Here is a 288,358-nt window from a genome sequence, read left to right on the forward strand (position 1 = left end):
CTTTGTTAATATTATTACTCATATATATTTTATATGTATACTCCTAGTTTTTTCTGTTAAATTAGCACTTTACTTATTCCACTTATGTTCATTGTAAAGCCTTTGGCTGAATTACTGTTTGCTGTAAACCGAGGTGATGTGCATTACGTGCCGTGGTATATAAAAAACTATAAATAAAATAAAATAAATAACAGAGATTGAAACAGAGATATGTACAAAGTACTTCGAAGAGCTGGCATGTCAGGAAAAAAGGAAGAGGGGCTGATGTTATTGGGGATATGCTTGTTTGAATAGCCAGGTCTTGAGGTTAGCTCGGAATTTAGATGGACATGTTCAAAAAAGCACTAAAAACATGGCTATTTCGACAAGCCTACAAAGACTGCATTGGTTAAACAACACGGGCACACAAATCTCAACACGTTCACCCTTACAAAACCAAGCACATCTCTCACACTATGATTTGAATTTCAATATACTAATTCACCTTTGTTCATATCTAGATTTTAATGTACTAACTACAGACTATCATCCATTACACGCACTGTTACTAATGTTATATTGATGTCCAATTACAATTTAATATATATTGTTTTGCACTGTTATTTATTTATTGTTTATGCTGTTATGACTGTTATATTGTTATCAATGTTATTAACGTTATTTACTGTAAAAGTCGTTGCAACTGTAAACCGGAGTGAAGGCTTGTACCATACTTCGGTATAAAAAAAACTCACAAATAAAATAAAATAAATAAATAAATAAAATAGTACACAACCCTGCCTGGGCCATGAAGGTTTTCCTTCACCCCCCACACAGAAAGGAGCCACCCATTGGGAAAGGTATGAGGGGAAGAGAGGAGCTACCCACAATACCTTATTTTATGGCCATTTAGGATATGTGCCATTCACCAAGAATGAGTTTGAGTTACTTTTAGATATGTTCTAGTGTTTAGGTGTGGTTATTGTGTGAGCATGGTTCTTAGGATATTTACTGTGCAGATACAACTGTAAGGATGTGGGCGTCATCTCTTGCCATGCTGTGCTAATTTTTTCATGTTACTGATTCCAAAAAGGATGCTTGGACTCTAGTGAGCGCGGACTCATAAAGAACAGTCTAGCGAGGGGCGCATGCGCGCGTGATTCTAACGGTCAGGCGCGCGCGCGCGCGCGGGCAGCATCCTGCCCGCGGCTGCACTGACAGGACCATGGGCTTTTTCTTCGCTCCTCGTTTTCGGACACCTGTGGAGCTTATTTCGGGACGCCAAGCCAATTGGAATGACACAGTAGGAACTGTTGTGCATATTTTTAATTATCAACTTCCTAGCGCCTTGTTTTTTATATTCGCATCGTGCGTTTTCGGAGGTATGGACAAATCAAATGTTAAAATACTGGGAGAAAATGTGTTTTTACTGTGGTTGCACCAAAACAATAATTTGATGAAAAATACTTTTCATTGAAACATTTCAGTATCTTACTTTACACAGTTGTGTCCCAGAACTTGTGATTCAAAGCTTTCAAATCGCGACCCTCAGGAAGCCCCTTCTCATTCAGAAACGCGCTGTGGAAAGCGGATACAATGTGGAGTCCGTGCAGCTCTTTACTTTAAACTTTAATTATATTACTACACCTCTATTTAATTACTTTAATTATTTAATTACTTATTTACTTTAATTATTTACTACACCTAAATAATAATTTGGTCAGTGAATCCAATTTTGGCCTCCAAAGAACTTGTGGAGGTAAAAGGGAGGAATCATGGCAGAAGTCAAGTTTGTGTTTACATATTCATGGTAACAAGAGACAGCCGATGTAGGCAACTATAAAAAGAGGCTGTTAAAATATAATGTAATTTGGGGTCGATGCAAGAATTATGCACAGAAAACGGGCACTCAATGGTGAGTGCCTTTCCTAACACGTGCCCGGCCAACTCTCCTGGGTGTGCGATGCAACATTTAAAGGAGGGGTCACGCTAAAAAGGAGGCGCTGGGGACACATGTTCTCCCCTAGTGCCTCCTTGGCATCGGGTGCACAGGAGAGGTGGCTGTCGGGCGTGTTGAGATACAATCTACCAGCGTCCATTTTCTTTCTCTACCGGCATATATACACGCACAAGATACATGGCCTGGCCATGTATCTTGTGCGTGTATTGGGTGTCCAGATTTTTTATTTTCAAAAACTTTTTTTTTTAACTAAATACTTCTTTATTTAGTTCCTCCTACTTGGTAATCACTATGATACTATTAGGAGGAATCACAGAAAGCAGGATTTTTCTTTTTTTTCAATGCACCCTTGGGCATGCCATACTTTTATGCCAGCCCTAGGATGGCTTAAATTTGCCGCATTGCAAAGATGTATTGGATCGTGGGGATTACCTAACAGCCTCATCTACATGAATTTACATATGTGTGCTGTTAGCTATGCGGTGATTTGGACGTGCGTTTTGGATGTACTAATCCCTGTATTGGATCGGGGGTTATGGGTGCACATTCAATTGCATGTTAAGCCATGTACAGTGGCTAGTGCATGGTATTGCATCAGCCCCTTTGGGCATCTTGTGACTTCCCAATGAACTACTGGTGTTTTTGGCTTCAAGGTCTGGAAGTCACATGAAGCCTTTGAAGTGGAGGCCCCATAATCATTTGTTTCCTGTTTCCCAGTTTTTTGGTTGTGTTGAACATTTTTGTATGGCATTTTCCTGTTCTGTGTTCTGATTAACTTACCTTGCTCATTATTAGTAGAGTTCTAGGTAAGGGACTTTGAGGTACTTGAAGTTTGTGGTGGTATGAACAAAACTCCACATTATCATTATGATCTAGTTCTGTGTTTCCAGCACCTTCATAAAAAAACAGGCTGCATTGAAATGTGATCTAGAAGGTAATTTAGTTAATAACACTTGAGAAGAATCTTTCACTGCTACAGTATTTCTTAGTTTTGCAGATTGCTTCTCATCTAAAAAGTAATTTTATTTTTGTAATTCAGTTTTGGTTATATCTCTTACTGAACCAAAACAGACAGTACTTTCTATGTTTGTATCTCACATCCTCCAACTGTGTGTGACATATCAGTAATGCATCAAGAGAGTCTGGGCAGATGGAAATGGGCATAGATGTGTACTTTGAATATCCTTTTTCATGTAAAATCTGTTATTATAAATGCATACTTTTTAATTGTGTGTGGAGAGGGCAGGACTGGCGCGTCCATTAGGCAAACTTCGGCAGTCGCCTAGGGCACCAAGCCGTAGGGGGCGCTGAAGAGCAGCCTATCCCGCTTGCAGCAAAGAAAAATAGAGACTTGCGGCCCTGAGAAGCACACAGTTGGTGCAGAAACAGGTAGGGGGAGGGGGGCACGACCAGGGGGGGGTGTGGCAGCGCAAGGGTCGCCTAGGGTGCCCAGTACCCTTGCACCGGCCCTGGGAGAGGGCTGTGGGGGCAGGAGGCACAGGTCTATAAGGTTTACCTAGGGCACCTAATACTCTTGCACTGGCTTTGATTGGTGAACACAATAATTGTTTGCCCGATGCAGCTAAAAACCTAGCACCTGTGCTGGCTCTCTACACCAGTGGGCTCTCACTGCCCCCATGGCAACCAACAGCAAGGCACCTAGTACTGAGCCACAACTGCAGAACTATGCACCATAGCTTGCCCCATGTAGTTGAGCTACTGAGAAGAAATGGGGAGCAGCTGAATGGCAGGGTCTCCCCTTTTAATTGCCCTGAGATGCTGGAAGAGAAACCTCTACCTGTGTGTAGCCTCTCAGCTCATTGCTCTTTAATGCATAACAGATACACTCTGCAGGATCTAGAATTTATGGAAATTTATGCAAAACCCCCTTCTCTGTGGTCCTCAAGTGTCCAGTCTTGGTCTGTAGAAAAGCTGGCAACTCTACCTGTGGGCTGCGAATGATAGTGCTGGTGAAACCTCAAAAGTTGTACTGGGAGTATTCCTAGGCCAAGGGGGGCATGGCTACCTGGGACTTTGTTGCTGCAGAAGGTTCTGGGACTGTGAATAAAGAGTTTTTTGGCAGTGTGTCTGCCTTTACAGAGGAAAATCAGATGATCAAGGCAGGGCAAGGACTACAACAAACAGGCCGATACAGAAAAATGCATGGGAGAACGGGCGAGTGCCCGTTCTCCCGGCGCGTGCACAGGCCACTCTCCTGGGCGCTCAATTCAGGAGGGTGGCCTATGCAAATTAGGGCCTGCGGTAAAAGGAGGCGCAAGGGACCCTAGCGCGTCCCTAGCGCCTCTTTTTTGACAGGAGCTGCGGCTGTCAGCGGGTTTGACAGCCGACGCTCAATTTTTCCGGCGTCTGTTCTCAAACCCGCTGACAGCCACAGGTTCGGGAAAACAGACACCGGCTAAATTGAGCGTCCGTCTTCCAACCTGCGGGCCGACTTTAAATTTTTACTTTTTTTTTAACTTTTGGGGCCTCCGACTTAATATCGCTATGATATTAAGCCTTTGGGCAGGCGTTAATTTCTGAAAGTAAAATGTGCGGCTTGGCTGCACATTTTACTTTCTGTATCGCGCTGGAATAACTAATAGGGCCATCAACATGCATTTGCATGTTGCGGGCGCTATTAGTTTCGGGGGGGTTGGACACGCGTTTTCCACTGTATAAGGGGTAAAGCTATTGTGTCGAAAACGCGCGTCCAAACCTGGGCTAAGAGTGCGCTCCACCGTATCAGCCTGATAGGGATGAGCTTCCAGCCCTAATGCTAGAAGGCAGACTGGGGCAGACCGCTGGAATTTTTCCAAGGCTTGCTAGCTTTTTGCAAGGAGCAGGGATACTTTCGGGAGGGGCTCTCTCTCCTTCCTTCTCTAAATGCTATTGATTCCTGGGGGAGAAAAGAGGAAGCAAGGGGATACAGGCATCGAAGGATTAGGTGATGATCCCTAGCACTCTCTCAGTGATTTTTCCCTGAGGGAGAACCATGTTGCACTTATTCCATAAGGATGCGTTGGCAAGCCTGATTGTGCAGTCCCAACGGATGCTATAATTAAATGAGGACTCGGGTGTGAGTCCTACTAGTAGAAAGAAGAGATCCAATTATGGTGAGTTTGAGGAAGTCATGATCAGATGGTATATAACCCAGGGTTCTGAAAGAACTAAAAAAATGAAACTTCAGACCTGTTACTAGTAATTTGTAACATCATTAAAATCATCCATTGTACCTGACTATTGGAAGGTGGCCAATGAAACCCCAATATTTAAAAGGTGCTCCAGGGTTGATTCGGGAAACTGTAGACCCGTGAGCCTGTCCTCAGAGCTGTGAAAAATTGTGGAAACTATTCTAAAGAACAAAATCACAGAGCATATAGATAGACATGGTTTAATGGGACACAGCCAGCATGGATTTACCCAAGGGAAGTGTTAAGAACATAAGAAAATGCCATACTGGGTCAGGCCAAGGGTCCATCAAGCACAGCATCCTGTTTCCAACAATGGCCAATCCAGGCCATAAGAACCTGGCAAGTACCCAAAAACTAAGTCTATTTCATGCTACTGTTGCTAGTAATAGCAGTGGCTGTCAACTTAATCAATAGCAGGTAATGGACTTCTCCAAGAACTTATCAAATCCTTTTTTAAACACAGCTATACTAACTGCACTAACCACATCCTCTGGCAACAAATTCCAGAGTTTGTGTGTTGAGTGAAAAAGAACTTTCTCCGATTAGTTTTAAATGTGCCACATGCTAACTTCATGGAGTGTCCCCTAGTCTTTCTCTTATCTGAAAGAGTAAATAACCGATTTACATCTACCCGTTCTAGACCTCTCAAATCTGTTATACTTTTTTTGAAGGGGTGAATAAGCATGTGGATAAAAGTGAATCTGTAGATGTGTATTTGGATTTTCAGAATGCGTTTGACAAAGTCCCTCATGAGAGGCTTCTGTGAAAACTAAAAAGTAATGGGATAGGAGGCAATGTCCTTCTGTGGATTGTAAACTGGTTAAAAGATATGAAACAGAATAGGATTAAATGATCATAAGAACATAAGAAAATGCCATACTGGGTCAGACCAAGGGTCCATCAAGCCCAGCATCCTGTTTCCAACAGTGGCCAATCCAGGCCATAAGAACCTGGCAAGTACCCAAAAACTAAGTCTATTCAATGTAACCATTGCTAATGGCAGTGGCTATTCTCTAAGTGAACTTAATAGCAGGTAATGGACTTCTCCTCCAAGAACTTATCCAATCCTTTTTTAAACACAGCTATACTAACTGCACGAACCACATTCTCCGGCAACAAATTCCAGAGTTTAATTGTGCGTTGAGTAAAAAAAAACTTTCTCCGATTAGTTTTAAATGTGCCCCATGCTAACTTCATGGAGTGCCCCCTAGTCTTTCTACTATCCGAAAGAGTAAATAACCGATTCATATCTACCCGTTCTAGACCTCTCAAGATTTTAAACACCTCTATCATATCCCCCCTCAGTCGTCTCTTCTCCAAGCTGAAGAGTCCTAACCTCTTTAGTCTTTCCTCATAGGGGAGTTGTTCCATTCCCCTTATCATTTTGGTAGCCCTTCTCTGTACCTTCTCCATCGCAATTATATCTTTTTTGAGATGCGGCGACCAGAATTGTACACAGTTTTCTCAGTGGAAAGATGTATGCAGTGGAGTGCTTCAGGGATCTGTACTTGGACTGGTGCCTTTTAATATATTTATAAATAATCTGGAAAGGAGTATGATGATTGAGGTGATCAAATTTGCAGATGACATCAACTTATTCAGAATTAAATTACAAGTGGATTGTGATTCATTGCAGGATAATCTTGTGAGACTGGAAGATTGGGCATCCACATGGCAGATGAAATTTAATTTGAACATCATCTGTCTGACCATTTTGTCCAGGTGGACGGTAGTATATTCCTGTCACTATACTCTTACCCAACACATGGGATTTCTACCCATATAGATTCTACTGAGCATTTAGTCTCTTGTATGATCTTTATCTTGTTGGATTCTATACCCTCCCAGACATAAAGTGCCACACTCCCACCAAGTTGATCCTCCCTATCATTGTGATATAATTTGTACCCTGATATAGCACTGTCCCATTGGTTATTCTCCTTCCACCAGGTCTCTGTGATGCCAATTATGTCAATCTCATCATTTACTGCTGTACACTCTAACTCTCCCATCTTAATTCTTAGACTTCTGGCATTGGCATACAGACATTTCAAAGTGCTTTTCAGTTCTTAGGGATAGTTTGGAAATCTAGCTCAGGTGATTTTTTACATATAGGCACATGGACTACGTTTACTTTTATTGGAACCTCTCTGTTGGGATGCCCTAACTCTCCTGTTTCATTAGTATCCTTCAAAGATATATTTCTCCGAACCATGCATTGTTGAGTGACTGTCGGCTTTTCCCCTTGTTCTAGTTTAAAAGCTGCTCTATCTCCTTTTTAAAAGTTAGTGCCAGCAGCTTGGTTCTACTCTGGTTAAGGTGGAGCCCATCATTTCTGAAAAGTCTCCCCCTTCCATGAAGGTTTCTCCAATTCCTTACAAAACTTAATCCCTCTTCCCTGCACCATCGTCTCATCCACGCATTGAAATTCCGGAGCTCTGCCTGCGTCTGACCTGTGAGTGGAACAGGAAGTGTTTCAGAGAATGCCACTCTGGAGGTTCTGGATTTCAGCTTTCTACCTAAAACCCTAAATTTGGCTTCCAGAACCTCTCTCCCACATTTTCCTATATTGTTGGTGCCCACATGTACGATGACAGCTGGCTCCTCTCCAGCACTGTCTATAATCCTCTCTAGGTGACGCGTGAGGTCTGCCACCTTCGCACCAGGCAGGCAAGTTACCATCTTCTAGGGATGAGCAGAGGGACGCCATACGTTGCATTCGGGATACGTATTCGTCATGGGGCAGATATGTTGCATACGCCCCGATGCAGTTATATGTCTTAATCTATTCGTTACCCGGCTAAAATTAAATTTACTCCAATCCCCCACCCCCCTGACCCCCCCAAGACTTACCAAACTCCCTGGTGGTCCAGCAGGGGGTCCGGGAACCATACCTTGCACTCACACACCCTTGGTACCAGTATCAAAATGGCGCCGATAGCCTTTGACCTACTATGTCACAGGGGCTACTGGTGCCATTGGTCAGCCCCTGTCACATGGCCATCGGCGCCATCTTGTGCTCCTACCATGTGACAGGGTCTGACCAATGGCACCGGTAGCCCCTGTGACATAGTAAGGGCAAGGCTATCAGCGCCATTTTGATTCCTGGCATCCGACGTCACGAGTGCAGGAAATCGCTCCCGGACCCCCGCTGGACCCCCAGGGACTTTTGGCCAGCTTGGGGGGGCCTCATGACCGACGGTCGGCCCCTGTGACATAGTGAGGGCAAAGGTAGCGCCAACGCCATTTTGAATACTGGCAATACGGCCCGAGTGCAGGAGGTCCCTCCCGGACCCCCGCTAGACTTTTGGCAAGTCTTGTGGGGGTCATGAGGCCCCCCCAAGCTGGCCAAAAGTCCCTGCTGTAACCTCCCCAGTATTATTATCTAATATGTATTCCAATATTTCCTCATGTAATTTACTACAAAAATCTTGATTGTCCAATAGGCTTTCATTTAACTTCCATGTCTTCCTCTCTGTCCGACTTCCCACTACTTGCAAGGAGATCCATATGAGTGCATGGTCCCACCATGTTATGTGCCCTAACCCCCGACTTCCCCATCTATGCAACCAAAGTCTTAGCCATCAAGAAAAAGTCTATTCTGGAGTACACTATGTGCCCCAGAGAAAAAGATATAATTGCGCTCTGTATAATGCATCAGCCTTCAAACATCTACCAGCCCTCAAGTCAGCCATCAAGCCTTAAGACACTTTCTGTGGGAGTTTACAGCTACATTTCCCTCTGCCCCTGAGTTATCTAAATATGGATACCTAGGTATGTTAAAGTCCCCCCCCACCCCCCCATTATTACATGTCCTTCCACCCAATTAGCCAAAATTTGGACAAACCCAAACCCATGAAAAATTGCCCCTGTGCTGTGTTAGTAGCATACACATTTAGTAAAGTATACACTTCCTTATTCAAGCTAATTTTAACTATCAGGTACCGGCCCTCAAAATCCCTCAGCGTTGTTTGTACATCCACAAAGACATTTTTTGAGAAGAGTATTCCCATTTCACAATATTTATTTGAATCTGAAGCTGATGTGAAGAGTTGAAGCGTAAAAGCCTGAGATGCTAATATCCTCTCATGTTTTCTTCTCAAATGTGTTTCTTGACAGAAACATATGTTAGCCTGCATGTGTAAATCTTTCTTGAGCAGTATTTGACATTTAATGAGTGTTTAGATCCTTTACATTCGGCGATAGTATCTTCAGCGTACCCATTTAATTCACTAGATTTTTTAATATGCGAAGTAGACTGTTCCAGACTGCTATTTGAGACCCTGAAAGCAATCCCCCCCCCCCATCTCACATCCGCCTGTATCTCCAGCATTCCCATTACCATCATTACCAACCTCCTTCATGAGTGAACCCACCATCCCCTCCCTCCCCCAGATCTGTCCAACCATTCATCTCAAGGAATAACACTCTATATCAGGGGTCAGGAACCTTTTTGGCTGAGAGAGCCATAAACGCCACATTTTAAAATGTAATTCCATGAGAGCCATACAATATGTTTAAAACTAAATACAAGTAAATGTGTGCATTTTATGTAAGATCACACTTTTAAAGTACAATAAGTCTCTGAAAATATTACACCAGGCCTTAAGACACCAATACATCTCCTATTAGGAAAACTGACCAAGTCAGGCTGCTATAGAGTCCTACACAGAAACTACACGCCAGCAGAAAACCTCACCTGAATCACGTGCTGACCCTCACCTAACATAGAATAAAGAGACCAAAACGCATAACAAGAAGCATGCAGAAAAAACTGAATTGGAAACTGCAACAAGCCAGAGTCTCTGTATGCAGTGTAACAAAGGAAAAAAGAAACATCACCCATCCTTATAAAACAAATCAAGAAATATAAAATCATCAGCAGTAAAACTGTACTAACAAAAAGAACATATTTCGAAACAGCTGATGAGTGGAATATCCAATAATTAAAAACTCATATAAAACATTTCCAGATACCAACAAAATATTTCAAAATAGCAGACACAAAGACCCAGTAATGAAAAATAATAAGGATACAAAAATTTTTTTGCTCTGCATACCTGGGAACGTTTGATATCCAGGTGTCCTGAGATTGTTCTGAATTAGCAGGAGGTGGGGTGGTTTGCTTGGAACTTTCTCCTCTCTCAGTCACATACCAGCGCTCTCTCTCACACTGGCTCTCAATGACACACCTATACACACATGCTCTCAGTACTCACATATACACGTTTTTTCTCTCTCACTTATATAGGCTCTTAATTACACATTTACACACAAGCTGTCTATCTTTTCACGCTTACACACACACACACAGGCTTTCAATCACATAAATACATGCTGTCTTTTTCTCTCACACAGACTCTCATTCACATGCTTACAAACATGTCCTCTCTTTCTCTCATTTACACACAGGCTCTCAATCACATACTCACATGCTCCCTCACCTAAATCAGCTCTCAATCACACACAGACACACATGGTCTCTCTCTCTCATTTAAACACAGGCTCTCAATCACATACTCACATGCTCCATCACCTAAACCAGCTCTCAATCACACACAGACACACATGATCTCTCTCTTACTTATACACACAGGCTCTTAATCATACATACACATGATTTCTCTCACACACAAAGGATCTCAATCATACACACATACTCTTTCACACAAACAGGTTTTCAATCACAAACTTACACATACAGGTTCCCAATGGTAAAGTTACATTCATGCTCTCTCTCTCTCTCTCTCACAGGCAGGCTCTCAGTCATTCACATACATGCAATCTTTCTCACACACACACACACACACACACACACAGAGGCCCTCCCCCCCCCCCGCGGCCCGGAAGAGGAAGTGAAGAGTATCGGGTGCCTGCGCGGCAAGAAGAGACCACGCTAGTGCGCTCGGCATTGGCTCGAAGAAAAGAAGACTGCAGCGCGGCTCGGAGGAAAACGAAGAGGTTCAACCGCGGCCGATGGGACTCCGCCTCCGCGAGGGCTGAAAATGAAGAGGTTAGCGTTGGGAGGAGGCTGCTGCTGCCGCGAGTTCCCGGGGTGGGGGTGGGGGAGAGGGAGTGAATGAGCGAGCAAACACAGCTTGCTCGCTCATTCACTCTCTTTCTCCCTCACCCCGGGAACTCGCGGCAGCAGCAGCAGCCTCCTCCCAACGCTAACCTCTTCATTTTCAGCCCTCGCGGAGGCGGAGTCCCATCGGCCGCGGTTGAACCTCTTCGTTTTCCTCCGAGCCGCGCTGCAGTCTTCTTTTCTTCGAGCCAATGCCGAGCGCACTAGCGTGGCCTCTTCTTGCCGCGCACGCACCCGATACTCTCCACTTCCTCTTCCGGGCCGCGGGGGGGGGGGGGGGGGGGGGAGGCGGGAAGAATAGAGCATGCCGGTGCCGCTGACTCCAGCTGTCCTGCCGCGTTCCGCCCGGGCTGACAGCATTTTAAGCTCGGGCGGAGGAGGATCGGGGAGCAGCTGGGTCAGCGGGAAAGTGTGGCGACTGTCTGCGAGCCAGATGCAGCCCTCAAAAGAGCCATATATGGCTCGCGAGCCATGGGTTCCCGACCCCTGCTCTATATGTTGAACTCAACCTTAAACCTTCGAGTGCTTCCACCCTCTTCCCATAATCACTTCATTCCATGTAAACCACCTTTGAATCCCCCCAAACAACCACATAAGCATTTATTCAGTAATCCTTGAATATCCTCTCATACCATACCAAAAACTCTTTTTTGAACTTTCAAAACATCTCAGTCCAGCGATATTAAAGCAGATATCAACTCCTTATTTCATTGCCACATATTCATGTATTCTCTTTCTCATGTCCACAAATGCTTCTCTCTCGAAGATGATCCTCCTGACTGTCTGCAAAGCCGACTTTTCCCAGACTGAACTCTCTGCCAACGAGTGGGACTTTCTTTGCTTCCTGATGGTGAAACGACTCTTGCGCTAGGCGCGTAACTTTGTAAAATCCCTCCGCCTGCATAATCTTGGCTTCTTCTTCCACTGTCTTCACATGAGATGAGACTCTATTTATGATGAATTGTAATTCACCAATTTTTTTGGGGCCGAGGCAATATTATTCGCGGAAAGCGGGCGCTGACTTTTCAGCGCCCGCTTTCTTATTTTTATTTATTTATTTATTTATTTAAACGTTTTATATACCGCACAATGGGTAGATAAACTATCCGTCTAGGCAGTTTACATGTTCATACACACACATAATTTACACAGTTTAAAACTTAATAAACTCAATACAATCAATTTAAATTATTCAAGTAATATTGCAAAGATTTAATGTAACATGATAGATTTAATATAAATTGTATGCTCTGGTAAAAAGGTGGGTTTTTAATAGTTTCTTGAATTCCGTGTGATTATCTGTCAGTTGGATATGTTCTGGGAGTGAGTTCCACATTATTGGACCAGCTACAGAGAAGGCTCGTTTACGAGTTAAAGATAAACTAACGGATTTTATTGATGGTACTTCTAAAATACATTTGTCAAGGGAACGGAGTTGTCTAGATGGTCTGTAAATTCTTAAGAGTGAACATAGCCAGATAGAGTTAGTGTTGTAGAGCAGATTATGAATTGTGGTTAAAATTTTATACATTATACGGTATGAAATTGGGAGCCAATGCAAATGTTGTAAGATAGGTGAAATATGGTCTCTCCGGGATACATTATACAACATTCGGGCGGTAGCCTTCTGTATTAACTGTAATGGTTGTATAGTTGATTGAGGTAGACCAAGGTATAGTGAATTACAATAATCTAGAGAAGATAAAACTAGCGCTTGGGTGATCAAACGAAAATCTTTTGGAAGAAGAAGTGGTTTGAGCTTTTTTAACATGTAGATTTTGTAAAAAGATTTTTTTACAATATCCGATATGTGATTTGTCATTGCAAGTCTGGAATCGATAATTATGCCCAAGTTTTTTGCATGTGGTTTTATGTTGATGATTTGATTCTGAAAAGTAAAAGTTGATGGCGGCTGAAGAGTTGAGTCAGGTACGGTCGATAGGTACATTAGTTCTGTTTTGTTGGTGTTTAATTTCAACCTGTTATGGGAAAGCCATGTTTTTATTGTGGATAAATATAAATGTAGTAGGGAAAAGGTTTTGGTCCAGGAGTCTGTAAAAGGTATGGTGAATTGTATGTCATCTGCGTAAATTTTAAGTTAAGATCTAATCCAGCAAGAAGACGACAAAGAGGTAGAAGATAAAGATTAAATAACAAAGCTGAAAGTGTAAAATCCCTCCGCCTGCACGCATGGTGCCTGCAAGGGGGACACCATGCAATACGTAAATTAGGGGGTCACACTAGCAAGGAGGTGCTAAGGTCCCTGGAACGGCTATGGTGCTGCCTCCCGCCATGCTCCTCCCAAGGTCCTACTAGGGTGCGCGCGCTACCCACTTCTTTATTCCAGCATTGGGGGAATCTCGGGGGTGTCTCCCTCAAGTGACGTCACACCATCCGGGTATATAGCCTGTACTTTATTGCTAGCTTATTGAGTTAGCAAAGGATTGGTTTTGGCCGGTCTTAGCTACTCTGCCGCTTCCGTGCTGCCGCTGGAAGCTCTCTCTCTGCCCTTCGGGGTATTGACTAACCCAGGTTTTATTTCAGGTGCCTTACAGGGATCAGGTACTCACTCCTTGAGGGCCTGCTCTCCCTGCCTCGGTGCCAGTACCATCTACTTCAGCCTGGTGGAATCGCCTACCTACAGCTACCATCTAGTGAGTAATCTAACTCTCAGTCTGTCTCATCTACAGCATTGCCTTGCTGGGAAACCTACATCGGAAATCCCCTATACCAACGGGGTGAGAAGGGTTCCCTCTGCCGAGGGTCCCGGGATTGCTACATCCAGACTACCTCACTACTGCCACCTCTGGTGGTATCCATCAAGCTGTATAATAAAAGATCTAATTCTGTGTGTGTGTGTCCTGAGACTAGCCCAGTACTGTGGCTCCCCACGGGGCCCCACCCTGTGGACATGGTAATCTGCTACAGTACCCAAGAATCTACCCAAACACTGCTAAACCCTAACAGACATTCTCAGTTTTATTCACCAATTCCTTCCTAATAGTTCCTAGCATTGTTTGCTTTTTTGTAACTGCAGCAGCACACTGAGCCAATGATTTCAATGTGTTGTCCACTATAATGCCTAGGTCTTAAATCCTAACATGAAACTTAACATATTGTAACTACAGCATGGGTGATTTCTCCCTGAATGCATCACCTTACACTAGTCCACATTAAATTTCATCTGCCATTTGGACACCCAATCTTTCAATCTCACAAGGTCCTCCTGCAATTTATCACTATTTGCCTCTGATTTATCTCTCTGAATAATTTTGTGACATCTGCAAATTTGATCACCTCACTTGTCATCCCCACTTCCACATCATTTATAAATGTATGAAAAAGCACTGGTACAAGTACAGATTCCTGAGGCACTCCACTGTTTACCTCTTTCCACTGAGAAAACTGGCCATTTAATCTTACTCTGTTTTCTGTCTTTTAACCAGTTTGCAGTCCACAAATGACTGCAAACTGGTATCCCATGACTTTTAATTTTCTTACAAGCCTCTCATGGGGGACTGTGTCAAACACCTTCCGAAACTACAAATACACCACATCTGCAGGTTCATTCCCTTCAAAAAAATGTAGCAGATTTGTAAAGCAAAATTTCCGTTGGGTAAATCCAAGCTGGCTGTGTCCCATGTCTATATATTCTGTAATTTTATTTTTTAATAAAATTTCTACGATTTTTGACGGTACTGAAGTCAGGCTCACTAGTCTTTAGTTTCCTAGATCACCATTGGAGCACATTTTATGTGTACAGTTAAACGTACATAGCCTTAATGAGAAGTACAGTAACAATTAAATAAGCAAGTACAAGTTAAGTTTCAAATTTGGAGCAGGGAGTCTTGTTTCAGGCTCCCCCTACCCAAATTGTCCTCACCATGGATGAGGGTGGGGTGCCCATGTAGAGGGGCTCCGCACCCAGGGCCTTTGGTCCACCCAGGAAGCGCAGTGTCAAATCAACTTCCTGAGCTCTGGGCGATCAGGTACGTTCTGTGGGCTTTCAGAGATCAGCTGTTCAACAAACGTTTTCATGAACCAAACCGACAACCGAGTGGTGATGTAGTATTTCAACAATCAGGGAAGCCTGGGATCGTACCTTCTGTGTCAGGAAGCGTCCAAATCAGGTCCTGGGCCCTGTCTCAAGAATGGTGCTCAGGGCCATGTATCTAGCTGGAACGGAGATCGTGCTAGCAGACAGGCTGAGCTGGGCCTTCAGACCTTATGAGTGGTCGCTGAACCAGGGAGTAGCAAACCGGATCTTCCACCTCTGGGGACTCCTTGATGTTAATCTGCTTGCGTTCCCCTGCTACAGGAAGGTGACTCAGTTCTGTTCCCTGTACAGGACAGGCGGGCGAACCAGCCTCGGATGCCTTTGCCTGCCACTGGGGCAAGGGCCTCCTGTACGCGTATCCTCCAATCCCTCTAGTAACAAGGACTCTTCTGAAGCTTTGTCAGGATCGAGGGACTCTTGACCCCTCAGACCTCGCAAACTTTCGCCCCATCTCGAACCTGCCCCTAATCGCCAAAATTTTAGAAAAGTCAATCTGCAATTAAATGAATTCCTTGATGAAAACAACATTCTCTCGCCGTCTCAATACGGCTTCCGTCGTCATCACAGCACTGAGACCTTACTCGTCTCCTTGTCTGACTACATCCTCAAAAGCCTTGACAAAGATCTCTCACATCTCCTGATCCTCCTTGACATTTCCTCTGCCTTCGACATGGTCAACCACAAAATACTAATAGAACAGCTCACTGACATTGGCATTACAGGCACAGCCCTCCAATGGTTTCAATCTTATTTACAAGACAGGCTCTGTCACTAATGTGAACCGATGAGATGTTCCCAACGTTCATCGGTATATAAAAACTCTAAATAAATAAATAAATGATTCTCATAGCTCCACATTGGCTAAGACAGGTCTGGTTTCCACTCCTTCTGGAGACCTATCAGACTGGGGACTTTCCCAGATCTTATCACAGAAGATCAGTGCAGGCTCTGGCATCCCAACCTCCAGGCCCTGGTGCTGATAGCCTGGAAGTTGAGAGGCTGATTCTGCTGATGTGTCTTGGGTCCTGGTAGCTTTTAGAAAGCCTTCCACTAGAAAGTCCTTTGGACTGAAGTAGAGGAGGTTTTCCATATGGTGTGAGCAAAAAGCCCTAGATCCGTTTTCTTTCCCCACACAAAAACTGCTTGATTACCTTCTGCACCTTTCAGAGGCTGGCTTAAAGACCAACTCCATTAGGGTTCATCTCAGTGTGATTGGTGCTTACCACCACGGTTTGGATTCCGAGAGAGCCTTAGCCTTCTATCTGGAGTGGACAGAAGCCCATTGACAGTCCATCCAACTTTTTATTTCTTTTGATAGGAATAGGTTGGGGGTTGCCGTTGCCAAACAAACACTGTCCAATTGGCTAGCAGATTGCATCTCCTTCTGTTATGCCCAGGCGGGACTGCATCATGGGAATCATGTCAAGGCTTATTCTGTCAGAGCCATGTCAGTGTTTGTGGCCCACTTGCAAGCGGTTTCTGTGGAGGAGATCTTATGGCTGCAACGTGGAGTTCTCTCCATTCACATCCCACCCCGTGGATTTGAGTTTCTCCTATGGTTTATTATTTCATTTTTATTGTAATTCTGTGTAACGAGACTGAAGAGAGACACCCTGTATGGCCGTGTGGATTAGGGCATGCTGGGCATGCTCAGTGTGCCAAGTCAAAGTTCTAGAAACTTTGACATACGTTTTCCATGCCGGGCTCCATCGAATGATGTCACCCAAGTGTGAGGACTAACATCCTGTTGTCCTAGGAGAACACTTGTTGCAGGTAAGCAATTCTGCTTTCTCCATGGACCTCTCTTCAGAGCTCCCTCTGCCTTTTGTCATGTCTCTCCAGGCTATTTCAGCATGTGTGAAGCCCCTGCTTCATCGCAAGGAGTGAGTCCAGTGCCAGAGAGAAGCGGTATTTTGCATAATCGCCCATTAGAGATAAAGCTAATTACATTTGAAGAAAGCAGTCAAAATGAGCCAATAGTGGGGGGCGCTGTTCGCCGCGCATGAGTGTGGACGTGTGACGGCTCCGCTCCGTGCTCCCTCCCGCCAAGAGACCTTTTAATCTGCTGATTTCGGCTTATCAAAACGGCAATTTTTTCAGCAACAGTGAGTGTGAAACCCCAAGATTCACGGCGCGATGGCCAATAAACGAAAAACCACGGATTTAAAGCAGTTTTCGTATGAAAAACTATCGGGCGATGCTGGGCAAGATGGCGACGAGGCCGCGAGCCGCGAACCGCGCGATCAGGGAGAGGAGATGGAGCAGCATGCAGAGGCAGGTCTGGCGATTACATCTATTGCTCCCTCCGACATGCTTACTCGTTCAGAAGCTAGAACCTGGTTCTTAGAAATCCGGGCTGACTTAAAACAGCATCGAGACACGCTAATGGCGTCCATGGCAGACCTGAGGGATGATTTGGCTGCCTTGGGGAACAGGGTGTATGACGTTGAAAATAGACTGGATGGCCACGGGGAATCAATTAACTCCCTTATATCTCAGCAAGCCACTTGCTCCACAGATTTGCTCACTCTGCAAAATAAGGTGGAGGATCTAGAAAATAGAAGCCGGTGCAACAACCTGCGCATACGGGGTGTGCCAGAACTTCCGGAATATGCTGAGGCAGCGGAGACGGCGGCAAAAATCTGCACCTTTCTTCAGCAGGTGCCGGAGGGGGAGGCGCGAGAACCCCTTAGTGGCACTGATATTCAGTTCGAGAGGGCACACAGAGCATTGGGGCCCAGGTCTGATCAGAGGCCCAGGGATATTGTGCTGTGCTTTACCAGCTTCCCTCTCAAGGATAAGCTATACAATATTGCCCGGAACCTCAAAGAAATTAAATGGCAAAACCATCAAATTTCCATTTTTCAGGATCTGTCTCCAGTCACTCTGAAGAAAAGGTTCGAATTGCGGGACGTCACGGCACAACTGCGTGAGCAGAATATCCGATATCGATGGACCTACCCCTTTGGGCTCTCCTTTCAGGTCCAGGGTGTGGGATATAAGATTACCTCCTTAGATGAGGCGCCGGGAGTATTTTCCAAAGCTCAGTTGCCGGTCCGCTTTCAACTGCCAGCAGTACAGAAGCCCCCGCCTAGAAGAGATGATGCACCTAGATGGCAACGAGCAGAGAAAGGAGGAAAGCGTCTGCGGAGACAGCCGGGATTAAGCAGCGCAGTAGCTTCGGACAAGGGATGACTTTTTTCTATCCTGTGCCTCCCACAGGCAGTACTGATTCCTTAAAGTAGAGGCTGTGCGGCTACTATTTGCTTAGCTGTGCTTGCTGGATGGGACGGATTTCTATATGGTTGCTGGGGTCCAGTTATTATCACACCTATGGAATGTGAAATGTTCTTATGCTGAGTTTTGTTGCATACAGGTTCTCTAATGTGTTACCGTTTTCAAACTGTTCATGATTAGCTGTGGCGGGAGGGGGGCGGTTGTAGGGGGCGGGACCGTTCTCGTGCTCACTACAACAGGCCTCTAGAGGTGGAGTATCTCTCCATGGAGTGGGATACTATAGAATTCAAACGGGGTTACACTGGTAGATGCAGGATACTGGTTGAGGTGGGTATTGTCATATGTTGGAGGATGTGGATGTTGGCATGGGATCGAGGATTTCAGCAGCGGGATGGAATTCAGTGATGAAGCTCGTTGGTTTCTGGTGCGGGAGGCTGTGTGGGACTATGATAGTTAGCCATGGCGACCAAGATTTTATCCCTTAATGTAAAAGGGATCAATACGCCGCGTAAACGTACCCTATTACAGAGGGAATTATCCCGACAGGGGGCGGGAATTGTCTTTTTCCCTGTACGTACCAGGATCAGTCCAGACGGTGGGTTATGTCCCCCGTCCAGCAGATGGAGTCAGAACAGAGCTCGAGGGCACCGCCTCTTATACCAGCGCACCCTCTGCTGGAGCTCAGTTTCTTTCTGACTCCAGCAGATGCGAGTTGGGGAAACAGTGCTTCCCCAGTGTGACAGGATTTGAGTTTGTTTTTATTACTTTGAGTCTCTCCTGTCATTTATTTCTTTTGTCTTTAACAATTTGGAATCATATATATAAAAAAAAAAACAAAAAACAAAACAAAACAGGTAAAGGGATTGTTGCCTGGCAGTAATTTTGAGGAGGCGTGCTGGTCTGTTCTGTCTCCTCCTGCCAGCTTGGATTTTTTGTTTTGTTCGGGTAATGTTTGACTTTTGTTTTAGCTGTTTGCGCTGTGTTTTGCCGGTTCACCGGCTCCTGCACACGTCTGCCGACAAGTCCCCTCGGCCCGGCGAACTCTACCTTGTGGGGGCCTGGGGCGCGCCGGCAAGCGGTTTTTTCCCGGCGGCTCCCAAGGCTCAGTCGGACGGTGTGGCGTAGGCCGTCATCAGGAGGCCCCCCCCCGCGGTGTTTTTTCAGAGCGTTGGCCCCCCCCGAGGCTTCCCCGTAGCTGCTTCCGTGTCTGATGCCGCGCCTGTCTCGTTGTGGAGAACCTGCGGCGAGGCAGGGTCTCAATATTCGGCAGAGGGAGTCTGCTCGCGCTGTCTCGCCGATGGGGACACTTCTGCGCACGGTGCGGGTTCGCGCCCAGAGCCCCTCTCGCCACAGCAGGGAAGCGCGGGCCGGCCACGTTCTCGTCAGGGGCGGGAACGGCAGCCATTTTAGATAGAGATTTTACTGAGGTACTCTCTCCGGATGCGGCGGATGCAGTTCGGGGCGTCCCCCGCCTGCAACGAGGCCCTGAATGAGGGCCCCTAACCCGGCCACCACAAGGGGACTCTACTACTTCGGCCTTCACCCGGTCTTCCGTTTTTTCTCGCCGGACTTCATTTTGAAGATGCACCACAGCCTATCTACAGGGGACTGGCGGACCCGGGGGCTGTTACCACGGGACCTCCGGCATCCAAGATCTCCAAGCTCGCGGTCCCCGTCCCGGGCCCCTGGTTCCACCTGGCTGCGGCCCCAGGGCCCTCATCTGTGCCATCCCCAGCCGCTTGCGGTGGGAGGGGCTTTCCCGCCGGGGCCCTGACCCCTCGGACCCTCCGGATCCTGCGCATTGCTGAGGGACAAGCCGAGGGCGACGACCCGCGAGCCCTGCGCATCTTCCACAAGGAAGAGCTGGAAGATCTCTTGCAACGGACTCTACAGGAACTGGATCTGGATCCACCGCCGGACCCCCCCGGCCCCTGTGCCCAGCGTCTGCGACATGCTCCAAGAAGGGGGATCCGGTACTGGCTGCTCTAGGCCTAGGCCAAGGCTTTCCCGGTCCATGAGTCCTTTCTACAGCTCCTCACCGGGAATGGGACTTCCGGAGGCGTCCTTGAGGGTTTCCCGGCCATGGAGAAATTATAATCCATTGCCGGAAGATTTCCTGGATCTCGTCCGGTTTTCCAAAGGTGGACTCTGCGGTCTCGGCAGTGACTAAGCGAACTAACGATCCCAGTCACGGGCGGCACGGCCCTACGGGACACGCAAGAGCCGCAAGTTGGAGACGTTCCTCAAGAAAGTTTTTGAGGTGTCGGCCTTATGTATTCGGGCCGTCATGTGCACCTCTTTGACCCAGAGGGCCAGCCTGCTCTGGGTACAACAGCTTCTAAACGTCGCAGCAGTTGCCTCCGGACGAAGCCGCTCAGGCCTGACAGCCTGGAGTCTGCCATCGCTTACGGAGCGGATGCCCTATATGACCTCTTTCGCGTCCTGGCTCGGTCCATGGTCTCGGTGGTGGCGGCTCGTAGACTCCTGTGGCTCCGAAATTGGGCTGCGGACACCTCCTCTAAGTCGAGCCTGGGATCCCTTCCTTTCGGGGGAAGTTCCTCTTCGGAAATGACCTGGATCAGATCATCAAGTCTCTGGGAGAAAAACTCAGTGCATCGCCTGGCCCGAGGATCGGCAAAGGTCTTATCGGGGGTTTTGCCTCCACCAGAACCAGGGCTCGGGCTCAACGGGCGCTACAGATCTTACCGGCAGACAAGCTCTCGGACAACCTCCGGTAGACCATAGCCGTGGTCGCGCTCCTTTCGAGGCAGGAGGCCCTCGAGGGAGGGTTCAGGGCAGGGGAACACCCCCGCCAAATCTGCTCAATGATGCCAGAACCGGCCCACTCCTCCTGCCCGACCATCGGGGGTCGACTCACACAGTTCGTAGAGGAGTGGGGTAAAGATTACTTTCAGATCAGTGGGTCCTGGACACCATTCAAGACGGCTACGCTTTGGAGTTTGTCCGCCGCCCTCGGGACAGGTTTCTCTTCTCTCCTTGCGGCTCCGACCTCAAGCGGATGGCGGTTCAACAGACACTAGATCGGCTGCAAGCCATAGAAGCTATCGTTCCCGTTGCCCTTCGCAGAGGTGGGCTCGGGCATTATTCCATCTACTTCGTAGTGCCCAAGAAAGATGGGTCATTCCGGCCCATACTGGATTTGAAGGAGGTAAACCGCTCGTTGCGGGTCAGCCGGTTCCGCATGGAGACTCTGCGGTCAGTGATTGCCGCGGTCCACCACGGCGAGTTTCTGGCGTCCCTAGATCTGACGGAGGCGTACCTGCACATCCCGATACATCGGAACCACAGGCGGTACCTACGCTTCAAAATTCTTGGTCAACACTTTCAGTTTCGGGCACTACCCTTCGGGCTTGCAACGGCCCCGCGGACGTTCACCAAGATCATGGTGGTAGTGGCGGCGGCCCTCCGGAAGGAGGGTATACTAGTGCACCCTTACCTGGACGACTGGCTGGTACGGGCAAAGTCTTTCTCTCAGGGACAGGACTCGGTGGCCAGAGTCTTGGAAGTGCTTCGCTCCCTGGGTTGGGTCGTGAACCTCCCCAAGAGTTCTCTCGTTCCATCGCAACGCCTGGATTTTCTGGGAGCAACTTTCGACACACAACTGGGCATGGTCTTCCTTCGTCCGGACAAGGCCATCTCTTTGAGGGAGCACATCCACCGCTTTGCGGCCCTGTCGGAACCCACAGCGTGGAATTATCTACAGCTTCTGGGAGTGATGGCTTCCACCATCGACATGGTGCCCTGGGCGTTTGCTCACTTGCGACCTCTGCAGGCGTCCCTCCTGTCTCGCTGGAAACCAGTGTCGCAGGAGTATCAGGTGATCCTGCCTCTCCCTCAGGCGGCTCGGGACAGTCTGAAGTGGTGGTTGGTTCCTTCTCACCTGGCCCGCGGCGTCTCGCTCGACGTTCCCACTTGGGTGGTGGTGACAACCGACGCCAGCCTCGTGGGATGGGGCGCAGTCTGCGGCCGGAGCGCCACACAGGGGATGTGGTCCCCGGAGGAGGCGAAGTGGCCGATCAATCGTCTGGAGACCAGGGCGGTGCGCTTAGCACTTCAACGGTTTCTACCGCTGGTTCGGGACAGGGAGGTGCGAATTCTCTCGGACAACGCCACCACAGTGGCTTACATCAATCGTCAAGGCGGAACGCGAAGCGAGCAGGTCTCCGCGGAAACCACGCTCCTGATGGAATGGGCGGAACTCCATCTCGCTCGTCTCGCGGCCTCCCACATCGCCGGGGTGGACAACATTCAGGCAGATTACCTCAGTCGTCAGCGCTTGGACCCCGGCGAATGGTCTCTCTCCGCCGAAGCGATGGACCTCCTGGTTCGGCGTTGGGGACCGCCACAGTTGGACTTGATGGCCACAGCTCTCAACACCAAGGCCCCGCGCTTCTTCAGTCGCAGACGGGAGCGCGGCGCGGAGGGGGTGGATGCCCTAGCGTTACCGTGGCCGGCAGGCCAGCTCCTATATGTGTTTCCCCCCTGGCCCTTGGTGGGCAAGATTCTTCGACGCATCGAAAATCACCACGGTCCTGTGATTCTCGTGGCTCCGGAATGGCCGCGGCGGCCTTGGTTTGCGGATCTGGTTCACATGGCTGTGGACGGTCCACTCCGTCTGGGTCATCTTCCACGACTACTACACCAGGGTCCGGTATTTTTCGAGCAGGCGGCACTCTTTTGTCTTGCGGCCTGGCTTTTGAACGGCGCCGCCTCCGACGCCGAGGATATCCGGAAGCGGTGATCTCTACGATGCTTAGGGCTCGTAAGCCCTCGACCTCTGTTGCCTACGTGCGAGTGTGGAAGGTCTTCGAGTCCTGGTGTGTCGGTCAGGGGACCCGGCCGACGGAAGCAACGGTTCCTCTGATCCTTCAATTTTTGCAGGACGGATTGGATAAGGGTCTAGCATACAATTCTCTTCGAGTACAGGTGGCGGCCCTGAATGTTCTGGTACAGACACCGGTTTCTCTGCCCCTTCAAGCGGATATCGCTCGCTTCCTGAAGGGTGCTAAGCATCTCCGACCTCCGGTTCGAGATCCCTGTCCGTCGTGGAACCTTAATTTAGTTCTCCGGGCGCTGGTGAGTGCCCCTTTCGAGCCCCTACAGGATGCTTCCCTCAAGGACCTCACTATGAAGACGGTGTTTTTGGTCGCGATCTCTTCTGGCCGGCGCATCTCGGAGCTCCAGGCCCTCTCCTGCAGGGAACCGTACCTCCGTCTTTCGGAGGCGGGAGTTTCACTACGTACCGTACCATCTTTCCTGCCGAAGGTGGTCTCCCCCTTCCATTTGAACCAGACGGTGGAACTACCGGCGTTTTCCTCCAGGAGAAGAGAGGTCTCTTCGTCTTTTGGACGTCAAACGTGTTCTGCTCCGTTATCTGGAAGCTACCAATGATTTCCGGATTTCCGATCATCTCTTTGTGCTCTGGTCGGGTCCTAAGAAGGGCTCCTCCGCATCGAAGACAACGATTGCCCGCTGGATTAAGGATGCCATTTCGGCGTCTTATATCGGAGCGGGGCGTACTCCTCCTGCGGGTGTCAGAGCTCATTCTACGCGCTCGCAGGCGGCTTCTTGGGCGGAGGCCCGGTCCGTCTCTCCACAGGAAATCTGCCGGGCAGCGACATGGAAGTCGTTGCATACCTTTGCTCGGCATTATCGGCTACACCTGCCGTCTTCGGATCCTGCGCCTTTTGGCGATCAGGTTCTCCGAGCAGGGCTCTCAAGGGCCCACCCGGTTTAGGGAAGCTTGGGTACATCCCACCGTCTGGACTGATCCTGGTACGTACAGGGAAAAGAAAATTATTCCTTACCTGCTAATTTTCGTTCCTGTAGTACCATGGATCAGTCCAGACGCCCACCACTCTGGGTTTGTGCGCTCCTGCTCGGAATCTTATGCGTCTTCTGTCTCTCTTCTTCTCTGGTTCTCTATCAGAGTTGTACAGCTCCTCACAAATCAACTGGGGCGACCTCGTTTGGGTTCGTGCCTCTTCATTGTTCTTGATGTTGACTTAAGTCAGGTTTTTTGATCCAAATTGTTTTGTTATTGCTCTTTTGGGCTTTGTTATTCATGATACTGAGCTCCAGCAGAGGGTGCGCTGGTATAAGAGGCGGTGCCCTCGAGCTCTGTTCTGACTCCATCTGCTGGACGGGGGACATAACCCACCGTCTGGACTGATCCATGGTACTACAGGAACGAAAATTAGCAGGTAAGGAATAATTTTCTTATACAAGAAACGCACGTTAGGAAGCATCATCAACGATTATTGCACTTTGCGCAGTATCCCACGGCTCACTGGGCCGCCAGTACCAAAACTTCTAAATATGCTGGTGTGGGTATACTTTTTGCCTCTACTTATGCTCATGAGGAGTTGTTTCATATTTATGATCAGCAAGGGCGTTATGTGCTGGTCCGGATACGAGTTGGCAAACTGGTCTTTACTCTAGTTAATGTATATTTCCCTACTACTAACAAAACACATTTCATTCGGGAGTTACGGGACATACTGACACAGCATGTGGAAGGGGAACTTATTCTTGGGGGAGACTTTAATTTTGTGCAGGCCCCATTGCTCGATTCCAGCTCTGGGAAAATTGCTGATCCCCAAACTAGAAAACTGTGGAATACAATTTTGGAGGACTGGAGTCTGGCGGACGTCTGGAGGACTAGATACCCGAAATCCAGGGCCTATACTTTTTACTCACACGTTCATGGCACATATACAAGAATAGATTGTTTCTTTATATCCAGGTCCTTATTGAACTCGGTTACCCGAACTGATATTGATAATATTACCTGGTCTGACCACGCTCCTATTTGGCTGATGTGCCATTTCAGGGACTTGAACCAGGGGTATCGCCCCTGGCGTCTTAATGACTGTTTGCTCAAAGACGCACTCTTCACTGATCAGCTGGTAAAAACATTGCAGGATTACTTCCTCACTAATCAAACTGAAGGTATGTCCCCCCTGGTAGTTTGGGAATGCTCTAAGACGGTGATTAGGGGAGAGTGTATAGCGAGGGCTGCATTCTGTAATCGGGAGAGGGAGAGTCAGCGCCGAGCCTGGCTAACGGATCTGACTAATCTGACCCAGGTTCATAGTCGCACACAATCAGGAGCTATTTATCAGCAAATATTACTCCTTAAAGACAAATTGCGAGCAATGGAGGATACGACCGTAAGCCACCAATTAATGCTTCTTAAGCAACAATTTTTTGAGGGTGGGAATAAAGCCGGAAAGTATTTGGCCAGACAGTTAAAAGCGGCCCAAACTAGAACGCTCATCTCCAAAATTCAGAATACCCAAGGTGAGGTGCTCACGGTGTCGGAGGACATTAGAAAGGCATTTACTGATTTTTACGCCACCCTGTACACTCAGGACTCCCACATCCAGGAGGCGGATATAGAGCAGTATTTAAGCTCGGTTCAGTTACCAGTACTTAGTGAGCGATGGCGATCTCTTTTAGATAAATCCATAGAAGTAGATGAAGTTTTGGCGGCCATCAAGCAACTTAAGCCTGGCAAGGCACTCGGCTTGGATGGATTCACAGGAGCTTATTATCGCAAGTTTGCCTCCACCATAGCCGGTCCACTGACTAACGCTTTTAATTCCCTCCTAGTGGGAAGGGCCCTTACAAGTGACTCCAATACAGCTGGGATTTCTGTTCTGGCTAAACCGGGAAGGGACCCCGTTAAATGTAGCTCCTATCGCCCTATCTCATTAATCAATATTGATTTGAAAATCTTGGCCCGGGTATTGGCAGCCCGCCTTAATGGGGTTCTGCCCGACTTGATTCATAATGATCAGGTGGGTTTTGTCCCAGGGCGCTTAGTTGCCGACAATGTGCGACGGATTGTTAATATAGTAGATTTGGTCCATCAACAGGGAATTCCAGCTGTACTTTTAGCTCTTGATGCAGAGAAAGCGTTCGACCTCGTCCACTGGGATTTCTTGTTTAAAGTCTTGGGCAAAATGGGCTTTGGGGATGCTTTTACGATGTGGATCCGGAAGTTATATGAGTGTCCCATGGCTAGGGTAAAGGTTAATGGTGGATATGGTCCACCATTAACCTGGTGGATATGGTGGACCATATCCACCATTAATGGTGGATATGGTCCACCTTTTCGACATACAGCGGGGGACGCGACAGGGATGTCCCCTTTCTCCTTTGCTTTTTGCCTTGTTCCTGGAACCTTTTGCTACTAGGGTTTGGGAGGCTGGGACTATTCAAGGGATCTGGGGCGGCACGGTCCACTCAAAAATTTCCCTTTTCGCAGACGACGTTATGATGACGTTATCTGATCCTGAAGCCTCTTTACAAGGGGTAATGGCTGAATTACACAGCTTCTCGGCCGTTTCGGGTATGCGTATCAATTATGATAAATCAGAGATATTTAACCTGACTCTTCCGACTGCTGTAGCACAAGCCCTCAAGCCCAGATTTCCTTTTCTATGGGCTCCCTCCTACCTGAAATATTTGGGGGTGAAAATTGGGTCACACGTTAGCCAACTGTTTACACTAAACTATCAACCTTTGGTGTTTAATATAAAGGAGAATTTGAGACGTTGGGATCGACAGGTATTTTCGTGGCTGGGTCGCCTGGCTATCATCAAAATGAACGTCTTACCTCGCTTCTTATACTTCTTTACTACTATTCCCATTAGTCTCCCCGCTCTCTTGCTTAAACAATGGCAGCAATTACTGTGTGGATTCATTTGGAGGAGACGTCCCCCTCGGGTGGCGAGGTCTATTCTTTATATGCCTAAGAATAGGGGAGGTCTGCACTTACCTAATTTACTGTGGTACTATTATGCAGCTCAGCTGAGGGCCCTCGTGGCTCTTCACGGCTCCCGGGATATTCCCCAGTGGGTGAGGTTTGAACAAGGGTTGGTGGGAACTTTTCCTCTTCAGGCGCTCCCTTGGCAGCCCAGGGCCACGTGGGGCGAGTTTGGTTACTACCCATTCGCTCTGAGAACTACGATGCGAATTTGGCATCGCTGGCAAAAGGAATTAGTGGGCCCTGAAATGCATTCTTTACTAACCCACTTATTCACCAATACTGTAGTGCCACACACTGAACGCCCTCTGGGACTTAAAGATTGGCAAATGTCAGGGATACTCTGTATGGGTCATGTGATACAGCAGGGTACGCTGCTTTCTAGAACGCAACTTAGTGATTTGCACCCAGGTCGCAATTTGGATTTTTTATTATATGCTAGGATAGCCTCCTTCATTCATGCCGGGATACGGCGAGGCTCCTTGAGAACCAAAAACACTTTATTCGAGACATTATGTCAACACGCCTCGTTTATGAAGGGGATCATATCCAAAATTTATACTATGTTCAACAATAAATCGTTGGTGACTCATAAATATAAGGTACTTTGGGACTTAGATTTCCCGGGCTCCCTAGATGATCATGACTGGGACACCATTTATTCTATTGCTGGTAAATGTTCCATTTCTGCGGGGTTACAAGAGAATTCATATAAACTGCTTTATAGATGGCATTACACCCCCCTAGCACTGCATAGGTTCTACCCCCATATTCCAGACCGCTGTTGGCGAAACTGCAGGGCCCAGGGTACATACCTACATATTTGGTGGTCTTGTTCCAGAATTCAGGGTTACTGGCAGGCGGTGATCCAGTGGCTATCTAAGTTGCTTCATGTCACATGTGTGGTACAACCCTGGCATGTTCTTTTGGGTGTGCCTATGAAAGAACATACTCCCACACACCAGAAATTGCTTTTGCAGTCCTTTATTGCGGCGCGCACAGAGCTGGCTATACATTGGAAACAGGTTAAGATACCATCGCTAGCTGCAGTGCAACATCGTCTATTTTCCTTATACCAATTGAGCAGACTCACTGCCGTTCATCGGAATCGTCTTTCTTCTTTTCAGGCTGTCTGGAGCCCATATCAAAAATGGCTAGATGAATCCACTTCCACGTAGGGTTTGTTGCTCTAGAGGAGTCCTGATAATAACCCTGCTGGAGGTCCTAGTCAGCACTTTTCCAGTATCGCTCTCATGTTCTCTTTGCATTTCATAAACCAGTGTGGGGAGGGGGGGTGGGGATTGGGAGGTAAATAAGGTTCACATATTTAGCATACTCTTTCAGGGGCTGCTTTTGTTGGCTTTTGTGATATAGTTTGTTATACACTATACTGTGTCTTATCTTCTGTTGTTCAGGAAACCTGCTGTTAGCTTTTTATTGCATGTTGATGTTCTTTTTATTGTGAACTGCAAATAAAATAAAAACAGATTATACACAAAAAAAAAAAAAATGAGCCAATAGTGATATTTGCTAGTGGAAAATATTTAACATTTTCCTCTGTCCAAATTTATACTTTAATAAACTTCTCTTTATGAATCATGTCATTTTCTTTGTTTTACATTATATTACAATACATATTTATGCTTGTTTATGGTAGCATCAAGCTAGGATGGTTATAGTATGCTTTATATATGCTTTTTACCGTGTTTCCCCGAAAATAAGACATCCCCCAAAAATAAGACCTAGTAGAGATTTTGCCGAATTCCTAAATATAAGACCTCCCCCGAAAGTAAGCCATCCCTTGTAAACAGGGGCGGATTGACCTATCGGGGGATCGGGCTTCTCCCGGTGGGCCGGTCAATCCTGTGACGTCAATTTTTTTTTTTTTAAATAAAGTTTCCAAGGTATTAGGGGCAGACGCGAGCAGTGGTATCCCGAGGGGAGCCAATGCCCCCAGTGGCAAGGAGGCTCATGCGACCGCTGAGCCTTCTTGCCCGAAGAAAAAGATTGCGTTCAAACGCGCTGATGCTCTTCCTTCTTCCTGCCTGTGTGGCCCAGGAAGTAAACATTGCCGGAGCCGCGTGGGCAGGAAGGAGGAAGAGCATCAGCGCATGCAGAAGAGGAGGAGCCGCCACGGGCTGCTGAGAATCCCAAGTCGAGGAAGAGGCCCGGTAGCAGGGCCGAGGAAGAGGCCCGGTAGCAGGGCTGCCGCGGCCCGAGAAGTTCAGGGCCGCTGCAGAGCCCATCCTGTGGCGACCCGCGAAGAGGAGACCCAGAGGTGAGAGAGAGGCTGAGGGTCTGTAGAGGGTGTGTGCGTGCGTGTATGAGATGAGTTGAGAGACTGGGTGTGGGAGTGAGGATCTGAATGTTTGCAGAGGCAGCATGTGAGAGCCTCTGTGTGTGTGAGAGAGGCAGCGTGTGACGGTGAGAGCCTGTGCTTGAGCAAGACAGCATGTAGGAGTGAGAGAGAGCCTGTGTGTGTGAGAGTCAGACAGCATGTGCCAGTGAGAGACTGTGTGTATGAATGATTGTATGAGAGACAGCATGTGACAGTGAAAGCCTGTGTGTGTGTGTGTGTGTGTGAGAGAGAAATGCATGTGAGAATGAGAACCTGACTGTATTTGAGGGAAGAAGATGGAGAGAAAAGAAATACGGAAGAAAAAAGGACAATATAAAAGGAATTGGCAAAAAAATAAGAAAGGGAAGGTGGAAAAAAAAAAAAAAAGCCTGTGACCAACCGATTATTTATTTTTATTTATTTGCATTTCTTATATACCGGCATTCGCGATGGGAGTCGCATCATGCCGTTTTACAATAAACAGGGTGTGACAAAAGGATAAATACTTAAAACACTTAACATTAACATGTGATAGAATAGGAAAATAGCAGTTACAATAAAACAGGGACATAATGCAACTTGGATTGTAGAGAAGGTGAAAGAGAAATTAACAATGAGCTAAAAAAGAAATAGCCAAGGTAATAAAACCTGCCAAATTAGAAAAAGAAAAATACATTAAGGAGTTGTCCAAGGTTGTTGATTACTCTGACGGAGTTGAGTTGCTTGAATTGAAAGTAAGTTTAGTTGGTTGGTTGGTTGGTTGATTAGAAAACTAACATCAGCCAGCAAAGGTAAAAAAAAAATAAATTACTTTTTAGTGATTGGCACATGTAATCTTTGGGAATGTGCAAGAATAGCACTTTCTCTATGCGGATCTCACAATGTACGAGATCAGCATGGAGAAAGTGGAAGCCCACGGGGCCTGCACAGAGGAGGCAGCAGAATGGGCTTCAGTGTCAGTAGCAGCAATCGGCGCCTCCCCAATAGCCATGTGGCAGCAGTGACAGTGGCAACAAGATTACTGACATCTGGGGATGGTGGCAGTACCACTCGGGGGACCTCTTCCAAGCAGTGTGCAGAGGTTCAAAAGCAGCAGAGTCAGCCCAAGCTGACTACCATGAATGCTGCACACTCTTACCTCTCTCTGACAGCACACTGGTGGGACATGGCTGACGCAGGGGCAGCCAGCAGCTCTATTAGACATCCCCTGAAAATAAGGCCTAGTGCATCTTTGGTAGCAAAAATTAATATAAGACACTCTTATTTTCGGGGAAACAGGGTACTATTATTTAGCTTTTGAATCTTGTTCTTTTTTATTATGAATTTGAAGATATTTTTCTTTATCAGTAAAGTCAAGTAGGAAACCAGTTTGGATTCTTTTTTTCAGACAGCATTTGTTGCTTTGCAATACTTGAATATTAAGTGAATTAGAAATATAAATATTTTCCTATCGGTAAGCAGGCTAAATTAGCCATGCTCTCTGGGATGTCCCCCTGGCAGCCCGATGCAGAAACTCTCTCAGTAGATACAGAGATGTGCTCTGCTCGCCTGTGCGGCCGTTCCCAAGTGATTACCCGACTCTCAGTTTAAGTTCTTCTCGCGCAGCTCACGGACAAGGCTAAGACTCTCTCGCACCGTCTTCTTCTATTTTTCTTTTCTTCCCACATTCTGTGTACCCCAAACAGCAGTGCTTCCATGGCTCCTAAAGCCCCAGGGTTCAAGTATTGTCAGTGTTGTAAGGTTATGACCGTCACAGACAGATATAACTATTGCTACCTGTGCCTGGGGCTGGACCATGATCGGCATCATGTTGCGACTGCGGCAGAATGTCTCCATGGGCCCCCAGCGGCAGTTGGCCGAAAAAATTTCTATGCCCTGACCCACCGCTCCAAGCAGTCATCCCTGGCTCGAGACCCAAGAAGACTGCACCAGTTAAATGAGTGATGTTGTTAGAACCAGTTTTGAAGTGGAGCCGGGTGGAAACCTCAATTAAAGTTGAGCATGAAAGGTTTGAGAGAGAAACCCCCGAAAGACCCAGGTGCGTCGTTTCAGTTAAAAACTCAGACACTGGAATTGGTACCATCTAAAAAAAACCTAAGCGTGATGCCCACCGATGTGCAACGTGTGACTTGCAGGGAACGCTCAATGGACAATGCACAGAAGTGTCCGATGCAAGACGATAGATGATGCATGGCGCACGACCGCAGTACTGCACTCAATGTGGTACTCGACGCCGACACAATCATTGATGTATGCATTGAAGAACAGGAAAAAGGATGACCACTCTGCGCCGGACAGTCCTTTATCGATGCATAAATGACATAAAGGCGAAGAACAGTCCAAGAGTGCTTCTCAGGCCTCGAGGCATCCAGATCCACAGGTGGTGTTCACTGCGGAAGAACTTGAAGAACAGAATGATTCCGATGTGGATGTCTTCAGAGTGTCAGGGAGGTCTTCCTTTCCTTTGTCTAGGGACAGTGTGTTTACAGGCCTGTCAGAAGTGTCCAGGTGTAAGCATGAACAACCTTCATCTGCAGGAACCCCTGCTGAAGCGACTCAGATCCCATCCAGGACCGCATGTCCAATCATGCACGCATAGGGAACCAGATTCCTCCATCCTTCTGGCGGTGCTGCCATCAGCCACAAACAGACAAACCCATCTGGGGATAAGATACCAGAGTCTTCAGCCCTACAAAGGATAGACTGGCCTCTCCTCCAGGCTGCTGGGTCAACCTCCCAGGCCATGTCCCAGATCTTGGATATACTAAAAAACCTTTTGCCTCTATGCTGTCTACCCCTCAATGGGAGGTTCCCTCTAGTGGCTCGGAGGACAGTATTTAGACGCGGCCAAGAGCTCAGTCTGGCAGTCTCAGAGGCAGACAGGGACACTCCGACCTCCCCACCAGTGTCTCTGGGATCATCCACAGAGATTCCCTCAGACCCCCCCAGAGGTGCCACCCGAACCCATATTCAAAATTTATTGAGAAGGTGGGGTCCATTTTGAAAATTGAGATGAAAAAGCTACCTGACCCGAGAGCGGTGTTCATGGTATCCTAAAAATTTTTGATATTCCATCTGAACTGATGTTCCTTCTCTCATGCAGTCTTGGAGGACCAGATGGATAAGTCCTGGGCTTCCCTGTTTACGGGGCTCCCTGTTTCGAGAAAGATGGATTTGAAATTTAGGATGCTTAAGTCCTCCCACTATGAATCGGTGCAACTGCCTCACACCTTGGTAGTGGTCGAATCAGCCATGAAAAGGGCTAAAAAGACATGGTTGTATGCTAACACACCACCAGGGAGAGACAGCAACTACCTTGATGATTTTGGAAAGAAAATGTTCCAGGCTGCCATGCTGAATACCAGAATTTAGCAACACCAGTTTTATGTAACCCAGTATCTTTATGAATGTCTACAGGGTTTGAAGCCAGGGAGTCCTTCCAGTAATGATGGGCAGTTGCAGTTGCAAATTCGATCTGACATCTCCTGTCTACGAAGCCTTCCACACCTCAGCAAGGATGTCAGCAGCATCCATAGCAACCCACAGAATCGCCTGGCTCCGATCAAGTTGAATCTGTGTGGACAAAGATGAGAAGCTGGCCGATCTTCCTTGTAAGGGGGATAATCTGTTTGGAGACAGAATGTGTGAATCAGTGTCCCAACTTAAAGAACAAAGCACGGCAGTTTCTTCTCTCATGTCCCCAAAGGAGCAGTACTCCTCCAAATGGTTCTACCATGCCTACAAGAGGCCTTACTTCCAACAATACCAGTACAAGTTGTTTAATCCTTATTGGGCATCACCTTACCAAACCCAGAGGCAACAGCCACAACAGTTGCAAATAAGAAGTTGTCCAAGAATTCCATGACAGCAAAAGCAACCGCAAGGCCCAAGCCAACCGCCGGCAGGAACCTTTGATGCCTCCCCCTCTTCAAGCCTCACCGCATTTGAAACCACCTCCTCTCTAGAAATTGAAACCATCTTAAAAAAAAATCAAACCCTCGACTCACCCTTCAGATACCATCCCAACAAAAGCGCTCCTCAACATCCCCAACATCATTGCCAAACCCCTCTCAAACATCAACAGATCCATCCTGCTAGGAAACGCACCTAAAAATCTAAAACATGCCATTATTAAAACTATTCTAAAAAACCCTAACTTAGACCCCTCTGAACCCGCCAACTTCCGACCCATCTCCAACCTGCCCCTCATTGCAAAAATATTAGAAAAATCCATCAATTGCCAATTATCAGAATATCTTGATGAACACAAGATTCTCCTACCTTCCCAATACGGTTTCCGTAAACACCACAGCACTGAGACCCTGCTCATCTCGATATCTGACCACATTCTAAAAAGCCTAGACAAAGGGTTATCACACATTCTGGTACTCCTTGATGTTTCTTCCACTTTCGACACGGTCAACCACAGCATACTACTGAAACGTCTCTCTGACATCAGCATTACAGGTTCTGCTCTCCTCTGGTTCCAATCCTACCTGCAAGATAGGTAATACAGTGTACAAATTGGAAATTGCATATCAAAACCCACCACTCTTATTCAAGGCGTTCCCCAAGGCTCCTCACTCTCCTCTACACTCTTCAATGTATATCTCCTCCCCCTCTGCCACCTTCTCTCCAAATTTGACCTCTCGCATTTCATTTATGCAGATGATATCCAGATCCTGATACCTGTAACAGATACCCTACACAAAGCCATCGAGACCTGGAAATCCGCCCTCTCGTCCATCAGCTCCTTACTAGCAAACAACTTCCTCGCATTAAACACCACAAAAACAGAGCTCCTACTTATCTCCCCCCACAACCTCAAGCCACACCTACCTCTCATCAATTCATCCCCTTCCAGCATCACCTTATCCCAACACGTGCGCAGCGTCGGCATTTCTATCGACAATCATTTCAACCTCAAAAAATTCATTAACACCACCCTTAAAGACTGCTTTTTCAAATTACACACCCTAAAAAAAACTTAAACCCATTCTACACCTCAATGATTTTCGTACGATACTCCAAGCAGTCATCCTATCCAAAATTGACTACTGCAACGCATTGCTTTTGAGCCTACCTAAAAGTTCGATTCAACCCCTCCAGTTACTCCAAAATGCAGCAGCCCGTATCCTTACCAACACCCACAAAAATGACCACATCACGCCTGTCCTTAAACACTTACACTGGCTACCAGTTACCTCAAGAATTGCCTACAGATCCCTCACGCTCATCCACAAATCCCTTCACAACCAAAACATGCAATGGTTCAAGGAACACCTCACCTTCCGCAATACCAACAGACCCACCAGAAAACAAAACTAGCAATACTACACACCCCTTCCCCCAATCTCACTAAGCATTGCTCCACTAAAGACCAGGCATTCTTCCTGGCAGGGCCCACCCTTTGGAACAAACTACCCTCCTCCCTTCGCCAAGAACCTTGCCCGAAAAAATTCAAGCAAAACTTGAATTTTTTTTGAAAAATTGTTTTTGAAAAATTGAAAAATTGAAAAAAAAAAAAAAAGAGGCTTATTGCGGCGGTTACTACCCCTAACTAATCAAGCTTGATATTTCACTTGGATGCAGCTCCATCACTGCTCTCTACATTAATGGTGGGGGTGGAAGGGAAATAGAACCAAAGAGCTAAGAGAAACAGATAAGTATGAGAAAAAAAATGTGTGAAGCTTGCTGGGCAGACTGGATGGGCCGTTTGGTCTTCATCTGCCGTCATTTCTATGTTTCTATATAAAACCTGAAGTCCTGGCTCTTCAAGCAGATATATGCATAACTACATATACGCACTCACTGCATCACCACAAATTTCCCCCTGCCTCCCCCCCCCCCCCCACCATGGTTCAGCCCCCCTTTTGCTTTTTCCCTTAAGCAACTCACTTCTTTTGGTGTGACGCAATGTAATCAGTGTCTTAGCCCCATGGTAATTCAAGCTCTCAGTTGTTCTCCCTTCATTCCACACCTCTGCAAATCTTATTTTATTCTTTCCTGTAAATAGCTTTACTCTCATCTATATGCCTTGTTAATTGTTATTGTTTAATTTATTCCTCCAATTCGCCCTACCCCTCCTCCCTACCCCCCTTTTTCAGTTCCATGTTCTCTGTAAAGCTTGTTGCTGCATTTTATTCCTTGTCAACCGATGAGATGTTCCCAACGATCATCGGTATATAAAAACTGTTAAATAAATAAGCCAAAAAACACAGCAGACGTTTTGAAGGGGACTCGGTCATAGCCCTCAGCAGCGATAGGCGGAAGGATATCCCAACGGTCTTCCATAACAACGGACCGTAGGGTTCTCGGTATGGTACAAAAAGGTTATCGACTGAATTTCTGCTTAATCCCCCAACTGCCCCATCTCACATAGTCTCCTGGAGATTGTTGGAACTGGGTCCTTCTCCTTCAGGAAGTACAAGCGCTTCTCAAACAACATGCGATCCAACCAGTGCTTCGAAGACAGTGCAATTGGAGTATTTACTCCCTCATTAAGAAGAAGGGAGAGGGCCTTCGACCCATTCTGGCTCTTCGGGCCTTACGTTTATTCAGAAGGAGAAATTCAGGATGACATCTCTCAAAACCATTCTGCCATTCCTGCAACCCAACGATTGGATGTTCTCTTTGGATCTCAAGAATGCCTATGCTCATATCTTTCTTTCAGGTGAACATAAACCACTGTCAATACAAAATACTTTCATTTGGCCTGTCCTCTGCTCCCAGGGTGTTCATAAAATGCCTAGCTGTGGTTGTAGCCCACCTTCGCAGGAAGGGAATCAAGATATTCCCCTACCTGGATGATTGGCTCCTAGTCTCAAAACCCAAAACACTCCTCTTGCACATTCATCAGACGATAACATTCTGAGAGGATTTGATAGTGGAAAACACTACATCCTGGTGATGCCAGACCTATCATCAGCCTTTGACACAGACTAGAAGAAATAGGACTACATCTAAAAACTATTGACTGGTTCAGATCATATCTAAGTAAGATTTTTTCAAGTCCAAATTAAAAACGTACTGTCAGAGAAAATAAATCTTCAAACAGGAGTACCACAAGGATCAGCACTCTCCGCAACATTCTTTAACATTTACCTGCTTCCCGTGTGCCATCTACTAGCAGGCCTGGGAATCATACACTACATATATGCTGATGACATTCAGTTATTACTACCCATTAAGAACATAAGAACATGCCATACTTGGTCAGACCAAGGGTCCATCAAGCCCAGCATCCTGTTTCCAACAGTGGCCAATCCAGGCCATAAGAACCTGGCAAGTTACCAAACACTAAGTCTATTCCATATTACCGTTGCTAGTAATAGCAGTGGCTATTTTCTAAGTCAACTTAATTAATAGCAGATAATGGACTTCTCCTCCAAGAACTTATCCAATCCTTTTTCAAACACAGTTATACTAACTGCACTAACCACATCCTCTGGCAACAAGTTCCAGAGTTTAATTGTGCGTTGAGTAAAAAAGAACTTTCTCCAATTAGTTTTAAATGTGCTACATGCCAACTTCATGGAGTGCCCCCTAGTCTTTCTATTATCCGAAAGAGTAAATAACCGATTCACATCTACCCGTTCTAGACCTCTCATGATTTTAAACACCTCTTATCATATCCCCCCTCAGCCGTCTCTTCTCCAAGCTGAAAAGTCCTAACCTCTTTAGTCTTTCCTCATAGGGGAGCTGTTCCATTCCCCTTATCATTTTGGTAGCCCTTCTCTGTACCTTCTCCATCGCAATTATATCTTTTTTGAGATGCGGCGACCAGAATTGTACACAGTATTCAAGGTGTGGTGTCACCCTGGAGCGATACAGAGGCATTATGACATTTTCAGTTTTATTCACCATTCCCTTTCTAATAATTCCCAACATTCTGTTTGCTTGTTCAACTGCCGACACTGAGCCGACAATTTCAGTGTGTTATCCACTATGACGCCTATATCTCTTTCTTGGGTTGTAGCACCTAATATGGAACCTAATATTGTGTAAGTATAGCATGGGTTATTTTTCCCTATACGCATCACCTTGCACTTATCCACATTAAATTTCATCTGCCATTTTGATGCCCAATTTTCCAGTCTCACAAGGTCTTCCTGCAATTTATCACAATCTGCTTGTGATTTAACTACTCTGAACAATTTTGTATCATCTGCAAATTTGATTATCTCACTCGTCGTATTTCTTTCCAGATCATTTATAAATATATTGAAAAGTAAGGGTCCCAAAACAGATCCCTGAGGCACTCCACTGTCCACTCCCTTCCACTGAGAAAATTGTCCATTGAATCCTACTCTCTGTTTCCTGTCTTTTAGCCAGTTTGCAATCCACGAAAGGACATTGCCACCTATCCCATGACTTTTTACTTTTCCTAGAATCCTCTCATGAGGAACTTTGTCAAATGCCTTCTGAAAATCCAAGTATACTACATCTACCGGTTCACCTTTATCCATGTGTTTATTAACTCCTTCAAAAAAGTGAAGCGGATTTGTGAGCCAAGACTTGCCTTGGGTAAAGCCATGCTAACTTTGTTCCATTAAACTATGTCTCTCTATATGTTCTGTGATTTTGATGTTTAGAACAATTTCCACTATTTTTCCTGGCACTGAGCCCTTTTTAAATATTGGGGTTACGTTAGCGATTCTCCAGTCTTCAGGTACAATGGATGATTTTAATGATATCTTACAAATTTTTACTAATAGGTCTGAAATTTCATTTTTTAGTTCCTTCAGAACTCTGGGATGTATACCATCCGGTCCAGGTGATTTGCTACTCTTCATTTTGTCAATCAGGCCTACCACATCTTCTAGGTTCACCGTGATTTGATTCAGTCCATCTGAAACATTACCCATGAAAACCTTCTCCAGTACGGGTACCTCCCCAACATCCTCTTCAGTAAACACCGAAGCAAAGAAATCATTTAATCTTTCTGCGATGGCCTTATCTTCTCTAAGTGCCCCTTTAACCCCTCGATCATCTAACGGTCCAACTGACTCCCTCACAGGCTTTCTGCTTCGGATATATTTAAAAATGTTTTTACTGTGAGTTTTTGCCTCTATGGCCAACTTTTCAAATTCTCTCTTAGCCTGTCTTATCAATGTCTTACATTTAACTTGCGAACGCTTATGCATTATCCTATTTTCTTCTGTTGGATCCTTCTTCCAATTTTTGAAAGAAGATCTTTTGGCTAAAATAGCTTCTTTCATCTCCCCTTTTAACCATGCCGGTAATCGTTTTGCCTTCTTTCCATCTTTCTTAATGTGTGGAATACATCTGGACTGTGCTTCTAGAATGGTATTTTTTAACAATGACCACACCTCTTGCACACTTTTTACTTTTGTAGCTGCTCCTTTAAGTTTTTTTCTCTAACAATTTTTCTCATTTTATCAAAGTTTCCCTTTTGAAAGTTTAGCAAGAGAGCCGTGGATTTGCATACTGTTCCTCTTCCAGTCATTAATTCAAATTTGATCATATTATGATCACTATTGCCAAGCGGCCCCACCACCGTTACCTCTCTCACCAAATCCTGTGCTCCACTGCGAATTAGATCTAATCTTGCTCCCTCTCTCGTCGGTTCCTGAACCAATTGCTCTATAAAGCTATCATTTATTCCATCCAGGAACGTTATCTCTCTAGCGAGTCCCGATGATACATTTACCCAGTCAATATTGGGGTAAATGAAGTCTCCATTATTACCGCACTACCAGTTTGGTTAGCTTCCCTAATTTCTCTTAGCATTTCACTGTCCGTCTTAACATCTTGAGCAGGTGGACGGTAGTATACTCATATCACTATAGTTTTCCCTGACACACAAGGGATTTCTATCCATAAAGATTCAATTTTGCATTTAGTCTCATGCAGGATGTTTATTCTTTTGGACTCTATGCCATCCCAGACATTTATCTATTTATTTATTTAACATTTTTCTATACCGACCTTCATGGTTAAATACCATATCAGGTCGGTTTACATCGAACCGGGGTAGAAAATAACTAGGTAAAGGAAAAAAACAAAGTTACATTAAACGAGGACCGTGAACTTGGAAGCTTAGGTAGCTGGAAGAGAAAAGATTAAGTTAAGTTAAAAGGAGAAATAACAAATTCCAGACTAGAGATAGTCCAGACTAGAGTTAGTCCACATGTTAGAGTCGGTATCCATACTGTCCAGGTAGTCAGAGGAGGGGGGGAAGTTCAATTGATCGTGAGTAGATAACGTCTAATATGTATCCCAGGGTTCTGGGAAGGCTAGGCGGAACAGCCACGTTTTGAGTTTTTTCTTAAAAGTTAGCAGGCAAGGTTCCAGCCTGAGTTCAGCAGGGAGGTTGTTCCAGATGGCTGGGCCTGCTGTCGAAAATGCTCGGTTCCTGGATGCAATGAGTCGCGTGGCTTTGGTTGGAGGGGCTTGTAGCGTTCCTTTGGATATTTCTCTCATTGGCCTGTTAGAAGTATGGAGTTTTAACGGAATTTCAAGGTCGAGATAAAGGAGATTATAGATGGATTTGTGTATTAATGTTAAAGATTTGTGAAGGACTCTGTGGTTGACTGGTAACCAGTGTAGATTTCGGAGGATGGGTGTAATATGATCACTCCGGTTGGTGCTTGTCAGGATTCTGGCCGCAGCATTTTGTATCATCTGAAGTGGCTTGATGGTTGAGCTGGGTAGTCCTGTGAGGAGTGCGCTGCAGTAGTCTATTTTGGCAAAAATCATAGAAACATAGAAACATAGAAATGACGGCAGAAGAAGACCAAACGGCCCATCCAGTCTGCCCAGCAAGCTTCACACATTTTTTCTCTCATACTTATCTGTTTCTCTTAGCTCTTTGGTTCTATTTCCCTTCCACCCCCTTATCTGTTCCTTATCTGTTTCTCTTAGCTCTTTGGTTCTATTTCCCTTCCACCCCTGTCCTAAAGTCATGGAAATATAAGAGAGGTTTGAGTCTTTTTAATACCTGTAGTCTGAAGAAGCAGTCTTTGGTTATAGTGTTAATCATACTCTTTAGGTTAAGACGGTTATCAAGTATTACCCCAAGGTCTCTAACCTGAGTATGAGTGAGGGCGTGGTTATGTTGGGTCTGTGACTGGTAGTTGTCTTGGTTGGCAGAAATGAGGAGGAGTTCAGTCTTATTAGCATTGAGGACCAAATTTAAACTGTTGAGGAGACTAGTGATAGATTGTAGGCAGTTGTTCCAGATCGAGAGTGATTTGGTAATGGATTCCGTTATGGGGATCAGGATCTGCACATCATCTGCGTAAATGTAGTGAATAAGATTGAGACTTGTTAACAGTTGGCACAGGGGGAGGAGGTAGATATTGAAAAGGGTGGGGAATAGGGAGGATCCTTGAGGTACTCCTAGTGATGAATTTGTTGGTGGTGATTCTTTATTGTTTATTCTGACCTTGAAGCTTCTATCGCTAAGGAAAGACTTGAACCAGTTGTAGACTTGTCCTGAGATGCCTATATCTAATAGACGATTCAGGAGGATGGCGTGGTTGACAGTATCGAACGCCGCTGAAATGTCTAAGAGGATTAGAAGAAAAGAGTATCCTTTGTCCAGTCCCATAATAATATGGTCAGTTAGGGAGATGAGCAGGGTTTCTGTGCTGCGAGATTTGCGGAAACCATACTGTGAAGGATATAGTATATTGTAATCTTCTACATACTCTGAGAGCTGGGTGTTAACCACTTTTTCTGTGAGTTTGGCTAAGAATGGAAGATTCGATATAGGGCGGAAATTAGCTAGTTCATTAGGGTCTAAGTTGTGTTTCTTAAGGAGGGGTTTGAGAGAGGCGTTTTTTAGGTTGTTTGGGTACAGTCCTTGGGTTAAGCAGCAGTTTATGATGTTGGCCAGTGGTCCGGAGATTGTGTTTGGTATGAGTAGGAGTAGCTTGGTTGGTAAGTTGTCTGTGGGGTGGCTGGATGGTTTCTGCTTCTTGAGAATGGATTTGATCTCTTTAGATGAAGTTAATTCGAAGTTGTTTAGTTTGGCTCCCTTAAGCATGTGGGTATTGGTAAATGAAGCGAGGGTGTTGGTATTGGGTGGAAGGAGTGAGAGCGTGTTTGATATCTTCTGCTGAAAGAATATGGCTAGCTCGTTTGCCTTGGATTGAGCTTGTTCGTCTGGGATTGGTGGTGGTAGTGACTTTGTGATTTGAGACACATATGAGAAGAGAGCCTTCGCGTCATATTGGAGATCATGGATTTTATTGGCGTAAAAAACTTTTTTTGATTTTAAAATTGATGACCTGTAATGATGTAAGGTTCCTCTGTATGATGAAAGCGTGGAGGGGGAAGGGGCTTTACGCCATTTGTTTTCCTTATGACGTAGTTCTTGTTTTATCTGTTTGAGATCATTGGAGAACCAAGGTTGATTTCCTTTTTTTGAAGGATTAATTCTTTTCGAGATAGATGGGCAGAGTTTATTTGCTACAGCTTCTGTGATCTTGTGCCAGGAGAGCACCGCTGTGTTGGGGTTGGATAGATCTATATTTTTGAGATCCTTAGTGAGCTGTTCACTGAGTGTGTCGGAAGCACATGATTTCCTGAAGTGAATGGAAGAGAGATGTTGGGTGGTGGGTGTCTGTTTATTTGAAGTGAGGGTGGTTGTTATCAGATAGTGGTCTGACCAGGGGATGGGGGTACATGCCGGATCCTTGGTGATGGAGAAATTAGAGTTGATAAAGATAAGGTCCAAGGTGTGTCCTGCTTTATGTGTGGGGTCCGTTGACGATATTGGGTGAATCCCATTGCATTGAGGGCGGTGAGTAGGGCTTCACAGTTGGGTGCATGGTGAGTGGCTTCAAAGTGTATGTTAAAGTCTCCCAAGATTATGGTAGGAGAGTCAGTGTTGATATGTTTAACAATGGATTCAATGAGGGGGGAGGCATCTGCTTCCAATACTCCTGGAGGGGCATAAACTAGTAAGACTTGCAGATGATTAGATTTGAATAAACCTAGTTCTAGTTTGGAATCAGTCTTGATTGTATGAGATGTTAGTCTGAGTTCTTTCTTGGTGGCTATTAACAGGCCACCCCCTCGTTTTTTGTGTCTGTGGATAGAGAAAAAGTCGTATTTGTGGGTAGGTAATTGATTGATTAGCGCTAAATCCGAGTTTTTTAGCCAGGTTTCTGTGATGGCGCAGACGTCAGGGTTACAGTCTAAGAGATAGTCGTTGAGGATATGAGTCTTTTTTGTCAGGGATTGAGAATTAAATAGGGTCACTGAGAGAAGAGTTAGACCTAGGAGCTGAGTCAGGGGAGTGATCAGGATAGGGATGAGAGATCTGGGTATTCTTGCTGGAGCTGGGAGCATGTTGAAGAGGTGGCGGTGATACCTGATGGGAATATGTTGGGTCATCATATTTGTGTTACTCTGGTCTTGTTGTGAGTGCAGAGAAGAGACTTAGTTAATGGTCCTGGGTGGTTGTTGTTTCCAGGCCTCGCTTTCCGATGAGTTAGTTGAAAAGGGTTGATTGAGCCACGGGCGTGTGGAGTAGGAAGGGGGCTGCTCAGGGGCTGCACGAAGGGGCTCACAAAGGGGCAGGCCCCTTTGTTGCGCCCCTTCGACGCGCGGCGCAGACGCGCGGCGCCTGAGCTCAGCTTTGTTTAAATGTCCCTCTCCCTCGCTGATTGGTTGCTTGGGCTGGTGGGCGGGTCAATTTTGCCACTGCCTGTGGGATCGGAGCTCAGGCTCGCCGGGGGGAAGGGAAAAATTGAAAAATTTGAGGCCTTACCCCGACGGGTCTGGGCGCCGATCGCGCAGGCCTCCCTTCCTCAAAGCACAAGCAGTAGCAGAAGCGGCAGAATCGGAGGTTTGAGCAGGAGAGGGGGCAGCGCCGGAGCTCAGCTTTGTTTAAATGTCCCTCTCCCTCGCTGATTGGTTGCTTGGGCTGGTGGGCGGGTCAATTTTGCTGCTGCCTGTGGGATCGGAGCTCAGGCTCGCCGGGGGGAAGGGAAAAATTGAAAAATTTGAGGCCTTACCCCGACGGGTCTGGGCGCCGATCGCGCAGGCCTCCCTTCCTCAAAGCACAAGCAGTAGCAGAAGCGGTAGAATCGGAGGTTTGAGCAGGAGAGGGGCCACACCGCCTCCCGGGTGCTCCTCTCTGTCATTGCGATATAATTTGTACCCCGTCTAACTTCAGTCAGCCAGAGTGACTCACTGCTCTCTTGATTAACAAATGTTGGTACCTATTCAAACCAAGTCACACTACCTCAACACCTTTCCAATTTGAGTAACTGAACTGAACTTTTCTACTTTTTTACTTAGGTATACACTGCTCCTAGCTTATTTCTAGCTTCTGGCTACTTTTTGAAGACACAATCGAAAAAACATTAAACCTAGATAACATGTACCTAGACATCATCAAGCAGTAACTAAACCAAATGGAGCTAGTGATTAATATCGAAAAAATAGAATTCCTACATCTAGAACGGAAAAAATATGACGGTTATTCAAACACCAATACAGCTAAAAAATAAACAGAAAATAGAATTAGCCGAAAAAGTACGGAACCTCGGTGTGTTAATTGACATGGAACTCAGCCTCAAACATGTATCACTAAAAGTCAAAGGATACGCTAAATTTATGGTTCTCAGGAAACTAAACCTTTACTAACATCTACAAACTTTCGAACAATCCTACAAGCATTAATATTTGCGAGCACAGACTACTGTAACGCCCTTCTTTTAAGATTACCATACACCACATTAAGACCACTCCAAATACTGCAGAACTTTGCCACAAGAATACTTACTGGTAAAAGAAAAAGGGATCATATCACTGAAACTCTAGCAGAATTACACTGGCTGCCCATTGAACACAGAGTACAATACATAAATTAATTCACGACGAAAAAGCAGAATGGCTGAACACAGCACTATGTGTACATGTTCCACATAGAAACCTGAGATCTGCTAACAAAGCTCTCCTAACCATCCCTTCAGTTAAATCAGCAAGACTGACCCAGGTCAGAGAGCGGGCGCTATCCTTGGCCTGACCCATACGATGGAACACTATGCCACTGGAGATTAGACTATAGAGAGATTTTAAACTTTTTAAAAAGAGTTTAAAAACCTGGCTTTTTAAACAAGCATTTGTTAGAGAAAACTCTAGGGGAGTAATGAATAGAGGCAGCAGAACACCAGCACACAGCACTTAACTCAATATGTGCGATTTTGTTATTTTATTACACCTTTAACATAAGTAAAATATACAGTTCAGTAGTATTATGCATAGATATGTAAAAAAGGACAATATTTAGAACATTCATCAGCTAGTCTTTATTATGAAACGTTGTTACCGGTCTTTAATGGCACTTCTTTATACATAGTATTAATACATACAATCCCCATTATTTTTTTATGTGCCTTTCTGTAAACTGTTGTGATGGTATATAACTTAACCATCTTTTAAATGGTATATAACTTAACCATCTTTTAAATAAATAAATAACCTGCTTGGAGAAATTGGGATTCATAATCAACTATGAGAAATCACACCAGTCTGCACTCAGATCCTGCAGTTTATCGGAGTGCTTTTTCCTCCCAACAGAGCAGATCCAAACTTTTCACAAACTGGCTTCTGCATTGACAAGTCACTCGAGAAGCTCAGCACATAAAATTCTTACAGTGCTGGGTCATATGGTGGCAGCTCTATACATCGTACTGCATGCTTTTTATTAACTGAGGAGAGTCGGGTAATCATGCGGGAATAGGCACGCAGAGCACAGCTCCGTATCTACTGAGAGAGTTTCTGCGTCACGCCGCCAGGAGGATGTCTCAAAGATCATGGCTAATTCATCCTGCTATCAACGGAAAACACAGTTTACGGTAAACTGCTTTTAGCCATTTTACAGTTTTGTTTTTCAATTTTTTTCAGCCTTGCTAAGAACTCTAATGAAAAGTAATAATATTCACTTCACTGTACTTCTGTCTGTGCTCGGAATATCCTTGGGCATTTTGGATAGAAAGATTTCTACGGTAATGTATACAAAAGGTTCAAAATGTAGAGTACTAAAATATTATTATATGTGCTAACACATTTTTGAAAACTGGGGGTTTATGAAATAAACCTTGCCCAGCTGTTATGCTGTCAAATCTCCTTTCCTGTCTAAGCCTTATTCATGAAAATGTTCTTATTTTTTTTCTTATTTTTTATTTGAGACTTTTATATACCGACATTAGTGTGCGAACATCATACTGGTTTACATTGTAACTGATAGATGGAAAATACAATGAACAGGAGAGGGGGCGGGGAAAACTAGTAATAAGGGAGCATCACAAGGTTGAAAACAGTGACTTGTACCTGAAGTGTGTGCAAGCGTGTATCGGAAGGTAGCATAGAAGGGCAGAGGGCAGGTCTAGTCTGAGTAGGCCTGTCGAAAGAGCCATGTCTTTAATTTCTTTCTGAATTTAGACTAGCATGGTTCAAGTCTGAGCAGTGTGGGGAGGGAGTTCCATTGCTTAAGACCTGCAATGGAAATTGTATGATCCCTTGTGGAGGAGAGGTGAGCCCTTTTTAAGAGAGGGTACTTTGAGGGTACCTCTGACGGCCCTGGTGGGCCGGTCAGAACGTGTGAGGTGGAAGGGTTCATCTAGCCAGTTGGAATTATGGCAGTAGATGGATTAAAGAGGATACGTGTTATTTGTTATTTGTAATTTTTTCTACTTTTCAGTTATAATCTAAAGTGGTATGATGTTGCTACTAATACTGGTATAAAAAAAATATTAAATAAATAAATGGGGAGCCAATGGAGGTCTTTGAGTATGGGGGTGATATGGTCAGATTTCCGTGAGTTTGTGTTGATCCTAGCTACAGCGTTCTGGAACATTTGTAAGGGTTTAATGGTAGAAGAGGGGAGCCCAAGCAGAAGGGAGTTACAGTAATCAAGCTTGGAGGATAGTGTGGCCTGGATGACAGTCCGGAAATCATGATAGTGGAGAAGGGGTCTTGAGTTTTTTTTAGGACATTGAGCTTAAAAAAAGCCCTCTTTGAGGATCGAACTGATATATATTTTTTTAGGTTTAGTTGTTGGTCTAGAATGACTCCCAGGTCTCTTACACATGGCTGAGATGATATGACATTGAAGGCTGGGTCATTGGAGATTAAAGGTTTGGGGGGTTGGTGTTGGGATATAAGGAGCAGTTCTGTTTTGGATGTGTTTAAGGCAAGGGGAATGTTTGTGAGGAAATTGTTTATGGAGGAGAGGCATGTATCCCAATATGCCAGGGCATCGGATAGGGAGTTTTGAATGGGGATGATGATTTGTACATCATCAGCATAGAGGTAGAATTTGAGGCCGAGGTCCGTTAGTAGCTGACAGAGGGAGTGAGGTATATGTTGAATAAGGTGGAGGAGAGAGAGGAACCTTGTGGGACGCCTTGGGACAGGGAGTAGAGTGCGGATTCGGCATTACCTATTTTGACAGCAAACTTCCTATTAGATAAATATGACTTAAACCATAGGCGGGCTAAACCTGAGATGCCTATTTCTGACAGCCGGGTGAGGAGGTGGTTATGGTTGATGGTGTCAACCATATTTGTATTTCCTGCAAATTTGATATTTGTTAGAAACAATGCATAGTCTTGCAAGCTCTCCTATTTTCCAAATTAGACTATTGTAACGCAATACTCCTTGGATTACCTGCTTCTACCATTACACCGCTTCAACTTTTACAAAATGTTGCAGCAAGATTACTCAGTAACCTCAAAAGATCAGATCACATTTCTCCAGTTCTCAAAGATCTTCACTGATTACCAATTTTTATAGAATTCAATACAAGACTTTATCTCTTATTCATAAAGCTTTGTACACCAACAAGACTAATTGGATGGATACAACACTTCTTTTTCAACTCCCAAAAAGATCTTTACGCTCCACAAACACTGGTCTCCTTTAAATTCCCTCCCCAAGAATATCCTGTCTCATCTCAACAAGACAATGTGTTTTCTCAAAAGCTGGCCCACTATTATGGAATACCATTCCAAATGATCTAAGACTTGAATCATCTTCACAAACTTTTAAAAAAAAGAACTAAAAACATGGATTTTTCAAAAGCATTTTTAACATAATAAAAAGAATTAACTCCCAGATTCAATTTAATTATTTCTCATTCTTTCTCTATCTCCTCTCTTTTTTAATAATTTATTTCTCCCTTATGTCTATTATTTCCTCCGCTACTTTTCTATTACATTGTAACATTTCTAACCTTTGTTATATGTAAACCGATGTGATGACTTTTGTTGAGTATTGGTATCTAAAAAAACAAATAAATAAATAAAACTGTTAGACTGAAAGCGGTAGTCACAATATTAGTTATTAGTCTCCTATGCATTCAGGACTTTCCTCATAGCTGAGTTTTAGTCTAAGTTTATTCATCAGTCTCTCTGAATGAGTTCAGGATTAGTGGTGAAAACATAGGTAGGATGCTTGCTTATAAAATAACCATTTCCTTTTCCGCCTGCTAGACCAGTCGTCATGTATGGGTTTCCTTTCTCCTCATTTAAAGGAAACAGAACACACCTCTTTCATAACCTAACTCTGGACTAAAAGGGAGGTGTGTTTCAAAGCTCTTGCCAGTAGTCTCTATCTCCAGCAACTGTTAATTCAGTAGGTAATGAATTAACAACAGTTCCCAGAGGACAATAGTTCCCAGAGCCTAGATTGACTCTGGCCTGGTCAAGCCCTTGTTGTACCTAGAATAACAGTCCTTTAGGGCAGCGCTTCTCAACCGGTGTGTCGCGACAATCGCCAATTGGAAGCCTCCTTTCTTCCTATCCCCTTTGCGCAATGGGAAGCCTCCTTCATTCTGCCTGCCCCCACGCAGGCCAATCAGAAACCTCCTCCCTTCTACCTACCAGTGGGAGTAGGAAGAAGGGAGGAAGCCTTTGATTGGCCGGTGAGGCAGGCATCCCAGGGGTGGGATGGGAGAAATAGCAGTTTCAAACTCCGATGAAGCAAGGCCGCCACAGCCAGTGGCGGCGAAGAGGAAACCCGACCTCGACTGAGGCCACCACTGGAGCCCATTCTCATGGTGGCGCAAAAAGAAGGCCTGCCGGAGTAAAGCCGCGGCGGAACTGGAGCCCATCCCTGCAATGAAGAAAGAATACGTTTTTGGTGAGAGCAGGTGTGTGTGGGTGTGAATGAGTGCCTGGGTGAGAGCTGGTGTGTCTGTGGGTGTGAATGGGCGCCTGGGTGAGAGCTGGTGTGTCTGTGGGTGTGAATGGGCGCCTGGGTGAGAGCTGGTGTGTCTGTGGGTGTGAATGGACGCTTGGGTGAGAGCTGGTGTGTCTGTGGGTGTGAATGGGTGCCTGGGTGAGAGCTGGTGTGAATGGTTGCCTGGGTGAGAGCTTGTGTGTGTGGGTGTGAATGGGTGCCAGGGTGAGAGTTGGTGTGAATGGGTACCAGGGTGAGAGCTTGAATGGAAGCCTGGGTGAGAGCTGGTGTGAAATGGTGCTTGGGTGAGAGCTTGTGTCTGTGGGTGTGAATGAGCACCTGGGTGAAAGTCTGTGGGTGTGTATGGATATTGGGTGAGAGCTGGTGTGAATGGGTGTTTGGGTGAGAGCTTGTGTGTTTGGGTGTGAATGGAAGCTGGGTGAGAGCTGGTGTAAATGGGTGCTTGGGTGAGAGTTTGTGTGTGTAGGTGTGAATGGAAGCCTGGGTAAGAGCTGGTGTGAATTGGTGCGAGAGCATTTGTGTGTGATCTAGAGCTTGTATATAAGAGACCATGAGTGTGATTGAGAGAGAGACTGGTCAGGAAGATGACTGGTGTGCATATGTGAGAGAGAGACTGGTCAGGAAGATGACTGGTGTGAGAGAAACAGAGACTGGTCGTGGGGTCAAATTGGAGGTGTGTGTATGAGTGACTGGTTGTGGGCACTAAAGAAGAGGACTGTGAGGACAGAGCTTCAGCAGCCCTTGCTGCTTCTGGTGAGTGCTATTCCCTTCCAGGCCAAAGGAGTAGGAGAGTTGCTGGAGAGGTAAATTTATTTATTTTATTTATTTCACATTTTTCTATACCGAGCTTCATGGTTGAATACCATATCAGATCGGTTTACATCGAACAGGGAATAGAGAAACCTGTAACAAAAAACTGAACAGCAAATTATAATCAAAAAGAGAGCAAAAAGTTACATTGAACAAGGACTATAAACTTGGAGGCTTTACAGCTTGGAAGTAAATAGAGTAATAAAGGTGGCTTTTTAAATTTATTTTTCTTGATTGACTGCCATTTTAATTATTGGGTATTATGCGATGTCTGCTGTTTTGAAATATTTTATTGATATTTGGATATGTTTTAATAATTTTGATGTGTTTTTAATTGTTGGATATTATTCTGTTCAACAGCTATTAGTATAGCTTTTACAATTATTTCTGTGTGGGGCTCTATAGCAGCTTGGCTTATTCTGTTTTCCCAATAAGAAATGTATTATTTTTATTTATTTTATTTATTTAAGGTTTTTATATACCGGCATTCATGATAAAATCACATCATGCTGGTTTACATTAAAACAGTGGTGCATAGAAAGAAAAAACAAACTGTAGTGCAGTAGAAAGCAGTTACAAAAAACAGGGATGCTTAAACTGGGAGAGGAAGGAAAAAGAAAAGGTTAATAGCATTTTAAATATTTACAACGAACAGTTAAATGAGCTGGCTGTGTTATAGAACTTGAAGTTGAAGGACATTAGCTGGAGTCCGGGAAAGCTTGTTTGAAGAGCCAAGTCTTAAGTCTCTTCCTGAAGGTTGGTATTAGTGTTGGTAATATTATTAGTGTTTAGGGCCTGATTTAATAGTTGTATTTCTTAGATAGGATTGTAACTTTTATTTATTTATCTATTTAAAAGGTTTTTTTTTGCCGACATTAAATTTAAGATTTTATGCTTAATACATAAAGCAATCTGCAGAGCAAGTAGACTGGATGAATGCAGTCATACGCATTCATACCCTGCACCGAAATCTGCGTTCAGCTGGTAAAGGACTCCTTACAATTCCTTCTATCGCCACTGCCAGACTCACTTCTGTCAGGGAAAGGGCTGTTTCATTGGCCAGTCCAGGATTATGGAATTCATTGCCTACTGAATTAAGGCTCCAGAGTGATTTAAAAGAGTTTAAGAAAGCACTGAAAACTTGGTTGTATGTACAAGCATTTCAAGTAGAAGCCAGTTAGTAATTTGTTACGTTATTTTTATTATTTTAGGTTAAAGACTTTTGTTTTTACATTTGAGTATTTTAATTTGTTATGCAATTTTATTTTAAGTATTTATATGATAGAAGTTTTTTTTATGATTGGTTTAAACTTTATTGCATTTTGTCTTATTATGAAAAATTGTATTTTATGTTTCATTTTATTTTAAAGAAATATTGTAAACCGGTGTGAAGTTATATACCAACATCGGTATAGAAAATTAAGAAAATAAATAAATAAATTTATAGGTACATCTGTTTTAGTGTGTTCCATAATACAGGTGTAACTTTGTGTGAGTTAGTTTGTGTGCATTATTGCAAATCCTGAGAGTCTGTTAGGTGCTATATTTCTCTTTCCGTTTCTCCAGGTTCGCACTGCATGCAAAGTGGCTTTTTTTGGTTTTCTATTCCAGTTTCTGTCTCCATATTTATAATTTGTGGTTTTTCTGTACTTGGTGAAGGGTGTGTGACCGAGGTGAGGTATTTAACTAGCATGTAGGCATTTGTATCAATCTTATTTGCTGTGTTTTCTCAATAGGATATGCATTAGCGGGGCATCCGGGACACCTCTCCTAGCCAGACCTCCGACGTCGAGGGACATAGGTGCGGGCGGGCCTCCAGCTGCTCGCCCCTCTTCTTAAAGGGGCCCTGGACCAGGAAGTGTCCCAGCCCCAGGAAGTGAAGTCTGAAGACAGCCTCTTTAAAAGCCTTGGCCCTGCCTGCCGGCCTTGCCTTGCAACAGCTGCTTTGGTGCCTTCATGTCTAGCTAGCTGCTTTGGTGCCTTCATGTCTCTGCCTTTTCCCGTCGATAGCAGGGCTGAATTAGCCATGCTGTAATGGGAACTGTCAATCAGGCCTGGGAGGTGGAGTTTCAAAGTGATGTCAGAGCTTTGCTATGAGGCTGTGTGTGAGTTCCCGCGCTGGAATCGACTCTCCTCAGTCTGTTTTTCTGTGCGCAGGTTCGCACGCAGAGCTTCAGACCTCCTCAGCACCTATTCTTTCTGAGAGGGAAAAACTTCAAATATGAAAGAACACGGTAAGAAGGAAGGGGGACGACCATCGGGCTTTAAGCCTTGCCCCTGCGGCAAGGTGATGCTATCGGTGTCTGGGCCCAGATCACCTGATGCAGGCCTGCCAACAATGTGGCAAGATGTCCCCCAGAGTGCACTGACAAACATGAAAAAATGATGGCGCTGACAGGGCAGAGACAGGGCTCCTATGCTCCACCCTCGGAGGCCCGATCTTCCCCGGGACCAACCGCCCTGACGCCCCCGCAGATGCATTGAGCGACGTCGCTGGAACTGACGGCTTCCAAACGGGGTGAAGACTGAAGGACAAAGCCCAAGCACAATGTGCTTCGAGGCAGAGACCTGAAACGTGCCGACCGTCATGGTCGCGATGCTCCATCGGCATCGGAAAGCCGAAAAATCAGGAAGCCGACGCAGGGGATCGAGGTTTCGGTCAGGCCGCATGGCGCGAAGGCGTCGAAGGACGCAACATCGCCGCCGATGCACGGCACATCAGTCTCGAAGCCAACGCAAGGCACATCCTCAGCGCAGGCAGACGGCGCACCCTCTACATCGGCGCCGGCGCACGGCGCACTCAATTCAGCAATGCTCCAAGACCGTGCCAGAATGTTGGGAATTATTAGACAGGGAATGGTGAATAAAACGGAAGATATCATATTGCCTCTGTATCGCTCCATGGTGATACCGCACCTTGAATACTGTGTACAATTCTGGTCGCCGCATCTCAAAAAAGATATAATTGCGATGGAGAAGGTACAGAGAAGGGCTACCAAAATGATAAGAGGAATGGAACAACTCCCCTAAGAGGAAAGACTAAACAGGTTAGGAATTTTCAGCTTGGAGAAAAGACGACTGAGGGGGGATATGATAGAGGTGTTTAAAATCATGAGAGGTCTAGAACGGGTAGATGTGAATCGGTTTTTTACTCTTTCGGATAGTAGAAAGAAAGACTAGGGGGCACTCCATGAAGTTAGCATGGGGCACATTTAAAACTAACCGGAGAAAGTTTTTTTTTACTCAACGCACAATTAAACTCTGGAATTTGTTGCCAGAGGATGTGGTTAGTGCAGTTGGTGTAGCTGTGTTTAAAAAAGGATTGGATAAGTTCTTGGAGGAGAAATCCATTACCTGCTATTAAGTTCACTTAGAGAATAGCCACTGCCATTAGCAATGGTGACATGGAATAGACTTAGTTTTTGGGTACTTGCCAGGTTCTTATGGCCTGGATTGGCCACTGTTGGAAACAGGATGCTGGGCTTGATGGACCCTTGGTCTGACCCAGTATGGCATTTTCTTATGTTCTTATGTACTTCATCACCTCTTGCCAGGACCTCAAGACATTCCACCTCCTTGGAGAGGGATGTGGTCAGTATTTCATCTTCCATACCATATTCTTCCACGTCTTCATGTTCATCTGTACAGAGTAACGTATGTCCAAGGCATAATCATGCCAAATCCCTATCTGGAACCGATAAACCTGGGATAAGGACGATCAGGTTCCAGGACCCAGTACATTACATTACCAGTAACGCCTGATTCACATGAGACCCCAGCCCCTCCAGCTGTGGTCCAACGTCCGAAGATGCCTCCAATGGCGAAACTGGCTTTCTCTCACTTATCTGAGGCTTTATCAGGCTTCTTTGACTCTCTTCAATCTTCCTTTCAGTTACCGGATGCTACCTCACCTAGTTCTCCTGAAACACAAGGTCAGGAAGAGAATCCGTCACAACCAGAGCCTTCGCCAACGCTGTTGGTACATGACACGCCTGTTCCCGAACATCCATCACCGGGAGCTTCTCCATCGTCTCACTCAGCAATCTCTTCCTCAGCAAGTTACCCTTCAGATCCCCCGAATCAACCACAGGAGCTTTATTCTCCTGAGGATTTATCGTATCCTAAGTTCTTAAACTTGGCACCATCCTTCATTTAGAAGTGCAAAAGTTACCTGACCCAAGATCGGAAACACTTGGTCTCCTGAGACTCCGGGGGAACCAGCATCACTACCCCCACAGGAAGTACTAGACACAGTAGTTAAGAAGTCATGGGAAACCCCACATACTCTGTCTGCAGTGTCGCAGAAGACTGATCTGAAATTCCGCATGCCAAAAGCATCTTATTATACAGTGCCGCAACTTCCACATACATCCATTGTGGTGGAATCTGCATTGCAATGCTCAAAGAGATCAAAGTCTCACACCTCTTATCCTCCTGGAAAGGATAATCGTACCCTAGATGATTTTGTTCGAAAAATTTATCAGAATTCCATGCTAGCGGCACAAATACACACCCACCAATTCTACATGGTCTAATACATGTACGAATGTATTCAGGTGACAAAAGGTCTGCTTTCTTCCACAACACAACCAATTCCTCAACCCATCCAAGACATGGAGGAATGTTCCAGACACCTCCTGCGGGCCATTTATGAGGGCTTTGAAACCTCTTCGAGGGCTTCCGCTACGGGGCTGTCAGCTCGACAGTTAGCCTGGCTCAGAGCTAGTGCTATTAGGGAAGACCACGACAAGCTTGTGAGTTTACCCTGTACAGGGGACAATCTCTTTGGAGAACGATTCCAGATGACTGTCGCCCAACTGAAGGAGTAGGCTGTAGCAGTATAGTCGTTAACCATACAGTTGCCATTTAGCTCTTCACGCCGATACTTTGGCAACAATCGCCGCCAGTCCTTTGCTAGATGGCCATATCGTTCTTTTCAACCTTATCGGCAACTGTCATACCCTCAATATCAAAGACAACAAACGCCTCAACAACCATCACAAAATAGAAGAGGGAAACCGAGGGCCCAACGGCAGCAGGCACAGCAACCGGTGGCCCCGAAAAAAATTCACGCAGTCTTTTTGAACCCTCAGCCACCACTATTACAGCAAGCATCCCCCCGAGCAGACTTCAACAATGCCTACCGCCGTGGGAATCAATCATTTCAGACCAGTGGGTTCTAGAGATAATAAAACAAGGATACCAACTCCAGTTTACCACAAAACCCTTCCTCCCTCATTTACAACATCAGTCGATGCGAAAGAATCATCCTCAACTCGTCCAAGAAGTCTCTATACTTCTACAACAGCAAGCAATCCGAGTTGTACTACACACAACCCTGAACAAAGGGTTTTACTTCCCATATTTCCTCATTCCAAAGAAATCGGGAGGACTTCGTCCAATCCTGGATCTCCGGGACTTGAACAAATATCTGGTCAAGGAGAAGTTCAAAATGGTATCCCTAAAGTCCATTCTTCCTCTGCTACAGTCAAACGATTGGATGTGCTCAATAGACTTGAAGGATGCCTATACACATATTCCCATCCACCCATCCTCGTGGCAGTACCTCTGCTTTCAATACAAGCAACAACATTACCAATACAAAGTTCTCCCCTTTGGACTCTCGGCGGCACCCAGAGTCTTTACCAAGTGTATGGTGGTAGTGGTGGCTCACTTACGTCAGAAAGGGATGATAATCTTTCCATATCTGGACGACTGGCAGATAGTAGCGTTGAGCCCACAACACCTTCAACAGTTGATAGAGTGTCTGAATGCTCTGGGTCTAATAATTAATTATCACAAATCGAACTTGAAACTCACTCAAATTTTCCAATTCATTGGTGCTCGACTAGACACAATATGCCACAGAGTATTTCTACCGGAAGATAGAAAACTCAAATGTGTCACCTCCTCTGAATTCTTCTCCACACACAAAAACCGTCATATGGCAGCAGCCATTTTCACTGTTCCCAACACCAGACTTCACATGCGTCTTCTACAATGGGGGTTGAAGCGACAATGGAATCAATACTCGCAACCATTGCACAACCACCTAATACTCACTGCGGAAATGGCACAGGATATCAGTTGGTGGCTCAAGAAATCCACCCTTTCCAAGGGAGCATTGTTCAACCCACTTCCTCACAATGCAGTCCTAACCACAGATGCAACTCGCAAAGGATGGGGAGCCCATCTAGACCTCCTAAAAAACTCAAGGTCTATGGTCCCTGTCTGAACAACATTTAGAAATCAACCTATTGGAGCTTCGGGCGATCTGAAACGCCCTCCAAGCGCTCTAGTCCCATCTACGGGGCCGCAGAGTGATGGTCTACATGGGCAACTAAGTGGCGATGTTTTACGTAAAAAAACAAGGAGGGTCCGGTTCGTGGTCCTTTTGCCAGGAAGCCCTGCTGATCTTCCAATTAGCACATCAACATTCCATTCTTCTGCAAGCAACGTACTTACCAGGACTTGCAAATTCCAGAGCGGACAGATTAAGTTGGGTATTTTATCCTCACGAATGGACTCTCAGCACAGATGTAGTTCAAAGCTTTTTTGAAAATGGGGGACTCCGACAGTAGATCTCTTTGCAACAGAGGGGAATGCTCAACTTCCTCGTTTCTGCTCACTGTGGCCAACTCCCAACAGAATAGCACAAGATGCATTCCTTATTCCTTGGCATGAAAGCCTGATGTACGCTTTCCCTCCAATCCCGCTCATCACAAGAACTATTCAAAAGTGTATAACGGACCAGGCACAATTAATCCTCATTACACCTGCGTGGCCCAGGCAACCATGGTACAGTTATCTACTTCACCTTTCCATAACAGGAAAGGTGAAGTAGATAACTGTACCATGTGAAGTAGATAACTGTACCCCGGAGCCACGAGGCTTCCCTGCCGTCCTTGCCTCTGCTTGCTCTCCACGCTGCCTTAGACCCGCCCCCGGAGCGCGTCATCAGCGGGGCCGGACACCAACTTAAAAAAGAGCAGCCACCGGGAGCTGCCCTCTTTCTCCTGCACTTCACCGCCATCGGATCTTGGGCCCTGAGCTGCCGGCTGGGACCCGCTGGGGTCACAGGAGCCCCCCCGGAGCCACGAGGCTTCCCTGCCGTCCTTGCCTCGGCCTGCCCTCCACTCTGCCTTAGAGCCGCCCCCGGAGCGCGTCAACAGCGGGGCCGGACACCAACTTAAAAAAGAGCATCCACCGGGAGCTGCCCTCTTTCTCCTGCACCTCACCGCCGTCAGATCTTGGGCCCTGAGCTGCTGGCTGGGACCCGCCGGGGTCACAGGAGCCCACCCGGAGCCACGAGGCTTCCCTGCCGTCCTTGCCTCGGCCTGCCCTCCACGCTGCCTTAGACCCGCCCCCCGGAGCGCGTCATCAGCGGGGCCGGACACCAACTCAAAAAAGAACACTCACCGTTGGCGCCTCGCGACAAAGGGGCCTGCCCCTTTGTGCATCCCTTCGTGCGTCCCCTGAAAAGATCAAAGTCCACCTCCATATACAGGCTCGGGGGTCGCTATGTAAATCCTCTCCATTTGACAACCCCACTGCTCTCACCTCAAATGTCCTCTACCTATAAGTCTCGCTTCTTCTTTATCCCCATTCTTGTGTCCCTCCAATATCCCACCCATACATCTGCTGTACTCTAGCCTTATTCTCCTTCGCCTAACTGTAAGTATTGTAATCAGCACTGTTCAATACCTCTCTGCTGTATAATCTGAAATTGCCTACCTTTATAGCCACTGAAACAGCCCTGCTCCACTACATTTAACTGGATCCTAGCCAATCAATCTCTCTCCTACCTTTTTCCTCCTCTTGCCACTATGACCACTCACCTAATCCCCCGCATTTACCTCCCTCATAACAGACGCCCCCACCCCACCTACCATCTCCTCCCCACAAGTCTCTCCTTCCCATCCTTCCCATCCTCACAACCCCCTTTACCCAAATTCTAGGACTCACAACTCTCTCGATCATCCTGTTTAACGCCCAATCCCTTTCCAAAAAAAACCCTATCCTCTATGACCTCCTCACCGACTGCAAACCAGATATCTGTGCCATCACAGAAACTTGGCTCAGAGAAACTGATACTGTCCTCCTTAACCAACTACCTTCTCACTCATACGAAATCGTATCCATCCCCAGACCAAAAAAAAGAGGAGGTGGCATCCTCCTAGCCTTCAAAATGTTTTTTGAAGGCTAGGAGGCTCTATTGAACGTGATCCATCTCCCGTAATTGAATTCATTTCCGCCAATATCAACATTGAAATCCCCTCCATCATTCTAGGAGACTTTAATCTCCATGTCGACGCCTCCCCTCTCACCTCCTCTTGCGAATCTTTCCTCACCGCCCTCTAAGCAATAGGTCTCAGACAAATTGTCACTTCCCCGACTCATCAAGCTGGTCACTCCCTTGACCTCATCTTCATTAACCACTGTTTTCTACCTCCCCACCCCCCTACCTGCTCCCCGGTACCCTGGTCCGACCACTTCCTCATTGAAGCCTCCCTACCCTTCACCGCTCCAGTCACCCCTAACGTAACATGCAACACCACTATCACATTCAGAAAACCCTGCTCTGGTGATGAACTCTCCCTTGCACTTGACTGCTCCGACCCTGAAGCAGCCCTCACATCCTGGAGAAATATCACACTTAATATTGCCAATAAATTATGCCCTATCTCTAAAGGAGAACTGCATCATTCTTCTAAAAACCACCAACCTTGGTACAGAGCAGAACTGAGACCCTTAAAAAATAAACTTAGGCAACAGGAAAGAACCTGGCGCAAAGCTCCCTTGCCCCAGCATGCCTCCAGTTATAAATCTGCTCTTCACCAATACAGAATAACCACACTCAAGACCAAACGAGACTTCTATGCTACTAAAATCCACGAATATATGTATAATCCTAAGGCTCTCTTCACATATGTAGCCGATCTCACCAAGTCTTCTCATCCTCCCATCCCAGACAATGAAGCCACCGCCAGAAGTGAAGAAATCGCCCATTTCTTCCACACAAAAATCACCAACATCGTCCTCAGATTCCAACACCCATCTCCCACCATCCACCCTCCCTAGCCCCAGCAAGTTACCCCCATTTCTACATCTCTCGAAACTCTTGAACTGACCTCAGCTAAGGAAGTTGAATCAGTTCTTAAAAAACTCAAACCCGCCTCTCATCCTTCAGACACTATACCCACAAAAACCCTACTTTCCATCCCAAATTCTGTTTCCAAACCTATTGCAGACATTATTAACTCCTCCTTATCTTCAGGCTCCGTCCCAGATGCTCTCAAACAAGCGATAGTTAAACCTCTCCTTAAAAAACCCTCGCTAGACCCCAAAGACCCTTCCAACTTCCGCCCCATCTCTAACCTGCCCTTTATCTCTAAGATCATGGAAAAGATAGTGAATATCCAACTCACAGAATATCTTGAAAACAATAAAATACTGCACCCTGCCCAATTTGGTTTCCGCAAATCCCTCAACACCGAAACACTCCTACTCTCCCTCTCAGATCACATACTCAGAGGCATGGATCAGGGCAATTGCTACCTTCTCGCCCTACTCGACATTTCAGCTGCCTTTGACACCATCAATCACAATCAACTCCTCACCCGGCTGGCCGAAATACGCATCTCAGGCCTAGCCCTGCTATGGTTTAAATCTTACCTTTCCAATAGGAAGTTCGCCGTCAAAATAGGAAATGCCGAATCCACACTCTACTCTCTGTCTCAAGGCGTCCCACAAGGTTCCTCTCTCTCCTCTACCTTATTCAACATTTACCTTACCCCCCTCTGTCAGCTGCTAACAGACCTCGGCCTCAAATTCTATCTCTATGCTGATGATGTTCAAATACTCATCCCCATGCATAGCTCTCTAACTGATGCCCTGGCACATTGGAACACATGTCTCACTTCCATAAATGACTTCCTCACAAACATCCACCTTGCATTAAACACTTCCAAAACGGAACTGCTCCTTCTTTCCCAACACCAACCCCCCAAACCCCTGATCTTCAGTGACCCAGCCTTCAACACCATATCTTCCCAACCCTGTGTAAGAGACCTAGGGGTAGTTCTTGACCAACAACTGAACCTAAAAAAATATATCAGCTCCATCCTAAAAGAGGGCTTCTTCAAGCTCAATGTCCTAAAGAAACTTAGACCCCTCCTCCACTATCACGACTTCCGAACTGTTATCCAAGCTACTCTTTCCTCAAGGCTCAACTACTGTAATGCCCTTCTCCTTGGACTACCCTCCTCCACCACTAAACCTTTACAAATGTTTCAAAATGCTATCGCCAGGGTCATCACAAACACACGGAAATCCGATCACATCACTCTCATACTCAAAGACCTCCACTGGCTCCCTATAACATTCCGTATACTATTTAAAACTCTTTCCATAATTCACAAATCCATTTACTCCTACAACTCCAACTGGCTTGATGAGCCCTTTTGCCTCACACATTCTGATCGACCCACCAGGTCTGTCAACAAAGGAACTCTAACAGTACCCCCCCTGAAAAAAGCCCACCTCTCCACCACAAGGGACCGCACAATTTCCATTGCTGGCCCCAAACAATGGAACTCTCTTCCGACTGTTCTTAGACTCGAGCCATGCTACTCTAAATTCAGAAAGGAACTAAAAACCTGGCTCTTCCGTCAAGCATACCCAGAGTAGTTCGCACTCATAGCCCTCCCCCCCCTCTAATACTTGCCCCCATACACCTCTGAATTTATTAATCTTTAAGCATTGACATCTTCCTATATTCCTTCAGGACCCCTGTATATAATCTCCCTCTTGGTCCCTCTGTATATAGTTGCACCATTGTAGATAATTTATTGTGTTTACCGTTTTACTGTTACTGTTTTGAACCTTCGGTACCACTGTACCTCTGTGATTCCTTTTACTCCTCCCCCCTCCCCTGTTCATTGTAATTTCAAATCTTTCAGTTGTAATGTAAACCGGTGTGATGTTTGCAAACTAATGCCGGTATATAAAAATCATAAATAAATAAATAAATAACAGACCCGATTCATCTGCCGAATCGGTCAGATTTCCTAATCAAACAACAAGGCACGCTTCTTCACCCACTTCACGCCTCTCTTCACTTGACGGTGTGGAGATTGAGCAGCTCCTGCTAGTGGGGAATTTTGTTAGATGTGCACCAATTGGTATAACGTTTCCACTTGAATCCATAATTGCGTTTCTGCAATTTTGATTGCGCTATTAACCTCTTACCAGGCACTTTCCTCCCCGGGGAAGGGTGTATCCTCTCTCCCCAGCAGAAAGCAGGGCCATGTCCCAATACATCCAGGAAAATCTCGAGAAAGGGTTCATCTGACCATCCTCTTCATCGGCTGGTGCAGGTTTTTTCTTTGTCACCAAAAAAGATGGCTCCCTAATGCCATGTATAGATTATCAAGGACTCAATGCTATTACTAAGAAGGATAGATATCCCCTGCCACTCATCACAGAACTGCTAGATCGTCTTAAAACTGCCAAATATTTTCTAAGCTGGACCTGCGTGGAACATACAGCCTTGTCCGTATCCGGCTGGGGGACGAATGGAAGACGGCCTTTAATACTGAGGACGGCCACTACGAGTACCTCATCATGCCCTTTGGCCTATGTAATGACAGTGTTCCAGTATATGATGAATGAGATTTTTAGAGATCTTCTATATGACTCAGTGGTCATTTATCTTGATGACATCCTTATTTTTTCCCCACGACATTCAGAATCATCAACAGGTACGAACTGTGTTGCAATGCTTGCGAGCCCACCGACTTTACGCCAAGCTGGAAAAATGTGCATTCTAGCAAGAGAGCCTGCCCTTCCTGGGCTACATTGTGTCCTGCCGAGGCTTCCGCATGGACCCTGAAAAGGTGCGCTGCATCCAGGATTAGGTCCAACCATCTACCCTCCGGGGTCTCCAAAGATTCCTAGGACTTGCAAACTTTTATCAACATTTTATTCCGCATTTTCCCAACTAGTGGCTCCTCTAACCGCATTTACATAAAAGGGATATGATGCCAAGAATTGGCCACTTGAGGCATGCTTAGCCTTTACTAGACTTAAGCAAGTCTTCCTACAAGAACCATGCCTCCAGCACCCTGATCCAGAACGCCCATTCATTATGGAAGTGGGTGCTTCCTCCCTAGGAGTAGGAGCAGTGCTAAGCCAAATGGCAGACTCCGGGACCTTACGACCTTGTTCATTTTTTTCACGCAAGTTCACTTCCGCGGAGTCTAAATATGGCATGGGGATAAGGAGCTTCTTGCCATTAAGCTAGCCTTGGAGGAATGTCGGCACTGGTTGGAGGGAGCACATCACCAGATCATAAGAACCTCGAATACCTGCATCAAGCAGAACGTCTTAATCCTTGTCAGGCCCGATGCTCAATTTTGTTTGCCAGTTTCGATTTTGAACTATGTTACCGCCCGGCCGAAAAGAATGCCAGGGCAGATGCACTCTCTCGCTCTTTTGAAGCCAATGAGACCCCGGACCCATCAGCATACATCATAGATCCAGCCCAGATTCTTCTAGCTGCAACCTTATCTATACCCTCCGGGAAGACTGTGGTTCCCACTAGGCATTGTCAAAAAGTCTTGGAGATGGCCCATGAATCTTTTGTGGCAAGACATTCGTGCCAACGCCGTACTTTGGATCTATTACTGATGGCCATTCATGACACGAGATGTAGAATCCCATCCCACCTGTGCCGAACCTAAGCCCACCCGTAGGATGACTGTGGGGACTTCTGCAACCTATTACTGCTCCCAAACAACCTTGGACACATTTATCTACCTATTTTATTGTGGATATTTCCACCTCCCATGGTTGTATCGTCATCTGGGTAGTCATGGATCAATTTTCGAAGATGGCTCATTTTGTGGCCCTCCCCAGCCTCCCATCTGCGCCAGAACTGGCACATCTTTTTACCTCCCATGTCTTCCGTCTACACGGCCTTCCTCTTCATATCATCACTGATCGAGGTATACAATTTACAGCTAAATATTGCCAATCCCTTTGCTGGAAATTCAGTATCCATCTGGGTTTCACTAATGCTTATCATCCCCAGGCCAATGGGCAAGTGGAGAGACTCAATCGCACCCTTAAAACCTTCTTGAGGACATTTACCAATACTCATCAGGACAATTTGGCTGACCTTCTTCCCTGGGCAGAATTCTCACATAATTCCCACATCAGTTCCTCTACAGGCACTTCTCCCTTCCAGGTATTATATGGGAGACAACCTTTACCCCCCCCCTTCCCTTACCACTCTGTACCCTCCCCTGCCCCTCAGTTGACAGCTGCCAATCTGCACAATCTCTGGCGACAGACTGAAGAATTGATCCGTAAAGCCGGCCTACGGGCCAAGAAAGTAGCTGTTCTGTCCCCAGCAGTGGGTACATGTTTGTATCTGTCTATATTGTAGTTTAAATATGTTTAGTGCAGTCCTCCCTTCTGAGGATTCTTAATACTGAAGCACTGTTTGTAACCTATGATAAAAATCTGTGAGCCTTTGCCTTTAAGAGAAGCCCCCTCGCCCCTCCACTTTATCTCACCATCGGGAGAGCTTGAATCCCACTCAATCTAACTTAAGTTTCCAGGGTGCCTTGTAGGTTCAAAGGACTGCCCTTCATGCTCCCCCTGTGCTACATGGTTCTTAGATTCGCTGCCATTGGACCCTGACCCCTGCCTCTAGCTTGTGGAGGCATTTCCTTTAGCAGCTCTCGACGAGAGTTCAGTTTGCTCCATGCTTGCTTCCCAGTAGCAGTGCTCTGTGTGACCCCTTGAAACGGATTGTGTATCGCCTTCTTCTAAGAACTAAATCAGCCTCAGATTCCTCTTACCTTCTCACCTTGCAACCCAAGAAACTCCATTCTTACTTCTCCTACCTCATCTCCAGTTACCAAAGATTCTTGCCTGGGGCTTGCGTTTGAAGTGCAACAATTGTGAGTAGAATTGCTTGTACAATAAATAATTTCAGACTTACAGAATCTTTGTCATGAGGACTGATTGGGGGGAAAGTTTAGCTGCCTGGATAATAAAACACAGATGTTTTATTTGAGCCAGAACAGTAGCTGACCGCCATCGATGACCCTGGAGAAAAGGTCTGGTTGTGTACACGTAACATCCGCCTTAGGGTTCCATCCATGAGGTTTACACCATGCTATATTGGCCCTTTTTCTGTTGTACAGCGTATGGGACCAGTCTCCTACCAGCTGTGGCTACCATCCTCAAGATACATGATGTCTTTCACGTCTCCTTGTTGAAACCTCTCATTCTTTCCTGGTCTTCTCGCAAACTACCTGAATCCTTCAGTGTCGACAGAGGATGATCGTATCTTTGAAGTTCAAGAGATTCTGTACATTTGTCGTCCTCTGAACTGCTGGGAGTATCTCATATCGTGGTGAGGCTTTGGCCTCGAAGAAAATACTTGGGAACCCGCATCCAACATACATGATAAAAATCTCTTGCGCCAGTTTCACAGTGCCCATCTCCGGGAACCCAAACCTCCTGGGAGGAGGCCTAAAAGGGGGGGGGGGGGGTACTGTTGTGTGGCGTGGCCGTACAGCCACGCAACCAACCCTGCTTACCAATACGGCTGGGTCCTTGGCCATAACTCCTCGACGGGGCATCCGGTACACCTCTCCTAGCCAGACCTCCGACATCGAGGGACGTGGGCACGGGCGGGCCTCCAGGCACTCGTCCCGCTCTTATTTATTTGTTTGTTTGTTTGTTTGTTTTTATATACCGACATTCGATCGAGATATCACATCGGTTTAGATATAACTGTAAAGGCAAATAAGACATGGGTAGCTTATTTTACAATATAACTTAGAGAACTAGATAACTTAGTACAAGATAACTTAGAGAATATAACTGTAAAGGAAAATAAGACATGGGTGGCTTATTTACAAGATAACTTCGAGAATTACAAGTAATGATTAGGGGATGTAAGGAAGGGCTATTGGATTACATTATCAACTGGATTTTTTGAGTACAAAAACAAAAACATAGTATTAAATGATAGCTTATAGTAATTAGATCTTAAAAACTTAAATAATTTAACGGATCGAGGCAACAGTATGTTAACATAGGCTGAAAACATTGCGGTGTTATGTGAGAGTTTTGTTGAGGGTGGGAAACCATGATGTTATGGTGGGGTGGGGGGGGGCCTTAATGGGTAGGCTTCGAAAATTGGGATTGGTCACTGATATCCAGTTAGGTGGGGGAGATTGAGAGGGATGATGAGGTGGGTTGATGGTGCCCTGATGGTTGGGGGTGTGGGATAGGCTAGGTTTATGGAGGAAATGCTTTTTGGAAGAGCCATGTTTTCAGGTGTTTTTTGAAGATTTGGACCGAGGGTTCAGTTCTAAGTTGAGGTGGAAGATTGTTCCATCGTGAGGGGCCTGCGACTGAAAGGGCTCGTTTCCTGATGGTGGAGAAGCCCGGATTCAGATGAGCAAAGACTCCTTTGTGGGGTGTAGAGGTGGAGGGATGTGTAGAGCCAGTTTCTTGTTGTTGTTCAGTTTTTTGTGGAGGAGTGTTAGGGTTTTGCATTGAATCCTGAAGTTTATAGGTAATCGGTGAAGGCCCTTGAGGATGGGTGTGATGTGGTTGGATTTTTTGCTGTTTGTGAGAGATCTCGCGGCTGCATTTTGGAGTAGCTGCATAGGTCTGAGGGTGGAGGTTGGGAGGCCGAGGAGGAGGGTGTTGCAGTAGTCGAGCTTGGAGAGTAGCAGCGCTTAGAGGATGGTGCGATAGTCTTGGTATTGGAGAAGCGGTTTGAGTTGTTTAAGGATTTGTAGTTAGTAGAATCCGTTTTTTATCACTGTGTTGATGTGTTGCTTGAAGCTCAGTTCGTTGTCAAGTATGACGCCAAGGTCTTTTACAGAGGGGGTTAGATGCTTCTCCAATTGTGTTGATGAGACGAGAGGTGATTTAGGGTTGTTTGAAATGTAGAGGATTTCGATCTTGTTTTGGTTGAGGGAGAGAGATAGTTGTGCGAGTAGTTGCGATATTTTTTCTTGCAGTGTGTCCCAGGTCTTCAGTGTATTTTCAAGGGTTTTGTTTAGGGGGAGAAGGATTTGTAGGTCGTCCACATAGACATAATACGAGAGGCCTGTTTCTGATAGGAATTTGCAGAGGGGGAGCAGGTATATGTTGAACAGGGTGGATGAGAGGGAAGAACCTTGTGGGGGAGGGGAATTTGGGAGGATTCTGATGTGTTTATTTTTATTTTGAAGGCTCTCTGTGAGGTAGGATTTAAACCATTTGAGTGTGGTATCACAGAGTTCGATTTCTTTCAGTCTGATTAGTAGTGTTTCGTGGTTGATTGTGTCGAAGGCGGCGGAGATGCTGGAGTATCAGGAGGTAGAATTGGCCACCGTCGAGTCCACGTTAGGATTGTGTCGGTCAGGGTGAGTAGTAGGGTTTCCGTGCTGTATAGTTTTCTGAATCTGTGTTGTGCTGGTAGTAGAATGTTGTGGTTTTCTAGGTGGTCGGAGAGTTGGTTGTTGACAATTGTTTCAAGAACTTTGGCTAAGAAGGGGAGGTTGGAGATGGGTCTGTAGTTTGCTGGATCAGTTTTGTCAAGGTGTGGTTTTTTGAGGATGGGTTTGACTACTGCACATTTCAGTTTGTCAGGGAAAATGCCGTGTTCGAAGGATAGGTCGATGATGTCTGCAATGGGTCTGGCAATGAGATTGGGGACTAGTTTTAGGAATTTGATGGGGATGGGGTTGAGAGGATGGGAGACAGGGTTTGTCTTTTGGATGATGTTTTCAATTTCGGTGGATGCAACGGGTTCAAATTGTGTCCAGGTGGTGTTGGGTATGATTGGTAATTTAGGGGGGTTCCATGTTGACGGGGGGGGGGGGGGGGGAATCTTCCCAATGAGGTTGGTGACTTTGTCCTTGAAGAAATGTGCTAAATCTTCACAGGCGTTGGTTGGGGTATCGTGTGATGTAGCGTTCTGGTTTGGGATAGTTAGGTCTGTGATGTAGGCGAATAGGGCTCTGGGATTTAATTGGTATTGGTGGATTTTTTTTGGTGTAAAAGTCATGCTTTGCTTTGTCAAGGTCAGTTTTGTATATATAGAGGATTGTCCTGTATTTGTCTTTTAGTTCTGTTTGCATTCTTCTCCATTTTTTTCGGTTTGCCTTAGTAGTCGTTTGATGTTTTTTAGATCGAGGATGTACCAGGGGGCCTTTTTTAATTTTTTTTTTTTTTTTTTTTATGGTTGGGCATTTGATCTTGGCTATTTCGGTGTTGATAGACATCCATGAGTTTGTTGCTGATTTGGCGTCGTTCTTGTTAAGGGATTTTAAAGTGTTTGGTAGCAACTCAGTGAGGTCGTCGCTGGAGCAGGGCTTGGTGAAGTTAATGTACTTGTTGAGGATGTTCAACCTCGTAAGGGGGTTTTGAAGTTGGAGGTTGGCTCTGTATAAGTTTGTGATCTGACCAAGGTATGGCGGTAGCTGTGGGTGGATGGTTGTAGGAGATTTTGTTGTTGATGAATATTAACTCAAGGGTATTACTGGATGTTTGGGTGGGGGAGTTGATTATTTGTTTAAAGCTGATAGCGGCCATGGTGTTGATGAGGAGCTCATAGGTCGGGGAGAGGAGTGTTGTGTCTAAGTGGAGATTGAAATCTCCTAGGATGATTGCAGGGCTGTCCATGTTAATGTTGGTGGATATGGCTCCAATTATTTATTTATTTATACTTTTTTTATACCGACTTTCATGATACAATCATATCAAATCGGTTTACATGGAATGGGGATTAACAACAATAACGAAGAGGATACAAGATGCAAAAGTTACAATGAACAGAGGTAATGTAACTAGGAAAGGAGAAGAAACCAGAGGTGGAGATGAAACTCGATAACTATAACAAAGTAAATGCATTGTCCAAGATAGCGCGCCCTAAACAAGCGGATTTAGTATGTGATTTGTGGCACAATGTTGCAGGCCTAGGTTGGGTGAAAGGCTTGTTGAAACAGCCAGGTTTTAAGTTATATTCTGAAAGTCAACAGACAAGCTTCCTGTCTGAGATCAGGAGGGATGGCAATCCAAATGGCTGGTCCTGCTGTCGAGAAGCCCCGTTCTCTAGTGGTTGTCAGGTGGGTGGATTTGGAAGAAAGGGCGTGCAGAGATCCTTTGTAGGCTTCTCTGATGGGTCTTGAAGAGGTGTGTAGTTTGAGTGGGAGTTGCAGGTCATTGGGGAGCTGGTGGTGAATGGTTTTATGAATGATGGTAAGGGATTTGTGAAGGATTCTATAGCTTATTGGAAGCCAATGTAGATCTCTTGAGGATGGGCGTGATATGTTCTCTTCTGTTGGTGTTTGTCAGGATTCTAGTGGCTGTGTTTTGGAGCATCTGAAGCAGTTTGGTAGCGGCGGTAGGGAGACCAAGCAGAATGGAGTTGCAGTAGTCTACTTTGGAGAACAGGATGGCCTGGAGAACTGATCTGAAGTCTTGCAAATGTAAGAGAGGTTTAATTCTTTTTAGCACTTGAAGTTTATAGAAGAAATCCTTGGTGGTGTGATTGATGAACTTCTTTAAGTTCAGATGGCTGTCGATTATTACTCCCAGGTCTCTTGCTTGAGTGATTAGGGTATTGGGTTGGGTCAGCTGGAGGGTATCGTTGTTTTCCGGTGAAATGAGTTCCGTTTTGGCAGGGTTGAGAATCAGATTGAGGCTGGTGAGGAGCAGATTGATGGATTGGAGGCAGTTGTCCCAAAATTTAAGTGTTTTTGTCAGGGATTCAGATACAGGGATCAGAATTTGCACATCGTCAGCGTATAGATAGTGGTTTCAGCTTTAGGTTTGTTAACAATTGGCAGACGGGAAGGAGGTAGATGTTGAAGAGCGTGGGAGATAGTGAAGAGCCCTGAGGTACACCTAGTGGGGAACTGATACGTGGGGACTGTTTGTTATTGACTTTGACTTTGAATCCTCTATTACTGAGGAAGGAGTCGAACCATCTGAGGGCTGTTCCTGTTATCCCAATGTAAAAAAGTTGATTTAGGAGGATGTTATGGTTCACCGTGTCGAAGGCTGCCGAGATGTCGAGGAGCACCAGTAGGAAGGAGTGCCCTTTATCTAGGCCCATGATGAGGTGGTCTGTGAGGGAGATGAGTGTTTCTGTGCTTAGCAATTTGCGGAATCCGTATTGGGAGGGGTGGAGTATTTTGTGGTCTTCAAGATATTCCAAAAGTTGAGCGTTGACTAATTTTTCCATGATTTTCGCAACAAAAGGCAGATTGGAAATAGTGCGGAAATTGTTCAGGATCTTAGGATCTAGATTCGGTTTCTTAAGCAAGGGTTTGAGGGTGGCGAGTTTTAGAGCATTGGGGAAAATTCCTTGTGAAAGAGAGCAATTTATGATGTTGGTCAAAAATTTGGCGATGGTGTCTGGTACCAATAGAAGTAGCTTAGTTGGGATTTGATCGGAGGGGTGGGTGGAGGGTTTCATTTTCTTTAGTATGTTTTCTATCTCCAAGGTGGAAGTGAGTTCAAATGATTTGAGAGATGCTCTCGTAGTTGTGATATTAGAGCGGGAAATGGGGGGAGGGGTAGAGCTGGGGGGTAGACTAGTTAGAAGGTTGGAGATTTTGCTCTGGAAGAAGGATGCAAGATCATTGGCTTTAGATTGAGCTTGGTCGTCCAGGATGGACGGGGTGGTGGTTTTTGTAAGTTCTGAAAAACATGAGAACAGGGCCTTAGCGTCGAAAACGAGATTGTGAGTTCTGGTAGCGTAAAAATCTCTTTTTGTTCGTAGAGTTGCGTTCTTGTAAAAGTGGAGAGCAGATTTATAGGCCGTTAGTGTACCAGGGCACGGGGTCTTGCGCCATTTGTTTTCCTTCTGTCTAAGGTCTTGTTTAAGTTTTCTGAGATAGAAATATAGAAATAGAAATAGAAATGACAGCAGAAGAAGACCAAACGGCCCATCCAGTCTGCCCAGCAAGCTTCACACTTCTTTTTTTCTCATACTTATCTGTTTCTCTTGGCTCTTAGTAACCTTTGGTTCTATTTCCCTTTCACCCCCACCCCCACCATTAATGTAGAGAGCAGTGATGGAGCTGCATCCAAGTGAACTATCAAGCATGATTATTTAGGGGGGTAGTAACCGCCGCAATAAGCAAGCTACACCCATACTTATATGTTTACCCAGACTATGTTATTCAGCCCTTATTGATTGTTTTTCTTCTCCCCTGCCGTTGAAGCAGAGAGCTATGCTGAATATGCGTGAAGTATCAGTTTTTCTTCTCCCTTGCCGTTGAAGCGGAGAGCTATGCTGGATATGCGTGAAGTATTAGTTTTTCTTCTCCTCTGCTGTTGAAGCAGAGAGCTATGCTGGATATGCGTGAACTATTAGTTTTACTTCTCCCCTGCCGTTTAAGCAGAGAGCTATGCTGGATAAGCGTGAAGTATTAGTTTTACTTCTCCCCTGCCGTTGAAGCAGAGAGCTATGCTGGATATGCATTGAAAGTGAAATATGCATTGAAAGCCACATTAACTATCAACAAATAAGCCTAATAATTGGTAATACCTATAGCCTATGAACTCACCGTTAATTTTACATACTCTTACCCACCCCTGTTTTTTTTTTTTTTTTAAATTTGGAGATGGCAGCCCTCCATCCTTCCGCTCCGTGAAGGTGGAACACCAACCACTGGCCACTGGCATCCCCCTCCGTGAATGCCTCTGTGGCTACTGCCGCTCCGTGCAGTGTTTTGCTGCCTCCTCTTTATACACGTCCTCTAGACCTGATGGATCCACAGTGTTTATCCCATGCCCCTTTGAAGTTCTTCACAGTTTTGGACTTCACCACTTCCTCCGGAAGGGCATTCCAGGCATCCACCACTCTCTCTGTGAAGAAATACTTCCTGACATTGGTTCTTAGTCTTCCTCCCTGGAGCCTCAGCTCGTGACCTCTGGTTCTGCTGATTTTTTTCCGACGGAAAAGGTTTGTCGTTGTCTTTGGATCATTAAAGTTTTTCAAGTATCTGAAAGTCTAAATCATATCGCCCCTGCTCCTCCTTTCCTCCAGGGAGTACATATTTAGATTCTTCAGTCTCTCCTCGTATGACATCCGATGATTGACGCTCCACCTTTCTGGTCTCGCTCTTCTCTGTACCGCTTCAATCTTGTCTCTGTCTCTTTGTAGATATGGTCTCCAGAACTGAACACAGTACTCCAGGTGAGGCCTCACCAAGGACTTGTACAAGGGGATAATCACTTCCCTTTTCTTACTCGATATTCCTCTCTCTATGCAGCCCAGCATTCTTCTGGCTTTTGCTTTCGCCTTGTCGCATTGTTTCGCAGACTTCATATCATTAGACACTATACCCCAAGGTCTCTCTCCTGCTCCGTGCACCTCAGCCTTCCCCCCCCCCCGCCCCCCCATCGAATACAGTTCATTCGGATTTCCACTCCCCATATGCATGACTTTGCACTTCTTGGCATTGAATCTCAGCTGCCATATCTTCGACCACACTTCCAGTTTCCTTAAATCCCGTCTCATTCTCTCCACTCCTTCCGGCATGTCCACTCTGTTGCAGATCTTAGTGTCGTCCGCAAAAAGACAAATCTTACTTCTATCCCGTCCGCAATGTCGCTCACAAAGATATTGAACAGGACCGGTCCCAACACTGATCCTTGCGGGTACACCCACTTAAAACCGCTCTCTCTTCAGAGAGAGTTCCATTTACCATCACACATTGTCTTCTGTCCGTCAACCAGTTTGCAATCCAGGTCACCACCTCGGCACTCACTCCTAAGCTTCTCGTTTTATTCACCAGTCTCCTGTGCGGAACCGTATCAAAAGCTTTGCTGAAATCTAAGTAGAGATCATTGGAGAACCAGTGTTGTTTATTTTTTGAAGCCAAATTGATTATTTTGGTTGTCAGAGGGCATAGTTCATTAGCTACCGCTTCAGTGATGCTGTGCCATGAGGTGAGTGCCGTGTTCAGGTTAGAGATGTCTAGGTTAGGAAGTTCTTTGGCTAGGTGTTTGCTGAGGACATCTGACGTGCAGGTTTTTCTGTAGTGATTGAAGAGGTTGAGATGACAGACTTTATTTCAACTTGAGGGTGGTGGAAATCAGAGTATGGTCGGACCATGGGACTGGGACGCATTTGGGAGATGTAGATTAAGACCAGAGTTAATGAAGATGAGGTTTAGCATGTGGTCAGCTTTATGGGTGGGCTTGTTAATAATTTGCTTGAAGCCCATGGCTGTGAGGGAGGTGAGAAATGCATCGCAATTGGTGGAGAGTGGGGTTGAGTCCACGTGGAGGTTGAAATCTCCTAAGATCATGGCTGGGGAATCCAACATTACATACTTTGCTATGGTTTCCACAATAGGTGAAGCGTCTGAGTCCAGAAGTCCGGGTGGAGAGTATATGAGGAGGATTTGAAGCCTGTTAGATCTGAAAAGGCCTAGTTCTAATTTCAAAGTAGGGTTAGCCTCAGCTCTTTTTTGGCAGCTAATAGAAGGCCACCCCCTCTCTTTTTGAGTCTGGATAGTGAGAAGAAATCATAAATATGTGTTAGAAGTTGATTTATCAAAGCTATATCTGTAGTTTTGAGCCAGGTTTCTGCTATAGCGCAGATGTTTGGCTTTGAGTCCAGGAGATAATCATTGACAGTGTGTGATTTCTTTGTGAGAGATTGAGCATTGAAGAGTGTCAATGAGAAGAGAGCAAGTCCTAGAAGTTGAGTGAACGGAGAGATCATGATTGGGATGATGTTTTGGATTGTGTGGGGGTTTTCTCAATGGAGTGGACACTGGTGTAGGATGGGGATAGGGTAGCCTTATATCATGCTTCTCTCCTTGTGCGGGTTGTGGAAGAATTGAGTGAGAGACTGTTAGCTAAAGGGCTGGGAGGTGGCTGATTGCTGAGTGTGAGTCTGAATGCAGAGAAGCTAGCAGAGGATGACAGTTGGGGATCCAATTGCAGGTGAGTTTAGAAGGTGGGCTTGAAGAATTTGAGTGCTAGAGCTGCTAAAGAAGGGAGGGGCAGTCCCTAAGCACGCTCCTTCGGTTTAAAAAGACTGGTGCGAGGCACCAGGAGGGCGGAGGGTCTTGAGGTGGGCGCTGTGGTGTGTGTCCGTCGTCGCGTGTGGGCTCAATCTTGGGTTTGTTGCCTTTGGCCTTGCTGAGCCTGAAAGGGTTTCGGGCGCGGATTGTGCCTATTTGGACGAGATCGTTGTAGGGCTAGAGGCAGCGAAGATTCCTACTTTTGAGTTCAGTCGGCGAGAATTCAACTTGTGCTCTTAGGTCTGGGTGAGGGTGTAGGTGTAGGGGGCACGCTAAGGGGCACGACAAAGGGCAGGCCCCTTTGTCTCGCTCCTTCGGCGCGTGGCGCCAGAGGCGCGTTTGAGGGGCTTTTAAACTGCCAAATTACGTCCCACGTCGCCGCCTCGGGAGCGTCGGTGGGCTGGGTTGGGATGTGGTTGGCGCTTGAGAGGGCCTGAATCCACGGCGTTGGCGTGGAGCTGTGTCGGCTTGGGGCTCACCGTGGAGGTGGGTCCCAGCGGAGGAGGTCCCGTTCCTACCGTGGAGGTAGGGCTCCTGTTTTTAGGTTGTGGCACCGTCCGGTTTGTTTCACGGCCGTGTGGGACCGGCGGGTCTGACGTCGGCGTGGGTCCAGTCGGGTCGGTTGGGTCCGGTGTGGTCGCAGGTCCGGTTGGAGTCCGGTGGGTCACGTGGGTCTGGCCGGAGTCAGCACGGGTCAAAGGGCACCAAGTGGAGAAAGGTTGCGTTGGAGGAGTCCTTGGGGGGGGGGCATAGAGTAGGAGGATTTGGAGGTTTTTAGTTTTGAAGAGGCTTGTTTCAAAGGGGGGGGGGTAGGTTGAAACAGTTGGGTTGAGAATTTGAATTTTTTTAGTGCTAAGAAAAGCAGACCGCTGCCTTTTCTTTTTGGTCTGGGTATAGTAGATGTTATAGATGGATTTGGGGAATTGGTTGAGCAGTACTGCGTCAGTGCTTTTAAGCCAAGATTCGGTGATACAAAAAATATCCGGACAGTTGTCTATTACAAGGTCGTGTAGAATAGGGATTTTCTTGGTGATGGACTGGGCGTTGATTAGGAAACAGGGTGAGGGACTGTGAGGGCAGACCAGTGTGTATTAGTGTTAATGGGGATGGAGGTAGTCAATTTTGAGTGGAGTGTGTGATTCTTGTGGATTCTTTTGGATTTTGTTGTTGTGGGGTAGTATGGGGATGGGGTGTGTGTTTACCGAGGCTCGCGGAGCGCGGTCGCTTCTAAACAGGGTGGTGAGCCCTTGGGCCACGGCAAGACTTAGGGGGGAGCCCTAAGCCACACCGTTGGGGGTGAGCCAATGCAGGCATGGTGAGCCAGGCGGGAACTGAAGCAGGAAGTAAGGAGCGGAGTCTGACCCTCAGCCGGACCTGCACGCCCATGGCAACCAACAGTGGGATGTTGATTGATGAACGGTCCTCCGACTGTTCCAAGCCCTTACGGACCTGCCGCTGGGTACGGCATAGGGCGGGCAGGCTGGACAGAGGCGAGGGCAGACAGAGTCCTTAGAACTGAAGACATCAGACGGGGGCTGAAGCAGACATCCAAGACAGGGCTGTGAAACAAGACATCAAGGCAAGGGCTGAAGCCAAGATATGGGCACTGTCTCTCAAGGCGCCCTACAAAAGCCAGCATGGCTGGACTGGTCACGGACCACCCTGTCCTACAAACGCGGAGCGGACACGTGCAGGAAGGAAGAGGGAAGCGGTGGGTTACTGCACTCCTGGCAGCCTAAAGCAGGGTTTGCTGCACTCCTGGCAGCCTAAAGCAGGAAGGAAAGGCAGGAACTGGATCAGGCCACTGGATCAGGAAACAGACATCAGGAACATACCGGAACAGTCATCAGGGCAACTTCAAGACAGGACAGGGAGCCATCAAAGCACAGACGACCACGGAGGGACCTGGATCAGGAGAGGTTACAGGCAACTGTAGAACCCAATCCCAAAGGCCAACTGGAACTGAAGAGGAAGTCCTTTTATGCAGCTGAAGTGGGCAACTCCCTGGGAGGAGTTTACTTGGACCGCCCCTCGCTGGCCCTATAACTGAGACGGAGAGCTGCGGGCCGGCCCCTAGGGAGAAGGGCGAGGCTGAACAGGAAGTCCAAACGCAGCCAAGCAAGCCACAGGCAGGCCTCAGGAACAGCTAGGCCTCCCAGGCCCTGGAGCACATCCTGGATGTTACACAGGCGAGGCCCTGGCTTCAAAGCGGACTCCAGTGGAAGGTGAGATACCACCTGTAGCGCAACACAGGGGGGATCGTAAGAGTGTGACTCTGCCATGTTGAGGTGGCTTGTTTGTGCGGGTGCCGTGTCTTGCGTAGGGCACCCTGGGTTGGCGGGGGGTGGGATTGTGTATTGTGGGGGCTATGGAGAGAGTCTTGTAGGGATGTGCAGCCAAAACGTTTTTGTTGCATTCGTGATACGTATTCGTGGGGGGTCAATTCCGTTTCATGCGGAAGCATGGAGAATTCCATAAGTTGTCGATCTGTCAATATGTTACTACGGCGAGTTAAATTCCTGTCCCAGCTAAAATTAAAATTAACTACAACCCCCCACCCTCCTCACCCCCCCCCCAAGACTTCCCAAAATTCCCTGGTGGTCCAGCGGGGGGTCCGGGAACTCACTCACACCCTCGGTGCTGGTTTTTCATCATGGCGCCGATAGCCTTTGTCACAGGGGCTACCGGTGCCATTGGTCAGCCCCTGTCACATGGTCACCGGCGCCATCTTGTGCTCCTACCATGTGATAGGGGCTGACCAATGGCACCGGTAGCCCCTGTGACATAGTATGGGCAAAGGCTATCGGCGCCATTTTGAGTCCTGGCATCGGACGGGCAGGTCGCTCCGGGACCCCCGTTGGACCCACAGGGACTTTTGGCCAGCTTGGGGGGGCCTCCTGACCCCCACAAGACTTGCCAAAAGTCCAGCGGGGGTCCGGGAGCGACCTCGTGCACGCCGGCCGTCAGATGCCAATACTCAAAATGGCGCCGATCGCCTTTGCCCTCACTATGGGGCGGATTTTCAGAGCCCTGCTCGCCTAAATCCGCCTAAATCCGGGCAGATTTAGGCGAGCAGGGCCCTGCGCGCCGCTGCGCCTATGTTCAATAGGCCTACCGGCGCGCACAGACCCCGGGACTCACGTAAGTCCCGGGGTTTCGCGAGGGGGGCGTGTTGGGGGCGGGCCCGGTCGGCGCGGCGTTTTGGGGGCGTGTCGGCCAGCGTTTTGGGGGCGGGTCCGGGGGCGTGGCTGCGCCCTCCGTACCTGCCCCCAGGTCTCGTCCCGGCGCGCTAGCGGCCCGCTGGCGCGCGGGGATTTACGTCTCCCTCCGGGAGGCGTAAATCCCCCGACAAAGGTAAGGGGGGGTGGTTTAGGCAGGGCCGGGCGGGGGGGTTAGGTAGGGGAAGGGAGTGGAAGGTGAGTGGAGGGCAAAAGAAAGTTCCCTCCAAGGCCGCTCCGATTTCGGAGCGGCCTCGGAGGGAACGGGGGTAGGCTGCGCGGCTCGGTGCGCGCCGGCTATACAGAATCGATAGCCTTGCGCGCGCCGATCCAGGATTTTAGCGGATACGCGCGGCTATTTTGAGTATTGGCATCGGACGGCCGGCGTGCACGAGGTTGCTCCCGGACCCCCGCTGGACTTTTGGCAAGTCTTGTGGGGGTCAGGAGGCCCCCCCAAGCTGGCCAAAAGTCCCTGTGGGTCCAACGGGGGTCCCAGAGCGACCTGCCGTCCGATGCCAGGACTCAAAATGGCGCCGATAGCCTTTGCCCATACTATGTCACAGGGGCTACCGGTGCCATTGGTCAGCCCCTGTCACATGGTAGGAGCACAAGATGGCGCCGGTGACCATGTGACAGGGACTGACCAATGGCACCGGTAGCCCCTGTGACACAGGCTATCGGCGTCATGATGAAACCGGCAAACGTGGGTGTGAGAATGCAGGGATGGCTTTTGGACTCGCCGCTGGACCACCAGAGAGTTTTGGTAAGTCTTGGGGGGGTCAGGAGGGTGGGGGGGGGTTTAAATTTTTATTTAGGAGGCCGAATAAAACAGAAATCTGTTTAATACTTGGGGAGTCGCGATGCGTTTCGCCTCCCCACGTATTTAACAGATAGGACAAAATAAGTTGCGGATTACAAATACGTGGAAAACGGATGCACACCTCTAGAGTCTTGTGAGTAAATGTTTTTATGGGAATCCTTGGAGGTACAGGGAGGGGGCACAAAGGGGCGCACTAAGGGGCAGGCCCTTTTGTCGCGTGCCAAAGGCGCGCGATGCCTGCAGCCTTCATCTGCCATTTAAAGGGCTCGTGTCACGCCTATGGCGAGGTAGCTGTGGGTGGGGCTTACCGCCGTTTCGAGGACATCGGGTTGGGCCGGCTGGGGCCCTTCAGAGGTACTTATTCAGAAGCTGATGGCACAGGTGTGGCTAAAATATAAATCCTCCTTATCGCTCCTGAAAATTACGTCCCACCTATCACTTCAACTTCTAGCCAATCTCCTATCAACTCCAAAGACATCACGTCACCTCAAGTAAGAGACCTTGGTGTACTCTTAGATAACAGACTCTGCCTCAACAAGTTCATAAACAACACTACAAAAGAGTGCTTCTTTAAATTGCAAGTATTAAAAAAATTAAAACCACTACTACTCTACAGAGACTTCCGCCTTGTTCTACAAGCCATCATACTACCGAAACTGGACTACTGCAACTCACTCCTTCTCGGCCTTCCCGCTAGCACCATCAAACCACTTCAGATGGTCATGAACGCTACGGCCAGAATTCTTACAAACACCAAAAAAAGGGATCATATCACCCCCATCCTCCAGCACCTACATTGGCTACCAATCAAATACAGAATTCACTTTAAAACCATTATGATGATACACAAGGCTCTACATAACATCTCTCCTCTCAATTTAACTTTTCAACTTCAGCTACACACCTCCAAGAGACCGACCAGAAGTGCGTACAGAAATATGCTACGCACCCAGCCGGCGAAAACCTTCCTGAGAAAACGCGCACTATCCACAGCCGGCCCCACACTCTGGAACTTGCTCCCTCCAGACCTTCGCCTCGAACCGTGCCATATTACATTCAAAAAGAAGCTAAAGACTTGGTTTTTTGCACAAGCTTTCCCGGAGATCTAAGAGCCGGAAGAACACTATTTCTCACAGGACAAGCAGGATGGTTGTCCTCACAAATGGGTGACATCGAGGATGGAGCCCAACCACGGAAAACTTCTGTCAAAGTTTCAGGAACTTTGACTGGCCCCTACTGGGCATGCCCAGCACGGCACTAACCCTGCAGCCAGCAGGGGTCTCCCTTCAGTCTTCTTTTTTCCGCGCAGCAGTAGCCACGCGGTGAAAGAGCTCTTAACCACGTTCCTGACAGGAATTTAGAATTCGTTATTCTGAAGAAAATTTGCCCCTCAGGGGTCTCCCTTCGATAAATTTTTTCGTCCGCGGAACTCCGGTAAGTTTTTGCCGTAGTTTCATAGACTTCCGTCGACTTTGGCCCTTGAGGCCCGCTGGCAGTCGACAGTCCCGCGGCTAAATTTTTGGCCTTCCGCCATGGCGTCGGGGTTCCGTCGGTGTCCGGACTGTACCCGAACTATGTCAATCACAGACCCTCATAGAGTCTGTGTTTTGTGTCTAGGGAGTGAGCATGATGTTCTGACTTGCACCAAATGTGCCCTAATGACACCAAAAGGTCGCAAAGCCAGAATGGAGAAGATGGGGCTCCTCTTCCATGTTCGCACCCCAACGCCATCGATTGCATCGACGTCATCGGAGCCGGCACCGTCGAAGTCTTACTACCATCGACAGCCCTCCGGTGACCGTCCGCCATCGACGACTTCTCGGCCATCGACTCCTGTCCCTTCCCCTGATCATCGAGGAGATAGGAAGGAGAAACATCGCCATCAACGTCATAAGTCTCGGCCCGTCGAGGAATCGACGTCATCGACCTCTGTACCGACCGAGCCTCCGCAGAAAAAGCCTCGATCAGAGTTGGCACCGTCCACTTCTGTTTCGCAGGCACCGAGGCAACCCTCACCCCCTCCGGGTTTGGGAGCCGCGATCCCACTGGTGACGGTGGTCCCTCCGGCTCAGCCTCAGCCTCCCTCTCCCGTCGAGCCGGGTCTTGTTACCCCTGGTCTCCGGGCAGAACTGGACCGGCTGGTCCAGGAGGCCATCGATAAGGCGATGCAATGGTTCCAGCCTCCTCCGGCACCGAGAGCGGAACCGGCCACCGAGCCGATTGCAGCGACACTGGCACCGCTGTTGCACCGGATGGAGGCGCTCATGACAGCCCTTCCACCGGTGATACCTGTGTCACCGACACCGGCAAGACCGCTTGTCACCGACAGGTTTTTCATCGGGTGGAGAAAACACCGTATCGGATTCCCCCTTCGGGGATAGTTCCATCGGTGTCAGGTCGCCCCTCGCCACCGATCCTGTCTTCGGGGGCGATACGCACCTCTGCTCCACCGAGGTTTCCGATGCCAGCACCGATTCCATTGAGACCGGTACCGGTTCCCTCGATGGCTACACCGGCACCGATATCGACACCGATTCCATCGAGGATTTTCTCGATGCCTTCGGTGACTCCAGCTAATATTTCGGAGCCTCAACCTGGGCCCTCAGGAGTTCAGCCCCCTAGAGTGCCTCTAGGTCATCAACCAGATCCCTATGATACTAGGGCTGATGATACATCTACCGACACCGATGATTTGCCTTCACCTCCCTCTCCTGCGGAGAGCAGAAAGCGTTCTCCCCCTGAGGACCTCTCTTTCATAAACTTTGTGAAGGAAATGTCAGAGTTGGTTCCTTTCCAACTTCAATCTGAACAGGATGATAGGCACCAAATGATGGAATTGCTCCAATTTTTGGATGCCCCGAAAGTCATCACCTCTATTCCCATTCATCAGGTTTTTCTAGACCTTCTTAAAAAGAATTGGGAATCTCCTGGCTCTGTGTCCCCAGTCAATAAAAAAGCTGATTCTACATATCTTGTACAATCAGCCCCAGGTTTTCAAAAACCTCAGTTAGATCATCATTCTGTGGTCGTCGAATTAGCTCAGAAAAAAGCTAAACGACTAAAACCACACTCTTCCATACCTCCTACTAAGGACAATAAATTCCTAGATAGTATAGGTAGGAAGGTTTACCATGGAGCTATGCTGATTTCCAGAATAGCTTCTTACCAACTTTATATGACTCAATATAACAGAGTCATTTTAAAGCAAATGCAAGAATACACTGACGCCTTGCCAAAGCAGTTCCAGCCCCAGATTCAGTCCCTGTTAAATAAAGGGTTTGAAGCTGGAAAGCATGAAATCCGAACCGCCTATGACATCTTCGATGCTTCTACTAGAATTTCTGCTACAGCCATTTCTGCTAGACGTTGGGCTTGGCTCAAATAATCTGACCTTCGCCCAGAAGTAAAGGACAGGCTTTCGGATTTGCCCTGCTTAGGGGATAATCTGTTTGGTGAGCAAATTCAGCAACTTGTTGCTGAATTGAAGGATCATCATGAGACATTGAAACAGCTCTCATCTATTCCTCCTGATTTGCCTTCCAAGCAACCGTCTAGGAAGGACTCCAAAAACTCTTTCTTTAGGCCACGAAAGTATTATCCCCCATCTACCAAGCCTCGGCCTGCACGGTCCTACCATAAGACTCAGCCTCGCCAGGCTCGTAAACAAAAGCCTGCAGCAGCTCCACCTCCTGGCCCTGCGGCGGGTTTTTGACTTCCACTTAGGGAGCATGTGCCAAACCCCTCTTCCAGCCATACCAGTAGGAGGTCGGCTATGCCACTTTCTAGAACAGTGGCATCGGATCACCACAGATCAGTGGGTGACAGCGATCATCGCACAGGGTTACCATCTCAACTTCCTGTCTCTCCCTCCAGACTCCCCACCCTTGCAGGCGTGGAGTCTTACCGATCATTCTCTTCTTTTAGAACAGGAAGCTTCGCTTCTCCTACAGTCAAACGCTATAGAACCCGTTCCTCCTTTGCAACGAGGCCTAGGGTTCTATTCCAGGTACTTCCTGATCCCAAAAAAGTCAGGGGGACTTCGTCCCATCCTAGACCTGAGGGTCCTCAACAAATACCTTCACAAGGAGAAGTTCAAGATGGTAACCCTGGGCTCGCTACTCCCTCTGCTGCAAAGAGGGGACTGGTTATGCTCTCTAGACCTCAAAGACGCATATACCCACATTGCGATAACACAATCTCATCGCAAATACCTGCGTTTTCTAGTAGGCCGAAATCACTACCAATATCGTGTGTTACCTTTCGGCCTAGCATCCGCACCACGAGTGTTCACCAAGTGCCTCGTAGTGGTTGCAGCGTTTCTAAGGAAAGAAGGAGTCCACGTCTAACCCTACTTAAGACGATTGGTTGATCAGGGCCCCAACCCAGCAACTGGCTCGGTCCTCCCTGACCCTAACAATTCGAACTTTGCTTTCTCTAGGATTTCTGGTAAATTACGAGAAATCCTACTTAGTCCCATCTCAAACCTTATCCTTCATTGGGGCAGACTTGGACACCTTACAGGCAAAAGCCTTCCTTCCTCATCAGCGAGTCCAAGCCCTAGTGTCCCTAGCTCGCCAGCTGCAGTCCCAACAACCAGCTACAGCTCGCCACTTCCTCGTTCTTCTGGGACACATGGCCTCCTCAGTTTATGTGACTCCCACGGCCCGCTTAGCCATGAGAGTCACACAGTGGACTCTGAGACTTCAGTGGACTCAAGCTCTTCAGCCTCTGTCCTCTATAATACGCGTCTCCAACGCACTTCGTCTGTCTCTTGCCTGGTGGACGAATCCATTCAACCTCCTACAGGGTTTGCCCTTTCTCCCACCAGATCCTCAGGTCATCCTCACTACCGATGCTTCCAACATCGGTTGGGGAGCCCATGTAAACGATTTACAAACTCAAGGGTTCTGGTCACTAGAGGAAGCCAAACACCAGATAAATTTCCTGGAGCTCCGAGCAATCCGCTATGCTCTCAGGACCTTTCAAGATTGCCTATCACACCATTCAATCTTAATCCAGACAGACAACCAGGTGGCCATGTGGTACATAAACAAGCAGGGAGGCACAGGCTCCTTTCTTCTGTGTCAGGAAGCTGTGTAAATTTGGGCAGAAGCCCTCTCCCACTCCATGTTCCTCAGGGCCACCTACCTGCCGGGAGTAGACAATGTATTGGCAGACCAGCTGAGCCGTGTCTTCCAACCACACGAGTGGTCTCTCAATCCTTTGGTAGCGACCTCTCTATTCCACAAGTGGGGTTACCCCCACATAGACCTCTTTGCGTCCCCTCAGAACCACAAAGTGGACAATTATTGCTCTCTCATTCGGAGCCAGCACTCTCGGCCGAGGGATGCATTCTCCCTCAAGTGGACGACCGGTCTGCTCTATGCATTCCCTCCTCTTCCTCTGCTGTCGAGGACCCTCGTGAAGCTCCGCCAGGACAGGGGAACCATGATCCTGATAGCACCGCACTGGCCACCCCAAGTGTGGTTTCCCATTCTCCAGGATCTCTCCATCCGCAGGCACATTCCTCTGGGACAGGACTCGCATCTGCTCACTCAAAACGACGGATGCCTCCTTCATCCCAACCTCCAAGCCTTGTCCCTGATGGCATGGATGTTGAAAGGTTAGTCCTTCAGCCTTTTAACCTTTCAGAATCGGTTTCTCGTGTCCTGATAGCTTCACGAAAGCCCTCTACCAGAAAATCTTACTTATACAAATGGAAAAGGTACACATCATGGTGCACTTCTCAATCCCTTGATCCCCTTTCCTGTCCAATCTCTAAGTTCTTGGACTATTTGTGGCATCTATCAGAATCCGGTCTCAAGACCTCTTCCATTAGAATGCATGTCAGTGCGGTAGCCGCCTTCCACAAAGGTATCAGGGGTGTCCCTATTTCAGTACAACCCCTTGTAACACGCTTTCTTAAAGGCTTGCTCCATTTGAAGCCACCTTTACGTCCGCCGGCCCCATCTTGGGACCTTAATCTGGTTCTTGGTCGCCTTATGAAACCACTTTTCGAACCTCTGCACTCCTGTGACCTAAAATATCTCACATGGAAAGTGTTATTCCTTTTGGCTATCACTTCAGCTCGCAGGGTTAGTGAATTACAGGCCCTAGTTACCTATCCGCCTTACACTAAACTCCTGCAGGACCGGGCGGTACTCCGCACTCACCCTAAATTCTTACCTAAGGTAGTTTCGGAGTTTCATATTAATCAATCCATCATACTACCTATCTTTTTTCCCAGGCCCCACTCCAACTCCGGGGAACAGACTCTGCATACCCTAGACTGTAAACGAGCTCTAGCTTTTTATCTAGACCATACAGTTGCTCACAGGAAGAACACTCAATTATTTGTCTCTTTCCATCCTAACAAGTTAGGACAACCTGTGGGTAAGCAGGCTCTCTCCTCTTGGTTGGCGGACTGCATTTCCTTTTGCTATCAGCAAGCTGGCATTCCTTTTCAAGACCGTGTCAAGGCACACTCTGTGAGGGCCATGGCGACTTCAGTAGCACACCTTCGATCGGTGCCGCTTCCTGACATCTGCAGAGCTGCAACATGGAGTTCCCTCCATACCTTTGCAGCCCACTATTGTTTGGATAAAGCTGGAAGACAGGATTCCATCTTCGGCCAATCTGTCTTGTGTAACCTTTTTCCAACCTGATGTACCAACACCCTTCCACCTTCCCGGTGGGGTGCGGATGCCCTGTACCAAATACCACCCCAGTTGTTGTGCCTGTTGCACTCCGTTGGGTGCATTTGGTGCAAGTCAGGACATCCTCAGCTCGGTACTCACCCATTTGTGAGGACAACCATCCTGCTTGTCCTGTGAGAAAGCAAATGTTGCTTACCTGATGTAACAGGTGTTCTCACAGGACAGCAGGATGTTAGTCCTCACGAAACCCGCCCACCACCCCGCGGTGTTGGGTTCGTTTCCTTTATTTTTCGGCACTGCCTGTAGCTATAAAAACAAGACTGAAGGGAGACCCCTGCTGGCTGCAGGGTTAGTGCCGTGCTGGGCATGCCCAGTAGGGGCCAGTCAAAGTTCCTGAAACTTTGACAGAAGTTTTCCGTGGTTGGGCTCCATCCTCGATGTCACCCATTTGTGAGGACTAACATCCTGCTGTCCTGTGAGAACACCTGTTACATCAGGTAAGCAACATTTGCTATCTGCTTAGACTCGGACCCACCATCACCTCCTGTACATAGTTTACTGAATAGTTCGTTATCGCTATTTAACTAGACATGCTTAATCTCTGTAACCTCCTCTAAGTTCCTTTGCCCCTTTATGTTATCTGTTATCTTGTTTCAATGTAAACTGCCCTCCGAGGCGTCAGTTTTATTTCCTTGTAAACCGGTGTGATATGTATATTATTCAGGAACATCGGTATATAAAAACTAAAAATAAATAAATAAATAAATATTGACAAACACAATTCACCTGACAGTGTGGTCCTATCTTCAGGTGCTTGAATTGATGGCGGTGACCCTGGAGGTGGTGCCGAGGGCGAGATCGCATATGCGTTGTCCACGACACACTCTGCTGTCTCGGAGCCCATAGTCTCAAGACAATTCGATTTGGCTCCACCTGCTGATGGAGATCTGCTCTCAACTACAGTGGTGGGTAGAAGTGGATCATCTAAGAAAGGAGGTTTCCCTAAGATCACTGGACTGGCTCTTACTCACGACAAATGTGAGCCTCCAGAGTTGGAGAGCTCACTATCAGGCACTGACACCATAAGGGCGCTGGAGTACAGAAGAGTCTTTCTGGAACATCAGTCACCTGGAAGCCCATGCAGTCTGGTGGGCATGCTTGCGGTTCAGTGATAGAGTGCAAAATCGAGCAGTCCATATATTGTCGTTCAGTGCAACAACGGTACTGTACATTAATCAGCAGGGAGGAACTAAGAGCCAGCAAGTGTCGCAGGAAATAGCCCAATTATGGAATGGAGGCGGAAGTACATCTTAGGAGATCTCAGCCTCGCATATTGTGGGGCGAAGACATTGTGAGGGCAGACTTTCTCAGCAGACAGAGTCTGGGATCCAGGAGACTGGGAATTATCAAATGAGGCATTTCAGCTAATAGTGGATCACTGGGGCCTTCCATTTGAAATGTTTGTATGCTAATGCCAGAAGTCTAAGAAGTAAGATGGGAGAATTAGAATGTATAGCAGTAAATGATGACATAGACTTAATTGGCATCTCAGAGACATGGTGGAAAGAGGATAACTAATGGGACAGTGCTATACCGGGGTACAAATTATATCGCAATGACAGAGAGGAGCACTCGGGAGGAGGTGTGGCACTTTATGTCCGGGATGGCATAGAGTCCAACAGGATAAACATCCTGCATGAGACTAAATACAAAATTGAATCTTTATGGGTAGAAATCCCTTGTGTGTCGGGGAAGACTATAGTGATAGGGGTATACTACCGTCCACCTGGTCAAGATGGTGAGACAGACAATGAAATGCTAAGAGAAATTAGGGAAGCTAACCAAATTGGTAGTGCAGTAATAATGGAAGACTTCAATCGGGTCACGCTAGAGAGTTAACGTTCCTGGATGGAATAAATGATAGCTTTATTGAGCAATTGGTTCAGGAACCGATGAGAGAGGGAGCATTTTTAGATCTAATTCTCAGTGGAGCACAGGACTTGGTGAGAGAGGTAACGGTGGTGGGGCCGCTTGGCAATAGTGATCATAATATGATCAAATTTGATTTAATGACTGGAAAAGGAACAGTGTGCAAATCCAAGGCTCTTGTGCTAAACTTTCAAAAGGGAAACTTTGATAAAATGAGAAAAATTGTTAGAAAAAAACTGAAAGGAGCAGCTACAAAAGTAAAAAAATGTCCAAGAGGCATGGTCATTGTTAAAAAATACCATTTTAGAAGCACAGTCCAGATGTATTCCACACATTAAGAAAGGTGGAAAGAAGGCAAAACGATTACCGGCATGGTTAAAAGGGGAGGTGAAAGAAGCTATTTTAGCCAAAGATCTTCATTCAAAAATTGGAAGAAGGATCCAACAGAAGAAAATAGGATAAAGCATAAACATTGGCAAGTTAAATGTAAGACATTGATAAGACAGGCTAAGAGAGAATTTGAAAAGAAGTTGGCTGTAGAGGCAAAAACTCACAGTAAAAACTTTTTAAAATATATCCGAAGCAGAAAGCCTGTGAGGGAGTCAGTTGGACTGTTAGATGATCGAGGGGTTAAAGGGGCACTTAGAGAAGATAAGGCCATCGCGGAAAGATTAAATGATTTCTTTGCTTCGGTGTTTACTGAAGAGGATGTTGGGGAGGTACCCGTAATGGAGAAGGTTTTCATGGGTAATGATTCAGATGGACTGAATCAAATCACGGTGAACCTAGAAGATGTGGTAGGCCTGATTGACAAACTGAAGAGTAGTAAATCACCTGGACTGGATGGTATTCTCCCCAGAGTTCTGAAGGAACTAAAAAATGAAATTTCAGACCTATTAGTAAAAATTTGTAATTTATCATTAAAATCATCCATTGTACCTGAAGACTGGAGGATAGCAAATGTAACCCCAATATTTAAAAAGGGCTCCATGGGCAATCCGGGAAACTACAGACCAGTTAGCCTGACTTCAGTGCCAGGAAAAATAGTGGAAAGTGTTCTAAACATCAAAATCACAGAACATATAGAAAGACATGGTTTAATGGAACAAAGTCAGCATGGCTTTATCCAGGGCAAGTCTTGCCTCACAAATCTGCTTCACTTTTTTGAAGGAGTTAATAAACATATGGATAAAGGTGAACCGATAGATATAGTATACTTGGATTTTCAGAAGGCGTTTGACAAAGTTCCTCATGAGAGGCTTCTAGGAAACGTAAAAAGTCATGGGATAGGTGGCGATGTCCTTTTGTGGATTGCAAACTGGCTAAAAGACAGGAAACAGAGAGTAGGATTAAATGGGCAATTTTCTCAGTGGAAGGGAGTGGACAGTGGAGTGCCTCAGGGATCTGTATTGGGACCCTTTTTAATATATTTATAAATGATCTGGAAAGAAATACGACGAGTGAGATAATCAAATTTGCAGATGACACAAAATTGTTCAGAGTAGTTAAATCACAAGCAGATTGTGATAAATTGCAATCTGTGAGACTTCACATGCGCCGCTTACAATGGGGTTTAAAGACTCAGTGGTCTCAATTCATACAGCCACTCAGCACCAGAATTCAAATTACGAACGCAATGAAAGAGGACATTCGATGGTGGCTCCTTCCCAAAAACCTTTCCTCAGGAGCCCCATTCCGTTTACCTCCTCATCAGATAACTCTGACCACAGATGTCTCCAACAAGGGTTGGGGGGCACATCTGGGCGAACTGAAAACTCAGGGTCTGTGGTCCCCTCAAGAATCTACATACCAGATGAATCTCCTAGAACTACGAGCCATTTGGATGGCACTTCAGACATTCTCGGATCAGATACGGGGATTAAGCCTCATGGTTTATACAGACAATGATTCATACAATTTTGAATATAACAAGTGTACATATTTCTCCCTCGAATCCCAATTCATATCTTATCCCCTTGTGTCTGTTTGCACCCTCCCCCTGCCCCCCCCATTTGTCTCGACTACCCCCCTCCATCCCTCCCTTTAGTTATTTAGTTATTTATTCTGTTACTGCGTTTGTTATACACCGTTCTCTGTAAAGGCTACGCCTATATATCTTTTGTTGTAAGTTACTTGTAAACCGGCACGATGTGCAAACGGTTGCCGGTATATAAAATTAAATAAATAAATAAAAAAAAAAACCAGGTAGCCAAGTTTTACATGAACACGGAAGGAGGGTCCGGTTCCTGGACTCTGTCAGGAAGCAACACGAATTCTACATTGGACAATAAAAGCCCAAGTATCAATTCAAGCAACTTATCTTCCAGGTCTGGACAATTTAACAGCAGATAGTCGAATTTTTCATCCACACGAATGGACCTTAAATCCAGAAGTGGCACAAAACATCGTCAAACAGTGGGGGTTTCCCATAATAGACCTGTTTGCCACGGAAGGAAACAGACAAGCCCAGACCTTTTGCTCAATTTATCCCAGAAATCAAAGGATTGCTCTCGATGCTTTTCTCATTCCAGGGATGCCAGGCTTGATGTATGCCTATCCACCCATTCCACTCATATCTCGAACGATTCAGAAATGCATCCAAGACATATCAGACATGATTTTAATAGCCCTGGCGCTCCTTTTGTGGGCAAAGAGTATATTTATTTCCAGATGTCTCGAGGCCTACACAGGCCCGTCGAAGACAATTCCTTGCCCTGAAAAGTAAAACCCTAGAAATAGGGGCAACCTTTTTTCTAAAGTTTCCTGCTAAATGTTATATAAATTTTCAGGGAAATAAATTTATATTCTCGGATCCCATACATTTGGAGACATTTATTGCAGACAAATCTGAGCCCAACAGAGTTAATAACATCTAACAGTAAGGCCAATAGGAATTAAATTGCAATTCTCTCTCCTCTTATTTAGATATATTTGGTTTTATTATGTTATTGTGGGATCCCCCAATTATTTTGTCTTGAACAACATAATTTTGTTTATGGGTAATAATTATTGTATTTTGAAGATATGTATGTTGTATTACAAGATTTCTTATCTTATTTGGAATTATGGTGAAATATATAAAAAAAAATTTTCAATAAAGTATAAATTATAATAGCCCTGGCGTGGCCGAGACAGCCCTGGTATGCGTACCTTGTGAAACTTTCCATTCATCCACCAATAACACTACAAAACCTTCCACATCTTCTGATACAGGAAGGGGGCTCATTACTTCACCTCATGAATCAATCCCTTCATCTCACAGCGTGGATATTTAAAAAGCAAATACTAACTCCCTTAGGTTTATCTTCTCAACTAGAGGATATTCTTATTGCGTCATGGAAACCTTCAAGCAGACGTAATTACAAAGGAACGTGGCAGCGGTACTTGGACTGGTGTACTCCAAAGAACATAAACCCTTTCTCATCCACTGCCACTCAATTACTACAATATCTGCACACACTTTACGAAGCAGGATTAGCCACCACATCGGTACGAGTTCATATCAGTGCTATAGCAGCTTTTCAAGAACTTTTTAATAACCTTCCAATTTCTACCCATCCATTGATTTCTAGATTCATGAAGGGAATGATATGACTTCGCCCACCGGTGACTAAACCCCCAATTCCATGGGATTTAAATGTAGTATTGGAACAACTAATGCTTCCACCCTTTGAACCATTAGACTATAGCCATATTTAATATATGACATGGAAGACAATTTTTCTCATTGCCATAACTTCCGCACGGAGAGTCAGCGAACTACAAGCCTTGGTTCACTATCCCCCTTATCTAGAATTCTAACATGACAAGGTGACCCTTCGTCCTCACCCTTCCTTTCTCCCTAAGATGGTAACATTTTTTCATCTTAATCAAACCATAACTCTACCTATTTTTATGCCAAAACCGCATACTATCGAACGTGAAAAGCGCTTACACACGTTGGACTGTAAAAGAGCGTTAGCTTACTATAAGAAGAGCACAGTCAACTTCGAGGCCTTCTCAACTGTTCCTTTCCTTTAACCCGAATGATCCGGGACAAACAGTCTCAAAAAGGATCATTGCCAGTTGGTTATCACAATGCATACTTTTTTGCTACAATAAACGTTCCATTAAACTACTCACAAAGCCTGAGGCGCACCAAATCTGCGCCACTGCAGCATCAGTCGCCCACTTGAACAAAGCTCCCTTAATTGATATCTGCAAAGCGGCAACATGGTCATCCATTCATACCTTCACATCGCATTATTGCCTCCAACAGCAAACGACCTCTGATGCGGCACTAGGCACAGCAGTCTTATCACTAAAAACAACATGAGACTGTCTACCACTTCAGGGGTTGATGTTCTAACCTCCAAACAATGACTATACAAGGACACAACCCGGGAGCTTGGGTCTTCCAGACAGCATGGCTAATTCAGCCCTGCTATCGACAGGAAAAAGCACGTTTGCTTACCCTAAACGGTGTTTCCGTAGATAGCAGGATGAATTAACCATGCGTTCTCTCCCTCCTCCCTAGACAGTCACAAAGAGACAGACATACCTTCTTGACTTACCTCTCGCTTGGTTACAAACAAACTGAAGAGGTGAGGGAACTGTGCAGGAACACTACCGCGCAGGCGCACAGAGTCAAAAACTCTGTGATCAGCTAGTGGAAACTCCGCGTACTCGGGATCGCGACGCTTCCCAGACAGCATGGCTAATTCATCCTGCTATCTATGGAAACACCATTTACGGTAAGCAAACTTGCTTGTATCATCTGCAAATTTGATTACCTCACTAGTCTTATTCCTTTCCAGATCATTTATAAATATATTGAAAAGCATGGGTCCCAGTACAGATCCCTGAGGCACTCCACTGAGAAAATTGTCCATTTATTTATTTATTTATTTATTTATTTATTTATTTATTTTAAAGTGTTTGTGTACCGTCTTTACAAACAGTGTTTAATCAAAACGGTTTACATAACTAAATAAAAACAAACATATATAAAATTAAACTTAAAAGAAACATAAAGTTATAAAATTATAAAAGGGGAAAATTACAAAAAATATTCAATAAAAATAAAAAAGTATCTAAAACAATAATTAGTTTACATAAGATAAATCAATAAATAATAATGTCGTGCCCTGCATGAGAAAAAGAGGTTATGTTATTTAGAATGTGATATGTGGAAAGCAGATTGAAATAGGTGCGTTTTTAGGGATTTTTTGAAATGTTTGGAGTTGGATATGCATCTTAGAGAGTCTGGTAGTGCGTTCCACAAGATTGGTCCAATGACAGAGAATGATCTTTTCCTAGTGATGTCGAGACGGGCCTGTCGTGGTGATGGGATATCTAAAAGATTTTTGTCCAGAGATCTTAGATGTCTAGCGGGCTTGTATATTCGGAGAATGGAGCATAAAGTAACTGAGTTAGGGGTGTAAATGAGGGAGTGTATAATGGACGGATCTTATATTGTATTCTGTATTTAATTGGTAACCAGTGTAATGATTGAAGTATCGGAGTAATATGATTTTTTATGGATGAGTTTGTTAGGATACGTGCTGCTGCATTTTGAATCAGTTGAAGTGAGTGAAATGTGTTATCTGGGAGACCTATATAAAGAGAATTACAATAGTCAAGCCCCGAAAAGATGAGTGATTGAAGTATAGTCCGAAAATCGTGAAAGAAAAGTAGTGGGCGAAGGCGTTTTAGAAGTTGAATCTTATAAAATGAGTTTCTGGTAATTATGGATATGTGTTGTTTTAATGAAAGGTCTGAATTGATAGTTATACCTAAGTTTTTTGCAGATTTGGAGATGGGGATAGTGATTCCGTTAAATGCAAGTTGGGAGGGGGGACCTATGGATGAGTCTGTAATTGATGAGAGGTGAACTATTTCTGTTTTTTTTTTTAATTTAGTTTCAGTCGGTTGTGAGAAAGCCATGCGTCAATAGTTGTGAGATATAAGGATACTAAGGATAATGTATGAGTCCAGGAGGTGTTGTATGGTACCATGAACTGTATGTCATCAGCGTAGATTTTAAATTGTATGTTTAGTGAGGCTAAGATACGGCAGAGAGGTAACAGATAGATATTAAAGAGAATAGGGGATAGAGAAGAACCCTGTGGAACACCCGATGCAATAGAATATGGTTCAGAAGAATGATTGTTTATATTGACTTGTTGAATACAATCGGACAGAAATGAAATAAACCATTGTAATACAGCAGAAATGAGAATTTGGTGATCAACAGTATCAAACGCCGCGGAAATATCTAAGAAGACAATAATGTGATCTGTGTAAGAATCGAAAGCCCGAAATATAGTGTCACATGAAGTCAATAGAAGAGTTTCAGTGGAGTGACCCTTGCGGAATCCATGTTGATTTGTATGTAGTATGTCATTTTCTGATAGATAATTTGATAGTTGAGATAGCACTACTGATTCGATCAGCTTAGCTAGGGATGTTAGTGTAGCAATGGGTCTAAAGTTGTTAAGATCGAAATCTTCCTTTGATTTATTTTTTATAATTAGAAGTATGGAAGATTTTTTGAGAGAGGATGATAGGAGACCGTTTTCCAAAGATTGATTTACTAATAGTGCTAAAAAATTGCTAGCAAGAGGACCTAATGCTTTGAAGAAAGTACCAGAGCATGGATTATCGGGTGAGTTAGAAGGGTTTTGTTTTCTAATTATGGTTTGTATAGTGTTTTCAGAAACTGGTGTAAATTCGGACCATGTATAAGTAGATTCAAGGTTATTATAAGAGGATAATGGTAGCTTGGAGAGTTGTTTTGAAATGTCTGTGACTTTTGATTTGAAGTAATTAGCAATTTTATTACATAGGGCCGTGTCAAAAATGGTAGAACATTCTTTTTGAGTGGTTGTTATAGTTTTTACTATATTGAATAGTATGTTAGGGTTTCCATTGGCTTTGGCAATTTGATTTGCATAGTAAGATTTTTTTGCTAAGTTAATGTTTTTGTTGTATTGACGTAGTAAGGAATAGTAAGCATTTTTTGTTTCAGGGGTTTTATTCTTCCTCCATTTGCGTTCCAGTTTCCTAAGTGAGGTTTTTAATGAATGCAGAACTTTTGTATACCAAGGAGCATTTGTTTTATTTTTTTTGTTTGATTGTATTTTTATTGTTTTTAAAGGAGCAATTGAGTTTAATGAAGAAGAAATAACAGAATTCCATTTATCAATGGTTTCCTGAATGTTAGGAGCTAATGTAGTTGGTAAGTTGGGTACTACTGTATCAAGGAAAGAGTCTATGGTGGTGAACTTTCGTTTGACTATAGATTGCAAATCCTTTTTGTTTAATGTGTTTGTATGGGTGATATTGAGGGAAAAATTGATTAGATAATGGTCTGACCATGGTATTGCAGTGATATTGGTTTTTTCTGGAATATTGGAGAAAAAGCTGGAATTGATAAAGACCAAGTCTAGGGTTTGACCTTTTGTATGTGTGGGGGACTGAATAAGTTGTTCCCATCCCAGGCCTGACATGGCGTCCAGAAAGGCATTTACTATGGGTGAGGGGCGTGTGATATGTAAATTGAAATCGCCTACTATAATAGTTTTACTTAAATCAGCTGGAAGAGAGGCTATAAGTTCAATGAAGCAGATTGTGATAAATTGCAGGAAGACCTTGTGAGACTGGAAAATTGGGCATCCAAATGGCAGATGAAATTTAATGTGGATAAGTGCAAGGTGATGCATATAGGGAAAAATAACCCATGCTATAATTACACAATGTTGGGTTCCATATTAGGTGCTACAACCCAAGAAAGAGATCTAGGTGTCATAGTGGATAACACATTGAAATCGTTGGTGCAGTGTGCTGCGGCAGTCAAAAAAGCAAACAGAATGTTGGGAATTATTAGAAAGGGAATGGTGAATAAAACGGAAAATGTCATAATGCCTCTGTATCGCTCCATGGTGAAGACCGCACCTTGAATACTGTGTACAATTCTGGTCGCCGCATCTCAAAAAAGATATAATTGCGATGGAGAAGGTACAGAGAAGGGCTACCAAAATGATAAGGGGAATGGAACAACTCCCCTACGAGGAAAGACTAAAGAGGTTAGGACTTTTCAGCTTGGAGAAGAGACGACTGAGGGGGGATATGATAGAGGTGTTTAAAATCATGAGAGGTCTAGAACGGGTAGATGTGAATCGGTTATTTACTCTTTTGGATAGTAGAAAGACTAGGGGACACTCCATGAAGTTAGCATGGGGCACATTTAAAACTAATCGGAGAAAGTTCTTTTTTACTCAACGCACAATTAAACTCTGGAATTTGTTGCCAGAGAATGTGGTTAGTGCAGTTAGTATAGCTGTGTTTAAAAAAGGATTGGATAAGTTCTTGGAGGAGAAGTCCATTACCTGCTATTAAGTTCACTTAGAGAATAGCCACTGCCATTTGCAATGGTTACATGGAATAGACTTAGTTTTTGGGTACTTGCCAGGTTCTTATGGCCTGGATTGGCCACTGTTGGAAACATGATGCTGGGCTTGATGGACCCTTGGTCTGACCCAGTATGGCATTTTCTTATGTTCTTATGTTCTTGATAAGTCTGATTGTAGGCATCCTGGTGGAGAGTAAATAATACAGATGTTTAAGAAACAAGTTGTTATAAGTAGTACTTCATGACGACCTGAAATAGTGAGCTGTTTTTTTATAGGTGAGAGAGAAGATTTAATAATAGCTAGAATGGTGAACAAGGTTGATAATACAGTAACTAGAGAGTTTCTAGTGCAGACTTTAGAGTTACCTAGGTTGAGAGTCTTAAAGAATTTCCTTGAAGCCGGTATGGGTCCATAGTTTCCATTGCCAATGACTGTTGGAATAGACATGTTGATTTCAGAGTGGTCTTTGGACGGTAAAGAAAAGTTTGCAGATAGGTAAATCTCGGTGCGAAAACGAAGGGGCGAAACAAAGGGGCAAGCCCCTTTCTCGCGCCCCTTCGCCGCGCGACGCCCGGAGCGCAACGCCAGGAGGTCGCTGCAGTTTTAAGTGGGTTGGTTGCTCCCCGATGATGTCATGAATGGGGCGGGTCTTCCAGCCACTGAACGCGGGAGAAACAGCGTTTTAGATGCAGAAATGAAGATTCAAGTCCGGGAGTCCAGCAGTGAGTAAGGCTCTCTAGATGGTGTCAGAGAGCTTAGCAGAGGACCAGGCACGAAGCCCCTATGCAGGTCGCCGCGGTTTTAAGTGGGTTGGTCGCTGCTGAAAGAATCATGGCTCCTGCGAGCCTCCAGGACCTCCAAATACTAATTCAGAACGTTGCGGCCCAGTTGTAGCCCTCCTGTCAAGATTCCAGCAACCTTCCAAAAGTTACAACTTAGTTCCAGCCTCTGACACCCTCAAAGTCACAGCCCCCAGCCTCCCCACAAATCATGTGGGCCTTTGCAACTTGACACTGCAGACCCTCTCTGTTTTCAGATCCTACTTCATTTCTGCACTGATTTCCCTCCTGACAGCTGTACTGAGTGTCTATGGAGCCATTTTGATTTGCCAAAGAGATGATATGAATTGTCCATTTAATCCTACTCTCTGTTTCCTGTCTTTTAACCAGTTTGTAATCCATGAAAGGACATTGCCACCTATCCCATGACTTTTTACTTTCCCTAGAAGCTTCTCATGGGGGACATTGTCAAATGCCTTCTGAAAATCCAAATACACTACATCTACCAGTTCACATTTATCTACATGTTTACTAATACCTTCAAAAAAGTGAAGCAGATTTGTAAGGCAAGACTTGCCTTGGGTAAAGCCATGCTGACTTTTTTCCATTAAACCATGTCTTTCTATATGTTCTGTGATTTTGATGTTTAGAGCACTTTCCACTATTTTTCCTGGCACTGAAGTCAGGCTAACCGGTCTGTGGTTTCCCGGATCGCCCCTGGAGCTCTTTTTAAATATTGGGATTATATTAGCCGCCTTCCAGTCTTCAGGTACAATGGATGATTTTAATGATAAGTTAAAAATTTAACTAATAGATCTGAAGTTTCATTTTTGAGTTATTTCGAAACCCTGTGGTGTATACCCATCCAGACCATGTGATTTATTACTCTTCAGTTTGTCAGTCAGGCCCAGGACATCTTCTAGGTTCACCGTGACTAGGTTCAGTCCATCTGAATCATTACCCATAAAAAACCTTCTCCGGAACTGGTATCTTCAGTAAATACCGAAGCAAAGAAATAGTTTAATCTTTCTGTTGCATCCGTCGGTCTCAGAGGCAGAGTTTGGGAATACCTCCTGTTATGGGAGGGTTACGGACCTGAAGAAAACTCTTGGGAACCTTCGGCTAATATCATGGATAAAGAGATGCTTCGTCAATTCCATTGATCACATCCTCAAAATCCAAGACCAGGTAGGGGGTTTGAAGGGGGTACTGTTGCGTCCGTCGGTCTCAGACGGCTTTGACCTTTGTGCCTCACCTTTCTCTCTGCTCTCCCTGCTAGCCTTGGGAAGATGGCTACCGCTGCGTCTGCTTGCCGCTCTCTCTGGCATCCCCGGAACGGCTATGGCAACGCTATCCACCATGTTTCTCCTGAGGGCCTCCTAGGGTGCGCGTGCATGCCACCCACGTCTTTATCCATGTCATGGCGGGAACCTCGGGGGCGTCCCCCTCGAGTGATGTCACGGCATCCGGGTATTTAGCCTGCCCTTCGTTTGCTAACAAACTGAGTTAGCAAGGATCGTGTATGGATTGGAATGCCTCCGTTCTGAGCTACTCTGTCGCTTCCGTGCTGCCGCTGGAAGCTCTTTCTGCCCTTCGGGGTATTTCTTCTAACCTGGGTACCTGCTCCTCGGGGGCCCTTTCTTTCCGGTGCCTATCTGGGATACGAGGTACTCGCTCCTCGAGGGCCTGCGTTCCCTGCCTCGGTGCCTGTAATCCAACTTTATTTATTTATTTTATTTATTTAAGGCTTTTCTATACCAACATTCATCAGGGACATCATGCCGGTTTACATCGAACAAGGGAGAACAATGTAGAGAAAAACAGTTACAAAAAACAGGGAACCGCAAACTGGGAGATGCGAAAGTAATATGCATAATGGAAAGGGAATAGAGGCATGAGAAGGTTATCATAGAACTAATACAAAGAAATAAAATGGGAGAAACATAACAATGCACAACTAATTAAAAGTCATATGTTAATATTTTAGGTAGCGAGGGGTGGCGGCAAGTGACAAGGTACAACGGGTATTCAGTATACATGGAGAAAAGCTGATTGAGGACGGGGTGGGGGAGATTTGGAAGCTTGTTAAATGTCTGTTGGAAGAGCCAGGTCTTTAATCGTTTTTTGAACACGTGAGTTTGGTTCCAAACGTAAATTAGGCGGCATCGAGTTCCAAATTGTGGGTCCTGCAATAGACAGTGCCTGAACTTTTATGGAGCTGAGGTGTGTGAGTTTGGGTGTAGGTGTATGTATTGTCCCTTTGTAGGCAGATTTGGTAGGTCTGTTGGAGGAGTGAAAGGGGAGAAGAAAAACTGATACTTCACGCATATCCAGCATAGCTCTCTGCTTCAACGGCAGGGGAGAAGAAAAACAACCAATAAGGGCTGAATAACATAGTCTGGGTAAAACAAATAAGCATGGGTGTAGCTTGCTTATTGCGGCGGTTACTACCCCTAACTAATCAAGCTTGAAATTTCACTTGGATGCAGCTCCATCACTGCTCTCTACATTAATGGTGGGGGTGGAAGGGAAATAGAACCAAAGAGCTAAGAGAAACAGATAAGTATGAGATAAAAATGTGTGAAGCTTGCTGGGCAGACTGGATGGGCCGTTTGGTCTTCTTCTGCCGTCATTTCTATGTTTCTATGAAAGAAGAGTGAGTCATTCATCCAGTTGAGGTCCAGGTTGTATAGGGTTTTGTGAATGATGGTTAGACTTTTGTAGAGGATTCTGAATGAGATGGGGAGCCAATGGAGGTCTTTTAGGATGGGAGTGATGTGGTCCATTTTGCGTGTATTGGTGAGGATTCTGGCTGCAGTGTTCTGTATCATTTGGAGTGGTTTGGATGAGTTGGGGAGGCCTAGGAGGAGGAAGTTGCAATAGTCAGTTTTTGAGAAGATGAGGGCCTGGAGAACAGTGCGGAAGTTGTTAAAGTAGAGGAGGGGTCAGAGTTTCTTTAGTACATGAAGTTTGTAGAAGCATTCTTTGGTGGTGGTATTTATGAATTTTTTTAAGTTAAGCTGATTATCTATGATGACTCCCAGGTTTCGTGAATTTTGGGAGAAATGGGGTGTATTGGAGTTAGAGGTTGTGTTTGCGAGGGAGTTGATAGTTGAATTGTGTGATATGAGGAGGAGCTCGGTTTTTGCAGTGTTGAGGGCAAGGTTAAGGGTCGTGAGGAGGGTGTTAATTGACGTGACGTGAGGCAGTTATCCCACATTTTTAGTGCATTGGGGAGGGAGTCCGTTACAGGGAAAAGAATTTGGACATCGTCTGCGTAAATGAAATGAGTGAGGCCTAGGTCGGTTAGGAGCTGGCAGACGCTTATCCAGCATAGCTCTCTGCTTCAATGGCAGGGGAGAAAAACTGATGCTTCTACTGCCTGCTGGGATCTATATCTGTACAGCTACCAACTTAGTGAGTAAGATATCTAATTCAGTCTGTCTATACTTATGTTAGACTTGGCCCTTAGTAACCTTTTGATTGATTCTATTTCCCTTCCTCCCCTGCCATTAATATAGAGAGCAGTGTTGGAACTGCAGCTAAGTGAAATAGCTTAATTTTTTAGGGGTATTAACCACCGCAATAAGCAAGCTACACCCATGCTTATTTGTTTACCCAGACTATGTAATTCAGTCCTTGGTTGTTGTCTGTATATAGATCCCCTTTTCTTCATCCCCCCCCTGCCGTTGAAGCAGAGAGCTATGCTTGATATGCATTGAAAATGAAGTATCAGTCTTTCTCCCCTGCCGTTGAAGCAGAGAGCTCTGCTTGATATGCATTGAAAGTGAAGTATCAGGCTTATTTGGTTTGGGGTAGTAACCACTGTAACAAGCAAGCTACTTCCTGCTTTTTTGTGAATGCAAATCCTTTTTTCCACATTCCCTCATTGTCGTTTAAGCTTAGAGCAATGTTGGAGTCGCATTAACCGTGTGTATGTTTATTGAATAAGGGTATTATCTCCAGGTAGTATCTGTCATTCACGGGAGCCACCCACTCTTCATTCACATCCTCTAGACTTTATGGATCCACAGTGTTTATCCCATGCCCTTTTGAAGTCCTTTACAGCTCTGGTCTTCACCACTTGATGCCTGGAAGGGCATTCCAGGCATCCACTACCCTCTCCGTGAAGAAATACTTCCTGTCATTGGTTCTGAGTCTTCCTCACTGGAGTTTTAAATCGTGACCCTTGGTTTTGCTGATTTTTTTCCAAAGGAAAAGGTTTGTAGTTATCTTTGGATCAAGAAAGACTACTGTACCTCTATCTGCTCCAACACGCTTCTCAGGTGAAGTTTGGAGATGTAGAGGTTTCATCAATCAATGTTGCATGCACTTTTCTCTGCAACCTTATCATTTTCCTACAGCTTATGTCAAGAATACTTATATCCTGTCTTATCTGGACGGAAGAGCGTTGGCTTGGGCCTCTCCACTGTGGGAGCACAATGACCCTATTCTGAATGATCTTGCCGGGTTCTTTGAACTGTTCAGATCAATATTCAATGACCCTGCCCGGTACACGACAGCAGGAACTACGTTGGTTCATCTGAAACAAGGTAATAATCCTTTACCAGACTTTGCCATAGAATTCAAGACATTGGCTTCTGAATTACATTGGGACCCAAGGTGCTTGAAAACCCTATTTTTTTAAGGACTGAACTCCCGGTTGAAAGATGAACTGGTGACTCGTGAGATGCCTGAGACCGTAGCGGAACTGATGAACTTAGTGAAAATTGATCGCCGAATTCGCAACAAGGTTCAAGAGGCCAAGAATCACAGAAGACCACTTCAGGGAGAGACTTAAGTCAAGTCTATACCTAGCCTTATACCCTCAGGTCGAGTGGCTGGTGAAGAAGAACCAATGCAATTAGGCCGCAGCTATTTAACTTCTAAAGTGAGAAGAATTCGAAAGAGGTTGGGACTATGCATGTATTGTGGACAAGCTGGTCATGCTGTACAAAGATGCCCTATATGTCCAGGAAACTGGCAGACCTAAGTCCTGTGGGAGTACTCTTCTTAGGTCTAACTGTACCCTCTCCTCCACTCTCTCTACCTGTATCCTTAATCTGCGGACCTCTAGAATATCAGACCCTTGCCTTAGTGGATTCTGGGGCAGGGGGAAATTTCATTTTGAAACATTTAGTGGAACATTTGCGGATCCCCAGCACTACAATGACGTCGCTGCTACTGTTGTCTTCTATCCATGGGGAGCCCTTGCCGGGTGAAGTAACCCTGCTCACAGAACCAGAGACTATTTTCTTCTTTGTGTTAGAAAAGGCCATGCACCCCTTAGTACTTGGACTACTGCGGCTGCAGATACATATGCCACAATTCAACTGGGCTCCTTTGGAGCTTTCACTTTGGGGTCCAGATTGCCATGGCAAGTGCCTGATGAAAGTTTCTGCAATACCCTGCATGCCAACTACACCGTTACGGTCTGGGTTGCCGCCTCAATATGCGTCTTTTCAAGATGTATTTTCCAAAGAAGCTGCTGATGTACTGCCTCCACACAGATCTTATGACTGCGCCATCAATTTGAAGCCTAACACAGAACCACCCAAAGGAAGGGTTTATCCTCTCTCTGTAGCAGAAAACAAAGCGATGTCAGAGTACATCCAGGAGAACCTTCAAAAAGGCTTCGTAAGATCCTCCAAGTCTCTTGCCGACGCAGGCTTCTTCTTCATGGGGAAGAAGGATGGAACATTGCGTCCATGTATTGACTACACAGGTCTAAATGAGATCACTGAAAGGATCACTACCCCTTACCACTCATCTCTGAGCTATTCAATAGACTACAGTGAGCCAAGATATTCTCCAAGCTTGATCTCAAAGGAGCCTATAATCTAGTTCGCATCCACTCTGGCGATGAATGGAAGATTGCTTTTAATTCCAGGGATGGGCACTTTGAATACCTGGTGATGTCCTTTGGCCTGTGCAACGCCCCGGCTATCTTCCAAAATATGATGAATGACATTCTGCGTGATCTACTCTACCAATGTGTCGTTGTGTACTTAGATGACATCTTGATATTTTCCCAGGACCTGAATACCCATCTGGAAGATGTCAAAAGAGTACTGCAGAGATTTCACGAGAATCGCCTATATGCCAAGCTGTCTTAATGCAAATTCCACAAGGAATCTGTGCCCTTCTTAGGGTACATTGTTTCGAATAAAGGTTTCCAGATGGACCCTCAGAAGCTTGAGAGTATTTAAAAATGGACACAACCCACTGGTCTGAAAGCTCTTAGACGATTTCTGGGATTCACCAACTACTACATTACCTTCATCAAGAATTACTCTTCACTGACAGTTCCATTAACTGCGATGACGAAGAAAGGTTCCAAATTCGCAAACTGATCTACAGAGGCTGTGATTGCATTTTAGAAACTAAAAGTTGCCTTCTCGAGCAAGCCATGCCTCCGCCATCCGGATCCCGCACGGCCCTTCATTGTGGAAGTTGATGCCTCGGATGTAGGCATAGGAGCCGTGCTACGCCAGACCTGTGACTCTAAGATCATGCATCCATGTTATTTCTTCTTCCAACGTTTCTCTCCTGCGGAGAAGAACTACGGCATTGGGAATAAAGAGCTACTGGCGATAAAGATGTCATTCGAGGAGTGGCGCCCTTGGCTTGAGGGTGCAGAACATCAGATCACTGTTTACACTGATCACAAGAATCTGGAGTACTTCCGTCACGCTCAGTGCCTTAACCACAGACAGGCGAGATGGTCCCTGTTCTTCAAGAGATTTGACTTTGTGCTGAAATACCGCCCTGGAGAAAAGAACGTCAGAGCAGATGCCCTATCTCGCTCATTTCTCTCTGAAGAGGTACCTGATGAACCCCAGCATATCATCGACCCGAAGAGAGTTATTCCATCAGCTACACATTTGGTATCTCCGGGCAATGCCATTGTACCCTGCAATCTAAGAAAGAAACTGTTAGCATGGGCTCACAATTCGAAACTGGCTGGACATCCTGGTCAACGAAGAACTCTGGTGAAACTACAGTACTACTACTGGTGGCCCACCATGAAGGAAGACACTTTTGCGTACGTAGCATCTTGCTCCAATTGCGACAGACAGAAACCTCTGCCCAGACGTCCTTGGGGCCTGCTTCATCCTTTACCAGTACCAGATGAGCCCTGGACCCACATCGCCACAGACTTTGTGATGGACTTACCACTTTCTGAAGGTAACAATACCATGTGGATTACAGTGGATCGTTTCTCGAAGATGGCTCACTTCGTGGCTCTCTCTGGCTTCCCTTCAGCCATGGAGCTTGCGAAAATATTTATCAGCCACATCTTTCGCCTACACGGCATGCCAAAACACATTGTCTCAGACAGAGGAGTCCAATTTATAGCCAAGTTCTGGAAGGCTTTGTGTAAGAAGTTTGACATCACTCTCGACTTCACCTCTGCATACCATCCTCAGTCAAATGGCCAAACTGCGAGAATGAATAGAACACTCAAGCAGTTCCTTTGAGCCTATGTTGGTTCACGTCAGAATGACTGGGCTGAACTGTTGCCCTGGGATGAGTTCGCCATCAACTCCCATCCAGCATCATCTACTGGATCTACACCTTTTGAAGTGGTCTATGGACGACAACCCTTACCACCTTTACCACTTCCACTTTGTGTCGTCCCCGGCAGCTCAATTTACTGCCAAAGACAACCAACTTCTCTGGAGAAAGACTAAAGAGATGATGCAAAAAGCTGGAGACAGAGCTAAGAAGGTCTATGATGCTCACCATAGCAAAGCTCATGAATTCCAGCCTGGTGACAAAGTCTGGCTGTCCACTAAACACCTGAGACTCAAGCTACTATCATCTCGCTCTGCTCCACTCTTTGTCGGACACTTTCCTATCCTCCGACATTTGGGTACATAAGAACATAAGAACATAAGAAAATGCCATACTGGGTCAGACCAAGGGTCCATCAAGCCCAGCATCCTGTTTCCAACAGTGGCCAATCCAGGCCATAAGAACCTGGCAAGTACCCAAAAACTAAGTCTATTCCATGTAACCATTGCTAATGGCAGTGGCTATTCTCTAAGTGAACCTAATAGCAGGTAATGGACTTCTCCTCCAAGAACTTATCCAATCCTTTTTTAAACACAGCTATACTACCTGCACGAACCACATTCTCTGGCAACAAATTCCAGAGTTTAATTGTGCGTTGAGTAAAAAAGAACTTTCTCCGATTAGTTTTAAATGTGCCCCATGCTAACTTCATGGAGTGTCCCCTAGTCCTTCTACTATCTGAAAGAGTAAATAACCGATTCACATCTACCCGTTCTAGACCTCTCATGATTTTAAACACCTCTATCATATCCCCCCTCAGTCGTCTCTTCTCCAAGCTGAAAAGTCCTAATCTCTTTAGTCTTTCCTCATAGGGGAGTTGTTCCATTCCCCTTATCATTTTGGTAGCCCTTCTCTGTACCTTCTCCATCGCAATTATATCTTTTTTGAGATGCGGCGACCAGAATTGTACACAGTATTCAAGGTGCGGTCTCACCATGGAGCGATACAGAGGCATTATGACATTTTCCGTTTTATTCATCATTCCTTTTCTAATAATTCCCAACATTCTGTTTGCTTTTTTGACTGCCGCAGCACACTGAACCGACGATTTCAATGTGTTATCCACTATGACACCTAGATCTCTTTCTTGGGTTGTAGCACCTAATATGGAACCCAACATCGTGTAATTATAGCATGGGTTATTTTTCCCTATATGCATCACCTTGCACTTTTCCACATTAAATTTCATCTGCCATTTGGATGCCCAATTTTCCAGTCTCACTTACAGTCTCACTTACAGTCTGAAACTTCCTCCAGCATTGAAGATTCATAATTCGTTCCATGTCTCACTACTGAAACTGCTTGTGCTTAGCGAGTTTCCACCAAAACACCTGAACCTATTGATGCAGAAAAAGATATCGAGTACAAGGTTGATGCCATCCTTGATGTAAGAAAGAGAGGCAGAGTTTGGGAATACTTCCTGTCATGGGAGGATTACGGACCTGAAGAAAACTCTTGGGAACCTTCGGCTAATATCATGGATAAAGAGATGCTTCGTCAAATCCATCGACCACATCCTCAAAAACCAAGACCAGGTAGGGGGTTTGAAGGGGGTACTGTTGCGTCCGTCGGTCTCGGACGGCTTTGACCTTTGTGCCTCACCTTTCTCTCTGCTCTCCCTGCTAGCCTTGGGAAGATGGCTACCGCTGCGTCTGCTTGCCGCTCACTCCGGCGTCCCCAGAACGGCTATGGCAGGGCTATCCACCATGTTTTTCCTGAGGGCCTCCTAGGGTGCGCGTGTGCACGCCACCCACGTCTTTATCCACGTCATGGCAGGAACCTCGGGGGTGGCCCCCTCGAGTAACGTCACGCCATCCGGGTATTTAGCCTGCCCTTCATTTGCTAACAAACTGAGTTAGCAAGGATCGTGTATGGATTGGAATGCCTCTGGTCTGAGCTACTCTTCCGCTTCTGTGCTGCCGCTGGAAGCTCTCTTTGCCCTTCGGGGTATTTCTTCTAACCTGGGTACCTGCTCCTCGAGGGCCCTTTGCTTTCTTTCCGGTGCCTATCCGGGATACCAGGTACTTGCTCCTCGAGGGCCTGCGCTCCCTGCCTCGGTGCCTGTAATCCAACTTCTACTGCCTGCTGGGATCTACATCTATACAGCTACTAACTTAGTGAGTAAGATATCTAATTCTGTCTGTCTCATCTACAGCTCAGCACTAGGAACCTGCTAGCAGAATTCCCTATACCATAGTGTGCTGCCAACACCTACCATTGTGAGACAGGTTCCCTCTGCCGAGAGTCCCTGGACTGCTACTATTGAATCACCTCACTATTGCCACCTCTGGTGATATCTTCAAGCTGTATAATAAAAGACAAAAATCTGTGTTTGTGTGTCTCGAGTCTAGCCTAGTATTGTGGCTCCTCACGGGGCTCCTCCCTGTGGGCGTGGTCATCACCGCAGTACCCAAGAATCCACTCCAACACCTCAAAACCATAACACTTTCTACAATGGCCTTATCTTCTCTAAGTGCCCCTTTAACTACTCTATCATCTAATGGTCCAACTGACTCCTTCTGGCACTAACTTTCAAAAAGGAGATAGAGCAGCTTTTAAACTAGAACAAGGGGAAAGGTCGACAGTCACTCAGCAGTGTATGGTTCGGAGAAATGTATCGATGAAGGATATTAATGAAACAGGAAAGTTAGGGCATCCCAACAGATAGGTTCCAATATAAGCAAACATAGTCCATGTGACTATATGTAAAAAATCACCGAAGCTAATGATTTCCAAATTATCCCTAACAACTAAAAAGCAGGTTGTTAATATAATCAAAAAACACACTTTGAAATGTCTGTATGCCAATACCAGAAGTCTAAGAAATAAGATGGGAGAGTTAGAGTATTTAGCAGTAAATGATGAGATTGACATAATTGGCATCTCAGAGACATGGTGGAAGGAGGATAACTAATGGGACAAATTATATCACAATGATAGGGAGGATCAACTTGGTGGGGGTGTGACACTTTATGTCCGGGAGGGTATAGAGTCCAACAGGATAAAGATCAAGGAATAGACTAAATTCTCAGTAGAATCTATACGGGTAGAAATGCCATGTGTGTTGGCTAACGGGCGGATTTTAAAAGCCCTGCTCGCGTAAATCCGCCCGGATTTACGCGAGCAGGGCCTTGTGCGCTGGCGCGCCTATTTTCCATAGGCCGCTGGCGCGCGCAGAGCCCCGGAACGCGCATAGGTCCCGGGGTTTTTGGAAGGGGGCGTGTGGGGGGCGTGTTGAGGGGGCGGGACCCGATGACGCGGTGTTTCGGGGGCAGGGCGTGGCGTTTCGGGGGCGGGGCCGGGGCGTGGTTTCGGCCCGGGGCGTTTTGGGGGCGTGGCTGCGCCCTCCGGAACTGCCCCCGGGTCGAGTCTCGGCGCGCCAGCAGCCCGCTGGCGCACGTGGATTTACGTCTCCCTCTGGGAGGCGTAAATCCATGGATAAAAGTAGGGGGGGGGTTTAGATAGGGCCGGGGGGGGTGGGTTAGGTAGGGGAAGGAAGGGGAAGGTGAGGGGAGGGCGAAAGAAAGTTCCCTCCGAGGCCGCTCCGATTTCGGAGCGGCCTCGGAGGGAACGGTAACAGGCTGTGCGGCTCGGCATGCGCCGGCTGCCCAAAATCGGCAGCCTTGCGCGCGCCGATCCAGGATTTTAGAAGATACGCGGCTACGCGCGTATCTTATAAAATCCAGCGTTCTTTTGTTTGCGCCTGGTGCGCAAACAAAAGTACGCGAAGGCGCTTTTTTAAAAAATCTACCCCTAAGAGTATAGAGATAGGAATAAACTACCATCCACCTGGACAAAATGGTCAGACAGATGATGAAATGCTAAGAGAAAACAGGGAAGCTAACCAATTTGGCAGAGCATTAATAATGGGAGATTTCAATTATCCCAATATTGACTGGGAAAATGTAATATCAGGACTTGCTTGAGACATAAAGTTCCTTGATGTAATAAATGACTGCTTCATGGAGCAATTGGTTCAGGAACCAAGAAGAGAGGGAAGTATTTTAGATTTAATTCGTAGTGGAACGTAGGATTTGGTGAGAGAGGTATTGGTGGTGGGGACACTTGGCAACAGTGATCATAACACGATCAAATTTAAGTTAATAACTGGAAGGGGGACCATAAGTAAATCTACAGTTCTAACACTAAACTTTCAAAAGGGAAACTTTGATAAAATGAAGAAAATAGAAAAAATCTGAAAGGTGCAGCCGCAAAGGTTAAAAGTGTTCAACAGGCATGGACATTGTTTAAAAATACAATCATAGAGGCACAATCCATATGTATTCCACGCATTAAGAAAGGTGGAAGGAAGGCAAAATGATTAACGTCATGGCTAAAAGGTGAGGTAAAAGAGGCTATTTTAGCCAAAAAAAATCCTTCAAAAATTGAAAGAAGGATCCATCTGAAGAAAATAGGATAAACCATAAGCATTGTCAAGTTAAGTGTAAAACATTGATAAGACAGGCGAAGAGAGAATTTAAATTGAAGTTGGCTATAGAGGCAAAAACTCATAATAAAAATGTTTTTAAATATATCCGAAGCAAGAAACCTGTGAGGGAGTTGTTTGGACCATTAGATGACAGAGGGGTTAAAGGGGCTCTTAGGGAAGATTAGGCCATTGCAGAAAGACTAAATGAATTCTTTGCTTCTGTGTTTACTAATGAGGATGTTGGGGAGATACCATTTCTGGAGATGGTTTTCAGGGCTGATGAGTCAGACGAACTGAACGAAATCACTGTGAACCTGGAAGATGTAGTAGGCCAGATTGACAAACTAAAGAGTAGCAAATCACCTGGACCTGATAGTATGTATCCTAAGGTACTGAAGGAACTAAAAAATGAAATTTCTGATCTATTAGTTAAAATTTGTAACCTATCATTAAAATTATCCATTGTACCTGAAGACTGGAGGGTGGCCAATGTAACCCCAATATTTAAAAAAGGCTCCAGGGGTGATCCGGGAAACTATAGACCAGTGAGCCTGACTTCAGTGCCAGGAAAAATAGTAGAAACTATTCTCAAGATCAAAATAGTAGAGCATATAGAAAGACATGGTTTAATGGAACACACTCAACATGGATTTACCCAAGGGAAGTCTTGCCTAACAAATCTGCTTCATTTTTTTGAAGGGGTTAATAAACATGTGGATAAAGGTGAACCGCTGGATAATGTATATTTGGATTTTCAGAAGGCGTTTGACAAAGTCTCTCATGAGAGGTTTCTAAGAAAACTAAAAAAGTCATGGGATAGGAGACGATGTATTTTCATGGATTACAAATTGGTTAAAAGACAGTAAACAGAGAGTAGGATTAAATGATCAGTTTTCTCAGTGGAAAAGGGTTAACAGTGGAGTGCCTCAGGGATCTGTACTTGCACCGGTGTTTTTCAATATATATATAAATGTTCCCTGTACGTACCAGGATCATTCCAGACTGTGGGTTATGTTCCCTGTCCAGCAGATGGAGTTAGAACCAAAAATTCCCAGGGGAGGACCTATATAGCCACGCCTCCCTCGCCTCAATCCTCAGTATAGTTCTAACTCCAGCAGATTGAGCAGGGGACATGGTGGTCCCCAGCACTTTTCTAGTTTTATTTTCTCTTTGAGGAATCAATTAAATAATATTAGATAAAGGTTTTCTTCTAAGGGATAGGTTCTGTAGTGTTCTGACAGGACCACTCCGTTCAAAGAGAGACACTGTTTTCCAGTCAGGAACTTGCTGACAGGCTGTGTTTTTTGCATGTCACTTTATTTCTCTCTTCCTATCTCTTTGTTTTTTCCTCTTCCTTGCCTGGCTAGAGTGTGGTAAGTGTTATTTTTATTTCATTTACAGTCGTTGGTAGGAACAGGAATTTATGAGGGGTGAAAGTCTGTAGTGCCGACCGCTCCCCCTAGCCCCGGAGTTTTCCTTTTCCCCTCATCCCTTTCAGGGAGTGATTGGAGTTCCCGCCCTGTAGCTCTGCGACGACCCATTCCCCAGAGCTGCTCACCGTCGGGACGGCGTTTTTCCCCGACGGTCTCTTGGGGACGGTGAGGGGTCCGGAGGCCGAAGAGTTTTATTAATTCGCCGCTTCAGTTGTTGCCATGCGCCGCAGCCACCCCTCCCCCTCCCTCCCGCCGCGATGCAAAAATCGCCGAACGGCTCCGGAGCTCGGCACGGCCTTCAGCAGACCTCAGAGGGATTTTCTTCAGCTTTTCCTGAGGGGGAGTATGGCTTACCTGGTAGGCAGCTTGGAGGAGAGTCGGACCGCGCTGGCAGGAAGCGGCATGCCCCGTTTCCCCTCAGCGCGGGAATGGCGGCCATTTTCTCAGCTGACTCGGAGGCAGCTCTCTCTGAGGAGGACGTCGACGCTCCTCTCCAGGTTTCATAGAAACATAGAAACATAGAAATGACGGCAGAAGAAGACCAAACGGCCCATCCAGTCTGCCCAGCAAGCTTCACACATCTTTTCTCTCATACTTATCTGTTTCTCTTAGCTCTTGGTTCTATTTCCCTTCCACCCCCACCATTAACGTGGAGAGCAGTGATGGAGCTGCATCCAAGTGAAATATCTAGCTTGATTAGTTAGGGGTAGTAGGGGTAGTAACCACCGCAATAAGCAAGCTACACCCATGCTTGTTTTACCCAGGCTATGTTATACAGCCCTTATTGGTTGTTTTTTTTCTCCCCTGCCGTTGAAGCAGGGAGCTATGCTGGATATGCTTGAAGTATCAGTTTTTTTTTTCTCCCCTGCCATTGAAGCAGAGAGCTATGCTGGATATGCGTGAAGAATCAGTTTTTCTTCTCTCCTGCCGTTGAAGCAGAGAGCTATGCTGGAAATGCGTGATGTATCAGTCTTCTCCCATGCCGTTGAAGCAGAGAGCCATGCTGGATATGCATCGAAAGTGAAGTATCAGGCACATTTGGTTTGGGGTAGTAACCGCCGTAACAAGCCAGCTACTCCCCGCTTTGTAAGTGCGAATCCTTTTTTCTTCTCCCCTGCCGTTGAAGCTATGCTGGATATGCGTGAAGCATCAGTTTTTCTTTTCCCCTGCTGTTGAAACAGAGAGCTATGCTGGAAACGCGGGATGTATCAGCCTTTCTCCCATGCCGTTGAAGCAGAGAGCCATGCTGGATATGCATCGAAAGTGAAGTATCAGGCATATTTGGTTTGGGGTAGTAACCGCCGTAACAAGCCAGCTACTCCCCGCTTTGTGAGTGCGAACCCTTTTTTCTTCTCCCCTGCCGTTGAAGCAGAGAGCTCTGCTGGATGTGTGAAGTATCAGTTTTTTCTTCTCCCCTGCCGTTGAAGCAGAGAACTATGCTGTATTTGCATTGAAAGTGAAGTATCAGGCTTATTTGGTTTGGGGTAGTAACCGCAGTAACAAGCCAGCTACTCCCCTCTTTGTGAGTGCAAATCCTTTTTTCCACGTTTCCTCTTGCTGTTGAAGCTTAGAGCGATATTGGAGTCACAGTAAGCATGTATATGTTTATTGAATAAGGGTATTGTCTCCAGGCAGTAGCCATCATTCTGGCGAGTCACCCACTCTTCATTGGCGGCCTCTTGACTTTATGGATCCACAGTGTTTATCCCACGCCTCTTTGAAGTCCTTCACAGTTCTGGTCTTCACCACATCCTCCGGAAGGGCATTCCAGGCATCCACCACCCTCTCCGTGAAGAAATACTTCCGGACATTGGTTCTGAATCTTCCTCCCTGGAGCTTCAAATCTGCTGATTTTTTTCCTACGGAAAAGGCTTGTCGTTGTCTTTGGATCATTAAAACCTTTCAAGTATCTGAAAGTCTGTATCATATCACCTCTGCTCCTCCTTTCCTCCAGGGTGTACATATTTAGATTCTTCAATCTCTCCTCGTACGTCATCCGATGAAGATCCTCCACCTTCCTGGTCGCCCTTCGCTGTACCGCTTCCATCTTGTCTTTGTCTTTTTGTAGATACGGTCTCCAGAACTGAACACAGTACTCCAGGTGAGGCCTCACCAATGACCTGTAGAAGGGGATAATCACTTCCCTTTTCTTACTCGATATTCCTCTCTCTATGCAGCCCAGCATTCTTCTGGCTTTTGCTATCGCCTTGTCGCATTGTTTCACAGACTTCATATCATTAGACACTATCACCCCAAGGTCCCTCTCCTGCTCCGTGCACATCAGCCTTTCCCCCCCCATCAAATACAGTTCATTCGGATTTCCACTCCCCATATGCATGACTTTGCACTTCTTGGCATTGAATCTCAGCTGCCATATCTTCGACCATGCTTCCAGTTTCCTTAAATCCCGTCTCATTCTCTCCACTCCTTCCGGCGTGTCCACTCTGTTGCAGATCTTAGTGTCGTCCGCAAAAAGACAAACCTTACCTTCTATCCCGTCCGCAATGTCGCTCACAAAGATATTGAACAGGACCGGTCCCAACACCGATCCTTGCGGTACACCACTTAAAACCGCTCTCTCTTCAGAGAAAGTACCATTTACCATCACACATTGTCTTCTGTCCGTCAACCAATTTGCAATCCAGGTCACCACCTCGGCACTCACTCCTAAGCTTCTCGTTTTATTCACCAGTCTCCTGTGCGGAACCGTATCAAAAGCTTTGCTGAAATCCAAGTAGATGACATCGAGCGCTCTTCCTTGATCCAATTCTTGGTTACCCAGTCAAAAAAGTCAATCAGATTTGTCTGACAGGATCTTCCCCTGGTGAATCCATGTTGCCTCTGGTCCATCAATTCTCCGGACTGTAGATATTTCACTATTCTCTCTTTCAGCAGTGATTCCATTACTTTTCCCACCACCGAAGTGAGGCTAACCGGTCTGTAGTTACCAGCCTCCTCTCTGTTCCCACTCTTGTGAAGCGGGACCACCACCGCTCTTCTCCAATCTCTCGGCACCACTCCCGTTTCTAGGGATCTATTGAACAAGTCACACAGCGGACCCGCCAGAACATCTCTGAGCTCCCTCAGTATCCTTGGATGAATCCCATCAGGCCCCATGGCTTTGTCCACTTTCAGATTCTTTAGCTCTTCCCATACATTTTCTACTGTAAAAGGATTATCATCTATTCCACTTCCCTCCAGTTTCTTGTTGTGTAGAGATGGTCCTTCTCCAGGGTCTTTTTTAGTGAACACAGAACTGAAGTATTCATTTAATATTTCTGCCATTTCTTCGTCTCTCTCCACACATTGATCATTACCACCTTTTAATTTCACAATACCACTATGGACTTTTCTCTTTTCGCTGATGTATCTGAAAAATGTTTTGTCACCATTTTTTATCTCCTTGGCAATCCTCTCTTCCGCTTGACTTTTTGCCAACTTGATTAATTTCTTTGTCTCCCTCAGTTGAATCAAATATTCTTCTTTATGTTCCTCCCTTTGGGATCTTTTATATTTCTTGAATGCTGTTCTTTTAGCTTTAATTTTGTCAGCTACCTCCTTTGAGAACCAGATAGGTTTCAATTTTCTTTTGCTTTTCTTTACATTTCTAACATATAGAGTAGTTGCCTTGGTGATTGCTCCTTTTAGATTGGTCCACTGCTGCTCCACATCTCTCTCGTTCTCCCATCCTTTTAGTTCTACGTCCAGGTACTTCCCCATTTCCTCAAAGTCTGTGTTTTTGAACTGTAAAACTCGGGTCTTTGTGGTTCTTTTCCCTATTCTTTTAGTGATATTAAACCATACTGTTTGATGATCACTGGTGCTGAGGTGGGCGCCCACCTGGACATCGGAGACATTATCTCCATTAGTGAGCACTAAGTCGAGTATAGCTCCTTCTCTCGTGGGTTCCAACACCATTTGTTTGAACAAAGATACTTGCATGGCATCCACTATCGCTCTACTATTTTTAGTTTCTGCAGATGGGATTTTCCAGTCTACATCTGGCATATTAAAGTCACCCACGATCACCACTTCTCCCTTCTTACCTATCTTATGGATGTCTTCAACCAGGTCTCTGTCCAGCTCTTCCTTTTGGTTTGGAGGCCTGTAAACCACTCCAATATAAATGGATGCTCCTTCCTTGCATCTCAGATGCTTGGATGTTGTTTCTGACATAAAGAGCCACACCTCCCCCTTTTCTATCCTCTCTGTCCTTCCTTAACAAGTTATAGCCTGGCATTGTTGTATCCCAATCATGAGATTCTGTGAACCATGTCTCTGTGATAGCAACAATGTCCAATTCTGCCTCAGTCATTAGGGCCTGCAGATCAGGGATTTTATTCCCCAAACTATGAGCATTTGTGGTCATAGCCTTCCAGGTACTCTCTTTAAGGTTATTGCTTTTCCTGGACTCCTTATGAGACTCTATTTGAGATTTGTTATTCACTTCACTCTTTCCTTTTGCAGTTGTGCCACTGTTGACAGAGTTGTCCATCTCAATTAGATTTTTCTTTTGTTTATGGATCTTGAAATTCTGCATGCATTGTGTTTGTTTTCTCTTTTCTGGTAACACTTCAAGGTTTTTCTCAAGAACTTCTTCAGTTTTTAATATAGAGAAGGCTTGTTGTTCTTTTTGCATTTGGTACATTGTGTGTCTCCTCATCACAGGTCTAATTCTACCAGAGCCCACTGTAATCCTGGATATTAAAGAATTTCTTAATGACCTGTTTGAGTGGGAGGGTGTATCTGTTGGCTGACCATCTGTCAAGAATGGGTGACTGTGGGTCCTACCTGAGCCTAATGAATCACTTTTTCTTGACTTCTGGTTTTTCTGTGATGTTGGGGAATTATTTTCTGAGTAATGCAATGTGGGTGTAATTTTTGTAATTGAAGCTAATTGAGCTTTAACCTCAGTCAGTTCCTTTTTCAAGGAAGAGAGTTGTGCACAAATTGGGCAAGCTCTAAGTTTCCAGATGCTTTCCCTCAGAATAAAGGCTCCACAGCAGTTACATTGGATAGTCCTCATTTTGGTAAGTTTTGATTTTTGATGAATAGCAATTATGGAAATACTAATTTACCTTGTTGCCATTTATGAATCTAGGCAGGTTATATAAGAAACACAAACCTAGGGGTGGGTGGGTAGAGGAGTAGGGTGGGAGGGTGTTAAACAGTTAAAGCAGACTACAGCACTCCCAACTTTCTATTTCAGTTGTGCTTCTTTTTACAGATAGTGCACTAGGTTTGGCAATATAATGCCCTACTTCTAAGCACAGATAACAACCAAAATGGACTTAACTTTAGCAGGAAAGGTTCTGGTTCAGGTAGATCCCAGCTCCAAAGTGAATTCAGTTCCCAATGCACATGAGGCTCTGGCAACTTAATCCAATTACTGCCTCCCTTGCAAACCCAGGCTGAGGGGGAAGGGACTGCTTTGAACTAATGGCTGAAACAGTTAAAGCAGACTACAGCACTCCCAACTTTCTATTTCAGTTGTGCTTCTTTTTACAGATAGTGCACTAGGTTTGGCAATATAATGCCCTACTTCTAAGCACAGATAACAACAGATAAAACCAAAATGGACTTAACTTTAGCAGGAAAGGTTCTGGTTCAGGTAGATCCCAGCTCCAAAGTGAATTCAGTTCCCAATGCACATGAGGCTCTGGCAACTTAATCCAATTACTGCCTCCCTTGCAAACCCAGGCTGAGGGGGAAGGGACTGCTTTGAACTAATGGCTGAAACAGTTAAAGCAGACCACAGCACTTCCAACTTTCTATTTCAGTTGTGCTTCTTTTTACAGATAGTGCACTAGGTTTGGCAATATAATGCCCTACTTCTAAGCACAGATAACAACAGATAACAACCAAAATGGACTTAACTTTAGCAGGAAAGGTTCTGGTTCAGGTAGATCCCAGCTCCAAAGTGAATTCAGTTCCCAATGCACATGAGGCTCTGGCAACTTAATCCAATTACTGCCTCCCTTGCAAACCCAGGCTGAGGGGGAAGGGACTGCTTTGAACTAATGGCTGAAACAGTTAAAGCAGACTACAGCACTCCCAACTTTCTATTTCAGTTGTGCTTCTTTTTACAGATAGTGCACTAGGTTTGGCAATATAATGCCCTATTTCTAAGCACAGATAACAACAGATAACAACCAAAATGGACTTAACTTTAGCAGGAAAGGTTCTGGTTCAGGTAGATCCCAGCTCCAAAGGTTTCCTCTAACAGTATGGAGTTTCGGAGCGCAACGGACCAGGGCAGCCAAGGGGACGACGTCTCGGGGGACCCCTCATCAGCACGTCGGATCTCTGAACTACAAGCTCTATCATGTAGGGAGCCATACCTTCGTTTCACGCCAGGGGGAGTATCCCTGCGGACAGTTCCATCTTTTCTGCCGAAGGTGGTCTCGACTTTCCATCTCAATCAATCGATAGAGCTTCCGTCATTTTTATCCTCTGATTCTTCTGACCTGTGTCGGTTCGATGTCCGACGTTCTTTGATACATTATTTGGAGGTCACTAATGAATTTCGACTCTCCGATCATTTGTTTGTCCTTTGGTCAGGACCCAGGAAGGGTTGCATGGCATCCAAACAATCAATCGCTCGCTGGCTGAAAGGAGCAATTATAGCCGCATACATCGGAGTGGGTAAGTCTCCACCTTTAGCTGTTAAGGCGCATTCTCTCCGCGCTCAAGCGACGTCGTGGGCGGAAAGTTCTGCAGTTTCTTCTCAGGAAATCTGTAGGGCGGCCACATGGAAGTCTCTCCACACTTTCGCAAGACATTATCGTCTAGACATTCGCGTGCCGTCTCACGGTCAACTTGGAGACAGGGTCATACGGGCAGGGCTGTCCGCGACCCACCCATGATGGGGAAGCTTTGGTACATCCCACAGTCTGGAATGATCCTGGTACGTACAGGGAAAAGAAAATTATTCCTTACCTGCTAATTTTCGTTCCTGTAGTACCATTGATCATTCCAGATCCCTCCCTGGTTTTGGGGGTTCTTTGTGGGCCATCCCTGCTTTCCTGTCTTCACAATATTTTCACTCTGTATCTCTAGTTATTGCGAGCTTTGTCTTTGAACACAGTGCTGTTTGCAAGTTCTCAGTTACAGTTTTTTGAGTACAAGTTAGTTGCTGTCACTTACAGCTGTTATTTTTTCTCTATATTTTTGAGATTAATTGATTCCTCTGGTTCTGTCTCTTCTCGTCTTGGCTTTGCTAGTCCAGTTACTGAGGATTGAGGCGAGGGAGGCGTGGCTATATAGGTCCTCCCCTGGGAATTTTTGGTTCTAACTCCATCTGCTGGACAGGGAACATAACCCACAGTCTGGAATAATCCATGGTACTACAGGAACGAAAATTAGCAGGTAAGGAATAATTTTCTTATCTGGAAAGGAATACGACGAGTAAGGTTATCAAATTTGCGGATGATACAAAATTATTCAGAGTAGTTAAATCACAAGCGGATTTTGATACATTACAGAAAGACCTTGCAAGGCTGGAAGATTGGGCATCCAAATGGCACATGAAATTTAACATGGAGAAGTGCAAAGTGTTGCATATAGGGAAAAGTAACCCTTGCTGTAGTTACACGATGTTAGGTTCCATATTAGGAGCTACCATCCAGGAAAAAGATCTAGGCATCTTAGTGGATAATACTATTAAATCGTCGGATCAGTGAGCTGCAGCAGTCAATAAAGCAAACAGAATGTTAGGAATAAAACAGAAAATGTTATAATGCCTCTATCACTCCATGGAGAGACCGCACCTTCAATATTGTGTACAGTTCTGGTTGCCGCATCTCAAAAAAGATATAGTTAAAAACATAAGAACATAAGAAAATGCCATACTGGGTCAGGCCAAGGGTCCATCAAGCCCAGCATCCTGTTTCCACCAGTGGTCAATCCAGGCCATAAAAACCTGTCAAGTACCCAAAAGCTGAGTCTATTCCATGTTACCATTGCCAATGGCAGTGGCTATTCTCTAAGTGAACTTAATAGCAGGCAATGGACTTCTCCTCCAAGAACTTATCCAAACCTTTTTTAAACACCGCTATACTAATTGCACTAACCACATCCTCTGGCAACAAATTCCAGAGTTTAATTGTACGTTGTGTAAAAAAGAACTTTCTCCGATTAGTTTTAAATGTGCCCCCTAGTCTTTCTATTGTCTGAAAGAGTAAATAACCGATTCACTTCTACCCGTTCTAGACCTCTCATTATTTTAAACATCTCTGTCATATCCCCCCTCATCTGTCTCTTCTCCAAGCTGAAAAGTCCTAACCTCTTTAGTCTTTCCTCATAGGGGAGCTGTTCCATTCCCCTTATCATTTTGGTAGCCCTTCTCTGTACCTTCTCCATAGCAATTATATTTTTTTTGAGATGCGGCGACCAGAATTTTACACAGTATTCAAGGTGCGGTCTCACCATGGAGCGATACAGAGGCATTATGATATTTTCTGTTTTATTCACCATTCCATTTCTAATAATTCCCAACATTTTGTTTGCTTTTTTTACTGCCGCAGCACACTGAACTGACGATTTCAATGTGTTATCCACTATGACGCCTAGTTCTCTTTCTTGGGTAGTAGCACCTAATATGGAACCTAACATTGTGTAACTAGAGCATGGGTTATTTTTCCCTATATGCATCACCTTGCACTTATCCACATTAAATTTCATCTGCCATTTAGATGCCCAATTTTCCAGCCTCACAAGGTCTTCCTGCAATTTATCACAATCTGCTTGTGATCTAACTACTCTGCAGATGATACAAAATTGTTCAAATTTGATTATCTCACTCGTATTTCTTTCCAGATCATTTATAAATATATTGAAAAGTAAGGATCCCAATACAGATCCCTGAGGCACTGAAAAAGATATTTGTTCGCTTTGGCTGCAGTGCTGCCGCCAGCTAGCCATACTTTTTTTGAGCACACGTTTTTTTTATTGATCTGAGATGGTCTCTCTGTCTGTGACACTGAGAGAAGCTGCTAGGAGTGGCATTGTCCTGCTTATTTTACCCCCTGGGGTAGGTTGCAAGCAGGATTTGGGTGTTGTGGGGCGGAGATATATTCAATTTCTAGCTAGTTTGATAGAATTGCCATTGAAAAAGATATTTCATCATTTTTGCTGCTGTGCAAGCCAAACTTTTTATTTAACTGCATTTTTTTTTAATTGTGCTCTTTTAAGCCAAGAAGGCAAGGCACTACCTCATTGGGGTCTGTGGGCTGTTTTCCAGAGTCTCCTATATTGGTACAGCAGTACTCTTTTAAGCCAAGAAGGCAAGGCACTGCCTCCTCATGGGGGTATGGGGGCAGTTTTCCAGACTCACCTATATTGGTACAGCAGTGCTCTTTTAAGCCAAGAAGGCAAGGCACTGCCTCTGGGAGTTTGGGTGCAATTTTCCAGACTCACCTATATTGGGACAGCAGTGATCTTTTAAGCTAAGAAGGCAAGGCACTGCCTCCTCGTGGGCGTCTGGGGCAGTTTTCCAGACTCGCCTATATTGGGACAGTGTTGCAACCGTCCATTCCCGATGGCTGCTCTCCTCCTACCTCTCTAATTCTCAGTGGAGCACAGGACTTGGTGAGAGAGGTAACGGTGGTGGGGCCGCTTGGCAATAGTGATCATAATATGATCAGATTTGATTTAATGACTGGAAAAGGAACAGTGTGCAAATCCAAGGCTCTCGTGCTAAACTTTCAAAAGGGAAACTTTGATAAAATGAGAAAAATTGTTAGAAAAAAACTGAAAGGAGCAGCTACAAAAGTAAAAAATGTCCAAGAGGCGTGGTCATTGTTAAAAAATACCATTCTAGAAGCACAGTCCAGATGTATTCCACACATTAAGAAAGGTGGAAAGAAGGCAAAACGATTACCGGCATGGTTAAAAGGGGAGGTGAAAGAAGCTATTTTAGCCAAAAGATCTTCATTCAAAAATTGGAAGAAGGATCCAACAGAAGAAAATAGGATAAAGCATAAACATTGGCAAGTTAAATGTAAGACATTGATAAGACAGGCTAAGAGAGAATTTGAAAAGAAGTTGGCTGTAGAGGCAAAAACTCACAGTAAAAACGTTTTTAAATATATCCGAAGCAGAAAGCCTGTGAGGGAGTCAGTTGGACCGTTAGATGATCGAGGGGTTAAAGGGGCACTTAGAGAAGATAAGGCCATCGCGGAAAGATTAAATGATTTCTTTGCTTCGGTGTTTACTGAAGAGGATGTTGGGGAGGTACCCGTAATGGAGAAGGTTTTCATGGGTAATGATTCAGATGGACTGAATCAAATCACGGTGAACCTAGAAGATGTGGTAGGCCTGATTGACAAACTGAAGAGTAGTAAATCACCTGGACCGGATGGTATACACCCCAGAGTTCTGAAGGAACTAAAAAATGAAATTTCAGACCTATTAGTAAAAATTTGTAACTTATCATTAAAATCATCCATTGTACCTGAAGACTGGAGGATAGCAAATGTAACCCCAATATTTAAAAAGGGCTCCAGGGGCGATCCGGGAAACTACAGACCGGTTAGCCTGACTTCAGTGCCAGGAAAAATAGTGGAAAGTGTTCTAAACATCAAAATCACAGAACATATAGAAAAACATGGTTTAATGGAACAAAGTCAGCATGGCTTTACCCAGGGCAAGTCTTGCCTCACAAATCTGCTTCACTTTTTTGAAGGAGTTAATAAACATGTGGATAAAGGTGAACCGGTAGATATAGTATACTTGGATTTTCAGAAGGCGTTTGACAAAGTTCCTCATGAGAGGCTTCTAGGAAAAGTAAAAAGTCATGGGATAGGTGGTGATGTCCTTTCGTGGATTGCAAACTGGCTAAAAGACAGGAAACAGAGAGTAGGATTAAATGGGCAATTTTCTCAGTGGAAGGGAGTGGACAGTGGAGTGCCTCAGGGATCTGTATTGGGACCCTTACTGTTCAATATATTTATAAATGATCTGGAAAGAAATACGACGAGTGAGATAATCAAATTTGCAGATGACACAAAATTGTGCAGAGTAGTTAAATCACAAGCAGATTGTGATAAATTGCAGGAAGACCTTGTGAGACTGGAAAATTGGGCATCCAAATGGCAGATGAAATTTAATGTGGAAAAGTGCAAGGTGATGCATATAGGGAAAAATAACCCATGCTATAATTACACGATGTTGGGTTCCATATTAGGTGCTACAACCCAAGAAAGAGATCTAGGTGTCATAGTGGATAACACATTGAAATCGTCGGTTCAGTGTGCTGCGGCAGTCAAAAAAGCAAACAGAATGTTGGGAATTATTAGAAAAGGAATGATGAATAAAACGGAAAATGTCATAATGCCTCTGTATCGCTCCATGGTGAGACCGCACCTTGAATACTGTGTACAATTCTGGTCGCCGCATCTCAAAAAAGATATAATTGCGATGGAGAAGGTACAGAGAAGGGCTACCAAAATGATAAGGGGAATGGAACAACTCCCCTATGAGGAAAGACTAAAGAGATTAGGACTTTTCAGCTTGGAGAAGAGACGACTGAGGGGGGATATGATAGAGGTGTTTAAAATCATGAGAGGTCTAGAACGGGTAGATGTGAATCGGTTATTTACTCTTTCAGATAGTAGAAGGACTAGGGGACACTCCATGAAGTTAGCATGGGGCACATTTAAAACTAATCGGAGAAAGTTCTTTTTTACTCAACGCACAATTAAACTCTGGAATTTGTTGCCAGAGAATGTGGTTCGTGCAGGTAGTATAGCTGTGTTTAAAAAAGGATTGGATAAGTTCTTGGAGGAGAAGTCCATTACCTGCTATTAGGTTCACTTAGAGAATAGCCACTGCCATTAGCAATGGTTACATGGAATAGACTTAGTTTTTGGGTACTTGCCAGGTTCTTATGGCCTGGATTGGCCACTGTTGGAAACAGGATGCTGGGCTTGATGGACCCTTGGTCTGACCCAGTATGGCATTTTCTTATGTTCTTATGTTCCTTTTGCTCCTCCTCTTGCTGTTAATGGACGCCTGGCTGCTGCGGCGTCTGTCTGCCGTCCTCTCCGGCGTCCCCGGACCGGTTGGGCGCTGCCTCCCGCCATGCTCCGTCTGTACCTTAGGGCACGTGCGGCCCTCACTCTTATTTCCTACTTGGCGCGAACCTCAGGGGCATCCCCCTGAGATGACGTCACTCTGCCCGGATATTTAAAACCTACACTATTTGCTTGCCTTTGAGTTAGCAAAGGAATCTTACGGATGGGGTTCGCTCTCTGTACCCAGCTACTCTGGCTCCAATCTTTATTGGACTCTTAAAGCTAATGGGGTACCCGCTCCTCGGGGGCCTCGCTTGCTTTTCAGGTCGCTATCAGGAAACCGGTACTCGCTCCTCGAGGGCCCATGTTCCCTGACTCGCTGCCTACTCCTACCTTCTCTTCTGTCTGGAAGAATTCGCTATCTTCATCACCAGTGAGTACTACCATCTCCACCTCAGAGCTTTCCCTGGAACCAGGTACTCACTCCTCGAGGGCCTGCCTCCGTTCCAGCCCTGGTGCCATCTCCTATGTGGAACCATTCCAACCCTGGTGCCTTCAAGCCTCTCAGCTCTCAGGGATCAGGTACTCGTTCCTCGAGGGCCTGCTCTTCCTACCCTGGGGTTCTCCATACTGGGGCTTGTGCTTATTCCACTGTACTCATTATTCTCAATTCTTTCCACTACAGCACTGCTACCGGAGGAGTCGCTGTTCCAGTGCTTTAGGGATATTAGCCCAGCCAGGCTACTTCTGCTGCTCACTACTGCCACCTCTGGTAGCTTCACCACATTGTCTAATAAAAGATCAATCTCTGTGTTTGTGTGTCCTAAGCTGATCCTGACCTGTGGCCCCTCACGGGACTCCCCCCCCGTGGGCATGGTCAGCTGCCACAGTGTCCAAGGGTCCACCCAAACTTCACTAATTATATCAGATTGCTAACTTCATGGATCCAGCACTGCTCAATGCCTTACAGGCCATCCCTGGCCTGGCTCTGCGCATTGCTAAACAACAAGAAGCTTTGGAGGATCTCACTTCAGCGTTTCATCAGCTACAAACACAGAAGACGCAAGGTTCTACTTCCAGTAATGAAGGTCATTTACCTGAAGTAACTATAAAGACTATGGTACCTCTGGCTGCTCCACTTCGTTTCTCTGGAGAGATTCAAAGAACTAGAGGTTTCCTAAACCAATGCTGCATGCATTTCGCATTGCAGCCTGCACACTTCTCCACAGCCTACGCCAAGACTATTTATATTCTATCTTATCTAGATGGAAGGGCCTTGTCTTGGGCTTCAACGCTGTGGGAATGTAAGGATCCAATCCTGCAGGATATTGATGGATTTCTAGAATTATTTAAATCTGTTTTTGATGATCCTGCTCGAGTGACTGTTGCTGGTTCTGACCTGGTGGACCTGAAGCAAGGCAACCGACCACTGGCTGATTTTGCAATAGTGTTCAAGACTCTTGCTACAGAATTGTGCTGGGAACCTAGATGCCTGAAAACTCTCTTCAGAAGTCTCAATACCCGCTTGAAGGACGAGCTTGCCGCTCGTGAGACACCTGACTCGCTGGATGAACTAGTGGCTTTGGCTACTAGAATTGACCACTGGCTTCGTGATAAGGTAAAAGAACTCAAACCTACTAAAGGACCTGTTCAGAAGGAGACTCATGCTAAACTTGCACTTTGGATGGTTCCAGCAATATCTATTGCCAGTGGCGAAGAACCAATACAACTTGGTTGCAGTCACTTGACTTCAAAAGAGAGAAGACTTCGGAAGAGGCATGGCCTATGTATGTACTGTGGACAAGCTGGTCACGATGTCCCAACATGCCCTTTTTTGTCCGGGAAACGGACGGGCCTAAGTCCTGCAGGAGGACTGTTCTTAGGCCTTACCACGCCTTCTCCTGCACTCTCTCTACCAGTCTCTCTGACTTGCGGACCGTCTACAATCCAAACTCTTGCCCTTGTGGATTCGGGGGCAGGAGGCAACTTTATACTTCGACTCCTAGTGGAACATTTGAGGATTCCCCTCGTTACTTTTGAAGCTTCACTACTCTTGTCATCTATCCATGGAGTGCCTTTGCCCGGTGATGTGACTTGTCACACTGAACCAGTGACTCTTTGCACCGGAGCCCTCCATACTGAGACAATTCCCTTCTTTGTGTTAGATAAGGCCATGCACGCTATCGTTCTGGGGTTACCTTGGTTGCAGTTGCATCAGCCTCAATTCGACTGGTCCTCTTTGGAACTCTCCCGCTGGGGCCCAGGTTGTCATGGCAGTTACTTCAAGGAAGTCTCTCCTGGTCTCTGCATGCCTTCAACTCCAGTGATGACAGGACTGCCGCCTCAATAGGCATCATTCAGTGATATGTTCTCCAAAGAAGCTGCTGACATCCTCCCTCCACACAGATCTTATGACTGTGCCATTCGGCTGAAATCAAACACTGAACCTCCTAAAGGACGTGTCTATCCACTCTCTGCAATAGAGAATTAGGCTATGTTTGAATACATTGAGGAGAATTTACAGAAAGGTTTCATTAGACCTTCAAAGTCGCCAGCTGGCGCAGGATTCTTTTTTGTGGAGAAGGACAGAACCTTACGTCCTTGTATCGACTATCGAGGTCTGAACGAGATTACGATTAAAGACCGTTACCCCCTGCCTTTAATCTCAGAGCTGTTTGACCGGCTGAAGGGGGCCTACAACTTAGTCCAGATTCGCAGTGGTGACTAGTGGAAAATGGCTTTCAATACTCGAGACTGTCATTTTGAGTACTTAGTAATGCCCTTCGGCCTGTTCAATACACCCGCTGTGTTCCAGAACATGATGAAGGACATTCTGCGGGATTTGTTGTACAAGAGTGTCGTAGTGTACCTAAATGACATCCTGATATTTTCTCAGAATCTGTCTACTCATCTAGAAGACGTCAAGCAAGTTCTTCTAAGACTCCAAGAACACTGACTCTACGCCAAGCTATCCAAGTGCGAATTCCATAAAGTCTCTGTGCCTTTTCTTGGCTACATTGTGTCTAAAAATGGCTTCCAGATGGATCCCCAAAAATTAGAAAGTATCCCAACCTACCAGCCTGATGGCCCTGAGACGATTTTTGGGGGTTACCAATTACTTTGGAAGCTTTATAAAGAACTATTCTTCTTTAACTGTGCCCTTGACTGCTATGACCTGGAAAGGGGACAATGCTTCTAAATGGTCTGCGGAGGCCATTTCCGCTTTCAAAGATTTAAAGACTGCGTTTTCCACGGAACCATGCCTGTGTCATCCGGACCCCAACAAGCCATTCATCGTAGAGGTCGATACCTTTGATGTCGGTGTGGGGGCTGTTCTGAGCCAGACTGGAGATTCCAAGTCCTTACGTCCCTGCTCTTTCTTCTCACGACGTTTCTCTCCGGCAGAGAATTATGGGATCGGTGACAAAGAGCTCCTGGCTATTAAGTTGGCATTCGAGGAATGGCGGCCTTGGCTCGAAGGTGCTCAACATCAAATTTCTGTGTTTATGGACCATAAGAATCTAGAGTTTCTCCGCCATGCGCAACGTCTTAACCATAGACAAGCTAGATGGTCCTTATTTTTCAACCGCTTTGACTTCGTGCTCAAATATCGCCCCGGAGACAAGAATACCAGAGCGGATGCCCTATCATGCTCCTTTCTCTCGGGGGATATTCCAGAAGAGCCGCAGCACATAATCGACCCGAAGAAAGTCGTCTTAGCGGCTACTCATTCTGTGCCCGCTGGTAAAACCATATTGCCAAAGCATCTCAGAAAGAAAGTGCTCTGGGCACACGATTCCAAGCTGGCTGGCCATCCTGGTCAACGCTGTACCATGCTGAAGCTACAGAAGTATTATTGGTGGCCAACTATCAAGGAAGATATACTCTCCTATGTGGCATCTTGTGCCAACTGTGCCAAGCACAAACCTACTTCTGGCCAACCGTGGGGGTTGCTGCAACCGCTTCCAGCTCCGGAATAGCCCTGGATGCATATCGCTACTGATTTTGTAGTTGATCTATCCCTTTCTGGAAATATGAATACCATCTGGGTCACAGCAAGATGGCCCATCTGGGTCACAGCAAGATGGCCCATTTCGTGGCACTACCTGGCTTACCCTCAGCCTCGGAACTAGATGAGTAGACAGATTCTGAGAAAATATCAGGATGTCATTTAGGTACAGGATGTCATTTAGGTACACTACGACACTCTTGTACAACAAATCCCGCAGAATGTCCTTCATCATGTTCTGGAACACAGCGGGTGTATTGAACAGGCCGAAGGGCATTACTAAGTACTCAAAATGACAGTCTCGAGTATTGAAAGCCATTTTCCACTAGTCAACCACGCCATCCTCCTAAACCAACTCTCGTCTATAGGAATCAGCGGCACCGTCCTATCCTGGTTCAAAACGTTTCTCAATAACAGAGGTTACAAAGTTAAAATCCAAAACAAGGAATCCTCTAGATTTGACTCTGTCATAGGAGTCCCTCAAGGTTCTTCATTATCTCCGACCCTATTTAATATCTATCTTCTTCCTCTCTGCCAACTTCTCACCAACCTCAATCTAAAGTACTTCCTTTATGCAGACGATATCCAAATCATCATCCCCATCAAAGATACATACTCTGAAACTCTTGACTACTGGGAATCATGCCACCTGAAAATCAAACAACTACTAAACAACCTACACCTCATCTTAAACTCTTCTAAGACAGAAATCCTTCTCATTTCTCCGGAAACCAACATCTCCAACACTACTCTTCCCACCAACCTACCTACCACACAAGTTCGAGACTTAGGAGTGATAATAGACAACCGGCTAAACTTCAAGGCCCATATCAACAAAACAACCAAAGACTGCTTCTATAAACTCCAGGTTCTGAAGAGGATAAGACCTCTTTTCCATGCCCAAGACTTCAGAACGATCATCCAAGCAGTCATTTTTGCAAAATTAGACTACTGCAATTCCCTATTGCTAGGTCTGCCCTCTTCCTACTCCAAACCACTACAGATGATTCAAAACTCAGCAGCTCGATTACTAACAGGCGCAAGAAAGAGAGACCACATATCCCCCATTCTGAAAGAGTTACATTGGCTACTCGTCCACTTCCGTATCATGTACAAAGCCATTTGTGTCATCTTCAAAACTATTCATCAACGCATCTCCCTCGATCTACAAATCCCCCTCCAAGCATACAACTCGACAAGACCTACCAGAAATGTCTACCGAGGCGCCCTCAAAGTTCCCCCTGCGAAAATGACCAAACACATCACTCTAAGAGATCGTGCCACCTCCACTGCTGGCCCTTCTCTGTGGAATTCCATTCCCACAGATCTCAGACTGGAACCCTGCCTCTTAACTTTTAGGAAAGGACTTAAGACTTGGTTATTCAAGCAAGCTTTCCCAGACACAATCTAATATCACGTTATAGATACAAACCAAGGACTTCAAATATTCAGCCATTAATCATGCCATTTTTACATAGCATTTAATTTATTTGTATACCGTTTAACCGTTTATTCTTTCCTATCTCTTCCTTCTTATCCAAGTTCTGCTACCCTTGTTATTTGTAACTGCTCCTTCGATCACCACAGTTCTAGTTGTTGTATTTTATGCACTCCCTTTCCATGTAAACCAGCAAGATATGTGCTCATGATTGCCGGTATATAAAAACCTTAAATAAATAAATAAAAAAAAATAGTCCATATCTTTCTCCTCCACGGCTTTCCGAAGCACATAGTCTCGGATCGAGGATCACAGTTCACGGCAGATTCTGGAAGGCCCTATGCAAACTCTCTTCGACATCTCTCTAGATTATACATGTACCTTTCATCGTCAATCTAATGGCCAAACAACGGATGAATAGGACCATGAAACTGTTCATTCGGGCCTATGTGAGTTGCCGCCAGAATAACTGGGCAAACTGTTACCATGGGATGAATTCGCCATTAATTCTCATCCAGTAACATCAACATCAACTGGATCAACACCTGGGTAGTAAGACGAGGAAGAGGACTCAGGAACGCAGGAAGGACCACGGGAACACAGTAGCAAGGCAAGAACACTGGAACAGGCACGGGAACAAGGAACGCAGGAACACTGGAACAAGCACAGGAACAAGGAACGCAGGAACACTGGAACAAGTTCAGGAACGAGGACAGCAAACTAGCTCACACAGAGGTGATAACCCGATTGCCAAGGCAAGGGACTGAGGAGCAGGCCCTCGCTTAAATACAGGAGCTATGTGACATCATCACTGCGCACCGCGGAGCGGTTTTCCGCCCTGGTTCCTTTAAAGGGCTAGGCGGTCTGCGTGCGCCTAGGGGCGGACCGGATGCTGAGGAGGACGCCCAGCTCCACCAGGAGGAGCGCTAGGAAGATGAAGGCCCCGAAGGGCCTGGGGATGCCATCACGAGGCGCTGCGGGCGTAGGGAGCTGGCTGCGGCAGCGGGAGATGTCGGACTGGGGCCTGTTGGAGCGCGAGCGAGGTGAACAGATCCGTGCATGGTTCTAGCTCGGCAGGGACAAGCAACACAAACACACTAAATAATGTACTCCAATAGTTTACTTCTCCCCAGTACTTCTAAAAAAAAAAATTCCCCAAGCAAAAACTTACTGATTCCTTTCAGCCACCAGAAAGGTGATCCTCTCTTCTCAGTTCTCCTGAAGGGCCAAATTGGCCCAGGAGAGTTGCTGATCTTGAGATAGTAAACTAAATGAAGAGCATCATGGAGAAATCTAAGACTTTACAATTTTTAATGGTTTGTTTTGATAACAGAGAAGAAAGAGTTATTCTATCACCAAATAGAATTCTGAAGCTAATAGACCAGGTGTGGGTCTTCCAAGCTCAGGAGACCCCCTAAGATGTGGGACTACTTCTCTTTCATATGTCTTATGGCTTCTGTACTGGATCTGGTTCCATGGGCCAGGGCACATATGTGCCTGCTTCTGCAGTCCCTGGTGTTGCGCTGGTCACCCTTCTCCTGTAATTACTGGGTTTGTCTAAGTTCCCACAGGGCTAGCTGGTCAAGGGAAGCAGCATTGTGGTCAATAAACAAGGTAGAGCAAAAGCCATCAGGCTGTCTGTGCAATGTTTCCACCCTCTCATAAGAAAGATGACAGTGTTATCAGATAGCAATGGCACACTTAAACAGGCAAGAGGGCACATGGAAGCAGAGGAAGCAGCCAGCTGTTCAAGTGGGCAGAGGAAAATCTCCTACACTTCTCAGCATTTTACTTAGTGGGGAAGGAAAATATCCAAGTGGATTTTCTCAGCAGGAACAATTTGAACCTGGGAGAGTGTGAACTGGGTACAGAAGCCTTCCAAATGATAGTGGACCAATGAAGTCGCCCAAATGTGGACCTGATAATGACTCAGACAAATGCCAAGGCCAGCATCTTCTTCGTTCACAGGACGGAACCAGATGTACTTATTTGTTTATTTAATTTATGATTTTTCAGGCAATTCAGAGTGGATTGCATTCAGGTACTGTAGGTTCCAATTGCTATGTCTCAACCTGCTGTATGTCTTCCTGCTCTGTTGGGCAAGATGATAGCAAAAAACATAGAAAACCATCTCTCTGTGGTGATTTTCATAGCCCAAGTTTGGCCAAGGAAGCTGTGGTAGATAGCTCTAGTGAGGTTGCTGGACAGAACCCCGCTATATCTTCCGTGCAAGTGGGGCCTGCTCTAGCAAGGCCTGATCTTGATGAAAGGACCCTTCCCTTTTCTCTCTTATGGTTTGACCCTGAAAACAGCACGCTTGTGTAAGAGAGGTGCTACTCGGCCGTGATCATAATCATGTTAATGGCACGGAAGCTCTCTTCTTCCTTAGCAAACATTAGGGTTTGGTGAATGTTTTGAGAGCTTCTGTCATAATAAAGGGCTCTCTTCATGGGTAGTGGATATCACATGCAAATTGAATTTCTTGCAAGCTGGCTTGACAAGGTGTATTGCTCCTTAAATTCCCGAAGGTACAGTTTGCAACTATTTCTTGCTAAATGGGCCAAATGAGAGGAACCAGAGTAGCTGCGCACCCGTAATTCAGTTCATGAGAATCTTGTAAAGAAGGCATCCATTAAAAACCTATTTAAGAACACTGCATTTTTAGTAGCAACCTGTTTGGTCAGATGAGTCTCTGAGATGCAGGCTCTCTTGTGTAGGGACCTTTTTCTGTCGATAAGCAGGCTGAATTAGTCATACTGTCTTGGATGACATCATCTAAATGTGCATAATCCGGAACTCTCTCAAAGTAGCAGAGCTATGATGCTCTGCTGATGTGTAGCAGTTCCCGCACAATCACCTCACTCTGGAATCCTCAGTTTTTTCTCCTCATCAGAGTACAGATGCGAACCTTATCACGCCTCATTTTTCTCAAATTCGCTAACGTCATTCCACAAACAGCACTCTTCATTGCTAAAATGTCCATGAAAAAGGCTCCAGGGTTCAAATATTGTTAGTGCGGACATATCAGGTCTGCTAATGATGGTCATGATTATTGTTACCTCTTCCTCGGTCCTGATCGTGACCAGGCATCCTGCAGCTTCTGCAGAAGAATGTCCCCCCGAGCCCAACAACAGTGGGCTGAGAAAATATCCAGATTGCGGGATGTAGAAGCCGGATCATCATTGGCCAGCTATGTGCCCTCCCATTGGCACTCTGCATTCCTTACCGGGGCCTGAATTGCATCACCACGAGATCCACAAGCAAGCCTCTTCATTTGGGCCAGATAAGCTCACCTCGAAGTAGTCAAGGCCTGTGAAAACCAAAGCCCACACACCTGAGGGCAGTGCTTCAGACAAGAGGCTACCGCAGAAAAAGCACTCATTTAATTTCTGTGCCATCAGGTCCATCAAAAGCTGCGTCAGTGGCTGCTTCATTGGAGCCTACCAAACCCGCGTTGAGACTCCATGCGCCTGACGCATCTCAAAGCGAAGCACCGCGATGCAATGCAACTCAGACCCACGCATTGCAATGCGCAGGCGTTGTCTCACAACACGATGACTGATGAGGTTGAAGCTCCCGGCACATAGCATATCGACATTGATGTCAGTTGATACAATGGCCATGCCAACAAAGCCTTCGAAGCATATCACAGTGAAATCAGCTTCTGCTTCGCACAATCGGTTCAGCCAGTACCTACACTGACCAAGACTGTTCCTTCCCCCTCTCACAAGCATCCTACATCCAAGGAAACTTCTGCATCAAGGGGGTCCGGCCAGGAAGAGAACACCAGACTGAGATCAGAGTACAGTTAGAACCAGTCTCATAAGAACATAAGATATGCCGTATTGGGTCAGACCAAGGGTTCGTCAAGCCCAGTAACCTGTGTCCAGCAGTGGCCAACCAAATCATAAGGACCTGGCATGTACCCAGACATTAAATGAATAGATCCCAAGCTACTAATTGTATTGATTAATAGCAGTTTATGGACTTCTGCTCTAGGAACTTATCTAAACCTTTTTTAAACCCATCTATACCGACTGCACAATTTAAGATCTCTCTGATGAAGCTCCTGTAGCTTGAATCACATTTAGTCAAATTGCACAAAGTGTACTGCTTAAATAAAGAGTTTGCACCATTATTGTTATATAATTAAAAGAATAGTGATTGAAATATTGATGTTAGCTTAGTGGATCTATGTACATTTGAGAGTTATTTGATATATTTTTGTGATTTTTGGTACATATGTATTTTGATTTATTGTGGGGGTTGGTGTGGAATAAATGTATTATTTTTAATTTTATGGTAAATCTGTTTTTATTGTTTTATATAAAACATGAGCATCAGCAAAGCATAACATATGGTACATAATGTGATCTGTTACATACCATACACTCTTAAGCTCATGCGATCGGCGCAAGAGTTAGAAAATATGTTTTACAGGAGATCGCCGGAGATTTTCAGAGGGGGGTCCCCGGAGCGATCAGCCACGCGTCTGATTACTCACACAGCATCACGTGATCCGCTTCTATTTTTAATTTATATACTGTCTGATCTATTATTAGAGAGACATCTATAGCATTTTAATGAAGTGTTTTAATTTTTGTATGTTTTATTTTATCATGTTTTATTCCCCTATTGTATCTTATTTCATTTTATTTGCCATATTTTATGAATAATTGCTCTTTATCTTACTTTTTGTTATTTATGTTTTATATATTTATTTATTTACTAGCTGTACCCGGCCACACGTTGCTGTGGCTCAGTCTGGTTAAATGGAAAAGAAAGAAAAGAGAAAGCGCACGTTTTTAATATGTTTAATTTCACAATGCTTGTGGGTATGCAATATTTTTTGTTGTTCCATTATCTATGCAGATATAGAGATTGGTTTGCTGACTCTAGAACACGCAACATATAATTGTCCATGTGAGAAGCAATCCGTGTCTAGATGTAAACCGCATAATTGTAGAAATGAAAAAGAATGAAAAAAGAAAAAAAATAAACTATACTCAGTAAATGAACGGTATGGTAAACGACACAGCTCAATTCCAACGCAATGTCACACGAAATAATTAAATCAAAATGAAAATAAATTGAAATCTATGAAAATTCAATTTAACAATACAATCGGAAACATTGAAATGGAATCATAAAATATTTAGTACAAGCCGTTAAGCCCCTTAAAACGGGCGAGATTTTTGTCCCCTCTCCTCCTACGTCTTTGCTCTGCTCCGCTCCTCCCTCCCCCCCCCCAGCACCATGAAGGGCCAGAGGCGGCGGCGGTGGTAGGAGCTGCAGCAGTGGCCAAGGGGGATCTCGCGAGGCGTAATGGTCCTGCCACCCCAACTCCCTCCCCCCTTCCCCGGTGGCGGAGGGACAGGCTCAGACCCCTTTCACTCTATCCTTACAGGCCGCAACTCCTTTGCTCTCCCATTCCCCTCTACACTCAACCCCTTCCACTCTAACCTATAAGTGGAGAGCTGGGGGGGTAGAGACTCTCTCTCATACAGCCCCCTACATAGGCTTCCTCTCTCTCTCTCTCGCACATACCCTCTCCCTCTGTCCCTCACACACGCATGCCCAATCCCTCACACACATACACAATCCCTCACGTAGTCTCCCTCTCTCTCTGGCACTCACACTCGCCGTCAGCGCATATTAACACACTTTTTCTCACACAGTTAAAACGGGCGATATGTTTTGTCCCCTCTCCACCTAAGTCTTTGCTCTGCACTCGCAAGAGCTTGCAAAGTTCCCACGCTTGTGTCTGGGAGAGTGAGGAAAACACTCCGCCCCCCCTCGCAAAGGGCAGGCGGCAGGCACTGCAACAGATTTGGGACACATTGCCTAGCTTACTTTGCTCTTTCTGGGAGACCTGTGCCTTTAAGAAATCCGATCGGGGGCTTGAGAGGGAGGAGGGAGAAGGGCTCTGGCTTTCACTTTTGTGACGATGCTTTGCTGGGAGTGGGGGTGAAGCGATGCCCATGTAAACTCTTCCCGTGGTGGCTGAGACCCACGGGCGGCTTGACAGCACTGCCTTCTCCCTCCTCCTCCCCCCCCCTGCAGTTGCGGGATATTTACTTCTCCTTATCTGTGGGACTCGGGGCGGGGGAGGAGGGCGAGCTGTTTTCTGTTCAGCTCTTTGCGCTTTGGCTGCTGCAGGCTGTAGCTGCTTGTGATCTCTTCCCAGCCGCATTGTACTGCATTTGCTCTGCTCCGGCCGTCCCAACTCCCTCCCCTCCTTCCCCTGCGGTGGATGGACTGGCTCGGCGACTCTTCTACCCTTTCCTCCTCCTGTGTGTAACTGTCCGGCAGTCCCTATTTATTTATTTATTTAATTTTATTTATTTAAATTCTTTTAATATACCGATGCTCAAGACAAAGTCTTATCATATCGGTTTACAGTAGAACCAGGAGAAACCATTTAACTAGAAGAAAGGAAGTTACAATCAACAGGGTGTACAATCCCTACTCCCTCCCCCCTTCCCCAGCGGTGGAGGAACGGGCTGAGCCGTTTCTCAGAGCGGCGACTAGTCTGCCCTTTCCTCCTCCCCTCTGTGACACCCAGCACGTAGCGCAGAGCTCTATGGTGCGCACATGTGCGATAGAGCTGTGGTCCGTCGGTCAGAGCCCATTTATATTGTAGATAGCGTGTGTTGCTTTTACGTCCAACAGATGGCGCTGTTTTTCCAAAAAAGTATGTTTTTACCTGTCACAGGTGTGACATCTATATAATATAGGTATAAAAAAAACGCGCGTATTTGAATGCCACGTTGTGTCAAAATTTCAAAGCAATCGGTGAAGAACTTTCGGAGATTTAAGATTTTGAACAAACGAACATTTACATTTTTATTTATATAGATTAGGTATTTTTATATATCGCGGTACGTTTGGAACATCACCTCGGTTCACAAGTAACATAATGCAGCAACAGGCTTTACAAGAAACACATAAATGGTAAATCATATAGCAACAGGCTTTAAAAAGTGGACTCATAGTATAGCAGGAACTGAATGACAAAAAGTGGCAACAGGCTTAAGAAGGAAAGTTCATAAATAACAGGATCTAACTAGCAACGGATATAAGTAGAGGAAACAAGGTAAGTTCATAACATAACAAGGTAAGTTCATATATAACAGGATCTAGCTAGCAACGGATCTAGGTAGCAAAAAAATATGGTGATAAAAGCATTGTTTTAACAGAGTGAGTAACAGACAGATCTATCATGCGATAGAAATATCGGAGGATTACCATTTAACAGAGTGGGTTAAAGAAAGCGCTATCAGGCGAAGGTAATATCAGAGAGATTTACCAAGAATGGGCGCTGATAGAAGATAGGGGTAAACTAATGGAGAAGGGGAGTAGCTGGAAAAATAGGGGGTGCATGTGGGGATAGATTAAGTGAATGCTTGTTTAAAGAGCCAGGTCTTGAGGTTCTGTTTGAGTTTCCTATGGCACAATTCCTGGCGTAGACTAGGGGGCATCTTGTTGCAAAGAGCAGGCCCTGCGATGGAAAGGGCGCGTTCTCTGGTGGATACAAGCTTAGTGAGTTTAGGCGAGGGTGTATGTAGTTTTGCCTGATGTTGAGTTCTGGTGGGTCTGTCAGATGTGCGGAATTGGAAGTGCTCTTTGAACCAGAGCATATTTTGGTTGTATAGGGATTTATGTATGATGGTGAGTGACTTGGTCTGACCCAGCATGGCAATTTCATATGTTCTTATGTTCTTTTCATCTCACCCGGCAATAGCTCCCTCAACCCACTCATACCCCTCTCACAAGGAGCTCTGTTTTAGTAGTGTTAAGTGCCAGGAAGTTGTCTTGAGAGGCTCAGCACAATGTAAATAATTGCTCTTCTTGCCGTTGAGTTACTTATGCTTTGTTCTTCCTCTTCCCCCATTTCCAGCACCCCTGTTTTATTGTAACTTCTGCTTCTCTTCGCTTTGTTAATATCTAAGGTTATTGTACCCCCGTTCCATGTAAATCGACATGATATGATTGTGTCATGAATGCCGGTATAGAAAAGCACCAAATAAATAAATAAATCTGCGTGGGCTGTTTCCCAGGTCTTCAGGGCATCGGGTATAATGTCAGTTATGGGTATGAGGATCCTCACATCGTTGGCATAAATAAAGTGCGGGAGACCAAGCTTGGAAAGGAGATGGCAGAGTGGGAGGAGATATATATTGAAGAGGGTGGAAGACAGGGAAGAGCCTTGAAGAACTCCTTGTGACAGGTCAATAAGTTTCGATTCACAGTGCCCAATTTTTTACACTGTATTGCCTGTTGTTGAGATATTGAAACCAGAGGAGGGGGGTTCCTGAGATGCCGATTTCTTTAAGGCGTTTTATTAGGATATTATGATTGACTGTGTCAAATGCAGATGAAATGTCCAAGAGGGCCAAGATGTAAGATTGCCCTTTGTCAAGAGCTTTCAGTATGTATTCGGAGGGGGAGATGAGGAGGGTTTCGGCGCTGGGTGTCTGCGGAACCCATGTTGTGAGGAGAAAAGAATGTTATGATCGTCGAGTTAATCTGTCAGCTGCCGATTAATTATTTTTTCTAGGATTTTTGATAATATTTATTTATTTTATTTAAGAACTTTTATATACCAATGTTCATAGGCATATCACATCGGTTTACATATAACAGGGGGAAAAATCGAATAATAAATATCTCGACTGAAAGGAAGTATAAAGTTACATGTAACAGGGGTCTAAGAAACTTGGACGGAAGGGGAAAAGGTCAGGTGACCTAGGCATAGATTAAATGTAAGAACTATCGAACAATAACACTCATCCTATGTACATATAATACTTGAATTAGATTCTATAATTGAGGAGAGGAGAATGTTTCAAAGGGGTCTCTGACTAAAAACCTAGCAAGGGTTAAACAGACATAAGGAAAAGGAGAATAGGTCAATAATGCAGGGTACGAGATAGAAGGCAGGGATGCAAGGGAGAAAAGTTGAGAGGGCAGTTATACAAAAGGAAACAACTAGGGGTCGAGCAGAAATAGGCGGGGATCCGAGGGAGGGTAGGGAGAGGGTGCATAAATGTGAGAGGGGCAGGGAAACACAGAGTAGCGTAACTGTCTAGGTTTGATTAGAGTCAGGGTACGCCTGCTTGAAGAGCCATGTCTTGTGTCATTTTTTAAACTTGTATGCGGATGGCTCTAAGCGGAGATATATGGGGAGAGAGTTCCAGAGTGAGGTACCAGCAATCGAGAAAGCTCTTTCTCTGGTGAGGGCCAAGTGAGCAGTTTTGAAGGATGGGATGTGTAAGGTTCCAGCAAGGGTGGTTCTGGTGGGGCGCTCAGATGAACGGTAACGAGGCATTTCCTCTAGCCATGTGAAATGTGATATGAAAGGAAGATTGGACACAGGGCGATAGTTGGCTGGTTCAGTGGGGTCAAGGGAGGGTTTTTTTTTAAAATAGGTTTTATTATGGCGTGTTTAAGTTGGTTTGGAACTGAGCTGATGAGGGATATGGATTTGTTAATGATATTGGCTATGGGTTTTATATATTTATATATTGGCTATGAGTTTTATGTATGGAAACCTTTGTGATGGCCAGTCTGAACGACGGTATATAAGAGCTTACTAAATAAATAAATAATTATTTTCAAGACTTTATAGAAAGTTCACCATCCCTTTATCAATTATAGAATAAATTACAGAAAATGCTCGATCCACTTTACCAACCATTTTCTAAAGTAAGCTGGTTAAACTCCAGATAAATGGCCTAGGACTTGCGGTTGGAATTTACAAAGGAAATGTAGATTAAGAACTTTGACTCAGTCAAGTTTAATTAACATGGTCCATCTACATATAATCAACAAAAGGGGGAAACAAATATCACAATATTAAAGTAGACTAAGGGCTGGATTTTCAAAAGGTTACGTGCGCTGGGCCTGTTTTCAAAAGGAGCGGCCTGGGAGGGAACAGGGGAAGGCAGCGTGGCTCGGTTCACCCCCTTGCGCGTGCATGTTATAAAATCGGGCGTACATGTGCACGCGTGTATGTTTTAAAATCCGGCCCTAAATGTGTAACAATTTAACAAGGTGTCAGCAAGCCGGTCAATGTGCCCTTTAGTGCACAGGGCACCCGGTCAATTCATTCATTCATTCACCTTGAGGACAGAAATATTTTAAGGATTTTCTATACCTGCAAACAAAAAACATCTATAGACAAAACCCAAGCCTGGGCTTTGTTTATGTTTTGAAGTAGAGACTGTTTGTCAAGAGACATGGCTATTGACAAGCAACAGACAGCAGGGAAATCTGCTTTGTATAATGACCAGATCCTGCAAGAAATACAGGATATGAGAAAGGACTTTAACAAGGACTCTAGCAGAGATGAATGATAAATTAGACAAATTAGCCCTGAGGGTGGAGGATGTGGACAGAAAGTCTCTGATTTGGAAGACTGGGAAACAGCTAACACATGGGCCAATACAGTAAAATGTGCGAGAGAGCTGGCGCTCCGAGGCAAGTGCCTGCTCTCCTGCCGCGCGCCCAGGCCACTCTCCTGGGCGCGCGATTTAGTATTCAAATGAGGGCCCATGGTAATAAGGAGGCGCTAGAAACACTAGCATGTCCCTAGCGCCTCCTTAATGGCAGAAGCGGCTGTCAGCAGGTTTGACAGCCGATGCTTAATTTTACCAGCGTTGGTTGTCGAACCCACTGACAGCCATGGGTTTGGAAAACGGACGCCGGCAACCTGCGAGCCGCAGACTGATTTTTTTTTTTTTTTTACAATTTTTTATTTTTTTTTAATTTTTGGGGCCTCCGACTTAATATCGCTAGGATATTAAGTCGGAGGGTGTACAAAAAAACAGTTTTTTCTGCTTTTCTGTACACTTTCCTGGTGCCGGCCGAAATTAACTCCTGCCTTGGAAACAGTGGGGAAAAAATAGAGCAGCTTATACGGAGGTAAAGAAATTGATGCATGATAAAAAAAAAAAAAAGCCCACAACTTTTGTTTATGTTGTACTCCGTGAAGCTGTTTATAAAGATAAATGATGAATGACATGTAATTCTTACAAGTTTTATATGCTTTTTACTCGCCTGAGGATGCGAAAATCTTTTTGAAAAGCAGGAATGGATCTTCAGGCAAGCCGGTCGGGTCCTTGAAATCTAGCTTATGTGAAACCTCCATGTCCTTGTCCTGTTCATATTCAAGTGTGCGTAAGAGCAGTAGTAGAGAGAAAATATGGCTCCTTGGTACTGAATGAAGTCTCGAGCTGGTAATAATGTGACATTTTGCTGGGATTTAATTTCCTTGGAGTGGAGCAGGAAATAAAAAATGGAACTACAGAAAATTGATAAGGGAGAAGGCACCGAAGACAGCATACAGAGGAACAAGAGCAGCCTGACAGGATGCTCTGACAATGAAGTGCAATAGAGCAAGAATATTCCTTTGGTCAGAGAACGCCAATTTATTCTAATTGGAAAAGGCTATTTTGCTGACAGAAGTAGATTCTGATATAGTGAGAAGCTCTAGGAGCATTGGAGAAGTAATGGCTGTAATTTGGTATCTTCTTCTGCGGTACTTTGGCTTGTTTACTTAATGTTGAGAAAGGGGGAAGAGGGCTGTGATTCAATTCTGTGTTTTTAGAAACAGTCTGTATATGGGTTATTTATATTTGGAGCTTTTGCTGGGGTAGCAAAAGTATATCAGCTTGATAGGAATGCAAAGAGTTTGTTATAATGGTGGGCATGGAGGTTGGGGAATACAGGAGAGTAAGGAGGTGTGTTGCGCTGGGAGGTGGACCCTTGGCCTAGTGCAGGATTGGTAGGCTCCCTGGTCTGACCCAGAGAGCGCCTGCCACCAGGAGGCGGAGCACAAGAGGAGATAGAGGCTAGCTGGAGCTTCACCAATAGCAACCAGGGGTTCCCTCAGGTTGAGCCCTTGGTTACCCGGGCCGCCTGGTCTTAGGTGGGCCTCGCAGGATCTCCTTGAGAGAAAGTTCAGAGGTGTGCCCACCACAATGAAGGGTGCGCGCTCGATGTTCAGGCTAGAAGTCCAGGGTGCCAGAGAAGGCCAGAATAAAGTCTCTGAATGTATGGCAAGGATCAAGGCCAGAGTCAAGGTAGCGTAGTCAGCCAGAGCAGGGGTCAATACCAGTGGTCAGACCGTGGATAGTCAGCCAAAGCAGGAGTCAGGTTCCAGGCGGTAGTCATACGTGGTCAGTGGTCAGGCAGAGGTCAGTTCCAGGTAGCGTGCAGACGTGGTCGAGGAAACAGACAAAGGTCAAATCTAGGCAGTGATCAATGTAGTCAAGAACAGGCAGAGGTCAGTACTGAGAAGACAGTCCGAGAGGTACTACCTGGGAAGACGCTGGAACAGAAGGACTCTGGAACAAGACTGGAACAAGGCTGAAACAGACACTGGAAGCACAGAGGCAAACTAGAAATCACAGTGTGATCGACCCGATTGCCAAGGCAAGGAAGTGCAGGCAGGCACTTCCTTTTAAACACCGTTCAAACAGGGTGCGCCACGGAGCTGGGATCCGCCCCTGGCCCTTTAAGGCCCGGCAACCGCCGCCACAGGACACCGAGGCCTGGCTGAGCTCGCTGCTGAAGCAGGGGAGGACGACCCGGGAACCGTGGAAGTCATTGTGAGGTGAGTAGACCCCGACGCGGGCCGAACGCGGACGGGACACGCAACAAGGTGGGGGTGTGGGAGTGGATAAGTAAAGGCTGGGTGTAAGATCTTGGGTGTTAACCTGGAAGGAGAATGTCTGGCACTTGTGAATATTTAGAAAATATGGTAGCTATGTCAGCTAGAATGGAATCTTTGAAATTATGTTCCCGGAATTTCAGAAGGTGAGGGTTTTTCTCAGATCCCAGTAGTCTATCCTCCTTCCGATTCCTCCAAGAGTCTAGCACTTACACCCACTACAGAGGAAAGTTCATTTATACCTTATGAACTTTCCCTTGATTAACTTGACAGCAAGAAAGGTTCAACACTCAGCAATTTCCTCCTTTCGCTGTTAGAAGATGCTCTGGATCTCTTTGATTTGACGAAGAGGACGTACCCCAAAGAGAAATACAGATTTAGATGGCAGATATCTTCATCCAGGTAGGTCCTCTTTTTCCCTTCATCTGTTTTATCAAGGATCTGCATCAATAATTACTTATCCTTTTGCCAGCTAGTCTCAAGCTTCATCAACGAGACTGGTGGCTTACTTCTTCCAAGTACAGGAAATTCTGCTCTCTCTTCATTCTTGGATATCACAATTTACTGAAGTTTTGGTGGCAATTAAAACATCCAGTTTCAAGACCTCCTTTCTTACACAACCTCACAATCGAGCAGCTAGAGTTTGCTTCTTGAAGTATATTATCTAGAAGGTACTGTTCCTAGTCGTGCTGTCTTCGACTAGAAGAGCTGGCAACTGCTGTCCTTTCATAACAAAAGAGTGTACCACACTCATCTTGAATTTATCCTCAAGTGGTATCTGTGCACGTAGCATGATTTTGGTGAAAAACAGAGGACAGAAGGCTCTGTCTTTGTTCCTCAGTAAGAGAATCATGCCATATTACTGGAGTAGAACACATTGCCTGGAATTTGATATGTCTGGGTTTACGAACCCATTGGACTGTAAGTAGCAGTGAACATGTGCTCCTTGTTCAGCTGGATAGCAGGCTATATTGCATACTACCATGTATTTGCTGGCCTTCCAGTTATAGACTTTGTCAAGACTCAACAAGTCAGAGCCATACATTTGCGTTGTTCCATAGAAGTCATCTGTAAAGCTGTGACTTGGGTCATCTATATGTTCCACTACTGTCTGCATGTTCTATCTCCAGAGTTTTTATATATTTATGATACTACTACCATGTGTCATCTTGTAAGATTGCTTGGCTTACATTTTCTACAGAGTAAAAGCTTTCTCTCTCTGAATGTTTCTGAGCTTCATCTTGGATCTGTTTCTTAAGAACATAAGAAATTGCCATGCTAGGTCAGACCAAGAGTCCATCAAGCCCAGCATCCTGTTTCCAACAGAGGCCAAACCAGGCCACAAGAACCTGGCAATTACCCAAGCACTAAGAAGATCCCATGCTACTGATGCAATTAATAGCAGTGGCTATTCCCTAAGTAAACTTGATTAATAGCCGTTAATGGACTTCTCCAAGAACTTATCCAAACCTTTTTTTAACCCAGCTACACTAACTGCACTAACCACATCCTCTGGCAACAAATTCCAGAGCTTTATTGTGCATTGAGTGAAAAACAATTTTCTCCGATTAGTCTTAAATGTGCTACTTGCTAACTTCATGAAATGCCCCCTAGTCCTTCTATTATTCGAAAGTGTAAATAACCGATTCACATCTACTCATTCAAGACCTCTCATGATCTTAAAGACCTCTATCATATCCCCCCTCAGCTGTCTCTTCTCCAAGCTGACCAGCCCTAATCTCTTCAGCCTTTCCTCAAAGGGGAGCAGTTCCATCCCCTTCATCATTTTGGTTGCCCTTCTCTGTACCTTCTCCATCGCAACTATATCTTTTTTTTAGATACGGCAACCAGAATTGTACACAGTATTCAAGGTGCGGTCTCACCATGGAGCAATATATAGGCATTATGACATTTTCCGTTTTATTAACCATTTCCTTCCTAATAATTCCTAACATTCTGTTTGCTTTTTGACTGCTGCAGCACACTGAGCCAACGATTTTAAAGTATCCACTATGATGCCTAGATCTTTTTCCTGGGTGATAGCTCCTAATATGGAACCTTACATTGTGTAACTACAGCAAGGGTTATTTTTCCCTATATAACACTTTGCACTTGTCCACATTAAATTTCATCTGCCATTTGGATGCCCAATCTTCCAGTCTTGCAAGGTCCTCCTGTAATGTATCACATTCCGCTTGTGATTTAACTACTCTGAATAATTTTGTATCTGCAAATTTGATAACCTCACTCTTTCTTTCTTTCTCACTCTATGCACCAGTATTCTGACCAAAAACAGCCTGGGACAGTTTTACTTCCTAGAAGTAATTTCAGTTTGAAGGCAGCTCTTGGCTTCAGCTTTTTCTGAACCCTGCCTCAAGCTCTGCAGAAGCATTGTTTTTCACCTTTCATTCTGTTGCGCTGCGATGGAAGGGAGCGCTAGGGGGTGCTCCCCAGCACTGGACAAGGTGTATGTGCCCTTGCGGAGAGACGGTCCTTGTCTGGGCACTGGAGAACCGGGAACCTCCACTGGATCTTTACGCTTCCGTTAGGCCACCAACGCAATGGTGCTCTCTGAGTGGTCCTCCGACCACTCCAAGCCATTTCGGACCTGCGGCAGGCCAGACAGAGGTCATAGGCGGACGGAGACATCTGGCACAGGATGAAGACTCAGGCGTTGAGGAAGACGAAGACTCAGGCATGGCACAGTAAGGCAAGGCGTGGCATATCTTATGTTCTTCTCTGGCTAACTTTAAGAAAGCTGGGGAATATTAAGTAGTGCTGCTGGATATCTGAGCTAAGTTAGCCAGATAAAGTTTATCCGGCTAACTTGCAGAGTAGTACAGTGCCTGAATATGGACATAGCATCTATATGTAAATTGAAATCATCTAAAATCTTAAGTTTTTCAATACTCTAATTGTAATGAGTTAATAATATTCTTTGCCAAATTCTTATCTAATACCTTTTTGTGGTAAATAAATCAAGCAAAAAGTTCAATGCCATATGTATGTATTCCTTCAAAACTGACAAAATTGATAAAAAGGAAGTCTCAAAACTTTCATATCTTAACCCCCTCCAAACAAAAACCAACAAAACTCCTCCCCTTCTCTTTCTCTGACCTGAAACACCTAAGGAAAGCGTAAAGGGCATAATTGATGTAATAAAACATCAGGTCTGTATATGTTAGATTGCAGTTATGAACAGAACATCAAATTGATTCTGTAGTAATTGAAAAGCTCGAACATTCTTTTTCTAAATTAAATGCTAGATTAAATAGGCCATAACCAACTTATCACAATGATTAACAGATCCATAATAATAATGAAAGCCCTGAAATGTGGACTAAATTAAATATTTTAAATGATCCACTTCATCATATTGACTGCATCTACCGCGCCCTGTCATAATTAAAATACATTGGACAGTAATATTAAACATTCTACAACAGTGATAAATAATATAGTAGAGGAATGTTGATGCTTCCGTCAACCTCTTGGGGCAAGACTTACATTGAGACCTACTGCGAATCATGAAGTAAGTTTAGAAAGTAAGAATCCCACAACAGCAGATTAGGTGCAAGTCTGTGAAGTGTGCTGTGCATTACGGAATGTGCTGTAGCCAAGAATTCAAGAAAGCATGGAGTAAACTGTGGACTTTTCTGCCACCATATTTGTGTTAGACATATGAGTTATACAACCATGATATGAAATTTTGAATGTGAAATATTTGGCAAGTGACTTTCTCCTAGGACAAGCAGGATGGTAGTCCTCACACATGGGTGACATCATTGAATAGAACCCAGCACAGAAAACTTATGTCAAAGTTTCTAGACTGGCACATTGAGCATTCCCAGCATGCCACTGCCACTTCAGTCTCTTCTTTTCCACGGAGCTATTGTCTCGCGGTTGTGAGCTCTTGCTCTTTTTCTATGGGAAACGGTTTTTTTTTGTTTTTTTCCTGTGCTGGGTTACTCTCCATTCTTCCCGGCTTTAGATTATTCTGTGGCGCGTTAAGTTTTTGCCCTCTGTGTGGTCAGGTCCTGGTAGTGGTGTCTTTCAGTGTCTGCTGGTTATTGACCGCTCGCTGGCTGTTTTTGTCATGGGGTTGTTGGATTTTCATCAGTGCCCTCGGACTATGTCCCTCACAATCCGCATGAGGTATGAATCCTCTGCCTGCGGGCTTCGCACGATGTTCGGGGATGTTGTATTTGTGACCAGATGACCCCTCCCCAAGGGCCAGTATGCCTGCCTGGACAAGATGAAGAAGTTGTTCATGTCCAGGAAGTCTGAATCCTCGATACCCGCTGAAGAGCCAGGGAGAACTGATGGACACTGATCCCTCGGTGTCCACCCCTCCACCAGGGCCTTCGGTGGAGAGGGGTGCTGGAGATTGGTCTTCATCGGTCTCTTCTCGCACGAGGACTTCTAGACAGTTTAATACTACTGTCCAATGTCCTTTTTCCTTGGCGCTGGGCAAAGACCAGGCCGAGCACTGTGGGAAACCCCAGAAACATCGCCACTGGTTTTTGTTCTCATACAGTGCCGGGCTCAGGTTGGCACTTGATTCTGCTGTGATGCCATGGAAATGACATCGTGATGAGGAGTATCGCCCTTCATTGATGCCGGGGTCTGAGGCGTTCCCCACTGATTCCGGTTCCAGGTGCTGATCTACCTTGGGGCTCCACCGGTGACAGAGCCTGCACCTTCTATGTTGGCACTGCTGCTGGATTGCCTCAATGTTCTTCTCGGTGCTCTCCTCATGCAGCTGATACAGGTGTCCAGGGTGCCAGGGTGTCCAGGGTGCCCTCTCAGGAGAAAGGGTCTTCGAGGTGAGAGGTGCTATTGAGACCCCCCGGTGCCACAGCCAGTGCTGCCTGGTCTGGTTCTGGGTCCTTTGGGACCCTCTGTGCTATCAGTGCCCAAGCCGCTGGGCATGTGTGGCCCCCCTTCGCCCATGGGCATCTCTGGGTGATCTATGTGATGATGATGCCTTTTATGAACTATGGGAGAATGATTCCTGTGGCTTGACACATGGCGTGGCTCTGTTCTAGCTCCATCAGAGAAGAAAAACTAGCAAATCTTCATTGCGTAGGGGACAATTTATTCGGGGAAAAATTCAAAGGTACAGTAGCTCAATTAAAAAAACAAAATGTAGCGGTCCAGTCCTTCTCAGAGTCCTTAGATCCTCAATCTTCAATAAGGCATTACTACCAACAAAAACTATTTTACTATCAAAGAAAGCCATACAAAACTTTCATACCATATAGAGTACAGCAATTTCAATCATGTCAATTACCATACTCACAGCCTCAATTAGCTCAAGCTAGACCTTGCCAGAAGAACACAAAACAGCAAAAACCATCCCAAACCTCTCTTCAAAAGCCTCCACCATCTTTTTGAAGATTTCTCACAGGACAAGCAGGATGGTTGTCCTCACAAATGGGTGACATCGAGGATGGAGCCCAACCACAGAAAACTTCTGTCAAAGTTTCAGGAACTTTGACTGGCCCCTACTGGGCATGCCCAGCACGGCACTAACCCTGCAGCCAGCAGGGGTCTCCCTTCAGTCTTCTTTTTTCCGCGCAGCAGTAGCCACGCGGTTAAGGAGCTCTTACCACATTCCTGACAGGAATTTCTTCAATTAATTTCTTGAAGAAAAATTTGCCCCTCAGGGGTCTCCCCTCTTCAAATTTTTCCTCTGCAGTACTTCGGTAAGTTTTTGCCGTCGTTTTTGTCGACTACCGTCGAGTTTGGCCCTCGAGGCCTGTTGGCAGTCGACCGTCCCGCGGCTAAATTTTTGGCCTATGGCCATGGCGTTGGGGTTCCGTCGGTGCCCGGACTGTACACGTACTATGTCCATCACAGACCCACATAGAGTCTGTGTTTTGTGTTTAGGGAGTGAGCATGATGTCCTGACTTGCACCAAATGTGCCCTAATGACACCAAAAGGTCGCAAAGCCAGAATGGAGAAAATGGGACTCCTTTTCCATGCCCACACTCCGATGCCATCGATTGCATCGACGTCATCGGAACCGGCACCGTCGAAGTTTCACCATCGTCGACAGCCTCCCGGTGACCGCCTGCCATTGACGTCTCGGCGGCCATCGACTCCCGTCCCTTCCCCCGAAGATCGTGGGGATTGGAGAGAGAAACATCGCCACTATTAACAGAGCCTTTTCTCTTGCCGGCCCCACCATATGGAACTCACTGCCCCATGATATCCGCATAGAGACCTATACCCCCACTTTCAAAAAGAAACTTAAAACCTGGCTCTTTCAGCAAGCCTACTCCATCTCACCCCCTATTACATAAAACCCCCCTATGAATGTTATACTGATATCTTGGTATGAACGCCTTTATGTCTGCTGATTTTGTACTTTGCACTATCATGTATATAGTTATAGTTATATTCCATAGCATCTACCCATTGATGCCTGTTATATGTAAGGGCTCCTCCCAAAAATTATTTATATGTTGCCTAGTTCATCATATTATATTATGTTATCTGTTATATGTACGGGCACTGCCCATTGGTTTTTTGTTCACTGTGAACCGATACGATGTGCGAACGGATATCGGTATAAAAGAAATGTTAAATAAATAAATAAATAAATAAATAAATCGACGTCACAAGTCTCGGACCGTCGAGGAATCGAAGTCATCGGCCTCAGTACTGTCCGAGCCTCCTCCGAAGAAGTCTCGACCAGAAGTGGCACCGTCCACTCCTGTCTCGCAGACACCGAGGCAACCCTCACCCCTTCGGGGTTTGGGAGCCGCGACTCCACCGGTGATGGTGGTCCCTCCGGCTCAGCCTCAGCCTCCCTCTCCCGTGGAGCCGGGTATTGTTACCCCAGGTCTCCGGGTAGAACTGGACCGGCTGGTCCAGGAGGCCATCGACAAGGCGATGCAACGGTTCCAGACTCCTCCGGCACCGAGAGTGGAACCGGTCACCGACCCGATTCCAGCAGCACTGGCACCGCTGCTTGCCCGGATGGAAGCGCTTATGACTGCCCTTCCTCCGGTGACACCTATCTCATCAAGTGGAGAAACACCGTACCAAATTCCCCCTTTGGGGGTAGTACCATCGGTACCATGTCGTCCCTCGCCACCGATACATTCCAGGGGGGCGATACGCACATCAGCTCCATTGAGAATTTCAGTGACGGCACCCATATCTTCGATGCCGACACCGATTCCTTCGATGCTGGCACCGGCACCAATGCCGGCACCGATGCCATCGAGGACCTTCTCGATATCCCCGACAATTCCTTCGAGTTTCTCGGAGCCTCAGCCGGGGCCTTCGGGTATCCAACCCCCTCATGGTCCTACAGGTCAGCAACCTGATCCTTACGACACCTGGGGTGATGATACCTCCACAGACACCGATGATTTGCCTTCACCACCCTCTCCTGCGGGGAGTAGAAAGCGTTCTCCTCCTGAGGACCTCTCTTTCATAAATTTTGTGAAGGAAATGTCGGAGTTGGTCCCTTTTCAGCTTCAATCGGAACAAGATGACAGGCACCAGATGATGGAGTTGCTCCAATTCTTGGATGCCCCTAAAGTCATCACTTCTATTCCAATTCATCAGATTTTTCTGGACCTTCTAAAAAAGAATTGGGAATCTCCTGGATCTGTTGCTCCAGTAAACAAAAAAGCTGACTCTACCTATCTTGTACACTCAGCACCTGGCGTTCAGAAACCTCAGCTAGACCACTACTCTGTTGTGGTAGAATCAGCTCAAAAGAAAGCTAAAAGAATAAAGCCACATTCTTCCATACCTCCTACTAAGGAAAATAAATTCCTAGATAGTATAGGTAGGAAAGTATACCAAGGAGCCATGCTAACTTCTAGAATGGCCTCTTATCAGCTATATATGACCCAATACAATAAGGTCATTCTTAAACAGATACAGGAATACTCAGATACCTTACCAGAGCAGTTCCAACCACAACTTCAATCCCTACTAAATAAAGGTTTTGAAGCTGGGAAGCATGAGATAAGAACAGCTTACGACATCTTTGATGCTTCCACCAGACTTTCTGCTACGGCCATCTCTGCAAAACGCTGGGCTTGGCTCAAGTCATCTGACCTTCGTCCGGAGGTACAGGACAAGCTCTCTGACCTGCCCTGTCTAGGGGATAATTTATTTGGTGAGCAAATTCAGCAAATTGTTGCTGAATTGAAGGATCATCATGAGACACTTAAACAGCTCTCATCCATTCCTTCTGACTTACCTTCTAAACAGCCATTCAAGAAGGACCCAAAAAAGTCCTTCTTCCGTCCACGGAAATATTATCCCCCACAAACCAAGTCTAGGTCTGCGAGGCCTTACCATAAATCTCAGCCTCGCCAGTCTCGAAAACAAAAGCCCGCAGCAGCTCCGCAACCTGGCCCTGCATCGGGTTTTTGACTTTCAATTAGAGAGCAGTTGCCAAATCCCTCTTCCAACCATACCAGTAGGAGGTCGCTTAAGCCACTTTCTAGAAAAATGGCATCATATCACCACAGATCAATGGATGATAGCGATAATTGCACATGGTTACCACCTCAACTTCCTGACTCTTCCTTCGGACTCCCCACCCATGCAGGCGTGGGGACTCACCGATCACTCTGTTCTTCTAGAGCAGGACGTTTCCCTTCTCCTCCAGTCAAACGCTATAGAACCCGTTCCTCCCTCATAACAAGGACTAGGGTTCTACTCCAGGTACTTCCTGATCCCAAAAAAGTCAGGAGGACTTTGACCAATCCTGGACTTACGAGCCCTCAACAAGTACCTTCACAGAGAGAAGTTCAAGATGGTAACCCTGGGCTCGCTTCTCCCTCTGCTGCAAAGAGGGGACTGGCTCTGCTCTCTAGACCTAAAAGACGCCTATACTCACATTGCGATAACTCAACCTCATCGCAAATACCTCCGTTTTTTAGTAGGCCGAAATCACTATCAATATCGAGTGCTCCCTTTTGGCCTGGCATCCGCACCACGAGTTTTCACCAAATGCCTCGTGGTAGTTGCAGCATTTCTCAGGAAGGAAGGTGTCCACGTCTACCCCTATCTGGACGACTGGTTAATCAGGGCCCCAACCCAGCAAATCGCTCGGTCCTCCCTGACCCTGACAATTCAAACACTACTTTCTCTAGGGTTTCTTGTCAGTTACGAGAAATCCTACTTAATCCCATCTCAAACCTTATCCTTCATTGGGGCAGACTTGGATACCTTACAGGCAAAAAGCCTTCCTTCCTCATCAACGAGTCCAAATCCTTGTGTCCCTAGCTTGCCAGTTACAGTTACAGTCTCAACGCACAGCAACAGCTCGACAATTCCTCATTCTCCTGGGACACATGGCCTCCTCAGTTTATGTGACTCCCATGGCCCGCTTGGCCATGAGAGTCATGCAATTGACTCTAAGATCACAATGGATCCAAGCTGCTCAGCCTCTGTCCTCCATTGTTCGCATCACCGATGCGCTCCGTCTGTCTCTTGTCTGGTGGAAAACTCAATCCAACCTCCTACAGGGCTTGCCTTTTCACCCACCAGATCCTCAAATAATTCTCACAACCGACGCTTCCAACATCGGTTGGGGAGCTCATGTAAACAATTTACAAACCCAAGGATTCTGGTCTCCAGAGGAAGCCAAATACCAGATCAACTTCCTGGAACTTCGAGCAATAAGACATGCTCTCAGGACCTTTCAAGATTGCCTATCGAACCACGTAATCTTGATTCAGATGGACAACCAGGTGGCCATGTGGTACATAAACAAGCAGGGGGGCACAGGTTCCTTTCTTTTGTGTCACGCCAAGTGTGGTTTCCCATACTTCAGGATCTCTCCATCCGCAGGCACATTCCTCTGGGAAAGGACCCGCATCTGATCACTCAAAACGACGGATGCCTCCTCCATCCCAACCTCCAAGCCTTGTCCCTGACGGCATGGATGTTGAAAGGTTAGTCCTTCAACCATTTAACCTTTCGGATTCAGTTTCTCGTGTCCTGATCGCTTCACGAAAGCCTTCCACAAGAAAATCTTATTCATACAAATGGAAAAGGTATACATCATGGTGCACTTCTCAGTCCCTTGATCCCCTTTCCTGTCCAATTTCCAAATACTTGGACTATCTCTGGCTTTTATCAGAATCAGGTCTAAAGACCTCTTCCATTAGAATGCATGTCAGTGTGGTAGCCGCCTTCCATAAAGGTATCGGGGGTGTCCCTATTTCAGTACAACCCCTTGTAACACGCTTTCTTAAAGGCTTGCTCCATTTGAAGCCACCTTTACGTCCTCTGGCCTCATCTTGGGACCTTAATCTGGTTCTTGGTTGCCTTATGAAACCACTTTTCGAACCTCTTCACTCCTGTGACCTAAAATATCTCACATGGAAAGTGTTATTCCTTTTGGCTATCACTTCAGCTCGCAGGGTTAGTGAACTACAGGCCCTAGTTACCTATCCGCCTTACAGTAAACTCCTGCAGGACCGGGCGGTACTCCGCACTCACCCTAAATTCTTACCTAAGGTAGTTTTGGAGTTTCATATTAATCAATCCATCATACTACCTATCTTCTTTCCCAGGCCCCACTTCAACTCCGGGGAACAGACTCTGCATACCCTTGACTGTAAACGGGCTCTAGCATTTTATCTAGACCGAACAGTTGCCCACAGGAAGAGCACTCAATTATTCGACTCTTTCCATCCTAACAAGTTAGGGCAACCTGTGGGTAAGCAGGCTCTTTCCTCCTGGTTGGCGGACTGCATTTCCTTCTGCTATCAGCAAGCTGGCATTCCTTTCCAAGACTGTGTTAAAGCACACTCTGTGAGGGCCATGGCGACTTCAGTAGCACACCTTCGATCGGTGCCGCTTCCTGACATCTGCAAGGCTGCCACCTGGAGTTCCCTCCATACATTTGCAGCCCATTATTGCCTGGACAAAGCTGGAAGACAGGATTCCATCTTCGGCCAGTCTGTCTTGCGTAACCTTTTTCCAGCATAAGGTAGCAACACCCTTCCACCTTCCCGGTAGGGTGCGGAAGCCCTCTACCAAATTACACCCCAGTTGTTGTGCCTGGTGCACGCCGTTGGGTACATTTGGTGCACGATAGAACATCCTCAGCTCGGTACTCACCCATTTGTGAGGACAACCATCCTGCTTGTCCTGTGAGAAAGCAAATGTTGCTTACCTGATGTAACAGGTGTTCTCACAGGACAGCAGGATGTTAGTCCTCACGAAACCTGCCCACTACCCCGCGGTGTTGGGTTCGTTTTTTTATTATGTTATTTTTCGGCACTGCCTGTAGCTTTGAAACAAGACTGAAGGGAGACCCCTGCTGGCTGCAGGGTTAGTGCCGTGCTGGGCATGCCCAGTAGGGGCCAGTCAAAGTTCCTGAAACTTTGACAGAAGTTTTCCGTGGTTGGGCTCCATCCTCGATGTCACCCATTTGTGAGGACTAACATCCTGCTGTCCTGTGAGAACACCTGTTACATCAGGTAAGCAACATTTGCTATCTCAGCCACAACCATGTTCCCCAGTCACTGGAAGAATTCAGAATTATTACGCAGAGTGGAGCAAAATCACTACGACCAATGGGTACTTCGAATTGTACATGAGGGATACAATCTCAATTTCCTATCCAAACCTTATCTTCTTCGCCTCACTACCACGAAGAGGGATGTTTCTAATATATGTCATCTAGAGCGGGAGATACAGATTTTGCTTCAGCAACAAGCAATCCAATTGATCCCAAAGAACAAAATCAAATTGGGTTATTACTCCCAGTACTTCCTTATTCCACAACGCTCAGGGGGTCTTCTCCCCATTCTGGACCTATGCTTCCTGAACAAGTTCCTTCTGAAAGAGAAATTTAAGATGACATCCCTCAAGTTGATTCTTCTTTTCATACAGGAGAATAATTGCATGTGTTCTTTTGACCTCAAGGATGCATACATTCTCATTCGAATACATCCCTCCTGTTGGCAGTTCCTGTGCTTCAAAGTGAACTTCATATACTACCAGTACAAGGTTCTGCTCTTGGTCTTTCCTCCGCTCCCAGAGTCTTTACCAAATGTTTGGCTGTGGCAGTAGCCCATTTGAGACAAGGGATTTGACTATTTCCTTACGTAGACGATTGGCTAATAGTTTCTCCCAACCCAAACTCCTTGTCTCAACAATTAGAGATGACAATCTCATGTCTGGAGACTCTGGGTCTCCTTATCAACTACGAGAAATCAGTTCTCAAAACAACTCAGATTCTTCAGTTCATAGGGGTCAGGGTAAATACAGTTGAATCTTGTGCATTCCTTCCCCAGGAGATGATCAATCGGATTCATCACCTAGGTACAGACTTGCTTTTAAAGTCAAAGGGCACTGCCCATCAAATCCTGATTATCCTGGGTCACTTGGCAGCTGCCATTCACGTAGTTCCCCACACTCGCCTACATATGCGTCGCCTTCAATGGTGATTAAAAGCACAATGGATTCAATTTCTCCAACCAGTGTCCACAGTGGTGATAATGTCGGAATCCATGGCAAAAGACATTAATTTGGTGGTTAAATCCAGAAGTTCTGACAGTGGGATCTCCTCTTCGAGAATGGGTGCACAGCCTAATCCTTACAACAGATGCCTGTACACAATTTTGGGGAGCTCATCTTCTAAATTACAAGACACAAGGTCTACGGACACAAATCGAAAAGACGTATCCAATAAACCTCCTGGAACTGAGAGCCATGAAGTATGCACTAAAAGCCTTTACACATCTTTTACAATGTCACATCCTCATGATACACACAGACAATCAAGTTGCAATGTTTTATTTAAACAAGCAAGGTGGGTCAGGTTCCTGGATTCTTTGCAGGGAAGCAGTTTGGATCTGGGAATGGGCTCTCAGAAACTCAATAATGTTGAAGGCTACTTATCTACTGGGTATAGCGAACACATTAGCCGACCATCTCAGCAGAATATTTCATCCCCACGAATTGTCGCTCAACCAATCAGTAGCAAACCAAATTTTCCTGCGATGGGGCCTTCCTTTGATAGACCTTTTCACAACAGAACAAAATCGAAAGGTTCAACATTCTGCTCAGTATGCCCGAGCCCCATCTGGTTCAAGTAGGATGCCTTCCCCATGTCATGGTCTCGAGGTCTCCTTTATGGATTTCTCCAATTCCTTTAATCTCAAGAACAGTTCAGAAATTGATTTGGGAAAACTCTCGCATGATACTCATAGCAGCTGCATGCCCGGGACAAACCTGGTTTGCTTATCTAGTACAGTACTCCGAACCCGAACCCTGGGATCTCGGTCAAGACCCGAACCTATTAACTCAAGAAAGGGGAACTCTCCTTCACTCTCTTCACTCCTCCTTCCACCTGATGGCCTGGATGTTGAACATGAGATCTTACAAGGTTTAGCTCTTACAGCTGAGGTTTAACAGATTATAATAGCAGCAAGAAAACCATTAATGAGGAAAAACTACTTCAAATGGAAGAGATACCAAATGGTGTCAGACGCAAAGAATTCATCCATTCTCCTCGGCACCTATGGAAATCATCAGCTCCTTGCTTCACATCTCCAAATCAGGCTTCATCAGTAAGAGTACACCTCAGCACCATAGCGGCATATCATGAGAGACATAATGGCTCCTCAATAGCCTCACATCCTTTAATATCTTATTTCATTAAAAGGACTTTTTAATGTTCATCCTTCAATCCAGAAACCCCCGGTCCCTTGGGATCTCAACATAGTCTTATCAACCTTAATGAAACCTCCATTTGATCCTCTGCAGTCTTCTCATTTGAAATATCTAACTTGGAAAATAGTTTTTCTAGTAGCAATAACTTCAGCTCGATGAGTAAGTTAACTTCTCGCCTTACTTTCAATTTTACCACGACAAAGTAGTTATCTGAACTCATCCTAAATTCCTTCCCAAGGTAGTGTCAGCTTTTCATATTAATCAAAGCATTGCACTTCCAATATTCTTTCTAAGGCCTCATGCCAACAAGAGAGAATCTATGCTCCATACATTAGATTGCAAAAGAGCATCGGCCTACTATAAAGAAAGATCTCAGCCTTACCGTAAGTCTTCCCAACTGTTCGTATCGTTCAACTCAAACTCACTAGGGGTAGCAGTTTCCAAAAGAGCCATATCAAACCAGATCACAAACTATTCAATTCTGTCATACTTCAGCACAAATTCCCTTATTAGGATCAGTTTCAGCACATCAACTGTGAGCAAAAGCTTCTTCTATAGTGCATCTGAGAAACGTTCCCAAAGGGGACATTTGTAGAGCTGCTATTTGGTCCTCAGTTCGCACCTTTACTGCACACTATTGCTTGGACCGTATAGCAGCCACAGATTGTGGACTGGGACAGGCAGTTTTTCCCGTCGATAGCAGGGCTGAATTAGCCATGCTGTCATGGAAACTGTCAATCAGGCCCGGGAGGCGGAGCTTCAAAGTGATGTCAGAGCTTTGCTCTGAGGCTGCGCGTGAGTTCCCACGCTGGAATCGACTCTCCCCAGTCTGTTTTTCCGCGCGCAAGATCGCACGTGGAGCTTCAGACCTCAGCTCTGAAGAGAAAAAACTTCACAAAAGACAAAAATCACCTAAAAACATGAAGGAACATGGAAGGAAAGGAGGAGGACTGCCATCGGGGTTTAAACCGTGCCCCTGCGGCAAAGTCATGTCCATCACGGGCTTCAATCTGGGAGAGGGACCTGCGGAACCTTACTCCCCACCGGAGGACTTAACATATCCAAAGTTTTTGGATAAGATGGGTAAGACACTGAACATATATAAATCCAGAAGGTGCCGGACTTGAGGGCGGACACCCTTGGCCTCTTAAAGATTTTTGACCTACCATCAGAACCCACCGTGCTACCCGCACATGAGGTACTCAATTCGGTTCTAGAAAAATCCTGGGAGACACCCTTCACACTCCCTGCCATGTCTCTGAAGATGGACCTCAAATATAAGATGCAACCGTCTCCGTATTATGCTATCCCTTAATTACCACATGCTTCCATCATCGTGGAGTCCGCCATGGCTAAGGCCAAAAAGTCTAAACTATACTCTGCAGCACCCCCGGAAAGGGGGTGCTTGCGAAACAAGCTTTTCAGTCTTTGATGCTGGCAGCCAGGATCAACCATCACCAATTTTATACAGTACAGTACATCTATGAGTTGATCCAACATGTGACAGACATGTTCCAAGTTTCGGAACCCACTACTGAGAACCCGGACCTCATCCGAGACATGGAGGAGGCCATCAAGCATCTCTTGCGGACAGTTTATGAGGGATTTGAGGCCTCCTCGCATACCTCCGCAGCGTTGATCGCAGCACGACGTATGGCCTGGCTCCGAGCAAGTTCCATCAGGGACGACGTACACGACAAATTGTCTAACTTACCCTGTAAGGGAGACAATTTGTTTGGTACCAGATTCTAGGAGACTGTAGTCCAACTTAAAGAACAGTCAGTGGCGGACCAATCGCTCACCGCCCCGCATCCATACTCCTTGTCACGCAGATTTTATGCTTCCCCTAGGAGGCAGCCTTTCCAACGGAGAGCATACCGCCCGTATGCTTCGTACAGACCTGCTCCTTACCAACCTCAGGTTCGGCCACAGAACCAGACTTCACAAATTTGAAGGGGTCGCCCCCGCCGACAACGCCAACAGGCTCAGCAACCGACAACCTCCAATAAACCGGCCCAGTCTTTTTAACTGCACCCACGCCACCATCAGAGAAGAAGGTGTTAGCAGGGACATACAGAAGCATAAGAAATTGCCATGCTGGGTCAGACCAAGGGTCCATCAAGCCCAGCATCCTGTTTCCAACAGAGGCCAAAACCAGGCCACAACAACCTGGCAATTACCCAAAACACTAAGAAGATCCCATGCTACTGATGCAATTAATAGCAGTGGCTATTCCTTAAGTAAAATTGATTAATAGCCATTAATGGACTTCTCCTCCAAGAACTTATCCAAACCTTTTTTTAACCCAGCTACACTAACTGCACTAACCACATCCTCTGGCAACAAATTCCAGAGCTTTATTGTGCGTTGAGTGAAAAAGAATTTTCTCTGATTAGTCTTAAATGTGCTAATTGCTAACTTCATGGAATGCTCCCTAGTCCTTCTATTATTTGAAAATGTAAATAACCAATTCACATCTACTTGTTCAAGACCTCTCATGGTCTTAAAGACCTCTATCATATCCCCCTCAGCAGTCTCTTCTCCAAGCTGAACAGCCCTAACCTCTTCAGCCTTTTCTCATAGGGGAACTGTTCCATCCCCTTTATCATTTTGGTTGCCCTTCTCTGTACCTTCTCCATCGCAACTATATCTTTTTTGAGATGCGGCGACCAGAATTGTACACAGTATTCAAGGTGTGGTCTCACCATGGAGCGATTCAGAGGCATTATGACATTTTCTGTTCTATTAACCATTCCATTCCTAATAGTTCTTAACATTCTATTTGCTTTTTTGACTGCTGCAGCACACTGAGCTGACGATTTTAAAGTATTATCCACTATGATGCCTAGATCTTTTTCCTGGGTGGTAGCTCCTAATATGGAACCTAACATCGTGTAACTACAGCAAGGGTACTTTTTCCCTATATGCAACACCTTGCACTTGTCCACATTAAATTTCATCTGCCATTTGGATGCCCAATCTTCCAGTCTTGCAAGGTCCTCCTGTAATGTATCACAGTCTGCTTGTGATTTAACTACTCTGAATAATTTTGTATCATCCACAAATTTGATAACCTCCTACGGGTCCCCACCGTCGGCAGGCGGAGAGGGCTGACGAACGGAGGCCGGCTGGCGCTTCACTAATACCAACCCTTCTTCCCCACGGGTTGAGCCTTTGGGTGCCGGGGCTGGCTGGACTTAGGTGGCCTCCGTCTGTGTTTATCGATGGGTAGATCGAGGTCAGCCCAGAGGCAGCAACTAGTGTAGGTAATAGAGGTCCGGGGCTGGAGAAAGGCAACGGAGTAGTCAGGCGATGCAGAGGTTGTTAAATTACATTAATATACTCAATTTGATCAAGGGTTTTTTTGCCAGAGCTGATTACAGTTGCTTGAGGCCTGTTGGCACGCTTTGTGTGACATTCCTACAAGTTTACTTGCTTCCTGTGGGTGGTACATTATGATCTAGCTTTTTCCCCTTTCTAGAAGTTTTTTCTTTAAAGAACATTCTCTAAAGTGCATTTGTTCATATTTGTATACAACATCTCTATATATGTAACTTTCTTGTACAGGCAAATAAGACAGTTTTTGTTACAGGTTATCTATCTATCTATATCTATGATATTACTAGGAATAAATATCCCCAGAGAACAAAATCCATCTGTGGTCAGGTAAAAAGGTGCAAGGGATTCCCATGATGCATCCACTGATCTTTGTTGTCCAAAAAATAACTCAGACTTTTGATTATTCACTCTGTACCCAGAGGATTTACCGTATTCAATAAGGATCTCAAGCAGTCTAGGAACAGAGTGCCTAAAATCTGTTAAGAAAAGCAAAACATCATCTACATAGAGTGATAGTTTGAGTTTAGCCTTCAAACCTGAAGCCGCCTATCCCAGGGTCCTGTCGGATTAATTGTGTCAATGCCTCAATAGCAAGAAGAAATAGAAGAGGTGACAAAGAGCATCCCTGCCTAATTCCCTGTAGGATCGAGAAGGGATTAGATAGGCTGCCATTGTTATGCTCCTGCCCGCAAGAAGCGTGGGCAGGCTCTTACCTTCTCACAGACAGCCAGTCGGGCTGCTGATGCTTTCTCCTTGAATCAGCTGGGGCCGTTCCCGCAGCTGCTGCCATGCGGTCGGCTCCTCTGCTCATGTTTCTGCCTTCCCCCGACGTAGTGCTGCGATCCCGGGACCTTTCAGCCAGCAGGGAGGCTGTCCCTCTCAGTGTCTGCTTCAGCCCGGGTCCTTGCCTGGCTGGGAAGCCGTCCCTGCCAGTGCCTGCAGCCTGCTACAGCTCTCTACTCTGCCTGCAGTCTTACCTCTCCTCCTGGGGCTGTCTTCACGGCATGGAGCCGTTCCTGCAGTCAGCCCTTCTCCTGCTTCAGTCCTTGCAGCTCTCTGTTCTCTCTGCCGGTGTCTGCAGCCAGCCTTACCTCTCTCTGCTTCTTCCTGCTTCAGTCCTTGCAGCTGGGAGCTGCTCCACTGACCTGCCTTCACCCAGCTCCAGCCCAGGGCTGCTCCACTGCTTCCCTGGGTCTTCCACGTGGCTGAGGACGCCACCAGCTTCCAGCTCTTCTCTCCAGCTTCCTAGGGCGCGAGCGCGCGCCTCTCTGCTCCTCTTCAAGGGCCAGCCAGGTGTGGCCCCCTGCTGACCCCTCCCTGGGCGTTGTCCACCTCAGCTCTACTAAAGGGCTCAGCTTTCAGTCTGTCTTTGCCTTCGCAAGGAGTTGGTCACTCCTGAGATCCTTCGCTCCAGGAAGTTGTCCGTGTTCCAGCACTTCTGCAAGGTCCTGTGTTTCTTGTTACCTGTCGGAGCTCCTCGTCCAGTCCTGATGTCTGCCTGCCTGCCGTTCCAGTCCCAAGGTCTGTCTCTTCGTCCAGTACTTGTGTTCCAGTCCTGATGTTCCTGCTGTTCCAGATGTCCATGTTCCAGCCCTGAGGTGTGTCTCCTGTTCCAGTATCCGTGTTCCAGTCCTGTTGTTCCTGCTGTTCCAGATGTCCTTGTTCCAGCACTGAGGTCTGTCTTAATCCTTGTTCCTGATCCTGATGCTTAACCTGCCTTGAAGCTGCCAGGAGTGCAGCGTATCCTTGCCTTGAGATGCCAGGAGTGCAGCGTATCCTTGCCTTGAGCTGCCAGGAGTGCAGCAAACCTGCTTCCTCTTTCCTGTGCTCTCCCGCTCTCAGCGTGGTCCGCGACCAGCCTTCCAGGGCTGAGTAGGGCGCGCAAGAGGCAGGGTGGTCCGCGACTCAGGCCCGCGGGTGGTCTGAGTAGGGTGCCCTGAGGGACAGTGCCCAAGTCTTCCTTCAGCCCTTGTTCCTGACTCTACCTCTGTGCATCCAGTACCTCGTTCCTGAGTCCACGTCTGTGCCTGTCCACGTCTATGCATCCTGCACCTCGTTCCTGAGTCCACGTCTTTGCCTGAGTCCACGTCTATGCATCCTGCACCTCATTCCTGAGTCCACGTCTATGCCTGAGTCTACGTCGTTCCTGAGTCTCGTCTGAATCCATGTTCCAGTCTTCGCTGCCCTGGCCTCCATCTGGCCTGCTGCTTCGTGCCGTACCCTGCGGCAGGTCCGAAAGGGCTAGGAACGGTCGGAGGACTGTTCACAAGACCAACATTGCGTTGTTGGGTCTTCCGAAGCGTGCAGGTCCGGAGGAGGGCCTGTCTGCCAGTCTTCACTCCAGCTTGCCTCCGTCCAGCCCATGCTCGGGCATGCCACGCCTCCCGCGGCACCTCTCCAGACCCCTCTGGCGGCGAGCCGTGGCCCAAGGGCACACACATCTCCCAGGAGTGGGATCGCTCTCCTAGCGCTCCACAACAGCCATTGGTCAGAATTCTAGTCTCCGGATGAGCATATAGGCGTGTAATCCAGGTAACAAATAAATTTATTTATTTAAGACATTTCTTGACCGCCTATCACCATTTCTAGGCGATTCACAATGGGAAAAAAATACATAATCATATAAAACAATCCTACATAAAATTATAAAAGAAAAAAAAAGATGTATCTAAAAATCAATCTCAGTAATAAGTAGCAAATATCTGTTATGGAGCGCTAGGAGAGCGATCCCACTCCTGGGTGATGTGTGTCCTTGGGCCACGGCTCGACCCCAGAGGGCTCTGAAGAGGTGCCGCGGGAGGCGTGGCATGCCCAAGCATGGGCTGGACGGGAGCAGGGCTGGAGTGACATGGAAGACAGGCCCTCCTCCTGACCTGCACGCTTCGGAAGACCCAACAACGCAATGTTGGTCTTGTGAACAGTCCTCCGATCGTTCCCAGCCCTTTCGGACCTGCCGCAGGGTACGGCACGAAGCGGCAGGCCGGATGGAGGCCAGGACAGCGATGACTGGAACATGGATTCAGACGAGACTCAGGAACGACGTAGACTCAGGCATAGACGTGGACTCAGGACGAGGTGCAGGATCCATAGACGTGGACTCAGGCATAGATGCAGGATCCTTAGACGTGGACTCAGGCAAAGACGTGGACTCAGGAATGAGGTGTAGGATGCATAGACGTGGACAGGCACAGGCGTGGACTCAGGACTGGATGCACAGAGGTGGAATCAGGAACGAGGGCTGAAGGAAGACATGGGCACCGTCCCTCAGGGCGCCCTACTCAGACCACCCGCGGGACTGAGTCGCGGACCACCCTGCCTCATGCGCGCCCTACTCAGCCCTGGAAGGCTGGTCGTGGATCACGCAGAGAGCGGGAGAGCACAGGAAAGAGGAAGCAGGTTCGCTGCACTCCTGGCAGCACAAGGCAAGGATACGCTGCACTCCTGGCAGCACAAGGCAGGTTAAAGCATCAGGATCAGGAACAAGGATATCTGGAACAGCAGTAACATCAGGACTGGAACACGGATACAGGAACAGGAGACACACCTCAGGGCTGGAACATGGACATCTGGAACAGCAGGAACATCAGGACTGGAATACAAGTAATGGACGAAGAGACAGACCTTGGGACTGGAACGGCAAGCAGGCAGACATCAGGACTGGACGAGGAGCTCCGACAGGGAACAAGAAACACAGGACCTTGCAGAAGTGCTGGAACACGGACGACTTCCTGGAGTGAAGGATCTCAGGAGTGACCAACTCCTTGCGAAGGCAAAGACACACTGAAAGCTGAGACCTTTAATAGGGCTGAGGTGGACAACGCCCAGGGAGGGGTCAGCAGGGGGCCACACCTGGCTGGCCCTAGAAGAGGAGCAGAGAGACGCGCGCCCTAGGGAGCTGGAGAGAAGAGCTGGAAGCTGGTGGCGTCCTCAGCCACGTGGAAGGCCAAGGAAGCAGTGGAGCAGCCCTGGGCTGGAGCTGGGTGAAGGCAGGTCAGTGGAGCAGCTCCCAGCTGCAAGGACAGAAGCAGGAAGAAGCAGAGAGAGGTAAGGCTGGCTGCAGGCACCGGCAGAGAGAACAGAGAGCTGTAAGGACTGAAGCAGGAGAAGGGCTGACTGCAGGAGAGTAGAGAGCTGTAGCAGGCTGCAGGCACTGACAGGGACGGCTTCCCAGCCAGGCAAGGACCCGGGCTATAGCAGGCACTGGGAGGGACAGCCTCCCTGCTGGCTGAAAGGTCCCGGGATCGCAGCAGTACGTCGGGGGAAGGCAGAAACATGAGCAGAGGAGCCGACCGCATGGCAGCAGCTGCGGGAACGGCCCCAGCTGATTCAAGGAGAAAGCATCAGCAGCCCGACTGGCTGTCTGTGAGAAGGTAAGAGCCTGCCCACGCTTCTTGCAGGCAGGAGCATAACAAATATCCACATTAATTTTTGTCTCTCAATCTCTATTTTCTCCTCCATTTCTTCTAAACCACCAAATACGACTTTGCCAAAGGATAAAATTCATCCAGACACCCTAAGATGAGCTTGCTCAAAAAAGAAGGCTTTAACAGCTTTCCTAAATTTGAATAAGGAGAGCACGGTCTTTACAATATCTGGCAAAGATTTCCAAATAGTTGGCCCTTGAATGCAGAAAGAACATTCTCTAAAATCATCTAGTTGAATCTCTTACTGGTTGATACAATTTTAAGGCTGCATTAAAGGATGGTAGAACAAGACCTTGTGTTCCTTTAAACACAAGTGTCACCACTATGAATGATCTCAGTTAATGTATTTAACAAGGCATTGTTTGAAGAGACTATTTTCAGAATCATCCCAGCTGTTTATATATATTTTCTTTATACAAAGACTCCTTATGTATAAGCCTTGTCTGGCAAATTCAAGTGATTTATTTAAATTTCATCAAGAGTTTTTTTTTGCCAAAGGGAGGCTGTGTGTGGGGAAGAGGAGAGGCAGAAATTTTGGTTCTTCAGCTGAGGATAGGTTTATCAATGGGGTTGATACCAGCCAGTGAATCTGCTAAGGGAGAGGGAGGTGTGATGGGGTTACATAAGAACATAATTTGGTTAGCATTTCACTGTCCGTCTCACCATCTTGACCAGGTGACATACAAACTACGCATGGCGAAGGGCATGGCCCAAGAACTAGACTGGTGGCTACAACGCTCAACACTCACCAAGGGCGCCCCATTTTTCCTGCTCTCGCACAATGCAGTACTCACCACGGATGCCTCCCGCAAGGGATGGGGAGCGCATCTCAACCACTTGCAAGCTCAAGGTCAATGGACCAGACAGGAGCAGTCCTATCAATTCAATTTCCTGGAACTACGAGCGATATGATACACCCTCAGAACCTTTGTTGCTCACTTCCAAGGTCACCGGGTAGTGTTCTACATCATGTTCTACATCAACAAACAAGGAAGATCAGGCTCTTGGATACTATGCAAAGAGGCCCTCACCATCTTCAGCTGGGCCAACAGTCACTCCATTCACTTACAGGCATCTTATCTACCTGGCATTGCCAACATTCAAGCGGACAAATTGAGTCGAGTATTTCACTCACACTAATGGTCCCTCCATCACTAGTTGGCAGAAACCCTCTTCTACAAGTGGGGAAGACCTCGATAGACCTCTTTGCACCGAACTCAACCGGAAGGCGGCCGATCTTGCTCCGTATGGCCCAGTCCCTGCAGGGACGCCTAGGATGCTTTTCTCATACCATGGATAGAACAACTGATGTATGCGTTTCCACCAATTCCGCTCATCACACGTACTCTACAAAAATACATGCAGGATGAGGCTCAACTAATTCTGGTAGCAGCTGCATGGCCTCGACAGCCCTGGTACACACATCTGCTGCAACTATCAGCAGACGCACCGCTGCGGCTACCGCAACACGAAGACCTCCTGTCACAAGAGCAGGGAACCCTGCTTCATCCGCTCCACTCTTCCCTGCATCTAACAGCTTGTTCAGAGAAAAAGAACAGGCCTTTTTCTCTGAACAAGGTTTCTCCATCACAGTCCAGGACATAATGTTAGAATCCTGGAAACCATCCACCAGACGCAGTTATCAATTCAAGTGGCAGAGATATGTGACATGGTGCGGCTCAAAGGATTTAGACCCACTCACCTGTGCTCAGGACAAGTTATTAGACTATTTACACACCTTGTATACCGCAGGTTTTGCCACTGCCTCATTCAGGGTTCACCTAAGTGCCACTGCTGCCTACCATAGACTCTTTGACGGTCAACCGATTTCATTACACTTGTCCGTTTCTAGATTCATGCGAGGTCTCCTTCATCTTCGTCCACCAGTCTCTAAGCCTCCAGTACCCTGGAATCTCAATTTTGTTCTAGAACAATTAATGTTATCACCATTTGAGCCGAGGGATTCGGCACATATTAAATACCTCACTTGGAAAGTAGTATTCTTAACAGCGGTTATGTCGGCCCGACGCGTAACCGACGAACTCATCCAACTTTTTTGCCGAAAGGTATCTCTCAATTCCACCTCAACCAGTCCATTGAGCTCCCAATGTTTTGTCCAAAGCCTCATTGCAATGAACGGGAGAAATTATTGTACACCTTGGACTGTAAAAGAGCATTGGCGTACAATAAACAACGAACCAACTCGCACAACAGACCTTCACAGCTCTTTGTCTCCTTCAATCCCAATGCTCCGGGCCTTCCAGTAGCTAAGCGTACGATCTCTAGCTGGATAACCCAGTGTATACAATTCTGTTACGAAAAGCGACAGTGCAAGCTGTCTTCTCAGCCCACAGCTCATCAAACACGTGCAGTAGCAACTTCCCTAGCTCACCTTCGATACGTAGCGCCACTGGACATCTGCAAGGCTGCTACGTGGGCATCTCTTCATACTTTCACTTCCCATTACTGTCTGGATCAACAGACCTCTGAAGATGCTAAACTGGGAAGAATTCTTCTACAAACCTTATCCACAGAGTAACTAAGTCGACTGTCACTCATGGTTTCATCACACTTCAAAGGTATCGGAGACTAATAAAATTTCCTTCAGTGTGATGTGGAGCTTAGGACTCCCATGACAGCATGGCTAATTCAGCCCTGCTATCAACAGGAAAAAGCAAGTTTGCTTACCGTAAACGGTGTTTCCGTAGATAGCAGGATGAATTAGCCATGCTGACCCAACCACCTCCCTGAACAGTCAACTCCGCCTTACGACCACACTTGCTTAATCACAGACTGAGGAGAGTCGATTCCAGCACGGGAGCTCTTGCGCAGCCTCAGAGCAAATCTCTGACATCACTTTGAAGATCCACCTCCCGGGCCTGATTGACAGTTCCCATGACAGCATGGCTAATTCATCCTGCTATCTACGGAAACACCGTTTATGGTAAGCAAACTTGCTTTTATCCAGTGTGCTAGACCAGAAAACCATGTCCACTAAGGAGTAAAAAAAAAAAAATGTAGGTATGGAATAGTAAGTAAATATAAACCATCACCTTTATGCCATACTTTGGTTTATTTTTTATATGCTTGGGACTCTCGGGGTCATTTTCAAAGGCTTATCGCGTGCGATAGCATGCTGAGGGCGGAGTCGGGGGCGAGGAGGCGGACTCGACGGTGTCTTCGCTGGTGGCGATAAGGTAAGTAACATTATCATCGCCAGTAGCGCACCCAATAGCACCACCTTTCACAGTGTTTATTTATTTTATTTATTTAAAATTTTTTCTATACCGTCGTTAAGTTAAATACCATCACAACGGTTTACAGAAGGGCACGATAAAGAGAAATATGGGTGTTACAGATTACAAATTACTCATGTGCCATCATAGTACGGTAACAATTTAAAATAATAAACTAGGTGTGTAAGTTAAACCTGATTGTTAGGAACAAATTAGGCAGTTTGATTATAACATTAATTTGCTTATGTAGGTTACTAAAAACTTCTAGCTTGGTGCATCCTTATCGCTCAACTATTTTTCTCCTTTTCTTTATCTTTATAAAATGCTTGTTTAAAAAGCCAGGTTTTCAGATTAGTTTTGAATAATTTTAGATTTGTCTGTAGTCTTATTTCGAGTGGCATGGTATTCCAGAGTACAGGACCAGCCAGTGACAGTTCTCTTTCCCTTACGTGCGTGAGATGTGCTGATTTGACAGAGGGGACAGTTAGTAGAGCTTTATTTGCAGATCTCAGGTTTCTTTGTGGTACGTGCACGTGTTAAGCCAGTCGGCTTTATCATCGTGGATTAGTTTATGGATTATACAAAGTGCTTTATATTGTATTCTTTGTTCAATTGGAAGCCAGTGGAGTTCAGCAAGTGTTCTTGTAATATGGTCACTCTTTTTTTTGCCTTCAAAACTCTGGCAGCGGCGCTTTCCCTGTACGTACCAGGATCATTCCAGATGGTGGGTTATGTCCCCTGTCCAACAGATGGAGTCAGAACCAAAAACTCCCAGGGGAGGAGCTATATAGGCACGCCTCCCTCGCCTCAATCCTCAGTATAGTTCTGACTCCAGCAGATGTGAGCAGGGGACACGGTGGTCCCCAGCACTTTTCTAAATTTATTTTTCTCTGAGGGATCAATTAAAAAAAAAAAAAAAAAAAGAAAGAAAGGTTTTTTTTCTTTAGAATAGGTCTTATAGTGTTTACTGCCAGGACCACTCCGTTCTAAGAGAGACACTGTTTTCCAGTCAGGAACTTGCTGACAGGCTGTGTTTTTTGCCTGTCACTTCATTTTTCTCTCTTTCTATTCTTTTGTTTTCCTCTTCCTTGCCCGGCTAGAGTGTGGTAAGTGTTGTTTTTATTATTTACAGTTGTTGGTAGGAACAGGAATTTCTGAGGGGTGGAAGTTGATAGTGCCGACTGCTCCCTCTAGCCCCGGAGTTTTTACTTTTCCCCTCCTACCCTTCGGGGAGTGACTGGAGTCCCGCCCCGCAGCTCTGCGAAGCCCATTCCCCGGAGCTGCTCACCGTCGGGACGGCGCTTTCCCCGACGGTCTCTTGGGGACGGTGAGGGGTCCGGATGCCGGAGAGTTTTATTGCTTCGCCGCTTCAGTTATTGCCGCGCTCCGCAGCCACCCCTCCCCCTCCCTCTCGCCGCAATGCAGAGATCTCCTAACGGCTCCGGAGCTCGGCAAGGGGTTCAGCAGCCCTCGGAGGGTTTTTCTTCAGCTTTTGAGGGGGAGTTTAGCTTACCTGGTAGCCAGCTTGGAGGAGAGTCGGACCGCGCCGGCAGGAAGCGTCATGCCCCGTTTCCCCTCAGCGTGGGAACGGCGGCCATTTTGTCAGCTGATTCTGAGGCAGCTCTCTCTGAGGAGGACGTCAACGCTCCGCTCCAGGTTTCCTCTCACGCTATGGGGTTTTGGAGCGCAACGGACCAGGGCAGGCAAGGGGATGACACCTCGGGGAGCCCTTCATCAGCACCGCCTGTTTTTTCGCCAGAATTTGTCGTTTTAATGCACAAGGCATTTTTACAGAGCAGGGATCCGAATCTTGAAAATTGGGGTCCCCCTCCTCCCAAACTGTCTTGCTTGACCCAGCTTTCGACGGTGGACCCTCCCTTAGGGAGGGCTTCTTTGCCCACAGGGGGTGCGGGGTCTGCTCGGGCCCCTCCCGAGGTCCCTACGCCGCTGCAGCAATCGTCGGGGGATTCATGGCAGGACCCAGATGCGGATGATCCCTCCCTGGCGGCCCAGGTAGAGGGTGACGACCCGAGGGTCCTCCGCATCTTTCAAGAAGCGGAGTTGGATGATCTCATCCCCCATATCCTGCAGGAAATGGACATCGACCCTCCTCCGGATCCTGTGGCTCAGGATCCGAAGATTAAGAAAGGGGATCCTCTGCTAGCGGGCTTACGACCCCTAGCGAAAGCTTTTCCCACGCATCACAACATCTTGCAATTGATTTCAAGGGAGTGGGATACTCCTGAGGCCAATCTTCGAGTCGGAAGAGCCATGGAAAAGTTATATCCTCTGCCTACTGATTTCCTAGAGATTCTTAAAGTTCCTGTGGTTGATTCGGCGGTATCCGCGGTCACGAAACATACCACCATCCCAGTCACGGGTGGGACGGCATTGAAGGATGTTCAGGATCGCAAGCTTGAGGTGTACCTCAAGCGTATCTTCGAGGTCTCAGCGTTGGGGATGAGGGCTGCTATCTGCAGTTCACTAGCACAGCGAGCAGCTCTGCGTTGGGTACAACAGCTTCTCACATCCCAATCTTTGCCACAGGCAGAGACTATTCAGGCTGATAGACTTGAAGCGGTGGTTGCCTATGGAGCTGATGCCTTTTATGATCTATTAAGGGTTCTCTCTCGATCCATGGTGGCAGCGGTGTCCGCTCGCCGTCTTTTGTGGCTACGCAACTGGGCGGCAGATGCTTCGTCCAAGACGCGCCTGAGTTCCCTTCCTTTCAAGGGTAGGTGCCTGTTTGGGGAAGATTTAGATCAGATCATCAAATCTCTTAATGAGAATGCGGTGCACAAGCTACCAGAAGATCGTCCACGTTATTCTAGATCCTTTTATTCCTCCAGGAACAGGTACCGGAATCAACGGAGGTCGCGTCCTACCACACAGCAGGCACCTCGGGTGCCTTCTACACGATCACACACCTGGAACCGGTCCTTTCGTGGACACCGCCACGGTAAGGATACTCAAGGGGCAGGTGCCTCCTCAAAAGCTTCACAATGATGCCAGAGGGACCCTCGAGGAGATCCCCTACCTGGGGGGGTCGCCTTACTCTCTTCTACAAAGAGTGGGTCCAAATTACGTCGGATCAATGGGTGCTGGACATCTTAAGACAAGGCTACGTATTAGATTTTGTACACGAACCCCAAAACCGTTTTCTGTTTTCTCCTTGCGGTTCCCGCCTCAAACAATTAGCAGTTCGGCAGACTCTCGATCGTCTGCTACAGCTAGGGGCGATAGTCCCGGTAGCGGCCTCCGAACTGGGAAGAGGACATTATTCGGTCTACTTCGTGGTTCCCAAGAAGGAGGGCACTTTTCGACCTATCTTGGATCTCAAGACGGTCAACAAGTGTCTCAGAGTTCCTCGTTTTCGTATGGAAACGCTCTGGTCAGTGTTAGCAGCTGTGCATCCGGGAGAATCTTTGGCCTCTTTAGACCTTACGGAAGCATACCTTCACATCCCGATCCATCCCCATCATCAGCGCTTCTTACGCTTCAAGATTTTGGGACAACATTTTCAGTTTCGTGCTCTCCCCTTTGGCCTGGCGACGGCTCCGCGAGTCTTCACCCAGATCATGGTGGTAGTAGCGGCGGCACTCCGCAGCGAGGGTATCCTAGTGCATCCTTATCTAGACGACTGGCTCATTCGAGCGAAGTCAAGAGCGCAGGGCTACCGTGCAGTCGACAGAGTGGTACAGCTTCTTCAGTCTCTGGGTTGGATCGTCAATTTCTCAAAGAGCAAACTGATACCATCCCAATCGCTGGATTTTCTGGGAGCACACTTCGACACCAACCGGGCCAAGGTGTTTCTGCATCCGGACAGCGCTCGGGCTCTACGCGCTCAAGTAACCAGTTTTATGGCTCTCGTCACTCCCACAGCATGGGACTATCTTCAGGTGCTGGGAACCATGGCTTCAACCATCGATTTGGTACCGGGGGCCTTCGCCCATCTCCGACATCTCCAGAGATCCCTACTTTCACGATGGAACCCGGTGTCGAGAGATTTTCAGGCAGTGCTGCCCATTCCAGGTGTTGTCTTGAGCAGCCTACAGTGGTGGCTGGACCCTCAACGATTGGCTCAGGGAGTGTCTCTGCAGAACCCAGATTGGGTGGTCGTCACCACGGATGCCAGCCTCTCCGGCTGGGGAGCGGTTTGTCAAGACAGGTCTCTCCAAGGCCGATGGACGGTAGATCAATCCACCTGGCCCATCAATCGGCTGGAGACCAGGGCAGTCTGTCTAGCGCTGCAGGGGTTCTACCTGTAGAATTCGTGGACCCTTGGACCGATCGGAACCAGATGGTGAGCCACTGAGTAGGGTGATAGCGGAGGTCCCGATCGGAAGGCGGCAAGGACGGAGCTGTGGGTGGCTGGAAGACGATCCTGGAAGGCCCTATGCGACCAAGGGCCGTGGCAAGGAAAGAAGGAACTGTGGAGCTGGTACAGTGGTGAGGTGGTCTTCGCCCTGGAAGCCGAGCCTCCCCCGAGAGGAGCTCGTAGGAGTTCGGCCGCTGGGACTTAGGAGATTCGCCCTGGAAGCCGGCGCCCCCCCAGGAGGAGCCCGTAGGGGCCCGGCCGCTGGGACTTAGGAGAGCCCGCGGGGGCGGAGTCAGACTGAGTCCAAGGTTGTTGTTCACCAGGCCGGAGTCGTGTACCAGAGGATCGTCGCTTGCCAGTCCGGGATCAGAAGATAAAAGGATCGTTGTCAGCCAAACCGGGGTCCGAGAGCCAGGAGACGTCGTAAGCCAGTCCGAGGTCCAGAGCCAGAGGGAACACCGAAAGCCGTACCAGGATCAGAAGCCAAGAGTAGTCGTAAGCCGGTCCAGAGTCAGAAGCCGAGAATCGCCGTAAGCCAGACCAGGGTCAGGAAACACAGGAGATCAGACGGAACAGGAAGACAGCAACTGGAGGCAGGGAACACCTGGGAACCTCGTTGCAAGGCGACGTTCTGGTCCAGCTGCAGGGCTTAAGTACCCTGGAGGCGTCTGATGTCATCAGGGGGCGTCCCCAAGGTTTCCCGCGCTGGCCCCTTTAAATTATTGAGTGAGACGCGCGCGGCTTAGCGCCACAAGGCGCCGGCTGCTCCGGCGAGGCAGGGAAGCGGGAGCAGAATCAGCTGTGGGCCCGGGCGAGCTGGGGAGACGCTGGGCCTGCGGCCGCCGGCGTCCCTGGAGGCCTGGGGAGCGCGAGACCCGCGCCAACCCGCGAGCAGGTGGGTGGCGATTCCGGGGCCGACCCGGAATCGCAACAGTACCCCCCTCCTACGCCCCCTCCCGGGGGGCCGTGGTTTATCCGGATGTGCCAAATGAAATTGGCGAAGGAGATCCTTATCCAGAATATGGGCAGAGGGCTCCCACGAGTTCTCTTCAGGACCGTATCCTTCCCAGGAGAGAAGATACTCCCAGCGATGACGACGGAACCGAACGTCCAAGACCTCTTTCACCGTGTACGTGGTCCCAGGATCAGAAGCAATCTCAGAAGGCTCCGGAGGCAGAGGTCGAAAACGAGAGAGGACCACTGGCTTGAGGAGAGAAACGTGGAAGACGTCGTGTATCCGAAGGGTAGATGGAAGACGTAAGCGGTAGGAAACCGCGCCAACCCGTTCGGCTACCCGGAAGGGCCCGATGTAGCGAGGAGCTAGTCTCATGGAGGGAATCCTGAGCTGGATGTTCTTGGTAGAGAGCCACACCCTGGAACCGGGCAGAAATACCGGAGCGGGTCGCCGAGACTTGTCCGCGTAAGCCTTGAAGCGTGCGGCGGTGTGGCGGAGCTTCTCTTGCGTGGAGTGCCAAAGCTGCTGAATCTGGCTGGCCGTCAGTTGCGCCGCTGGCGAGGAGATGGAGACAGATAACGGTAGTGGTGGCTTGGGGACATAAGAACATAAGAAACATAAGAAAATGCCATACTGGGTCAGACCAAGGGTCCATCAAGCCCAGCATCCTGTCTCCAACAGTGGCCAATCCAGGCCACAAGAACCTGGCAAGTACCCAAAAACTAAGTCTATTCCATGTAACCATTGCTAATGGCAGTGGCTATTCTCTAAGTGAACTTAATAGCAGGTAATGGACTTCTCCTCCAAGAACTTATCCAATCCTTTTTTAAACACAGCTATACTTACTGCACGAACCACATTCTCTGGCAACAAATTCCAGAGTTTAATTGTGCGTTGAGTAAAAAAGAACTTTCTCCGATTAGTTTTAAATGTGCCCCATGCTAACTTCTTGGAGTGTCCCCTAGTCTTTCTACTATCCGAAAGAGTAAATAACCGATTCACATCTACCCGTTCTAAGACCTCTCATGATTTTAAACACCTCTATCATATCCCCCCTCAGTCGTCTCTTCTCCAAGCTGAAAAGTCCTAACCTCTTTAGTCTTTCCTCATAGGGGAGTTGTTCCATTCCCCTTATCATTTTGGTAGCCCTTCTCTGTACCTTCTCCATCGCAATTAAATCTTTTTTGAGATGCGGCGACCAGAATTGTACACAGTATTCAAGGTGCGGTCTCACCATGGAGCGATACAGAGGCATTATGACATTTTCCGTTTTATTCATCATTCCTTTTCTAATAATTCCCAACATTCTGTTTGCTTTTTTGACTGCCGCAGCACACTGAACCGACGATTTCAATGTGTTATCCACTATGACACCTAGATCTCTTTCTTGGGTTGTAGCACCTAATATGGAACCCAACATCGTGTAATTATAGCATGGGTTATTTTTCCCTATATGCATCACCTTGCACTTATCCACATTAAATTTCATCTGCCATTTGGATGCCCAATTTTCCAGTCTCACAAGGTCTTCCTGCAATTTATCACAATCTGCTTGTGATTTAACTACTCTGAACAATTTTGTGTCATCTGCAAATTTGATTATCTCACTCGTCGTATTTCTTTCCAGATCATTTATAAATATATTGAACAGTAAGGGTCCCAATACAGATCCCTGAGGCACTCCACTGTCCACTCCCTTCCACTGAGAAAATTGCCCATTTAATCCTACTCTCTGTTTCCTGTCTTTTAGCCATAAACCATCTTGAAGGGAGACTGTTGCGTGGCGGAGTGTCGATATCGGTTGTAAGAGAACTCGGCCCAGGGGAGGAGAGCCACCCAGTTGTCCTGCTGCTCCCCTACAAAAGCGCGGAGAAACATTTTCAGGGTTCGGTTCGTGCGTTCCACTTGGCCATTGCCCTGGGGGTGGAACGCCATGGTCAGGTCTACCTGAATCCCAAACTTCTTGCAGAGCGCCCGCCAGTACTTGGCCGTGAACTGGGGCCCACGGTCTGAGGTGATATGCTGAGGCAAACCGTGTAGGTGGAAGACATGATGGACGAAGAGTTCTGACAACTCAGGAGCCGTGGGTAGTTTGGCTAGTGGCACAAAATGAGCCATCTTAGAAAAGCGGTCAACCGTGACCCAGACCACCGTTTTCCCTTCTGACGGGGGCAACTCGACGATGAAGTCTGTGGAGATGTGGGTCCACGGCTCCGCGGGTACAAGGAGTGGCTGAAGGAGTCCCCAGGGGCGACCCGGCAGAGGTTTTTGCTGCGCACATGTGGGACAGGACTGGACGTAAAGGCGGACATCCTCCTTTACTCTCGGCCACCAATAGAACTCAGTCAGAAGCTGGAGAGTCCGGGCTACCCCGGGGTGCCCCGCCGTCAAAGAATCGTGTGCCCATGCTAGGACCCTCCTTCGGGCACGCACAGGAACCACCGTTCTCCCTGCCGGTGCTAGTTCGGTGGCTGCCATTTGGACCTTGGCCGGATCCAGAATGTATTGAGGAGGGTTGGGGCCGTCCTCATTCTCAGAGACACGTGAGAGGGCATCTGCCCTAGTATTCTTGGCTGCTGGCCGATATCGGAGAACAAAATCGAACCTACTGAAGAAGAGGGACCAGCGTGCTTGCCGCGGATTGAGCCTCTGTGCATGGGACAAGTATTCAAGGTTCTTGTGGTCCGTGTAAACCACGATGGGATGTTGGGCCCCCTCTAGCCATTGACGCCAAGCTTCGAAGGCCAGCTTAATGGCCAGTATCTCCTTGTCTCCTATGCCGTAGTTTTTCTCAGCAGGCGAAAACTTTCGGGAGAAGTAGGAGCATGGCCGGGTCTTCCCGTCTTTGGAGACTTGGGACAGGACGGCTCCCACGGCCACGTTGGAGGCATCCACTTCCACAACGAACGGACGTAGGGGATCCGGGTGTCGGAGGCAAGATCCTGGAAGGCCTGGACAGCGGTTGAAGACCAATTTCGTGCATCGGCGCCCTTGCGCGTGAGGGCCGTTAATGGCGCCACCAGGGAGGAGTAGTGCGGAATAAAGTGGCGGTAGAAGTTGGCGAAGCCTAAGAACCGTTGGATAGCCTTCACTCCCACTGGCTGGGGCCAGTTCCGGATGGCAGCAACCTTCTCAGGATCCATGCGGAAGCCGGTAGAGGATACAATGTATCCCAGAAAGGGCAGAGATTCTTCCTCAAACTGGCATTTCTCCAATTTCGCATACAGTTGGTTTTCCCTGAGCTTTAGCAAAACCTGTCGTACATGCTGCCGATGTTCCTCGAGGTTCCGGGAGTAAATCAACACATCGTCAAGGTAAACAATGACTGATGTGTACAAGAGGTCACGTAGCACCTCGTTCATTAAGTTTTGGAACACCGCTGGAGCGTTGCAGAATCAGCTGTGGGCCCGGGCGAGCTGTGGGCCCGGGCGAGCTGGGGAGACGCCGGGCCTGCGGCCGCCGGCATCCCTGGAGGCCTGGGGAGCGCGAGACCCGCGCCAACCCGCGAGCAGGTGGGTGGCGATTCCGGGGCCGACCCGGAATCGCAACACTACCCACTGGTGCGCAGTCGAGCGGTTCGGATTCTTTCGGACAATGCAACCACAGTGGCGTACATCAATCGCCAGGGGGGCACCAGGAGCCATCTGGTTTCGTTGGAAACCGACGAGTTGATGACATGGGCGGAGCTACATTTACAGCGTCTAGCGGCTTCGCACATAGCGGGCGTGGACAACGTTCAGGCAGATTTTCTCAGTCGACAACACCTGGTGGACGCAATGCGAAGGATAGTACAGCGTTGGGGGAGACCGCATGTGGATCTTATGGCAACCGCGACAAATACAAAGGCCGCCCGGTTCTTCAGCCGCAGGCGAGAGCGCGGAAGGAGTCGACACGCTGGTTCTTTCCTGGCCTCGACACTGTCTCCTGTATGTCTTTCCTCCGTGGCCTCTAGTGGGCAAGGTTATCCGACGGATAGAGATGCATCACGGTCCGGTGATTCTAGTTGCACCAGAGTGGCCTCGTCGACCATGGTTTGCAGATCTCCTCAATCTGGCAGTGGAGGGCCCTCTTCGGCTCAGTCATCTGCCACGTCTTCTTCGCCAAGGACCAATATTTTTCAAGGAAGCAGATCGCTTCTGTCTTGCGGCTTGGCTTTTGAGAGGCGTCAATTGAGACGGCGCGGATATCCAGAATCTGTCATCTCGACGCTCCTGAAAGCTAGGAAGACATCCACGTCGGTTACTTATGTCAGAGTATGGAAGGTTTTTGAGGAATGGTGCGAGTCAAAATTGATTCTACCAACGCAGGCCTCGGTGACGCATGTGCTTTCCTTCCTACAGGCTGGTCTGGATTTGGGCCTTGCCTATAATTCTCTTCGTGTGCAGGTGGCGGCGTTGGGATTCCTACTTAGTAACGACAGCGGGCTCCTGGCCTCACATCCGGATATCCTACGTTTTCTAAAGGGGGTAAAACACTTGAAGCCTCCAATTAGACCACCTTGTCCTTCTTGGAATCTCAATTTGGTACTCCGGGCTCTATCTGCACCGCCTTTTGAGCCTCTGAGTTCAGCCACACTCAAGGATGTCACCCTTAAGACCATCTTCCTGGTGGCAATCAGCTCAGCACGTCGAATCTCTGAACTTCAAGCTCTATCATGTCGGGAGCCATACCTTCGTTTCACGCCAGGGGGAGTTTCCCTGCGGACAGTTCCGTCTTTTCTGCCGAAGGTGGTCTCGGCTTTCCATCTCAACCAATCTATAGAGCTTCCGTCATTTGTATCCTCTGATTTGTTTGACCTCCGTCGGCTGGATGTTCGACGTTCCTTGATACATTATTTGGAGGTCACCATTGATTTTCGACTCTCCGACCATTTGTTTGTACTTTGGTCAGGGCCCAGGAAGGGTTACATGGCATCCAAACAATCAATCGCTCGCTGGCTGAAGGGAGCGATAATAGCTGCGTACGTTGGAGTTGGTAAGTCTCCACCTTTAGCTGTTAAGGCACATTCTCTCCGCGCTCAGGCGACGTCGTGGGCGGAAAGTTCTGCAGTTTCTTCTCAGGAAATCTGTTGGGCGGCCACATGGAAGTCGCTCCACACTTTCGCAAGACATTATCGTCTAGACGTCCACGCGCCGTCTCACGGTCAGACAGGGTCATACGGGCAGGGCTGTCCGGGACCCACCCATGATGGGGAAGCTTTGGTACATCCCACCGTCTGGAATGATCCTGGTACGTACAGGGAAAAGAAAATTATTCCTTACCTGCTAATTTTCGTTCCTATAGTACCATGGATCATTCCAGACCCCTCCCTTACTTGGGGGTTCTTTGTTGGCCATCCCTGCTTTCCTGTCTTCACAATATTTTCACTCTGTATCTCTAGTTATTGCGAGCTGTGTCATTGTACACAGTACTGTTTGCAAGTTCTCAGTTACTGTTTTTTGAGTACAAGTTAGTTGCTGTCGTTTTTCAACTGTTATTTTCTCTATATTTTGAGATTAATTGATCCCTCTGGTTCTGTCTCTTTTCGTCTTGGCTTTGCTAGTCCAGTTACTGAGGATTGAGGCGAGGGAGGCGTGCCTATATAGCTCCTTCCCTGGGAGTTTTTGGTTCTGACTCCATCTGCTGGACAGGGGACATAACTCACCGTCTGGAATGATCCATGGTACTACAGGAACGAAAATTAGCAGGTAAGGAATAATTTTCTTATTGGGTGCGAAACTCTGGCAGTGGCGCTATTGGGTGCGAAAGCTGGCAGCGAAAATACTGCAGTGGTGCGAAGGCTGCTGGCTTTCGCAGGCCTGCCCCTCATTTTCTCTGGATTCACCATTCTGCAATAGAATGGTGAATCCAGGCCTCAAATAGCAGAGCTAATTCATCCTGCTTATCGATGGAAAATAGCAAGTTTGCTTACTGTAAACAGTGTTTTCTATAGATAGCAGGAAGAATTAGCCATGCTTCCCACCCTTCTCCCTGGGCATGGTGTTTTCTGCTTCTATATACTAAGGCTGATGCCTTCTAGCTTTTTTAGTAACTGAACAGAATGATGATATGCTGTGTGCGGGAAGTGAGTGCAGGCGCAGCACACAAAGACTTTGAATCTTGGAGAAAGTTCCCACTTAAGTGCGCCGTCAGTGACGTACCCCAAATAGCATAGCTATTTCATCCTATCTACGGAAAACACCATTTCCGATAAGCAAACTTGCTTTTATTGAATATAATATACTGCTTTAAAATAATTTATCCAAGCAATTTTTAATAGAAAATATTAAATCCAGTCAAAATATATGAAGACAGAAAACAAAATGTTGATATATTATTTATTTATTTAGAGTTTTTCTATACCGGCATTCGTGATTAGAAATCACATCATGCTGGTTTACATATAACAAGGGGGGTGTGAAACGCAGAAACGAAACATTAACAAGTGCAAAGAGGTCATAAAGTTACATTACAACAAGGTTTATATAACTGGGGAGAAGAATTAGAGCAAGATAAATGAGAGTTAATAAAGTATTGCATCAGTATAATAGCAAGACTGTAATTGTTTACTATTGCCTATTAGTAAACTGTTATTAAAAAAGCAACATAAAACCATAAATTGCATATTTGACATGGTACTGTTTTTATAAACTTGAATAAAAGAATTGTAGAAATTTGCAAATGTATATTTAAAATATTAATACACATCTTTATAATTTTAACTGTATTTCATTTTCTCTTATTTTCAGATTAAGCATTATACAGGAAGCATGGGAAACATTAGTCCTATTTTACTTATTCATGTATTTACACCAGTATTACTATTTAATGCTGTTTTTGAAATGGGTAGTTTTGTACTTTGGAAATCTCGCTGGCAGGTAAGATGTATATTTTTTTGTGTGAAAAACATTTTAAACATTTCTATACCACCTAGTCATAGTTCAAAGTGGTTTATAAGAGAATCATTTATAAAACAAACATGTAAAAGTGCTAAAACAATCTGAGAAATTACAGATATATTAAAAATATAAAATATAATAAAGCAATTGCTTGTTATTTTTTGAAGACTGTATAAAGTCCCTTGCTTATAATCAAACATATCATAAGAGAGACACTAGATAATCAGTCTTTGAAAACTTTGTCTTTGAGGGCAAGTAAACTCCATCGACTTGCACATATGGGTCACTTTACATGAATTATGTATAAGAAGAACATCTGGACAGTTTTCTAGAAAAGTTGAGTATACACGAGAAGGAATTTACATGACACTGAGCTAATTGCAGTTCAGTTATATCTGTTTTTGAGGAGTTCCATTTTTCATGTTTTGTTCCCACTTAGTATCTTAAGTTTGATTTTTGGACCTTTTTTGAGCTTTATCCTTTCTGTTGAAGTAGATAATGTGGTTAGTTGAAATCCATTGAGATAGATCCATCTTTGTTTTTCAACTTTTCTTTTGCTTATTTTTCATTCAAGGATTTCTGTGAAGCAGATCAGGAACTGTAAGAGGTTTTCCTGATGCTACTAGGTTACCCATCAAGGATTATTCCCAGTTAATGTGGGATTCAAGGATTTCTCAGAGGATAAGCAGGATGAGAGTCTTCATAAGTGGGTGACATCATCTGATGGAGCCTGGCACAGAGCTCTTTTATAAAAGTTTCTAAAACTTGTTTTTTGCTTCAGTGAGCATACCCAGCATCCCACATGAGAGCTCCTTTAGTCTCTTCTTTTCCATGAAGCATCCTGATCTCGGTTCCTTACAGTTCTGTTCCTAGGCCTGTGTTTTCAGCTTTTTTGGTCACAGGATTCTTTCATTAAGGGGCTCACAGTATTGTTCCATTTCCCAGTAAGTTTTCTTAGATAGGTTTTTAGGTTGTTTTTGTAAGGTTTTTTTTTTTTCCATCTCTGTTCTCCAGAGGGCCAAGAGGCAGAGGACTCATTCTTTGGTGCCCTTGGGAAGGAGTTGGACCCTGGACACTCTTGGGAGGAAAGGTTTGCAGGGAGCTATGTGCAATGCTTGCATTGCCTCCTATCAGCATCTTATGGACTTGTACATTGTTCATTTACCTGGGCTGCATAACCAGGGATTTCAATTCATTAACTCCCTTTGCAAGAGTTCAAAGGGAATCGCTATCTGTGGTCTCCACACTCACAGAGATTCCAAAGAAGACAGGCACTTTGTAAATAATTAACCACTTTAAACCTTAATTTACTACCTTATTATAGAAAACACTCACAGTTCTTTGTATTTCTCAATAATACTATTTATTATAGAAAAGCAAAGTAAAAGCCAGAAAAAGAATACAGGAAAAGATACAAGTTTTCCTGGGAGTGACTTATAGTGTCTAATGGTGACGTATCAAAGCCTTCTCTCTCTCTTAGTTACACATTACAGTCTTATATACAGAATTTCGCTGACAGTGTTCTCTCTGAGATGCCCCCCCCCCCTTCTTGGAGTGAAGAATTACTGAAACTTACTGTTACTGGGAAATACTAGAAAATACCAGGTGTCGTTATCTCAGTAAGTAGACCTTGCGTTGCATACATGTTTATGTTTGCGTTGCAAACATGCATGCATGTTTATGTTCTGTTTTTTGTGCACACCCTCTTGTTATTTGTAAACCGGCATGATGGGGTTCCTAATCTCGAATGCCGGTATAGAAAAATCTATAAATAAATAATAAATAAATAAATACAGTTCACTACACAAAATAGCTTCTGTTTCTCTTACCATGGTTTGTTTTGCCTGCTAATAAAGACAAATACATTCCTTTCTCTTGGGCAAAACTGTTTCATTAATTTAATCATTTAATTATTTTAATCCTTATTTAACTATTTAAATCCAGATCATTATCATTCCTCTCTTGAAGAATTAACACCGCTAATTCTTCACACTAAATGGCCTGTACCTGACATTACCTGTCCTAATGGTGGGCTAACTAAATCAAATAGTGGAAACTGAAAGAATGAGATTGTATTTCTTTATGGGAATAAACATAGCATTGTTTTAAATTTGCATTACCCTCTTTTAGACTATTAAACCATTTTACCATCTGAGGTAGGCTACTCACCCGCAACTTGGTGATTCAATGTGCGAGGCCTGCGCAGTCGGCGCCAGAGACCTGCTGGGGTGAGACTTCATTCATCTCACCTACCTCCAGTCACTCATAACGCCGACTGCGAAGCTTCACCCCCATCCCCCGGAGACCGACACTCTCTAACTCGGCCTCCTCTGGGCCGGTAGTCAGTAGCCAGCCAATCAGCCGAGCCGCGGGACAGAACCACTGTGCTGTCTCAACTTCTTCCCAGGCAGCAGACCTCCGTAGACTGCACCTCAGACTTCTTTATACCTACCATCACTTTCCAACCTCTCGGACCGGCTGACAACCAACGCACCCCAGCTGCAGTACAATCTTAATGGTCTTCTCCTCCTAGCCCTCATTCCCACCAGTTATATTTAATCCAATTCAGCTACCACAGATACTTCAAGGCCTAAAGACACCCTTCTGGGGCGATACTCTGTCTACGTAAGCTCCCTTGCCTTATAATGCCACTAGGATACCCAATATCTATCCTATACCAAAGCTCCTCCATTAAGATGAAATCACCAACACAATACCATCACAAACTAACCTTAACCTGATACTCAACACTGACAAGACAGAATTCCTCCTGATCGCCGAGGAGGAAGGGAGAGAGGAAGGAGAACTCTGTTCTATCTGTGTGGAAGCCGGGGGCTAAGGAACAGCTGAGCCCCGTGAGATAGACATTTGCCGACCCGGAGGCTAAGGAACAGCTGAGCCCCGAGGGATTGCCATCTGCCGGCCCAGAAGCTGACGTCATCAAGGAGGGACGGTAGTTGTTAAAACCGCCCCTCCCGCGGCGAACCTTCCGAGGAGGAAGGGAGAGAGGAAGGAGAACTCTGTTCTATCTGTGTGGAAGCCGGGGGCTAAGGAACAGCTGAGCCCCGTGAGATAGACATTTGCCGACCCGGAGGCTAAGGAACAGCTGAGCCCCGAGGGATTGCCATCTGCCAGCCCGGAAGCTGACGTCATCAAGGAGGGACGGTAGTTGTTAAAACCGCCCCTCCTGCGGCGCGCAGCCGATGCCGGCGCGCTGCCTAAGCCCCTTCGGCGCGCGCGGCTTGGAAGATCTTTGGGCATTTCTTTGGAAAATTTGATCTTCTCTCTACCCTGGACGGCCCTACAGCAATTTCTATCTGGTATGTTACTATTATATATGTTTCTACCTCTCTTCCAAGAGCCCTCCAAATAAGGAGATTAAAGTGACTAACTGAGCATAACTGTATAAACCCAGAAATAAGATCTTCTGTATTTGCATAATAATATTCATTATATATGCCTCATACAAAAAGAAAAGGGAGATTGAGGGGTGAGATAGTAAGCTCACCAGCAATAGACCCTCGGCAACTACAGATTCCTGGGTTTTTTTCAGTACCTGGGCCCTTAACACCGGAGAGCTCAGTCGCTAAGGGGTTGGTAGAGGAGCATATACCACCCCCTTTGACTGTAGATATCACCTTGAGCCCCGGATCTCCAAAGAAGCCTTCCTACCCTGGAGATATTGATATACCGTCACCTGTAATGGCTACAGCAGCAGAAATTTCTGATAAATCAGAAATGGTAATGACTTCTACACCAGAGACTAATGGAGCTGCTAATTATACGTCATTTGCAAGTAAAGAAAGGGGGGAAGGAACTGTTGTTGATGGGAAAGATGAGCAGCTTAGAGCTCTAACTGTTAGCTCCATGATAAAGAAATCTGACCCTATCACTATGGAAGGTATATGGTCTATTTTGAAATCAATTGAAAGCTCAATTAAAGTTCTTTCACAGGTTACGTTGGAAACTAAACAACAGACAATGATTAATAATGAGATAATTACACGTTTTAGTGCTAAAACAGAGCTACTTGAAAGTAAGATTACAGTGGTAGAGAAAAGTCAGGTGAAACTGATTGAGTCAGAAATTAGTACATCCAAAAGATTAGAAGCAGTAGAAAATTCTTTGAGGGCTCACAATTTGAGAATAATAAATTTTCCAGTAATCAAAGATATAGCACCTTTAAATTTGTTCAGAACATATATGCAGCAAATATTAAAGATTCCTGAAGCTGCATTACCCGTAGTTGTGAAGGCATATTACCTACATCAGGTTACCCAGATGGAAGAGCCAAATTTAGCCTTAAACCTAACGGATATATTAGAACAATCTTTGGAGTTAGAGATTTCCCAAAGAAAACCCTTACTTATTTCTTTTGCTTTTCTCTCAGAGAGAAATAATATACTTAGGATGTTTTTTAGAAATAGGCAGGCTAAATTTTATGGTTTCCCCATCTGGGTCTATCCGGATGTGGTAAAACCGACACAACAACGTCGAAAGGAATTCTTATCATTGAGAGCAGATTTAATTAAGATTGGGGCCCGTTTTACCTTAAAATACCCCTGCAGGGCTTGCATACTCTATATTAGCAATAATTATATTTTCCTAGAGCCTAAACAGTTAAAAGAGTTTTTGGTTGCTCACTCCCCACAGGTATCAGCAGCAGTTTTGGAGTAGAATGAGAAGGGGTTCCACGTATTGCCCTGTTAATTAGTCACAAATAGGAATAATGTTGTATTAATTTCTTGTAAAATGCTTTAGTTGTTATCTCCTTATTATCCTATAATCATGATGTCTAAAATGCATTAAGATGTCATTTGAACTTTAGATGTATTTCGTTATTTTAGATTTCTATGTATTAGACATCAATTTTTCTGTAAAGAGTTTAAATCTTGGAAAAAGTTTTAAAACTGAAAATAAAGAATTAAAAAAAAAAAAAAAAAAAAGAATTCCTCCTGATCACTCAAGATGGCACCCTTCCATTGAATAGCTCTCACCTTCCATTGAATAGCTCTCACCTTACGCCGCTCCCAGTTCTCTCCCCACGGGTCAGAAACCTTGGGGTGGTCATGGATAACCATCTGAGCTTTTCTGATTTCATCAACACTACGGTTAAAGAGTGCTACTACAAACTCCAAGTTCTAAAAAGGCTTCGACCCCTCCTTCATTTTCACGATTTCAGGTCAGTGTTACAATCCATCATCTTCTCGAAAATGGACTACTGTAATTCACTGCTTCACGGTCTCCCAGTCTACACCCTAAAGCCTCTTCAACTGTTACAGAACGCTACAGCAAGGTGTCTCACTAAATCCAACAAAAGAGATCATATAACACCAATTCTAAAGAAGCTCCACTGGCTCCCAGTCAAATCTCGAATCCTGTTTAAACTTCTATCAATCACCCACAAAGCCATATTCAACAACACTCCACTGGACCTCAGAATCCCTCTTCAGCTTCACACCTCTTCCCGACCGCTAAGATTAGCACAAAGAGGAACTCTACATGCCCCTCCCAAGAAAACATCTTTAAGTAAAAGAGCTCTATCCACAGCAGGCCCCAAACAGTGGAATCTGCTTCCTCCGGAGCTAAGGCTGATACATTGCCCCAACACGTTCAAAAAAAGACTCAAGACATGGCTATTCGATCAAGCATTTCCTTAACTTACTTAGTCTTCCACAGCTCCCATAGACTGTTTTCATACTGTTGACGTCCAGAACCTATGCTCATGTTTTTACTCATCAATAAGAAATTTCTCCCTCCTCCCCCCCTCCACGAACAACCTTCCTTCCCCCTCCCCCCCCATTAGCAAACCTCCCTCCCCATGCGCTAGTTTCGCTGTAATAGTGCATACTGCTACTGTTCCTAGTTATGTTATGTTATATTATCCAAGTTGTTCATTCCCTTGTTCATTGTAAGACATATGTTGTCATTGTTTTCTACTTGTTATAATGTAAACCGGAGTGATAAGTAATTCTGTTACCTGAACTTCGGTATATAAAAAAAAGTTATAAATAAATAATTAAATAAACCCTACAGAAATCTCATTCCGGTGATGATCTCCCCCTTTACCCAATTCCTGGGGCTTGCCTTTTTCACCCTAACCCTATTCAATGCTCAATCGATCACCAAGAGAACCCATATCCTACACGACTATCTGCTGGACGCCAAACCAGACATTTGTGCGATCACAGAGACCTGGCTGAGGCCGACAGTCTCAGTGTTGTTAAACCAACTTCCCACCCAGATATATGATATCTTCTCAATTCCTAGACAAAAGAAAAGAGGGGGAGGACTTCTTTTAGCGGCCAAAAAAGATCTTAATCTCACCATACAACCTATCAACTCAACTCCAAAACTAGAGGTTGGCCTATTTAAGTCCAAATCACTCCAAATCCTCCTCACATACACCCCACCTGGTTTGTTGGACTCGGACACCTCACCGTTAGTGGAAATCATAGCAAAATACCTGACCCTAGATTCACCAGCTATTATCCTTGGGGACTTTAATTTACACTCCTTGGGGACTTTAATTTACACATCGACGCTAATCCTCTTTCAACCAACTGCGAAGCCTTCTTATCCTCTCTCACAGACATGGGCTTCAAACAGCTCATCAACCAACCCACTCACAAAGCAGGTCATACGCTCGATCTCATCTTCACAAATGCCAACCTCATACAACACTCACCCCCCTCATGTCTTCCAGTACCTTGGTCGGACCACTTTATTATTTCCTCCACCTTCAAGATGACAACAAGATTTCTGGCGCCCCTTCCGCTCACTCCACTACACTACAGGAAACCTTGCCCATCTGAAGACCTCAGCAACTCCCTGATCAAAGAACTTCCCAACCTGGATCTATCAAATCCCAACGCTGCTATACTCTCTTGGCAAAACATCACAGAAACCATAGGGCCGGATTTTATAAAGTTGCGCGAGCGCGTACTTTTATTCGCGCACCAGGCGCGAACAAAAGTACGCTGGATTTTATAAGATACGCACGTAGCCACGCGTATCTTATAAAATCCGGGGTTGGCGCGCGCAAGGGGGTGCACATTTGTGCAACTTGTGCGCGCCGAGCCCGGCGTGCGCTGCCTGTTCCCTCCGAGGCCGCTCCGAAATCGGAGCGGCCTCGGAGGGAACTTTCTTTCCACCACCCCCGCACCTTCCCCTCCCTTCCCCTACCTAACCCACCCCCCTGCACCTTCCCCTACCTAACCCACCCCCCCGGCCCTATCTAAACCCCCCCTTACCTTTGTTGGCAGATTTACGCCTGCTGAAAGCAGGCGTAAATGTGCGCACGCCAGCGGGCTGCTGGCGCGCCATCACCCGACCCGGGGGCTGGTCCAGAGGCCTCTACCACGCCTCCTGGCCGGCGCCATGCCCCCGGTACCACCCCGAACCGCCCCTGACCCCGGACACGCCTCGGACACGCCCCCAGACACGCCCCTCCCCCGCCCCTTTTACGAAGCCCCGGGACTTGCGTGCATCCCGGGGCTTGCGTGCGCCGCCGAGCCTATGCAAAATAGGCTCGGCGCGCGCAGGGGGGGTTTGGGGTAGGTTTTCGGGGGGTATGGGCGTATCTTACGCACGTACCCCTTTGAAAATCTACCCCATAGCTAACAACTTATGCCCCCGTTCAACAAAGAATATCAACCCGGCTCAGAAAAACAAACAACCATGGTTTTCTAAGGAACTCCGATCATTAAAACAAAGTATGAGACAGAAAGAAAAGAAATGGCAGAAGACCCCCAACCCCAACTCTCTAGCCATATATAAAGCCGCGCTCCATCACTACAGAACTGTGACACTTAGAACTAAAAGAGATTTTTACGCCCGCCGTATCCATGATATGATATTCGACGCGAAGGCCCTCTTTGTGTACATTTCGGAACTCACCAAAACTACCACCTCTTCTATCCCGGATGACCTAGCCCAATCGAAAGCCAACGAACTGGCCCTCTTCTTCCAGAATAAAATCTCCATTACCCTAGCTAGATTACCTTCCAGCCCTAATACACCAACCTTGGATCTTTCCTACCTCCTTAACTCAGAGGCAGTGTTGGAATCTTTTGACCCCACTTACACCCTTGAGATTGAAACCATGCTAAAAAGGATGAAACCCTCTACTCACCCCCTAGACCAAATTCCATCCAAATCACTACTTCAAATACCGGACTCCATCTCTAAACACCTAGCAGATATCATCAATTGCTCACTCTTACAAGGAATCTACCCGCACGCTCTCAAACTGGCCACTCTGAAACCTATACTCAAGAAACCAAATCTGGACCCGGAAGACCCTAACAATTATCGCCCGATCTCTAATCTGCCGTTCATTGCCAAGATCTTGGAGAAAGTGGTAAATAAACAAATATCAAATTATTTGGAAGAACACAAAATTCTCCATCCGTCACAATACAGTTTCCGGAAAGCACATAGTACCGAAACCCTCCTCATCTCACTCTTAGATCATGCATACATAGGCCTTGACAAAGGTCACTCCTCCCTTTTAGCACTCCTCGATATCTCTGCGGCATTCGACACAGTAAACCACTCCATTTTACTAAACTGGCTATCAGATATAGGAGTCACAGGATCTGCACTCAGATGGTTTGACTCATTCCTCAGCAACAGAGGCTATAAGGTTAAAATCAATAATAAGGAATCACCACGCACCAATTCTCCACTCGGAGTTCCCCAGGGCTCCTCTTTATCACCCACCTTGTTTAACATCTACCTCCTCCCTCTCTGTCATCTACTCTCAACTCTAAAACTGAAATTTTACATATATGCAGATGACGTTCAAATTTTGATCCCCATAACTGACTCGCTGGCTACAGCAGTCAAGCAATGGGATACTCACCTACAAATAATCAACCGTCACCTTGCAGGCCTTAACTTGGTGCTCAACACTGCAAAAACAGAACTCCTGCTCATCACTCCAGAAGACAGTCATCACCAACAACAGTCGCTCGCTAACATCCAAATCACTCAGGCAAGAGACCTGGGAGTCATAGTCGATAGTCACCTAAGCTTAAAGAAATTCATAAACCACACTACCAAGGAGTGCTTCTATAAATTGCAGGTGCTCAAAAAACTCAAGCCTCTACTATACCACCATGACTTCAGATCTGTTCTCCAAGCTATCCTGTTCTCCAAGGTAGACTATTGCAATTCCATTCTACAAGGTCTGCACGCAGCCACAATAAAACCCCTCCAGTTGCTTCAAAATGCAGTGGCGAGAATCCTGACGAACACAAATCGGAGAGAGCACATTACACCCATATTAAAGACTCTGCACTGGCTCCCAGTTAACTTTAGAATTCTCCACAAATCACTCACCATTATTCACAAAAGCATCTATCATCAGACCCCCCTTGACCTACTACATCTGCTCAAGCTACACTATACGGCCAGGCCTGTCAGGGAAGCTTACAAGGGATTGCTACACGTTCCCCCAAACAAAGTGGTACACCGATTAAGCATTAGAGATCGGGCATTTTCAACAGCGGGTCCTTACATATGGAATGCCATACCCCCGGACCTCCGGCAAGAAACCTGCTTCCAAACTTTTAAAAAGAAACTCAAGACATGGTTGTTCGTCCGTGCTTTCCCCTGTTCCTAGAACAACATCACTGTTACAGAATCTAACTCATCAGTTCTTCGCCATACCAAGACTAGCACTAAGTTTACATAAATCATGACATAATATAGAGAGGTTAGCTACCCTAGCCTCCCCACACATTATTAGTATTTAGCATTTATCTGTTACCCCCTCTTCCTTTCCTATTCCCAGTTGGATGACCTTGTTTTATGTAACTTTACTACTGCTACTGCTGTCTCATATTTATTGTTATGGCTTTGTTATTGTTAAGATCTTCGTTCGATGTAAACAGAGTAGATTTGATTTGTATCAAGAAAGTCGCTATAAAAAAGCTTTACATAAATAAATAAACATGGCTCTCAAGTTCTTTTATATTGCTGGTACATTTCTTTCACGTGTCTCACAAACATCACACATTCTTTGTTTCATTTTCACATTTACTCTGCATTCCCAGGCTTTCAGGCCTTCTTGTTTCAGGTATTTGTTAACACATGAGGTAGTTTTTTTCTTTTAAAGCAGCAATTAACAACCTATATTTTCATTATGTCCTCTTAATGATTGGGGACAATCATCAGGGCCATGCAACTGTCTTAGGTTGTCCATAACCCATCCTAGTGATTGGCTAGCCAGAGCTTACCCATCCTCGATAACATGACTCATCCTGAGGAGGTTTCTTATTTATTTATTTATTTATTTATTTATTTATTTATTTAAAGCTTTTCTATACCGACTTTCATGATCCAGATCAAATCAAAGCGGTTTACATAGAACAAAAGTGTAACAACGTTAACCATAACAAGAAGGAGTGGAAAGTTACAATGAACAGGGGGATATAACTGGGAAGGTTAAAGCAGAAGGGGAACAAAAGGAAAATAGTAACTAATTAACTAAGGCAATGGTGGGTACTGGAAGCCTACTCTTTCCAGGACTGCTGCATTCATAGAGGTTCTGTGTCATACTTGACCTTAAACTTTGAATGTATTCTAGGTGATAGAAGACATTGTTTTAGGCCCATCAAAACAATAAATAGGTAGGCAAACACATTCACACTGCTTTCACACTCACAAGCAAAGGATCAGAGCAAACTACAAGAAACCACTGCAATCTCACCTATAAATGCAAGCCAGTTTAACAGTTTTACCTACCAATTAAACCAAATTCAAAATTATTATCAATAGAAACACAACCTTGTCCGTCGTTTGTACATATGGCTGTGATAATTCATTAATAGCTTCATATTCAAATTCACAAGCTACAACTTCTAAAAATGGCCTGTAAGCTCTGGATTTGTGTACCATAAATTGGAAAAGGAATCCCTGTAACTAATGGAATGACACCTGTAATTGCTAATAGTTGGTGGTTTTAAGATTTAGGAAATCTAATGCCTATTGTAATGACTGTTACAATTCTAAGTAAATAAACGTTTGGAACTACAGACAAATTCAGATCATTGAAACAAGTGACAGCTCACTCTGTGGGAAAGTGTTCAGCATGCTATGTGTTCAAATGCAAATTAATGTACTTAGTAGGGCTACTAAACCATCAGTGTGAGTCTTTGTGCAGGAAAGTGAAGAAATTCAAGAAAATAAAAAAACAAATAAGGAAAAAGAATGAAATATTCCCCTCTGGAATCTTAAACATGATCAGACTAGCTTTAAAATGCTGCAAAACACTTGGAATGTAGGGACTAACAAAACTGCATTAACTCAAACTGTATCATCAACTTGAAAATTTATTTTTTTATTTTTATTTAGAATCTTTTAATATTCCGATGCTCAAGATAAATATCTTATCGTACCGGTTTACAGCATAACAGGGGATAACCAAAAATATAGGAGGAAGTTACGAAAAACAGGGTGATGCAATTCGGGACAAGAGAGCAAGGAAGAATTGGCTGAACATAGTGTTACTATAGTGTAAACAATAAGTAGTTTATAAACTTAACTTGACGAGTAACCATGTAGGAAATCAAACAGTCAGTTCTTCAGGGGTGAGTAAATCTATAAGGGATTGACGCGGGAAAGGTGGTGGTGTTAAGGGTTGGAAGGGAAATGTCAAGGTCAGGGCGGAGGGGGGAGGGAGAAAGACCAGGCAGTGTGTGAAGGGGGGGAGGGGCTGCGAATTTATCGGGGTGGCATGCCATCTGCAAAAGGCATATTGACTAGGTATACATGACAATCAATTATCACATGTCAGATTAAAGTACATTGATTCATACAAACAAGAAAAACTGCATCTGGGCAAGGCATAACAAAACAATTACAAAGTGAAAATCAGGCAAATGGAGTAAATATGTCAGTTTATAATGAAGGGGTCAAGTTGACATTTGTGACAACGGCATGATATCTGTGGCAAAGGCACGGAAAAGGCTTGATGGGATGATTTCTGGAATCAATGACGTGTGGTGTATACAGTTCTTTCAGTATGGTGTATTTCTTTTGTCATCGAGGCATAAGTTAGATATGTGTTTTTATGGATTCAAAACCGAAGTGAGCAACACAAATTCAAATTAATCAATTAGAAGACTTCATTTGCAATAATCAGGACCACAAACAACTCAGAAACTCAGATATTATATAGAACAAAAATTTGCACTCACAGCATTCTGCAGATGTCAGGACATACAAATCACAAAAGACAAAAGTCAGAAAACAAACAATGAACACATATTTGGGCTCAAAAAGTAAAATTAAACCAGAAAAGGTGTTTGAAAAAATGTCTGGAAAATGTTTGGATTGGCCAGGGTAAAACAAAAATCAGAATTCTGTTTAAAATTGAAAAAGAAAAGGAAAAATTTGGAAAAATAAAAATATCAGCCTCACTTCTTTCATGGCAGGAAGGCTGTCGACCTGGAAAATAAAATCTAGCATACAACAAAATTATTGCAAGAAAAAAAACCTAGGGAGTGCTTTAAATGTGCTGGTGTGATTGAATGCTATGTACCAACCTCCACCAGTGATTGCATGCCAAAAAATCAATGTGTCTGTTGCGGCTTGATGCTGCAGGAGAGGATGGTGGACCCTTGGGCCGGGCTACAGAAGGTGATAGGGTAGGCCGGGAGGCGGAGACACAACCTGGCAAGGCTTCACCCGGAGCCGGGGACCCCCCGGGAGGAGCCCGTAGGGACCCGGGCCCTTGGGACTTAGGCGCTGTTAATGAATGTCCAGAAAAGCTGAGGCGGAGAGAAAGCCGGAGGCCTATCAGCAGCAGAGAAAGAGCGGGTCGAAGGACTGGTCCAGAAGGGACGCTGGAACCAGGGCAGGCAGAGTGAGATAAGAGTTTGTGGCAACCCGGGTAGGCTTGGCAGCCGGCTGTAGCAGAGCAGTAGGCCGGGTGGAGGCAGGGCAGGCCGCAGGCTGCGGTGACGTCAGAAGCAAACCGGAGTCAAAGGCAGGCAGCGGGCTGTAGCGGAATCAGAAGCAAACCGGAGTCAGAGGCAGGCAGCGGGCTGTAGCGGAGTCAGAAGCAAACCGGAGTCAGAGGCAGGCAGCTGGAGGACAACAGGAACGCAACTGGAAGCAACTAAGTAGTTGGGAACCTCGTTGCAAGGCGTTTAGGGAACGTCTGAATGCCGGTTATATCAGGAGCCGGGCGTGACGTCAGCCGCGAGGGCGGGACCGGGCTTCCGGGAGCTGGGCGCACAAGAAGGGTGTCCTCACGCGCGCGAGGCCGGAGAGGAGCAGGCCCGCAATGGCGACCGCAACGTGGGAAGCGCGCGAAGAGAGGACCCACCGGGACCCGGACCGGGCGGAATCCGGCGACCACTGGAGCGGAGGTAGGCGGGCCTGAGCCCTATCAGGAGAGGGGTGGTCGGGACTGCAACAGTGTCTCTGTACTTTCAAAACAATCTCAATTTTCTCAGTAGTTATTTCCTTTTAATTAACATTACCATGCCACAACTTCATCTTTATTCACATATGCACACCGTCAAATAACTTCCTATAATGCTCTGTTTAGACAAACGAAACTTAATTTTTACTTTCCGTTCGTCTTCTCTGAAAAAGCACTCTCTCTTCATTCAACCATGCTGGCTCAACTTTTTTTTTTTTTTCCTCTCGCTGGCTCGACTCCCTCCTCTCTCCGGCAATTATTTATTTATTTATTTATTGAGTTTTTTATACCGGCATTCGGTAGAGCCATCATAAAGGTTTACAGATTATGTATTTATCTTAGCAATTGAGCAACGGTAAAAACTATGCGAACATTATGGGGTAGATTTTAAAACCGCGCGATTTGGCGTACTTTTGCTGGCGCATCAGGCGCAAGCAATAGTACGCGGGATTTTAGTAGATACGCGCGTAGCCGCTAAAATCCTGGATTGGCGCGCGCAAGGCTATCAATTCTGTATAGCCGGCGCGCGCCGAGCCGCGCAGCCTACCCCCGTTCCCTCCGAGGCCGCTCCGAAATCGGAGCGGCCTCGGAGGGAACTTTCTTTTGCCCTCCCTTCACCTTCCCCTCCCTTCCCCTACCTAACTCACCCGCCCGGCCCTGCCTAAACCCCCCCCTTACCTTTGTCGGGGGATTTACGCCTCCTGACACGCCTCCTGACACGCCGCACGGTTCGGGCCTGCCCCCCGACACGCCCCCCTCAGAAAACCCCGGGACTTACGCGAGTCCCGGGGCTCTGCGCGCGCCGGTAGGCCTATGTAAAATAGGCTCACTGGCGCGCAGGGCCCTGCTCGCCTAAATCCGCCCGGATTTGGGTGGATTTAGGCGAGCAGGGCTCTTAAAATCCGCCCCTATATGTTTTTTAGCAGTTGTGTAACAGTAAAACAATGTGAACATTTTCAGATATAAAAACAAATCAAGTCCAGAAAGCATTAATAGGTTAGATGGGGAGGGTAAGGAGGTTCCGGGTGGAGAGCAGGTGGCAAGAGGTTTATAGATGCGAGTTCAGTTGAGAGTTGAGATGATCAGATGTTTGAGGGTCAGTGTAGACTTTGCGGAACAATAATGTTTTTAGATCTTTTTTGAAAGTTTTTAGGTCGTGTTGGGTTCTCAGGACTTTAGGTAGGGTGTTCCAGAGACTAGGTGAGGCAATTGAAAAGGCCCTCTCTCTTGTGGTTGTTAGATGAGCATCTTTGATAGGGGGGATGTTTAGGTAACCTGAGTTATTAGAGCGTAGGTTTCTTGGAGGATTTTGAGGAATTATGTTTAGGGCGTTTAGACCTTGAAGATCATTGTTTAGAATTTTGTGAATGATGGTCATTGATTTGTAGGTAATACGTGCAGTAATAGGTAGCCTGTTAGGACTCTGGCAGCTGAGTTCTGCAGTATTTGGAGTGGTTTGAGGGATGATGAAGGTATTCCAATTAGTAAGGAGTTGCAATAGTCGAAGGTGGAGAAGATAAGTAGTTGTAGGACAGTTCTGAAGTCGTAAGGGTTGAGAAATGGCTTTATGTGTCTTAGGGTTAGGAGTCTGTGGTATCCTTCTTTAGTTTTATTTGCTATGTGGTTCTTGAAGGAGAGTTCTTTATCGATGCAAACTACTAGGTTCCTGGTATGGGTGGTAGGGAGTATAGATATCATTTGTTTGTTGTCTAGTATTGTCAGGGGTGGCGGAGTTGGATAGGGTTTTTTTTATCCATAAGTATTATTTCAGTTTTGTCGAAATTGATTATGAGTTTTAGAGAATTTAGAAGATGCTTGATTGAGGTTTTCTTGTAGGTGTCTTCAATCGAATTTTGTATGGGAATTAGAAGCTGAATTCATCAGCGTAGAGGAAGTGTATGATTCCATGTTCATTTAGCAGTTGGCAGATGGGGAGAAGGTATATGTTGAAAAGGGTGGCGGATAAAGCTGATCCTTGAGGGACTCCAGTGTTGAGGTTGATCATCTTTGATGGGTTGTTATTGATCAATACCTGGTATGTTCGATCAGATAGGTAGGAAGAGAACCAATGTAATGTAGTGCCAGTTAAGCCAATTTGGGATAGTCGCTCTAACAGTATAATGTGGTTTACTGTGTCGAAGTGGGCTGAGAGGTCAAGGAGTATGAGCAAGTATTTTTCACCTTTGTCAAAGCCTCTTATAATAAATACTGGCTCCCATCGACATACAGATCCCTCTCCAACTACATAATTCAGCAAGACCAACAAGAGATGCATACAAAGGATCGCTACAGGTACCACCGTCCAAATCTACCAGACACATCACACTAAGAGATCGGGCATTCTCTACAGCCATTCCTCCGTTATGGAACTCCATCCCTTCAAACCTCAGACTTGAAACATGCATCTCAACCTTCAAAAAAAGACTAAAGACATGGATATTCACACAAGCATTCCCGGACTCAAACTGATCTACCCCATCCACGCCAATCCTTACCTCACTTACACCATGACTAACCTTCATGTTTGAATTTTATAGTATTTTACACTATCGTTACATGTTTGATTTAATAACCTGTCCTCTCTCTTCTCTCTCTGCCAAGTTCTAATCTCCCTGTTATTTGTAACTGCCTTTTTCCGCACCATTGTTTTAGTTTTGTTTACGATGCACACTTGTTTTAATGTGAACCAGCATGATGGGACTGCGTTCTCGAATGCCGGTATATAAAAACCCTAAATAAATAAATAAATAAATAAATAAAAATAATGTCATTTAGGGAGATGAGGAGAGATTCTATGTTTAGGTTTTTTCTAAATCCATATTGGGATGGAGGTAGGATGTTGTTTGTCTCCAGATAGTCATCTAGTTGGGTGTGTACAACTTTTTCAATGGTTTTGGCTAGGAATGAAAGATTTGATATGGGGCGGTAGGATTTCTGGATCAAGGTTGCTCTTTTTAAGGATTGGTTTGATGACAGCAGATTTGAGGCATTTGGGATAATTGCCTTCGGTCAGTGATAAATTGACAATTTTGGTGATGGTTTTAGATATGGTAGGTTCAATTGTTTTGAGGGTGGTTATTGGGATGGTGTCTAATGGATGATTGGCGGGATTCATTTTATTTATTATATTTTGAATTTCGAGGGTGGAGGCGTTGTCAAAGTTTGACCATGATGAAGTTATCTTGTTGTTAAGTTTGATGTTCTTGTTGATGTTGGTTATGTTGGATTGGATTAGATGAGATATTTTGTTGTTGAAGAAATCAGCAGTCATCACTTCCATGTTTGGTGCAGGAAGACTCTTGGGTGGTTTTGGTAAGTTTCTGAACTATAGCGAATAACATTCTGGGGTTATGATGAAATTTGGAGATTTTGTTGGAGAAGAATTCCTTTTTCGCATTGTTGATGATATTTTTATATTGAGCTAGGTTGTTCCGATAGTTATTTAGCGTGGTGGTATTTTTGTTTTTTCTCCATTCTCTTTCTTTTTTTCTGAGTAGACGTTTGGCAGTTCTGATATTTTCATTATACCATTGGTTGTTATGTTTGGGTTGTTGTTTATTCTTTGTAATAATGGGATTGATGCTGTCTGCTACTTTTTTGTGATATTTAGCCATGATGAGTTAGCATTGTTGGAGTTAGATAGATTGATGTTGTTTAATTCGGATTGAAGAGGTTTTTTGTAAGAGTTCTATGTTGAATGGTGGACGGTAGGATATTTTTTTTGGGGTGATTTGAGGAGCTTTAAGGTTGAGGTTGGTATGTAGATGGTGGTCAGACCAAGGTATTTCAGTGGTGTGAGTAGAGTTGAAATATTCCATATTTCAGTGTTGAGAAAGATGAAGTCGATTGTATGGCCTGCTTTATGAGTTGGAGATTGGATTATTTGTTCTAGATTTAGAGTTGATAGTGCATCATTGATAGTTTGGCAGGTTTTTGATTGGGTGGGTAAGTTGAAATGTATGTTGAAGTCACCAAGTATGATGATAGGTTTGTTGAGGGAGATGTTGTTCATAATATATTCAATTAGAGGGGAGCAATTTTTATCAAGTGCTCCTGGAGGAGAGTAAACGAGGCATATTTGACGTTTTGGTGAATCATATAAAGCAATTTCAAATGGTGGAGGAATGTTAGATGGACGTAGTGTTAGTTGAAGGCTTTTTTTTAGATATAAGCATTAAGCCACCTCCTTTTTTCTTTTTTCTGGGGATTGAAGAGATGTTGTAATCCTGGTTGGATAGTTGGTTTATTAGGAAGGAATCTGTGTTTTTGAGCCAGGTTTCCGTAATTGCAATGAAATCTAGTTTGCAGTCACTGAGTAGGTCATTGAATAGAGGGATTTTTTTTTATAATTGTATTGATAAGTATGAATGAGAGAAGCATATAGCTTGAGATTTGAATATGTGTGTTTTATTGTTGATGATTGGTTGTTTTACTATGTGTAGAGGTTTCGAAGATGTATGTTTCTTTTGCGTTGAATGTTCCTTAGAGGAAGTGGGAAGATTATTTGGAGATGAGATCTTGTTGTTCATCTTTAAGTTTTCTGTATGAGATTTTTGAAGTTGTTTGTGAGGAAGTTTTTTTTTTTTTTGGTTGGGAGGAGTGGGTTGAGAAGGTAAGATTTAAGAAGGGGGAAGCTTTGAGGGCTGTGTCGAATGGGCTGCGCAAAGGGGCATGCAAAGGGGCCTGCTCCTTTGGACGCGCTCCTTTGGCGCACGGTGCGCGGCACCTGGGGTGAGTGTAAATTTAAAAGGCACTCACCCGGCCCCTCCTCCGACGTCAGGGGGCTGTCTCAGCTGCGGGTCAGGTGGTGTTTCTGGTGTAGGGCCTTTCCTGGGTTTAGGCTGTGGGCCTGAATCGTTGGTTGTCAGCGCGATCGGGAGGGGGGTTCTCTTTGCTGGGCTCCCTCGGTGCTGTTGGTGGTAGTTGGCTAGGCCCCCGCGGAGTAGGACGTCCGCTACGGATGAAGAGGCTCCCGGCAGATTCAGTGAAGTCCCTGCATGCTGGTAAGTCTGACTAACGGTCTCCTGGTGTTTAGGGGGGGAGGCACCCGGGGTGAGTGAGAATTTAAAAGGCACTCATCCGGCCCCTCCTCAGACGTCAGGGGGCTGTCTCAGCAGCGGGTCAGGTGGTGTTTCTGGTGCAGGGCCTCTCCTGTGTTTAGGCTGTGGGCCTGAATCGTTGGTTGTCAGCGCGATTGGGAGGGGGAGGGTCTCTTTGCTGGGCTCCCTCGGTGCTGTTGGTGGTAGTTGGCTAGTTGGGTCGGCGTTGGTGTAGGCCCCCGTGGAGTAGGACATCCGCTACGGATGAAGAGGCTCCTGGCAGATTCAGTGAAGTCTCTGCATGCTGGTAAGTCTGACTAACGGTCTCCTGGTGTTGAGGGTAATTATCTCTGCTGTTAACCTTTCACTGACTTATCCTTTCAAGTTCTAAACTTTAACACTAGTAAATGCTTTTTCCAGCAATCAAATTAGTGTTTTAACTTAACGCTAAATCTATTTACTGGCATAACACTTTCTTAATATATTAACTGAGAAAGCTCAGAAAGTAGAAGTAAAAAGAAATTATCTCATTTCAGAACTTTGTCAAACATCTGCTCATTGCAAAGAAAAAAAACACTCAGAAACTAACTACGTTTCACCTCATCTCTTGGAATAATAGGGCTAAAACATCAAATTTAACCTAATACAGGCAAGTATCACTTCCGAATAAGCTTTCATTAAGTATGCTAGACAATTTGGAAAAGAAAATCTTTTACTTCTATAAGAGACAGGCTTCCCTGTGCTATAGCCTATCCAAGGGTAAATTCTGATTCTTGACTCTCGTAAGGGGGATGGGAGCATACTCTGCTGCTTCTGGGCTATCTCAAAGGAACACAATTTAGTCTGTAACGTTACCAAATCATCTGCAGGTTTAGTCTGTCCCTCTGCATTGGGAACTGTAATCTCCTTGTGAGAGAGAGTATCATCGGTCTCAGAATTCAGAAAGAGCTTAGTCATAATAAACCAATTATGCACTTGTATGTGAAAATTTAATTTACTTTCATTATCAGAATATCTATGCCGAACGTAAGACAAGATTGGGAAAAGGTGAGAGTCAGTGAACGAACCCTCCTTTGGCCAATTTTTTTTTGTAACCTTTATTTGTGAATTTTCCATAACATGAAGCAAACAACAGAACATCAGTATAAAACAAGCAGGAACGCCAAACTCCCCACGTAGGTAAGTATGGGTGAAAATGTACTCAAATATGGGTTCACAACAATATATGGGAAAAAGCAAACAGTCCTGTACATGATGACTGGTAATACCATCCATTCTACTCACCCTCCTCTGATACCACCCTCCCCTTAGCACTATCTGGTGCAGGCCAAGAATAGAGACATATCCCTCGTGGGTTGTAGTGGGTGTCAGTTCTGGTTTAAATAGAACTGGTTGAGGCAGAAGTGAAAAGGTCTTGGATAGTGTTGTCTCTTTAGGCTGTGAGGGTTGTAAGTTGTGCGTCTCAAGGTCTCCCAAGCTGAGCGCTAAGCAGGGAGCAACCTCCGAAGTGTTTGTAAAACCGTCCTCAGAGCCTTCTGTGGTCCAATGCTATCAAAAGAAGGAGGAATTACCATAGTTATTGTTGAAGGGTCGCATTGCCTGGAAGGGAGACAGCGCAATTTGTAATAATGGAGTAGGATGGTCATGCTGACGAGGCCAGAATTTTACTGCGAGCCCGAGGGTTAAGAGACAACAAGTACGGATTCCAAATGGCCAAGTATTGGTCATAGCATTTTGTAGAAGGTGACGTCTTTGCCAATAAGTGCTCATAGATGGCCAACCTATGTAGTTTCAGTCGCCATTGTGTCAGCGACGGAGGTTCCTTTGCCAACCATTGGGTGAGGATTGTCTGCGTCGCCAATAAGAAACTTTGCTCAAAAAACTGCATTGAGAGTGTCTGTGCGGCCTGGGCAGTGTTTCTTTAATGAGATGTAACAAGCACATCCTCGGATTCACGGGCAAGACCGAAGCCAAGAGGTTGTCAAGATATCGGAGAATCTTAGCCCAGAATTGCTGAATAGGAGCACAAACCCATAGATTGTGAAACAGAGTCGCCGTAGCTGCAGGACATTTGAGACAAGCAGGTGAGGAAGCCAGTTTCCATTTATAGGCTAGAATAGGGGGGACATATACTCTATGAAGCAGTTTGTAGTGGGTTTCTCTCAGCTGCACATTTTCCACACATTTGGCAATAATCTTGAAGCCCTTAGTGAGATGAGAGGAAGAGATTTGGCTATGTAAATCCTGAGTCCATAGGCCCGCCAGTCTTTCGTTCCTGTCTGAGGCGTCGAAGAGGAGACGTTTTTTAACCATACTAGAGCATTTTCTGCTCTGCGATTGCGGCATTAGGAATTTTTGCAAAGTACCACGAATGGTAATAAGAGCAGATGGCTTGTCCCAGTTCCACAGTAAATGCTGAATTTGCAAATATGCAAAGAAAGAAGCAGAGGGAAGGCCATATTTAGTTTGTAATTCCATAAAGGAGTAAAGGTGGGTGCCATGAGGATCAAATAGCTGATGAATGTGACGAAGTCCCACTGAAGCCCATTGAGAGAAAATGGATGTCTCCCAACTGGGAGAAAACGCCGGTAAGCCAACAATGGTTGCAAACTTTAATGTCCGCCAGGAGACTTGAAAGTGTGAGCATAATCGCTTCCACGCTGCACGGCACTCCCCAAAGTAAGGGAATTCTCTGATATGAAGAGGTAGTGTGGATTGCAGAACCACCATAATGTTGCACAAGTCAAAAGGTTTGCACCAAGCCCGAAGTAGATCTCTGGGCAGCAGAATGTCTATTGCACTAATCCAATCCTGGAGGTGACATAGGAGGTTGGCAACATTGTACAAGTGGATATTAGGGCACATCAAACCGCCTTCAGCTAATGGACGCATAAGGAGCGCCAAACTGATTCGTGCCTTTTTTCTCCTCCAAAGAAAGCTGCGAAGCGCCTGGTGGAGCACCATGATATGTGGACGCTTTATCCATAATGGCAACATGTGCATAACAAACAGCCACCGAGGAAGCTCGATCATTTTGAAAATTTGTATTCTTCCAGATAAAGATAGAGGGAGATCCATCCAGTCTGTTAACCGTTGTTTGGTCTTAGTAAGCAGGGGAGAATGTTAATAGCATAAAGATTACTAATATCAATCGGAATATGTATCCCCAAATACCTCATCGTGTTGGTGACCCATCTCAAGGGGAAAACTCCCGGCCAGATCCCACGTACCTGGCCTGTAACATCTATAGCCTCGGATTTGTCCACATTGATCTTTAAGCCATAAAATTGGCCAAACAGATTTTGCAGCTCTAGAACCTTACTAATGAGATAATTGGGTTTACAACAAATATAAGCACATCATCAGCAAATGCAGCAACCTTGAAACACATTCCCCCCAGTTGTAATCCCTCAATTCCCATGTCCGCATTAATAGCCCTTAGGAGAGGGACAAGCGTGAGGATATACAATAATGGGGAAAGGGGGCATCCCTGCCTGACTCCTCTATGTATTGCAAAAGGGGACGGCATCAAGCCATTAGACACGATGATGGACTGCGGTTGTTGGTACAGTTGGGAAACATTTTGAAGAATTGGCCCTTGAAACCCGAATTTCTGTAGCACAGAAAACATGTATTTTTTTTTTAATTTATTTAAACACTTTTATATACCGACAACCGTTTGCACATCGTGTCGGTTTACATATAACTTAAAACCAGGGTATATATAGGCATAGCCTTTACATAGAACAAAGAACAAGTAAAAACAGTAGAAAAACAAGAACTAAATAAATTTGGGGGAGGGAGTCAACAGGGAGCAACAAAGGTTGGGATGGGGTGGGAACAACAAGGAGGGGGTGGGGTTATATACAAGGCAAGGGTGGGGTTATATACAAGGCATCATAAATACGTACAATGTTGTTTCAGGCGATTGTTCGGGGGAGTGAAGACGGGAAAACCAAGGAGGTGGTGGGGTTATAAACAAGGCATCATAAATACGTACAATGTTGTTTCAGGTGATTGTTCGAGGGAGAGAAGACGGGAGAAAAAACAGGGGGGACTGGAAAAATGTGAAGGCTATATGTGGGTCACAGAGGGAGAAGGGTTATCTATCGAGCGTGAGGGGTGAGGGGTGAGAGGGTGAGAATCCCAATTCACCCGGTCGAATGCTTTTTCAGCATCGAAGCCGACCGCTAGTGCTGGAATGGCCTTAGATTTACAATACGTCATGGCCGCCCATAAGCTAAGGAGGTGTTTGCAAGCTTTTCTGTCTTTTACAAAACCAACTGGTCGATACGAGATGGGGTAGGATCTCACTCATCCTGGTAGCGAAAATCCGTGCAAACAGTTTGACGTCATAATTTAACAAGGATATTTTGTCTATATGACGCCGGGTTTAAACCTTGTTCTAACCTCATTAAGCAACCTATCCTGTAAATACTGATATGTTCCTTGTACCTTTCTCAGCTGCTGTCTTTCCTCCTTTACCTCTCTCCCCCCTCTTCCCCCCCCCTCTTTTCGCTCCTGCTCCACTCCCCCACTCCCTGTTTTTTGTAATTTCCTCCTTTCTCAAGTTTATTGTAAACCGGCGTGATGTGCTTGCACGAACACCGGTATATTAAAAGCTGTTAAATAAATAAAATAAAATAAATAAATAAATAAAGGATCTTTGCCACTTTTTGGGAGAAAAGTGATGTATGCCGTAGTGGCTTCTTTAGTGAACCCTCCATGAGAGACCTCAGCAAAATAACGCTGTAGATGGTCCGTAATAGCGGATTTTAACAGTTTATAGTAATCGGCATTAAGGCCGTCTGGGCTGGGCGCTTTATGAGATTGGCTAGACCCAATCCCCTCCCAGATTTCATGTTTAGTGATCGGAGCATTTAAAAATTGCAATTGTTCAGCAGTAAGGGTAGGCAGGGAGAGGGAACTGAAGAAAGTTTTCTCAACTTCTCTGGCCTGGGGCTGAGATTCTTCCGTATAAAGAGTCTCATAAAACTGGCGGAATAATTAACAAATTTGAGGGCCTGAAGTATACCGTACCCCCTGCCGATCTTGAAGGGCCGCAACAAAAGCTGACCCCCTTTGAGCGCGGACCTGATTCGCCAGTAATTTACCCATTTTATTTCCGAACCTATAGAGTTTGTGTGAGTGAAAAAGGATATCTCTCTGCGTCCTTTGGATATAACAATTTAAGGTGTTCAATAAATCCCGATAACTCCGTTTAGCTTGAGGAGTGGGACTTGCTATCATTTTTTGCTTCGCCGCTTGGACGTCATTTCCCAGATCAATTAACTGCTTGCTTGCAAGTTTCCTTTGCCTTATGACATATGCAATGATTTCCCCCAGCATGGTTGCTTTACCAGCCTCCCAAAATAATGTAGGAGTGTCCTGATGTTGTAAATTGTGATGCCTGTAATTGTCCAATTTTTCCTGGAGAAAGACTCTAAAGTCCTTATCCTCAGAAAGGTGTGCTGCAAAGCGCCACCGAGGCTGGGTCTGTTTTGGGCCTCCTATGAGCGCATCTGTCCATATCATAGCGTGATCAGAACATTCTACAGGGCCAATCTCTGTGGACTCAGTTTTGTTAAAACATTGTGTAGAAGTCAGGATATAATCGATTCTGGACATAGAATTATGGGCCCGAGCAATATGGGTGTAATCCCTCAGTTCATGGTGCAAAAGCCTCCATAGGTCTACCAGGTGCAGTTGGTTAAAGAGATATGGAATTCATTTACGTATGGAAGGTTTAGGATGAGGCCCTGGATTGGAACGGTCCAGTGCCCGATCGATCACCTGGTTAAAATCGCCGGCCAATAACACCAACCCTTTGCGATGCTGTGTTAGGAGTTGCACTGTACACATGAAAAAACTGTGCTGATACGAATTCGGGGCATATACACTGCACAATGTGACCTCCTCACCAAACAATTTTCCAGTGGCCAAAACCTAACGCCCCTCCTCATCCGAAATGACCTGTGCCGCTTCAAAAACTGTCTTGTTTCCCTATCAAGATCGCTACTCCCCCTTTCCTATTCTGTACAGGGGAGTAGAATACTTTCCCCACCCAATCCCGGGACAGTTTTTGGCTTTCCACTGCAGTTAAACGCATCTGCTGCAAAAACACAATTTTGGTCCCGTGTCATCTCAATGATTGTAGTACTTTTGCCCGCTTTACAGGCGAGCCCAGCCCTGCTACATTCCAGGAAATATAACGTAGCCTGTCAGCCATAGTCCTTGTGGGAGATGGCACAGCAAGTTCCAATAAGTCTATATGTCTTAACTCTGAAGGCGTACCTCTCCCAGCCTAGAGGTAGCGCCTCAAAAGTCAGCAGATTATTTGGCTGTACAAAAACCTGTCCCGGTAACATAGAACTGTGGACCCCAGAGAGAAAATATGTCTTACTTAGAAAGAGCGCTACGCTACCCCATGTCCCATCCCCTCCCCCGTCCCCGTTCCCCACACCCAGTAAGGTGTCACCACCTGAATCCTTCATAAAACGGAGGTAGGAGGCCACAGAGTAACCTCACCAGCTCCCCCGCCAACATGTAAGTAACCTTGAAAGTGCTTCAAGCTGTTTGACATGACAATAAACTCTAGTGTTCATCACAATAGGCATAATACAGTATGCAAAAACAGAGTAAATGAAACCCTGAAGGAGAAGGAAGAATGATTATCACAATGCTGCTACAGAAATCACCTAGCATCCAGGATGCTAGCAATGAATTGTTGAACTGCATCCACAGAGTCAAAACTGCGCCAGGCTCCATTATATTCCATCCTGAGCCGGGCAGGGTATTGCAGCATGAATCTGATTTTTCTGTTGAACAAATCAGCACATATGGGGGAGAATTCCCGATGTTTAGCGGAGAGCGCTGCAGAGTAATCTTGGAAGATCATTATTTTTCTGCCGTCATAGGTTAAATTTGCATTGCGCCGAAAAGCTTGGAGTATGGCAGTTTTATGGCAAAAATTCAGGAATCTCGCTATTACCACCCTGAGCATTGTGGCCTCCAATTTCTTGACCCCCAGTCTGTGCGCTCTTTCAACGGTAACGCTGCCTAAAAGGTCTGTTAGGCCAAGCTCTTGTAGTAATCACGTTTCCAAAACTTTAGCTAAGTCCTTCTCAGGGAGGGACTCTGGAAGCTCTACAAATCTCAAATTGTTTCTCCTAGATCTATTTTCTAAGTCTTCCACCTTGTATTCTAGTGTGGATACTTGTTTCACAAGCAGTTCCTGTTTTTGCAGAAGATTCTGGGTCTCTGTCTCAACGTCTGCAATGCGTTGCTGCGTGTCCGCTACCTGGTTTTTTATTTCTTGTAAAGTTTTGTTACCTGTGCTGATTTTCTGGGCCAGGTCCGTAAATTGGGGTTCCAGCGCTGTACTACTGCCTTTGTAACCTCCCTCACCAGATCTGTGGTTTCAGCCGGCATGCTGGGGCTCAGGGGTCCGGCGGTCATTTTCCCCTCTGTTTGCCGGCTCGATATTTTTTCTCTGCGGGGCGGTTTAGCCGCCATCCCGGGTTCACCGCCACTGAAAAACGAATCAATCGTTCTTTGATGCGAGCTAGTGTCTGCAGGAGTCACACGATGTGCACTACAGATGCCGGTATGGAGGGTTTTTTCGGCGGGGGAGCCAGGAGCGCGACGAGCCTGCTGCCTACCTGCTCATCAGGTCATGTGATCTCCATCTCCTTTGGCCAATTTAAACAAAGCTCCTTAACAGACCAATTAATCCACTTAAAACGACATTTTAAAATCTGCTTTTCATTAGGGCGATGATAACAACGGGTGTAAGCTTCTGATTCTCAGCCGGAACTGAAACTTTCTACAAGATTGATGCATCTTAAATATAGAATTTACAGGAGAAAGAAAAACAATAGAACAAGGAAAAAGTATGCACAAATTTATTACTACAACAAAAAATAATAAAACAAAAGTATAACTCACCCAATGATCCTGAGCGCAATTTCTTCAATTCTTTTTTGCTTACCTCTTCATGGGGACACGCTGGCAACGTTTCTCAGCCAGTCTTTAATCACATCACGTGGAATTTGCTGAAGGAGATGCAAGAGATTATCAAGCAGCTCCCTCAAAAGCAGAAAGACTCTTTTTGATCACTGTGGACAAGGGCATGGAGCATGGAAAACACATGGAGACAGAATGTTAGGAATTATTAGGAAGGGAATAGTGAATAAAACGGAAAATGACATAATTCTTCTGTATCGCTTTATGGTGAGACCGTGCCTTGAGTACTGTGTACAATTCTAGTCACCGCATCTCAAAAAAGATATAGTTGCGATGGAGAAGGTACAGAGAAGGGCGACCAAAATGATAAAGGGGATGGAACAGCTCCCCTCTGAAGAAACGCTAAAGAGGTTAGGGCTGTTCAGCTTGGAGAAGAGACAGCTGAGGAGGGATATGAAAGAGGTCTTTAAAATCATGAGAGGTCTAGAACGGGTAAATGTGATTTGGATGACTAGGGAGCACTCCATGAAGTTAGCAAGGGGCACATTTAAAACTAATTGGAGAAAATTCTTTTTCACTCAAAGCACAATTAAGCTCTGGAATTTGTTGTCAGAGGATGTGGTTAGTGCAGTTAGTGTGGCTGAGTTTAAAAAAGGTTTGGATAAGTTCATGGAGGAGAAGTCCATTAACTGCTATTAATCAAGTTGTCTTAGAGAATGGCCACTGCTATTACTGGCATCAGTAGCATGGGATCTACTTTGAGTACTTGCCTAGATTGGTCTCTGTTGGAAGCAGGATGCTGGGCTTGATGGACCCTTAGTCTGACTCAGTATGGCAATTTCTTGTGTTCGACCTTTGTTTTTGAGACATCATTGAGAGTCTCTATGACGGGGTTGGTGCCCACAGACTGTTCTGGCTTGTGGGCCTTAGACTTCTGACCTAAAGTCCAGGAAAGACTTGTGGATGTGCCGTGTTCTAGAGATAATCTCTTTAGGGATAAAATAAAGGCAGCAGTAGCACAGATCTGTGAAACATAGAAACATGATGGCAGAAAAAGATCATATCGCCCATCCAGCTTGCCCATCCATCCAATTAATTTAGCATTATAATTATCATCGCTTTTTAGAAGATCCCCTGTGTTTATCCCACTCTTTCTTGAATAGAGATAATTTTTTGTCTCCTCCACTTCCACTGCAAGGATGTTCCACACATCCACCACCCTCTTTATAAAGAAATATTTCTCCTGGGACAAGCAGGATGGTAGTTCTCACAGGTGGGTGACATCATTAGATGGAGCCTGGCATGGAAAACATTTCTCAGAGTTTCTAGAATTTTGACTGGCACACTGAACACGCCCAGCATGCCACTAAATGTGCGTCCATATGGGTTCTCCATTCATCTCTTTTTTTTTTTTCCGTGAAGTAGTTGCCTCATGGTTCTGGAGCACTGCTCTTCATACTTTTTCAAAAGGTGTTCCCGGTCATTTTTTTAGACTTTTTCTGCGCTGGGTCCCTCTTCTTTGGTTGGTGCCTTCCAGCGGTGTGGTAGGTGCAATATTTTCCCCTTTGTTGCAGTTGATGCCTGGCGTGTCACTCCTCGGTGGCCAAATTCCAGAGTTTAATTGTGCATTGAGTAAAAAAGAACTTTCTCCGATTAGTTTGAAATTTGCCCCATGCTAACTTCATGGAGTGGCCCCTAGTATTTCTACTATCCGAAAGAGTAAATAACCGATTCACATCTACCCGTTCTAGATCTCTCATAATTTTAAACATCTCTATCATATCCCCCCTCAGCCGTCTCTTCTCCAAGCTGAAAAGTCCTAACCTCTTTAGTCTTTTCTCATAGGGGAGCTGTTCCATTCCCCTTATCATTTTGGTAGCCCTTCTCTGTACCTTCTCCATCACAATTATATCTTTTTTGAGATGCGGCAACCAGAATTGTACACAGTATTCAAGGTGTGGTCTCACCATGGAGCGATACAGAGGCATGACATTTTCCGTTTTATTCACCATTCCCTTTCTTTTTTTTGTCAGAATAATTTTTATTGGCAAAACACAACCAACCAGCCAAGGAAAAACATAAGGTAGTAACAATCAACCCCTCACAAGGAGGGAAATACAGCAAAGAGGCAAGACAAACCTTAATAACAGTAGCCGTCCAGGCCAGTAGATGCGCTCTGCCCTTTTCTTAGGTCTAAATATACCACCTCACCCCCTCCCCCTTCCACCCACCCACGTACCCCCCACCCAACCCATTCACACTACAGTCATACCGGGCCACCCCTCCCCCTTCCCAACCCCGTCCCCCCAGAGACCATAGTATCAATCCAATCATTAGTATACCCACTCTCCCGCAGGCCGACCTGGACTGAGGTCGTCAACAATGAAACACACTGAGTCCAACAAGCCCCATACAGTTTATCAGTCTTACGGTGGCCTTTCAAAAAATCCAAACGTTCCATCTGCAAAACCAAGGCCATGCGCTGAAACCACTCTGCTGAAGTGGGGGCCGTCACAGGTGTCGCCCATCCAGACAATATGGTGCGGCATGCCAGCATAGCCGCAATACGTCCAAAGCGGTCCTTGGATCGGCTGACGACAGCAGTACAGGCTTGAGGACTGGAAAGAAGACACTTCCCCGTTATGGGCGTCGGTGCTCCAGTGCACTGGGAAATCACGCCCATCACCGTGGCCCAGAAAGAGTGAAGAGTGGGACAAGAATACAGTCTATGCACCAAAGTGCCCTCCTCTTGGCCACATTTAATACAGAGAGGAGAGTCAGTACTCCCCATCCTAAAGCGTCGCACATCGTCACAGTAGATCCGCTGAAGGATGCGAAACTGCACCTCCCGCATTCCAATGTCAGGTAGCTGGCGATGCACCGCTTCAAAACATTTCGCCAAGTATTGCGCAGTAATGGGTTCTCCAAAAGTAGCAGTCCATTTGTCCGCCAACACAGCAAGGCGCGGGTTTGAGCGCCACGATCTGCCAAGCGTAGCCCACTTCGCGATGGTATTGGTTAGGTAGGCCGTGTCAAAGACCTTGTTAGCATAGGAGCACTCTAGGCCCACCCTGTCCGACGTCCAGTGAAAAGAGGTTAAATAGTGCCTGGTTTGCAGATACGCAAAAAACTGATGAGTCTGTAATCGATAAGTGCGAGCCAAGGTAGCAAAGTCCAGCAGTGTATGAGTGTCAGTGTCATAAAAGTGAAAGGCAAACATCGCCCCTTTAGACGCCCACTCACCATTCCCTTTCTAATAATTCCCAACATTCTGTTTGCTTTTTTGACTGCCGCAGCACACTGAACCGACGATTTCAATGTGTTATCCACTATGACGCCTAGATCTCTTTCTTGGGTTGTAGCACCTAATATGGAACCCAACATTGTGTAATTATAGCATGGGTTATTTTTCCCTATATGCATCACCTTGCACTTATCCACATTAAATTTCATCTGCCATTTGGATGCCCAATTTTCCAGTCTCACAAGTTCTTCCTGCAATTTATCACAATCTGCTTGTGATTTAACTACTCTGAACAATTTTGTGTCATCTGCAAATTTGATTATCTCACTCGTCGTATTTCTTTCGAGATCATTTATAAATATATTGAAAAGTAAGGGTCCCAATACAGATCCCTGAGGCACTCCACTGTCCACTCCCTTCCACTGAGAAAATTGTCCATTTAATCCTACTCTCTGTTTCCTGTCTTTTAGCCAGTTTGCAAACCACGAAAGGACATCGCCACCTATCCCATGACTTTTTACTTTTCCTAGAAGCCTCTCATGAGGAACTTTGTCAAACGCCTTCTGAAAATCCAAGTATACTATATCTACTGGTTCACCTTTATCCACATGTTTATTAACTCCTTCAAAAAAGTGAAGCAGATTTGTGAGGCAAGACTTGCCCTGGGTAAAGCCATGCTGACGTTGTTCCATTAAACCATGTCTTTCTATATGTTCTGTGATTTTGATGTTTAGAACACTTTCCACTATTTTTCCTGGCACTGAAGTCAGGCTAATCGGTCTGCAGTTTCCCAGATCGCCCCTGGAGCCCCTTTTAAATATTGGGGTTACATTAGCTATCTTCCAGTCTACAGGTAGAATGGATGATTTTAATGATAGTTTACAAATTTTTACTAATAGGTCTGAAATTTCATTTTTTAGTTCCTTCAGAACTCTGGGGTGTATACCATCCGGTCCAGGTGATTTACTACTCTTCAGTTTGTCAATCAGGCCTACCACATTTTCTAGGTTCACCGTGATTTGATTCAGTCCATCTGAATGATTACCTATGAAAACCTTCTCCATTACGGGTACCTCCCCAACATCCTCTCAGTAAACACCGAAGCAAAGAAATCATTTAATCTTTCTGCGATGGCCTTATCTTCTCTAAGTGCCCCTTTAACCCCTCGATAAAGCAAGGATCTGTAGCTCAAGAAGAGTCACCGAAGCAAGCAGACTCGACCAACGAAGACGTTGCCAAGTTGAAGAGTGACCGGAGGAAGTCTCCTTATATACTTCCTCTTGTCTGGTTCATTAGAAACAGGTGCAGGCAGTTAAAGGGACGAGGTCCCTTTAAATCCTGTGAGGAGGTACGGCCTTGCGCCTAAGATGGCGGCGGCCATCTTGGATTCCCGGCCGCGGAGGAAGGCTGCCTGGCGCCGCAAGGGAGGAGCAGGAACGGCTCCCAACCCAGCGGCCACCAGACTCCAGCAGCTTCCCCCGACTCTGCCGCGGCGGCCCACCGTCAAGGTTCAGGTAGGGGGCTGCGACTGCGGCCATCTGCGGCTGCGGGACACAGCAGTACCCCCCTCTTTAGGGCGCCTCCCCGGAGGCTTGGGTTTAGACGGATGGTCTCTATGGAACTGATCAAGCAAGCCCCGGTCTAGGATGTTGGCCAAAGGCTCCCAGGTTTTTCTTCGGGGCCGAACCCCTCCCAGGCTAGCAGATACTCACATTTCTTTCTATGCTTTCGCACGTCCAAACCTCTCGGACCTGATAGGTGAGGTCGTCTTCAGAGGCGATAGGTTGGAGAGTCAGAGGCGTACTGGAAGGCCAAGATGGGACCAGAGGCTTCAAAAGTGAGGCATGGAATGTGTTGTGGATCTTGAGTGAAGGCAGTAGTCGAAGCTGATACGACACTGCACCAATCTGATGCAGGATGGGAAATGGTCCAATAAATCAAGGGGCCAGTCGTGCTGATGGCAGCTTCAGGCGAATAAACTGGGTGCTCAACCTTACTTCTGACCAGGTCTACGTCGTTGATCGGCATACCTTTTTGCCACCTGCTTGGCTTTAATCAGTGCGCGCCAAGTGGAGATCCAAAGACGATTCTGTTCGTCCGCTGAGAGTTGGGCCACAGGAGATGTGATAGAAATGGGAACCGGCAGTGGCGGATGTGGCTGCTTTCCATAGACTATCTGGAATGGAGAGGATCCGGTGGCCATAGAAAGGTGTGAATTGAGTTCAAATTCTGCCCATGGGAGTAGACCTGCCCAGTCGTCCTGTTTCTCATTCACGTAGATGCGGAGAAACTGCTTAAGGGTTTGGTTCGTCCTCTCTGCTAGATCGTTGGTCTGAGGGTGGTAGGCAGAAGTATAGTCCAAGGTGACGTCAAATTTCTGACAGAGAACCCTCCAGAATCTGGCAGTAAATTGGGGGCCTCGGTCCGAGAGGATGCTTCTGGGCAGACCATGCAGTCTAAAAATGTGCTGGATGAACAGCTGGGCTGACTGTGGTGCGGACGGCAACCCTAGGAGGGGCACGAAATGTGCCATTTTGCTAAATCGATCAATGACCACCCATATGACAGTGTTCCCACTGGATGAAGGCAGATCGACCACGAAGTCCGTCGCGAGATGGGTCCAGGGTTCCATGGGTGCTGGTAATGGTTGAAGCAAGCCTGGGGTCGAACCAGGAATCCTTTTATGACGAGCACATGATTGGCTGGATTCCACATAGGATCAGACATCCTTGTTGACCTTGGGCCACCAATAGTAACGGCGAAGGGTCTTTAAGGTCAGATGCTGTCCCGGATGACCGGAGCAACGGGAGTCATGAGCCCACGCCAGAACTTGTTTCCACAGGTGTGGCGGAACAAGAGTTTTCCCAGGAGGGATGGTTGTGGTGTCGGACAGCAGGACGCCTGATGGCTCGATGATAAACTGGGGATCGTCTGAAGTTTCTGTAGTCTCGAAGACACAGGTCAAGGCGTCTGCCTTAAGATTCTTCCCGGCCGGTCTATAGCGTAAGACGAAGTTAAAGCTGGTGAAGAATAACGCCCATCGTGCCTGTCGAGGATTGAGTCTCTGTGCCCGATGCAGATACTCAAGATTTTTATGGTCCGTGTAGACCGTAAACTGATGTTTTATTTATTTATTTATTTAACACTTTTTTATACCGACCTTCATAGTAAATAAACCATATCGGATCGGTTTACATAAAACAAGGGTATAACAGAAGCAATAAATAAAAGTAATTAACAAGAGAAGAGAATAAGATAAAGTTACATTTAACAAGGAGTAAAAACTTGGGAAGCTTAAAAGCTGGAAGGAAGTTAAATGCCAAAAAATAATTAAAGAAGCATAGTCCAAAAGGAATTTGGATTAAAGCAAGATGCTTTAATCAGTAAGTGCCAGAGTTCTTCATTTGAATGGTTGTCAGACTTTAATCTTCTACGTCCAAGTGTGGATAAAGAAGACTAAGGGTTGTCTGGAGGATCATCGAAGGCTTGGAGGAATAGCCACGTCTTAAGTTTTTTTCTGAATGTAATGAGACAGGGTTCTAGTCGGAGGCTTGAAGGAATGTTGTTCCAAATAGATGGACCTGCTATTGAAAAAGCTCGGTCTTTGGTCGAGGAAAGGCGTGAGGCTTTAGTTGGGGGGTAGTTCAAAGTACCTTTATGATTATCTCTAATTGGCCTATTGGAGGAATGAAGTTTGAAGGGTATTTCAAGGCTGAGATGGAGTTGGTGATGGATGGATTTATGTATTAGGGTAATTGCTTTGTAAAGGATTCTGAAATTTACAGGTAGCCAATGTAGGTTTCTGAGGATGGGTGAGATGTGATTTCCGCGGCTGGTGTTGGTCAGTAATCTCGCTGCAGCATTTTGAATCATCTGAAGCGGTTTAATGGTCGATTTGGGTAGGCCAAGGAGGAGGGCACTGCAATAGTCAATCTTGGAGAATAACAACAATGTTGTGCCCCCTCCAACCAAGGATGCCATTCTTCTAAGGTCACTTTAATGGCTAGGAGCTCTTTATTGCCAATGACGTAGTTCCACTCTGCCAGGGAGAACTGGTGAGAGAGGAAGGCACAAGGGTGTAGCTTATGGTGGTTCGAGGTCTGGTTCAGGACGGCCCCCACGCCTTCTGAGGATGCGTCCACTTCTATGACGAACGGCCGTAGCGGATCCGGATGGTGAAGTCACGGCTGTTGAAGGAACGCGTCTTTAAGTCGGAGGAAGGTGGCCTCCGCTCCCGGAGGCCAGTTCTTGGGGTCCGCATCTTTTCGAATCAAGGCCATCATCGGAGCAACAATGGACGCATAATGGAGAATAAAGGAGCGGTAGTAGTTGGCGAAACCCAAAAACCGTTGGAGTGCCTTCAGTCCGGACGGTTGTGGCCATTCCCGAATGGCTTTTAGTTTCTGGGGGTCCATGCGGAATCCCTCACTGGAGACAATATAGCCCAAGAAGGGAAGGGACTCCCGCTCGAAGAGGCACTTTTCTAGTTTGGCATAAAGTCTGTTTTCTCTTAAACGTTGAAGTACCTGGACGACATGCTGACGGTGAGTGGCAAGGGAATCAGAGAAAATCAAAATGTCGTCAAGGTACACGACCACCCACCGATACAAGAGATAGCGGAGTATTTCGTTCGTGGTGTTCTGAAACACCGCTGGAGCATTGCAGAGCCCGAATGGCATCACTAGGTACTCATAGTGGCCGTCTCGGGTGTTGAAGGCTGTTTTCCATTCGTCTCCCTCCTTGATGCGAATCAAAGAGCTCGGAGATGAGGGAGGGGCAAGGGGTACCGGTCCTTGACCGTTATGGCATTCAGGCCCCGGTAGTCGATGCAAGGACGAAAGGTTTCGTCCTTCGCAACGAAGAAGAACCCAGCCCCCGCTGGGGTTGTTGACTTGCGAATTAAACCCCTCTCCAGATTCTCTTTGATGTATTGAGCCATGGATTGTGTCTCTGCAGGCAAAAGGGCATAAGTGCACCCCCGAGGGGGTTCAGTGCCAGGAAGGAGGTTGATGGCACAATTGAATGGTCAGTGAGGCGGAAGTATCTTGGCCTTTTCTTGGAAAAGACATCCGCGTACATGGCATAGGAGGCCGGCAGGCCCTGAAGATTGGCAGGCATGATGGAGCATGAGACTGGAATTACCGGTTGGAGGCAATTGTCATGGCAATTCAGCCCTCATTGGGTTAACTGCAAGTTTTTCCAGTCAAACTGGGGACCGTGTTTCTGAAGCCAGGGAATACCCAGGACGACAGGGTGTATGGAATGCTCCAAGATATGGAAGGGCGTTGGCTCACGATGAAGGAGTCCAACCCTCAACTGGACGGGTTCTGTGATATGTGTCACTCGTCCCAGGACGGGCTTGCCTTGAATCGATGAGATGACCAATGGAGCTGGAACATGGACCTGTGGAATCTTCAAGTGATCCACCAGACTCTTCATAATAAAGTTGCCACCGGCCCCGGAGTCTACCAGAGCTAGCGTGTGGAACTCACCATCCGCAGACATTAGCGCCACTGGTAGGGTTAGTGGAGTTGCAGGCAAGGTTAGGCCCAGGAAGAAACCTCCTTCAGGTCCTAGGCCCAGGAGTTTCCAGGCCGCGCAGGCATGCGGCTATTTGATGGCCTGCCGCGTCGCAGTAGAACAAAGTCCTTCTCTCATTGCCGCCGGCACTCTTGTGTGGAAAGTTTCCCAAGGCCCAATTGCATGGGCTCTTCAACCAGTGTTCGGGAGGCTCCCGATTCACCCTTGGGAGAAGGCGAGCGTCGAGGGCATCTTGAAGGAGTCAAGGCTTTTGTAGTTGTTTGGGCCTCTAGGCGATGTTCTTGATGGCGCCTATCAATACTCCCTGCCAGGTCGATAATTGCGTTCAAGGACCTAGGTAGTTCTCGGCCCGTGAACTCGTCCTTGATTCGGGGGCTAAGCCCCTGAAGGAAGATGGTTCGTAGGCAGTCAGGCCCCAGCCGAGCTCCGAAGAAAGGGTCCGGAAATCAATGGTGAATTCGGCCAACGTCCTTGAACATTGGCGTAGCTGAAGTAGTTTGGGTCCGGCAGAAACCTCCTGAGTGGGATCACCGAATCTCATCAGGAAGAGCTCCCAGAACTCTCTCAAATTACGCAGAACAGGGTCATCCCGTTCCCACAGGGGGGAAGCCCACTCTAGGGCCTTCCCTTCGAGGAGAGAGAGAATGAAGGTAGTCTTGGTAGCGTCGTCGGGGAAAAAGGGCCGACTGCAGGCGGAAGTGCATGTTGCACTGGTTAATGAAACTCCTGCAGGCTCGAGGTTCCCCAGAGAAACGTGGTTTTGTAGGCAGGCAGATTATTGAGCAGCCCCCGGAAGCCACAGGCGGGGACGGCAAAGTGGGGTTCATGGGCCCTAACGCCTCGAAGTGTTGGTTCAGGCCCTCTACTGCAGAGATAAGAGCATCCAGGGTCTTTTGCTGGTCCATTAAATGCTGGGCCATTCCAGGAATGGCCTGGTGGGCAGATGCCTCCGCCAGGTTCATGAACTTGACAATTTGTTATGATCAGGCTTGTGAACCCTTGGATAGATGGGAGGATGGTATACCTTAGGAGGTGGATCCTTAGGTTCCCCCGTCGGGTGGTGAGGTGGAACAGATGTGACCAGCCGACCCTCGGCACAGAAGACTGAGGTGACCGTGGAGAAGCGAAGAGTCGAGACGTCTGAGAAGCCAACTGGGTCTTTGCCACTGGAAACCCGCGGTACCCCTGGGAGGAGCCCGTAGGGACCCGGGCCGCTGGGATTTAGGTGGGCCCTTGGAGACGATGGTCCAGAGGAAGTCCAAGGTCAAGTGCCAGACGGTTGTCGCTTACCAGTCCGAGGTCACACACCGAAGGATTGCCGCTTGCCAGTCCGAAGTCACACAACAGGAATCACTACTTGCCAGTCCGAAGTCACATACCAGGAATCACTGCTTGCCAATCCGAAGTCAGATACCAGGAATCACAGAGACGAAACAGGAACCAGGAAGCAAGAATCCGAAGCTAAATAAGACTCACCGAAGCAAGCAGACTCGACCAACGAAGACGTTGCCAAGTCAAAGAGTGACCGGAGGAAGTCTCCTTATATACTTCCTCTGGCCTGGTTCATTGGAAACAGGTGCAGGCAAGGGATGAGGTCCCTTTAAATCCTGTGAGGAGGCGCGGCCTTGCGCCGAAGATGGTGGAGGCCATCTTGGATTCCTGGCCACGGAGGAAGGCTGCCCGACGCTGCAAGGGAGGAGCAGGAACGGCTCCCAACCCAGCGGCAACCCTGGAGTCCCGCGCCGGCGCGCAGGAACGACGGGCACCTGACTCCAGCAGTTTACCCCAATGCTGCCGCAGCGGCCCGCCATCAAGATTCAGGTAGGGGGCCGCGGGACACAACATGGACTGGTGCTTTTCAATATATATATAAATGATCTGGAAAGAAATACGATGAGTGAGGTTAATTAAATTTGCGGATGATACAAAATTATTCAGAGTAGTTAAATCACAAGTGGATTGTGATACATTACAGGAAGACCTTGCAAGACTGGAAGATTGGGTATCCAAATGGCAGATGAAATTTAATGTGAACAAGTGCAAGGTGTGTTATATAGGGAAAAATAACCCTTGCTGTAGTTACACGATGTTAGGTTCCATATTAGGTGCTACCATCCAGGAAAAAGATCTAGGCATCATAGTGGACAATACTTAAAAATCATCAGCTCAGTGTGCTGCAGCAGTCAAAAAAGCAAACAGAATGTTAGGAATTATTAGGAAGGCAATGGTTAATAAAACAGAAAATGTCATAATGCCTCTATATCGCTCCATGGTGAGACCACACCTGAATACTGTGTACAATTCTGGTCGCTGCATCTCAAAAAAGATATAGTTGCGATGGAAAAGGTACAAAGAAGGGCAACTAAAATGATTTATTTATTTATTTATTTATTTATTTATTTATTTATTTATTTATTTATTGTTTTTGTTATACCGAGTTTCATGACAGGCATCACATCAACCCGGTTTACAAATAACAAAGAGTGAAAGCATAACGTAACGTAAAAACAATATTTACAATAAGAACCTTGAACTTAAATACAGAAAATCAGATCAAGGGCGAGATAAAGTTACAATAAAACAGGGAAAATTAACTTGGAACTGGAAGAAGGGAGAGATTGAACAGAGCAATATTTACATTTCAGCTTATTAACGTAATAGAATAGCAAAGTGAATAAATAAGACTATGTGAGTAAATGTGGCGGTACATCACTGAAACGGTACATAAGTAACCAAATGAATACATATGACACAGATGTGAATGGTAATGGTAAGATATATACTCAGCAGGTATTGATGAGTGTAGGTTTATGGTTGGTTGATTCGTATTTACATTCAGTTATTGTATATGAGTTTGTGTTATTGAGTGGAGGTTTTATTCAAGGCTTGGAAATGCTTTTTTAAAAAGCCAGGTTTTTAGTCTTTTCCTAAATGTTAGAGAGCATGGCTCCTGTCTCAAATCTGGTGGGATAGAGTTCCAGAGAGCTGGACCTGCTGAACAGAAGGCTCTGAGACTCAAGGATTTATGTTGGTAGGTTTTGGCCTTTGGAATTTGGAGTGACTCTTTGTAGTATTCCCTGATAGGTCTGGCGGAAGTGTATTTTTTAAGTGGTATTTGTAGGTCAAGTTGCGTGTATTGGTTGATAGTTTTGTATATGATGTTGATGGTTTTGTACATGATTCTGTAGTGGATGGGTAACCAATGGAGGTTTTTGAGGATAGGTGAAATGTGGTCAATTTTCCTGGAATTTGTAAGGACTCTGGCTGCAGAGTTCTGAACCATTTGTAGAGGTTTGGTATAAGAAGCTGGGAGGCCTAATAGTAATGAGTTGCAATAATCAAGTTTGGAAAAGATTATTGCTTGCAAGATTGTTCTAAAGTCCTGAGCGTGGAAAAGTGGTTTAATTCTTTTCAGAATATGTAATTTGTAGAAGCAATCCTTGGTGGTTTGGTTAATGAATGGTTTGAGGTTGAGACGATTGTCTAGGATGGCTCCTAAGTCTCTTACGTGGGCTGTTTGAAGGAGTGTGGGTGGTTTTGGAAGTGTGTTGTTGTTTTCCGGTGATATGAGCAGGAATTCTGTTTTCGAAGCATTGAGTACAAGGTTTAAACTGTTGAGGAGAAGTTTAATTTCTAATAAGCAACTATCCCAGTATTCCATTGTTTTTGAGATTGATTCTTCTATGGGGATCACGATCTGTACGTTGTCTGCGAAAAGGAAGTGTTTCAAGCTTAATTTTGAAAGTAGTTGACATAGTGGGAGCAGGTAGACATTGAAGAGGGTGGGTGAAAGTGATGAACCTTGCGGCACCCCTCTATTAGAAGGGTGGTATTGGGATTCTTTATTGTGAATTTTGACTCTAAATCCTCTGTTTTCTAGAAATGTTTTGAACCAGTTTAGTGTGGCACCTGTTAAACCAATGTTTGCCAGCTGTTTTAGAAGGAGGGCATGGTTGACGGTGTCGAAGGCCGCCGAGAAGTCAAGGAGGATTAGTAAATAAGCTTGGCCTTTATCAATTCCAGAGAGTAGGAAGTCCATGAGTGAGATTAGTAGCGTTTCGGTGCTTGCGGCTTTGCGAAAACCATATTGGTTTGGGGTCAGAATATTGTGGTCCTCTAAGTAGTTGGATAGTTGGGTGTTTACCAATTTTTCCATGATTTTAGCTATGAATGGGAGGTTGGAAATAGGGTGGAAGTTGTTGGGATCACATGCATTTAGATTTGGTTTTTTTAGTAGTGGCTTGATTGAGGCAGTTTTTAGGTCATCTGGGTAGATACCATGTGATAGAGAGCAGTTTATGATATCTGCTAGGGTTTTTGCTATTGTGTCCGGGATTAGAAGAAGCATTTTGGAAGGGATTTGATCAAATGGGTGTGATGACGGTTTCATTCTTTTTAACACCGTTTTTATCTCTGTGGTTGTGATGGGTTCGAAGGCATTAAACTGGATGTCTTTGTTTTGGAGGAGATATGTGTTATCTGGAGAAGTAGTGTTTGGAGTCAGCTGATTAAGGAGATCCGATATTTTTTTGTTGAAATGAAGAGCCAATTCGTCTGCTTTAGTCTGGGCTTGTTCGGTTGGGATATCTGGAGTGATAGGTTTGGTGAGGCTGGAAACGAAGGCGAATAAAGCTTTTGAGTCAAAGCTGAGATGATGAACCTTCTGGGCATAGTAGTCTCTTTTGGTTTTTAACGTGGTACTTTTGTATAGGTGGAGTGATCGTTTGTAGTCAGAGAGTGAGGCCGGTGAAGGGGCTTTGCGCCATTTTCTTTCTTTTTGCTGAAGTAGTTGTTTGAGCTTTCGTAGTTCATCATTAAACCAAGGTTGTCGTTTGGATGCATTAGAAGATCTTATTTTGGTTGTCAGTGGGCAGAGAGTGTTTGCTATAGATTTTGTTATTTTGGACCAGGATTGGAGGGCAGAGTTGGGGGTAGAGACATCGATGAATGGTAGATCCGAGGTTAGAAGTTTGCTGAGGTGTTCCGAGGAGCAGGGTTTTCTGTATAGGAATGAGGGTCTTGAGTTGAGGTTGGAGTCTGATCGAGGTAAAGAAAAGCTGGTGGAGATTAGAGAGTGATCTGACCATGGGACTTTATTGCAAATTGGTTGTTTTGTAAGAGAAATACCGGAATTTGTAAAGAGGAGATCGAGCGTGTGGCCTGCTTTATGAGTGGGTTTGTTGATTTGTTGTCTGAACCCCATCGCTGACAGTGCGGTGAGGAAGGCTTCACAGTTTGTTGAGAGGGGGACTTTGTCAACATGTAAGTTGAAGTCGCCCAGGATTATAGCAGGTGAGTCAAGATTGAGATGCAGAGTGATGGTTTCGATAATAGGAGAGGAGTCTGACTCTAGTAAGCCTGGAGGGGCATAGACTAGCAGGATTTGGAGATGTTCTGATTTGAACAATCCTAGTTCTAGTTTAGTAGCTGTACTGATGGGGTGGTGTGTGAACCTTAAGGATTTGTTTGCAGCTAGGAAGATACCCCCTCCTCTTTTTTTTTGTCTTGGGATGGAGAAGAAATCGTAAGTCTGAGTTGGTAGTTGGTTGATGAGTGAGATGTCTGTGGATTTGAGCCAAGTTTCTGTTATGGCGCAAAAGTCTGAGGTTGTGTCCTGTAGTAGGTACAAAGGTACAAAGAAGGGCAACTAAAATGATAAAGGGGGTGGAACAGCTCCCCTATGAGGAAAGGCTGAAGAAGTTAGGGCTATTCAGCTTGGAGAAGAGACGGCTGAGGGGGATATTATTTACTCTTTCGGATAGTAGAAAGACTAGGGGACACTCCATGAAGTTAGCATGGGGCACATTTAAAACTAATCGGAGAAAGTTCTTTTTTACTCAACGCACAATTAAACTCTGGAATTTGTTGCCAGAGAATGTGGTTCGTGCAGTTAGTATAGCTGTGTTTAAAAAAGGATTGGATAAGTTCTTGGAGGAGAAGTCCATTACCTGCTATTAAGTTCACTTAGAGAATAGCCACTGCCATTAGCAATGGTTTCATGGAATAGACTTAGTTTTTGGGTACTTGCCAGGTTCTTATGGCCTGGATTGGCCACTGTTGGAAACAGGATGCTGGGCTTGATGGACCCTTGGTCTGACCCAGTATGGCATTTTCTTATGTTCTTAGGTCTTTAAGATCACGAGAGGTCTTGAACGAGTAGATGTGCATCTGTTATTTACACTTTCGAATAATAGGACGACTAGGGGGCATTCCATTAAGTTAGCAAGTAGCACTTTTAAGACTAATCGGAGAAATTTATTTTTTACTCAACGCACAATAAAGCTCTGGATTTTGTTGCTAGAGGATGTGGTTAGTGCAGTTAGTGTAGCTGGGTTCAAAAAAGGTTTGGATAAGTTCTTGGAGGAGAAGTCCATTAACGGCTATTAATTAAATTTACTTAGGGAATAGACACTGCTTTAATTGCTTCAGTGGCATGGGATCGTCTTAGTGTTTGGATAATTGCCAGGTTCTTGTGGCCTGGTTTGGCCTCTGTTGGAAACAGGATGCTGGGCTTGATGGACCCTTGGTCTGACCCAGCATGGCAATTTTGCTTATTCATTCAAGGCCCTGATGCAGATATACAGTGAGGCGCTGTAGGAGAGACAGGTTGGCAGATGTTATTACACACTCCCTTGTAGTTGAGTAGATAAAGTTCCCAATAAGCAGTAGAGAGATGATAGGTAGCAACAGTCTGTAATAACTCGACATGGAAGTCCCGTTCCACAATGGTGGTGTAGGGTCCGATGCAGATAGACAACGAGGAGCAGTAGATGCACAGACTGGGAGAAGTAGTACTCACTCTCTGTAGTTGATAGGTAGAGTTCCAGCAGGTAGAAGAATTATTAGCAGGCACCAGGATAGACACACAGGCCCTCGAGGAGTGAGTACCTGGATTCAGGATAGGCACCTAGAAATAAGCAAAGAGTCCCCCGAGGAGCGGGTACCCAAGTTAGTAGAACCCCGGAGGGTGAAGATAGCTTCCAGCAGCAGCAGAGCAGCTTCAGCCCGGAACGAATCCAATCCTTTGCTAACTCTGCAAAGGTCAGCAAATGGGCAACCTTTTGTAGTCTGAAGCAGTGATGTTACTCAAGGGGGACACCCCCGAGGTTCGCGCCAACACTGCTACAAGACGTGAGGCATGTGCGCGCGCGCCAAAGCCTCTCCGGGGACGGCAGAGCGTGCGGCAAGGAGACACTATGGATGCCATTCTCCCGAAGCTGGTGGAGAAGGCTGAAATAGAGGTGAGGCATGTTGGGCGAAGCCGTCTGAGACTGGACGCAACAGTACCCCCCTTCAAAGGACCTCCTCCAGACCCCCTACCTGGTCTTGGTTTCTGAGGATGTGAACGATGATAATGGTTTAGCATACCAGATGACCAAGCACAATCCAAAGCAAATGAACTAGCACTTTTCTTCCAGAAAAAAACTGCAGACACTCTAGCTCGCCTTCCCACCAACACAACCTCCCCCATCCCTACCCACGACTCCATTCCTCACCCTGGAGCCTAACCTAGATTCTTTTGAACCAACTACCCCACTTGAGATCGAATCCTTACTTAAGAAGCTGAAACCTTCCAACCACCCATCAGATCACATTCCAACTAAACTTCTGCTTCTCATCCCAACGACTATCTCCAGACCTCTGACCAATATCATAAACTGCTCACTCTCCCAAGGAATATACCCCGACAGACTAAAAACAGCCTCCCTCAAACCCCTACTATAGAAACCTAACCTGGACACGAGAGATCCCGCCAATTTCCGCCCCATATCTAACCTTCCTTTTCTGGCCAAAATCACGGAGAAACTGGTAAATACGCAACTCTCAGATTATCTGGAAGAACACAATATCCTCTATCCATCCCAATATGGTTTTCGTAAATCATTAAGTACAGAATCCCTCCTTATCTCACTCTCGGACCACATCATCATGGGCCTTGACAAAGGACTGTCATTCATCCTGATCCTTCTAGATATCTCTGCAGCCTTTGACACCGTGAACCACACCATCCTACTAAATCGGCTTTCAGAAATCGGATTATCAGGATCCGCACACAAATGGTTCTCCTCCTTCCTCAGCAACAGGAGTTTTAAGGTAAACATTAATAATAAAGAATATTCAGACGTCAAATCAACTTTAGGCGTACCGCAAGGATCCTCCCTGTCCCCCACCCTCCTCAATATCTATCTTCTCCCCCTCTGCCAGCTGCTTACAAAACTAAAATTAATCCACTACCTCTATGCAGATGACGTACAGATTCTGATCCCCATAACAGAATCACTCTCTAAAACGCTCTCATACTGGGAAAGCTGCTTTCAAGCTATTAACTGCCTACTCTCCGGTCTTAACCTAGTCCTCAATGCATCTAAGACAGAACTACTTCTCATTTCCCCCGACCACTCAGCCCTAACCCATCCGACATCATCCAACACCCAGATCTCACAAGTAAGGGACCTAGGAGTCATCCTCGATAACCACCTGAATCTAAAGAAATCCATCAACAACACCGCCAAGGATTGTTTCTATAGACTCCAAGTTATGAAAAGGCTCAAACCTCTCCTCCATTTCCAGGACTTTAGGACCGTCCTCCAAACCACGCTCTTTTCCAAAACAGATTACTGCAACGCTCTCCTTCTCAGACTCCCTTTCTCCTCCATCAAACCATTACAGATGCTCCAGAATTCGGCAGCCAGAATCCTAACCAACACCAACAGAGGTTCGCACATCACTCCCATACTACGGAACCTTCACTGGCTGCCAATAAAATATAGAATAATGCACAAGGCCCTCACCACAATTCATAAAACCATATACAATCAGCAACAACTAGACCTCCAGATTCCTCTCAAATTATATTCATTCTCAAGACCTATAAGAGAAGCGTACAAAGGTACCCTGCAAGTTCCCCCAACAAAAGCCACGCGACTATCATACACCAAAGAACGAGCATTCTCTACAGCAGGTCCAACTATCTGGAACAATATGCCCACTGACCTCGGACTAGAACTTTGCCTTCGAACTTTCCGCAAAAACTTTAAGACCTGGCTCTTCCTCCAGGCCTTCCCCTAACTTTCTAAGCCATTAATTGTCAACCGGACAGGACTCTGCTTTACCGGCTAACGCCCCGCTATGTTTAGACATTATAATTAAGCCGCCGTTTCTTTTGTTTCATTGCCTTTTCTAGTTCTCTTCAGTTACACTGTCCTATACCTCTGACTAGCCTAGCCTCCAAGTTAACTACCCTTGTTATATGTAACTTCCGCTTCTAGTGAATTGTTCTTGTTTAAGTTATACCCTTTGTTACATGTAAACCGATCTGATATGAAATTTTTTCATGAAGGTCGGTATAGAAAAGTGTTAAATAAATAAATAAATACATCTCTTTTTCCAGAATGTTAGACATATTCCCACGAGTTATTTTCTGGTCCATAGCCCTCCCATGAAAACAAAGAGGTAGGAGATCTATGATCGCCGTCAGGTAAACACAAAAGAATAGATGCCTGGATTTTTTCCAATACTTTATTGATGCAGAGACATATTCATAAAATTGCCCGACTCAGGCTGAGTTTTGCAGCTTTACAGCTGCTTCCTCAGGGGCTACAAACAAACTATACAGTAATCAATCATACAAAATAAATACTTCATAAATCATATACATATATTTTCTCAAAAAATCATAACATCATTAAGATCTCATAAATATTAAAAATAATTTTTTAAAAGAATAAAAACCCTTTTTAAACATCATTAAGATCTAAAATATGAAAATCATAATGTCATAATTAAAAAATGTTGACAATGATTAATTGAACTAGTGAAGTTCTAAAAAACATACCAATCAATTAAAACATACTTACAAAAATATTTTTTCTGTTTTCTTAATCACTTAAAAGGTAGTAATATGATATAAGAAAAAACTATCAAATCTAAAAAATGATGACTAATTTACCTCCACCATTCCAGTCAGTGATGTTGTTTCTTCCAAGGAACAATGATTATATGTCAGCAATACAAGAACAACTAGAAAATATGCAGACCATTGTTTAAAAGTTCAGTTTGAAAGTATTTACTAAAAAATTCATAATTAATTAAATATTATGGGGCGGATTTTCAGAGCCCTGCTCGCGTAAATCCGCCCAAAACCGGGCGGATTTACGCGAGCAGGGCCCTGCGCGCCGGGAAGCCTATTTTACATAGGCCTCCCGGCGCGCGCAGAGCCCCGGGACTCGCGTACGTCCCGGGGTTCTCGGAGGGGGGCGTGTCGGGGGGCGGGGCCGGAGCGCGCGGCGTTGCGTGGGCGTGTCGGCAGCGTTTTGGGGGCGGGTACGGGGCGTGGCCGCGCCCTCCGTACCCGCCCCCAGGTCGCGGCCCGGCGCGCAGCAGGCCCGCTGGCGCGCGGGGATTTACGTCTCCCTCCGGGAGGCGTAAATCCCCCGACAAAGGTAAGGGGGGGGTGTAGACAGGGCCGGGTGGGTGGGTTAGGTAGGGGAAGGGAGGGTAAGGTGAGGGGAGGGCAAAGGAAAGTTCCCTCCGAGGCCGCTCCAATTTCGGAGCGGCCTTGGAGGGAACGGGGGGAGGCAGCGCGGCTCGGCGCGCGCAGGCTATACAAAATCGATAGCCTTGCGCGCGCCGATCCAGGATTTTAGTGGATACGCGCGGCTCCGCGCGTATCTACTAAAATCCAGCGTACTTTTGCTTGAGTCTGATGCGCAAGCAAAAGTAGGCTGATCGCGCTTCTTTTAAAATCTACCCCTATATAAACATGTGGCAAAACTGATTTTTAATATTACTCAATTAATAAAACATATTAATATACGCTTCTGTGGCTCATATATGTTTCTTATAAAAATCATATGTAAATCCCTTATTGTCACAAATTATCACATAATTAGTTTGCAAAATTACCCCTTCCCTGTACGTACCAGGATCATTCCAGACGGTGGGTTATGTCCCCCGTCCAGCAGATGGAGTCAGAACAAAAAACTCTCAGGGGAGGTCCCATATAACCACGCCTCCCCTGGCTCAATACTCAGTATAGTTCTGACTCCAGCAGATGTTGAGCAGGGGACGCTGAGGTCCCCAGCATTAAGCCTTAGGGTTTTACTCCTTTTACTCCTTTAATTTATTTCTCTGTGAGGGATCAAGTTGTTTTAAACAAATTTTATTAGTAGAGATTTAGCTTTTCAGCCAGGAAAGGGTTTTTTTGTCCTGAGGGAACAATGACTTGCTGACCGGCTGTGTTTCTGTTTTCTACTCCTTTCCTTTCCTGCCTCCCCCCGTTTGTTGCAGGGTTGGAGGTAAGTGTTTATTTTTATTTTTAAGGTGCCGTAGGTTTTTCTGCTTCAGGGCGCTCAGGTCCGAGGAAGCACATCGGTGGGGCCGATCCCTCCCCTCTTGCCCGAGGTTGTGTGTACCCGCCCCGCCCTTGAGGTGCGAGGAGTCTCCCGGCCCGCGGCCCCGCGACGTAATATTCCCCGGGGCCGCCTGCTGTCGGGAGGTATCATTCCCCGACGGTCTCATCGGGTCGGTGGGTGGGGAACCGGGCCGGACCCGCAGTCCTTCCGTCCCGGTTGACTTCTTTTATTTTCGCGCGCGCGAGCTGCCCCTCCTCCTCCCTCCCTCCCTCCTCTCACGATACAGCAGCAGTTGAGCAGTGAGGGCGGCGGTGGACAGGGAAATCCCCTGCACCGAGAAGAACTTCCTGTCAGCATGTCTTCGGGAGGGGAGGATAGCCCTCCTCCGAGGGAGGTCGAGCGTCTTCAGGACCGCGGGGGCAGAAAGAGACAGGCCCCGTTTCCGTTGAGCGCGGGAACGGCGGCCATTTTGTCCCCAGCTACAAACGGCGGTCTCTCAGAGGAGGACACAGACACCCAACTTTCGACTACTCTGCCTTTTCCTGGTGCCGGAGTTCAGCCTGTTACTCGGCTTGGGGCACATTCGGATGATTTTTTCTCTCCTGAGTTTGTAGTTTTAATGCACAGAGCATTTGTATGTAGCAGAGACACCCTGCTGGGGGGAGGGGGACCTCCTCCAGCTAAGCTACCATGCCTGATCCCCTCCCTGGGGAGCTTTTTACCCCAATGTGGCGTACCTCCTCCAGAGGGACGGCCAGGAACGTCTCAAGGTTCCCCGACCACTCCTGCAGCTCCGCAGCCAGCGGGGGGAGGAGACCCTCTCCTGGATCCACTCGCTGATGACCCCTCCCTGGTGGCCCAGGTCGAGGGAGATGATCCCAGAGTCCTCAGAATCTTTCAAGCCGGGGAATTGGAGGAGCTCATACCACACATCTTACAGGAGATGGATATTGACCCTCCTCCGGATCCGGTGGCTCCAGATCCTAATGTCAAGAAGGGGGATCCATTTTTAGCAGGTCTTCGTCCACTTGCAAAGGCTTTTCCTTCTCATCATTCTATCCTACAGCTAATTGCCCGGGAGTGGGATACCCCTGAGGCCAATCTTAGGGTTGGTAGGGCCATGGACAAATTGTATCCTCTGCCAGCTGATTTTTTGGAGCTAATCAAAGTTCCTGCTGTGGATTCGGCGGTTTCTGCGGTGACAAAACACATGACCATCCCTGTCACTGGCGGGACAGCGTTGAAGGATATTCAGGATAGGAAATTGGAAGTGTTCCTGAAGAGGGTATTCGAGGTTTCTGCATTGGGCATGCGAGCTGCTATCTGCAGTTCGTTAGCACAGCGGGCAGGGCTCCGGTGGGTGCAACAGCTGCTCACCTCACAGTCCCTGCCGGATTCCGAGGCCCACCAGGCGGACAGGTTGGAGGCAGTGGTGGCCTATGGGGCTGATGCTCTCTATGATCTTATCAGGGTGCAAGCAAGAGCCATGGTAGCAGCGGTGTCGGCGCGCCGCCTCCTTTGGTTAAGGAATTGGTTGGCGGATGCTTCATCCAAGACACGTCTGGGGTCTCTCCCTTTCAAGGGCAAGTACCTGTTTGGGGAGGACCTGGATCAGATTATTATGTCCCTCAATGAGAATGCAGTCCACAAGTTACCGGAGGATCGACCACGCTCTTACAGGTTGTTCAATACCAACAGAAGCCGATATCGTAGTCAGCGTAGAGTGCGCTCCACGAGGCAACAACCGCCTCGGGCCCCTTCATCTCGCTCGCACACTTGGAATCGGTCCTTTCGAGGCCGTCGGCCCGGTAAGGACGGCCACGGTGCGGGCACCTCGTCGAAGTCGTCTCAATGATGCCAGGCGGACCCACGAGTCGATTCCCCGGCTGGGGGGTCGACTTGTGCTCTTCTACAAAACGTGGGTCCAAATAACCTCAGACCAATGGGTTCTAAGTATTCTAAGACATGGCTACGCGTTGGATTTTGTACGCACTCCACCAGACAGATTCCTGTTCTCGCCCTGCGGGTCCCTTCTCAAGCGCCAGGCAGTTTGACAGACCCTAAGTCGTCTCCTTGCCTTGGGGGCAATTGTGCCGGTGCCGGCCTCCGAATTGGGACGGAGTCACTATTCCGTTTACTTCGTAGTGCCCAAGAAGGAAGGTACTTTTCGACCCATTTTGGATCTCAAGACCGTCAACAACTCCCTCCGGGTTCCTCGGTTCCGCATGGAGACGCTCCGTTCGGTCTTGGCGGCAGTACATCCGGGAGAGTTTTTGGCCTCATTGGATCTGACGGAGGCATACCTACATATTCCGATCCATCACGCCCATTAAAGATTTCTTCGATTCAAGGTTTTGGATCAGCACTTTCAGTTCCGGGCTCTACCTTTTGGACTAGCCACGGCACCCCGGGTTTTCACAAAGATAATGGTGGTAGTGGCAGCGGCGCTCAGAAGGGAAGGCATCCTGGTACACCCTTACCTGGACGATTGGCTCATCAGGGCGAAGTCGCGGGTGCAGGGGATTCAGGCGGTCGACAGGGTAATTCAACTTCTTTTGCATCGAGTGTCACATGTATGATTTTTTACCCACCGGTGAGAAGTTGTACATGTGCATGCGATGCAAAGAGCTCCTGGCTCTCAGAGAACGAGTCCGATCTCTGGAGGCTAGAGTGGCAGACCTGGAGGAGCTGAGGGAGACAGAGAGGTATATAGATGAGACCTTCAGGGACATAGTAGTCCAGTCCCAACTTCAGACTAGCAGCCCTGGTGCTGCCTTGGAGGAAGAAGGTCTCATAATGGGAGAGCACCAACCAGATGTAGCAGGAAAGGATCCTGTAGCAAGGACCTGCTCTCTAGGTGATGCATTGTCCTTTCGCACTGAGGATATCTCCCCAAGGCCTACTGCCCAGGAGGGAAGGATTAGGTCGGCCGTCATAGTTGGTGATTCGATTATTAGGAATGTAGATAGCTGGGTGGCGGGTGGGCGTGAGGATCGCCTGGTAACATGCCTACCTGGTGCGAAGGTGGCGGACCTCACGCGTCACCTAGATAGGATTTTAGACAGTGCTGGGGAGGAGCCGGCTGTCGTGGTACACGTGGGCACCAACGACATAGGAAAATGTGGGAGGGAGGTTCTGGAAGCCAAATTTAGGCTCTTAGGTAGAAAGATTAAATCCAGAACCTCCAGGGTAGCATTCTCTGAAATGCTCCCTGTTCCACGCGCAGGTCACCAGAGGCAGGCAGAGCTCCGGAGTCTCAATGCGTGGATGAGACGATGGTGCAAGGAAGAGGGATTCAGTTTTGTTAGGAACTGGGGAACCTTTTGGGGAAGGGGGAGTCTCTTCCGAAGGGATGGGCTCCACCTTAACCAGGGTGGAACCAGACTGCTGGCGCTAACCTTTAAAAAGGAGATAGAGCAGCTTTTAAACTAGAACAAAGGGGAAAGCCGACAGTCGCTCAGCAGCGCATGGTTCGGAGAGATGTATCTTTAAAGGATACTAATGATGCATTAGAATTAGGGCATCCCGACAGTGAGGTTCCAATAATTAGAAAAGTAGTCCAAGTGCCTGTAACTAAAAACTCACCTGAGCTAAAAAATTCTAACTTATCCCTATCAATTAAAAAGCAGAATAAAAATACAATCAAAAAACAAACTTTGAAATGTTTGTATGCGAATGCCAGAAGTCTAAGAAGTAAGATGGGAGAATTAGAATGTATAGCAGTAAATGATGACATAGACTTAATTGGCATCTCAGAGACATGGTGGAAAGAGGATAACCAATGGGACAGTGCTATACCGGGGTACAAATTATATCGCAATGACAGAGAGGAGCAGTCGGGAGGAGGTGTGGCGCTTTATGTCCGGGATGGCATAGAGTCCAACAGGATAAACATCCTGCATGAGACTAAATACAAAATTGAATCTTTATGGGTAGAAATCCCTTGTGTATCAGGGAAGACTACAGTGATAGGGGTATACTACCGTCCACCTGGTCAAGATGGTGAGATGGACAGTGAAATGCTAAGAGAAATTAGGGAAGCTAACCAAATTGGTAGTGCAGTAATAATGGGAGACTTCAATTACCCCAATATAGACTGGGTAAATGTATCATCGGGTCACGCTAGAGAGATAACGTTCCTGGATGGAATAAATGATAGCTTTATGGAGCAATTGGTTCAGGAACCGACGAGAGAGGGAGCAATTTTAGATCTAATTCTCAGTGGAGCACAGGACTTGGTGAGAGAGGTAACGGTGGTGGGGCCACTTGGCAATAGTGATCATAATATGATCAAATTTGATTTAATGACTGGAAAAGGAACAGTGTGCAAATCCAAGGCTCTCGTGCTAAACTTTCAAAAGGGAAACTTTGATAAAATGAGAAAAATTGTTAGAAAAAAACTGAAAGGAGCAGCTACAAAAGTAAAAAATGTCCAAGAGGCGTGGTCATTGTTAAAAAATACCATTCTAGAAGCACAGTCCAGATGTATTCCACACATTAAGAAAGGTGGAAAGAAGGCAAAACGATTACCGGCATGGTTAAAAGGGGAGGTGAAAGAAGCTATTTTAGCCAAAAGATCTTCATTCAAAAATTGGAAGAAGGATCCAACAGAAGAAAATAGGATAAAGCATAAACATTGGCAAGTTAAATGTAAGACATTGATAAGACAGGCTAAGAGAGAATTTGAAAAGAAGTTGGCTGTAGAGGCAAAAACTCACAGTAAAAACTTTTTTAAATATATCTGAAGCAGAAAGCCTGTGAGGGAGTCAGTTGGACCGTTAGATGATCGAGGGGTTAAAGGGGCACTTAGAGAAGATAAGGCCATCGCGGAAAGATTAAATGATTTCTTTGCTTCGGTGTTTACTGAAGAGGATGTTGGGGAGGTACCCATAATGGAGAAGGTTTTCATGGGTAATGATTCAGATGGACTGAATCAAATCACGGTGAACCTAGAAGATGTGGTAGGCCTGATTGACAAACTGAAGAGTAGTAAATCACCTGGACCGGATGGTATACACCCCAGAGTTCTGAAGGAACTAAAAAATGAAATTTCAGACCTATTAGTAAAAATTTGTAACTTATCATTAAAATCATCCATTGTACCTGAAGACTGGAGGATAGCAAATGTAACCCCAATATTTAAAAAGGGTTCCAGGGGCGATCCGGGAAACTACAGACCGGTTAGCCTGACTTCAGTGCCAGGAAAAATAGTGGAAAGTGTTCTAAACATCAAAATCACAGAACATATAGAAAGACATGGTTTAATGGAACAAAGTCAGCATGGCTTTACCCAGGGCAAGTCTTGCCTCACAAATCTGCTTCACTTTTTTGAAGGAGTTAATAAACATGTGGATAAAGGTGAACCGGTAGATATAATATACTTGGATTTTCAGAAGGCGTTTGACAAAGTTCCTCATGAGAGGCTTCTAGGAAAAGTAAAAAGTAATGGGATAGGTGGCGATGCCCTTTCGTGGATTGCAAACTGGCTAAAAGACAGGAAACAGAGAGTAGGATTAAATGGGCAATTTTCTCAGTGGAAGGGAGTGGACAGTGGAGTGCCTCAGGGATCTGTATTGGGACCCTTACTGTTCAATCTACCTTATAAATGGCCTGTGACCGACGGCCCGCAAATGCGCAGTAGAGACCAGCTCTACCGCGCATGTGCGGGCGAGCACGTCGCTCTGAGGCAGCTTCAGAAAGAAAAAAAAATGGCGGCGTCCAGTGGCAGCAGCGGGCGGCGGCGGCGGTACCGGCAGCAGGCGGCGACGGCGGTAGCGACGGCGGTAGCGGCGACGGCGGTAGCGGGCGGTAGCGAGGGAGGGACGGACTGAGTCGGAGGGAGGGAGGGACGGAGAGAGAGAGTGGGAGGGAGTGACTGAGTGAGAGGGAGGGAGTGAGGGGGAGGGACTGAGTGAGAGGGAGGGAGTGGGACTGAGTGAGAGGGAGAGGGGGGACTGAGGGAGGGAGTGGGGACTGGGAGAGTGAGGGAGAGTGAGTGGGACTGAGTGAGTGAGAGGGAGGGGGGAGGGAGTGACTGAGTGGGAGGGAGGGATTGAGTGAGGGGGAGGGACTGAGGGGGGGAGTGGGACTGAGGGAGGAGGGGACGGAGGGAGAGGACGAGGAGTGGGACTGAGTGAGAGTGAGTGGGACTGAGTGAGTGAGAGGGAGGAGAGAGGGGGGAGGAGTGAGTGAGACTGAGTGGGAGGGAGGGACTGAGTGATAGGAGAGGGAGGGTGGGGAGGAGTGGGTGAGGGAGGGGGTGGTGAAGAGTGAGGGGAGAGAGAAAGAGGGGGAGGTGAGAGACAGAGGGATGTAGCCCGTTTTAACGGGCTTAACGGCTTGTATATTTATAAATGATCTGGAAAGAAATACGACGAGTGAGATAATCAAATTTGCAGATGACACAAAATTGTGCAGAGTAGTTAAATCACAAGCAGATTGTGATAAATTGCAGGAAGACCTTGTGAGACTGGAAAATTGGGCATCCAAATGGCAGATGAAATTTAATGTGGATAAGTGCAAGGTGATGTATATAGGGAAAAATAACCCATGCTATAATTACACGATGTTGGGTTCCATATTAGGTGCTACAACCCAAGAAAGAGATCTAGGTGTCATAGTGGATAACACATTGAAATCGTCGGTTCAGTGTGCTGCGGCAGTCAAAAAAGCAAACAGAATGTTGGGAATTATTAGAAAAGGAATGATGACTAAAACGGAAAATGTCATAATGCCTCTGTATCGCTCCATGGTGAGACCGCACCTTGATACTGTGTACAATTCTGGTCGCCGCATCTCAAAAAAGATATAATTGCGATGGAGAAGGTACAGAGAAGGGCTACCAAAATGATAAGGGGAATGGAACAACTCCCCTATGAGGAAAGACTAAAGAGGTTAGGACTTTTCAGCTTGGAGAAGAGACGACTGAGGGGGGATATGATAGAGGTGTTTAAAATCATGAGAGGTCTAGAACGGGTAGATGTGAATCGGTTATTTACTCTTTCGGATAGTAGAAGGACTAGGGGACACTCCATGAAGTTAGCATGGGGCACATTTAAAACTAATCGGAGAAAGTTCTTTTTTACTCAACGCACAATTAAACTCTGAAATTTGTTGCCAGAGAATGTGGTTCGTGCAGTTAGTATAGCTGTGTTTAAAAAAGGATTGGATAAGTTCTTGGAGGAGAAGTCCATTACCTGCTATTAAGTTCACTTAGAGAATAGCCACTGCCATTAGCAATGGTTACATGGAATAGACTTAGTTTTTGGGTACTTGCCAGGTTCTTATGGCCTGGATTGGCCACTGTTGGAAACAGGATGCTGGGCTTGATGGACCCTTGGTCTGACCCAGTATGGCATTTTCTTATGTTCTTATGTTCATGCCCTGGGGTGGATCGTCAGCTTTACAAAGAGCAAGCTACAGCCCTCTCAGACACTGAACTTTCTGGGAGCCCATTTCGACACGAGAGCAGCCATGTTATTCCTCACCCAGGAGAGAGTGCAGGCTCTACGCGAGCAGATCCTCAGGTTCTTGGCTCTCGAGCTCCCGACGGCGTGGGATATCTTCAGGTTCTGGGAACCATGGCCTCCACCATCGATCTGGTGTCGTGGGCTTTTGCCCATCTCCGACCCCTTCAGAGAGCATTGCTTTCCCGTTGGAAGCCGGTGTCCCGGGATTACCAGGTGGTCCTTCCAATCCCAGACTTTGCAAGGTGGAGGCTAGGGTGGTGGCTGGACCCCTTGAGGCTAGCTCAGGGTGTGTCCCTGGAGTCTCCAGACTGGATGATAGTGACCACCGATGCCAGTCTCTCCGGCTGGGGAGCGGTCTGTCAGGACAGTTCGCTTCAGGGGAAATGGTCGAAGGAACAATCGACCTGGCCCATCAACCGTCTAGAGGCCAGGGCCGTTCGACTCGCCCTTCAGGGTTTCTTACACCTTGTGCGACTCAGGGCGGTTCGAGTTCTGTTGGACAACACTACCACGGTGGCATACATCAACCGTCAGGGGGGCACAAGGAGTCGGTTGGTGTTGCTGGAAATCGACCGACTAATGGAATGGGCGGAGCGTCATCTCCGCCGTCTGGCAGCCTCTCACATTGCGGGCGTCGACAACGTACAGGCGTATTTCCTCAGCCGATAACACCTGGATCCGGGAGAATGGGAACTCTCGGAGGAAGCGATGGATCTGATCATCGAACGCTGGGGAATTCCTCACTTAGACCTCATGGCAACGGCCAGGAATGCAAAGGCAGCTCGCTTCTTCAGCCGAAGAAGGAAGCACGGTGCAGAAGGGGTCGACGCGCTGGGTCTCCCATGGCCTCGACGGTGCCTTCTGTATGTCTTTCCACCGTGGCCACTGGTGGGAAAGGTCATTCGAAGAATAGAAGCTCATCAGGGTCCGGTGATACTCGTGGCACCGGAATGGCCCCGACGACCGTGGTTCGCGGATCTCCTGCAGTTAGCGGTGGGGAACCCGCTTCGGCTAGGTCACATCCCGCGGCTACTGCGTCAGGGTCCAATATTTTTTCCAGCGGCAGATCGCTTCTGTCTCGCGGCCTGGCTTTTGAAAGGCGCAAACTGAGGCGTCGCGGTTATCCTGAGCCAGTTATTTCCACTATGTTACGTGCACGAAAGACATCCACATCGGTCACGTATGTCCGGGTATGGAAGGTCTTCGAAGAATGGTGCGTCTCGAAAGACATTCAGGCTCCACAGGCTTCAGTGGCACAGATTCTTTCCTTTCTACAGGCGGGATTGGATCTAGGGCTGGCCTACAATTCTCTCCGGGTTCAGGTGGCGGCTCTGGGTGCTTTTCTGCAGGGGACGGACGGCAGCCTTCTGTCCTCCCATCCGGATATTCTGCGCTTCCTTAGGGGGGTCAAACATCTGAAGCTTCCAATCCGACCACCTTGTCCATCGACAAGGTCCCTCTGCACCTCACCCTTTGAACCCTTGTGTGCCGCTTCCATCAAAGATGTTACACTCAAGACAGTCTTCCTGGTGGCAATTGGTTCAGCATGCCGGATCTCGGAGTTGCAGGTTCTCTACTGCCGAGAGCCATATCTTCGTTTTTCGCCCGGTGGAGTTTCTTTGCGTACCGTTCCATCTTTCTTGCCTAAGGTGGTTTCCGGGTTCCATCTTAATCAGTCGGTGGACCTTCCATCCTTTTCTTCCTCGGAGTCGGGTGATCTCCACAAGTTAGATGTAAGGTGTGTCCTAATGCACTATCTGGAGATAAACAGTGACTTCCGGCTCTCCGATCATTTATTTGTTCTTTGGTCAAGACCTAGGAGAGGATGCATGGCCTCGAAGCAGTCCATTGCTCGCTGGTTAAAGGGAGCGATCATAGTGGCATATCTGGGAGTAGGTAAGTCTCCGCCGTTGGTGATTAAGGCTCACTCTCTCCGCGCCCAGGCAACCTTCTGGACTGAGAGTTCCTCCGTGCTCATCCAGGAAATCTGTAGGGTGGCCACTTGGAAGTCGATTCACACTTTTACCAGACATTATCGCCTGGACGTCCGGGTTCCGTCTGACGGACCACTGGGGGACACGGTCCTTCGGGCAGGGCTGTCCACGGCCCACCCATGATGGGAAAGCTTTGGTACATCTCACCGTCTGGAATGATCCTGGTACGTACAGGGAAATGAAAATTATTCCTTACCTGCTAATTTTCGTTCCTGTAGTACCATGGATCATTCCAGACACCCTCCCTTGTTCTGGGGGTAGTTGTTTTTGGGACATCCCTGCTTACCTGTCTCTAGATTCCGTTTTCTCTCTGTACTTCTGGTACTGCAGACTGTTTTTTCAGCACAATACTGTTTGCAAGGTTCCCAGTTAAGGTTTTTTAGTTCCAAAACTAGTTCCAGATGGCTTTCTGTTCGTTAACTTGATCCCTCTGTTCTTATAATCTCTTCTCTATTGGCTTTGATAGTCTTTTACTGAGGATTGAGCCAGGGGAGGCGTGGTTATATGGGACCTCCCCTGAGAGTTTTTTGTTCTGACTCCATCTGCTGGACGGGGGACATAACCCACCATCTGGAATGATCCATGGTACTACAGGAACGAAAATTAGCAGGTAAGGAATAATTTTCATATACAAATACAGCTTACTTATACAGTACGCTCTAACTTGTCAGAATACCGATGTAAGGGCAGTCGAACATGGCGATCATTAATAACACCGGCACATACAGTGCAAAACCAGCTTACAAATAAATAAATAAATAAACTCAATGTATATAATCAAATAAGGCAAATAAAAAAAGCCAGTAGGTTCGTCTTGTGTATCAGTATGCAAATTGCAATCTCTACTTCTGTCATTTTGGACTGCGCTAATTACTACTTACTTCAAGGCAAATCATACCTACCGGACATAGCAAACTTATACAGCACGCTCAGACCTACTGATTACAAATCTTTGCTGATATCAAAGTGAGCATACACAACCTGTACTGCAAAGCGCCAACGAACTTATATAGCACTCTCAGGCTTGCTTTTTCCAAACTTTGCCGATATCAAAGTAAGCAAACACAACCTATACTGCAAGCGCCAGCAAACTTATATAGCACTCTCAGGCTTGCTTTTTCAAACTTTGCCGATATCAAAGTAAGCAAACACAACCTTTACTGCAAGCGCAAGCATATTTAATCCGAAAACAGCTTTCAAATAGATTAATAAAAACTAAAAGTAAAGCATTTAAATTAAACAAACCATACCGTAAACTTAAAAGGTTCGTCTTGTGAATCAGCGTTCAAACTGCAGTCTCTGCTCTTATCAGTTTCGGACCGCGTCATGTCCACCATTTTTAAATGGTCAATTTTGGCGCCAAAAAATCGACAACAACAAAGATACCAAAATTTACTGGAAAAATAAATATTAACAAATACACTGGGTAAACCATAAAATCAATTCTAGAAAGTTTAATAAAACTTATCTAAAAAAATATTAAACATGCGTTGTCAATCAATACAGTGGGGTGGTTAGTGCTATGCGATCGGGGAACTACAATTCTCAATTCAATGATACTGTATTATTAAGAAAACCATTGGGCACTGTGCTGCATATTCTATTAATTAAGATATTTTCGGCAAAAATATAAAACCAGTGTTTAAAAGAATAAAAAACTAAATAAATAAAAACACAATGCCACTTAAATATACAATAATTTATGAATATTAAAATTTATGAATTTTAATATTCATAAATCATTGTATATGTAATTTGTAAATCCCAGAAACCTTCTGAGAGCCTTTAGACCAGTAGGTTGGGACCATTTCTGAATGCTCTCCAGCTTTTGTGGGTCCACCTAAACCCCTTGTTAGACACTATGTACCCTAGGAATGGTACAGATTTCTAGTGGAATTCGCCTTTGGACAGCTTAGCGTATTGATGGTTCTCCTGCAGTTTTTGTAACACTCTTTCGACATCTATAATGTGGGTATTCAGATTTTGAGAGAAGATCAGGATGTCATCCAAATAGACAACGACGCATTGGTAGAGTAGGTTGCGCAGGATGTCATTGATCATGTTTTGGAAGACAGCTGGGGCGTTGCATAAGCTGAAGGGCATCACCAAATACTCAAAGTGTTCGTCCCTGGTGTTAAACGCTGTCTTCCATTCGTCACCTGAACAAATATGAACAAGGTTATATGCTCCTTTAAGATCCAGTTTGGAGAAGATCTTAGCCCCCTGTAGGCAGTCAAACAGCTCTGAGATGAGTGGTAAGGGATAGCGGTGTTTGACCGTGCTCTCGTTTAGACCATGATAATCAATGCATGGACATAGGGTTCCGTCCTTCTTCCCCACAAAGAAAAACCCTGCTCCTGCAGGAGACTTGGATGGCCTTATGAAACCTTTTTGCAGTTTTTCTTGGATGTATTCAGACATCGCTTTATTTTCCACCACCGAGAAGGGGTAAACTCTTCCCTTAGGGGGTTCGGTATTCGGTTTCAAATTGATAGCACAGTCATAAGATCTGTGTGGGGGAAGTATATCAGCGGCCTCATTAGAGAACACATCTTGAAACAATGCGTATTGGGGTGGTATCCCAGGCATCAACAGAGTCGTAGACATACAGGGTAATGGTGAAACTTCCTTCAGACATTTGCCATGACAATCTGGGCCCCAACGTGAAAGCTCCAGAGTAGCCCAGTTGAATTGAGGCATGTGCTTTTGTAGCCATGGTAATCCGAGTACTAAGGGGTGCATAGCCTTTTCTAGCACGAAGAAGGAAATGGATTCCGTATGAAGAGTTCCAGTCCTTAAACTGACCGGTTCCGTTTGTAGGGTTACTTCACCCAGTAAGGGCTCCCCATGGATAGAGGATAACAGAAGCGGAGGCTTCATAGTCATAGTGGGGATACGCAGATATTCCTCTAGACGTCTCAGTATAAAATTCCCTCCTGCCCCAGAGTCCACTAGACACCGGAAGTTGTCCAAAAATGCTTTATTTGAATGGAGACACAAGATTCATACTTGTGTCTCCATTCAAATAAAGCATTTTTGGACAACTTCCGGTGTCTAATCCACTATTTGCCCACACGGCGTTCTTAGACCACCTACCCTCTTGTTTCATCAGTCCAGAGTCCACTAGGACAAGAGTCTGGAATTCAAGAGGTCCGTTTATCAAGGAGACTGGCAGAGAGAGTGGAGAAGGTGTAGTTAGACCTAAGAAGAGTCTTCCCACAGGACTTAGGTCTGACCGTTTCCCGGACAGGTAGAGCATGTTTGTACCGCATGGTCTGCTTGACCACAATACATGCAGAGGCCTAAACTTCTCTGCATTCTTCTCTCCTTAGAATTCAGGTGACTACGGCGTAGTTGCATAGGTTCTTCTTTGCCAGCATCTGATTTAGACTGAATAGGCTTAGGTATAGTTTTGACTCAGATTTCTCCCTGGCTAGGACACTTGGAACCTTTAAACTCTTGAACCTTATCCCGAAGTCGTTGGTTAATTCTTTTGGCTAACTTCATCAGGTCCTCCAAGGTCTCAGGCATTTCTCGAGCAGCTAATTCATCTTTCAGCTGGGAGTTAAGGCCTTCAAAGAAAAGGGTCTGCAGACATCTCTAGTCCCAATTCAACTCTGAAGCCAAAGTTTTAAACTCGATGATGAAGTCTGGTAAAAGTTTATTACCTTGCTGTAGATGAACCAATGTGGATCCTGTGATTGTGTACCTGGCAGAGCCATCAAATATGAATTTGAACAGTTCCAAAAACCCAGCAAGGTCCTTCAGGATGGGGTCATCTCGCTCCCACAGCCTAGAAGCCCAAGCTAGTGCCCTTCCGTCCAGATAAGACAGGATATACGTGGGCTTGGCATAAGCTGTGACAAAATTATTAGGTTGAAGTGCAAATTGCATATAGCATTGGTTGAGGAATCCCCTGCATCTCCAGGATTCCCCTGAGAAGCGAATAGGAGCGGAGAGGGGTACAACTGTTTTAACCGTAACTTCTGGCGGTATTTCTTCTTTACCTGAGATAGTAGAAGCGTTCATCTGTGAGTGCAGTAGATTAAAGGCCACAGTCAAGCTATCCAGCGAGTTCTGTTGTTCGATGATTCGCTGGGCCAGGCCTGGAATGGCCTGCAACATGGTGAGCTGAATCGAATCCATGGAGTTAGCAATCTATTATGATATCGAGGTGTTTGGTGGATTCTTAGGGGCAACAGTGATAGTGTCTCCCATGGGGAGGAGCTCCGTAGGGAACTTTAGCACCAGGCTAGACTCAGATGCCCAAACACAGAGAATATATCTTTATTATGCAACTTGTATGGTTCACCAGAGGTGGCAGTAGAGAGTGGATTAGATAGCGACAGTCTGTGATCCTCGGTGGAGGAGACCCGTCCCATAATGGTGGTATAAGGCCCTGAGGCAGATATCCAATGAGACGCTGTAGGAGAGACAGACTGGCAGATATTACACACTCCCTTGTAGCTGAGTAGATAAAGTTCCCAATAAGCAGTAGAGAGAGGAAGGGTAGCAACAATCTCTGATCCACGGCAGGTGATCTCTGGACTCCTCTCCCAGGGGATGCTGGGAGCAGTATGCAGATGAGCCTTCCGGTCCTCCTCGACTGCAAAGGATGCGGGGCCTCTGGAAGCTGGGGCTGCGGAAGTCAATCCCTGGATCGCATGTGGTGACCTCTGGACTCCTCTCCCGGGGTATGCTGGGAGCAGTATGCAGATGAGCCTTCCGGTCCTACTCTACTGCAAAGGGTGCGGGGCCTCTGGAAGCTGGGGCTGTGGAAGTCTATCCCTGGATCGCTTGTGGTGACCTCTGGACGCCTCTCCCGGGGGATGCTGGGAGCAGTATGCATTGTCAAGGTAAGTGTAAAACATTGATAAGACAGGCGAAGAGAGAATTTGAAATGAAGTTGGCCATAGAGGCAAAAACTCATAATAAAAACTTTTTAAAATATATCCAAAGCAAGAAACCTGTGAGGGAGTCGGTTGGACCATTACATGACAGAGGGGTTAAAGGGACTCTTAGGGAAGATAAGGCCATTGCAGAAAGACTAAATGAATTCTTTGCCTCCATGTTTACTAATGAGGATGTTGGGGAGATACCATTTCCAGAGATGGTTTTCAGGGGTGATGACTCAGACGAACTGAACGAAATCACTGTGAACCTGGAAGATGTAGTAGGCCAGATTGACAAACTAAAGAGTAACAAATCACCTGGACCGGATGGTATGCATCCTAGGGTTCTGAAGGAACTCAAAAATGAAATTTCTGATCTATTAGTTAAAATTTGTAACCTATCATTAAAATCATCCATTGTACCTGAAGACTGGAGGGTGGCTAATGTAACCCCAATATTTAAAAAAGGCTCTAGGGGCGATCCGGGAAACTATAGACCAGTGAGCCTGACTTCAGTGCCGGGAAAAATAGTGGAAACTATTCTCAAGATCAAAATCGTAGAGCATATAGAAAGACATGAATTAATGGGACACAGTCAACATGGATTTACCCAAGGGAAGTCTTGCCTAACAAATCTGCTTCATTTTTTTGAAGGGGTTAATAAACATGTGGATAAAGGTGAACCGGAACCAGTAGATGTAGTGTATTTGGATTTTCAGAAGGCGTTTGACAAAGTTCCTCATGAGAGGCTTCTACGAAAACTAAAAAGTCATGGGATAGGAGGCGAAGTCCTTTCGTGGATTACAAACTGGTTAAAAGACAGGAAACAGAGAGTAGGATTAAATGGTCAATTTTCTCAGTGGAAAAGGGTAAACAGTGGAGTGCCTCAGGGATCTGTACTTGGACCGGTGCTTTTCAATATATATATAAATGATCTGGAAAGGAATACGACGAGTGAGGTTATCAAATTTGCGGATGATACAAAATTATTCAGAGTAGTTAAATCACAAGCAGACTGTGATACATTACAGGAGGACCTTGCAAGACTGGAAGTTTGGGCATCCAAATGGCAGATGAAATTTAATGTGGATAAGTGCAAGGTGTTGCATATAGGGAAAAATAACCCTTGCTGTAGTTACACGATGTTAGGTTCCATATTAGGAGCTACCACCCAGGAAGAAGATCTATTTTATTTATTTATTTTATTTAAGGTTTTTTTATACCGGCATTCAAGAACTCGTTCTCATCATGTCGGTTTACAGAAAACAGGGGTGCAAAAATATAACCAAAAACATAGATAAACATGGAGATAAACATGGAGATAAACATCTAGGCATCATAGTGGATAATACTTTAAAATCGTCGGCTCAGTGTGCTGCAGCAGTCAAAAAAGCAAATAGAATGTTATGAATTATTAGGAAGGGAATGGTTAATAGAACGGAAAATGTCATAATGCCTCTGTATCGCTCCATGGTGAGACCGCACCTTGAATACTGTGTACAATTCTGGTCGCTGCATCTCAAAAAAGATATAGTTGCGATGGAGAAGGTACAGAGAAGGGCAACCAAAATGAAAAAGGGTATGGAACAGCTCCCCTATGAGGAAAGGCTGAAGAGGATAGGGCTATTCAGCTTGGAGAAGAGACGGCTGAGGGGGGATATGATAGAGGTCTTTAAGATCATGAGAGATCTTGAACGAGTAGATGTGACTCGGTTATTTACACTTTCGAATAATAGAAGGACTAGGGGGCATTCCGTGAAGTTAGCAAGTAACACATTTAAGACTAATCGGAGAAAATTCTTTTATCCCAGGACAAGCAGGACGCTAGTCCTCACATATGGGTGACATCAGTAATGGAGCCCTATACGGAAAAACTTCTATCAAAGTTTCTATGAATCTTTTGACTGGCACCTGAGTGCCTACTGGGCATGCCCAGCATGCCATGATATTCCCTGCCACAGGGGTCTCCCTACAGTCTTCTTTTTTCCGCGGAGCCGTTAGCCTCGCGGTTAATCTGGAGTCCTGTGGTGAATTTCACTACACGTAAAACCTTAGAAAAAGTTAGGAAAAACTTTCCACTGCAAGGGTTTCCCTTCCATTCCATCGAGGTAAGTTTTTCTCCGTTATTTTCATCGGTTCCATACCAGTTTTTCGAGCCATAGCTGTCGACGGCCGTCCGGCAAAAATGGCCTCAGGTTTTAAAAAATGCCCGAATTGTGCGAGAAATATGTCCATTACGGACCCGCACCAGGAATGTTTGCTTTGCCTCGGCGAAAAACACGACATCAGGTCCTGTAATTTATGCGCCAAGATGACATCGAAAGGACGTCGGCTCCGGATGGAGAAAATAGAGCATCTCTTTAAAATTCAACTGCTCCCAACATCGACGTCAGCTCAGTCATCGCCTTCTGGATCGATACGGCAAGTAGTACTGAAAAGACGACTTCCAGGTGAGGCCGGAGATGCTTGTACTCCCTCCCCCTCACCATCGTCGATGGTGTCTACCTCCGGCAGTGAAAAGCAAAAGGAAAAGCATCGGCATCGACGCCAGCACGCCATCGAATCGGTGCCCACTCAGCCATCGACGGAGTCGGCCTCCTCCGCTAAGAAAGCTCGGACGAGCACGGAGTCTCCGAGGCCTACGGTACCAGGGCGATCCCCACCGATACCGGTGCAGAGCACCATACCTCCTCAGGGCTCTGAGGAGGTATCGGTATCGCCATCGCCGCCTCCCCCCATAGCTGCTCTGATACCATCAGCTATGCGGGCGGAACTTGATGGATATATCCGTCAAGCGGTTCGACAAGCGCTCTTGGATGCGGTACCAGTTCAGCCATCGACACCGATGTCGCCATCGACACCAGCTCCGATGCCGTCAGATCCATCACCATCGATGCCGATACCTCCATCGATTCCGCCACCGATGCCCTCGGTACCGCGCCCGATGCCGCCATCGATTCCACCGATGACTCCATCGGTGCCACCAGCTGAGTTTTCTGTGTTTCAACCTCTGATGCACTTTACTCGATGCCATATCGAAAAAGCCACAAGACATCCAGGAGGAACCTATTCCAGGACCCTCTGGTATTCCTAGGCCTCATCAGCCACGGTCTCCTTTACTTCCACCAATACCATAAGTGACACCGTTGGTACCTACTAGGCCACCAATACCAGAAGTGACACACGTTGGTACCTACTAGGCCACAACCACTGAGGTCCCCAACACATACAGGTACAAATACAGACACAGATTTCTCTTCAGATGAGGACATGCTGCCTGAACCATCACCTCCTCAGGACCGTAGGAAGTCTCCTCTGGAAGACTTATCCTTTTCCAATTTTGTAAAGGAAATGGCGGACACTATTCCTTTCCAATTGCAGGCAGAGGTGGATTCCAGGCAAAAAACACTGGAAGTTCTACAATTTGTAGACCCTCCGAAAGAGATTTTGGCGGTGCCAGTGCATGAGGTACTATAAGAACTCATGTACCGAATATGGGAACATCCAGGATCACTGGCATCGGTAAACAAAAGGTCAGATGCAACCTATTTAGTCCAACCAATTCCTGGATTCCAAAAGACCCAACTACCTCACCAATCGGTGGTAGTGGAGTCGGCCCAGAAAAAGGCAAAGAGGTTAAAGACTCACACCTCTACACCACCAGGAAAGGACAACAGATTCATGGACAACTTAGGACGTAAAGTTTTCCAAGGATCTATGTTGGTATCTCCGATTGCAGCTTATCAACTTTTCATGAACCAGTACCAATGAAATCTTTGGAAACAAGTCCAAGACCTTGTTCACACACTTCCTGATCAATATCAGGAACCCTTTCATCAAGTGGTGCATAAAGGCCTAGAGGCAGGCAAACATGAGGTTAGAGCGACTTACGACAGTTTTGAAACTGCATCACGTCTCGGCTTCAGGAATAACTGCTCGTAGATGGGCCTGGCTTAAAGCGTCCGATCTCCGACCAGAAGTACAGGAGAGACTGGCCAACCTTCCTTGTTTAGGGGATAACCTGTTTGGCGACAAGGTTAAAGAAGCAGTTGCCACAATAAAAGACCACACTGAGACACTCAAACAACTCTCATTACTGCCTCAGGAGTCACAACCCCTGGCCAGAAGACCTCCTAGAAGGGATATAAGGCGTCCTTACTACCGCCAACGACGCTACTATCCCCCAACAAGCCGACCAAGACCATCTCGCCCAGCTCAGCATCCTCAGTATAGGCAAAGGCCTGCCAGGCCTCAACCTCCTCCTCAGACTGCATCAACATCGGGCTTTTGAAAGACAATCAGAGAGCAGCAGCCCATCCACCAATCCACTTCCACACCTGCCAGTAGGAGGTCGTGTAGCCTTTTTCCATCACACCTGGACCTCCATAACCACAGACCAATGGGTACTTTCCATTGCAGCTCACGGGTACCGATTGGATTTTCTCACTGTACCAAAATAAACTCCACCAATCTCCTCTTGGACAGTGAACCACCATTCCAAAATCCTACAAACAGAATTATCCACCCTTCTGAGAGCCAGGGCCATAGAACCAGTTCCCAGGCCTCAGCAGGGCAGAGGATTCTACTCCCGCTATTTCCTCATTCCAAAGAAAACCAGAGGCTTACGTCCCATCCTAGACCTCAGAAATCTCAACAAATTTCTCAAAAAAGAAAAATTCAGGATGGTATCATTAGGCACCGTGCTACCTCTTCTTCAAAAAGGGGATTGGCTCTGCTCTCTGGATCTTCAAGACGCCTACGCTCACATTCCCATTTTTCCTCCTCATCGCCAGTACCTGCGATTTCTAGTCGAAGGGCAACATTTTCAATACCGAGTGCTCCCATTCGGCCTAGCCTCAGCACCTCGAGTGCTGAGGCTAGGCCTCAGCACTCGAGGTGCATGTATTCCCTTATCTAGACGATTGGCTCATCAGGAGGTGCTTATAGCGTCACGTAAACCTTCCACCAGAAAGAATTATTCCTACAAATGGAAACGGTTTACTTTGTGGTGCACTCAGAAATCTTTAGATCCTTTCACTTGCCCCACTACCTCACTACTAGATTACCTATACCATCTTTCAGACTCTGGTCTTCGGACTTCATCTGTAAGAGTACATTTGAGTGCAATCTCAGCTTACCATAACAGGCTGGGAGATGCACCTATCTCTACACAGCCTCTTGTTAGTAAATTTATGAAAGGTTTAACTCACCTTAAACCTCCAGTGCATTCCCCAAGCATACAATGGGACCTAAACGTAGTATTATCCAGGCTCATGCGTTCCCCATTCAAACCCATAGACACCTGTGACCTTAAATTTCTTACATGGAAAACTGTATTCCTCATAGCCATTACATCAGCTAGAAGAGTCAGTGAACTACAAGCACTTGTCACATACGAACCTTTTACAAAGTTCCTACATGACAGGGTGGTCCTCCGTGCTCATCCCAAATTCCTTCCAAAAGTAGTCACGGAATTTCACCTGAACCAATCTATAGTTTTACCAAGATTCTTTCCAAGGCCTCACTCTCACCAGGGAGAAAAAGAGCCTTACATACCTTGGACTGTAAACGTGTGCTATCCTTCTATTTAAACCGCACTACAGTCCAAAGGAAATCCAGTCAACTATTTGTATCTTATGATCCAAACAAACCAGGTAAAGCAGTAGGGAAACATACTTTATCAAACTGGCTAGCAGATTGCATACAGTTTTGTTATGAGAAAGCAGGCCTTACTCTTCAAGGGCGAGTAAAAGCACATTCAGTCAGAGCAATGTCAACCTCAGTGGCACACCTTCGCTCTGTACCTATTCTGGACGTTTGTAAAGCAGCAACATGGAGTTCTCTTCACACCTTTGCAGCTCACTATTGTTTAGACGAAGAAGAAAGACTAGATTCAGCCTACTGACAATCTGTCTTAAAGAACTTGTTTCCAGTGTAATCCCAACTCCTCCTACAGCCAACCTGCTGTGATCTTCGGCTGATTCATTTTAACAACAATACTTCACTGTTGCCTCAATTCCAAATGACTCAGCCTCTAGCTTGCTAATCACCCATATGTGAGGACTAGCATCCTGCTTGTCCTGGGATAAAGCAAAATTGCTTACCTTGTAATAGGTGTTATCCCAGGACAGCAGGATGTAGTCCTCACGAAACCCACCTGCCACCCCGCGGAGTTGGGTCCGATACGTTTTATTATTTTATTTTTGGCTAATGCTAATTGCTACAAAACAGACTGAAGGGAGACCCCTGTGGCAGGGAATATCATGGCATGCTGGGCATGCTCAGTAGGCACTCTGGTGCCAGTCAAAAGTTTCATAGAAACTTTGATAGACGTTTTTCCGTATAGGGCTCCATTACTGATGTCACCCATATGTGAGGACTACATCCTGCTGTCCTGGGATAACACCTATTACAAGGTAAGCAATTTTGCTTTTCACTCAACGCACAATAAAGCTCTGGGAATATGTTGCCAGAGGAGGTGGTTAGTGCAGTTAGTGTAGCTGGGTTCAAAAAAGGTTTGGATAAGTTCTTGGAGGAGAAGTCCATTAATGGCTGGCTGCTAAAACAGAAGCCAATATTTTAACATCCATGTTTAACAGCGAGATGGGGCGATAAGAGCCCACCTCCGCAGGGTCTTTCCCGGGCTTAGGGAGAACTACTATGACTGATTGATTGGAGACTGGCGCTATTTTACCAGTATGTAGTAAATCAGCGTAGTAAGCTTGCATAGGCTCAAGCACCCCAATAAGGGCCCTGACCTCAGCGGTCAGAGTAACAGATTAGTATGAGAAAAATAAGTGTGATAGCTTGCTGGGCAGACTGGATGGTCGTCTTCTGCCGTCATTTCTATGGTAACATACCACCGTATACAAGATTCCTTCAAGATCGTGTGTTACTCCGCACACACCCTAAATTCTTGCCAAAAGTAGTGTCAGATTTCCACTTGATTCAGTCAATAATACTTCCCACCTTTTTTCGAAAGCCTCACACAACTAGGTGAGTGAGCTCTGCATTCCTTGTACTATAAACGTGCTCTTGCTTTTTATTTGGACCGCACTGAAGCCGATAGGAAGTCCACCCAACTGTTTGTCTCCTTTGATAAAAACAAATTGGGGGCTTCGGTGGGCAAGCAGACCCTGTCCACCTGGCTGGCGGACTGTATCTCCTTCTGCCACCAATAAGCAGGCCTTCCTCTTCAAGAACGCGTGAGAGCGCATTCAGTAATAGCCAAGGCAATGTCAGTAGCACACCTACGTTCTGTACCTCTTGCTGATATCTGCAAAGCTGCAACATGGAGTTCTCTTCATACTTTTGCAGCTCATTACTGTCTCGACAAGACTGGCAGGCAAGATTCCATCTTTGGTCAGTCTGTCTTGCATAATTTATTTCCAGTTTAATAACCCAACTTCTAGCGACCCATTCAGGCTGTCCTACTAACCAAAACCACCCCAGTTGTTGTGCCTGCTGCATGTCTGAGTGTTTTTGGCCTATTCTATTCCGGCATCCTGTAGCTCGCTACTCACCCACATGTGAGGACTGCCATCCTGCTTGTCCCAGGAGAAAGCAGAGTTGCTTACCTGAGCAGGTGTTCTCCCGGGACAGCAGGATGTTAGTCCTCACAAACCTGGCCGCCACCCCGCGGAGTTCGGTTCACTTACGTTTTCTTATTTTATTTTTCGTTCATACTTTTTACTACAAACGAGACTGAAGGGGGACCCCTGCTGGATGCAGGGTAAGGGGCATGCTGAGCATGCTCAGTGTGCCAGTCCAAGTTTCTAGAATCTTTGACAAAAGTGTTCCGTGATTGTGCGCCATAATGATGATGTCACCCACATGTGAGGACTAATATCCTGCTGTCCTGGGAGAACACAGGTAAGCAACTCTGCTTTCTATCTTGAACGCACAGCAGGCCACAGGCAGTACATGCAAGTCTTTATATCCTTTGACAGGAACAGGCTAGGCAAGCAAACTGTCCAATTGATTGGTCTATTGTATTTCCTCCTGCTATGTGCAGACGAGCCTTCAGCTTGGATGCTTTGTAAAAGCTCATTTTGTAAGAGCCATGGCGGCATCAGTTGACCACTTACAAGTAGTTCCCAATGTGGAAATCTGCAAGGCCGCAACAAGGAGTTCCCTTCACACGTTCTCTGCCCACTACTGCTTGGTCAGGGTTGGTCGACATGACAGTAGCTTCGGGCAATCGGTCCTTCGCAACCTCTTCCAGGTTTATACCCAACTCTCCCTACCTAGGGCTCATTTTTCAGGTTCAGGCTGTTTCTTTGTTATCAACATCACCACAGTTATTTTTGTGCCCGTAGGCACCCAGTTGTTGGTCATGGTTGTTGCAGGGAACAGCCCGTAGCTTGGTATTCGTTCACCCAACTGTAAGGACTACCATCCTGCTTGTCCTAGGAGATAGCAGAGCTGCTTACCGATAAGAGATATTCTCTTTGGACAGCAGGATGTTAGTCCTCAGGAAACTCGCCTGCCACCTTGCAGGAGTTGGGTTTTCCTGCGTTTTGTTATTTTATTTTTTCATTCGTGAATTCTTTTTTTTTTTTTTCCAAAATAGTTTTTATTAACAGGGGGGGCAGAAACAGCCAGCAGTTAAACCATAAAAACTTGTAAAACACGGTACACAAGCACATAGCTACAACAATGTAATCAGTGCAGAACCAAAAACTCACCATGCTGCCCACCCCAATTTCCATTCCCCCCCCCCCCCCCAGTTCCCCCCTCCCCGAACCCTAACCCAAGGCCCCAAACACCACTCATTCATCATCATTCACACCTTACTTCCCTCCCTCCCTTTCCCTTTCACTTTAGAGGACCATTGTAGAGTATAACCATTGCGGTACAGTTCCTCCTGTAGTGATTTAGGAAAAGTAGCAAAACAAATGTCCCAGCAGGTACAGTACAGATGGTCTGGCCGTCGCTTGCCGGCCAGGTAGTCCAGTCGTTCCATTTGTGCTAGAGAGGCCAGTCTCCCAAACCAGGCGGCGAGTGTGGGCACAGTCAGTGGTTCTGTCCAACCAGCAAGGATAGTGCGACATGCCAGCAAAACAGCGACCCGCTCAAATCGGGCCTTAGCACAGCTACCAGGTAAATTTCGAGGGGACGTACACGAAAGTAGCATCTAGCCGGTGAGCCGAAGAGACACGCCTCTGCACTTTCCCACCACTGCTAGCACCTCGTGCCAGAAGGACCGGAGTATCGGGCAGGTTATCAGTCGGTGCAGCAATGTACCATCAGCAATGCCACATTTAATGCAAGTAGGTGAGGTAGCCAGCTTCATCTTGAACCGCCGAACATCATCGTAATAGAGAGAATGAAGGAGCTTAAACTGAAGCTCCCGCAGGCTTAAGTCAGGTAACAGTCTATAGAGGTCTCGATACCAGCTAGACATCTGTCTCTCAGTGATCTGGGAGTCCAAAACTGCAGACCACTGAAAGGCCATGCGGCGAACAGGGGCTGCCTCACCAAGTTTTTGTCCCAGCTTCTTCCAACTGGTGATGGTATTCCGGAGATACGCAGTATCAAAAATGGTATTGGCGAACCGTATCTCAGCCTCTAACTCCATACGGGTCCAGGCAAAAGCAGTCAGGTAGTGGCGGGCCTGGAGAAAGGCAAAAAATTGCTTAACAGGCAATTGAAAAGTTCGTGCCAGCGTAGCAAAGTCCAACAAGGTAACTGAAACAGGATCATACATATGAAAGGCAAACATCACCCCCTGCTCCGCCCATTGACGAAACACCTGTCTGCAGTCACGCCCAGGGAGAAATTCCACATTGTTCAAAAAGGGGAGCAGTAAGGACCGCCCTCCCGATAATTTATACTTTTTCCGCATCCATCTCCATGCTTTTATACAGGGGGTTAATAGAACTTTAGGATAATATGCAATCCGACGCTGTTCCACCCGCATTTGAATGAGGTTCAGCGGAGACCCTGGGGTAGACATACATCCCAGCATCCCCTCATCACAGTAACGGTAGGTCCCCGTTAATCATTCCCCTACGAACCTCATTTGACAGGCCACATTATAAAGCCGGAAATCCGGCAAATTCAACCCCCCACACTCTCGCGGATATTCCATAGTCACGTATGCTAATCGCGCGCGTTTCCCTCGCCATAAGAAACATTGAATGGCAGAGCGGCGCACATCGGCCACTGTCAGCCAGCAAGGGAGCATATGTAAGAGGTACAAAGGTTTTGGCACCAACACCATTTTTACTAGGGCGCCCCTGCCAAAAAACGAGAGGGGCAACATTTTCCACAGCCCCAACTGAGCCTGGAGTTTGCCAATACACGGGGCGATATTTAAGGAGTACAGCTGGCTCAAGTCCCTCGGGATCAATACTCCCAAATACTTAAGCTTTCCAGAGGCCCATCGAAAGGGAAACTCCCCTCCCCACGTAGCTTGGAGATTCTCATGTAAGGCCAAGGCCTCCGATTTATCATAATTAATCCGGAGACCGGCAACCAACTGGAACCGATCAAACAAATGGATAATGGCCGGCACACTAGTGCGCGGCTTCCCCACGAATAGTAAAAGGTCATCTGCAAACAGGGCCAGCTTCAGGGGATGCCCATCCAAACTAATGCCACTAATGGCCTTCGCACATCTGATACAAATGGCCAGGGGCTCCAGCGCCAAAACAAATAACACAGGAGATAGGGGGCACCCCTGTCGCACTCCCCTGGAGATCGGAAAAACCTCAGTAGGCAGGCCATTTATTAAGATAGCGGCGCTAGGGTGTTGGTAGAGGACCTGTAGCCATTTTAGATAAGCTCCTGAGAAACCATATTTTTGCAACACCCAGAACATGTACTCCCAGGAAAGCGAATCAAATGCTTTTTCTTCATCCAAGCTCAGTATCAGTGCCTCAGCCTCAGCCTTAAAGCAGCTAATAAGCGCCTCACATTCCTCACCCCCTGACATCCCTGAATAAACCCAGTTTGGTCCTCATGAATAATACTCGGCAAGATAGTAGACACCCTGGCTGCTAAAACAGAAGCCAATATTTTAACATCCACGTTTAACAGCGAGATGGGGCGATAAGAGCCCACCTCCGCAGGGTCTTTCCCGGGCTTAGGGAGAACTACTATGACTGATTGATTGGAGACTGGCGCTATTTTACCAGTATGTAGTAAATCAGCGTAGTAAGCTTGCATAGGCTCAAGCACCCCAAAATTAAGAATTTTATAATACTCAGACCCCAGCCCATCGAGGCCTTCCGCTTTACCCAGCTGGAGCTTTTTGATAACAGCATAGATTAGTAATCGGGCGATTCAGCATCTCTAAATGATCTAGAGTTAACTGCGGCCAGGGTAGGTCCGCAAACATCTGATCAGCGATTCCCCTATCCATTCGCTTCGAAGTATATAGGGTCGTGTAATATTCTAAAAACCTGTTTGCTATTCCAGTAGGAGTCGTTTGGTGCACCCCATGCCTATCTTTAATTCCTACAATCGAGGCACGCTGACCTCGAGGTCGAACCAGATGTGACAGCAGTCGACTTGCTCGGTTACCGTACTTATACAGTTGGTATCGGTAAAATCTAAGGGATTTGGAAGCTCGCTGGTGTAACAGGCTGTTTAAAGCTTCCCGCGCCCGATCTAATTGGGCTTTAATATCCTCGGACAAAACCCCCATATGGGCACTTTGGGCCGTTTTAAGAACTCCCGTAAGTCTCAAAATTTCAACGTTACAGCGCCGATTTTTCTTAGCTACATAAGCAATAATGGCCCCTCGCATGACCACTTTCCCCGCCTCCCACACAGTCGACGGGGTAACCTCCGGGGTCGTGTTATTTGTTACATAATCCTTCCAGCAGGCCTGCAGGTACCCATGAAATTCCTTATCTAAGTATAGATCTGGCCTCATGCGCCAAGAGTGCAGGGGCCGAGCCGTTAACCCTCAATGAAGAACCATTGTCACTGGGGCATGGTCAGATAAGGAGATAGTCCCAATATTAGCTTCCTGTATTTTAGCGAAGCACTGATCTGATACAAGCAAATAATCCAACCTGGAATATACTTTGTGCGGATGAGAGAAGTGAGTGAAATCCCGCTCTTGCGGGTGCAGTATTCGCCAAATGTCCAACAATTGGAGCTCATGACACAGTAAGTTGATACCTTCCATACCCTCCCCCCTAGAAGCGAGCTTGGGGGTGCATGATCAAGCTGACGGTTTGCCACAATATTAAAATCACCACCCAATACTAGGCTGTAATCCGAAAAACCAGTCAGGAGATTAATCAATGAGACAAAGAACCCATGGGAGTATACGTTAGGAGCGTAAACAGCACAGAAAACAATACGTTGTTGGTACAGAGTGCCCGCCGCTAGAACATATCGGCCCTCCACATCCTGGCAGATACGCTCCAGCTGAAACGACAAATTTTTGTGAATAAGAATGGCAACTCCCCTTTGGCGCCTGTTATAGGACAAATAATATGCTTGCCCCACCCAGTCTCTTTTTAATTTCGCATGCTCCCCATCCTCCAAATGCGTCTCTTGTAAGAGCGCCACTTGTGTTTTCATACGTTTAAATAAGGCAAATAATTTGGTCCGCTTAATCGGGGAATGGATACCATCCACATTCATAGTAACAATTTTAACAGGCCCCATCACGTTATAGCAGTAGTGCAATCAACAGGAAAAAGGGGAGGGGGTAGACGAGGCCACCCGATCCCCCTGCTGTGTTTTTTGGAGTCCCCCACGGCCTCCCAGCCTAGGCCTTTAGGGGAAGTTGCAATCCATACTCGTACCACCAATGGAACTTTTGAAGACCAGAGTCCCTGAGTCCCCTTCTCTCCCCACCCCCATCCCTTAACACTCATACTCACATACATAAAACACAGCCATACCTTCAACAGAAATTTCCCCCTTCGTTCCGCGGGGCTCATACTTATGAGCTCCATAGGAACACTCTTATTCTCTCCTACTCCCATCTCCCGCCCCTCTCCCCACCTTCCACTGCCTCTAACCGTATTGATCAGAGCCCCCCAAGAAACCTAGAACCCCCTCCTCCGAGCAACAAATGCATGTGTGGGGTCCTTCATTTGGGAAATTATTTATTTATTTATTTATTTATTTATTTAACGTTTCTTTTATACCGATGACCGTTCGCACATCGCATCGGTTTACAGTGAACACAAAACCATTGGGCGGGGCCCTTACATAAAACAGATAATATACTGAACTAGGAAACATATAATTGAAATTAGGGGGGAGCCCTTACATCAAAACTATTTACATTAAAACTATATACAGAAATTAGTGCACAGTACCAAATCGACAAGCATAGAGGTGGTCAAATCAGGAAATCCGAGTAAGGGTAAGGGTCGGAGGGGGAGTTATGTAATAGGGGGTGTGATGGAGTAAGCTTGTTGGAAGAGCCAGGTTTTAAGTTTCTTTTTGAAAGCGGGGGTATAGGTCTCAGTGCGAATATCATGGGGCATAGAGTTCCATAACGTGGGGCCGGCCAGAGAAAAGGCTCTATTAATAGTGGAGGAAAGCTTAAAGGATTTAATAGTTTGGGCTTGGAGTGTTCCTTGGAGTGCTGGGCGTGTAGGTCTCTTGGAGGTACGGGGTATGAGGGGGGGGTTGAGCCAGTTGAAATAGATACTTTCCCCAGAACTAATCAGGATAATGCGGTTTCTAGATCCCAGAAGCAACTAGCCAAGGTTCCACAAAGGTAAAGAACTCAGTTGGATAGGAATCCTTCCGCAACAACTGTCCCAAGAACCTCTCAAAACATAAGGCACTGGTCCTCAGCACCGAATCCGCTTTAACAGGGCCTCTTAAACTTAGGTATTGATAGTTCAGCAACATAGTCCCAAGAGAGAGGGAGAAAGAAAAACTGAAGGCGTTGTCAAAAATAAGTAATAGACCAGCAAAATGATAGTGAAGTCCTCAGAGATTAGCCACCTCACTCTCCAGCCAAATGAGGGAGGCTCGCCACAAATCCTTCAGCCTCCTCTTTAGAGTTGAAAAAAAGGGTTTTGTTTTCATGCTGGACCCGCAGTTTTGCCGGATAGAGCAGGGCAAAACGTATACCCCGTTGGTGTAGGGCCGTACAGGCCGGAGCCATAGCCTTCCTCTGCGCTGCTGTGGCGGCTGAGAAATCATTAAATAGCAACAATCTGTGGCCATTGTAATCCACCTCTTTCTTCTGACGATAAGACCTTAAAAGGCGGGTCTTATGGTCCCAGTTAAGGATCCTGGCCATTACCGGTCTCGGGCGCCCCAGGCCGTCCCTCATGGGGCCCACTCGGTGTACCCGCTCACATTGGATCCGTTCCCCGGCAAGGAGAAGGCCTACCTGCTGTGGGAGCCACTGTTCAACAATTTCCTTCAGGTCCCCTTCCTTCACCTCCTCAGGGAGACCTATGATTTTTAAATTGTTCCGGCGCCCTCTGTCCTCTTGCTCCTCCATCTGGGCTAGGAGCTCTTGCTGCCTGCCCTGCAGGTCCCCCAGACGCTGCTCTGTCGTAGCCAAGCGGACTCCCAGGTCTGAAATAGTGCCCTCCATGGTGTCTAGCCGCTTAGCATGGCCTTCCACCGCTGACTTGATATCTTCCATCACCGTCTGTAGCTTGTAGAGGCGGCCATCCAGCGCTTCAGTCACTCGCTGCGATATTTTTTGCAGGGCCTCCTCCGTAACCGAAGCAATCAGGGGCTCTCCAGACTGGGCTTCCGCGGCCATCTTTGCTACACGCAGTCGGTGCGGTCGTCGCTCAGATTTTCTGCGGGCGCTCGACCTGCGCATCACCCGCGGGTCCACTCGGTCTCAGCTGTACAGGAGCACCTCCAGCAGCCTATCTACTAGTTAGGGCGGCAAAACAGTAAGTTTTTAACGGATTTATTTGCAGATACAGGGGAGCGGAGCCGCGGAGCTTTCCCCTTTCACTTCCGCCTCCTGCACGTCATCGCCGGAAGTCTTCATTCGTGAATTCTGTTATCCCAGGACAAACAGGATGCTAGTCCTCACATATGGGTGACGTCATTGAACGGAGCCCAGGCGGGAAAACTTTCTGTCAAAGTTTCTAGAAACTTTTGACTGGCCCAGTGAGGCCACTGAGCATGCCCAGCATGCTATGATATTCTCTGCCACAGGTGTCTCTCTTCAGTCTTCGATTTTTTCCGCGCTGCAGCCAGCATTGCGGAACCGGAGCCGTTGAGTTTTTCTCAACCTTCTCGTGACTATTTTAGTCAGAAAAAGTGATATTCTCTCTCACAAAATCTCTCGGGGTCTCTCCTTACCGGCCGGTAAGTAACCCAGTCTTGAATTTAAATTTCGGAGAGTAGAAAAAATTTACCTCAGTCGAATCGACGGCCGTCATTCGATAAAAATGTCGACAGGATTTTAAAAATGTCCTGTTTGTACTAGGAAAATGTCACTCACAGACCCGCACACTGAATGTGTGATGTGTTTGGGTGACAAACATGACGTACAAAATTGTCCGCAATGTGCAGAAATGACGCCGAAATCGAGGAAAACCAGGCTTGAAAAAATGGAACATTTGTTCAGCCTGCAACTTATACCTTCCCCATCGCAGTCGTCGAGGTCGTCTCCGGCTGGAGCGACTACGCGAGTGATACTTAAAAAACCTCGCCCGGGACCGTCGGGAGATCATTCTTCCCCTTCCTCGTCTTCGACGTCACCAAAGTCGTCTGAAAAATCGAAGTCAAAACATCGACATCGACACAGAAGCCCCCCGTTGTCTGACTCTGCTTCTCAGCAGCCCTCGACAGCTAAGCGGCCTAGAACACAAGAAACGTCTGAGTCTTCAACGCCTCGGCCTACCTCGACTCCATTGATGACACCAGATCCAATGCAAACTACGTGTCAGGAACTGGTACCTCAGCCTGCGCCACTGCCCACAACCGCTCTGCTTTCAACGGTTGTGTGGCCGGAATTGTCCGATTTCATCCGACAAGCGATTTCTCAGGCTTTCAAAGAACAATTTACAATGCCGACTTCATTGTCGATGCCGATGATTTCCACATCGATGCCGGCAAATTTGCCGATGCCGGTGGGCACACCGATGCCGGGGTCATTCTTGACCCCGACGGTACACACAGACTCGACGTCGACACCGAAGATCATAACGTCATCGACGTCGATATACGCACAAATTCCAGCGATATCTTCCATGTTACCACCGGCGACGAACTCGACGCCAAGGGCACCACCCTCGACAGCTTTATCGAGGACACCCATCCTTTCCTCGACAATAACAGAGCAGGACACTAGTGATACTCAAGAATTGGCACTTTTTCAACGCCTTTTGAAAAAATATCACAAAGTTGTCGACACAGCTCCTCAAAAACCCATGGAAGTGACTCCTCCCATAATTTCTATCGATGACCCATTACCTGGGCCATCGGGTATATTTACAAAGAAAATCCCAAGAACTCCTTATCAACAGCCAGAGGAAGAAGATTCTTGGGATGATCCAGGATCAGATACTTCTTCTGAAGAGTTCATGTCCGAACCATCACCTCCTGAAGTAAGGAAAAGGTCACCATCTGAGGACTTATCTTTTTCAAGTTTTGTCCAAGAGATGGCGGATACAATACCATTTAAGCTCTCATCAGAAGATGATTCAAGACAGCATACCTTAGAGGTGCTGCAATTCGAGGACCCACCAAAACAAGTTCTGGCAATCCCCATCCATGAAGTCCTGTTGAACCTACAGCAACGAGTGTGGGAACACCCATGCACTGTTCCAGCGGTCAATAAGCGTGTAGACACTACCTACCTAGTGCAGCAGGCACCAGGTTTTCAGAAGGCACAACTACCACATCAATCTGTGGTAGTAGAATCTGCCCAGAAAAAATCTAAAAGAGTACGTCCACATTCTTCAGCTCCTCCAGGGAAGGATCATCGTTTTCTGGACTCCCTAGGCAGAAAAGTGTACCAAGGTGCACTTTTGTCTTCCAGAATCTCTGCCTATCAACTGTACATGACACAGTACCAAAGGGATCTCTGGAAGCAAATGGAGCACTTCACAAATTCTCTCCCAGAGCAGTTTCAAGAATCTGCACAATCCATCATCACCAAAGGCCTAGAGGCTGGGAAACATGAGGTAAGGGCTGCTTATGACAATTTTGACACAGCCTCAAGAACAGCAGCAGCTGGCATTACAGCAAGAAGGTGGGCCTGGCTGAAGGCATCAGATCTCAGGCCTGAAGTACAAGACAAGCTAGTAGATCTGCCATGCCGTGGGGATAACTTGTTTGGAGAGAAGGTACAGGATGCTGTCCAACAACTTAAGGATCACACGGAGACCTTAAGACAGCTATCACAACTGCCTCAAGAACCAACCACCCAGGCCCCTAGACGTTTTCCCCGAAGGGAACCTAGACGTCCATATTACAGGCCAAGAAGGTACTATAATCAGCCTACCAGACCTAGACCTTCTAGGCCTACCCAGCGCTCTCAGGCCAGACAACAAAGACCAGCCCGTGCTCAGCCTCCTCCACAGACTGGTCCAGTCACGGGTTTTTGAACTCAAATCCAGAGATCAGACCCACCCTCCAAAACCCCAAATAACACATACCAGTGGGAGGAAGGATTTCCTATTTCCAATCAAATTGGGAAAACATAACCACAGACCAATGGGCACTTTCCATTGTAGCTCACGGTTACAAACTAAATTTTCTCTCAATTCCTCCAGAATTCCCACCAACTTCCTACCCACAACAAAATTCCCAAATAATTCAGTTACAAATAGAATTATCCACCCTTCTGACAGCCAGGGCCATTCAACCAGTGCCCAGGTCTCAGCAGGGCAGAGGATTCTACTCCAGATATTTCCTCATTCCAAAGAAAACTGGAGGCCTACGTCCCATCCTAGACCTCAGAAATCTCAACAAATTTCTAAAGAAAGAAAGGTTCAGGATGGTTTCGCTAGGCACAATGCTACCACTTCTTCAAACAGGAGATTGGCTCTGTTCTCTGGATCTTCAAGATGCTTACGCCCATATACCAATATACCCTCCTCATCGCAAGTATCTGCGCTTCAAGGTGGGCCTTCAACATTACCAATACAGGGTACTGCCATTCGGACTAGCTTCTGCTCCCAGAGTGTTCACCAAATGTCTGGCAGTAATAACAGCACACCTACACAAGCAAGGTGTACATGTTTTCCCATATCTAGACGATTGGCTCATCAGAAGCCAATCTCAACAAGGAGCAATACAGTCTCTCAACAAAACTATTGCTCTGCTGCACTCCATGGGATTTCTCATCAATTATCCAAAATCACATCTAACTCCAAACCATCTCCTACAATTCATAGGAGCGGATTTAAACACCAACCTATCAAAGGCATTTCTACCAAAAGATCGAGCAAACACACTGTCACTACTGGCAAGCTCGATTCACTCCAAGAAACAAGCAACAGCTCATCAGTTTCTCACATTACTAGGTCACATGGCCTCCACAGTTCATGTCACTCCTATGGCAAGACTGGCCATGAGGGTAACTCAATGGACTTTAAGATCACAATGGATCCAAGCCATTCAACCACTTTATTCTCCAATTCAAGTAACCCACCAATTACGTTCTTCTCTACTTTGGTGGGTGAACAAGGACAATCTGTGCAAGAGCCTACCCCTTTCAACAACCAGTCCCACAAGTAACTCTGACTACAGATGCATCCACCTTGGGTTGGGGAGCTCACATAGGGAATCTCCAAACACAAGGAACATGGACAAAGCTCGAAGCAACGTTTCAAATCAATTTCCTGGAACTTCAAGCTATACGTTATGCCCTACATGCCTTCAAGGACTGCCTTTCAAACAAGACTGTGCTGATCCAAATAGACAACACAGTAGCCATGTGGTACATCAACAAACAGGGAGGGACAGGCTCGTACCTCCTTTGTCAAGAGGCAGCTCAGATATGGGGCTGGGCCTTGAACAACTCCATATTTCTCAAGGCCACTTACCTAGCAGGCATTCACAATGTAGTGGCGGACAGACTCAGTCGTCAATTCCAACCACACGAATGGTCCCTGGATCCTACAATAGCGACCAGGATATTTCAACGTTGGGGACAACCAACAGTAGACCTCTTTGCATCACATCTGAATCACAAAGTGGACAAGTACTGTTGCCTGTACAACCTGAACAAAAGCCATCCAAGGATGCCTTTGCTCGCCCTTGGAACTCAGGCCTCTTATATGCGTATCCTCCGATACCACTCATAACCAAAACTCTATTGAAGCTACAACAGGACAAGGGGACAATGATACTCATAGCCCCATATTGGCCTCGACAAGTATGGTTTCCCACATTGCTAGACCTCTCAGTCAGGGATCCCATTTGCCTGGGAGTAGCTCCCACTCTCATAACTCAGGATCAGGGTCTGTTGCGCCATCCCAACCTTCAATCCCTATCCCTGACGGCTTGGATGTTGAAAGCTTGATCTTACAACCACTCAATCTTCCAGCTAACATTTCCCAAGTTCTTATAGCTTCACGTAAACCTTCCACAAGAAAGAACTACGCTTCCAAATGGAAGAGATACACTTTGGGGCGGATTTTCATACTCCGCGAATAGGCCTACTTTTGTTTGCGCTCCAGGCGCAAACAAAAGTACGCTGGATTTTAGTAGATATGCGCGGAGCCGCGCGTATCTGCTAAAAACCTGGATCGCCGAGCCACGCAGCCTACCCCCATTCCCTCCGAGGCCGCTCCGAAATCGGAGCGGCCTCGGAGGGAACTTCCTTTTGCCCTCCCCTCACCTTCCCCTCCCTTCCCCTACCTAACCCACCCACCCGGCCCTGTCTAAGCCCCCCCCTTACCTTTGTCGGGGGATTTACGCCTCCCTCTGGGAGGCGTAAATCCCCGCGCGTCAGCGGGCCTCCTGCTCGCCGGGACGCGACCTGGGGGCGGGTACGGAGGGCGCGGCCACGCCCCCGGACCGCCCCGGCCCGTAGCCACGCCCCCGTAGCCGCCCCCAAAACGCTGGCGACACGCCCCGAAAACGCGGCGACGACCGGGACCCGCCCCCGACACGCCCCCCTCGGAGAACCCCGGGATTTACGCGAGTCCCGGGGCTCTGCGCGCGCCGGTAGGCCTATGTAAAATAGGCTCACCGGCGCGCAGGGCCCTGCTCGCCTAAATCCGCCCGGTTTTGGGCGGATTTAGGCAAAAAGACATCGATCCGTTCACTTGCCCCACAAAGACTTTATTGGACTACTTGTACCATCTTTCAGAATCTGGTCTACAGACTTCATCTGTGAGAGTACATTTAAGTGCAATTTCAGCTTACCATATTCAGGTATCAGATGCACCTATCTCTACACAACCTCTCGTTAGCAGGTTTATGAGAGGTTTAACTCACCTCAAACCACCAATTAGACACCCAGTCACACAATGGGATCTAAATTTGGTTCTATCTAGACTCATGCGTTCTCCCTTTGAACCCATTGATTCCAGTGCCCTGAAATTTCTTACATGGAAAACTATCTTCCTCATAGCCATTACATCAGCTAGAAGAGTTAGTGAGTTACAAGCACTTGTCACATATGAACCCTACACTAAGTTCTTCCTTGACAGAGTGGTTCTCCGTACTCATCCTAAATTCCTCCCTAAGGTAGTTACGGAATTCCACTTATACCAATCTATAGTTTTACCCACATTCTTTCCAAGGCCTCACTCTCACCAAGGAGAGAGAGCCTTACACACCTTAGATTGCAAGCACACTTTGTCTTTCTACTTAAACCACACTGCAGTTCATAGGAAATCCAATCAACTCTTTGTTTCCTATGACCCAAACAAACCAGGTAAAGCAGTGGGTAAACATACTCTATCCAACTGGTTAGCAGATTGCATACAGTTTTGCTATGAGAAAGCAGGCCTTCCTCTCCAAGGGCGAGTAAAGGCACATTCAGTAAGGGCAATGTCAACTTCAGTTGCACACTATCGTTCAGTGCCAATACTTGACATATGTAAAGCAGCAACATGGAGTTCTCTTCACACATTTGCAGCTCATTACTGTTTGGACAAACAAGGAAGACAAGATTCAGCCTATGGACAATCTGTCTTAAAGAACTTGTTTCCAACTTAAACCCAACTCCTACTACAACCGAACTGCTGTGATCTTCGGCTGACTCATTCAACAAAAACATTGCACTACACAATGACTCAGCCTCTAGCTCGCTATTCACCCATATGTGAGGACTAGCATCCTGCTTGTCCTGGGATAAAGCAAAATTGCTTACTTTGTAATAGGTGTTATCCCAGGACAGCAGGATGTAGTCCTCACAGAACCCACCCGCCACCCCGCGGAGTTGGGCCTTCTATTTTTATTATTCTTTTTGCTAAAGCTTTTGCTACATACTAGACTGAAGAGAGACACCTGTGGCAGAGAATATCATAGCATGCTGGGCATGCTCAGTGGCCTCACTGGGCCAGTCAAAAGTTTCTAGAAACTTTGACAGAAAGTTTTCCCGCCTGGGCTCCGTTCAATGACGTCACCCATATGGGAGGACTACATCCTGCTGTCCTGGGATAACACCTATTACAAGGTAAGCAATTTTGCTTTACGAGACTGAAGGGGAACACTGCGTAGACATGCGGATAGTGGCATGCTGGGCATACTCATTGTGCCAGTCAAAATTCTAGAAACTTTGACAAAAGTTTTCTGTGCCTGGCTCTATCTGATGATGTCACCCATCTGTCAGGACTATGATCTTGCTGTCCTAGGAGAACGTCTGTTACAGGTAAGCAACTCTGCTTTCCTAAGATTTCTCCTGAGTCTCTACCTCCTTTTCAACTCATCTCATGAGCCTTCATTCTAGAGCCTCTTTTCCATTGAAAAAGGTTCATCACCTGTGCATGGAAATCTTTGAGATATTTGAATGCTTCTGCCATATTTCCCCTATGTCGCCTTTCCTCTAAGGTATACATGCTTAGATATTTGTCTATCCCCCATATGCTTTAGAACGATGATTGTTTTATTAGCCACACTCTAAATTGATCATCTGTTTATATCTTTTGAAGGTGTGGTCTCCAGAATTTTACACATCATTCCAAGTGAAGTCTCACCAGGAATCAGGGGCAGTATCACCTCCCATTTTCTGCTGACCATTCCTCTCCTTATGCAGCCAAGAATCTTTCTGGCTTTTACTGTAACATTATCCATCTATTTAGCCACCTTAAGTTCATCAGATACAATTATCCCCAGATCTTGCTCTTACTTTATGTGCTTAAAAGAATTTCACCTCCAGTTCTGCAGCTTTTCTTTGGATTTTTAAATCCTAAATACATTACTCTGAAACGTTTAGCATTCAATTTTAGCTGCCATATCTTAGATCATTCCTCGAACTTTTCTAAATCTCTCTGCATGCTTTCCATACCTTCCTGGCTGTCCATCCTGTTACAGATTTTGGTTTCATTGGCAAAAAGCCAAACTTTTTCCGACAACCTTTCCATTAGTAGCTCTCAAAAAGTTTGAAAAGAAGCAGTCCAAGGAATGATCCCTGAAGCACACCACTAGTAACAATTCCCTCCTCAGCCAGTTTCTACCCATTCAGTCACTCTAGAATCCAGACCAAAGGCGCACAATTTGTATGTCTTCTCTGTGGAACCATGTCAAAGGCCTTGTTGAAATCCAAGTACACTATGTCTAGTGCTCCCCCTTGATTCAATTCTCTGGTCATCCAGTCAAAGAAATTGGTCAGAGTCGTCTGACATGATTTATCTCTGGTAAACCATGCTGCCTCGGATCTTGCAATCCATTGGATTCCAAACATTTCATTATCTGTTTTAGCAGCAATTCCATTAGTTTGCTCACCACCAAGGTCAGACTAATTGACATGTAGTTCCCAGCTATCTCCTTACTTCCCCTTTTATGAATAGGAACCACATCTGCCTTTTTCCAGTCCTCTGGAACTACTCCAGATTTTAAAGAAGCATTGAAAAGGTGAGCCAGCAGAGCTGCCAGACATCTCTTGTTCCCTTAGTACGCTCGAATGTATCCCATCTGGCCAAATTGCATTATCTACTTTGTTTAGTTAGCACCTCACAAAAGCTCCCTTTGAGTCCCTGTGGTCCTCACAGAAGTACCTTATCTGGTGATCAGTTCATCACGCTGCGTCAGTGAGCACCAAGGTCACCAAGTAACTTTACCATCTTATACCAATTTTTATCATGTATGATAGTTATTATATTTCCCTGGTGAATACAAGAAGGAGGGCTGAAAGGAAAACCTGAGAAGGAGATCCAATATGTAAAGGAAATCAGAATAGGAGGCGGACTCTAACTCCCAGAATGCACAGGAGTTCTGGATGGGGAGGAACTTCCTCAAAATTGTCCTATTGAGAGGACAAGAGAGCCTGTGTGTACTGGGAGAAGGGTGAGAGTTTGTCTGAAGGAGGGGCAGGGCAGGAGTAGGAAGGAGTCCTACCAGAACCAGATGAAGAAAGAGAGGAGATGGAGGTGGTGGTGTTGCGCAGCTCTGAGGACCAGCTGAGTCAATGGATTTAGGAGATGAATGGTGGAGATCCCCTCCAGAAGAGGTCATACTCATGGAGACTGCAAATGAGGAGTTATAAGTGAACATTGCCATGGGGTGGATGTATTTGCAGCCATAGTAAAAGGGAAGCACGAACCCTAGCTGCTGACTACTGTATGAGGTGGAAGTAGAGCCTGGTTCCATAAGAACCAGGCTCATAGAGAGTAGCCAGGCTTAGGCTGTGCAAGAAACAACTATGAGCAGTGTGCAGGAGGAATAAAGTAAGAGTCGCTTCCATATTGTATGAGTTTGAGACTGATATGGTTTGATAAAGTAAAGCTATAAACTAAGGATTTGAACCAGTACTTGTAACACCCTGGAAGCAGTGGGGTAAAGTATAGGCAATAGAGATTGGAGTTACCTGTTTTTGGGAGCCTTCGAGGGTGGAGCTGGGGAAACTGGAAAGAGGATTTGGGCAGAGGTACCGTGGAAAATCACCCCTCAGAGGCTTAATGTTGCGACCGTCGCTGCTCGACGCCCTCACTCCACCCCCTTTACCTCTGTGGCGACTCCCTCCGGGTCTGATGGATGGCTGGCTGCCGCGGCATCTCTGTGCCGTCTCCCTCCAGCGTCCCAGACCGGCTCGACTTTGCAGATCCGCCATGTTGCCTGAAGACCTAGGGCGCGTGCGCTCTGATTGAAGTACCAGCAAGGGTGCGAACCTCAGGAGCGTCCCCCTGAGATGACTTCATCCGCTTCCAATATTTAAAGGTCTCTATTTTCACTATCAAGCTGAGTTAGCAAGGACGGATTCGGATTAGAATTCGTTCCTACATCCAAGCTACTCTGCCTCTTCGGACTTACCAGAGGTACCCGCTCTTCGGGGGCCTCGCTTTCTTCTTTACTTTCAGATTACAGATAAGAACCGGTACTCGCTCTTCGAGGGCCCATATTCCTGGACACTCTGAAGATTCTCTTCTGCCTGGAAGCTATCGCTACTACAAACAATTGTGAGTTACTATCGCTCTCTCAGAGCTTACCCTGGAACCGGTACTCGCTCCTCGAGGGCCTAATCCTTTCCAGCTCCTGAGTTTCCTTGAGACCTTCTGTGAGTTTTGTCATCTAGTTCTGTTCATGAACTCTGCCTACTCTGCCTACTCACTTTCTATAGTTTCTCAACAGCTCAGTCATCCTGGGATCTCTGCTCCAGTACCTGAGGGATTTCATCCCTGCCGGGCATATTAACTCACTATTGCCACCTCTGGTGGTTTCAAAACCTTGTTTAATAAAAGAACTAATGTGTGTCTGTCTCCATACTCAAGCCTAGCCGGTGGTCCCTCTTGGGATATCCTCCTGGGGGCGTAGTCATCTGCCACTGACCCAGGGATCCACCCACAACTATAACAAATTCATTTCACTTAATTAGTGGTTCAGCTTCATATATAACCGGAGAATTCCAGACAGATTGCGATTGGGAGAGTGGCCAGAGGCACGAACCTGCAACACATGATAGGGTGCCTCTGTGCACTCATCCTAAGTTCTTGCCTAAGGTGTTGTTGGAATTCCATCTTCACCAGTCAATCATCCTCCCAACATTTTATCCCAGGCCACATGTCCACTGAGGTCTTCTATCTGGCATGTCCTGAAGTCCATAGAAGTCCATCCAACTCTTTGTTTGTTTGTTTGTTTTTTTGTTTGTTTGTTTTACATAAGCTGGAGATTGCCATTACTAAACAGACTTTATCCAATTGGCTTAAAAATGCATTTACTTTCTGTTATGCCCAAGTGGGCCTGAATCTGGTGGGCTATGTCATAGCAACATCAGTAGCTCACTTATGATCAATCCCCATGGAGGAGATCTAGAAAGCCGTGATGTGGCGTTCTCTCCATACATTCATATCTCACTAGTATTTAACAGGGATGGCCGATAACTGCCATCCCTGTTAAATACTAGTGAGGAATTTATTTGAGATGTAGATCCCAACTCCACTCCCTCTTAGGTCCTGTTGTTTTTGTTACAAGCTACCTCTATGGATTAAAAAAAAAATTAGAAAAGCTTGTTGACATAAAAAAATATTTTGTTTTGCTCGTTGCCATTTTGTTGCTTCTCCTTTTTATGTTAAGGGCAGTCTGTAGCTAGGGATTTCCCACTTACAATGACTGCCAACTTGCTTGTCCTTGCCAGAAGCTGAGTTACTTACCTGATGTAGAACATTGCCATCTGGTTGTCTGTTTTGGATTATAACTACTTTGTTTTTCGAGGACAGTCGGATGGTAGTCCTCACAAAATCTGTTTGCCTTTCCTTGGAGTTGGCTTCCAGTTATTTATGCTAAGGTACAAGACTGAAGGGGCCCCTGCATGGACAGGTGGTATGTTGGCATGCTTAATGAGGCACAGAGTTCTAGAAACTTTGACATAAAATTTCTGGGCCAGGCTTGTCAGATGATGTCACTCATTTGAGAGGACTGATATCCTGCTGTTCTGTTGATACACATGTTAAAGGTAAGCAATTCTATCTCCTTGAATGAATAAATCAAGTTTGAAACTGGGCCTGAAGCCTTGGAATATGACCTAGAGAGCTATGCTAGTATTCTAATGAAGATTAGGACTTATCAAAAGGTTCCCTGGCTCTTTGATACCTTAATAAATCTAGGGTATTTAGCAAAGATTATATTTTAACTTTTTCTGAGTATATTGAAGCACTTGAAGTGTACATTTAGGGGCCTATTTACTAAAATATATAGAAAATACATGTTGGTGTACATTTTAACATATATTAATTTCCAGAAATAAATGTGAAATTTATTTAAATGGGGTTTGCAGTTCTGGTGCATGTATTCCTGATTGTGGTGGGTCCTCCCAAGAAGATATTGTTATGCAGGCCGGCCGCACCAAGTGACAGCCAGCCCCGCTCACCAAAACAGCCGGGATATTCTCCGGCTCTCTAATTGAGGCAGGGAATCCCTGCCAGTGTCTCTCACTGCCCGTGGGCAGCACTGGTCCCACTATCCTTCTCAGAACGCCGCTACAGGGACGCCCTCCTCGAGGCAACCTCTGGCCAGCTGCCTAGGCGTGCGCTACTCTTTCTCACAGGACAAGCAGGATGGTAGTCCTCACAAATGGGTGACATCGAGGATGGAGCCCTGTACGGAAAACTTTTCTGTCAAAGTTTCAACAAGCTTTGACTGACACTGGCACACTGGGTGCACTGAGCATGCCCAGCCTGCAATTATCCCTGTGAGCCACAGGTGTCTCCCTCAGTCTTCTTTTTTCCGCTCTGCAGTCAGCATAGCGGTTGGAGCTCTGTGAGGATTTTTTAACTAATTACCTCATGGAAACACTTAACTTTTCACTTCAAAAAACACTTTTCCCTGCACAGGTCTCCCTCCGCGTACGTTTTTACGACGCTCGGTGAGTACTAATTCTTATTTTTCGGTCGGTTCCTGTCACTATCTTAAGGCTGTTAACTGACTGAAGCCTTCCCTTCCCCCATTTTTCAGTTAGCTTTAAACAGCTTGCGAGTATCTCTGTGACACTCTGCTTGCTTATGCTAGTGGGGTAGGGATTTTTTCCTTAACTTTAGGACCTCTGTAGCTTCAAGTCCTTCGTTCCCTGGTACCCTCACGCAGTCGATACCCTATCGCTACACCGGGACCCTCCTAAACCGCCCTGGGCTTTTATATGTCATCAGCGCCCCTCCCCCCACGGTGCCCTGATGCCTTTATCCATGTTTTTTGCTTTTCAGTGCTACCAGGCTTTTTCCTCCTACGCACTGTTTTTTTCCTTGGGCTTCCTCGGTGCCGTCCCTACCCGGATGCATGCCATTGACGCACACGCTGTTAGTCACTGCCATGCATACTCGGGTCGCCGCCACCGCTGCCCGAGACACTTTTTAACGATCCCAGGGTCACTTCATCGATGCCACCCCCCCTTTTGGGGATGCCATCGATGCCCCATCCTCCCCACCGATGTCCAGCCCTTTTCCATCGGTGGGCATCGGTGCCACATCGATTCGTCGGTGGGCATCGATGCCGGATGGTCCCCATCGGTGGACATCGGTGCCGGATGGTCCCCATCGATGGACATCAGTGCCGGATGGCTTGTCCGTCGATGGCATTGGTGCCGGATGGCCGTCCGTCGATGGCAACGGTGCCGGGTCCTTTTGCATCGATGGACACCGATGCCCAGGTGTTTCATCCATGGGCATCTATGTTAGAATGCATCCATCGAGGGCAGTCGATGCCAGGCTGCTCCCATCGGTGAAATTCGATGCCCAGGTGGGTCCCATCGGTGGGTATCCATGCCGGCTCGATTCCGTGGATGGGCGTTGATGCCAATGCCAGCCTTATGGCTGGCATCGATGCCCATGCCGATTCCAGGACTGGCGTTGATGCCGGGATGGAATTCATCGACTGGGAGATCCATGCCATCGATTCCATACGTGTCCATATCGATGCCACCGACACACGTGTCTGGGGCACCGATGCCATGTACACTTGGAAATCTGAGTCTGTCCAAATCGATACCGTCAACGTCTGTGGCCCTATAGTTGATGCCCGTGGCCATGCCACAAACGGCATAAATGCCCGCCTCCATGCATCGATGCCCTCGACACCTCCGTTTTCCTTCGGTGTCCTTGACGCCCTATTGATTCGACTTCGACTCAGTCGATGCCGGTATCTTTTTCAATAACGGCAATGTTTTTCGATTATTCGATTCCACATCGTTTCAAAGATACCTGTGCTACTGCTGTCAGTGCCCGTCACTGTCATCATTCTCCTGGCCAGTCATCGACGATTTTTCATACCCATTTTGATGATATCCTCGAAGCCCCTTAGGTTGCCTTCAATATCGTCAATACCGACATAGCACCGCCACATAATACCCTCGCCTCCTCACATTGCTCCACGCTTTGGGTTCTTTTTTAAGCCCCGTATTAGCTTAAGACACTCCATTGTGTCAGGAGCAGAGCAGGCGTGCTGACAGTTCGTCATCGATCGCCTTCCAGGACGACGAGGGCTTCCATCTCGGCGCTGGGGAAAGACCGGGCTGAGCACCGTGGCACCCATCATCGCCGACATCGTGATCGTCCGCCGCTGACGCCATCCAGCACATCGGTGCCATCCTTCTCCAGGCTGGACAACGCTCGGGCAGAGCGACATCACCACTGCCATCAGCACTGTTCCTACAGTTTTGGCAGTCCTTGGTGATCCAGAACTTCCGGATCCAGGTCCGACAGCTTCTGCATTGGCGTCACGACACATCGAGCCGCTGTGACGAGGGAAGGGAACATGAGTTCCGTTAGGGCTCCTCTGTTCCTGGCGTGCCCCACCGTCAAGTGGTGTGGGACTATGGCCATCTGTTACACTTAGCAGTCTAAACGCCACTCACGCCTGGCCTGTCTCCTCTGTACCTGTGCCACCATACCGGGTTTCAGAGCGAGATGGACGTTTACGTCCCCGGCCTTACCCTCGAGGACTCCGGAGACCGTCGGGGTCAACAATCTTCACCGGCTCGTCTTGCGGCGATCCACGTCGGATGGTAAGTACCCGCTTCGGCGGCATTCCCATAGAGTTGTGTTCTCCCATTCGGACCGTGGTTCGAAAAGTTCTGGGTCATGTGCCTTTTAGAACTGTATTAGTGTCACATATCACTATGTTAGCTATGTTAACCACAATATCAGGAGAACCCCTCTATCTTCTTGGGATTGCAGCAGGGCTTCTTCTCTTGTCAGTAACAAGTCCCTGTGCCGACCAATGCTCTGACTCTTGGTTCCCTCCCAACCAAGGTCCAGCTGCATTGGCTGATCTGCTAAACATGAGATTCAGCAACCATTGCCCCATGTACAAGTCCACCTTGAGGCCTGGCCACAGGTCTCATTGTCTCCTTGTACAGCATACAGAAATGCGGGTACCACTTACCGCTCACACACCTGCAGGAGCCTACATGATATCCTCCATTGGGACACCTCCTGGTCTCCCATCTGGTCAGATATCAGAGCGGCCACCCCACCTTGTACCAAAGTCCCGGTACACTCCCCCAGGCGCTACAAAGTGCAGAGGGGAGAAGGGAGGGGGGTTGGGGAGTTTTAATTGCACTATTCTTTCTTTTAACAGAAAATAGTTACTCTCCGCACATCCTGGACCTAAGAAAATCCAACTTTCTTTAGAAGTCACAGGTACAATAGTATCTTTGGTTACCATCACTCCATACTGCAGTAAGTACATTATTTTAATGTTTCTATGTGCTTTATGGTGAGTCAACATTACAACCCCAAGCTCTGCCGCTGGCACCAGCTTCGGTAAGTGAACTGTCTCTTGCATCACTGTTGGTGAATGCTGTTTTCTCTGCGGAGTGTAACATCATTCACTTTCCTTGCATAGACTACTGCTAACCACTTTCAGTACATGCAAGGAGCTCTCACTTTTTTCAGGACTCACTATACATTTACTAACTGGGATTACTGTCACTGCCATAAATCCCTTCTGTAACACTTCTGGACACCACAGTCTTAAGACCCTCTTGTCCAGCATGCGCACAGACATTCTGATACATTCGTATATGTCCCTGTGCATATTTTCCATAACCTCAGCCCTTCAACTTTTCATGGTTGGGCTATGGGGTTTCTTCCCACTATGCATTTTTCTCATAATTCAAAACTGCTATGGGTTATATTCAGTGACATTATATACTCAATGGACCTAAGTGGTTTCATTGCTTTCGTCCCTGATTCTTATCCCAGTTCGAACTAGGACCTAGTCTCCTTCGACTCATGCTCGCAATTCCTTAGGGTTATAAAGTTTCTCCTGAAAGCTGTCAACCCATTATGCATCTGTTGCACTCCAGCATAGTTTCTCATAAACGTCCTGGACGTTGCACCCATGAGTTATGCCCTTATGCCTTCCAATACTGCTTTTGCAACAATTCTTTGTGCATACAGACAGACAGCATAGGGACAATGTGCTTTCCAACTCATAAGCACGCACAACCTCTTAGCTGCTCTGCTAGACAGCTGTGCAGCTCTACCCTTGGCCCTTGTTCACTTCATGCGTCCTTGGGCCACATATCTAAGAGATTTAATGAACGCTCTATCTGACCTTCTCCACGTAGGTTCTATCCTCTCGAATGGTCTCAATTACATGTGTACAGGGCAAATCTTTTAACGCTGAGTTTAACTAAACTTTCCTCTGCGTCTGCATCATTCCATACGATGCACAGGTTCTGCTCCCTAAGAACATAAGAACATAAGAAAATGCCATACTGGGTCAGACCAAGGGTCCATCAAGCCCAGCATCCTGTTTCCAACAGTGGCCAATCCAGGCCATAAGAACCTGGCAAGTACCCAAAAACTAAGTCTATTCCATGTAACCATTGCTAATGGCAGTGGCTATTCTCTAAGTGAACTTAATAGCAGGTAATGGACTTCTCCTCCAAGAACTTATCCAATCCTTTTTTAAACACAGCTATACTAACTGCACGAACCACATTCTCTGGCAACAAATTCCAGAGTTTAATTGTGCGTTGAGTAAAAAAGAACTTTCTCCGATTAGTTTTAAATGTGCCCCATGCTAACTTCATGGAGTGTCCCCTAGTCCTTCTACTATCCGAAAGAGTAAATAACCGATTCACATCTACCTGTTCTAGACCTCTCATGATTTTAAACACCTCTATCATATCCCCCCTCAGTCGTCTCTTCTCCAAGCTGAAAAGTCCTAACCTCTTTAGTCTTTCCTCATAGGGGAGTTGTTCCATTCCCCTTATCATTTTGGTAGCCCTTCTCTGTACCTTCTCCATCGCAATTATATCTTTTTTGAGATGCGGCGACCAGAATTGTACACAGTATTCAAGGTGCGGTCTCACCATGGAGCGATACAGAGGCATTATGACATTTTCCGTTTTATTCATCATTCCTTTTCTAATAATTCCCAACATTCTGTTTGCTTTTTTGACTGCCGCAGCACACTGAACCGACGATTTCAATGTGTTATCCACTATGACACCTAGATCTCTTTCTTGGGTTGTAGCACCTAATATGGAACCCAACATCGTGTAATTATAGCATGGGTTATTTTTCCCTGTATGCATCACCTTGCACTTATCCACATTAAATTTCATCTGCCATTTGGATGCCCAATTTTCCAGTCTCACAAGGTCTTCCTGCAATTTATCACAATCTGCTTGTGATTTAACTACTCTGCACAATTTTGTGTCATGTGCAAATTTGATTATCTCACTCGTCGTATTTCTTTCCAGATCATTTATAAATATATTGAACAGTAAGGGTCCCAACACAGAACCCTGAGGTACTCCACTGTCCACTCCCTTCCACTGAGAAAATTGCCCATTTAATCCTACTCTCTGTTTCCTGTCTTTTAGCCAGTTTGCAATCCACGAAAGGACATCGCCACCTATCCCATGACTTTTTACTTTTCCTAGAAGCCTCTCATGAGGAACTTTGTCAAACGCCTTCTGAAAATCCAAGTATACTATATCTACCGGTTCACCTTTATCCACATGTTTATTAACTCCTTCAAAAAAGTGAAGCAGATTTGTGAGGCAAGACTTGCCCTGGGTAAAGCCATGCTGACTTTGTTCCATTAAACCATGTCTTTCTATATGTTCTGTGATTTTGATGTTTATAACACTTTCCACTATTTTTCCTGGCACTGAAGTCAGGCTAACCGGTCTGTAGTTTCCCGGATCGCCCCTGGAGCCCTTTTTAAATATTGGGGTTACATTTGCTATCCTCCAGTCTTCAGGTACAATGGATGATTTTAATGATAAGTTACAAATTTTTACTAATAGGTCTGAAATTTCATTTTTTAGTTCCTTCAGAACTCTGGGGTGTATACCATCCGGTCCAGGTGATTTACTGCTCTTCAGTTTGTCAATCAGGCCTACCACATGTTTCCTATGCGTTCCCTTAGATGCCTTTTCTTCCATCAAAGGCCTCTTCAATATATCTCTTCTGCTGCCTCTCGTAGCCAGCATTCTTCTAATGTTGAACTGGGATGGGGTTCAGTATTCTTTTCCCCACTCCCTGACTGAGATCAGTATGCTTCCCATACTTCTCAATCCATCATATCAGTAACCTTTTATTCCCTCACCAGTCAGTCCCAAATCATAGACTTACTGATGTTCTTAGGTTCTGGTAGCGTCACAAAACCTTCTAAACATAAATCTTGCCGTTTAATATGGCAGGCTTTACCTCCTGACGCTAAAAAAAAAAAAAAAAGAGGTATTACCCCTTTTACTTTTCCACCATTTTTTCTTACTCCCTCGGATTCTGTTTGGGAGTTGGGTTCCCGTTTTCGGTAATCCTCTCTGAGTCGGCTTACCATGGATTATCCACTGATCAAGCCGCCTCTATTTCTCTAATCACGGAATGAACATATATATTCTCCTTATAAGTCTCATACATTCTACGTTTGAGCCTTTCCATTCCTCTCTTCCACAGTTTGGCAAGGGAACTTCTTTCCCTCTTAATGTCATTCCTGCCAGCAGGGTCCGTGAGTTATGCACTCTTTCCATACTCACCTGACTCCGTTCCTCTGCCACTGAGTAGTTCTACGCATTCAACTTTCTATCCTTTTCAGGTAGATGTTGTATCTCCTTTCCTCAGGAAATACTCTATTAATTTTTCCTAACCTCTCTCTCTCGCCCTAGGGAGAGACTGGGTTTTCCACATTCCTGGACAGTAATGCTGCGCTTACATTCTATCTACATTGCACTGCATTCCATGTGAATTCCACTTGACTCTTTCCTTCATGCAAGGGTCAAGCTGCTACTTCCAGTGGCCACACAGACCTAATCCTTCTGATTAAGTGGTCTATATTTCCTTTCCTACCAACAAGCAGACATTTCACTACAACACTGTGGGTATCCACATACTGTTGTGTCCGTCTTAGCCTTAACAGCTTCCCTTTGGTTACTGCTGCTTGTACTTTTTTATCAGGTTGCAGCCTGGAGTCCTCTCCATACCTTCGCAGCCTATTATTGTTTACATTTGACTAGCCGGCATGCTCCATGTTTGGCCAGTCCGCCTACTCTTACTTTTTTCAATTCACTACCCAACATCCTTCCACGAACCCATTATGGTGTTGCGGATGTCCTCCGTTCCCATTTCCACCTCAGTCGTTACGCCTTTGCGCATCTGCGGTGTATCTGGTGCATTCCCGGGCATCCTCAGCTCGGTACTCACCCATTTGTGAGGACTACCATCCTGCTTGTCCTGTGAGAAAGCAAATGTTGCTTACCTGATGTAACAGGTGTTCTCACAGGACAGCAGGATGTTAGTCCTCACGAAACCCGCCCGCCACCCCGCGGAGTTGGGTCTGTATACTTTTATTTTAGTTTCGCTTGCGCTTTTTAGCTATAAGACGAGACTGAGGGAGACACCTGTGGCTCACAGGGATAATTGCAGGCTGGGCATGCTCAGTGCACCCAGTGTGCCAGTGTCAGTCAAAGCTTGTTGAAACTTTGACAGAAAAGTTTTCCGTACAGGGCTCCATCCTCGATGTCACCCATTTGTGAGGACTAACATCCTGCTGTCCTGTGAGAACACCTGTTACATCAGGTAAGCAACATTTGCTTTCTCTCTTAAAAGGTCAGTGGTGGGAAAATGCTCGTGGCCCGTCCTGATGGTGTCAGACCTGGGGCCTATTTAGCCTCGGGCCCTGCAACCCAGATGCCTCTGCAACAGGTCAAACTCCGTTGGAGCTGCTGGTTGCCGTGTTCCTGTCTCCTTATCCTTTGGATTGTCTTCTGGCTTCTGACCCTTAGTACGTTCTTCAGATTCCGCTTGTCTGCCGACAACTCTGACCTCTGGAAGGCCACTTGGACTTTGCTTGTTTGCCACCTGCCCTGATCTTTGGAACGTTGCATGGACTCTCCTGGATCGCTGCCTGCCCTGGCCTTGGACAGCCTGATTTTGTCTTCTCCTCTCGATGTAGGATTCCTCTTCATTGGGGACCTGCGCCTAAGTCCAGCTGGCCCCGGCACCCAAGGGCTCAACCTGCAGGAAACGAGGGCTGGTAGTGATGAAGGTCCAGTTGGGTCTCTGCACAGACCAGCTCCGTCTGCTGATGTCGAGGACCTATAGGGGGTTCCCCCTGCAGGGAGCGCCAATCCTAGTCTTGGTCCAAGGGTCCATAATAGATATCCTCCCTTTCCTAAAAAGAAGCCCCTCACACTTCCCTCTCCCTTGGCAGATTCACTGACTGGTATCAACCCCATTGATAAACCTATCCTCAGCTGAAGAACCAAAATTTCTGCCTCTCCTCTTCTCCACACACAGCCTCCCTTTGGCAAAAAATCTCTTGATCAAATTTAAATAAGTCACTTGAATTTGCCAGACAAGGCTTATACATAAGGAGTCTTTGTATAAAGAAAATATATATAAAAAGCTGGGATGATTCTGAAAATAGTATCTTCAAACAATGCCTTGTTAAATACATTAACTGAGATCATTCATAGTGGTGACGCTTGTGTTTAAAGGAACACAAGGTCTTGTTCTATCATCCTTTAATGCAGCCTTAAAATTGTATCAACCAGTAAGAGATTCAACTAGATGATTTTAGAGAATGTTCTTTCTGCATTCAAGGGCCAACTATTTGGAATTCTTTGCCAGATATTGTAAAGACCGAGCTCTCCTTATTCAAATTTAGGAAAGCTGTTAAAGCCTTCTTTTTTGAGCAAGCTCATGTTAGGGTGTCTGGATGAATTTTATCCTTTGGCTAAGTCGTATTTGGTGGTTTAGAAGAAATGGAGGAGAAAATAGAGATTGATAGACCAAAATTAATGTGGATATTTGCTACGTATTACTGAGGTTGATTTTTAGATACATTTTTTTTTCTTTTATAATTTTATGTATGATTGTTTTATATGATTATGTATTTTTTCCACTGTGAATCGCCTAGAAATGGTGATAGGCGGTCAAGAAATGTCTTAAATAAATAAATTTATTTGTTACCTGGATTACACCCCTATACGCTCATCCGTAGACTAGAATTCTGACCAATGGCAGCCTATCTAATCCCTTCTCGATCCTACAGGGAATTAGGCAGGCATGCTCTTTGTCACCTCTGCTGTTTCATCTTGCTATTGAGGCATTGGCACAATTAATCCGACAGGACCCTGGGATAGGTGGCTTCAGGTTTGAAGGCCAAACTCAAACTATCACTCTATGTGGATGATGTTTTGCTTTTCTTGACAGATTTTAGGCACTCTGTTCCTAGACTGCTTGAGATCCTTATTGATTACGGTAAATCCTCTGGGTACAGAGTGAATAATCAAAAGTCTGAGTTATTTTTTGTGCAACAAAGATCAGTGGATGCATCATGGGAATCCCTTGCACCTTTTTACCTGACCACAGATGGATTTTGTTATCTGGGGATATTTATTCCTAGTAATTAGGATAAATTATAGATATAGATAGATAGATAACCTGTAACAAAAACTGTCTTAAGTGCCTGTACAAGAAAGTTACATATATAGAGATGTTGTATAGAAATATGAACAAATGCACTTTAGAGAATGTTCTTTAAAGAAAAAACTTCTAGAAAGGGGAAAAAGCTAGATCATAATGTACCACCCACAGGAAGCAAGTAAACTTGTAGGAATGTCACACAAAGCGTGCCAACAGGCCTCAAGCAACTGTAATCAGCTCTGGCAAAAAACCCCTTGATCAAATTGAGTGTTATATATTAATGTAATTTAACAACCTCTGCATCGCCTGACTACTCTGTTGCCTTTCTCCAGCCCCGGACCTCTGTTACTTACACTAGTTGCTGCCTCTGGGCTGACCCCGATCCACCCATTGATGACCACAGACGGAGGCCACCTAAGTCCAGCCGGCCCCGGCACCCAAAGGCTCAACCCGTGGGGAACAAGGGCTGGTATTGGTGAAGTGCCAGCTGGCCTCCGTTCGTCAGCCTTCTCCGCCTGTCAATGGTGGGGACCCATAGGATCCCTCCTACAGGGAGCGTCAACCCCACCTCGGCCCAATGGTCCACATCCGTCGGCAGTGTAGGTAACAGTCTGACTGGACGAGGCGGAGTCCCGGAGACCCAGGTGCCAATAGGAACACAGTCTGACAGAGGGCGCCTGAGCAAGAGCAGGCCGAAGCCTGAATTAATGACGACCAGGACAAAGGCTGAAGAGGCGTCATTAAGCAAGCTGGGTTCAGGGCTGGCAGCTGGCTGGAAGCAGTGGCAAGCAAGGCTGAGGTCTGGACGAGAGTGTGTCAAAGGATGCTCAGACGAAGCAGAAGTCCAGGGTTGGAGAGAAACAACGGCGTGGTCAGGTGATGCAGAGATCCGGGGCTGGAGAGAGGCAACAGAGTAGTCAGGCGATGCAGAGGTTAAACTAGGTTAGCAATCCGAAGGAGAGGTGAGGGAACAGGAACTCAGGAACAAGGAAACAGGAACGGAGCCTTTCGTGAAGGCCAGGATAGGACCACCAGTTTTAGGAATGATACATGAAACGTATTGTGGATTCCCAATGTATGCGGCAGCCGGAGTTGGTAGGTTACTGGTCCGACACGACGAATGATTGGAAAAGGTTCAATATACCTTGGTGCAAACCTCTGAGGTTATCTTGATTCGAATATAACGGGTGCTTAACCAGACTTTCTGGCCAGGAAGGAACTCAGGAGCCGAGTGTCGATGGCTGTCAGCAGATCTCTTGGCTCGGGAAATGGCCTGGCGTAAATGAAGATTCGTCTGGTTGCAGAGTGCCTTGAGGGCACTGGCAGTGGCTTGCGCAGCAGGAGAAGGCACTGACAGTGGTATGGGTAGCGGTAGTTGTGGCTGTTTTCCGTAAACGATGGAAAAGTGCGACGTACATGTCAGCGGCGATGTGGGAGTTGTGGGAGAACTCCACCTGACGATCATTTATATGTGCGGAGGATGGACTTCAAGGAGCGGTTTGTACGCTCAGCTTGTCCATTGGCTTGAGGATGATATGTTGTTGTTAAACTGATGATAATGCCAAACCTTTTACAAAGGGCGTGCCAATATCTGTCGATGAATTGCGGGCCTCTGTTAGAAACAATGTCCTTGGGTAAGCCTTGTAGTCGGAAGATGTGTCGAAAGAACAGGCATGCCAATTCGGGTGCAGATTGTAGGCCCGGCAGTGTAACAAAATGGGCTGTTTTGGAGAATCTGTCAATTGTAACCCATATGACTGTGTGGCCTTTAGATGGTGGTAAGTCCACGAAGAAATCCGTGGAAAGATGTGTCCATGGTTCTTCGGGAGCTGGGAGTGGCTGGAGTAAACCCCAAGGTCGCCCGACTGGGGATTTCTGTTGAGCGCAGGTGCTGCAGGAATCGACGTACACTTTAGTGTCAGAGACCATAGTGGGCCACTAGAAGAACTGCTGAAACAGCGCTAAGGTTTGCCTTCGCCCTGGGTGACTGGCAAACTTAGTCATGTGCCAACCGGTGGGCTCTTTCATGGAGTCGACAGGCACCACCGTTTTCCCAATAGGAACAGGATGAGTAGCCGAAAGACAAATGCAGGCTGGGTCAATAATATGGCCTGGTTCATCAGGTTTGTCTTCAGGTTCAAACGAGCGAGACAGGGCATCTGCCCAGAAATATTTCTCTGCCGGGTGGTAGCGAAGCTCGAAGTTAAATCTGGAAAAGAATAGAGCCCATCGGGCTTGACGGGCGTTGAGACGTTGGGCTTGGCTCAAGTGTTCCAGGTTTTTATGATCTGTGAACACTGTACATTTATGTTGGGTGCCCTCTAGCCAAGGGCACCATTCCTCCAAAGCCATCTTGATGGCGAGTAACTCGCGGTCTCTAATGCTGTAATTTTGTTCTGCAGCAGACAATTTGCACGAATAGAAGGAACATGGAACCACGGATCCGGAAGCAGAGCATTGGCTCAGTATCGCCCCCACCCCAATCGCGGAGGCATCTACCTCAACCAGGAAAGGACGATTTAGGTCTAGATGATGGATTAGCATCCAGTTAGGAAAGCCTCTTTGAGGTGATGACAGGTGGAAATAGCCTCCGGGGTTCAGTTTCGGGTATCCTGACCCTTACATGTTAGAGCTGTAAGAGGAGCCGCCAATGTAGAGTAGTATGGTATAAAGTGGCGGCAGTAATTCGTGAATCCTAGAAAACGTTGAAGTGCATTCAGGCCCACGGGTTGTGGCTGTTACGATCCCCCCTGTTGCTGCGCTACAGGTGGTCTCTCACCTTCCTCCCGGAGGCCGCTCCGAAGCCAGGGCCTCGCCTGTGTTCCACCCGGGACTTGCTCCAGGGCCTGAGAGGCCTAGCTGTGCCTGTGGCTTGCATGCCAGCGTTTGGACTTCCTGTTTGGCGACGCCCTTCCCTAGGGGCCGGCCCGCAGCTCTCCTCCTTATTTATAGGGCCAGCGGTGGGCAGTCCTGGCAAGCTCCTCCCAGGGAGTTGCCTTCTACCTCCAGTATATAAGGACTTTCTTGTCATTTGCAACTGGCCTTCGGATTGAGCATTACAGTTGCCTGTAACCTTGCCGATCCAGGTCCTCCATGTATTGATGGTGCCTTGTCCTGTCTCTGTCCGGATGTTTACTACCTGATGTATTCCTGACGTCTGCCTTGATGTGTTCCTGATGTCTGATCCAGTTCCTGCTCTTCCTATGTCCTGTCTGGTTCCTGAGCCTTCTGTCCTGTTGGGCCCTGGAGTGGCCAACAGGAGGGATTCGTCCCACGGGCTCTTGAGCTTCCCTGCCTGCCAGCCGAAGGGGCTTCGGATGTAAGTATCCCAGCATCGGAGTCCCTGCTCGCCTGGATCTTCCGTTTCATCCTTGCCCTGATGTCTCCAACGTCTTGCTTCAGCCTGTCTTAGATGTCTGCTTCAGCCCCCATCTGACGTCTTCAGTGTAAAGGACTCTGTCTGCCCTCGCCTCTGTCCGGCCTGCTGCCCATTGCCGTTCCCTGCGGCAGGTCCGAAAGGGCCGGGAACGGTCGGAGGACCGTTCATCAGTCAACTTCCCAGTGTTGGCTACCATGGGCGTGCAGGTCCGGCTGAGGGTCAGACTCTGTGCCTGCTTCTGTACCCGCCTGGCTCACCATGCCTGCCCAGCTCACCTCCCACGGTGTGGCTGGGGCTCCTCCCTAGCTTTCGCCGTGGCCCAAGGGCTCACCACCAGCTCGAGACGACCGCGCCCACGCGCGCTCGTAACAGTGGCAAGTCTTGGATTCCCTTTAGTTTCACAGGATCCATCGAGAATCCTAGTTGGGAGATTATGTACCCAGAAAGGGCAAGCTGGATTTTTCAAACAGGCACTTGTCCAATTTCGCGAACAGATGGTTCTCCTGAAGATGTTGAAGTACATTATGAATATCAGTACGGTGCGTGGCCAGGTCCTTGGAGAAGATAAGAATGTCATCCAGGTACGCCATAACTTTGATGTACAAGAGATCCCTGAAGATTTCATTAATCATTCGCTGGAAAACTGCAGGTGCGTTACAAAGGCCGAAGGGCATTACTAAATATTCGTAATGTCCATCTCTAGTGTTGAAAGCTGTCTTCCAGATGTCATTAAGGTGGATACGCACAAAGTTATAGGCTCCGCGTCAGTCTAACTTGGTGAAGATGGAGGCTCCTTGAGAGTGATCACATTCAGACCGCGGTAGTCGATACACGGTCTTAAAGATCCATCCTTCGTAACGAAAAAGAACCCTGCGCCAGCAGGAGAGGTAGAGGGGCGAATGAACCACTTTGCAAGATTCTCCCAGATGTATTCTGTCATGGTTTTAGTCTCGGGAAGCGACAGCGGATAGGTACACCCTCGGGGGGCATGGTTCCAGGCAGAAGATCGATGGGATAGTCAAATTTCTGAAGAGGAAGGAGGAGGTCCGCCTTCTGCTTCGAGAGCACATCTTCGAAGTGTGCGTAGGGAGCAGGTATGCCTGAGGAAGTGGTCGCCTGAGAAACCACTGGTGGGGGCACCACTTTCTGAAGACAAGACTGATGACAGGCTGAGCCCCATTCAGTCAGTTGGAGAGACCCCCAATCGAATTGGGGAATGTGACGTTGGAGCCAAAGTAGTCCCAGAACTACCGGGTGAATAGACTTCTCTAGATCCAACAGTTCAATTTCTTTGGAGTGGAGAGCGCCAGTAAGAAGTTGAACTGGCTCTGTGGTTAAGGAAACTCGATCGGGTAATGGTTCTCCATAGATTGAAGCAATACACAAGGAAGTCTCGAGAGGACGGGTTTTGATACTCAGGCGTTGAACCAGGTCTCTACGGATAAAATTACCGCCTGCTCCAGAGTCCACCAGAGCAAGTGTTAGGACCTGGAGCGTAGACCTTTGTTCTGAGGTAGAGTCTGCACTGCCGTCAAGGAGAGAACTCCTCGTCGGCCTCTACCGTCAGATGGCGAGGCCTGTTGCAGATGTAGATCGGACTTCACCCTGGAAGCACGTGATCCCCCCAGGAGGAGCCCGTAGGGACACGGCCGCTGGGACTTAGGCGACTCCCTGAAGATAGAAGATGGTCTGGATGTAGGCGCCTCCTGCAGGTCGTAGGTTCCAGAGGGCTGGCGCCTCCAGCAGGTCGTAAGTAGTCTCCGTAGAGAAGTTGAAGAAAATCCAAAAGCTGGTCCAGGAGTCAGAGTCCAAAGAGCGGTCCGCAGCCAGTCCAAGGGTCGGTGTCCAGAGAGCGGTCCAAAGCGCGGTCCAAAGCCAGTCCATAGGTCGGAGTCCAGAAGAATCAATCCAGCAAGGAGGGCAGAGCAGAAGCGGGACGAAGATCCAGGATACCAGGAACACAGGAACCAAGCAAGACCTCAATACCAAGGCAAGGTCTGAGGAGCAGACCTTGCCTTTAAATACCAAACTCCGGAGGAAGTGCTTCAGAAGGGAGCCACGACACTTCCTTTCATGGCCCCTTTAAATCCAGTCTTCAGCCCCACGCGCGGCCCTATTGCAGCTGAGAAGGGGGCGGAGTCACCGCATGACTCAGAGTCCCGCGGCCAGCCAAGCAGCATCCCAGGCCGCGTGGAGAACGCCATCGGAGGCTCCCTGCCCCTGCAGGGGCCTCTGCAGAGATTCGTCGCCGGGGGTAAGTGTCAGGCCCCTGCTGCGGACCGCCGCGGCCGGCAGCCATGACAGTCGGCCCCGGTTGCGAACTGCTGCGGCCGGCGGTCATAACAGCAAGGACATGAAATGAACGAGTGTCCCAGACAATAGTAACAGCCATGGATAGTTGAGGGGCCGGGGACATTGAGCACAATGAACTTAGGCAGGGAAATTTCCAACTGAACTTAAGCAGGGAAATTTCCCGGACGGACTGGGCAAGTCTGTAGATGATGGCTGGGTGCTCCACAATACAAACACAGGCCTGTTTATCTCCGCCGGAGGTGCTCTTTTGGGGACAGGCGCCCACAACCCAACTGCATGGGTTCGTCGCTCTCAGCCACAGCAGAATTCCTATCGGTAGTAGGGTTGGTAGGTAGCGAGTGGGAACGGACGCGAGAGGGTTTCCTGGGCATCCGATTCTCCCGGTGACTATCTTGGAGATGGTGGTCAATTCAGCATGTTAGATCGATAAGATCCTCGAGAGATGAAGGGAGCTCTCGAGCTGCCAACTCGTCTTTTAGTTGTGGGGAGAGCACATCCTAGATAGCTTGCAGGCAGTCCTTCTGCCAAGCGAGTTTAGACACTAAAGCCCAAAACTCAATGGTGTAGTCAAAAAGGCTTCTTTGGCCTTATCGCGGGTGGAGTAAACTAGTACTTGCCACGGCATGCTGCGCAGGATAATCAAAGGTTCACTGAAATACGGCCACGAACCGAGACAGTTCCCGTAGGAGTGAGTCCGATTGCTCTGAAAAGGGAGAAGCCCACGCCAACGCCTTCCCTTCTAGGTGAGACAAGATGAAGGTAACCTTGGTTAATACATTTTGAAAGATGGAGGGTTGAAGAGGAAATTGCATTTGGCACTGGCTAATGAACCCTCTACACAGCTTGGAGTCACCGTTGAAATGAGGCGGGGCTGCAGGGCCAGTAGTGCTCTGGAAAAGGAGGTAGACGGCTGTGGCGGAGAGGAAGCCGTCGCTGGAACTGAGTTGCTGGACATGGCATCTAGATGTGTATGCAGACGCTGAAGGGAAGAGGCCAGAGCCTTGAGAAACTGTTGCTGTTCTTGTACCTTTAGGGCCAGGCCTGGAATAGCCTGGAGGGCATGCGGCTCCGCCGAGTCCATGGCCTTTGTAATCTGTTGTGCCGGAGGTGGACCCTTGGGCCAAGGTGGGGTTGATGCTACCCGTAGGAGGGATCCTATGGGTCCCCACTGTCGGCAGGCGGAGGGGGCTGACGGATGGAGGCCAGCTGGCGCTTCACCAATACCAGCCCTTGTTCCCTGCGGGTTGAGCCTTTGGGTGCCAGGGCCGGCTGGACTTAGGTGGCCTCCATCAGTGGTCGTCGATGGGTGGATCGAGGTCAGCCCAGAGGCAGCAACCAGTATAAGTAACAGTCTGTACTAGACACGGCGGAGTCCCGGAGACCCAGGTGCCAATAGGAACACAGTCTGACAGAGGGCGCCCGAGCAAGAGCAGGCCTAAGCCTGAATGGACAACGTCCAGGACAAAGGCTGAAGAGGCATCTTTAAGCAAGCTGGGTTCAGGGATGGCGGCAGGCTGGAAACAGTGGTAAGCAAGGCTGAGGACTGGACAAGGAGAGAGTCAAAGGATGGCCAAACGAAGCTGGAGAGAATCAATGGCATGGTCAGGCAATGCAGAGAATCCTGGGCTGGAGAGAAGCAACGGAGTAGTCAAGCAATGCAGAGGTCCGGGGCTGGAAAAAGGCAACTGAGTAGTCAGGCAATGCAGAGGTCAAACCAAGTTAGCAAGCCAAAGGAGAGGCGAGGGAACAGGAACTCAGGAACAAGGAAACAGGAACGGAGGCGATCAGGAATCAGGAACAGAAGAAGCAACGAGCACTCGACTAGCGAGGGGACCTGTTGCAAAGGCAATTTGAGAGAGCGGAGCCCGGCCTTATTTACCGGGACTTAGCCGACATCATCCGGGGCCGCGGCCAGGTTCCCGCCACAGGCCATATTAAAGGATCAGCTGTGTGTGCGCACGCGCCTAGGGAGGGGCGCAGCATTGGTCGGGACGGCGTCTCCGCCGCCATGCGGAGAGGTGTGATGCAGAGCATCAGGAACTACAGCAGAGCCGGAGGCCCCAGGGGTGGCCCGAGGACAGAGCCGGCTGCCACCAGCCACCAGAGACGATGGATCAGGTGCCGGATCACCTTGAGAGATGTGAGGGGGCCGAGACACGGGTCTGTTGTGGCCGGCGTCAGTAACCAGTTTAACACACCAACTTATAGGAAGCCACTGTAACTTGGTCAAAGTGGGGGAAAAATGCTCTCAAAGAGGTATTCCAGCAATAACGTGTGCAGCCGCATTTTGTATGAGCTACATAGTGCAGATCGTAGATTTACTCAAACCCAAATATAAGGAATTACAATAATCTAAAGTGGAGATTATTAGTATGGATTATAGTTTTTAGATAAATTTCCCCCCCAAAAGGGATTAATCTTCAAAGAATGCACATTTTATAAAAGACACCCTTAACTAATGTAGCAATTTGTGGTTTCATTGTTAATTTGGTGTCAAGTAGAACTCCCAAATTTCAGACCTTTGAGTCAATAGGGATTGAGATGTCACCAGCTAGCACTTGCATGGAAACCTCTTGAGAGGTTCTAGCAAGATATAGAATTTTCTTCTTCTTTAGATGCAAAAATAATTTATGTTCAACTAACCAAGAACTTAATTTTTTTAAGCAAAGATTCTATCAATTGCATTAAAGTAAGAATCACATATAGGAATGAAGAATCGGATGTCATCAGAATATAGGTTGAAACTGACATCTGATTCAGTCATTACTTTGCAAATAGGGGATATGTAGAGATTGAATAGCAAGTCTGAAAGGGCAGAGCTGTGTGGAACACTGGCATTGATAGAAAATAGGGAAGATTTACAACCTTCAATAACTATCTCATACGTCCGTGCTGACAAAAACAACTGAAACCAATTCAAAACTACATCATGAATTCCCATCTCATTAAGTCCTTTCAGCATTAAAGTATGGTTGATGTGTCAAATGCTGTTGTTAAATCGAAGAGGACTAGAAAGTATTCTTGTCCCTGATCAAGAACCCCTCTGGAAGGTATTTACTAAGGATAACAATAGAGATGTGAATCGTGTCCTCGATCGTCTTAACGATCGATTTCGGCTGGGAGGGGGAGGGAATCGTATTGTTGCTGTTTGGGGGGGTAAAATATCGTGATATATCGTTAAAATCGTTAAAACCCGCTAAAACCCACCCCCGACCCTTTAAATTAAATCCCCCCCCTCCCGAACCCCCGCCCAAATGACTTAAATTACCTGGGGGTCCGGAACGGCAGCGGTCCGGAACGGGCTCCTGCTACTGAATCTTGTTGTCTTCGGCCGGCGCCATTTTCCAAAATGGCGCCGAAAAATGGCGGCGGCCATAGACCAACAGGATTCGACGGCAGGAGGTCCTTCCGGACCCCCGCTGGACTTTTGGCAAGTCTTGTGGGGGTCAGGAGGCCCCCCCCAAGCTGGCCAAAAGTTCCTGGAGGTCCAGCGGGGGTCAGGGAGCGATTTCCCGCCGCGAATCGTTTTCCGTACGGAAAATGGCGCCGGCAGGAGATCGACTGCAGGAGGTCATTCAGCGAGGCGCTGGAACCCTCGCTGAACGACCTCCTGCAGTCGATCTCCTGCCGGCGCCATTTTCCGTACGGAAAACGATTCGCGGCGGGAAATCGCTCCCTGACCCCCGCTGGACCTCCAGGAACTTTTGGCCAGCTTGGGGGGGGCCTCCTGACCCCCACAAGACTTGCCAAAAGTCCAGCGGGGGTCCGGAAGGACCTCCTGCCGTCGAATCCTGTTGGTCTATGGCCGCCGCCATTTTTCGGCGCCATTTTGGAAAATGGCGCCGGCCGAAGACAACAAGATTCAGTAGCAGGAGCCCGTTCCGGACCGCTGCCGTTCCGGACCCCCAGGTAATTTAAGTCATTTGGGGGGGGGTTCGGGAGGGTGGGGGATTGAAGGAGGTAGGATTTGGCAAGGAAATGTTTAAGTTATTTGGGGGGGGGTTCGGGAGGGTGGGGGATTTAATTTAAAGGGTCGGGGGTGGGTTTTAGCGGGTTTTAGTGTGCCGGCTCACGATTCTAACGATTTATAACGATAAATCGTTAGAATCTCTATTGTATTGTGTTCCATAACGGTTTAAGACGATATTAAAATTATCGGACGATAATTTTAATCGTCCTAAAACGATTCACATCCCTAGATAACAACAAGGTCTCTGTGTTATGAGCAGGTCTAAACCCATACTGATGGGTAATGTAACCTCAATATTTAAAAAGGGCTCCAGGGGCGATCCGGGAAACTACAGACCAGTTAGCCTGACTTCAGTGCCAGGAAAATAGTGGAAAGTGTTCTAAAGAGCAAAATCACAGAACCATACAGAAAGATATGGTTTAATGGAACAAAATGAGCATGGCTTTATCCATGGCAAGTTTTGCCTCCCAAATCTGCTTTACTTTTTTGAAGGGGTTAATAAACATGTAAATAAAGGTGAACCGGTAGATGTAGTTTATTTGGATTTTCAGATGGCATTTGACAAAGTTCCTCGTGAGAGGCTTCTAAGAAAAGTAAAAAGTCATGGGATAGGTAGTGATGTCTTTTTGTGGATTACAAACTGGTTAAAAGAGAAGAAACAGAGAGAGAAGGATTAAATGTACAATTTTTTCAGTGGAGGGGGGGTGGGCAGTGGAGTGCTTCAGTGATCTGTACTGGGACTTGTGCTTTTCAATATATTTATAAATGATCTAGAAAGGAATACGAAGAGTGAGGTAATCAAATTTGCAGATGATACAAAATTATGCAGAGTAGTTAAATCACAAGCAGATTGTGATAAATTGCAGGAGAACCTTGTGAGACTGGAAAATTGGGCATCCAAATGGCAGATGAAATTTAATGTGGATAAGTGCAAGGTGATGCATATAGGGAAAAATAACCCATGCTTTAGTTACATGATGTTAGATTCCATATTAGGAGCTACCACCCAGGAAAGAGATCTAGGTGTCATAGTGAATAATGCTTTGAACTCGTTGGCTGAGTCTGCTGCGGCAGTCAAAAAGGCAAACAGAATGTTAGGAATTACTCCTCTCCAAACTTGGTCTTCCGCACTTTATCTATGCTGATGATGTGCAGATCCTCATTCCCATAACTGACTCATTACCGAATGCCTTGAAAACTTGGGACTCAGCACTCACTGACATTAGCACTCTACTCTCAGACAACTCCCTGGCTCTTAACACAGCTAAAACAGAGCTCCTTATTATTTCACCTCACAACATCTCCCTCCACTTCCCATTCCCCCACACACAATCCCTTCCCACCACCTCCACTCAGCATGTTCGCAGCCTCGGCGTAAACCTAGACAACCACTTCAATCTAAAAAAGTTCATCTCCTCCACCCTCAAAGATGGCTTATAAGAACATAAGAAAATGCCATACTGGGTCAGACAAGGGTCCGTCAAGCCCAGCATCCTGTTTCCAACAGTGGCCAATCCAGGCCATAAGAACCTGGCAAGTACCCAAAAACTAAGTCTATTCCATCTTACCATTGCTAATGGCAGTGGCTATTCTCTAAGTGAACTTAATAGCAGGTAATGGACTTCTCCTCCAAGAACTTATCCAATCCTTTGTTAAACACCGCTATACTAACTGCACTAACCACATCCTCTGGCAACAAATTCCAGAGTTTAATTGTGCATTGAGTAAAAAAAGAACTTTCTCCGATTAGTTTTAAATGTGCCATATGCTAACTTTATGGAGTGCCCACTAGTCTTTCTACTATCCGAAAGAGTAAAAACCGATTCACATCTACCCGTTCTAGACCTCTCAAGATTTTAAACACTGCTATCATATCCCCCCTTAGCCGTCTCTTCTCCAAGCTGAAAAGTCCTAACCTCTTTAGTCTTTCCTCATAGGGGAGATGTTCCATTCCCCTTATCATTTTGGTAGCCCTTCTCTGTACCTTCTCCATCGCAATTATATCTTTTTTGAGATGCGGCGACCAGAATTGTACACAGTATTCAAGGTGCGGTCTCACCATGGAGCGATACAGAGGCATTATGACATTTTCCGTTTTATTCACCATTTCCTTTTATAATAATTCCCAACATTCTGTTTGCTTTTTTGACTGCCGTAGCACACTGAACCGACAATTTCAATGTGTTATCCACTATGACGCCTAGATCTCTTTCTTGGGTTGTAGCACCTAATATGGAACCCAACATTGTGTAATTATAGCATGGATTATTTTTCCCTATATGCATCACCTTGCTCTTATCCACATTACATTTCATCTGCCATTTGGATGCCCAATTTTCAGGTCTCACAAGGTCTTCCTGCAATTTATCACAATCTGCTTGTGATTTAACTACTCTGAACAATTTTGTGTCATCTGCAAATTTGATGGACACTTTATTTGTGCAAGTGTGCTGCTATTACTGCGAGACTTTTGGTGAATACTCTGGGAGCAGAGGCTAGTCCGAATGGCAGTACTCTGTACTGGAAATGCTGATGACCTACCATGAAGCGCAGATACTTGTGATGAGGAGGGAATATTGGAATGTGAGCGTAAGCGTCTTGTAGATCTAGAGAACAAAGCCAATCTCCTGTTTGATGAAGTGGAAGCATGGTGCCTAGTGACACCATCCTGAACTTTTCTTTCTTCAGAAATTTGTTGAGATTTCTGAAGTCTAGTATGGGACGCAGGCCTCCGGTTTTCTTTGGAATGAGGAAATAACAGGAATAGAATCCTCTGCCCTGTTGAGTCCGGGGCACTGGCTCTACAGCCCTGGCTCTCAGAAGGGTGGATAATGCTACCTGCAATTGAGTTATGTGATTGTCGCTGAGAGAGAGGTCTCAGAGGAGAATCTGTTGGAATTGAGAGGAAATTGAGTTGGTAACCTCGAGAGACTATTGCAAGTACCCATTGGTCCGTTGTTATTGGAATCCAATTGTTGTAAAACCAGGATACTCAACCTCCTACCAGAAGTTCTGGCAGAGGATTGGAGAGGTAGCTGTGTTCTCTGGAAGTGGTTTCAAAAGCCAGCAGCAGGCCCTGTCTGTGGCGTAGGTTGAGGCCTAGTCGCTCTAGATTGTCTGGGTTGAGGCCTTTGCTGTGTTCTAGGAGGCCTGGTCCTTGATGTAGGAGGGTAGTACTGCCTTAGTCTATAAAAAGGACTGCACTAAATATGCACTGTCCATTCGTTTATTGACAGCTGGCACTGAGCAGGGATGTTCCCAAATACGATGTTGCAAATCTAAGAGAACATCATGCACTGGTATAGCTACCACTTGCTTTGGAGGGTCTGCAAATTGAAGTACCTCGAGGGTTTGCTGTCTGGTATCCTGCTCTGTGACTAATTTGAATGGAATGGTGTCAGCCATTTCCTGGACAAAAGTTGTGAAGGAAAAATCTTCTGGACGAGATTTCTTCCGTGGATCTGGTGGATATGGATCTGACATAAAATCTTCAGAAGAAGTATCTGATTGTGTGTCACTCCAAGTATCATATTCTTGGACTTGTGGAGAAGTTGTTGAAGTTTTAGGAGGTGGAGGAATTCCTGAAGGTCCTGGTAATGGATCTTCAATAGGTGACTCTTCAATATGCTCTTCCTGTGGATTAGAGAGAAGAGAATCAAGCAGATCCTGATATTTTTTCATTAAGATCTGATATAGTGCTGACTCCGGGTGTCCTGGATCCCCAGGAGGGAGTGGCACCCATGGTGATGGCTTCGGGATCGAAGATGGAACCGTTGTATTCGGTGGTCGCTTCGAGGTCACCTTAATTGTTGTCGATTTAGTCCCTGGCATCGATGCAACTGTGAACATCGGCATCAGTGCCCACATCGACGGGGTCATCAGTATCGGTATGGGTTCAAGAACTGGCATCGGTAATGAGACCGGCATCGGCGCAGTCACCGGCATCGGTGACGTTACCGGCATCGGCATAATCGCCGCATCGGCGCAGTCGCCAGAATCTGTTCCTTTAGGGCCTGGATCACCACTTGTCTTATAAAAATCAACAATTCCTGCAATACAGCTGGGGTAGATGGAGTAGATGTATGTAGTGGCGGTGTGGTTGTTGACAATACTTCTACCTATGTCTGTGTGGGTTCGATCGATGATGTAGGCCCTGACGGTGGTAGCGGAGTTTCTTGGTCCTTTTTCCGTTTTGCGGTTGGTTCTCCTGGGGAGGGAGTTAACGCTGACGGTGTGTGTTGATGTCGGTGTCTATATTTGGGCCTATGCTCGACTATCGACCTTATCGACGTCGTCGAAGTCGATACTTGATCTCCCGATCCCTCCAGACGACGTTTTTCCAGCAAAGCTTTTTTGGAAACTCCTGCTGGGGACGATTTTGTCGAAGTCGAAGGAGAAGAAGAAGGAAGAAGCTGGAGGGGAAAAAGGTGTTCCATTTTCTCCTGTCTAAGTTTTCTTCCTTTGGGAGTCATCTCTGCACATTGAGGGCTTGATGGACCAAGGCTTGATGGACTCTTGGTCTGAACCAGTATGGCATTTTCTTATGTTCTTATGTCTTTCCCTACTTAGACGATTGGCTCATCAGAAGTCAATCTCAACAAGGAGCTCTGGCTTCTCTCAGTCGAACAATTACTCTACTTCACTCCATGGGCTTTCTCATCAATTATCAAAAGTCCCATCTTACTCCATCTCACCTGCTTCAATTCATAGGAGCAGAATTGAACAGCATCCTCTCAAAGGCCTTTTTACCAGAGGATCGAGCAGAAACACTTTCCCTACTGGCAAACTCGATTTACTTGCAGAAACAAACAGCTCCACAGTTTTTGTCACTCCTATGGCAAAGCTAGCCATGAGAGTAACCCAATTGACTTTAAGATCGCAATGGATCCAAGCCATTCAACCACTGCATTTTCCCATTCAAGTAACCCACCAGCTACGTTCCTCTCTACTTTGGTGGGTGAACAGAGACAACAATTTGCGCAAGGGTCTACCCTTCCAACAACCGGTCCCACAGATAACGTTAACTACAGATGCATCCACCTTGGGTTGGGGAGCTCATATAGACACTCTCCAAATCCAAGGTACTTGGACAAAACTCAAAGCAACATTTCAAATCAATTTTCTGGAACTTCGAGCTATACGTTATGCGCTGCATGCGTTCAAGGACTGCCTTTCACACAAGACTGTTCTCATCCAAATGGACAACAGAGTTGCCATGTGGTACATCAACAAACAGGGGTAGATTTTAAAAAATAGCGTGATCGCGTACTTTTGTTCGCTCACCAGGCGCAAACAAAAGTACGCTGGATTTTATAAAATCCGGAATCGGCGTGCGCAAGGCTGCCGATTTTGGGCAGCCTGCGCGCGCCGAGCCGCGCAGCCTGCCTCCGTTCCCTCCGAGGCCGTTCCGAAATCGGAGCGGCCTCGGAGGGAACTTTCTTTCGCCCTCCCCTCACCTTCCCCTCCCTTCCCCTACCTAACCCACACCCCCCCCGGCCCTATCTAAACCCCCCCCTACCTTTATCCATGGATTTCCGCCTACCGGAGGCAGACGTAAATCCGCACACGCCAGTGGGCTGCTGGCTCGCTAAGACCCGACCCGGGGGCTGTTCCGGAGGGCGCGGCCATGCCTCCGGAATGCCCCCGGGCCGGCACCATGCCCCCGGGCCCGCCCCCGAAACGCCGTGTCATTTGGCGACGCCCTGACACCCCCCTTTTAAAAAGCCCTGGGACTTATGCGTGTCCCGGGGCTCTGTGCGCGCCGGCGGCCTATGCAAAATAGGCGTGCCGGCGCGCGAGGGCCTTGCTCGCGTAAATCCGGCCAGATTTACGCGGGCAGAGCATTTAAAATCTGCCCGACAGGGATGTACGAACTCGTATCTCCTTTGTCAAGAAGCTGCACAGATTTGGGGCTGGGCTCTGAACCATTCAGTGTTCCTCCGGGCCACTTATCTGGCAGGCATTCACAACGTAGTGGCAGATCGACTCAGTCGTCAGTTCCAACCACACGAGTTGTCACTGGATCCCGCAGTAGCGACCAGGATATTTCAACATTGGGGACAACCAACCGCTATGGACTGCCACTGCCTCAGTGAACACCCAGAGGCCCTAAACCCCACGGAGCCTACCTCACTGTTCCTGCTTTCTGCCTCATCTCCCTCTCTCTCTCTTCAACTGCTGCTGCTTTATTTTCAGCTCGCTGTCTCTTTCTGCTTTTTTTTCTTTTATTTCCTCCACAGACGCTGCTGGCTCCTGCCGTCAGTCCCGGAAGCAAGACCCTATGGCCCCTCCCCCCTCAGCCGACGCTGCTGACGTCATCGACGGCGGAAGCGCGCCAAGGGGGAAGGATAAAAAGACCGCGCCGGGACCGGAAGGAGGACCCCCCCCGCCCCCCCGCTACGGACTGCCACTGCCTCAGTGAACACCCAGAGGCCCTAAACCCCACGGAGCCTACCTCACTGTTCCTGCTTTCTGCCTCATCTCCCTCTCTCTCTCTTCAACTGCTGCTGCTTTATTTTCAGCTCGCTGTCTCTTTCTGCTTTTATTTCTTTTATTTCCTCCACAGACGCTGCTGGCTCCTGCCGTCGGTCCCGGAAGCAGGACCTGATGGCCCCTCCCCCCTCGGCCGACGCTGCTGACGTCATTGACGGCGGAAGCGCGCCAAGGGGGAAGGATAAAAAGACCACGCCAAGACCGGAGGTGCCGCGCGCTGGCATCGCGCAACAAGGAGCGCAACAAAGGGGCATGCCTCTTTGTACGCCCCTTCATACACCACTGAGAAACACACAAGAGAAGACAAACGGAAAAACAAAACCAGACTGAACAACCATGGATAAGGACAGTGAGAGAGAAGAACCGGTAATACACAAGATTTCAACCTGCCTAAACAAAGGTAAATATAAAAGCAACTACACAAAGACACATAGAAATAAACAAATAGCAAACACAAAACAACACA

General features: G+C 46.4%; 1 long non-coding RNA gene across 1 annotated transcript; it reads left to right on the forward strand.

Annotated features, from left to right (window-relative positions):
• Positions 1 to 1,145: 1,145 nt before the first annotated feature.
• On the forward strand, positions 1,146 to 175,016 carry LOC115079480. Its single transcript, XR_003853296.1, has 3 exons — positions 1,146 to 1,361; positions 45,530 to 45,630; positions 174,750 to 175,016. It is a non-coding gene; the product is annotated as an uncharacterized LOC115079480 (long non-coding RNA).
• The last annotated feature ends 113,342 nt before the right edge of the window (positions 175,017 to 288,358 follow it).

This window comes from Rhinatrema bivittatum, chromosome 17 (genome assembly GCF_901001135.1).
Source record: "Rhinatrema bivittatum chromosome 17, aRhiBiv1.1, whole genome shotgun sequence".
Taxonomy (NCBI): domain Eukaryota; kingdom Metazoa; phylum Chordata; class Amphibia; order Gymnophiona; family Rhinatrematidae; genus Rhinatrema; species Rhinatrema bivittatum.